This window comes from Camelus bactrianus, chromosome 1 (genome assembly GCF_048773025.1).
Source record: "Camelus bactrianus isolate YW-2024 breed Bactrian camel chromosome 1, ASM4877302v1, whole genome shotgun sequence".
In the NCBI taxonomy this organism is placed as follows: domain Eukaryota; kingdom Metazoa; phylum Chordata; class Mammalia; order Artiodactyla; family Camelidae; genus Camelus; species Camelus bactrianus.
In genome coordinates, this window is record NC_133539.1 from 7,083,001 (window position 1) to 7,310,570 (window position 227,570).

Below are 227,570 nucleotides of genomic sequence, written 5' to 3' on the forward strand. Positions count from 1 at the left end.
TTGATTTTGCCATCTTGTGATAGTGTTCACATCAATTTTTTTCTTAAGCTTTAAATGTTCACAGGCAGATACAATCTTACAGGTGTAAAGAAAAACAACCTGGTAATAAATACTGATCTCTATCCTATATGACTCAAGGAAAAACACTTGAGTTTTTCCAACAAATGTTTGCCTCCTACAGTTACCAGAACCTTGATATACTAAGGCAACCATTCCAATTAGCACAGGCCATGAAAGAAAGCTGACTAAACCTAAGATAAAGAAGGCAAATAGCTTACTTTAGACTGATTCTCGTGGTATCAGAAGTTACCATAACTATCAAAAGTTTTTTTGGATGGCTGAGTTTTTCAAAATTGCCCTGCTAATGTAATTAAAGTCTACATTCAACTTCATTGTTTTGAAGGATGTGGCAGAGAATGTCCCCACTGGGGAGAGAGAATGTCCCTACCTTGATTCCTCTCCAGCTCATACTTCACCGATACAACCAATTCCTTCCACCTGCCTGATTCTCTTGCTCCCCGCCCCTTCCAGCACAGTTCCACGTCTATCAGAAGGAACACTTACACATTTGCAACCTTTAACACTAAATTTGAGTCCATTTTTTATTGCTAGTAATGAAAGAAGCTTTCCTAATTAATCTTCTAGGTAATCTGAAAAGAATATGGCAGTGTCTCAAGAAATGTGACCTTGTCTTTTGGTCAAGTCAGTCTAGAAGATGATGTGGGTGAGGCAGAATCTGGAACTTAGAGTCACGCTGTAATTGAAGGCATTGCTTCGTACCTAGAAGGCTTCACCTTTTCTCCACTACCCTCCCCCACCCCCAATGTGACAGCCTTACACAACATTGATCAATAAATGTCTTCAGCCCACATGTCTGGGCTGGAGTGCTGTAAAATGGTTTTACATAGGCTTCACCTAAAAAGTAACCTGTAAATTATGCTGGCCCCAAACAAGTGAACACATGTAGGCAGAAAGGACTCTGGTACAGACGCCAGTTTGGTCTTGACCAAGTTCAGTAACTAAATCCTTGCTGTCATCTAAGAATCTCCCCCATCAGATCCACTGACAGATGTCCTACAAATGTATCTATTCGTAGAAGTTAATCTCTAAAAGCAGAGACCCCCCCCCAAATCACAGATAGTAACAGCCTCCAGCAATCCTCAGTGACATTACATCCCCATTATACCTGTGAGAAAACAGGTTCTGAGTAATTAAATAAACTTTCCCAAAGCCACACCACCAGGAAGTGGTGAAGCCAAGATTTAAATTCATGTGTAATTGGAAAGCTTATGTTCTTTCTGCCACACCAAAATGATCCAAGATTATTTGGAGGCTGGGTTTGTACAGAGGTCATCAAGATGAGGTCATTGGAGTGAGCCCTAATCCAACATGACTGGGGTCCTTAAAAAAGGGGAAATTTGGAACACACACACACACACACACACACACACACACACACACACGAAGATGACGTGAAGACACAGGGAGAACACCATCTACAAGTCAAGGAACACCTGAGGCTTCCAGAAACTGGGAGAGAGGCTTAGAACAGACTCTCTCACAGCCTTCGAAGGACCCAACCTTGCCAACAACTCCATTTTGGACTTGTAGCCTGCAAAACTGTGAGACAATACATTTCTGTTGTCAAAGCCACCTGGTACGTGGTACTTGTAATGGCAGCCCTGGCAGATTAATGCACAGATCCAAGCCAGGATGCCAGGTTTTTCACTTGGTTCCATATCTGTTTGTGATCGCTCTTGGTGGTGCACTATACTGAGCCCAAAGGTTCAGTACCTGGAGCCCCACTGGGAGTTATAACCCAAACATTCCAAAAGTGAACACACCAACTAATAATCCTGTTTTGCCCCTTACACCAGGTGGCAAGGTGTGCAATTTACAGCTCATGCCTGAACATTGGAGAGGCCAGAGTCTGACACCCCTTCTCTTCTCACAGACTTCCGAGTGAAGGTTCTTGATTGTTCCCTGTACAAGCTTTATTGTTTGTTCTAACTTAAAAGTAATTCATATATATTAACCAGATTAAAAAGAAACAAAATAGATTAAAACAAGAGAGGGCCCTTATTTAAGCTAACAACTATTGTATGCTGTATGAACTCAGAAGTTAATGCTCACTTCTCTACTGTTGAGGTCCAAAACCAAAAAACTAAAAGGAACATATGGTCATTACAGACAGCTTTACAATATGGAAACCAATAAAGAGGTAAAGATTATGCAAAGATATGCCTTTTGCCTTTTTTTACTTACAGTTATGTTGTGAACACATTTTTGTGTTAATCAACCAAAATTTAGTTAATTATTTTAAAAGCTACAAGTATTCCATCAGTTGAATGGGCTATAATTCATTGAACTGCCCCTCTATTTTTTTAGGGAAGTTTTCCTCTTTTTTTTTTTTTTTTTTTTTTTTTGCTATTACAAATAAAGCTGCATCAACATCACATGTATACATTTTACATACCTGTCCAGTTATTGCTTTCGGATAAGGGCACGTATCCTTAAAGAGCTTGATTCACGTTGCCAAAATATCCCTCATGAATGATTTCACCAATTTGCAGTCCTGAAAGTAGTATGTGAGAGAGAATTTTCCTGACACTCTACCACACTCTCTTGTTTTAATTTGCATTTCTTTAACCATTTCCTGTGTTCTTTTTTTAATATACGTTTATCGGCTGTCTGTGCTCTGCTTGTGTGTATCCCATGTCCATTTTGGGGAGAAAGAGGTGTCATGTTTTTATTGATTTCTTTTTCTTTTTTTATATTACTGCTGAAAAAGAAGGAGGGGGAGGAGGAGAAGGAGAAAGAAAGGAGGGAAGAAAACTGGAAGGCCATGTGCTGTTGTTAGGCTAGTGTACAATGTCAACACCAGACATCCACCCCTAATCAGTTCATCTGTGGCCATCCTCAAGTGGATCTTCGCCCCCACTCTCAGCCTCACTGCCCTCATCCTCCCTACCTCCTCCGAACCAGGCACCCGGACCAAGTGCTCTGCTGCCATTCTCCTAGCATCGTAAGTTTGCCTACAGGGTTGGTTTATGTCAAGATGTGGTTCTAATGGTGCCATTTTTAAAAAGGAGGCCAATACAACATTCATTGCTTTGCTAACATGTAAGAATGTTTACCAGTGTGACTTAGAAACTATCATTAGCATTTTCTTTTCCTGTGACATCAAGATAAAACTTTAATATGACTCAGCCATAAAAAATAATAGAATAATTCCATTTGCGGCAACATAGATGGCCCTGGAGAATGTCATTCTAAGTGAAGTAAGCCAGAAAAGAGAAAGAAAAATACCATAAGAAATCACTTATACGTGGAATCTTACCAAAAAAGACAAATGAACTTATTTACAAAACAGAAACAGACTCATAGGCATAGAAAACAAACTTACAGTTACCGGGGAAGGGGAGGGGGTGGGAAGGGATAAATTGGGAGTTGGAAATTTGCAGCTACTAACTACTATGTATGAAATAGATGAACAAGTTTCTTCTGCATAGCACAAGGAACTATATTCAATATCTTGTAGTAACCTATAATGAAAAAGGAATATGAAAATGAATGAAAAAAAAGAAAAGAAATAATCAAGTTGGAGTATCCAAAGTACAGAAACCATTTCCAAAAAAATTAATTAATTAAAAAAAATAAAGGTTGAGTAGAAAATGTGAGATTGTGCCTTAAATTGTATATTCGCACTATTTGGAGATATTGTGAAACAGTATTGTGCAACATTTTGGCAAGACTTGAAAAGAAATACACTGTAATATATTGATTCATACATATATAATAGCTCCCTCAAAATTAACAGGTTGAAGAAAAATGCCCTAATGAAACTGTGAAAAACAATTAAGTACATGGAATTGAAAATTATGTGGGAAGCACAGAAATCTACAAAGGTCAGTTACTTCAATGGTTTGTTAACTCATTAATTTTTGAGAATTTTGGCTATTTTCTTGGCATTTTAATATAGGTATGTAGTGCACATCATTTAATATTTCTACATTATTTTCTGATATGTGTATTTACTGCTACTGTCTTCATCATTTTTCCTATGTTTGTTTCAATTCAAAGCTTCAATTCAATTCTAAAGCTGTGTGGTAGCAGTGATACTACTTTATAATATTGTATTTGCATTCCTGTTTCTAAACTAGAAGTGCTTTTAGGGCAAGGATCCTATAGGTTCATCTTTGTATCACTGGTACCATTTCTGGCTCACCATAAATACTGTCCTGTTCTGTATTTCTAAATGAATGATGATCTCCTGCTATGTTCTTCCTATTTTCCTCCATCCTATGTGAAGTTTTTGGCAATTATAAAACTTTAGGGGCAACTTAGTGGTTTGTATAGAAGCAGGAAATATTCTCCTCCAATCTCAAAATGGATAGAATTTCTCGAGCACCAGAGGAAAGATTGTTGCAGTCAGAAAACCTGGAAGAAGAAAATTCCACTGAAGAGATTCATTAATGTTAGTGATTACCACGGAGCTAGTTCTGTTTCAGCAGTGTTTCTCAAACCAGTGTCCCCTCACTGTCTGCAGCACACCCCTGGTATTTGCAGTTTGAGAACCTATAGATTATAGGCATTCTCATTGGACAGAGGTAGGCAAGAACTTTCTGTGGCTTAGTCTTTTAGCTTCTATATCACAGGTATAAATATAATAGCCTTCTACCTGCTTGTACTGTTCGCAGCTTAAGGGCAGAGGCAAACAGCCAAACCACTTATGAAGGACAGCGTACATCCCTGCCCATTCTCATGTCTGAATGCACTTCCAGAATTTTAAAAGCAAAAATTATTTCTTATGTTTCCTTTTTAAATCTATAACATACAGAATGTAAAGAATAAGACAAAAGGGACAACTAATCCCATGAGCATGACTGTTTATTTTAAAAATAAAAACAATTCAAGCATATGGTTCGAAAAATCCAAACAGAATAGAAAAGAATGAAATAAAGAGTCAACGCCCCGTCTCAGCCTCAGGTCTCCGTTCTCCTACACCCGCCTCCTCAGGACTGTAGAGGACTCTTTCTCAAATTCAGTATCATGTCATTGCCTGCTGAACACCTCAAGGGCTCTCATGGCTTTGGGGATGACAGACCTACTCCTCAGTCTGTCACCCCATCCTTTCATGATCTAATGCCTCAGGCTTTCTTGGTGGGGGCTTCCCTGCTCGAGGCCCCGAGAACACTGTTCTCTCCCCTGGAGGGCCCCGTTCCGTTTCCCTTATCGAGGCATTTCTTTTCCTGCATTTTCATTGTCGGTTTCCTTTTCCATCTGCCAGGAGGAAAGGAGGCTCTTCAAGGGCAGAGACCTAACACACTTGGCTTTTTTTACCCCCATGCTTGGCATATACTGGGAACCAAATCAATATTTTTCTAAGAAGGGCGCCATCGTAGAATTGCAAAACAGCAAGAGCTGGCCCCAATAGGCAGGCAGCTAAAACTAGGAAACAGTTAAAAGCAAGAGGAACACGCTTCCTTCTGGGCTCCAAAGGGGGTGGCCATCTGCTTCCGGCCTTCCCCTCCCTCCCACGGTGGACACAGGCTTCCTGCAGATTGGGAAGGAGCCTGAAGGGGAGAGTTATAAACCCAGAGGAAGGGATTCCTGGACCATTGAATGAGGGTGCTTATCGGGGGGTGGGGCACTATCATGGGACCCTCTGACTTGCTTTGGTAGGAAGGCTTGGTTGGGAAGGGGCCCCCGGAAGTGCAGCTGGGAGTAGGTCACCCAGAGAGGATGCTAAGCACCTCCTGCAGCCAAAAGGGAACCTGACATTTCCTTCTAGATTGCCTAGCCTCCCCTCCCCACAAAAAAACTAAGGAGAAGGCAAGGATTCAGGGTGGACGCTAGAAACAGGAATCAATTCCTGGGCTACGAGCTTTCCAGCTAGACAGAGTGGAGGCTCAAAGCCCAGTGCTCAGGGGTTCTGAGTCGGCAGGGTCGGAGGTACAGATAAGCCAGAGGGCTGATTTGGCAGGTGAATTAATTCACACCACCAGGAAAGGGGGCCCTGTCCTGAGCAGAAGACACCTGAGACATCATAGGATCATAGGATGCTAGAGTGGGAAGGAGCCCCGCCCTCACATGTCAAAACCCTAATCATGAAGTCACTGCTACGGCTTGGAAAGGTCACACAGGAGACCTTACCTGTTAGCTGCGCAGTGACATTCTGTTCACATGAGTCACTGGGGACACTTTCACTTTCCTGCAGTGAAGCAGGGCATAGACAAAGTCCTGTGAGTCTGAACTTTCAAGAAGGGACTGGTGACCTTAATGGGGTAATAATAGCAACTGGAAAAAACAGTGGTTGTTGGGACTGAGAATGTGGGCCTTTAGCCTAGCTCAACGACCCCCAGCCACAGGAACTAGGGTGGCTTACTGAACCTTTCTGAATCTGTTGTCTTGTAAAAGGGGATTCTTTCTAATACTTTATGAACTGTTAATCATTAGAGAAATAGAGGGCCCTGATATAAATAATAATAAATAACAAGAGAATGGCCTCCAAATGTTTGCTTTTGAAGCCTTTCCCAAGACCCCTCCCCTTCCAAAATAAATAAATATACAAATTATTTCTTCCATGTTCTCCAAACTCTCGGGATCTTTCTACTGTAAATGTAAGTGATTTTTAGCCAAATTTAAACATCTTCATGAGCTGGAAATTCACTACCTCCTGAAGCTGCCCAGACCTGCCTTCGCCACACCATGAACTAACTTTACACACCATGAACTGATCACCCCACGGTTCCCACCCACTCTTTCGAAATCTTCCCTTTTGGGACCACACAAAGCAAGTCTCACTCCTCTTCCAAATGCTGGCCTTCAAAGATTGGAAAAAAGCTGTGATTTTCCCACCTGAATCTAGTCTATCGCACACTAAATGCCTCCTTTCCTGTTAACATTTGCCCAAGCTAACCCGCCATCCTTCGTGGGACTCCTTTGCAAGACATCCTTAAGCTGAAATGCTGGAAACAACCTAAAAGTCCAGCAGTGGAGGCTCGACTAAAAATTGTAGCAAATCATGTCAAAATAGAACACATAATAAAGGAATAAATAAATAAATCAGTAGATTTTGTAATAAAAAGCATATGTATTAAAATAAATGTTTATAATATTAATCACAGGGTGGTACAATAATATAGGTGATACTTATTATTTTTTTGACTTTTTCAAATTTTCTACAAGTACTGGTAAACAGCAAAAAAATTGACCTATGTCCTTACAATTTTTAACCAAATGTCCCAGGTTCTAAATCTTTGGAATATCATAAAATAGGCTTCTTCTCACTTACTTCAGAAATGACCATGAAGCAGTAAGCTCAGAATACAAGGAGCCTAGCAGGTATCCAGCAAGTATTTATTTCCCTCTTTATTTCCCTAAGTTCTCGAAAACTAGTCTCACATCCTCCCTTCTCATTAAAATGTAAGTGTGTGTTCTGCGCAGACAGCCTGATGACTGCTGGAGATATAAAAATGAATCAGGTTGGGTTCCAGTCCTGATGGAGTCTAAGACCAGCGTAGAAGACCAGCAGAGAGAAGTAAACTATAACATGATCAGTTCTGGGGAAGAAACGAAGCAGTAGATGAACCTTCTCTGGAGAATCCCGGACCTGTGGTCTGAAGCTTGCCAGCCTTTATACCCTTTTGGGTTCATCTTTGGGTTCCAGCTTTAATCTTGTGACATGGAATGACTGCCAGTGAGTGGACATGAGGATCAGAGGAGGAAGAAAAAGTTTATGTAAAGATTGTTTCCCATGAAGGACTTCAGGACATGCCAACCCAAAATATGCTGCTTTGTCTTATTGATTATTTTGAGCTGAAGCCACTGGAAAAACAGCAAATGCATGGAGGAGCCTTCTCTGACCTCCCCTTATCTGCCTAAAGTCAGATCCTCCAAAAGAAACTCAAATGTCATAAATCCCCTCTCCAGGAGTGCCATCAACAGGGAAGACTGACCCTTATGCCAGCAGAAAAGACTAGAAGTCAGCATCACACCCAAACTTTCTCACAAACTATCACATCCCCCATCTGTTCCTCTCTGGGCTCTTTCAGCTTTTCTGAAAATCATTTGCTTTCCCCTAGGGTAGCTACATCCCCCATCCTTTCCCCTACTAAGGAGACACATAAGTGCTCAAATTTTACTGAGTATTCGCTTTTTCCCTATGATACCCTGTGGGTAATATTAAAAATGAATAAATGTGTACCCCTTTTCTGCTCTCAATCTGCCTGTTGTCAGTTTATTTCAAAGACCCAGCTATTAAACCTAGGAAGATGTAGGGAAAGCCCCTCCTCCCCTACAGGGGAATCTCCAGGTTCAAGACTGTTGGCGGTAGCAGGCTGCCTTTATTGCTGGTGTTATTTCCTTCAAATTGCTGCAAACATTTTGTATATTCTCTCTCGAGACCTAACAGAAGGAAGGCAGAAGAGGTGGGGAGAGCCCTGAACGAGGCATCAGGTGGCCTGTCTCCTCCCACTCTGCAGTTAAGTGGATCACCTTGAGGCAAATCTCATAGCCCTTCTAGGCTGCCATTTTTAAATCCTTGAGAAGGACAGAAGTAGGGGTGTAGATTGACTCATCTCTCAAATTCTTTACTCCCCAAAACTCAGTGAGCTGGTTCCTGAAACTTTGGAGGTAAGCAAGAAACAATATTTATTGCATGATTTTACTAACATCATGTTGAATACCTGGCTGGGTACCGACTTGACAGTGTTTCCCCATCTTCCTTTCCTTAAACGATCTACTCTCTAATTGCTTTTTGTCTCCTGAATGGGTATAAAGGAAATATCCAGTTTTTTTCTTTCTTGGCTTACAGCCATGACTTCTTGTCCCAGAGGTTTGTGAGCCTGCGAATAATTATCTGGTTTAACTTGAGGATGCCTTGAAGGTAATAACGTGCATTGCTCACGGGTCAGCGTTGCCTGTACTTCCTGTGTAAAGCTCTCCCCTTCTAAAACAGTCTGCAATGATAACATTACCAACAGGACTGCTCCAAATTTACACAGAAACTTCCTCCAGAGTGTCTTTCAGGTTTCTTATACCAGTGATCAACACAGGCTTTAGCAAGGAGTAAGGACAAGGAACTATGCTCAGTAATGTTGGAGGGGCTCTTCAAAATCGTTTTCTCACCCCACATTTCATTTTCCAGTTAATTTGTGGCAAACATGTAGAAAGAACTGATTTTTATATATTGACCATTTACCTCACAGTTTGGCTTAATTCACTGGTTAGTTTAATAGATTGTCAATCCCTTTGGATTTCCTGTGTACACAACCATCTTATCTGTTAATAATACTTTTACTTCATTTTCAAACTGTATGCTTTTTTTTCCCCCATTATTGTACAAACTTGAACCTCCAGTATAATGTTGAATATGAGTGGTGATAGCAAACATTTTTGTGTGGTCTGATCCTAGATGGAAAAGCATTCAGCATTTCACAAGTCAGAATTTTGTATATTAGCCATAAGTTTTTGCAGATACCCTTATCAAATGGAGGAAGTTTCCTTCTGTTCCTGCTTAACTGGGTGTTTCTGCCATGAGTAGGTATTGATTTTCACTAAGTGACTTTTCTGCATGTGTTGAGATTGACCTTCTTTATTTTGCTAGTAAATTTTTGTTAATAATACTGAATACTTTCTTTAAGATTTTTGTGTTCATCGGAAATATTGGTCTTTAACTCTTTCCTTATAATGTTTTTTTAATCAGGTTAGGCTATTAAAGTTATGCTGTCCACGTAAAATGCATGAGGAAATATCCCCTTTTTCTTCTTCCTGTGAAAGAGTTATAAAAGATTAGTATGACTTCTCCATTAAATTTTTGAAAGAATTTACCAGTGAAGTCAGTTGGGACTGAAGATTTTATAGAGGGACTGTTTTTAATAACAGACTCCATTTCTTCAACAAGTATGAGCAAATTCAGTTATTATACTCCTTCTTGTATTAGCCTTTGATAAATTGATTTTTTTCAAAAAAATTTCTCCGTTTCATCTAACTTGTCAAATTTATTGACACTGTATGAGAAAGTTGTTCTTAATTCCCTCGTATTGTCCTTTTTATATCTGTAGGATCTGTGGTGATATCTCAGTACTTATCAGTCTTATAAACATATTATTTTTATTCATCTTTTCTAAAGAGCAGCTCATAGTCTTGTTGGTTCTTATCAATTGCAAGACTGTTTTTCCACTTCATTGTTTTCCACTGTTATTTAAAGTATGTCTTTTTCTCTACTCTTTTGAGGGGTTAAATTTGGTCTTATTCTTCTAGCTTTTTCAAGTGGAAGGTTAGGTAATTAACTTTCAACTTTTCTTCTAGTTTATGCATTAGAACAATAAATTCCCTTGTTAAGCGCTGCTCTGGCTCTATCCCACCCATGTTGATAGATTATATTTTAATTATTATTTCAAGTCAAAATATTTTAATCCGTTATGCTTTTTCTCTAACACATGGGTTATTTAGGAATAATATTAGCTTAATATTTACATATTACTAGTTAGTTTTTGTTACTGATTTCAACTTTAATTCCATGGTAGTTAGAGAACATTCTCACTGTGATTTCAATCTTTTGAAATTTGTTAAGACTTGACTTGCTTTATGGTTCACTGTATGAGAAAGGTAATGAATACACTGACTGATCTATTCAGTCTACCTTGGGCATCCTCACCATTGTGTCCACCACCAGTCATGGTAAGTGCCAGAGCCTATGTCACATGGGAGTTTGCCTCTTCGCTCCTCCTACAGTCTGTGGGACAGCTTCATTCATGATGACATCTCTCACCCACTCCACACAAGAACGGACATTTGAAAAATAAGATGCGGCTACTTTAACATGTAAAAACATGGGAGAGGGTATAGCTCGGTGGTAGAGCACGGGCTCAGCATGCACAAGATCCTGGGTTCAATCCCTGGTAACTCCACTAAAAAATAATACTAATAATAAATAAATAAACTAATTACCCCCCCCAAAAAAAAACTAACATGAAAAAACATGAATTTGTTTTCTCAGCAATCTCATTTTCATGCTGGTCTACAAACCTTGGGGAAGCAACCATTTGAGGATGCCAATCTATAGCCAAACCAACAACTAACACCAGCAACTGGTCTTAACAGCAGGTGAAATATCTTATTTGAATGAGCAGAGCTCCTACTACTTGTGTGGTACCTGATTCAAGAATAAATGAGCCTAATGAGGCAGAGTGATTACCAGCTAGTCAAGAAGGTAACCCCTGGCCAAACTGACAAACCTATCACGATGGAGAGATATCTAAAAAGTTAATTTTAAGGTGTGGATAAACACCTGTCCCACCTATCTGAAATGAGACCATCAAGCTTTAGAGAGAATCAGCTTAAGGTCACCTTATTGGTTGAAATCAGTTGGCTGCTAGCTGCTGTGGAGAACTGATAGATAGATAACCTTGCCTGACTTTGTGCTTGCAGGGAACCAAGGCTAATATTGACGGTCTATGCCCTGTTTCCTTCTAACTTTCAGGTCCATAGAATGTCTTGGCTTTTCTGATCAAAATTCACATTATTTAAGGCAGAAAGAAACCACCTTAAGAATTTTTCAGAGGTACTAAACTATTGGCATTTGTTACAGATAGAGCAGAATGTAGCCTGTCTTTTACCCAGTTATACCTTCTTTCTTTCAATAAATGTCAGAAAGAAGGAGAAAAAAGTTAGTATAGAACCAATTGTGGTCTAAGATAGGGGTCAAAAAATTATCCATAGAGGAGCAGGTAAGAAATATTTTAGGCTTTAAGGGTCATACACTTGCTGTCCCAAGAACTCAACTCCACCATAGGAGTGTGAAAACACTCATAAAAAATACATAAGCAAATGGCTGTGGCTGTGTCCCAGAAAAAAACTTTATTTACAAAAAGCGGCATCAGACCAGATTTAGTCCGTAGATTGTATTTTACCAACCCTTGGTGTAAGAGGATGTATGGAGGCCCAGCAATAAGATAACCTTTAGATGACAAATTTTAGATATTCTATAACTTAAATCTGGAATGAATGCATGAAAGGGAGTATTACCCAAGTGAGAATGGTGATTCTGCTTTAGTGTTGTGGTCCCAACATGGACACAGTCCAGTGCATGTTGTCAGAACGAGAATACCCTTTTCTCAGTCCTGTTTTCCACAGTGGGAGATTTTTTTCCCCTCCCAATAGAGAGACAGAGCAATTAATTTGATTGGCAAACTTAACATAACTGAGTATGTTTGGCAAAGTTCTGTCCTACTTCTCTCCTTGAAAGGAAGTGGCTTACAAGGACCAAACATTCTCTGTTCTGTCCTTATGCCTAAATAGTACCCTCATATAGGGAGGAATGATCCTGTCCAAGAATACCTGGTACCAGTTAAGAGAGTCTCTCTAACCTAAGACTTAAGATTGATAAGCTAACCTGTTGAACAAGCCTAAAGCCTTATTCTCTGGCTTGGCCTCTATCTCTAATAAAGGAAATATTTTGGCCCCCATTGTTTCCCTTCATATTGTCCATAAGCTGGGTAGAAGACAGTGAGAGAATTCAATAGATGCCAACTAAGAGATCCCAACATATAAAACAAAATTTTAAATTTAATGCTGTCATTATAAAGAGACAAATGAAATACTGTAAGTCAGGTTGGGGACTATTAATATATAGTGATAAACAGAGGTGAACTGAGTCTTACTAAAAACTTACTATAACTGCAACCCAACCTAATCCACATTGATTCCTAACTGGATTGAGGTGATTAGCTCCTCACCCCATATACTTCATGTAGGAAGTATAATGGAGTGTATGGTGGAAGATAATATTATGTAGAGACTCTACATCCTTTTATATACAATGTGTGGCATATAATAAAAATTAAATTTTCAAAGAGACAAGACTATATAACTAATAACCAATTAAAAACATAAATAAACAATAGAAGCAGACCAAAAAATAATCCAGATATTGGAATTAGCAGACAAGGAGTTTAACTATGAATACTATATAAAAGTAAATGGGGACAAAATGGACAAAATGAAGGGGAAAAAATGGAGAATTTCAATTCAGAATTCATTTATATAATAAAATCTATAAAAAGAAACATGTATCTTCTTGGCCTGAAAATATGACTAAAGTTAAGAACTTACGGGAAGAATTAAACAGAAGACTGGAAATAGCAAAAGAAACTCATGAGACACAGAAAAAGGTTTCACAAATGTACAACCAGAGTCTCAGATGGAAAGGAGAAAGAGAATAGGACAGAAGCCATAGTTGAAGAGATGGTGGTTGAAAATTAAAATCATTAAACTACCAGTTCAAGAAGCTAGGAAGACTGCAAGTGGAATAAATACTAAAAATTCATATTAATTCACATTATAGCCAATCTGCTGAAAACCAAAGACAAATGGAAAAAAGCAGTAAGAGTAAAACAAAAACAAAAACGCAAAAAACAAGCAAACCAACCACATAGCTTTAAGAAGCTGCAATCAGACTTTCAGCTGATTTTCAACAAAACTATGGAAGCAATAAAATAATGGAACTGCATCTTTAGAGTGTTAAAAGAAGAAAAAAGTGCTAAAATAAGAAAAAGCCTAGGATTCTATACCTAGTGAACATATCCTCCAGAAGTGAGAGCAAAATAAAGTCATTTTCAGACAAATAAAAACTGAGACTATGTTACCATCAGATCTGTTCTCAATGAAATACCATTGGAACTTCTTGAAACTGAAGGAAAATGATCACTGAAAGGAGACTAGAACTACCAGGAACATTGCAGAATACCGAAAAGGACGAAGAAGGGAAAATATGAAGGACGAATCCAGTAATAATCCTGTCTTGGGTGTTTTACAACAGGCACAGGAGTACAATACATGACAACAATGACACAAAGGGCAGGTGTAGAATGCAGTGAGCTGTTGTTAAGCTTCTTGCATGATTTTTAAGTGGTAAAAGTACTAATTCAAAGTAGACCATAGTAATTTAAGGATGCATAATGTGCTCTTTCTCACTGAAAATTATACAGGAATCTCTAACTTAAAAGTTAATAGAGAAGAAAAATGAAATATTATGATAGAGGTGATAAGAGTGATTACTTCTGTAGAGAAAGGTGGCTGGGAGTGGGGCACACAGAAGCCTGATAGTATGCTGGAAATGTTATATATTTTGATTGTGCTGGTTATGTGCATATATATAAGTTATAAATGTATGTAAGTTTTATAAGATATATATAATTTATTTTCCTATAGTATATATAATTTATTATACACAATAAAATAATTTATCCTACACAATTGCATACATTTTAAAATTCATTATACATGTGAACACTTAATACATAATATATAATGATATTTTTTATTAATAGCATATACCATGTATATAATACACACATTTATACATCAATTCATTGAGCTGTACTCTTAAGGTTTGTGTACTTCATTATGTGCAAATTAAAACTCAAAAAAAAGAAAAAAGATGGCAGAATAGGAGGATGCAGAACCTAGCTCCCCCCATGAACACATCAAAAATACTCTGTGTGGATCAATTCTCACTGAAAACTAACCAGAGACTGGCAGAAAAACTCATACAAACAAGGTTGTAAGAAAGACCCACATGGAATTGGACAGGAAGTGAAGAGGAGAGATCACGATGGGACCTGTGTCTTTTGGAGGGGATTCAGAAGAGGAGGGAGATTGCATGGGCAGAGATCCTCCCTGGCAAGTGAGCAGTTTGAGCTACATATTGGCCACCCCAGCCATGGGATCCAACACCAGAAATATGAATCCCTTTGGTGTGTTGGAAAGCCAGTGGGACTAAAAAGAGGGCTGTGGGGAACCTGAACCCTGCTTGTGAGGAATTCACACATAATTGCTTATTCCTGAAATAGGGTGGAGACGGCAGCTTGAAACTACACAGGGCACTAGCTGGTTTCCCTTGATCACCCCAGCACATGTCCCAGCCTGAGAAGAGTGTCTGCTCTGGTTCCTGCTTGCTTCATGATGCAGCTCCACATGGGGGCTAAGGCTGCCCTAGCTGAGGGGAGAGCTCAGTTGTGAGGGACAAAGGTGACTCAGACCCAGAGGGGAATCCGAGCAGGGTCGGGGCAGCCATTGCTAGTGCTTACGGAGGCAGTGCATCAAAGGCAGTACAGGATGCTGACTGCGTCCAGGGGCCGCCCCAGTCCACACCCAGATGCATGCCAAGCACCCAAACCAGCCCCTCTTGTTCCAATTCTGCTCCCCTTTGGGGCAAGGGTGCCAGTGTTGGGAGGGAGAAGACCACACACTTAAAGGGAACAGAGCTGGCTCAGATTCGACCCTCTGGGCTCTGTCCAGCAATTTGGAACCCACCCCCACTCCCAATAGGGCGGTTCTGCCCACTGAACAGAGAAGTTCTGGCGCATACCTGGCTCTGGCCCTGCCAGAGAGAAATTAGAAATTAGAACAATTTCTCACACCAGATACAAAAGCAAATTCAAAATGGATTAAAGACCTAAATGTAAGACTTGAAGCCACAAAATTCCTAGAAGAGAACATAGGTAAAACACTCTGACATAAATTGTAGGAATGTTTTTTGGATCTGTAACTTAAGGCAAAAGACATAAGCACAAAAATAAACAAATGAGACCTAATTAAACTCAAAAGCTTTTGCACAGCAAAGGAAACCATCGATAAAACAAAAGAGCAACCTATTGAAAGGGAGAAAATATTTGCAAATGATATGATGGGTAAAGAATTAATATCCAAAATATATAAACAGCTCAAAAAACAATATCAAAAAACAAACAACCCAGTTAAAAAATGGAAGAAGACCTAAACAGACATTTTTTCCAAAGCAGATATACAGATGGTGAATAGGCACGTGAAAAGATGATAAACACTGCTAGTTATCAGAGAAATGCAAATCAAAACCGTGATGAGATATTACCTTACACCAGTCAAAATGGCTATCATCAAAAACTCTGCAAATAACAAATGTTGGTGAGGATGCGGAGAAAAAGGACCCCTCCTACACTGTTGACGGGAATGTAACTTGGTGCAGCCACTATAGAAAACAGTATGGAGGTTCCTCAAAAAAAAACTAAAAATAGAACTGCCAAATGACCCAGGAATCCCACTTCTGGGTATATAACCTAAGAAAATAAAAACACTAATTTGAAAAGATAAATGTGCCCTAGTGTTCACAGCAGCATTATTTGTAATAGCCAAGATATGGAAGCAACCTAAGTGTCCATCAATTGATGAATGGGTAAAGAAGATGTGGTGTAGACAGATAGATACAGTGAAATATTTCTCAGCTATAAAAAAGGATGAAATTCTGCTACTTGGAAGAACGTTGTTGGACTGAGAGGGCATTATGCTTAGTGAAGTAAGTCAAACAGAGAATGACAGATACTCTGTTATCAATTACATATGGAATCTAAAAAATAAAACAAACAATTGAACATAACAAAACAGAAACAGACTCACAGATATAAAGAACAAACTAGTCACCAGTTGGGGGGGAGGTATAAGATAGAATTAGGGAACTAAGAGATACAAACTACTCTGTATAAGATAAATAAGCAACAAGGATATATTGTATAGCACAGGGAAATATAGTCATTATTCAGTAATAACTTTAAATAAAGTATAATATATAGTGAGTCAACCACACTTCAATAAAAAAATTAAAATTAAAAAATTAAAAAATTTCAATTAAAAATTCTTCATCAGCAAAGAAAGAGAAATATTGTAGTCATAAAACAAGATAGGATGCTTAAAATGGGACAAATTGAAGAATGAGTCTTCGAAAACTAGAAATATGATAGATATAAATACATATAATAGCAAAAAAAAAAAAAGTAAAAGAGTTAAAATATATCTCTCCAAAAAGAATATATTCCATAGGAGAAAAAAAGTACGAAAATTAGAAGCTCAATATGGGAGATCAAATCTGGCTAACAGGAGTCCCAGAAATATAGACCAGAGAAAATGAAGGAAATTATTGAACAAATAGTTCAATAAATTTTCCCAAAATTGAAGAACATGAATCTCCAAATAAAAAATTCCACTGAATGTCCAGAGTGATGAATAGAAAAAGACTAACATCAAAGAACACCACAGTGCAATGTCAGGACATCAGATGGAAAGAAACATTCCAAGAATTTTTGGAGAGATAAAGGTCACAAACAAAGGGTCAGGAACTGGAATGGAATTCAACTCCTCAACAAAACACAGATAACCAAAAGTTATGGAAGCAAAGAAAACATGGGATCCAGGCATCTGGGATCCAACATAGGAGGGATGCTATGGGAATTCACAGGGTGATGGCGAAGGAAAAATCCCAGTTAACAGTTGTGCAGCAAACCTGAGAAGCATGCAGTCCACACCCACACAGGTGCTCAGAGAGCTCCACGTCTTGTCCTCGGCAAGAAAATGGAACTAATAGAGATGATTTGTGAGGAAAGGACATTGAGTGGGATCTTACAGAGTTATTACCTTAGGTGAGAAAGCACTTAATAATAGCTCATAAAAAGCAAAACAATTGAAGAAATAAAGCAATTCAGTCACATTTTATAAAGATAGTTTTTACAAATCAGGAACTGTCATCATTGTACACTCATTTGTTAATCAGTTTATGGCCTTATCTCGTTTGGTTATACAAGGGAAAAGGTCAAATATGGATGTCACCACAAAAGAGCTAAAATTGTCACCTACTGTACTGGAAAGTTATAGATAGATCTAAAACTGTAGACTCAAGAAATAGCAGTGTCTGCATTTATTTTTACATTTGGAGGTAAATATGAGAACAAGGAACTAAATACATTGAAAGCAGATATGCTGGGAAACAGGAAGTGGGTGGAAACATGAGACCACATTTTTTGTAGTGAGATTTTTCCCACTAGAATTTTTTTCCTCTTTTATCTTGACCAATTTTCAAATCTCTATAAAAGTTAAAGGACAGTCCAATAAGCAGTATCCATATACTCTTAACCTGGATTCCCCGTTGGCTTTATCTTGCCCTCATTTTTTTCTGAACCACTTGAAGTGAGTTGAAAATATCACAAAGCTTCATTCATAAATACGCCAGCTGGTGTCTCTTGGGAACAAAGACATTCTAGCCCATACTGTGAATATCATTTTCATGTTTAAGGAAATTAACAATGACACTCTGCTGATAGGAAATCCACAGTCAGATTTCCTCAATAGTCTTGCAAATGCTGTTCATATAAATACATATTTTTCTATCCAGGATTTAATCAGACTTCACAGTTTGCATTTAGATATTTTTGTCTCTTTGGACTTTTTAATTGTAGAATAATCCTTGCCCCACTAGACTTTTTCTGTTCTTTATGACACTGAAGACAGGACTCCATTTGTCTTATAGAATGGCTCACACATAGATGTTTCTTCATGATTAGATTAAGGTTTGTATTGAAATTGTCTCTATGGGCATATATTACTTTAATAAATGAAGTAAAATGGAAAACATGAAGATGATATTTGTTTACATTTGTTTCAAAAAAATGGCTTTGCATGCTTAGCATGCATAAGGTTCTGGCTTCAATCCGCAGTACCTACCTAGAAAAAAAAACAAAAAAACAAAAAGACGGTTCTTTCTCGCCAAGATCTCCTTGAGCTGAAGTTTGATGCCTTCCCCGTGTTAATTGGGTCAACATGTGCTTACTAACTGTTCCCTAACACAAGTCACTCCAGGAAGCAGGTTAAACACCTTTTCTCAGAGAGGCATACACTTTCACAGCTTTTCATTTTAAATTTGTTCCCAGTGAGGATTTTGTCCCTCATCTACCCAGGAAATTCTGTTACTGAAAATTCTTGTGTCAGTTATCTCAACCACAAATGGAACTTGTTTCTGCCCAAATCCCTCAGTAGCTGAATAGATTTGATTCTCCTGTGAGATAAAGCAAGATCCAAAGACTCTGCGGAGACCTGGCTTCTGGGCTCGGATCTGCCATTGACACTTCAGGCGACCTTAAGCAAGACCCTCGCCTCTCTAGACTCCAGTGTTCTTATCTATAAAAAGAAGAGGGTAGAACAAGTTGATAATGAAAAGTGCCTTTCAAACTATGATTCTGAAGTGAGCAGAAAAGAGAGAATTCAAGGGCAGATAGCCGTCTGCACACCCAGTAGATGTCTCTTTTTACCTTACCTGCCAGCCGGATGTGGTCATCCTCTGTACAAAACATGTCAGTCCTTGATTGCGATGGGGAGACCAGGGGAATGGAGCAGAGGAGAACATATAAGGGGCAGTGGTGCAAATACCAGTGCTCAGGCAGACGCCAGAAAACCCCACCTTCTGAAATTATCTACGTGATAATGAGCTGTGTGGCATGTAATTTAGTCTAAGAAACAAGCTTAATGTTAAAAGGAAAAGAAACTTCAAAGTATTCTCAAGGCAAAGAAGTACTTAATGAACATTTAGTAAATTTAATGGTGAATGAGTTCAGGACATGCCATCCCGAAATATGTTGCTTTGGGAAATATTGATTATTTTGAGCTGTAGCCACTGGAAAAACAACAAATGCAGGGAGAGCTTATTCTGAACTCCACTAATGCATCAAGCCAGATCCCCCAAAAGGAACTCAACTGTCATAAATCCCCTCCCCAGGAGCGCCACCAACAGGGAAGATTGGCAGGGAGCGTACAGCTCAGTGGTAGTGTGCCCTTAGCATGGCTGAGGTCCTGGGTTCAATCCCCAGTACCTCCATTAAAAATCAACCAATCAATCAATAAACCTAATTACCCCTCCTCCTGCCGAAAAACCCAGGAAGATTGACCTCATCCCAGGAGAAGAGACGAGAAGGCGGCACCGCAGCCAGACAAACCTCCTCACAGACTGTCGCAGCCCCCATCTGTTCTTCTAAGGGCCTCTTGGTCTTTCCTGAAAATCATTCACTCTCCCCTAACTGGCTATGTCCTCCCCCTCCCCCATCTCCTATTAAGACAGTATTTTAAGCTCTCAAATCACACCAATTCATTGACTATTCACTCTTTTTTCTTGTGATGCCCCATACACGATAATAAAAATGAATAAATGTGTACCCCTTTTCTGCTCTCAATCTGCCTGTTGTCAGTTTATTTCAAAGACCCAGCTATTAAACCTAGGAAGATGTAGGGAAAGCCCCTCCTCCCCTACAGGGGAATCTCCAGGTTCAAGACTGTTGGCGGTAGCAGGCTGCCTTTATTGCTGGTGTTATTTCCTTCAAATTGCTGCAAACATTTTGTATATTCTCTCTCGAGACCTAACAGAAGGAAGGCAGAAGAGATGGGGAGAGCCCTGAACGAGGCATCAGGTGGCCTGTCTCCTCCCACTCTGCAGTTAAGTGGATCACCTTGAGGCAAATCTCATAGCCCTTCTAGGCTGCCATTTTTAAATCCTTGAGAAGGACAGAAGTAGGGGTGTAGATTGACTCATCTCTCAAATTCTTTACTCCCCAAAATTCAGTGAGCTGGTTCCTGAAACTTTGGAGGTAAGCAAGAAACAATATTTATTGCATGATTTTACTAACATCATGTTGAATACCTGGCTGGGTACCGACTTGACAGTGTTTCCCCATCTTCCTTTCCTTAAACGATCTACTCTCTAATTGCTTTTTGTCTCCTGAATGGGTATAAAGGAAATATCCAGTTTTTTTCTTTCTTGGCTTACAGCCATGACTTCTTGTCCCAGAGGTTTGTGAGCCTGTGAATAATTATCTGGTTTAACTTGAGGATGCCCTGAAGGTAATAACGTGCATTGCTCATGGGTCAGCGTTGCCTGTACTTCCTGTGTAAAGCTCTCCCCTTCTAAAACAGTCTGCAATGATAACATTACCAACAGGACCGCTCCAAATTTACACAGAAACTTCCTCCAGAGTGTCTTTCAGGTTTCTTATACCAGTGATCAACACAGGCTTTAGCAAGGAGTAAGGACAAGGAATTATGCTCAGTAATGTTGGAGGGGCTCTTCAAAACCGTTTTTCTCATTCACTCCTAAATCCTAACATCTTTGCTAGGTCCTCGGAGGCATTAGAGCCTGGAGAAAATAGAAGGGGAAGGGACTCAGAAGTACAGCCCTTTTTCAGGCAGAGAGTGAAACGGTGAGTCTTGGGTCAGACCTGCTAGCGGAGGTGCAGGGAAGATCATCGACACACCCATAGAGTTTTGTCTTAAGAGATACATCAATCAGCCACAATGATTGGGCCTTTTTTGGACCCTGATTCAAACAACCTGTTTAAAAAATAACAGGACAATCAGGCAAATGGAGCACAGACTGGATTTTGATGAAATTAAAAAATTGCTCCTTTTTGAAGATGCCATAATGATATTAAGTTTCATGTTCTAATTGAAAAGTTTTTACCAGCAGGGAGATTACAGCTCAGTGGTAGAGCGCCTGCATTCAGTCCCCAGTACCTCCGTTAATAAATAAATAAACCTAATTTCTTCCTCCTCCGAATTTTTTTTAAATTAAATTTTTAAAAAGTTTTTATCTTTTAGGAATTCTAACTGAAATGATAATGATGTATGACTTTTGCTTCAAAATAGTCTGAGTTGGGGGAGGTGCGAGGATAGATGGAGTGAGATTGGGTAAAAGCTCATAAACGTTGAAGCTGAGGGGTGGGTGCAGGTCTTCCTGATTTGATTCTTTCTAACTTTCTGTCTGTATGAAATTGCCCATAACAATTTTTAAATGACCATCAGGAAAACAAATCTTTTCACAGCTGAACACTAAGAGGAGACACCAGATTTGATGTGTTCCATTGTCTTTTTGGCACCCCCTGGGGTCTCTTGGGTAGAAATAAACTCTTGCATTTGAAGGTAAATGGAAGGAATAGGAAATGGGAGAAGGGAGAAGAGTCCTGGTGCTTTTATTTTCCCATATAACCCTAATATTGCTACACATTTGAATCATGTTTTATGGGTTCTAAGTACTTTTTATTGCATCTCAGAAAAAGCCAGGGATGTAGGTGTGTTATCATACGTGATACCTGACAAAATGTCTTCATTATGCTGTTTTGCAGTTGTTCTCTTTTTAATGATTTACTTTAAACCTCTAAAAATATTCTTACTGCCGTATTAGTCTCTTAGTTGATACCTAAGGATTTATTTCCTGTTCTAGCTTTGCATGGAAAACTCAGCCTGAATATCTATTTACAATATTAGAATTCTTAAATATTTCCCTCTAATGATTTGGAGAAATTTTATTTTTCCTCTTAGTTTCTATTTAGGGGAAAATACAGGGTTGGGGGGAAAACCTGTCTTATTTCCTTTGAGTCCACCCAGCTGGTTTATTTTGTGTTCACTTATTTCCCAGGCCTCCAGTCCAAGTGTGAAGCCATTAGAAGTGTCCTGTTCTTTTTAATACTTTATCAGCATTTCCTTTATTAGCCACATTATCCTATATCTCTTTCCTGCGAAAGCTTTTTAAGTACATATTGATGAAGCCATGTCTTTTGTTATTTAAATATTATTCCATCAACATTTACAAGTACTTCATAAGAAGATTTAAACACAATATCCTACCCTAATGATCACAAGCCCACACATTTTTTAAAAATCTGACTCCTTTTCTCTTTTTTGTTTGTATACGTCCCATTCCAGTATTCCACCCACTGAGCACAGGAAACTCACAGAGGCCCTGGTATTAAAAATTCCGGACTGGTCACAGACCTTTAACAAGATCAAGAGGGGTAAACACTATCTTTATAAGGGCAACACATTCTTAAGTTAATATGAAAGAACTAGATGTGTTTTGCCAGCATTGGTCTTTATGGAATCACTCGACAGTCATTCAAGGGGGCAGTGAATTTCTATGCTGTACCAAGACCATCCTATTAGGGTCCCGAAGCAGAGCACTGGAAGAGAAGGGCTCCCCTGGGTGAAGATGTCCCTGGGCTCTGACAGGAGTTACTCTGTGACTCTGCAAATATTAAATATAGCTACATGAATCACACTACAAAATTCCAGTCCTGAAATCTGGTGTCAGGCATAACAATTTGTTCTCTCTCGTTGCTCATGAACAGCAAAGAATCAATTGAAGAAATTTTGGTCTGGATACTCTGCTGCTTTTTTCCTCCCTCTGGAAGACACCCTCTGCCTTTGACATGACATATGCTTCTCAAGTGTTATTTTGTGTTTATTAATCTTTGAACTAAATTGTCAGTCCTTGTGACTAGAAAGACATTTGCCCAGAACCCTCCTGACTCATGCTAAATGTACACAACAGCTGATAAACTCCCGTGACCTCTGAGGAGACAGATGGGCTGTGTGGCTTTGAACACCCACGTGGCTTTCAGGACTATGGTTGACAGCATAACCCAGGTTAAGACGGTTGGCAAAAATGTTGAGGCTTTCCCCACTTAGCAAGTTGGTCACAGGGGTAGTGTCACCCATTGTATTGTTCTATCAAATCCGTTTCTCTGTTATAACCCTCCTTGCCACTGGGCTTCCTCATTTGCATATGTCTGTGTGTGTTTTTCTTTCTGATTACAAAATAATCCATGCTCGTTGCAATAGTAACAAAAGCTCACGTTAATTGATTGCTTCTAAAGTGCCAGGTACTCTACTATAAACTTAACTCTTGCCTCACTTAATCGTCAACAATTTATGGGCTAAGGATTATTATCTCCATTTTGCAGATTTAAAAAGTTTGAACATAAAGGATTCAGAAAGTTTATCACTCATTCATTTTTCCTGAAAAACTTCCTTCAGGGAAAAAGAAGAAACCCAAGAAAGAGAATGAAATTTCAAACATGTAAAAGTGGTGAAAAAAAGATGCTAGTAAAATTTATATTTAAATCTTAACATAAAGACATTTAAGGAAGGGTTTTAAAGAAATAAAACAGAAAAATGTATAAAAAAAAGTTTAATGATAAACTGGAACTAAAATTTCATCTTACTGCTACAAAACACAAGATGCCTAAGATCTTACCTTGTTGCAGAGGATGTTATACAGGGTCATTCTAAATGCTTGTAGAAAAGCATTCCTTAAAAGTTTCATTAAAATTAAGGGCTGTCTTATCAAAATTGTCATCTTCATCAAAAACAAGGAAAGAATGAGAAATTGTCACAGCCAAGAAGAGACTAAACGGACAATGTAATGGATCCTGGAACAGATAAAGGACATATAACAAAAACTAAAGAAATATTGTTACCCAAAAACTGGGTTTGCTTCTTGGTGGGTGTCAAGCCAAAAGATACAACCAAGGCAAACAGTGGGAGAAGGAAGGACTTACTGCTTGCAGAAACTAAGGAGAACACGGGGGATCTTTTCCAAAGCAGTGTTGGAAGAACTGGGGAAGTTTTAAGCTAAGGGTACATGCATATTCATGAAGGGGCTTGAGCAAAAGGAGAATTCAGTATAGAATCGGGGCAAAGGTCAACAGAGTCCAAGCTTTAGTTGATTGAAGTCAGAAAAGTTCCACATCACCATTCCATGCTCCACCTGGGTGGGGGCCTTGGCTCCTGCAGAATTCAAAGATATGCATCAGGTTGTTTTGTACATCCCTTGAGGAGGAACTGGGACTCTGTTTAGTCACTGAACTATTGTTTTTTGACTGCTTTTCCTTTGTTCCTGCATCCCCTTACTTCCCTTAAGATCATTAGTTACTGAGACCTGTTCAAGGACAAACATTGTGGCCAGGTTTGGATCATACAATGGCTTAGGGTCAATCAAGAAAGCTATGCCTGGTTCTCTTTCTTTACTCTACCGTATCTGCTTACAATATGAATAAAGCATGAACTTCAGCTAATAAAATGTATCAATATTAGATCATTAATTTTGACCATATTAATGAAAGATATTAATAATAAGGGAAACTGGGTATTGGGTATACAGGAACTCTCTGTACTATCTTTGTCATTTTTTTGTAAATTCAAAATTACTCTAAAATAAAACATTTGTTAAAAAATTGGATCAACCTTGTTAGCGGATAGTGAGACCCCTAAATTTGGAGGCCCATCAAAGGGTGAGTCCTGCCACCAACTGTGAAGGAATTTGCAGCAGAGGCAGAAGGACAAAGTGAATGGCTGTTTTATTGCTCAGAAGAGGAAAAGGAAAGAAAGCATTCGAGTGGGGGAAAAGAAAAGAAAGGTGCTCAGTCAGGGAAAAGGTGCTCAAGCAGGGAGCTATCAGCCAAGATGGCCAGTGGTGACAGCTCCCACTGCAGCTCAGACCACGTGGACTTTTAGGGGAGGCTTCCAACTTGATGCCAGAGTCAATCGCCTTGTCTTCTGTCCTTGTATGGACTCAATAGGCAATCAATAACCATTATGTAAAGGGTTTGGTTGCAAAAAATACTCTGATGCTATGTTCCACATCAGAACAGATTCAGTCCAGCATTGCAAATAATGAAACTATGAAGAGCATACAATGACAATTCATCAAAAAGAGATTAAACTACACTTGGTAGATTCAACAGAAGCAAGAGCATAAAACACACATTACTACATTCATTACAGATTTTTAATTAATTCTTACAAAATTAATACATTCTCACTGGAAAAAAATTTTAAATACAGAAATATATAAAGAAAAATTTCCCTTTTCCATAGTCTCATCCTATATCCCAGAGGCATCCTTAGTTTACATTCAAGATGTATTCCCCCAGAAATTTTTTAGGCATATATATATACAAAAATGAGTATGTAATTTGGAAACAATGAACAACTTTGATTGAAACAGATACTAATTTTTTAAATTGAGCTTTGATTTGTTAACTAACCCATAATATCAAATCCCTAGGCATTCCGGTCAATTGGGAATTTAATAAAATCATCTAAACTTTGAGACGTTTTCCGGACAAAATCCTCTATTTGATATGTGCCCTGAGACTCTTTGAGAATCTTTTGCTCAGGCTAGGAATAAGAAAGAGTTTTATCCTTAAACTCTGAAAATCCTGGTTCCTTTACAGTTTTTAAATTTTTTCTTGAAAAAGTTTTTACTCTTTATCTGTACCTTATCATTTGTGACCAAGTAAAACTGCTTGGCACTTTAAAGATTCTGCCCGGAGAGCTCCTTAGGCAAAACGGCCAGTTTATTAGATGTATTTTCTGTTTTCTCTATCACCACAGGGGATAGTGGTGCCAGACTTCATGGCATGACATAAAAAGGGTTGCCTTTTTGCAATCTTCCAATAATAATTTCCTCCCTGGTCTCCCACGTGCAACAATATCTCCTCAAAGGATTTCAAGTTTACACTAAAGGGCCTTTTCAGCATCTGCCCAGGGCTGGCCCAAAGACCCACACTGTCTGTTTCAGGTGTTGGTTATGGGTTCTACCCCAATTCCTACCACTACCTTTCTGTTTCAGTCACTATAGCTGCCTAACAAATTAGCCCCAAACTTAGCAGCTTAAAACAACATTCTGGCTATGCTTATAGATTTTGCAGGTTAGAAATTTGGAGGGGGCGTGGTAGGGATGGCTGTCTCTGCCTCATGATGTCTGAAGCCTCAGCTGGGAAGCTGTGAAGGCTAGAGGGATCCAGTGGCTAAGAGCAGAAGTCACCTGAACCCAGTCACTTATATGTCTGGCAGAGCTGGGAAGACTAGGACTGCCGACCAGAACATCTGCAAGTTACCTTTCCACGTGGCTTAATTCTCCTGCTTCAGTAGAAGCTCAGGGTTCTAAGTGTGACGGAAACTAAATCACCATTTAGCACTGGAAATCACACAAATTCTTCCCATACGCTATTGGTTAGAGCCACCCCAAATCTACTAGATTCAAAGGGAGTGACAGACCTCATCTCTTAATGGGAAAAGTAGTCAGGACACATTGTAGAATATCTTGCGGGATGGAAGATACTTTTGCAGCTATCTTTAGAAAATACAATGTGTGACATAAGTAAGAAATCCGTAACCATATAGATGATTTGAACAATGCAAATTTTGCAAATAAACTGACGTGATTAACTTACGTAGATCACTGTGTGTGTGCGTGTATATATATGTGTACATATGTGTATGTGTATATATATATAAACTGTAAGTACAGCACAGCTACAGAAACAATAAAAAGATCATGGTTTCCAGGGGTTTGGGGAGAGGGAGGGAGGAACGAATAGATGGAGCACAAGGGATTTTTAGGGTGATGAAATGATTCTGTATATTATAGTGATGGACATGTCATTATGTATTTGTCAAAGCCCACAGAATGTACAACATCAAGAGTGAACCCTATTGTAAACTATGGAATTTTGCTGAAAATAATGTGTCCATGTTGGTTCATCAATTGTACCAAATATGCCACACTGATGAGGGATGTTGAGGGTGGGGAGGATACATGTGTGGGTAGGGAGGGCTATGGGAACTCTGTATTTTCTGCTCAGTTCTGCTGTAAACCTTAAACTGCTCTAAAAAATAGAGTCTATTTAAGAGTAAAAACAAAAACTGTAAGTACAAAATATCCATTCTTCTGAAATGTTCACAATATCTTTACCAAAAATGACAATATACTGAGCATAAAGCAAATCCCAATAAATTCCATAAGACAGTAATTATAGAGAGAATGTGCTCTAACCCTAGTGAAATTTACCTAGAAATTAGTAACAAAAAGGTAAACAGAATATCCCCATATATTGGAAATTAAGAAACACATTTCTAAATAACTAAGAAGTCAAAAAAGAAATTCCAAAAGAAATGAGAAAATATTGTAAACTGAATGATCATTGAAATTGTGCTTTTTATTTTGTCATTATTTATTTTTAAAATTTTTATTTAAAAATTTTTAAATTTAAAATTAATTTAGTTATTTTTACTTAAAATTTTTTTATTTCTCAATTTTAAATTTTACTTAAAATTTTTATTTTTATTTATAATATTATACTAATTTCAGGTGTGCAACATACTATTCAAAATTTAAATAGATTATGCTCCATTTAAAGTTATTATAAGATAATTCCCTGTCCTGTGTAAAATATGATTTTTTAAAGTAGTATATCAAAATTTATAAGACTTCTGCTTTCTGCCTCGCTGTAGTAAATGGTGCCAGTCTAGCCTTCCCATTCCCCCATAAATGACTAGAAAACTCTAAAATAACATAAACCAAATGCTATCAGATATTACATAAGAGTGCAGAACTGTGAGCCCTTAGAGAAAGAAAACAAACTTGTTCTGAAATGTGGTGCGGAGAAGGAGGAAAGGCAGGTTATAATGGCTTTGCTGAGTTAGAGGAAACGGGGATTACAGTTCAGGAAGGCTGAAGCCAGGAAAGAGGTCTGGAAAGGAAGATGCTACGCGGAGAAGGAACTCCTGCAATCTGCGTGGAAGCCCCGCTAAGTCTTTGCTGAGTCCTCGACTGCGCTCGCGTGGAGTAAATCCCCACGGAGTTATGCAGAAAGTGACCAGAGAACTGTAATCTAAACCATGCCCACAGCACACACAGAGTCAGAAGACATCTGCATCTGTCCGGCCAGGTTAGAAATATTGGCAACATTCAGTGGAGACCCAAGACGGGTAATGGTCAGTGTTGGGGCTGAATGAGTCCTGGAACCAGGCTTCTCCAAGTGAGTAAAGCAAAGTTTAAAAACAGGCCTTGCAGGTATCAAACTGATAGCCTCAAATAAACTAACTGCCTATTGAAACAGTCTTTAAAAGATGAAAACTCAATCCAGACACTCTTTATTGTGCACACACAATGTCCACCATTCAACTGGAAAATACCGGATATGCAATAAGGTGCAACTATAACCAGGAGAAAACTCAGCCAACGGGAGGGACTCAGTAATGACAGATATGAGGGAACTAGTAGCCAAGGACATTACAACAGATAATATAACAATATTTAAGAATTTAAATATTAATATCACCCTCACTGTACAAGAATACGGCTCCATGGAAACCTGATGTCAACTATTAATTGGCTCATTGACTCAGCTATATGATTGGCTTTATTTTTTGTGTTATAAGTATTTCATATTAGCAAGATTTCTAGATGCTATCTTTGTTTTTTTTTTTAACTGAAGTATAGTCAATTACAACGTGTCCATTTCTGATGTACAGCATGTTTCAGTCATACATAGTGTACATAGTCATACCTATTTTTGTTTTCATATTCTTTTTTAGATGCTGTCTTTGTAATTCTAAACCTTTAGTCTCATTCAATTCATGAACACCTGTAGATACAATGAGGAGGGTTATTGAGCCCCTGAGCATGGAAATGGGTTTGGTGGTTGTTGTTTTGATACCAGTGTGTTTTGATTAAAAATGTTATTGCAATGAACTCCTGTTTCCATGAGGTAGAGAGTGGGTCTTTAGTCCTTGGAACCAAAAGAGCCACAATCTAGGCCATAGGAGGCATTGCTTTGAGTACACATGTGTTATGAGAACAAAATCTGTAGTAGAAAGGCCAAATGGGAGGAGTGTTGCAAAGTCCAATCAGAGCGAACACAAATGGAAAGAAGCAGCAAATAAGGCCAGTAGAGGAAAGGACTAATGAAAAGAAATGGATATTCGGACACCAAACGGGCAGTTGGGACCCCTGGTCTCAGAAGCGGGTCCAAAAATGTGTCTATAGCGTGAGAGTAACCGTAAAATCAGGATAGCAACAGGTCATACAAGGAGCAGATGGTTCCCTTGTGTTCTCCTACAGAGGACTGACTTTGGCCACCTTGAAAATGGATAGGGATGAAGGTGAAATGGACAATCAATCTAAAAGGAACTCTTTAAATATTTCTCTCCAAATCCACACCCCCAGGAAAGACCACTCTTAACTGTAGTGAATATATAAAGAATGAAATCAGATGCTCTTGAATACTCAACCAGCATCCCGCCCCTCCAACTCCTGCTCACTCCTCTAAATAAGAAGGTATGCATAGACACACTGAGCCTTTTGGAGCTGTTGGAGAGCACCCAAGATGCTTTATTTTCCTGCACATATGCTTTCAACCTATTTAGAAAATGTTCTACTTTGAGACAATATTTCTTACTTTTAAATCTACCAGGTAATTTTTAATAAAACAAAGCCCACTAAGTATATAGTTCAATGTGTGGGGTTTTTTAATTTAAAAGAAAGCTATCAATCTTAAGGTGTTTAATTTTGGATTGCATCATCAGAGATGAACACAAACTCCAAGTTTCTATTTTCAGTCAAGTGAAGGGGGGAAACACACACCTGGTGGGTTTTTATTCACACATTAGCTGCACGCTGCATGAGACCAGCTCCCATTAGGGGTGACAGCCTGTGGAGTGACACTGTTAGATCTCTAATTTTAAAAGTTTCTTCTTACTTTTGAATGTGATAGTTTCATGTTATTTCAGAGGTAATCCCCTGAAAAAATTCCCACTGGTATTTTTAGAATTTCTTATTATGGAAGATTTCAAACATAGAGAAAAGTAGATAGACTAGTACAGTGAATCCCAGTCACCTAGATGCAACAATTATCAGCTCAAGGTCAACTTTGTTTCATCTGTGCCCTCACTTTTTGCCTTCTGGGATCATTTAGAAGCAAATCCTGACATCATAACATTTCAGGTGGAAATATTTCAATATGTAATTCTAAAAGACAAGGACTCACAGTTTCATTTTGTACCCAAAAATTAATTATTTCATAATTTCAAGTACAGTCAGCATGTCATATTATAGTCAGTAATTCCAACCAAATCAGTTTTTGAGGAAAGCTCTCATTTTGCCCCATAAGGAAGACAATGTGGTCTGCCTTCCTGTCTGCAGAAGGAAAGGATTTGAGTTAAAACAAGGACAAAAATGGACAGAAGGAAATGTGACCGTTCTTGGATTCATGAGGGCTCTTTGACAGCAGGTCAGAGCTGGATCAAACAACCAGAGAAGGACCCTTTATTCCAATAATACTGGAGTGTCTCATGGGACTGAACAAAGCCAGCAGGGCCCCAGAGGGGCATGGAACTGGGAAATGGAATGCAGTTCCCAAGGGTATCCTCGTCATCACCAGTTCTCCTCTCTCCCACCTAGATATCTAAGCTACTCCTTCCTCATGAGTAGAGAAAAGCAGTGCTTGAGTTCTTGAGTTTTCCTCCTTCTCTTTATAAGAAACCAGCCCACAGTGAGATGAGAACAGCTTAGTTACAACTGCAAATTTCCAGGAAAAGGGGCTCTGATTGGGCCAGTTTGAGTTAAGTGTCCATTCTTGGTCCGATCGCCAGTGGCGGAGGCGGTGGGTCACTTGTCACAAACATGGCTTACCCACATTAAAGATGCAGACTCCGGCCCTCCTTCCCAGACATCCAGTTTGACAACCTTGGGGCCCGGCCCAGGAATCTGCCTTTTGAACAAGTCAGGAGATTTTGACGCACACCCAAGAATGAGAACCACTTGCTGTGGACAGAAACACCAATCAAGTTGACCCTAGAATGTTCCATTCATTCTTTTGCCTTTGAACAAGATGAGGTTTCCTAATATAATTTCCCCACATTTCTGTGGTGAGGGAGATGAGTGTAGCCAGCATACCACAGCTGTTAGGGAAGGCATTTAAGTCTCCACCCTAAATACCTTTCCTCCTGCCCCGGGAACTGCCCTAAACAGCTGCCCGGTTCAGGAAAAGCTCACGAAGTTCTCCTGGGCTCCCAGGCATACCACCATCCCCCCAAATTAGGGAACTGGTTTGTTTCCCTCAATGTAATGTACGAACATTCTTGGACATGGCATCCGTACTGAGTAGGCTAACATAATAACAATTATGTTTAGAAATTGTACATTCTAATTTGGAAGTTACCAACATGAACTGATATAACAGTATCTAGATTTGCATGTCAAGGTACCCTTGATGCTCTCACATTTGGAAAGTTATGATGGCTACCACAAATCCTACAGGTAAGACGGCCTGTTTGTGCAAAGCAGTCTTAGGCTGGTCCTGAAAGAATCATCTCTTTTAATTTTCCCTTTTAAAAAGAAGACAGCTTGATTGAAGTACAATTTACATAGTATAAACATCACCTGCTATAAGGGTACAGCTGATGAATTTTAGTGAATTTATGTATTTATGAACCGTCTCCACAATCCAGTTTCCCAACAACACCCAAAAAGCTACCTTTGCCTGTTTGCTCCCACCTGTGGTCCCAGGCAACCACCTATCCACTCTATTTCTATAGTTTTGCCATTGCTAGAAATTTCATAGAAATGGAATCATCCAGTATGCAGTCTGTGTTTATTTTCACTTTGTGAAAAGTTTCTGAGATCCATGAGGCTGTTGTGTAGATTAGTAGTTTGTTCCTTGTATTGCCAAGTGGTACTCCATTGGGTCAATCTTTCTAATGTCTTGATTTGCTGTTTTAACTCTCTGAAACAGGATGTTTTCACATTGGTATGGTTGGAACTCTTCCACGACTAGGAACTCCACACCTAGACAATGTCTTCCTGTCTCTGTGTTGTTGGAGGAAACCTGCACCTCATTCTGATTGTGTGAGTTGGCAGAGAACACTAGAGGATCGTCTTCCTGGTGTTGTTTCAACATTCAGCTCATGTTCCTCGGTTTCAACTAAAGATACCTATTTTTCAGTGAAAAATCATTGTACGAGTTTTTTTTTTTTTAAGATTTAATTGTTTCTACAGGGTTCCCCCCCCCCCGAAGCATGGAGTGTCATTTATCAGGTAATATCACTTAAATATGCTGAGAGCTTGATCACAATTTTATGTGTATTTTAGCACAAGAGGATGAATGTAAAACCACACGCCTGAGTGCGAACACGCCACTCTGCGGGACACGGATTTTACAGTTCCCTGTATTCTTGGGCTCACAGTAACGCACTGCAGCTCCCAAACCTGGTAAAAACTTGACCCTCTGTGAATGAGCTCCATGCCTCTATTTTAGAGTGCATATTCTCCGGTTCAAATACCTTTGTGTGCATATCTTTGGAAATGCTCTCTCCGCTTCCGAGGCATTCTCCGAACATTTTCTGACATAGCCAGCGTTCCGGGGTATTTGAGGAAGAGCCTCAGCGCTCTCCCTCCGATCCATTTCCGGCTGCACAGCTGAGTGGCCCAAAGAGGAAAGACCATCTAGCGGTTTGGAGAATTTAGCTCAGTCGGCCCTGGAGGGCTTTATTTTTAACAGTACGATTAAACAATATTTCTGACACCACAGGAAATTAGACCCATGTGTACCAAGTGCTTCTTTTGAAAGGGGCAAATGCTAGGCTGTAAAGCAAGGATTTGTATAACTCATTCATTAAAGAGAAATTTCAGCCCCAAATACGACGTGCTCAGTGTGGGAGGAGCTACAAAGCCGAGAAATTCTCATCTTCAAGGAGCGTGCAACCTCCAAGAGGAGCCATGACTTTGGTTTTATTCCTGAGCTGATTTGTGTTCACTGACGAACTTTGGACATCTGCATGTTCCTTCTCTGGTTTTCTAGGAAGATAGTTTCTATATTATTCTGGAGACAGAAATCTTTCGCTTCACTAGAACACAAGTTTCTTTCCCATCAGAGGAGCACAAGTGGACCCAATTGTCTTCTGAGGTTGCAGCTAAACACACCTGCAACTTACTAGAAGATCTTTCATTTTAACCTTGATGATATAAAACTTCTGTACCCATCACTGAAGACACGTGGGATGTCCCGAAAGAGCCCCGAGCCAGGAGCCAGGAAACCTGGGTGCCGGTTCTGGCTCTGCTGCTAATTGGCAGGGTGATTTTTGGCCTCTACTTTGGTTTCCCCAGGGTCTTGGTTATTTCATCAGGAGGAAACTCATGTCAGTAAGTTCTTAGGTTCCTTTCAGCAAGAAGATTCCGTGAGGCCTTTTCCACTGAGGGCACAAATAGCTGGCAAGCCCTTGCCTAATAATTATTGTTAGGTAACCTTCCCACGGCTTTATGACTTTTCCACTCTTCACGTGTTATATATCTTTTTTTCTTTGCATTTGTAAAGGAGCAAAGTAAGAAACACATCACTGATATGTACTGAAGTTTTAAATATTGATTTTGACTGTGCAGTAATCAGAAAATTAACCTTAACATTTCATATATATACATATATATCTCTTTCAGCCACGAAAATGAGGAAATCAAGTCATTAACGTAGGCAAATGAGAAGTGAGACTTTTGAGTTTCAGTGTCATTTCTTCCATCCTCTTCCAACCTCCAATTTCAAGATAAACCATGAAGAGGGGGGAGGTTGTAGCTCAGTGGTAGAGTGTATGTTTACCATGCACAAGGTCCTGGGTTCAATCCCCAGTGTCTCCTTTAATAAATAGACCTAATTACCACCCTCCAACAAATTTAAAAAATAATAAGAAAATAAAAATTTTTTAAAAAGATTAGCCATGAAGAAGGTGACAGAGATTGCATGACATCCCAGTGTCCTGCTGTTCTTAAATAAAGGAAGGATAAAATCCCTGTCTTCATAATGTAAAAAGGAGTATGCATTTATCCTTGATGTTTTAATGATTAACTTCTCAGATGCCAGCAAAAGCTGGGATGAAGTCTTTATGAGGAATAAAGGATGACGAAACACCAAAATCATAAAAATTAAAATTTCAGTGTTTATCCTGCTGTTCTTTGTATATTCACGTATCCTTCTGTATACACAATGCAAAGCAACTGAGCATAGGGAGCCCCAGTACATTTTGATAAAATGTGGATAAAGTTCAAATAGTAGGTCTCAGAAAGGTCTATAAATCTTCACTCTAATTAAACATATACCTGTTCTTCAAAATTTTAAAGATATGTCAAGAAAATTGTCCAGAAAGTTTAGATATAAAGTTTAGGTGTTAGTCAAATCTCCAATCACTCAGCCATGGCAAGCACGATGATTACGTCATCAGAAAACATCCCCTTCTTGTCCTCCTGCCTCAGCCGGAAATGGAAAGTGAAATTCCTGGATGTGAAACAGGCCTGGGATAGAGGCCAGTGTCCTAGAGAAGCGAGAGTTACCCCAGCGAGGTGAAATCTCAGGAGCATCTGATAGCGTGTGGGTGAATTGGATCAAAGATGGAACCCAGTGAATGATGAGCAAACAGTTTGGCAAATCTGGATGAAAGCGATAGAAAAGTAAGTTTCAAGCAAATGTTGAAATTAGATCCTGCTGCAAAGGACAGAAAATTCAAAGTAACACCACGGTAAACATGATTTAAGAGTTTTCTCTAAACATCTGTATGAAGGGTGCCTCAATCAACAGGAACCCAGGCTCCTTCCACCTTGTTGCCCACCATTCTCGACACGAAGCTTCACATTTTGGGCCAAGACAGCTCCTCAAGCCCCATCAAGGCAGCAAGAAGAAAGAAGGGGAAGAGAAAAGTTCCCCTCCACTTTTCAGAAGTGCAAATACCACTTCCACTTACATCCCATTGCCTTGAATTTAGTCACAAAGTCACAGCGATGCACAGGAGGTAGGGATTCTGGTGGAGGTTGGGTTTCCTGATTCTGGGAGCTTTGTGGTCAGTTAAGAATCAGGGTTCTATTACTGTAGAAGAGTGTGTCTGTGTAGTGAAGAATTTGACTTCACCCAAAGAGAGGTCTGCTCTTTGCCTTCAGCTTCCAATAGGTCACCAGCTTCAATAGATGTGTCTTTGCTTAGACTGGGGCCTGGCTGTGGCAAAGTCTACGTGATTTAGGGGGATTTAGGGTGAGAGCTTTGGGTCCCTTGATATCAGTTCCACTTCAGGAGGGGCTTGGGGCTGAGATCAGCCATCCAGTAAGTCAGCATTACTACATGGTGGAGCCCCAATAAAAACTCTGGACTCCAAATTTGGGTGAATTTCTCCATTGTACATGTTGTACCTGGAGGCAGGAGAGAGATGCGGTCCATGACTACATGGGGAGAGGTCAGTGGAAGCTCCATGTTGGGTACTTTCCTGGACTCATCCCTCTGAGCTTCTTCCCTTGGCTGATTTTAAACTGTATCCTTTGGCTGTAAGAAACTATAACCCTGGGCAGAACAGGTTTCAGTGAGTTCCATGAGACTTGCCAATGAATTATTGAAACTGAGGGTGGTTTGGGGACTCCCCCAAACCTGTAATTGGTCTCAGATGTGAGAGAGGTTCTGTGTGGACTGTGCTGTCTTTAATTTCAGAGCCTCCCAACCATTTCCTGATAACGGCACAGGGGAGCCAAAGGATAGGGCTGCTTGTGGCCAGAGACTCCACACGCTCCAACACTTAGCTGTTTGCCGTGAAAGTGAGGGTGCCCATGTCTGAGTACGTATGTAACTTATTCATGGCCTCCCAGCATCCTGCAAAGAAAGCTATTCTGCTCTAGAAGAAGAATGCTGGAAGAGGAAAGAAAACTGCCACAAAAGCAAACATGGCCTTTCAGCCACCCACATCTGTCCACCTCTCTCTGCCCACACACATCTAGGTATATACCTTTCCCCAGAGCAACAACTCCGAAGTCCCTCCAGCTCAGAAATCTGCATTGTGGGGGGTATACAGAGCTCTCCATCCGTCCAGAGGGGCTCCTGTGGTCTGGAAATTCACAAACTAAAATTTACCTACTTCAAAATGAGCAATATATACAATAGTGTAGCAGGAAAAAATAGTTACAGTAAAAACTCTCATTTGGAAAAGGGGTTCATGGAAAACACCTGGAAGTTCTTGGCCTGTAGCAGTGACCCAATCCTATGGGAACAGGAGTGGTGAGGACCCCTTCACTGCCAACAGAGTAGATTCCTTGGTCAGCCCATCGGAACACCTCCAGCTCTGGAACAAAGCCTCTTGTTCCTTATCCTTCTGGCTCTGCTTTGCAGGAGGACTTCCCCGTCCCTCATCTTCCAAAGCCACATCAGAAGTGAGCATCGGAGGGAATACACTTCTTAGGAGCTACACTGATACCAGGTCCTAGGAGTTGCTTTACAAATTGTTGAGTAACCTGCATTTGTAAGCCAGTTTGTGGTTTCCTTAACAATATAATTAATACTCCCACAAATACAGAAAGCTTCTGGTATGTTTGTTTCTGGTGTGTCCCATTTTAGGGTTGCCAGATCGAGCAAATTAAAAAAATCAGAAGACACAGGATTCCCAGTTAAACCTGAATTTCAGATAAACAATGAAAAATTCTTTAGAATTTAAATGCTTGAGACATGCTTACCCTAAAAAAAGTATTAGTTTATCTGAAATTCAAATTGACCTGGGCATCCTGTGTTTTCTTTGGCAGCCCTATTCTATGTTCAGCTAACCAGAGCCCAAACACTTGCCTAGACAGTTTTTGTCTGAAGACTTCGATCTTTTAGCCACTGGGCACTATGCTTCTCTTCAATTTAATACCTTGAGGACCCATGGAATGAGGGCTCAGTTGGGCAGGTAACACCCTTACACTAATGGTTACTCTGGACTGGCTCTCACCCTCTGGCAGAAAAATTGAAATATGAAGCCATTTGTAAAACTTGGAGACCTCAGCAAAACCATCTTCCCAGGCTGCCATTGTTTGGGATATGGCAGAAGACCTCAGATTATCAGTTTAACAGTCAAATTAAATTGTAGACTCCAGGCAGAGAGGGTTTCCTGGGCACAACAACATTCCATATTCTGTTTCCACACTGCCTGGATTTTTCCCCGAGTTCACCTCTCTGGGGCTTTGCTGATAAAGAAGTGATAAGGAAGCAGCCACATGTGCCCCGAATTCTGAATTTTTCCAATCATTTTTTCCTAATGCTCAGCCTTGGTTGGCAGGTAGTATGCCTTCTAAAGTAACACTGGGAACATGCCACCAAATATCTCGTTGCCACAGACCCGTGGCTGTCATTTTTCCTGCCTGCAATATCCGAGTCCTCACCATCCAACCACTAAGTCAGTGCCACCACTTAGGTTCTACCACATACATCTTCCCACTTACAGACACCACACTGTGTATTAGTTACGACTGGAGTCAGCTGTGACGTGTCAGAGATTGCAAAGTAATAGTCACTTCAGCAAGTGTATGTTTCCCATTGCTACTGTAACCGATTACCACAATGTTCCTGGCTTAAAACAACACAAATGCACTCTTACAGGTCTAGAGGTCAAAGGTGTGAAGTGAGACTTCTAGAATGAAAATGAAGGGTCATCAAGGCTGTGTTCCTTCTGGAGGCTCCAGGGGAGAGTCTGTTTCCTTGCCTTTTCCAGTTTCTGGAGGCATTCTAGAACCTGCATTCTTTGGCTATGGCTCCACTTTCTATTTTCAAGGTGCATCCTTCCAATCTCTGCTGCTTCCACGATCACATCTCCTTTTTCTGGCTCGTACATTCCTACTCCCTCTTCTAAGGACCCCTTTAACTACATTTAGCCCACCTTAAGAATCCAGGATAATCCTCCCCTCTAAAGACCCTTAACTTAATTACATCTGCAGTCTCTTAAAAAAAATTTTTTTTAATTTAATTAATTTTTAACTGAAGTATAGTCAGTTACAGTGTTGTATCACTTTCTGGTGTACAGCACAATAGTTCAGTCATACAAGAACATACATATATTCCTTTTCATATTCTTTTTCATTATAAGATATTGACTATAGTTCCCTGTGCTATACAGTAGGATCTTGTTGTTTATCTATTTTATATATAATAGTTAGTGTCTGCAAATCTCAAACTCCCAGTTTATCCCTTCCCACCGTCTTCCCCGCCCTGGTAATCGTAAGTTTGTTTTCTGTCTGTGAGTCTGTTGCAAAGTCTCTTTGTAAGGTAACACATTCACAGTTTCCAGGGATTTGGATGTAGACGTCTTTTTTTTTTTTTTTAGGGGGGGCGGTGGTATTATTCTGTCTGTCACAACAAAAGAGAAGTTTATTTCTCTCTCACATACGTGTGGGCAGTCAAGGCCAGTATGGGGGGGGTCCATGATCGTGAAGAGCTCAGGCTCTTTCCACTTGCCCCATCTTCCATCCTCAGCAAGTAGTCTCCATCGCAAAGTCCAAGAGGACTCCTCAAAGTGCAGCCAACCCATCCAAATTCTAACCAGTGGTGGGAGGGAGCGGGGGAAAGAAAGACTCGAACTTTTTCCTTTCTTTTTAAATTTAAAATAAAATTTTTGTGGTGGGGGAGGTATTTAGGTTTATTTATTTGTTTATTTCTATAGGCAGTACTGGGGGTTGAACGCAGAACCTTATGTATGCTAAGCATGTGCTCTACCACTTGAGGTATACCTGCCCTCCTGCACCTTCTCTTTAGAGATACTTCCTGGGAGTAGCATACCTGGCTTCTATTAACTTCCTATTGGCCAGAACATAGTCATATGGCCTTGTGTGGCCATGTGACTCACAAGGGCAATGGGGAAATGTAGGAATTCTTCTGGGCAGCCACATGCATGCCAGCTAAAAAAAAATTGGAGTTTCTACTACTACAGAGAAATGGGAGGACATCTTCTGGGGGGCATCTAGCATTCCCTCCAGAGTTCCTGAGGAAATCTCTGAGATTACATGTACATTTTCAGAGAAAGAATTTAATTCACATGCAAGTGTGCTGAGGGCCAGGAGACAGGCAGTTTTTCCTAATTGGTACTAGTCTCATCCAGATCTTTGGAATAATGCAGCAAGCAACCTCTGTGAAGCACAGAGACCAACGTTCCCTTAAAAAAAAAAATCCGAGACAGTCACGTAAATACCTCCCAGGCGAGAACATGAAATGGAAGTTTGATGATTCCAGACATAAACAGAGGCGTTTTCCCTCCAGAAGCTTTGAGTGTATGGAATGATCTCTTGGTCACCAGTGAACAGATCACTTGAGTGCTTACTGAATGGGGGCATGGCATCTCTGAGAGGAAGGGGAGTTCCAGGCCATGGGGACCCAGGAAGTGGGCACTCTTCCCTGTGCTGAACATAAGTTTCATGAAGGCCCCATGGACATACCTGATAGGAATAGGGGTTTGGGTGAGACATGGGGCCCTGACCCCTCATCTGTAGGGAGAACCCTTCTCACTCTCCCAACTCACATCCCTTCAGTATCAAATCACCTCGGGGCCAGCTCCTAAAATGTTCTCTGCTGGCCCACTTCCTTCCATCCTACGTCATTACTAAGATCATTGTCCTGTTACTATTGTCTCTTGCTAAGATTACGACAAACATCTCCTGAGACGTTTAGTGAGATGTTACTCTCCAATGTATTCTGCACGTTGCTGACAGAAGGCTCTTTCTAAAATGCAAAGCTGATCACCTCTTGTTATAGGTTGAATCGTGTCCCTCCAAAAAAGATGTTACAGTCCTAATCCCTAGTACCTCAGAACGTGACTTTACTTGGAGATAGGGTCTTAACAGAGATAAGGAGGTAAAATGAGGTCATTAGAGTGAGCGAGCCCTAAAACAACTCTTCACAATCTACTGGAATTCCTTGTTCAGTCACCTCTCTTCCCTCTAGGCTGGAAACTACATGAAGGGAAGACTATATCTATGTTGTTCTCCAGTGAGTCTTTAGGATTTAGCATAATGTATAATTGGCACCCAGTAAGTGGATGTGAGACAACTGACCAACTTATATATTACTTAACTTAAAGCGACTCCATCTTGGACTTCAGTTACAAAAGACAATATATGTGTTTGGTTTAAGATCATTGAAATCACTTTCTGGCTCTTGTGATTGAAAGAATCCTGACTCTACCCTGACCAATTCTGCTTTCCTCTTTTTAAATTTAATGGTAACTATTTTAAAAATTTTAATAATAAATAGTTAAATTTTATAGTAAATATTTTCAAAATAATGCATATTTTTTAGAAGAATGAAAAAGAACAAAAGGTTCCCATAGTCCTATCACCCCAGTACAGACAATGTTAATATTTGGTGGGCATTTGTTTTTCTGCTAGGCTTTCTGTAATTTTTTTGTTTAAGAGGCTTATGTTGCCTGTGATTTCTTTGTGTGTTTGCCTGTTTTTCACAGCTGTAATCACATTATAGTTAAAATTCTTTTAAAATTTTTATTTTAACACAACCATTTTCTATGATCTCCATTACTATATTATTTAGCTTTTGAAGTTGACTTATGGAATTGTAATTTATATAAAACACACCCATCATATATATACACAGTTGATGAGTTTTAACAAATGAATAACCTGTGTAACTCTCTCTCACTCAAGATATATTATTTCATCTTAAAAAATACCCTCCTGAATCTCTAGTCTGTTCCCTAATTGTCTCACAGGTGTCCACTGATCCATTTTATGTCACTATTGATTAGTTTTGCCTGCTTGAAACTTAATATTAAGTATGTAGTCTTCTGGCTAGCTGCTTCTGCTCAGCATGTCTTGAGAGTCATCCACGCTGTTGTACCTATCAGTAGCTTGTTTCTTTGCATTAAGTAGTGTTCTGTTGTGTGGCTACACTACTATTTGTTTATCTATTCACTTGATGAATATTTGGGTTTCTCAGTTTTTGTCTATTATGAATAATCCTACTATGAACATACAAGTCTTTGTGTGGACATAGTTTTTCATGATCTTGGGTAAACACCTAGGAGTGATCGTGCTAAGCCAAATCGTAAGTGTATGTTGAACTTTCTGCCAAACTGTTTGAAACCGCCAGACTGTTTTCCAAAACGGCTGTTTCATCTTGCAGTCCCATCAGTAAGTGGTATCATCAAACTCTTTCATTTTAGCCATGCAAGTGGTGTGTAGCATTCATTTTTTTCAGAAGAATTTTAACATGATTTCCTTAAATTTCCTCATTAAAAATTATATCAAGAGGAATTAATTAAGCCTAAAAATTAATTTTATAAGACTGGACATTTAGAAGTATTTAGATTTCCTATTCTGAAATACTATATGGCCCTCCATTTTTCATAATTCATATATAGATATGTATATTTTACTATCTGGTCTTGATCTGATTTTTTAGCAAATAGAGTTGTGAATACTCTTTGTCCTTTCAAGTTACCATCATCCTCAAAAGAAGGAATTTACGCACAGTACCTAAATAAACAAAAGTGATTTCTTTTTCAGGTTTCTGTTAGCTAAAGCTGTTTCCCTTCTTTTTTTTTTTTTTTTTAATTTTTACTGAAGTATAGTCAGTTTACAGTGTTGTGTCAATTTCTGGCCTACAGCATAATACTCCAGTCATACATGAACATACATATATTCATTTTCATATTCTCTTTCACCATAAGTTACTACAAGATATTGAATATAGTTCCCTGTGCTATGCAGTATAAACTTGTTGTTTATCTATTTTTTATATATTAGTTAGTATCTGCAAATCTCGTAATCCCAATTTATCCCTTCCCAACCCCTTCCATAATTCACATATCTTAATTCACCCTTCTACTTTTATTCATGTAACTCAAACATTTATTACATTCAAATTACTCCAAGTATTTTATATTTTTATTGCTATTGAGAAGACAATCCCTATTTTCATTTTATTTTCTAATTGTTTATTGCCATTAAATAGAAATGCATATTGATTTTTGTACATGTAGCTGTTTTAAAATTTATAGGCACAATGTATAAATGGCCAAAAAAGTAGCAGTCTTCATTTCTCTATAAATTAACCCAGTTTAGCTCTCCCACAATCATTTCTGCTAACGGTGGTGAGAAAAAAAATCAATCTTACTATTTAATTGTAACTCAGTTGATAATGTTTTACCTTCTCCTTTCACATCCCCAATCTCCTTCTTGCTCTCCTCTGCAGTTTTCTACCTGGGATGGGAGAGGCATGTGGTTTGAAAACGCCAGGTACCTTGGCCAACGTCCCAGCTGGAGTAATTTGCAGTCCATTTGAGCAAAGGCAACGCCACGCTGGAGGGATTCTAGAGGAAGCTTGAGCTGTCTCCATTGATGACTTAGCCCACAACTCACCTTGCTGCATCTTCTAATCCTCTGCTCCTTCATGCTCACTCAATCTCTAATCTCTCTGAGTTTTCTATCATTTTCTAGAGCCCTGCCCATCCCTGTTCCCAAGTGGGCTGTTGACTCCAGAGTACAGGCAGCCAGACATCACCACAGGATCTTTTTTGCTCCATTCTCTCTTCATACTTCTTTGTCTAAAGCAGATACATGTCATATCTTTGGAAAAGTGCTCTTTATCACACATCTTGTGATTCAGGGCATAAATTTGATGAAGGGAGTGTTGGGGGGCACCTACTAGGAATTACAAGACATAAAAAATACTTTAGCTAATAGTTTAAAAATATTATCCTACTGCATATATTTATCTTGTCTTCTTCTACAATGGAATTCAAAGATACACACAAAGCAGAGAGATAGTATAATACAGCTCCATGTCCCCATCACCCAGCTTCAATAATTCTCAACATCTGTTTCAACACTCATCCTGCCCAACCACAACTCCTCCCTTCCTCCTTCTCCCCCTGGAGTTACTTTGTAGCAAATCCCGGATTTCATATCATTTCATTCTGGCCAAATTTTCAAACCCTTTTACTAATAATTTTTCAGAAGATTCTTCCTCTGGCCGTATCCCATAGGTTTTGAAATGAAGCAGTCATATCTTGCTATTTTATTTATTCCTTGACCGAATGTATTTGGGAAAGCATGACTTAACCACCAAGTGGTTAAAATTTTGGTGGTTAAAGTACCTGGACTATATACTTAGTTAATTGGCTTTGAGAGTTTCTTTGTGGCCTACTATACGATCAATGCTTATAAAGGCATCATGAACATTTGAAAAGGTGAACTCCCAGTGATTCCATCTTATTTGTTAATTGCATCTCTTAGTTATTTTGTTAAAATCCTCTCTGTCTTTATTTCTTTATCTATTTGATCTCTGATAGAGTATGTTGTGTTAAAATATTTTACTTATTGTATCTGTCCATTTATCTTTATATGTCTAAGTATTTTTGTTGTATATATTTTGTTCCTATGTTACAGGTTGAATTGTGTTCCCACCAAATTCACACGTTGAAGTTCTAACCCTCAACACCTCAGAATGTGACAGAATTTGGAAATAGGGTCTTTATAGAGGTCATCAAGTTAAAATGAGGTCATTAGTGCGGGCCCTAACACACTGGATACTATGACTGGTGTCTTTACAAAAAGGAAAAATTTGATATGATATCACTTATATATGGACTCTGAAAAAAAGATTCAATCAACTTATTTAAAAAACAGAAACAGACTCATAGACAGAAAAGAAACCTATGGTAACCAAAAGGGAAAGGGGCAGGAGGGATAAATTAGGAGTTTGGGATTTTCAGACACTAACTACTATATTTAAAATAGATAAACAACAAGGTCCTAATGTATAGCAAAGAGAACTACATTTAATATCTTGTAATAACCTATAATGAAAAAGAAAATATATATGTATAATTGAATCACTATGCTGTATACCAGAAACAAACACAATGTTGTAAATCAACTAAACTTCAATTTTAACAATTTATTTATTTATTTAACAATAAATAAATAAATAAATAAATAAATAAATAAATTCTTATGCAAATCAAAACTACAATGAGGTATCACCTCACACCAGTCAGAATGGCCATCACTAAAAAGTTCACAAAAATAAATGCTGGAGAGGGTGTGGAAAAAAGGGAACCCTCCTACACTATTGATGGGAATGTAGTTTGGTGCAGCCATTATGGAAAACAGTATGGAGATTTCTCAAAAAACTAAAATTAGACTTACCATATGACCTGGCAATCCCACTCGTGGGCATATATCCAGCAGGAACTCTAATTCAAAAAGACACTTATACCCCAATGTTCATAGCAGCACTATTTACAGAAGCTAAGACACGGAAACAATCTAAATGTCCATCGACAGATTACTGGATAAAGAAACTGTGGTATATTTATACAGTGGAATACTACTCAGCCATAAAAATAATGCCATTTGCAGCAACATGGATGTCCCTGGAGATCGTCATTCTAAGTGAAGTAAGCCAGAAAGAGAAAGAAAAATACAATATGATATCACTCATTTGTGGAATCTAACAACAACAACAAAAAGACACAAATGAATTTATTTACAAAACAGAAAGAGACTCACAGACATAGAAAACAAACTTATGGTTACTGGGGCGGGGGGGGGAAGAGAGTGGGAAGGGATACACTGGGAGTTCGAGATATGCAGATACTAACTACTAAACATAAAATAGATAAACAAATATCTACTGTACAGCATAGGGAAGTATATTCAATATCTTGGTAACCTGTAATGAAAAAGAATATGGGGGGAAGGGTAGAGTTCAAGTGGTAGAGCTCATTCTTAGCATGCAGGAGGCCCTGAGTTCATCCCCAGTACCTCCATTGAAAATAAATAAATAAAACCAATTATCTCCTCACCCAAAAAAGTCAAAAAACAAACATAAAAAAGAATATGAAAAGGAATATATGTATGTATATGTATGACTGAAACATTATGCTGTACACCAGAAATTGACACAACACTGTAAACTGAATATACTTCAATAAAAAATAAAATTAAATTTAAAAAAATTTAAAAATAAATTCTTGTTGAAGAACTGACAAAAAAAAAAAAAAAAAAGCAAAATTTGGAGACAGACACACATCCAGGGAGAATGCCATGTGAAGATGAAGACACACAAAAAGAAGACAACGTGAAGAGACTCAGGGAGAAGACAGCCATCTGCAAGTCAAGGAGAGAGGCCTGGAACTGAACCTTCCCTCACGGCCCTCCAAAGGAGCCAACCCTGCTGACACCTTGTTTCCAGACTTCCAGCCTTCAGAACCAAACAAGAAAGAATAATTTTCTGTTGTTTAAAGCCACGTGGTCTGTGGTACTGTACCTTGTTACAAGCCGCCCCAGTAAACGAATACCCTATACAATTCTACCACAGTTTTAATATAGTGCCTTCACTATCAATTGATAAATGACCCCTCAATTCCTTTCTTTCAAATCACCTTTGACTGTAACATTGTCCCCCTGCATGGCATTCACATTAGTTTGGCAGTCCTTTGCTCAGTCTTTTCATTAAGATCCCGTGCCTCTGTGCTAGAACCCCAGGCCTCTGTTGTGGACACATATGTAGCATGATGACTGGTGATTGATTGCATATGTGAGGTCTGGAATCAAAATGGGTGTCTGCCTCTTAGTTACTACATGGTCTTCCAATGCCTCAGTTTTTCCCTTTCAGAAGATGAGGAAATAATAATTATACTTAAAAGATTGTTATGAGGATGGAATAAATTAAAACATTTCAAGTGCTTAGAACAATGCCTAGCAGTAAGCACAGTAAGTGCTTGATACACATATGAGCTGTTATGAGTGCTATCAACTTCCCTGTGACAAAGGTATTATGAAATCATTTTAGAGATGAGGAAAGCTGAGGCTCAGAGAAGTGAAGCCAGGAAGCTAGTGTGACGGGATTGTCATAGGTTGAGTTGCCAGGAGGCAGGTTCTGAGATGGAGATTAACGTCCTGGAGGCATATTAGGGGGTGAGTAACAGGTGTGGAGGGGTGACGGCAAAGGAAGTAGGATTGGGTTGGGCAGAGGGAAAAGTTGAACTGTCATGCAATTACAACAAAGGCTCCCCATCCAGTGGAGCTTAGTGGCTTAAAACTTGTCCACAAATTTTTTGATGGTCCCTTCCTTTATGATTCCCCTTCCTTCCAGTGTGGACTGGATTTAGTGACTCTCATCCAATGAAAAGGAGAAAAATGAATGTGAGAAGTCAGAGCCTCGGCCATACAAGGCACTGTCGCTCCCTGCTTGCTCTCCCTGGGGGATTGCCTGTTCTGGGAGCAGTTAGCTGCCTTGCTGTGAGGACGCCCAAGTAGCCTGTGGAGCGTCCCATGTGGTGAAGAGCCGAGGCCTCCGGCCAACAGCCACGTGAGGGAGCCACCTTGGATCCTCTAGCCCCAGTCAAGCCCACAGATGACTGTGGCCCTAATGTCTTGGCTGCAACTACCTGAGACCCTGAGCCAGAACAACCCAGCAAAGTTGCTCCTAAGTTCCTGCCTCAGTTTCAACTGGTAAGCATTGGGGTAATTTGTTATGCATGATAGATACTAATATAGGGAGTTTTGGAGCTGGAATTTGGCCTTCAGAGTTGTCCTACACTGAGATGAAAGGAAGAGGTCTTTGTACCCTAAATTGATTAGTCATTAGATATGGTCTGTCCCTCGACCCAGAAGGGATCATGACTTTGGCCAAAGCAATGTTCTTCAGCTGAGGGCAAGTTTTCAAGAGCAACTTAGCTGAGAGATGTTGAGACCAATAATCTGAGCAGCTGAGGGAACATGTCCTTCAGTCCTCAAAGAAGGGTCTGGGGAGAGCATCACAGCATCCACTAAAAGATATTTAGTGGGACGGCTCCTCTTGTCCCAGAATGGGCTGAAAACAACAGGCCTAATACCCCATCTTCTAACAAATGAGGTCTACAATTGGAGCCAGACACTTTCCCCAGGGCTCAAAAAAAACTGCAGACCTAGCCCTGCTTCCATGAAATATTTCTCAGTCCTCTCCTCTCAGTCTGTATGGAAGTCAGGGGAAGGAATGAAAGGAGGTAGTTGGCCTTGTGGAGAATACAGAGCTTCTGGCAGGAAGTGATGCTGTGGGGGAGACTGTAAGATAATTTCTCCTTGATATAAGTGGGGCCTCCTGGAAGGAGAGGCTGGTGTTCCATTCCCTACTTGCAACCTGTCTATTCAGCCTTCTTGCTGATTTATTTCTGACTATATTTCAGGAGGGAACAAGAAGAAGATTGAAGAGAGACAGCAGGACGGAGAGGACAGGCCATGGGGCACTCTCCAGGCCAGCCCTTTTGTGTAGCAAGGATGTGTATTTCTCAAGAGTCAAGTGGACTCTGTGGAAGATAAATGGTCTCAAGCTGTCTCACTGGCACACCCAGGAGACTGGGTGTACTGCTGGGTGCTGGCCATCAGGTGATGGAAAAGATCAAGCTGGAGGTAGATCTTCCATGGAAACACATGGAGAGGAGAAGGTCCATCAGGCCTTCCCATATGTGCCCTGTGCAAGGAGTTTCAAACAAAGGCCAGTAAACCGGAGAAGCAGGGATCAAATGAGAGATAACTCTAGCAGCGGTCAGTTAAGAGATACTTGCTTCAACACAGAAGCCTGGTCTTGAAGAGGACACTGAGGAAGTGTCTGAGAGCCAGAACCCCGACTTGCACCTTCATACCCGACTCAAGCCATGAGACTGACACTTTGACAGGGTCTGCTTTTTAGTAACTGAAATTGACCAAGTGTCACAGTAGCACCTAAGGTGTGGTTAAGGAAAAGATTCAAAAGAGCAGTGATTGGAAAAAAAAATGGACTATTCTTATGTTCCAAAGCCATCACACAGAGAGGTCTCAACCAACTGATTATACTGATTATTGCTGGAACTAAAGCTCTTCGTACCGCACCAGCATTCTAGAAAGATTGTGTACAACCTATACAGATGAGTGAAATACAGCTCACGTGTCCTCAGCGAACAAGAAATGTTCTGTCGTAAAGTAAGAATAAAGCAGGTGGATCCTTGTAAGGTGAATGCGGATCCTACTAAGGTGTTTCTTTCCCTGTTTCCCTGCATTGTCTATTGAGATTGACATTTTACCAATTGGAAATGATGGGAGAGTCTGGTTGAGAGGGACCTACTTCGTGAATTGCAAATAGACTAGCCTGTGATTACTAAGTTCCTAATGAATTGTTTTAGAATTGCTGAGTTTGAGTTGCCAGGAAGATATCCAGGACAGAGACGGAAGCCCCGAGGGCAGAGAGGAGCTGAAAACTGAGACCTGAATGTTGGGGAATATCATATGTATCAACCTTCAAAAGCAATCGTAGCTATAACACCATCACTGTTGTCCTATAAAATACCTTAAATTCTCAAGAGAGGCACTCGTGATACTAATTCGTGAAATCATTTCACAGAAAAGTTCTCATGTAATCCCAAAAGTAATGCACTTTAAAAAACAAATATCTGAATCAAAGAATTTTTAAAAATCTCTTTACTCTATTGTCAGTTACCAAAACAATGAAAAATTTCCTCTCAGCTTATTGGAAAAGTCCTTGTTGAAAACACTGACAAGAGATTTTATTTCAATAAATGTCTTATGTTGTGCAGCACGGTACTGCTGCCCTGCCTGGAAGCAATCCTTCCAAAAAGCAATGTAATTCTGGTATCTCGTTTAGTCAGCTCTCGCTGGGAATAAGAAGAGAACTAGGCAGGTCCGTTTCAGCTTCGAGGTTTTCATTTCCACGTACTGTCGGGACCCATGGCCCGCGAGCCGCGCCTTCCCAAGTTCTGCGCACGAATATGAATATTCAACACCCGGTTCCAGGGGGAGTACCCACAAGCCCCCGCGGCCCCGCAGGGCGGGGCGAGGTCACCCGCGCTCCGCGAGACCTTGGCCCCGCGCCCGGCGGCAGGGGCGGGGCAGCCGAGCCGCCCGCCAATCCGCGCTTTGCAGGCCGGGAGCGCGGGGCCGCGGAAGGGCAGAGAACACCGCCGAGCAGAGGACGGACACAAGCTCTCCGTCCTCAGAGTCCCCAGAAGGAAGCGGGGGAGGGCGAGAGACGACAAAAGGAAGGAGTCTGGGTGGGAATGTAGCCCCCACTTATCGCTGCCTTAAAGCGAACTCAATAACGCGACACCTAATAGCCTGTACGCGCCGCACAGCCTGACGGGAGCCTTAGCTTCTCTGCACAGGCTGCGCCCGCGACGCGCCCCTGGCGCCGCCCCCTACCGCGGGGCACGACGGGAGAGACGAGTTTCCCCCTCCCTCTAAGTCAACGGGCGAGAAGGAGGGAATTTCCGGCGTTTTGACCGTCTTACGGAAGGGGTGGGGTTAGCCCGGTCCCGCCCCTCACGTCCGGCGGGGGCGGGGCGAAGAGTGACAGCCCGTCGGCCCGCGCTAAGGCCCGCCCCTGCACCGGAAGGAGGAAGGAAGGGGAGTCGATCACGCGGCTCGCGCAAGGTTACGTGACGCAACTTCCGACGGAGAGTAGAAGGGGGCGGGACCCTGGACGGAGGGGCGGAACGGGCCTTTTACCCCTCAGGTCACGCGCGGCAGGAAGTGGCGCCCACGGCAGAGTATTCGAGATGGGGACCACCCTGGACATTAAGATTAAAAGAGCGAACAAGGTTTATCACGCCGGGGTAAGTGGTGGTGGGTGGACCTGCAGGTTTTGTTGTCTCCAAGGCTCCGCACACTTCTTGGTGTCCCTGGGAGGGGTAAGGCGCGCCTCCAGGCGCTTCCCAGCCAGGTGCATCGCCGCCAGGTACGTCTCGCTTTCGTGGCTGGCAGCTCTATAAGCGGCCCTTGCCGGAGTCATCGCCGGCTGGGGGGCATGCAGGGCCGAGGGGCTGGCGCCTTAAACCTCCAGCTCGGCCTTAGGCCCCCAGGCTTGAGCTGTTGCGGTGAGCACTGAGGGCGAAGGAGCTCTGTGACTACACGCTCCGTTCCCTCACTTCTAAGGTGAATGCAAAGTTCTAATGACAGAAAGGCGAAATTAACCTGGAAAGCAGAAATACGCACTTTAGGCCGTGGTCTGCTCTACCACCATACAAAAGTTCCTCATTTTTCTGGTGGTGGAATTTTAATAACATAGAGGAGGAATAGCATATTAAAATGCAAGTGAAAAAAATCTTAATTATGCCATTAACAAGTTCTGTGCCACTGGCTCTTAACCTCATTAGTTTCCTAATTTGCCAAGTGAGAATGCAAGGTTACTCTACCTCTAACACAGGGAATTTAAACCCTCACTGTACATCAAAATCAGTCACAATGGGGAATTTAAAACTATGATGGCTGGGGTCTCACCCCAAGAGACACCAGTGATGCTTATATGCAGCCGGAGTTGAAACAAAGCCAGGTCTCACACTCTGTGGAATGAAACTGAGAGTGGTGGTTAATCATGTAAATGCAGGGAGGTCTCAAAAGGGATGCTAAAACCTTTGGGTGCAAGATACTTGGGGAAACCTGATATTTACACAAATTCAAATAGTTATCTCCAGATTATTAATTACAGAGGGAAGAGGCTTTCTTTATAATGAAGGAATCTGATCACCACCACCCTAACCAGCAGTGAATACCACCTTACCACCACCACTAAAAAGACATCATGTTCTGGCATGGAACACTGAGAAGGACACAACTCAACTCTGTAGTATTCCTGCTGAAAATACTTACCTTAGCTCAGTTCATAAGGAACCAGTCAGGCATATTCAAATTGAGAAACATTCTGTGCAGTAATTGGCCTGGATTCTTCAAATATGAGAGTGTTATTAAAAAGACAGGAGAACTTATTTAGATTCAGGAGATAAAAGGGATGACAACTAAATACCATACATCATTTTTGATAAATAAATTTGGACATGGGCTATATATTCAATAAGAGTTTTGTAATGGTATTAAAGTTCCCAAGTATGAGATTTGTATTTTCATTATGCTGAAGTATTTAGGAATAAAGTGTCATAATAACTACATTTTAAATGGTCCAGCCATAAATTCGTAAATTGTGTGTGTGCGCGCACCTGTGAGGAGAAAGAAAGCAAATGTGCCAAAATAGTAATTGGTGACTCTAGTCTGTATAGGTCTACTTTGTATTTTTTGTCTTCTGTTTTTTTAATAACAACTTTATTGAGATCTAATTACTATAAAATTCACCCTTTTAAAGTGTACAGTTCAGTGGTTTTAATATATTCAGAGTTGTAGAGCCATCACCATCATCTAATTTTAGAACATTTTTTATCACCCCCAAAATAAACCCTGTACCCCTTAGCATCATTTCTCATTCCCTCTCCCTCTTGGCCCCTGGCAATCACAGATCTACTTTATGTCTCTCTGGATTTGCCTAATTAGGACATTTCATATAAATGGGATCATACAGTATGTGGCCTTTTGTGATAGGCTTCTTTCACTTAACATCATATTTTCAGTGTTCATGCATGTTGTAGCATGTTTCAGTTTCTCCTTTGCTGAGTAGTATTCCTTTGTATGGATATGTTACATTTTGTTTATTCAGTCATCTGTTGATGGACATTTGGGTTGCCTCCATGTCTTGGCTATTGTGTATCATGCTGCTATGAACATTCTAGGGCAGGTTTTTATGTGAACATATGTTTTCATTTCTCCTGGATATATACCTAAGGGTGGATTTGCTGGCTGATATGGGAGCTTTATATTTAATTTTTTGAAGACCCACCAAACTGTTTCCCAAAGCATCTGCACAACTTTACACTCCATCAGCAGTGTATGAGGGTTCCAGTTTTTTCTCTACTTTGTGTTCTCATTACTTTTCTGTAGCTTGGAAAATAGCAAAATAAGAACCGGGGGAGGCAGTGACAGGCAATGTATAAATTGAGTTTTAATACTTATTGTTTTCCTTCAAAAGTCTGCATATTACATTCAGAGATATTACTCTAGCTGAGATGCTGAGGTGTTTTCTGTGGCTTAAAATATGGTACAAGTAATGAAAGGTACATTTTAAAAAGATGAAGAAATGAAATTTTCAGTTTGACCCAGCTGGAAATCCCAGGCTGGGACCACTCTTTGTGGGTGGTGAGGTTGCAGGTGGCGTCAGCTCTGCCCACCCCGTGCACATCCCTTCGTTCCAGTATTAGGAACAGAATCTGTGCTCATTGACTTGCGGCTGTGTTTCTCAACTATCAGGCATTTTTACACTTAATGCACTTTACACTACCTGCCTTTTAAAAGGAGGCCTTATATGACAATTGTAAAAGAAAAACCAGTATAATTTCTCATACATAGAGGGTTGCTCCGTACAGCTGACCCTTGAACAACGTGAGGGTGCCCACTCCCGCGCAGTTGAAAATCTGCATATAACTTCTGACTTCCCTCAAGCTTTACTAATAGACTACTATTGACTGGAAGCCTTACCAATAACATGGACAGTTAACACATATTTTGTACATTATAGGTATCACATACATTATTTTTATGATAAAGGAAGCTAGAGAAAAGGAAATGTAATTTAGGAAATCATAAGGAAGAGAAAATACATTTGCAGAGCACTGTTCTGTATCAGTTCTGTAGTTTATGTTGCCTGTTTATAAGATGAATTCTCTGTCAGTACCTACATCAATATTGTCTTCCATGATACAAAACACAGTGTAGATGCTGTATGCATTACTAACACCAGACATCAAAATTCAAAAGATTATGTGAAAAAGAAATTTATATTTACAGGTATAATGATTCATACATTGATAAGGAAGAAGCAGCAATATGATAGCTTTATGATAGCCCAGTGTAATCAGTACGATTGCTTCACAGTAGCCTGGCCTGTACACTAATGAATGAATCGTTGTAAAATTATTAAACTGTTATTGCATACACTGTTTCAGTCATATTCACAATGTGGTATTGAAAATGTTTTACATTAAAAAAAAAGAAACCTGTGTTGATAGGTTGATAAACAATTTCTCCAATTATGAGAGAGGCATACTATATGGTAATGTAATTCCTTGAAAGCAAAGTTATAAAACATTAAAAAAAAAAAAAAAAACTAACACGTCAATTTTATATTGTTACCTTGTTCCTATGTAAGGGTAGAGAAGCATCCGTACAAATTTTATGCATTCATGACATAGCTAACTTTTTCTTCATTTTTTTTTTTTTTGATACTCCTAGGCTATGTGGTTGGTCTTGCGAGTTTTTTCAAATTGTTGCAAATCTCCAAACATTTTTCCAGTATATTTTATTGAGGAGAAATCTGCAGTGGACCCACACAGTTCAAACCCTTGTTGCTCAAGTCTCAACTGTATTTTTTTTTTAATTTTGGGGGGGAGGAGGTAATTAGGTTTATTTATTTTTAGAGGAGGTACTGGTGGTTGAACCCAGGACCTTGTGCATGCTAAGCATGTGCTCTACCACTTGAGCTATACCCTACCCCCTTCAACTGTCTTTTTTTAAAATTGAAGTATAGTTAGTTACAATGTGTCAATCTCTGGTGTACTGCATAATGTCCCAGTCATACATATATAGACATATATTCATTTTCATATTCTTTTTCATTAAAGGTTATTACAAGATACTGAATATAGTTCTCAACTGTATGTTTTTTAAAGCCAAAAATAAGAATTATGAAACCAATAAATCTAATCATTTGATAAAAAGATACACTGGTTGTGATGTGCCATGACTTAAGTGTTAGTCCATCATCTGTGATTCAGGCCAGGTGGAGTAGGTGGCTGGCACTGTCAGGGCTGCTTCCTAAGACCCAGGGGACAGGACCCTGGCTGGCTGGCTGCTCGAAGAGGTCTCAGTGCCTGCAGACAGCCCATGTTTCAAGCCTAGTTTGCACCATGAAAATGTGAAGGGAGTCCTCTCTTCCTCACCCTCCCCTGTGGCTGCAGGTGGGACTAAAAAAAAAAGTTTTCAGTTTTCTCTGTACATCTCAACAGCATTGGTAAAGATTCAGTTCCTAAGGGGGAGGGTATAGCTTAGCAGTAGAGTGCATGCCTAGCATGCATGAAGTCCAGGGTTCAATCCCCAGTACCTCCATTAAAATAAATAAATAAACCTAATTCCGCACCCCTGAAAAAAAAAGAAAAAAAAAGATTCAATTGCTAAAGGTTTGACTCATCCATGGGTCTGCCAGAGCACAGCTCCTGTAATCCTCACGGTTTGCTTGAGGTGGCTGCCACCTCTTTTAGCCTGCTTCTTAGCTTGTAAGTGACTGTCATTCAAATGAAACATGTTTGTCCATGTCACGACAGTCTTATGTTCCACTGGAAGCTCTTGGGAAACACTGGTGTTGGGTTTTGTGAGCCTGGCAGCATCACCCCCATTTTACTGATGGGAAAACTGAGGCCTGGACAAGTTAAGGAATTTGCCCAAGATCACCCAACTAATGACAGCCTGGATTCCAACTCAGGTCAGTCAGATTGCAAAGCATGTGCAGCCAACAGTCTATTTTAACACCTCCCTAAAAGTCCCCATTCTTTTGGTGCAAAATGAGGAATTTTAAAGTGGGGATAATTATTAATTTCCTAGGAGTACTATGAATAACATTGTAATATTTCAATTAAAAAGTTGCTATGTCTTCCTCTCAGCAAATGTGCTGCTGATTCTTTTCCTTATCTTAGTTGTGAAATGGCTTTGATTCTGTGAACACCAGGGAACCTAAGTTATGTTTGGGTTTTAAATTGTCATTCGAGTTTTTTTTCTAGAAAAAGATGCTCATTGAAAAAATGATGGAGTTTTTTTTTCACAGTTGAATCATTAAAAAGAAAATAAACATAACATATGCCAAGTTAACAACTTAACATTTTACAGAAGGCTGGAAAGTGAAAAGTCAAGTTCTTCCTCTCTCTGGCCCCCTTTTGTGTCTGGAGGTATCCGCTGACAGTTTGTGTACTCTTCCAGACATTTTCAATGAGTAATATCTGCACATGTAACGTAGACACTCACACAAAACTTGTTCTTTTTGCTTAACAGTGTATCTTTATCTTGGATGCCTTTCAGTATCACCACAGCTTCATCCATCTCCTTTTTAGACTGTTACTTAAAACAAACATTCAGCCAATGTCTGTTGATCTCCTGAGGCTAACAGGTTTAGAGAGAGATGGGTAAAGTCATAAAGGTACCAATGTGCTCAAATGGGTGGGCGCATTTGTGCTGGGTGAGGAGTGCAGGGCAGGATGCAGTCGTTTTGGTGGACTGGGCCCTTGTGAAGGTGATGTTCCAACTTAGTTTTGAAAGCTAAGTACCTGGCCAGGGTCTCCATCCCCACCTGGCACCATTTGTTTCCATCAGGAGGAATAGCGTGAGCAAAGTGAGCAAGAACTAGTGGACATTGCGAAGCAGTCTGAGTGCAATAAACGGCTTCTTTTACTTTAGTCCCCACCTTTTAACAGTCATTCATTCTTACCTAATTTGATAGTAATTTTTTTTTACATTTCTTTATTGAGTTATAGGCATTTTACAATGTGTCAATTTCCAGTATAGAGTGATAGTAATTTTTTAATTAAATTTTTTATTAAAGTATAGTTGATTTACAATATTCTGTTAGTTTTAGGTGTACAACAAAGTGATTCAGTTATACATATTCTTTTCCAGAGTATTTTACATTATAGATTATTACAAGATAATATTGTTCCCTGTGCTGTACAGTAAATCCTTGTTGCTTATCTATTTTACATATAGTAGTTTGTATCTGTTAATCCGATACTCCTAATTTAGCCCTCCCCCTCTCCCCCTTTGGTAACTGTAAGTTTGTTTTCTGCCTATGAGTCTGTTTCTATTTTGTATATAGATTCATTGTATTATTTCTTGGATTCCACATATAAGTGGTACATAATATTTGTCTTTGACTTACTTTACTTGGTATGATAATCTCTAGGTCCATCCATGTTGCTGCAAATGGCAATATTTCATTCTTTTTTATGGCCGAGTAATATTCCATTAGACACCCCCACACAGACACCCCCCCATCATCTTCAACCAGTCATCTGTTGATGGTCATTTGTGTTGTTTCCATGTCTTGGCTACTGTAAATTGTGCTGCTGTGAACATTGGGGTGCACGTATCTTTTCGAATTGGAGTTTTTGTCTTTTCTGGCTATATGCCCCAGAATGGGATTGCTGGATCATATGGTAGTTCTGTTTTTAATTATTGAGGAACATCCATACTGTTTTCCATTGTGGCTGCACCAATTTACATTCTCAACAGCAGTGTAGGAGGGTTTCCCTTTCTCTACACCCTCTCCAGCACTTACTGTTTGTAGGCTTTTTGATGATGGCTATTTCTGCTTGGTGTGAGGTGATACCTCATTTTGATTTTCATTTGTATTTCTCTAATAATTAGCGGTGTTGAACATCTTTTCGTTTGCCTGTTGGCCATCTGTATGTCTTTGGAGAAATATCCATTTAGGTCTTCCTCCCCTTTTTGATTCTTTTTTTTTTTTTTTTTTTTTAGTATTGAGTTGTGTGAGCTGTTTGTATATTTTGGAAAGTAACCCTTTGCTGGTGGCATTGTTTGCAAATATTTTCCCCCATTCTGTAGGTTGTTTTTTCATTTTGTAATGGTTTCCTTTGTTGTGCAAAAGCGGTTAAGTTAGGTAGGTCCTGTTAGTTTATTTTTGCTTTAATTTCTTTTCCCTTGGGAGACTGACCTAAGAAAGTATTGCTATGATTTATGTCTGAAAATGTATTGCTTGTGTTCTCTTCTAGGAGTTTTATGATGTCATGTCTTACATTTAGGTCTTTAGACCATTTTGAGTTTATTTTTGTATATGGTGTGAGGGAGTGTTCTAATTTCATTGATTTACGTGAGGCTGTCCAGCTTTCCCAACACCACTTGCTGAAAAGACTTTGGCGGTAATTTTTTAAAGTGACTTCACTATATTGTCTTTCCAGAATATTTTCTTTTCCTTGGGTTTATCCTGCTCTTTTCTTGCTTTTGTTTGTTTGTTTCTGTTTTTTAACTTCATAAGTTGGCTATTTAGCTTATTAAATTGTAGCCTCCTTTAAAAAATGCAGACATCTTTCTCTAAGAACAACTTTAGCTACACCCCATAAGTTTTTTGTTTTTAATAGGTCGGTGAATTACTGTAAAGCAAACACCCTTGTAACCCCATCCAGGTCCTGCAGGAGAGGGGCAGGGGAAAAGAGACAGAGCGGGAGAGAGAGGGAGAGAGAATGGACAAAGTAGACTCACTCTGCCTACATCCTGGCAGAAGACACTGCTGCCAAGAAAGGTGCTGTGACTTCACGGTTTAACAACCTCACGTTCTGTGGGTGTGGGAAGACCTCAAAATAATGCTCTACTGCCCTGTCCCTCAAGATTTGATCTGTAGTATTTTTATAATTGTAAATTAAATATCTTCTAATTTCCATTATGATCTTTGTCACATGAGTTATTTAGAAGTGTGTGCTTAATTTCTGTTATAAAAACTATTCTCATAGTCTTACAGTGATTCCCAAATTTAATATTTCCATTTTAGAAAATTCCTTATGAGAAGTGTAACTGTAGCCAGAAAGTGAGATTGTGGTGGAGAAGAGGAATGTCAGGTCCTGTGGTCAGGAAAAGAAAGAATGACACGAGATTTTTTTCTATAATTCAGTAGTGACCAGTAAGTAACAGGCTACCAACACACTTCATATCTTCTGCTGTTATTGCACTGATTAACCTCTGTTGTAATTAGTTTGTTCTCTGAGTCTGCCTAACTAAAATAATTTGTTTATATTTGTATTCCTAGGCCTTTCAGTACCTGCCACTTGGTGCTCAGAAACTATTAAATGATGTTTGAAGCCTTAAAACATAGGCTTTAAGGAAAATCATAAGACTAAGAGTTTTATGAATGCATTGATCAGAAAGGGAAAACTATTGTCTTATAGATATGTTATGAATTTTGCTTTGTAATTATTATTCTAGATAAAAATTCTAGACAGATGCTGGTAAGATTCTTATTTTGACATACCCCCATGTTATACTTGAATACTCCTCCCTTACTTTTGCTTTAGGATGATCATTCTTAAGAGAATGGTTAAAATAGATATGGGAATGGGGACTTCAGAATTCCTGTAAATAAGGTTCTCTTCTCTCTAACTCAGAAAGAGAAGATAATAGAAAATTGTCCAAAATGTGGATCCCCGGAGTCTTCGCCACAGTTTGCACAGCTCGGAGAGAGCAGACCTTCCTCAGAGCCATGCAGTGTTGCCGTGCCACCTTTTCCCCGGGATGCCTTCTCCTTGAGGCTAGAAGCTTAACTTGTGTTTCCAGAGCTCCATGTATGATACAGGACAATCAGGAATGTGTAAAAAAATTCCCTAATTCCATGTTTCCAGTGAAAGTTTTAATATCCCATGAGAACACTCCACTGATACTGTTATTTATTTTTTAATTAATTAATTAATTATTTTTTTTAAGGAGGGAGGTAATTAGCTTTACTCGTTTATTTTACTTTAGAGGAGGTACCGGGGATTGAACCTAGGACCTTGTGCATGCTGAGCATGCACCCTATCACTTGAGCTATACCCTCCCCTGCTTACTTATTTATTTTTAAATTGAAGTATAATCAGTTACAGTGTGTTAATTTCTGGTGTACTGCATAATGTCCCAGTCATGCACATATATGCATATATTCATTTTCACATTCTTTTTCATTAAAGGTTATTACAAGATACTAAATATATAAATATAGTTCCCTGTGCTATACAGAAGAAATTTGGGTTTTTTTCCTGTTTTTATATATAGGAGTTAACATTTCCAAAATCTCAAAACTCCCAGATCTCTTTCCCCCGTAACTGTAAGATTGTTTACTATGTCTGCGAGTCTGTTTCTTTGGAGATGAGTTCATTATGATATCGTTTTATAATAACATATGGTGCCAGTACAGCCCTTCCTGACTCACAGATGGCTTTAACCCTCACAAATACTGAAGAGATGGCATTTTCCTTCCCATTTTATGGTTGAGAAGACTGAGACTCCGAGAATTCAGTAACATGCCAAGGGCATTGATACAAAAGTGAATATTTGAAATCATGTCTTTTTATTCCCAAGCCCAGAACTCTGTGTGCCTTCTCTAGGTTTTAATTTTCATCTGTAGGATGGGGCTGATACCTGCTCAGAGGTTTTGTTGTGAGAATGAAATGAGATAACATTTTAAGGCATTTATTACAGGGTCTGACCCAAAGTAGGGGCTTCAGTGGGGATGGTGGTGGTCCTTACACTTTTCTGTGATGTCAGTTCCCACTCAGAATTGCTCCGCCTGCCTTGATGTAAATCATGTTGTTCGTACACCTTACAGATGGCACCGTAAGTGCTGGTCATCTGCTGTGCAGATGGTTGGATGTCTCTCCGTGGTGGACCTGGAGGAGGGGGATGCAGTCACCCACGAGAGCAGACAGAGATTATACAGCATTTTGGGCACTGAAAGCTGGGTGTGGTTTTGTTATTTCTGTGTACTTCTTTGCTTGGTGCAGTAGATGTGTTCCTGAACCAAACGTTTGACTCACATTGTAAATTATGCTTTATTTTCAGTGTAACAGAGAAGCTTATTGGTTAAAAGAACCTTGCAGTAAATCTTTTTGTAAAGTAAATATAGTTCATTTGTTTTTATAAGTTCATAATGGTTTACATTCTGAAATCCTGGCACAGGTACTCATGAAATTGACGCTGTTGAATATTACGGTGTGAAAAGCATAAATGGGAGATTTTCTGTCCAGCGTGGCCAGGTTTCAGAGATGAGGGATTTATGCACAGTGGGCTGGTTACTCTTACCACGAGAACTTCTAGATTTATGTTTTGTCTTATTTGGCTTTCATGTAATTTCTAGTTTAAAAAAAAAAGAGATTAAAGTGGAAAAATCCTTTATATGCCAGTTTATTATTATGAAGAAAAATTGCAAAGTTAGAATGGTATGAAAAAAAGAAGCCTAACTGTCCTACTTTGTTCTGCTGGATTCTTGCTCCATGAGTGGTCAGTTACCATGAGTGCTGGTGCAAATACTTGGGGTAGAACTTTCAGCTGGAAGAGATCTCAAGATAATCTTGTGGGAGGAACGAACCCTCTAAGGAACGCAGTGATCTAAACGTTAAGTGGGCCTTTTTTCTCACCAATAATCTAATACTCCTGAGAAGGCTGGTGTCCTCAGTCATAGCCCGACCCTGTATAATGCATGATGGTGTATTTTCAGAATCACCCAAGGCTGGTGGGACCCTGGGATGCAGTCAGTGTCCACGCAGTTCTGTTAGGTGTTTGTGGCGGCGGATTCTGCACTGGCCTGAGCATTAGCGAGGCCTGCCTGGCCGCTGTGGGCGGGTCGATTTCTAGACTCTGAAGCAGCTGGACAAGTCTCAGCCTGTCACCAGCACCCCTGAGACTGCCCTCCCCCCGCAGGCTGCTCTGACTCTGGCAGGATGCTTTCCTCTTGGTGCCCAGTCCCCAGCCCGGACCTCCTGACCTTGCATCGCCCTGGGTTCAGCCTGGACAGCCAGCCATGCCCTCTCTGTGGGCTGAAATCTGCAGTCTTTGACTGCCCCCCTGTCCCTGCAGTGATTGTCCAGTGGTTGTCCCCCAGTGCCGCATTCCTGGCTGTGCTGCTCACAGGCTGGAGAGTTAGCAGCATGCGGGCAGGTTTGGGGGAGATGGTTCCCCATCTCTGCACCTTCCCCACAACTGCCCCAGCCTGTGGGCAGAGCCCAGCCAGTCCCTTCTATAGATGTCCTGTCTAGCTCACCCTCCTTAGAGAGGGTCCTGGCTCTCAGCCTGCCCCGAGGTTCATCCTGCTGTCCTGCCTACCTGCCTCCCTGGTCCCGCTCCTCCCAGGCCCCAGCTCCCCACTGTCCCTGCACCTCTGCTCACGTGTACTCCCTGGTCCCCATGCTTTCCCGTGCACCCTCTCAGCACAGCGGGCTCCAGAGAAGTTGTAAGTTGAGGCCACTTTTCCCTTTGGTCTCCATTTTCATCTCAGCTACGCTTTGGGAGTTTTTAACCCCCAGCTCTGAACATTTCTTCATTTCATTCAGAGATTTTAATCAGGTCATTGTTACATATAAATGCAGTTCATTTGCTGGACACAAATTGTGACCCCACCCCCACTCCCAGTTCGTGTTCTAGGCTTCATCTTCTGTTGGAAGAACAGATGTAGTCATGAGCCACGGACCAGGTGGGCTGACCTGCCTCCCCTCCTGGTGGGCTCACGAAGGCCTGTTTCAGAAGAGCATTATTAGCAAATCAGTGACCACCGGTGTTGTGCCAGCAGGAAAAGCACAACATTCCACATCTTGGAAATGAACTTGGGCCTATTTGGATGGAGGGTTTAAGGAGAGGTCAGTTGATGCAGTGACTTGCTTCAGGTCCGTCCCGATCCCTGCATGGGGACCTTCAACCCAGTGTTGTGCACCATTGCGTGTTGTGCACTGTTACTCAAGGGTTGTGGGGTCCTGGCTCTTTTCAGATACTTTTCCAGACAGACACAAGCAAGTAAAGATACAATTTTTGTGCAATACTTTTTGTGAAGTGAATTCCTGTCAATTTCAAGTATTGTCCTCTCTCTGCACACGAGACTTTCTGGACGTGTTTATATGATGAGCAGCTTTTAAAAAGATGGCCTTGGTCTTTTTTGTCTGTATGAAGAGACAGTCTCTCACTTGTAGACAGAAGAAAATTCAGGCTCAGAAATGATGCCTTTCTCAAGGTAATGGAAATTGTATCTTATCTTTCATCTCACAAACTACAGTGAATGTTTCCTCAGAAACAGCTCAAGAAAATGAACAACATTGTTTAGGATAGATTCCACCTCCCCCCCAGATTCTAAGCAATGAGATTAATTAAGTGAAATCTTATAAAGCATTTTAATATATTTTTTAAAATAACTATAAAATCTATTACAATAGTTTGTTTTATAAGCAGGTAAAAGTAGAGCTTTTTCATTTCAAGTGATCCCCCCGCCCCCTGCCCTCCCTGACTCTTCCTCAAATCCCAAAGTGGCTGCAGAGGCATCTGCACACACCTAGGGCCCAGTGGTTCATGGTTTGAAAAGTACTAGCTATAGGATGTATTGACCAGCCAGAGCCAACAAGGTTGAAGTTTTTTTTATGTCAAATCATTTTATTTTGTTTTATGCCAAAACTTATAGGCCCTACTATTAACTTTCAGATATAATGCAGTGCATACAACCACTTTAAAACATTTTGCTTATATTTCTTTTGTATACTGGAGAATTTAAGTCCAAAATGGTGGCCTCCTACTCCATACAGGTTATAGACCCACCATCCACGATTACCAAGAATTAACTCTGGACTGACTCTCCTTGGTTAGTTGTATGCCAGTTTCCTTCTTAAAACCTGCTTACCTGGGGTTCTTGGGCCAGTAGAGCCAGCAGAAACTGGTGGGGTCTGTCCAGCCTTCCCTGTTGTTCTCCTCCTGGTGTTTAAACTCACCCTGGGAAGGGCAGTATGAGATTGTCAGTATCCTTGGGCTCTTGATGGGAACCTATACCTGATTTAGCTGTTCTGACCTTGGATTTCTGATGCTCAGGAAGAGCTTGCCCTGGAGGAGATGTGAGGGTTACACCCGCTGTCCTCCTCAATGCCGGGCAGATTCCTGTGGTGTGTGATGTTGGCACATGTGCTTTCTAATAATGCTCAGTTCCATTAATCCTCACTACCCTGCCCCCAATGATGATATTTTTATTTATGCTTACGCTTTACTGTCACACACCAGGCATGAAGTCAGCCAAAAACTGGCCCTTCCTTTGTTTTATCAGAAAAGACCATTTCCCATAATCTTTGGGAAAGGAACAAAAGTCCCATGAATGGAAAAGTAAAGGCTAGACGGGGAGAAATTCCCCTCTTCAATAATAATCAGAAAAAAATAAACTTTTTAAAATTAAAAAAAATGATATAATAGTGTTAATTTGACCATCTGTTTGGATCTTTTTTAAAAAGTTTCTATTTGTTTTGTTCATTAAAAAAAAGGTTTTAACTTGCTAAGAACCTTCAAGTGATAGGAAGGAGTATCAGGTGAGAAGTAGCACTCTCTGTCCCCGCTTCCCTGCTCCACGTGTCCTCCCCAGGATTAACGCTCCCCACTCCCAGCCTCCTGGGCAGGGGGCCCGGCAGCCTCTGAGCCAGCTGGAGCAGGGAGGCCACACCTATGCTGGGCTCTTCTGCCAGCTCCTGCTTTGGTCCGTGGCCTCGTTTGCTATAGGACTCACCGCTTGCCCTCTGTTCCTGGAGTCTGCCTGTGCCTTGGATTTGGATGACAGACTTGTTCTCACTCATACCTGAGTTCACTCTGGTTGGGATTCAGTTTGTTGGCCGTAGTTCATTATGTAAATGTGGGCTGGCTACTTCCAAGCCTTTTCTTTGGCCAACTGCTTGTGTTCCACGGTCATTTCTTTGGCCTACAATGAGGCCACCTCCCAGACACCCGCCGCGTCGCAGCTCTCCTAAACTCTTGGGTTAGAGTCCGGAGTCTAGTTCTTCCAAACGAGTGTCCACGCTTTAAAGTTTCTATGAGTTTTAATGTTATTGAAATCTGAAATCCGGTAATCTCTACTGATTCATAATTTTGCTAATATGTGGTATCTAACCCCTGAAACCACAGAGCACACTGAGATTTGATTTTAATATTCCTGCCCTAAAGACTTCATATTTACTTCTATTAATTTTTACTTTTTGTGGCTAGTATTGGCTATCTCATTTTGTCCCTTTCTTCTAAACTTTTATTCAGTGGTTCAGATTTCTTTTCCAGACCCTCAAGAAAATTCCAGAACTAGACATTTCAGAGGTATCTCCATCAGACAGTAGCTGTGATTTTTGTCAGCCCATTTTACTGACTATTTAGACCTGTACACTTAGAAGAAGCCGGCTGTGTTTTTACACTTAGAAGAAGCCGGCTGCGTTTTGCAGTGTTAGCACAGCATCAGAATGCAGTACTAAGACGCGAGCCCCCTGAGGGCAGGGGCTTTGCCTCTTGTTCACTGTCTTATCCCCAGTGCCTGAAACAGTATCTGATGCATGGTAGGTAGGCATGGCAAAACATTTGTCAAATGAGGGATGATATTATTTCTGCTGTTTTAGCAGGAAATATGTAAGCCACACAAATTAGTATCTCTGTATCTTCATACAGTTCCATTGCTAACGACCAGTTTTTTACTTAAATATTAATCACTTTTAGAACATGATCCTGTTGTCGAGAAGGTAGGGTATGGCTTTCTATACTTGATTGTCTTTGTGGTTTCTTACTTGAGATGTATCACACGCAGTTGAACATGTGGAGTTTTCAGTGTAGAGTTCTCTGAGACCTTAACCATCGTCATAATCAAGATATGGAAGAGTTCTGTCATTCCCCCAAATACCCCTGTGTCCTTTGTCCTCAGCCTCTTCTCCCCACCCCCAGACGGATAGACACTGATCTGCTTTTAGTCCCTGTAGTCAGCCTTTTGCAGAATGTCACATATATGGCATAAATAAGATTTGATTCACAGCCCTTTGAATCTGGCCTTATCACAGAGCATAATGCTTTTGAGATTTGTTCACGTCAATGTGTTATCAGTAGTTTGTTCCTTTTAGTTGCTTGGTTGTCTTCCCTTGTGTGGATGCACCACCGTTCATCCATTCCCCTGTTGAGGGACACTTGGGTGATGATGAATAAAGTTACAAGGAACATTTGCGTGCAGATTTTTGTGTGAACATAATCTTTCATTTCATCTGAGTAAAATCTAGGAGTGGGATTTCTTGACAGCATTGTCCTGGTGTCAGTGATAGATTGGAGATGATGCACCTTTTCAAGATTCTCTTTTCTGGAACCTTAGTAAACACCACACAATATTGGCCCATTACTTCATATGTGGAGAAATATCCAGTGATTCCTTATTCTGTTTTCAAACAAGGCGGAAGACAGTTGTTCCACAGGGTAGTGGAGATGGGGATACCTAACACATTGAAGTCTCTTTAATGTTTCTGATTCCCCTTTTCCCACCAGCATGGGTGTCTAAGTGCTACTAAGAAGGACTAGAGTGTTCCAACAAGCAGTTAATGGTCCAGCTCCTGTTCTCCCGCCTGGCCCGGTGATTTACCTTGTGATTTCTTTTCTGTGTTACTTAACTCCTTGACGCGTTTGATTCCCTGTCAGTAAATGAAAGGGTGGCTCACTCTTGGCGTAGAGAACCTCTAGACCATGTGTGGTGTTAAGAGTCCTGCAGGGTTCTGAGGGTAGCGCTGAAATGTTAGCAAGGGAGGGCTTGTTCAGCTACGCAGAGGACTCTTGGGGATAATGATGGCTATCGAGGCTCCTCAGTGCTTCTGGGACCATCAGAAAGGAAAGATGCTGCAGAGAGAGCGGCTGAGGCATTGACTCAGAGGCTCCTACTTCCCTAGCAGTCGTGTTCAAGTCCAAAGTTAGAGATAATCCCAAGAAGTGTGACTCTGCCTTACATCCTTTAGATCTTCTCCCCAGCAAGACCACTAAGCCCTCGGGTTGTCAGCATTTGAGGGGCTTAGAACTTTGTCCATTTAGGTGTGGAGGCCACCCATCCTGGGATTTATCTTATTTTAAAACTGATTTCTTATGTGACTAGTCACAGATGGTTCACAATTCATGAGTTTCAAAATGGATGTGTCTACCCCCCACTGTCCATCAAGGTCCCCTCCCTTGGGGCCATTGAAAGCTCTCAATTTCTTGTGATTCCTGCCAAAGATACTTTATGCATATACAAGTTAATATGTACAAATGGTCTTTTTCTCCCCCTTTTTTCCAAAGTGGTGCAGTATCCAGCCTTTAAAAAAAAAAAAAAGCGTATATGTACTAATGTAAATGAATGATCGCCAAGATATTGTTAAAGGGAAAACCCACCACTTTCCTAGTCACTTTAGTGAGCAAATATACCTGAGGAAAATTCCTCCAAGTGGAACTGCTGGGCCTGGGTGTTTGTAAAATGTTTTCGGTGTTGCCAGATGGCCCTGGGAGGTTGTGGCATTCTCAGCGTCCCCCAGCAATGGGTGAGAGTGCCAGTTGCCCCTTCCCTACCATAACATGATCATATGTTTTGATCTTATGCTAATCTGATAGGTGGAAAATGGTACTTAGGATGGTTTTAATGATCATTTCTCATGTTACTGTTAAGACTGAGCCTTTTCTCATGGGCTTAGGAGCCGTTTGCATTTCCTTTTCCGTGAAGTGTTCACATCAGTTTTCCTACTAGGTTGTTTGAGTGGCTTTTTTCATTTATTCTTTAGGAGTTCTCAAGATACTGGAGAAATTAGCCTTTTGCCTGTTATATTAAGTTGCATTCTTTCCCTAGTTTACCATTTATGTAGGTGAAGTTGCTCATCATCACGTTTATGTAACAAACTGGTTTTGGTTTTATTTATAGTCCTATTTATTCTGACTTTTGAATCATTCTTAGAAAGGCTTTCCCCACTTTGATATGATAAAAATCATTCTCCGTGGTTTCTTCTAAGATTTTGATTGTTTGATTTTTACATTTAGGTCTTTGATGCATTTAGTGCTTTAAATTTTTTTTTTATTTATTTATTTGTTGGGGGAGGTATTTAGGTTTACTAATTTTTTTTTAGAGGAGGTGCAGGGAATTGAACCCAGGACCTTGTGTATACTGAGCATGTGCTCTACCACTTGAGATATACCACCCCGCCCCCTATTTAGTGCTTTTTGTGTACAAAGGTTTGCAGTATGAATCCAGCTTAATTTTTTTATTTTATTTTATTTATTTATTTTTTTTAACCAGTTCTCTTCTGACCAGTTTTTTCCCCCAGATCTCTGGCTGGTTTTCCAGCATTTAGTGAATTTTCCACCTTTTCCCTCTGGATTTAAAATGCTACCTTTATCATCTCTTAAATTCCCAGACTCTGGGTCTGTTTCTGGAGTTTCCATCCTGTTCTATTGATCTTTCAGCCCATACATGCCCTGCACACACTTCATAAGTTACTGTGGTGGTGTGATGTCTCATAGGGCTAGTCCCCCTCATTTCTCTTCATTTCAGAGTCTATTATTCCAGAAGGATTTTAAAATCTGCTTGTCTGTCTCATCCCACTCCACCTCTAAAAACATGCACACACATAATTCTGATGTTGTTTTCTTTGGATTCTGTTGCCTTTATAGACTGACAGGGAAAGACTGACAAGTTAAGGGTGTTAAAACTTCCTGTTCAAAAACATGGTACAGCTTTCCATGTGTTTCTTTTGTGCCCTTCAGCTTAGTTTTCATCTTATCAGGGTTTTAGACATTTCCTGTTAAGTTGATTTATAATATTCTAACTTTTTGTTGTTTTGGAAATAAAGTATTTTTCTTCCAGCGTATCTTTTTGATGGCCGTTGTGTTCATGTTGCCTTGTTGATTTCTGTGTGATAGTTTTGTACCCCGCTGTTTTCCTTCCTGAAATTCTCTTTGTGTTGATAGTTCTCAGTAAACTGTCTTGGGTTCCTCGGGCATGCAGTCATGTCGTCTATAAATAATGATAGTTTTACCTTCATATCAATTCTTACCCTTCCTTCCGTTCCTGGTTTGATTGCATTAACTAGTACTTGTAGTGCGTTAACAGTGGTGATGGTGGTCGTCCTTGTTTTACTCCTAACTTAAATGGGTTGTATCTCATTTCCCATTAGGTTTGATGCTGACTTCAGGGTAAGGAAATACCCTTCTATTTGTATTTTACTAGGAATTTTGTCAATAAATTTTAGCAAGTGACTTTTCAGCATCTATGGAGATGACTGTACGATTTTTCTCTGTAGAGCTATTAATGTAGTGAATTGTATTAATAGTTTTCCTCAGCGATTGAGCTATCCATATATTCCTGGACTCAATCCTACATAGTTATGGTATAATCATTCCTTTAAGTTGCTTCTGGATTGTAGTGCTAACATTTTATTTAGGACTTTTGTGTTGTTATTTATAAGTTAGAAAAATCTAGTTTTCTGTGTGTATGGGGGGTGTGTGTGTAGATTTTGTCATACTTTGGTGTTGTTATGTTTGCTTAATTTTCTTTTAAAGAAATTCTTTCCTTTTCTGTGTTTTGGAGTAGTTTAATGTTGGAGTTTTCTGTATTTTACACATTTGGGTGTGAGCTGTGAAACTCTCTGGGCCTGGTGCTTTGGAGGGGTTTATATTATAACTTCCTCTGTTTTTTTCTGTGGTGATTGATTTGCTTAGGTTTCCTGTCTCCTTTGGAGTTAGTATGGGTAAATTATAATTTCCTAGAAAAATAATTGACTTTACCAACTTTTCAGATTTGCTTATGTGCACTTAATGTGTTCTCTAATCATTATTTAAATTACTGTCTCTTTGATATCTCTCATTTCTTGATTAGAATAATTTGCTTTGCTATTTTTTTTCCTAAAGAAAGACCTGTTGGGCTTATTTACAGACTAACTTGGTCAATTTTTGTGAATATACCATGGACATTACAAAGACTGTATTCTCCATTTTCAGGGTGTAGAGTTCAGCCTGTTGTGTGTAGAGTTCATTTAGTTATGCCTTATTGATGTGTCACCTCGGTGCCGTATATTTTTTCTTCTTTTTGTCCTCTCCATTGTCATGAGCTCAAGGGGGTAAATTAACACCTCCCACAATGAATGTGTGTTACTCAGTTTTCTCTTTGTATCCCCTGTAGTTTCTGCTTTGAGTGTTGATGCTGTGTTATTTGATCCTCGGACAGTGATGCCACACGTCTCTACAGTGAGCTGCGCCCTCTAGAACCATGCAGTGCCCTTCTCTGTCTTGTTTAATCCTTCCTTCTCTGAACTCTGCCTTGTCAAATATTAAGATTACAACCCACGATTTAGGTCTTCCATTTGCTTATCCTTCCTTCTTCAGCCTTTCCAAATCCACCCTCACCCCTGCTGTTTTTAGGGGCTTCTCTGTCGTACAGCATAAAGTTGGGTTTTACTTTGAGCTATAATCTGAGTGTCTGTTTTTTAATAGATGTTAGTTTAGCCCATTTATTCATGAGACATGTTTGGCATTAGTTCTGTCATTGCTGCTTTGCAGCCATTTGGGGGAATTGTTTTTAAGTAGCTTTTAAACCAGCTTCCTCTCTATAGCCTTATTTTCTTTGTATGATTTTCTAATAATTTGGAGTTTTATTTGTTATAATTGTTACCCATAAAGGTTTTTATTGTACCCTCAATCTTCTGTTTTAGAGGTTATTTATTAATTCTCTACTGTGAGCAATGATGAAATCAGTATATTTCCTCTTCTTTCTTTCTCCCTGCTCTTCTACCAACTGACCTTAGTTATTTACAGATATTACCTTTGTTGGTGTTTACCTTTGTTGACTTTATTTGTACTATGTTATTTGACTTACTAACTTTAAACCAGGACTGGTCACATCTCTGTGATGATATGAATGTGCTGTTTATCTGCCCTGTCCATTATGATAGCCACTAGCCGTACGGTGGCTTTTAAGCACTTGAAGTGTGGCTAGTGCAACTGAGGACCTGAACTTTAAATTTTATTTAGTTTCTACACTGTCAGGACTTGTATTTTGCATCCTGCTCTCTCACCATAATCATCACTTATCTCTTAGTCTTATTCTTACAGTTAAATGGATTCCATCCTCACGGTTGGTTCTTTTGACGCAGTGTTTCTCTCCATCCCTTGAAGAGTGATAGTTCACTATCTACTAAATTCTTCAAGGGGGCTTTTCATACTGTGCTTCTTCTGGTTTTGTTTGTTTGCTTTTGTACACTTAAAACTTCTTTTACATGTGAGTGATTGTTTATGTAGGTATAAAATTCTAGGATCACACTTTGTTTCCTTGAGCATCCTAATGGGTATTGCTGTAGTTTCATTTTGAATTGCATTTTGCCATGAAGAAGTCTGATTTTTTTCCCTCTCTTATAAGTGTCTTTTCCTTTCCCTGACTCCTAAAGTATTCTTTCTTTTTTTAAGTAGGATAATTTTACTTGAGTCTTTTTCTTAACCATTCCTAATTCATTTGCTCTTTCAGTATTTGAAAATTACATCAGTAAATATTTGTTGTGTTCTGTTGTTTCAGTTTTCTTTATGGGAACTTCATTATGCTTATGTTCGGTGTTCCTCATTGTCTCTCATATTTATCATTTTTTGGTGATTCTTTTTAATTCATTCTTAAATTTTCACCTGATTTGTTTCAGTTTTCTCATTTTTGTCCTGTATATATTTTGAGCCTCTTTCAGTTTTACCTCCTTTTCTGTGATGGTTTTGTTTTATTTTTTTCCTTCCACTTCTTTTCTGAGCTTTCCTTATATTTTTTTTTATCTCTTTCTGTTGCCTCATCATTTCATCATCCCTGAGCTCTTATAGCTCTGTTTTGTGTTCATCCTTTATAAAGGCAGTTGCTTCATTACACTTTAAAAATACACAGTGAGATGCACGTTCACAATTTTCATCTGCTTGATGGTGCTGTTTTTTCTGGTGAGTAATCATTTATTCATTCAGTAAGCATCGAGCTCCTACTCCTGCAGTCACTCTACCCACGTGGCATTAACATCTTGGAGAACAGGTGATAAAACAGGTAAGTACTTATGTAGGATTTTAGAAGATGACAGATGGTACAGAGCAAAGTCAGGGAGTGGGGATAAATGAGTGCTGTGGAGGGGTTGAATAGGAATGGTCCAGGGAGGCCTCACAGAAATGCCACTTGGATTTCTCTCTCTCCTTTCCACACCTCCTTTTAAGTCTGTTATGTGTCCTGGGCTCCTCTGCTGGTTCTTTCACTATCTTCTTGTAGAAGATGAATTTATGCTGAGACCAAGCGGGCTGAGGTTTTATGTGAGTTTCTGTAACCTTTACCCCCGCTCCCCACATGAGAGAGGCAGCTGGGAGGTTGTTACAGTTCCTGCTGCCCTGTGGGGTGCATTTGGGGGATTCCTCCCTGGGGCTGCCTCGTTTCATCTCTTGACCACGGTCTCCCTGCTCAGTCTTCACTCCACTTATCTCACAGTATTTAACTCTCTCCTTATTTCGCCAAAAATGCAGTTTGTGGTTTTGTGTCTTGTTCTTTTGGATGATTTCCAGGAGGCTGAGTAGGGGGATGCTGTCTCGGCGCCACCATCCTCAAACCCAGAGTCCCGATTATGGGTTTTGCATTTAAGTCCAGAGAACAGTGAATAAAACAGTTGTGGAGTTTGCTAGGAGCCTTTTAGGTCTAGAGAAGACAAAGAAGTCAGAGTTAGAAACCACAGTCTCCTCCCATCCTTGGGACACACTCGGTGGCGGTTTCTGCCAGGAAAGCCACACGGCTGGAGGACGGGGAGACCGGGAGCCCTGGCGTGCCTTCTCCCAGCCTCCTCTTTCAGTTTGTGTTTGAAGATGCCGCTCCAGCCCTCCCTCTGGATTTGACTCCTCCAGGCCGAGACCCAGGCGGACCTGCAGCCAGCTCTGTGCGGTGCTCCCCTTGGATGCATCCCCACCTAGGGCTCAGCTGAATTTTCAGGATGCTGGTGGGATCCAAGGCGACATGGAGGTCTGCTGGGTTGTGTCTGCTCCTTGCACTCGAGTGTGGGGCCTGTGTGTCTTGTCATCTGTGATTCTCAACCTTTCTCAGGGCCAGGCTTCTTGGTGACATGACAAAAGCAGTGGCTCTCCTCGCTCAAACTCAGCACACATTGTATACCACGTCCCTGATTCGTTGCCATCCTGACATCCAGGAGCGGCCCCTCTTTGAAATCGTGGCCCTCAGTGAGGGACCCCAGCTTATCAGGTGGAGGTGTCAGTGAGGCATCCTCACTCTCCAGCCCTGATCTTCTTATCTCCCTGCTGAGCCTTCCAGACAGAAGTCTGAGCTGGAAGTTCTTGGTGAGGTCTTGGGTTCTCCTTAATTTCAGTTATTCAAGTTATTCTGTCCTCCTTTCCTGGGATTGATCCAGAATTGCCTGGTACACCTAAAACTGATACAGTGTTGTATGCCGATTATATCTCAATTTAAAAAAAAGAAACAAGAAGTGTCTGTTTTCTCGCTACCATGGATATCAATTCTTTGTTGAAATATCATCTGTTTCCAAAATTCTCGGCTCCTTGGGCTATACTTGGACTAATTCTTTTGTCCTTTTGTTGGTAGGAGTAGAATGGACCTGTATATTGTTAGTATGCCAAATTTATCTGCAAATATTTTGTTAATCTTCTTTCTTAATTAAACCCAAAGAATAAAAGAGTCATAAAATATTTGCTCTGCCTGTTTCCAAGGTATTTCACCGCTTTTTCCTTCTTTTTTTTTTATTGAGTTATAGTCAGTTTACAATGTTGTGTCAATTTCTGGTATACAGCACAGTTTTTCAGTCATGTGTGGATATATAAATATTCATTTTCATATTCTTTTTCCCCACGAGCTATGCTTTTTCCTTCTTATGCTGTAGGGATTAAGGAAGGGAACAGTTTTATGGATGTCATGATTATAATATGCTTCTCAGTGGTCAGCCCAGATCCTGTTCCCATGAGAGTAACTGAAAATGTTATGGTTAAATAGAAGCACAATTACCCTCAAGCGCCATTGTGTTGTTTATTTGATAAAGTTCATGAAGTTGTTTTGTCTAATTTTAATTTTGGGACGTTCTAGTCAAGTATGTTTTTAAAAATATACAAGTAGTTTTAAATTTTTAAAAATTAATTTTTATTTCATTGAGGTTGTACAAAAATTAATTAATTTTAATTAAATTTAAAAGTTAAATTAGTATTTCAGAGGAGTTTTCATTTAAATTTGCTTATGAGCTTTTTATGTTAAGAACAAAGGAGTTGTGCTCCTAGAATTCTGCTTAAAATTGAGCTAATAATGTTTGTTTTAGTTTAGACTTTAGAACTTTGAGGTGGGGAGTGGGAAACAAAAGCAAAATACATAGCATGTTTAAGGGAGAATATTCCCTGCTCCCCAAATTTTGCATAATATGAGAAGTCTGTGAACATTTTTTCACTAGATAACTAGAGGAAATAAAAGGTAAAAACATTTAAACACCAAAAGGACAGAATTTTTTCATGCTTTGATTAGCTGACCACTTAATTTTTGCCAGTTTTTTTTTCTTTCTTTCTTTTTTTCGGTCAGCAGTTTTCTGCCATCACATTGTGACAGCAGTCACGTGCTGTTTCTGAAGGTCGTTTCAGAAACACGTTGCTTTGTGTTTATTGTGGATTCTCTTTCTGCTCTGGTTGGTGCTGGTTCATCTCGCCTTCCAGCCCTGCCCAGACCCTTGTCGCAAACTGAGGCTCTTGGGTTCCACAGGGTCAGGAGGGAGCTGTCATCCAGGAATGAATGGGGTCCGTGTCCATATTCTGTTACTCAGTAATTATCTCCAGAGAAGTGAATGGATGGTATGCTGTGAAGTCTTTCTTACATGATTTATGAACTAGGGAAGTCTGGGCTCGACTGACCACCAGCGTGAAGCAGGACCCAGAGGGACCCAGGAGGCCTTAGTGACGGTGCTGCGTGCCCGTGGGGTGTGACATCCATGACCCCCAGCCCTCCCGGGAGGCTTTTTGGGCAGAGGACACCGGCCAGCAGTTGTGTTCAATTACTCATGCCTTTGACAGCGTGTGGTCATCTCAGTCTGTCAGCGTGATTGAGAGAGAACTTAAAGAAAAGGTTTCATTGTATCACATTCCTTCTGCGGGATCATCACACTCGCCCCTGCTGTATGCGGCTCGGACTGCCATTCCGCCCAGGCCCTTGTCTGTGTGCTTTTGAAATCAGACATTTGTTCGGATTCTCCAGCGGGAATGAAGATGTGTCTGGAAGGCAGGGATAGGATGAGACTCTTTGCCCGCTCTCCCACTCCTGGGCCCCGCAGTGGCCATGTCTTCTCCATCCTGGCATCCAGGCGTCTGGTCTGTAAGAAGCGCTCAGTGAATATCTGCATCTTTGGAAGAATTGATGGTTATGGAGGCTTACTTTGAGGTGAACCAGGTTAATGAAAGAGACGTGCTAACTTGACCGGTGTTGTCTCCTCTCCCCTAGGAAATGCTCTCCGGGGTGGTGGTCATCTCTGGGAAGGATGCCATCCAGCACCAGGGAGTCTCCTTGACAGTGGAAGGAAGTGTGAACCTCCAGCTCAGCGCCAAGAGTGTGGGTGTGTTCGAAGCATTCTATAATTCTGTTAAGGTGAGGATGCTTGCATTGCACATTTTTTGTTCATGAATCAAATGTCTGGTGATTTTCATTTGCTGTCTGGCTTTGTGGTTGCTGTTTATTATTTGTAAGGGATGGTGACAGTCATGTTTTCACTACTTACTAATCTGAAAAAACATTCAGGTGTTTTGATTCTGAATATATTCTGTTATTGAAAGCCTGTCTGTGCTCCTGTTAAGATTAGGGGAGCTGTTAGTGGAGTCATTCGGCCATTACAGAGACCAGGGCTCTTCTGAGAGGTTGTGCCTGAACCTTCTGGCACTCACTTTCTTAAAACAAAGCTGTTATTTTAACTGTTATTTTAACCCAGCTGCTGTTGGAGCTGGCATCCAGGTAAGATGCAGGGAGAGCCATTCTTTGCAGTCATTTAGCGTAAAGTTCTGTGTTCCAGAATGGTAAACTCTTTTTTTTCCATCTGTATAGTTTCCTTTCCCTGAGGGTCATGTTAACTCTTTCAGTTCCGAGGGAGAAAGAGTTCAGAGGAAGGAAGAGGGCAGCAGCAGTATTTGGATTCAGGGCCTCCCTGTGTTTTCCCAGTTTTATTTTCCTCCATCAGCATTTAGAGGCTCACTTCAGAAGCTGTGAATTTTCTCAGCGTGATTCTAAACCAAGGCTTAGGATACCTTAACTAAGGTGTAACAGCCACCTTTCATGCAGGTTCTGAGCGTTGGTGCTGTCTCCCTCCCTGGGCCCAGTGGAGGAGGCCTCCCCAGCCCCCCGGGGCTGCAGAGCAGCCCTGCTCCTAAGACAGGGGTGCCTGCTAGGAGGTTGTTAGCACAGCCAGGATATTTGTGGGGAAGAGAGGGAGTTACATCGATTCACTTCCTACTGTGCATCCAAGGCCTAAGCATCCAGTCCTGCAAATGAACCAAAGACTTGGGCCGGCTCACCGCCCGCCTGCAGGTGCGGCACCGGGATGGTAGCGGCCGAGGGCTGGCCATGCTGTCTCTCGGGAGATTGTCTAATAGACGCAGTAACTTGAAAGAAAGTGCATCAAAAAGTGCATGTCGATGGACTGAGTTGATTTTTCTTTACAGCCTATCCAGATTATCAACAGTACCATCGAAATGGTGAAGCCAGGGAAATTTCCCAGCGGCAAAACAGAAATTCCTTTTGAGTTTCCTCTGCTCGTGAAGGGTAACAAAGTTCTGTATGAGACTTATCATGGCGTGTTTGTCAACATTCAGGTGAGTTTCCTCATCCTGTGCAGCTGACCTCCCGACTCTCCTGCACCACAGCTTGGGCTCCCGTTCACTGAAAGTTCAAGGGCGGACCCAAGAGTTTAGTATGGTTTATTGCTGGGCCCCCCTGTGTATATTCTGAATTGATTTCTCATTTTGCCCTTTGGAACTTAATTTACGTATGACCATTATCTTTGATGGGAATCCTGGAGGACCCATGCTGTAGATCCTTTTTAAAAATTCTGTTTCTTGGGGCTCTGTTCAGGCCATACTGACACCGTAAGGGGCGCTCTTCTTGTTGGTAATAGATATGCCCTCACTTCTCTCTGGCACCCGCACTAACTTGTCTGTTTCATACGTATAAATATCTCTTTGTTTAATATCCAAAGGCTGCTGCTCTACATAGGCTTGTGTTCTTTATTGAACAAGCCTCGTAAGTGAGGAGGAAGTGGACTTACGACTCCCGTCTGCCTCCGCTCGCTCAGGCTGCCTTTCACAGTGGCTGTTGTCCCCGGCACAGCTCAGAGTCATGACTCAGAGGGAGAGAAAGAGAGCCTTTCCTTTATTCAGTGGGAAGAAAGGTGCTTCTGTGATATCCATGGTTCCCTTGCTAGATGAGACAAAAGCATTTTGTTTTACGTACGTGCAGGAGGGCCGGAAATTAGGAAATTTTTTGACTTATTAATTGTTAGCCAATAATTCGGTCTTGGTAGAGACCATTTCCCTCTTAAAATATAGCACTTTTACAATAAAAGTCGTCAAAACACTTGTGAGTTTAGCCAAAGGTTTGTACATGAGTTTTATGAATTGCCTAAAAGACTGGTCAAGAAGAAACACATGGAGTGTGATGTACTCTGTGGCAATACATATCTTTCTGTAAAGACAAGCTTTTCTAGTCCTTTGTTATCAGTGCACCTTTTTTGGGCAATATGCATACTAAAGGCTTTGGACAACCCTTAAGTAACAGCCAAGTGTCTAGTTCAAAGGAAGTCACTGTGTAGACATACAGGTTGTTGGTATGTAGACCTGAGTCCTCTGACCAGCTTTTCACCGTGGAAGAAAGTAAATGAAAAATAACCTTTTTAGCAAGACTGGAAATATCTCAAACGTTGCATTTTCAAAATTATTTTTATTCTCTTTCTAGAATCAGCATCAACCTGCTTTAACCACACAATGGTTCTTTGATACTGTTTATTTAATGATATAAGCATGTGTTTATTAGAAACTGAATAGAATAACATCAGATTTTCTGTGGGCATACTTCTTGCTTATTACTTTCTTTTCCAGTGTTTTTCTTGTTGAAAGATTAATTTATTTAAAATAAAACTGGGAATCTCATCCTTTTGCAAATATTGCTAATAAAGGCATACAGATATACATACAAAACTTGTGTTCCTCTGCAGCTATGTGTAAATTGGACACTGGTTAAAATGCAAAAGGAGACTTCACCTCTGGTTAATTCTTCAGTAAGCTAAAGAATCACCCCGACCCCCTTTATTTTGGCCATTAGAGTTTACCACTTTGGGGATTAACCTCAGAACGCTACAGTTTGGAAACTCTGCACCTCCCCAAGTATCTCACAAGTTTCTGAAATCGAAAAGGTGTCTTCTTAGCCTCAGATCTATCAGAGCTTGTCACCCTGACACTTGTCACCTAGATTCAACGTTTATTAGAACTTTGCCACCTTTGATTCATCTGTATTTGTTTTTTCTAAATCATTTCAAAGTTACTTAGAGAATCTTGACACTTTATCTCAAAATACAATCACTGTCTCCAAAAAATCAGGACATCCTTCCACATAATCACAGTTAACATTTTCCCACCTGTCAAAATGAACAGAAGTTCTCCAGTGTCACCTAATTCCCAGTTCACATTCACATTTGTCATCGCTTCTTTTGAGAGACATACTTATTGAGAGAACCTAGGACTATGGTTTCTTGATCTCTTTTTCATTCATCAGTTCACTCGTCCCTCAGTTTCTCGACAGGTGTCTTGTTGGACAGCGGAGCCACCCGGAGAGGCAGCGACCCCTGGGTCTCACAGGCCGGCCTCCTGCAGGCGCCCCCGACCCAGTGCCATGGCTTGTTCCCGGTGCGAGGCTTTGGGTAGAAAGTGTTGTGTTGAACCCCAACATCTTTCTCAAATTATTTAGGTGCAGAGAAAATTTGCGTTTATCATTTGAGTTGCGTTGTAATAACAGAATGTAAAAATTAAAAAGTCATAAGACAGAATAAAGGATTTAAAATGTAGCCAGTAGTAAATTGCCACCTTGCAGACGCGGGTTTCCTTTTTACTTCTCAGATGGATGGCTTGATGACATTGGTTCCGATTGTTCGTAGCTGTGTTGCGTCCATTTCTCCTCAGTATTGTTCGACAGAACGTGTGAGAAGCTGTCAGTCTTTCTTAGTCCTCCTTTGTGCAACTCCTTTTTCTTTTAAAAGTTGTTTAAATCACAGGCAAGTTTTATTATGTTTGTTCTACTCTTGTGGCCGCACTAGCAAGATCTTACACTGTAACACAAAATACAGAAGTACCAACGTGTCTGCTGAAATTGTATATCGGAATTAGATTAGAGAGATGCTAGACATCCTTCTGCAGAGTGAAAATGTCCTTTCTAGGAGCCTGCCTTAAGGCCCCTGGCACGTGTCTTCTTCCTCACGCCTTTCTGTGTTGGGTTTACTGACGGTCGAAAAAGATCTAATCTTGCCCCTCCTTTTGGTGCCCTGCTCAAGTCTGACCCTCCTGACCCCTCTGACTGCCATAACTCATTCCTCCTGGGCCACTCCTTAGTCATTGGGAAAGATCACGATGGAGTGAAAGAATCCAGGGCTTTGCAGCAGACAGATCTGGGCTTGAGTTACAGTATTGCGTAAAGATTCAGAGCATGAGTTTTGGCAACAGGCAGGTGTAAGTTCAAATCCCACTTCTGTGACCCCTAGCAGCCCTCATGACCTCTCCTCCTAGGGGGTGGATGAGGTCTTGGTGTGAAGTACTTAGTTAACATAGTGCCTGGCACATCGAATGTACCCAGAAAATATTTGCCAAATGATTAAATAAATGAATTAATGGTGTCTACCCTTATCTTGTCTTAACAGTTCTGATATTCGAACTGTTAGAATTGAGAACACACATATAAAAGAACTTCATGCAATTCCTAAAACATAACATCAGTGTTTTCCTCTTCTCTCCACCCTTCTCCCCATCCCCCACTTATCCCCAGCTGCCTTATATTACCAGCTACCGCTTTCACACTCAGAAAACATTTAGTGACCGGAAGTTGGTGTCTGTTATTCACACTCTCATTGGCAAGTTGTGGAAATTCAGCTCAAACTGGCTTTGCCCAAAAAAAGGGATATTGGGGTGTAGAGCTCACAATTCCAGGGGACTGCCTAGGCCAGGGGCGACGAGGCAGCCTCCAGCATGGTTTCTCTGGCGCAGGCCCCACTCCCAGGCAGGCTCCACCCTGGCCCTGGCGAAGCTGGCTGCCAGCAGGCGGCTGCAGGTGTCCGGTCTCCTGGGTTGGCAGCCCCAGCAGAAAGGATTCTTTCCCGTAGCCCAGCAGCAGTCCTGGCTGACCTGCCATCTCCGGGTGGGGTGGGGTGGGGTAGGGGGAGTCAGCCCCGTCAAACCCCTGAGACTGAAAATGAGAAAGGGACATTCCCATTGGGAAAAGGATCGGGGAGACCAAGCAATTCGGAATAAAGTAGTGCCCGTTCTAGCCAGCGTGTGGGCCATGCGGGAGGAGGATGGTGTCCATAAGCACACCGACGCACACAGGTGTGTCAGACACGCAGACAGAACGTGACAGAACGTGCGTGTGTAGTACCAGCCCTCACTGAGCCTGTCTGGCTGGGGAGGCAAGATTGAAATTGCCATGGAGAGTATATATGTAAAGGTCCTTGCAGACAAGGAATGATTCTTTTTTTCTTTTTTTTTTAATGTTTTAATCTCCAGGTAGTACCTTAAATATATAATAGCTTCTTTAATGGGTAGGTTGTTCATAATAGTTGTAGCTTCTTGAATCAACTAGAGATATAATTCCCATTCTACAAATTGTCTTTAACATAATACTGCAGTATCTCCCGGAGGATCAAACAGCTGACTTTTTTGAACATGTGTGACTTTTTTTTTTTTTTAAGCAAGTTGGTTGTGGGAATGGGCTGAGGAATAACCTTAAAATGTTTTTTATAGAAATGCCTTTATTTTGAACACTAACTCTCCCATTATGTATGTTAATTTTATAAAACACGTTAAGTGGACAGTTTCCCTAAAATATGTTGACTGACTTGTTTCTTTGTATGTGATTCCAAGATGAGAGCAGACCATCTAAAATAGCGTCTTCTCTGCCTTTTCCCTCCAGTACACCCTGCGCTGTGACATGAGGCGGTCACTGTTGGCCAAGGACTTGACCAAGACCTGTGAATTCATCGTTCACTCTGCTGTAAGCTGCCCTTGGGGGCTCTGTGCTCAGTCATAGGAATCTTTGGTGGGGGCTGGGACTTTGCCCCACTCACAAGCACTAAGTTAGCCTGGTGTGTTTCGTGGGAAAGACACGGGTGTCCGGGGTCAGACATGGCGCACAGCCGGTGGCATGAGCATCCGTGTGTCTCGTTCCCTGGAGCCCAGAGTCCCACAGGGTGATGCCATGGGCCCAGAGGGCGCTGCACCTGAGGGGTTTGCACCTCCAGGGAGCCCCGTGCTGGGGCACCTACCTTCATTACAGCGAGCAGTGAGCAGGCCTGCTCTCGGCCCTGGAGAGAGACGTCACCTCGTCCCTCAGGGTAGCTACAGCCAGCAGCTCAGAGAAATGGCCCAGCCTGGGAGGAGGAGGCCAGGGGCTTACATTCTTGGCAGACACAGCAAGAACATACAGAGGTGCTCAGGCCGGGGTCCTGACACCTTCTGCTGATACTTTGCAGTGATAAAAATGTCCTCAAAAATTCCTTTCACGTGCAGACGTAGGAGACCAAGCCCCCCTCCCCAGCTGCTGCAGGCGACACATGGTGGGTGACAGGTCCTCATGCCCACAGCTCTGGTTCCCTTGTGTCACAGCCTCCCCAGGTCCTCTGGGGCAGGGCCGCTTACACTGTTACAAAATGTCCGTGGGAATCTTTCAGTGATGATTAAGTGAAAACGTAAGACTTAAATCTCTCGCGCGTAAGATCGGAGAATCACTGACGCTCTTTCTGTGCAGCATTTTTGTGACTTCTTAGGACTTCCAATATCTGTAGTTCCCCTCTTTATAAATTTTTAATAAGCATAATGTTAAGTGTTTCCTTCAGTGCTGTAATGTTTTGTGTAAAATATGATTAAAATATCTTTTTTGGAAGTTATTTGATATAGATGGATATTTTCCTTTTTTCCATCAAGGATTTTCAAATGGAAGCAAAAAAAATGTCTTTTCACATAGATTATTCCCTAAAAAAAACACATACCATTTTATGTCCTAAAGAAAAAGAGCCTCCAGTTTTGTGAAGAAGAATGAGCCCAAATTCGGCCCCCCACTCAGAGCCGGGTCCCCGCACTCAGCCCTCGACCTGAGCCCACTCGTGACCACAGAGCCTGCTCACAGGCCAGCTCAGGCAGGGCAGCAGTGGGGGCATCCTCCCTGCTCCTGGGGGTTCACCCACACTCGGCCTTCAAGGATCGTGTTCTTTGTGAATGATTTCACAAGAAGGCCAAACCACGCTGTGACTGTAGTTAACAAGTTAAATGTTCCTTTATGAGCTGCAAGGAAAAATATATTCACTAGTAAAAAGATTATATTCAAGAAGAATATTTCCCAGAGAAAGCTTTTGGTGAGTGAGTAAACTTGGCAAATTGGTCAGTGTCCTTTCTCCACTACGGCTCCTCTGCCATCTGGGCATCAGTGGCCTTTGGTCCCAGCCCACGAGTAAAAGACCCTGGGCAGGCCCAGGGAAGCTTGGCTGTGTTGATGGATTCTGCAGCTGTGTAATGCGGTGATGATCACTGTTAATTAGTTACGTTAACATTTATAATTACTGTTTTATAGGTGTGATTCTTCCCAGTGGACAGTTGTGCAGCTGAGTGGCTGACAGCTCTGGCCTTGGAGCCAGGCTGCCTGGGTTGGAATCTCTGCTCTGCCACTTACTTGAGCACCCTTTTAAGCTCTCTGCGCTTCCCTGTCCTCATCTGGAAAGTGGGACCATTGGTGGTAGCAGCAGCCCACAGGGTCAGCGTGCAGATTCAGTGGCACATTGTGGAGCCACTCTGGTGTGCATTCTCATTCTAAGAGAGAGGTTCAGATAAATGTCTCTCAGTAACGCTGCTTGGTTTCTTAAGTCTAATTTTTGAATTCTGGACCTGAAAGGGTCCTCAGAGACTGGGAAGCCTATCCCTTCATTTTACAGATGAGGAAGTTGAGTCACGGGGATAAAGGCGTTTGACAGAACATGACATTCTTTCTTGGCAGAACTGTGTTTAGACCCCAAGCATCCTGCCTCTTAGTACCAAGTTCCGTCTGGTTCATTGTGCTGCCTTGGGTTTCTTTAGGCAGGGAAAGAGAATTTGACGTGCAGAACATTCAGCCCTCTACTGACTGTGCTTTTTCCTCCTGTTTTAGCCTCAGAAGGGGAAATTGACTCCGAGTCCCGTGGACTTCACTATTACACCTGAAACCTTACAGAATGTCAAAGAGGTAACGTGCTCCTTACACGCCATTGCCAGGGAGACTCGCATGGTAACCAGATCCCACTGATAAACTGCTGCCCAGTTGTTCTTTGTTTGGGTATCAGGTCATCAGCAAGAGGAAATTTTTGTCTGTACCCAAAATGTCTGTACTTTCAATTTTGATTTCTTGTTAAATTCAGTAACTACTTAGAAGAATGGTCTTTAAAAGAGAAGATCTACGTTTATGATTTTTTTTTACTGTCTCCTCCCAGTGTTGTTGCATTGTGGTCAGAGACCTCTCCCCCGAGGCTAGAGCCCACGCTGCCTGTCCTGGTGGCCGCACCTCCTTTTTTTCTGGCTGGCCCCGGGCCGCTTGTCTGCCGTGGGTGTGGCTTTTCCTCCCTGCCCTACCTCTGCGTTCTGCCGTCTGGACCCTCCTGACTGTAGTCGAGTCAAAGGCCAGTGTGGGAGGATTATTGGCTTTGTCCCTTGGGAGGCACAGCTGAGGCAGGACTGTGTCATAGGGAGCCTTTCAGGAAGTCCATCTCCCTTCTCTGGTTTCTGGAGCACAGTGGCCCCCGTGAGCCAGTCATATTTTCTCCCAGGAATTGAAACGTTGATTGGAAGCACATGTGGGGCCAGCAGGTAGACCCAGGCAGTCAGTCCCTACTCCTGAGATGTCGCCCTGCCTCGGTTGTCCAAGCCTGAGAAGTAACACGCTGTGTCCCAGCTAGCTGGCCCCCTTTCCTGAAGTTGATCTACTTCTGAAGAATCTAAATGACACAGAAATTGGTAATGGAACCATAGTGAGGAAGTGGTGCTGAGCAGAGAAAACCAGTTCCATCGCACGTGCCCCTTGTCAGTAGCATCTCGCTGGAGTTTTTGAAGTACGGTCACTTTTAATGAAGGAATTTAACCCATTCCTTTTGATTTTGCAAACTGATGCATTTGTTTGATTCCTTGTATCTTGTCCTGTACTTCCTGGTTTGCTTATTGTTTTTCTTTTCTTCCACTCTTTAGTCTAATTGATCAAGGTCGTTGCAGTTGTTTTTCTTTTTTTTTTTTTTTCTGTTCTTATTGCTGTTTGCTCCTTATTTCTCTAACATCCTATTTCTACTTCCTAGTAGTTGCCCTTAAAAACTCAAATATACGTAGACAATTATAAGTTTAAATAACAGCGTTGGGAATAAGTACTTTCTAGCAGAAGGCTTGTAACATTTTTGCCCTTCTCTGTCATCACCTCCCCTTTGTTGAAACCATTTGAAATGTAAGTTTCAGCTTGTTATCAGTTTTATTTTTCCCGATATTAAACCTTTATTGGCTTGGAAACTTTTTTTTTTAAGCTTCACTTCCCATTTTTTTGAAGTAAAATTAATTTACAATGTTAGTTTCAAACACTACAATGTAGTGTTTGATATTTCTAGACATTATGAAATTATCCCATGATAAATCTAAGAAACCATTTCTTAACAGTTGCTTTAGTGTCAGTCGTATTGTTCGGCCTAATCAGAGGTTTCATCATAGCCATGGCTCATCAGTTTCCACTTGCTTATGTTTTCCTTCTTCAAATTATTTTTTGTTTTGCTGGAATACATCCTAGAGTCATTCTTTCAGAAAGGGTAAGGAGTGAGCTTAAAACCTGGAGTGTCTGAAAAATATCTTACTTTGTTCTCACATCTGAATTTTTGTTTGTCTAGGTAGAATATCCTGGCTCTAATATCATTTTCCCTTAGAACTTGGAAAAACAGCTTACTGGTTTTCTCTAGTGCCTAGTTATACTGATGACAATCTGATTCTCAAATTTGCGGGAACAAATCTGTTCCTACTCCTCTCGCCCTCACACCTGAAAACTTCCAAGATCTCCCCATGCTTCGTGGTGTAAAATGTCAAAGCACCAGCCCAGGTTTGCATCTTTATTTAGTCAGTGTGCCTGGTGTTTGGGGGTCTCTTTCATGCTAAAGGCTTGAGCCTTCCTTCAGCTCCACGAATTTCTCTTTTATTATTTCTTAAGTGCACCATGGAGGAACCCCTTGGCTCTGTTTCAGCTCACTGATTTGCTCTTCAGTTAGTATTTAGCCCCTCTGTTGAAGTGTTTGCTCCGATGATGGTGTGATTCATTTCGAAGCACGATTCCTTTGTCAGGGTAGCCCCTTCATTTCCTGCAACGCCGTGCGCCGCATCAAAGGCCCATCACTCCCGTCGTTGATGATTCCCATTGTTGATGCTCTTTCTTAGGGGGTTGGTTCTAATGTTTGTTGAGTGTGTGCCTCTCTTCCTTGCTTTTATTTTCCTCAACTGTTTATTGGTTCTTGGTTGTCAGTTTATATTTACAGATGAGGATCTAATATATACAGTATTATTAACTGGACTGTGTCGCCATAGCCCCAGTGAGACTCTGCCTCTGAGTATAAAAACGCACTCTGATTAGCTTTGCCTTGAGGGTCGTACATTCAACCTTGTGGCCTTTCTTTTAGGGTGTGCAGGTAGCTTGTCCTGACTGTTGGCTTGCTGTCCTGCATCGGGGCCACAGGTGATTTGGGACACTTGTCCTGCCGTGGCCAGTCTGCTTTGGGGAGTCCCCCTGGGGGATGCTGTGGCCCCACCCTGGGGCAAGTGCTGACTCTGGAGGCTGCATGCAGCCAGGATAGCCCCCTTTGATGCACCTGTGCACCCCTCCCCTGGATGGAGCCGCCCTTGATCTCAGGGTTGCGCAGAGCCCTGTCGGGAACCCTGTAGGGTGGGGCCCCTGAGCTCTCGGGGTCTGCACTGTCCGTCCACTTTCATCGTGCAGAGACACCTCACCAGGCCACCTCAGGGTGTCCCAAGCAGCTGTGCCGGGTGTGGGTCTCTCTTTATCTGCATATGTTCACACTGTCGGCGGAAGGACAGGTAAAATAAATGTTTAGTCAGTATCCTCAGCTGGATGTTGAGGGTTTTTTTTGTCAGTTGCCAAAAACTTTTTTTTTTTAATGGAGGTACTGGGGATTTGAACCCAGGACCTCATGCATGCTCAGCACACACTGCCACTGAGCTCTACCCGCCCCTTAAAAGAATTTTCATGTGAACTGCTCCTGCTTTTTATTTTTCTAAACAAGTAGCTTCTTTTAGTGGTTTTTAGAATTCTGTCTTGAATCAAGATTTTTGTAGAGTTCTCTGCCTTTGGGGGCCACCAGGTACTGAGCACCCTGGCTCTCCAGCTCTTGACCTCCAGGACCTCCACGTGTGACCACTGACCCTTGGCGTGGGGCTGGTCTGAACCAAGATGAGCTTAAGTATGAGATACTGGCCAAGTTTCAAAGACTCAGTATAAAAAAGAGAATGTAAAACCTCATTCATAATTTTAAAATATTGATTACATGTAGAAGTGATAATATTTTGGATATAGTGGTTGACTTTCCCTGTTTCCTTTTACTTTTTTTATGTGACTACTAGAAAATTTTAAATTACATATTTGCTTCACACTTGTGATTTACATTATGTTTCTGTTGGACAGTGGTGTTCTAAACCCTGAATTATCTTCAGTAACTGGGACACAGCCATCGTAAATACCGCTAGAACAATTGTCTCTAACTCTTTAAATCTGTTTTTCCGACAAGAATGTCATCACTTACCCTGACCATTTCCTCTGTCCAGAGAGAAAAGGTCCTAGGCTTTTAATCAAGTACTGAAGAAAGTTGTTCTATTTAAATTTTCGTGAAATGAAATTAATGTGTTGGCTTTTCAAAATTGCAAAATTGGGAATATTTTAAAAATGATAATCTTATTAAAACCAATAATCTTTTTAAAACCTTTTTTTTTTTTTTTGTGACCAGTTATCCTTAAACACTCTGGCAACTTCCTCAGACATCCCTATGTCGAATTACTTGGTGAGAAGGAGCTTTCCAGATCTGATCGAGGCAGTTAGGATGACTCTGGGCGAGATCTGTCATTGTGTACAGGCAGTGTCAGGCACCTTCTGTCTGTAGGTAGTTGTTGAATAATTCAGTCCGTGGCTTCAGTCGACAGAAGATGTAAGTACTACTGTACCTTTTTTCCCATTTTGTGAAACAGGGTCTCAGTAGATTTTATGAAAATTATCTAACTCTGTTTTCGGTTTTTATTCGTACCAAAGTGACCTATTGAGCCATTTCCCCCGGCGCCTTCCAGTCCTGACGTGTTTGTTTCTGCTTTGTTTTAGAGAGCCTTGCTCCCCAAATTTCTCATCAGAGGACATCTCAACTCAACCAGCTGTGTCATCACACAGCCACTGACGGGAGAGCTGGTGGTTGAGAGCTCGGAGGCCGCCATCAAGAGCATAGAGCTGCAGCTGGTCCGCGTGGAGACGTGCGGTAAGGCCCGCTGTGCCGGTAGGCCGCTGCCCCCGAGCTCACCGCTGCTGCCCCAGAGCTCGCCGCCCCAGCCCAGTAAACGTGTGTTTGAGGAGAGTGAGATGTGGAGGAAGGGAGGGCTCCTGAGTCCTGCAGAGCAGGCGGGAGAGCAGGTGACTCGGCTGATGCAGATTCTCATAGCGCCACGACGGGTCTAGGGATCAGCCTGTTGGGGCCTTTGCTGTTTTCTGACCGCGTGATGCCTTCTCCCTGCTCCAGGGTGTGCAGAGGGATACGCCCGTGATGCCACCGAAATTCAGAACATTCAGATCGCTGACGGGGACGTGTGTCGGAGCCTCTCCGTCCCCATATACATGGTCTTCCCCCGGCTGTTCACCTGCCCGACGCTGGAGACCACCAACTTCAAAGTGGGTAAGTGAGCCGCTCCCGGGGTGCTCGTGGGAAGGGCGTAGCCGCAGGAGGGCTGCCCGGTGCTGGGACAGACTCGCTGATCTGCCGGGGTCAGGTGCTGCTCAGGGCGCCCAGTCCTTTGGTCCCTCAACAGAAACGCATGGAGAGTGCTGAGGGTCTGAGGTGAGCAGTCCCAGCTCTGGGGACCTTGCGTTGCCACCCAGGGAGACAGCGTGGGCCGGGGAGGGGACGATAAGCTCTGTGAAGGACGCTAACACAGCCAGGGACCAGCCAGCCGAATGTGGGGGGCAGTCAGGGCAGCTCTTCGGATGGGCTGGCACTTGAGGGAGACGCAGGATGAGTGACAGCCAGGGTGAGTGTTAATCTTCCCGAGGGCCTTTGCTCCCGCAGCTGAGGGCGTGCGCGTCATTTTCCAGGACGGCATGGGTGGATATTTTGAACATAAGATCTGAATCGTATTACAGATGCAGTTTTCTGTCCTGCTTTTTCTCCCTTTGCTTTTTTTTTTTTTTTGATTTGTAGTCAGTTTACAATGTTGTGTCAATTTCTGGTGCACAGCATGATGTTTCAGTCATACATATACATCCATATATTCCTTTTCATAGTCTTTTTCAGTATATTATGAACATTTCCTTGATTGTAAGGATTCTTATAAATTTTTATTGTATCATTTAATTATTTTATTGGAGGGAGGTAATTAGGTTTATTTATTTTTAGGGGAGGTTTGGGGATTGAACCTAGGACCTCATGCATGCCAAGCATGCAGTCTGTCACTTGAACTATACTCTCCCCCCTTAAGGATTCTTATAAAATATTTTGATGTTATGTCCATCCTAAGAAAATCATCATCCTGAGAAAATCGTTATGAAGGTCACTGGGGGGCTCACCCCCAGCTGCAGGGACACAGCAGGAGGACCTGCGGGCTCAGCCCTCACTGACACAGCCCTCTGCAGGCCAATCGAAAGGACCACAGAAGTGTGTCCGGGCTCTGCGTCGTGTCCCAGGCTCACTGGTAAATAGATAGAAAAAGGAGGTTTGCTAACTTGTCCTGCTGTTTTGCCTGCTTCAGTGAGAAGCAGGGACTTCGTTCCCACGGCCAGTGTGTTTTGTTAATATTGTATTTCACCTATATCTTCTAATGTGCATTATTATTAGTCCAGAGAGAATGTTTTTTTTTTTCCAATTAGACCATGAATTTATTTTAAATAATTACAGATAATGTAATTTAAAATTGAAGTAAGTTTCACCACCAAAGTTAAGCGCATGCTGTTTGTTTTAAGAGGGGAAGGTGGGCACCTCTGGAATCACTGGGCACTGCTTGGCGCTCTCTGAGCTCCCGGGAGGAGCGTGAGCCCTGGAGCTCTGCTCGCTCAGCAGGTCAGAGGCACAGTCCTATCTGAGGAGCCCTCGAGTGCTTTGTCTGAAACATTACATCATAGCAAGAGCACAATGGGGTCAGGACCCCCTTGTCAATAGCAAAGAGGGCAACGACTCAGCTGTTCACCAAACACGGAAACGCACAGCAAAATCGACTGGAAGATGACATTGGGTCAGACTTGAGCCACACCAGGGCACCACGATTTTTCTCAAAATCCGTGTATGGTTATCAAGTAGGTAACATATGCCCACAGCACACAGTCTAAGAGCACCATGGCCCCAAGTGCAGGGGATGCTCCGGGGAGGGGTCCAGCCCTTTTGCTGTCATCAGCAATGTTTGCTGAAAGGTAGAAGAGGAGCCTTTGAACAAGAGTTTCAGGGAAGTTAACCAGTATCCACGGGAGCAGCAGTTAAGACTGCTGGCTGTTTCTGAACATCCTGTCTCACCTGGGACTGGAGACTCATCCCCAAACAGCCTCAGGCCAGTGTGGAGTCCGCTATTTCATTAGGAACTATAGGAAATGTAAAAATAAAGCCAAAGGGTATGAATGAATTGACAAGATTCTAGAAGATTCTCTTTAGTAACAACAGAGGACAAGGAAGGTGTTTGGGGAAGCTGAGGCCTCACAGCACATTCCAAGGTGAGGAGACAGACTCACTTGGGCAGTCACGCCAGTGTAGCGTCTACACCGATTCTCCCGGGAGTTTGGGGTGACGTGCGTGGGACAGACACCCATATGGCACCCAGTGCCCCACTCTGTGGAGACGTGTGGTGCCGGTGGTGGGTGGGTGTTCGGTGTCTGCTCTGCAGCCGATGAGCGTAAAGCTTATCCTTCCTCTTCGTAGAGTTTGAGGTTAACATCGTGGTGCTGCTGCACCCCGACCACCTCATCACGGAGAACTTCCCGCTGAAGCTGTGCAGGACGTAGCCCAGGCGGCCTCACAGCGCCCAGGCCCGCGGCGTCACACTCGTTACATGATGACTCTGTAGCAGAAGCGAGTCTGACCCTTCCGACCGCAAGGCCCTTCCTCATTTCCTCCAGGCTTCTGCTGCCGGCGGCACCTCTGGTCAGAGCTTTCCTTCCAAATTCCTCAGGACTGCTTGACTGTACTGGCAAGACCGTCTCCCAGAAAGCGGATTTCCTGTGACTCCTGACTCACCTGCTCCTTTCTAGGTTGAGGAAACAGTTGTCAGAGAGTTCCACCTCTGCTGGGAAGTGAGGTCAGGGACGAGGGAAACCTCCTGACTGGTCCACGGATGTGACCGGGACTCCAGGCAGCAAAGCCACCTCTCAGGATGGTGACAGGCGTCTGCGGACGCCCACTGGGGAGGGTGCTCGTGGCGTCGGCTGGAAATATGTAACGTGTTTTCCACTCTGCTCTCTTTTGTAACTTTTTTTTTTTACGACTTCAGAACTTTTAGGAAACTGGAAAACGTGGTCCTTGCTCTCAGGAGTGAGGGGATTTGGTGACTACGCTGGTGTGAGGGTAATTCTGAAATCACTGGTGTGAAATGGCGTGGGCTCTATTCCCAGAATCGTTAAGTGTGAAGGTGGTCAGGGTGAAAAGGCGTGTCCGTGCCTGTTGTCGGCTGGGTTCTGAGTGGCAGGAGACCTTGGGTGCCAAGTGAAGACCCCACTACACTGGGTGGTGCCAGGAAAACAAACACCCTGGACTCGGTGGACTGGCTGCCCCCGTCCTCCTTGAAAGCCACTTTCTCCCTCGCCTTCCATTGTGGTTTGCAGTATTAGGGGGTTTACAGCACATTGCTTCCTTCAGATCCTGCCATCGTTTCTGTGGGTCCACAGTGGACCAGACCTTACGCCGTGTGCTTTGCATGCTGCCTGGACTTCCCAGCATCCCTCTGCCTGACGCCCCGGGTGGTGCCGCCATTGTCCTGGGACAGCGTGGTGACCTGTGATGCCGAGGGCCCAGGCTCTGCATTACCCTTGGGCTTCACCGGTGAAATGGATACAGCTTATTCCCTGAGCCATTAAAAGTTGGTTCCCAGAGAAACCTTTCCAGTTTATAAATCTCCTTTTACGCACACATGACATTAATGATCTGATGAGGTGTTTAAACCAGACTAGCAGAAGACAAGGAGTCCGTACTTTCCGAGAAATTTCAAAAGTAGAAATCATTTTTAATGGGAAGAAAAGCTAAATGAGAATCCTGAGAAAAGGTCTAGGACTTATATATTGCTGTATAATTTGTTAAGTAAACCAATTTTATGGACGGAAATATGATGAGTCCTTTCCTTAGGGAATAATTGTCACCTGAAGAGCTGACAGCAGCCCGGCAGCTTTAAAATTATCACCTTTATCATTTCATTCAACCCCAAGGGGCACAAGGAAGGGCCATTCCCTTCCCCTTCTTGTTCGGACCCTTGCACCGTGGGTTTTTAAGGAAAGCTTGAATGGTTGAGTGTCTTGGACAGCAGCCCTCCCGCTGCTGCCCCGGCTGGAGCTGGGGTGTCCACTGTCAGAGTCTCACATTAGAGCCAGAGGAGGGGAGGTGAAGGAAAGAGCCCGTGAACCGTGAATCTGAAACTGTATTTTTTTTAGAAATGCCCTTTCAGGTAGGAGCATCTTTCGGCTCTTAGAGCCCCAGCAAAAATAGGGCCCAGCTCCAGTTCTCAGCCGACTTGTAGGTTCCACAGTAAAGGTGGAGGGGTAAACCAGAGAGAAAACATTTTAAAAAGTACAAGCATCGCGCCTGACTGCATCCGGTGTTCATATCCCGAGCCCACCTGCTCCGGTAGCTGGTAGGGAGGTAGAACCGTGATGTCATTTCTGCCTTCATCACTGGAGTCTCCTAATTCCTGAGTCTGAGTCTGAATTACCTGTAAAACCTTTGGGGTAAGATCCCCTCCCTGTGCTGGCCGTGGTTTGGGCTGTGGTGGGTTGCCAGTGCTCTCCACAGCCCCCTCTCATTCCCCATCCTGTTCAGAAGCAATGTTGCATTTCCGTGGACGCACACTTGCCTGGCTGGGCACTTACACCCAGCTCCTTTGCAGCTAGGTGTGATCATGTGACAAGGACGACACGGGCCTCTTCCCACGGCTAGACCAGGACCAGGCTGTGTCCTGGCCTGGACTGTGCTGGATCACAGCACAATGAACATGTGAGCAGAGCAGCCCACCTCCCACCTCGGTCACCATCACAGGAGAGGGGCAGAAATGGACGCATCTTCAAACCACTGGGTTGCTGGGTGTCCTGGCGGCGGCAGCTCAGCCTGAAGCCAGTGGCGGGATGGGTGGGAGTTCACCCTCACAGGGCCCAGTCCCACCCCTGCCTCTCGGGGGGCCCGAGGTCCACGTGCATAGGATGAAGAAACACTCCTTTCACCTTCGTGCCCACCCTTCATGCCCATGAGCCAGGACGACGTCAGCACGCTCAGGGGTCCAGACCCTTGCCGGGGCCCATCTGGTCAAGGGCCAGGGCAGGTGTAGACCCAGCACTCCCAGGAGCCATTGCTGTGTGGCCAGCGGTCCCGGGACCCAGCTGGACCCAGCCCTACCCAGTAAAAGCTCCCTGAGCAGAGTGGTAGGAAAGTGGGCTGGTTTGCATTGTCACTAACCGAGCAGGGGATTAAAAAGACTAGTTTAGGCTTTCCTTGGAGAAGTGTCAATGCTGAGATGAACTCCGTGATGACAGCCCTAATGCAGCCGGCCTGTTTTGGGAGGAGGGCTGCTGCGGGCTCGCGTGTCTGGTGCCGGCTCCCAAACGTCCTTGAGACCTGCAGGGGTCCTGCCTCAAGGAAGGCCACCCTCCCGTTCCTGAGGGGTGGGCTGCATGCCGCTCCTGCACCAGAGGCTCCCCTGGGATGGTTTGCAGTTGCTGGAGGTTAACATACCAACCGTGGCTTTGCACCTAACAAGAGCAGGGACTGGACAATGTTAGTTACTCTGGACCAGACCCTGTTCTGAGTGCCGTGCACATGTTCCCTTATTTAGTTGTGTAGTTCCTGCCTTACGAGGCGGGAACTGCCGCCCACCCAACTTACAGATGAGGGGGTTGTGGGAAAGCCCCCATCCGTGTCTCCGCACACCTCACCTCCCCCCGGGGAGCAGCTGTTCAGCCTGGTACAGTTTTACCTGCACGAGGCCCGGTCTCCGTCACCTTGCTGTGTCTGGACTCCACTTTGCCACGTTGGTGACTTGCTTTTCCCCACCACACGCCATCAGTTCTGCTCAGCTGAGTCAAACAAGATGAAGTCGTGAGACTAAGGATACGATTTGCAGCTGTGTCCAGTTTAAGAATGAGGTGAGTGGTTAAAGACCCGGAAGTCCAAGGGAAAACCACATCCTAGTCTTGATTTCCTTTACGTAGAGTGAAAATATCAGGGAATGTTCTAGGCCTGTTCAGGGCACTACAACGTGCTTTGGTAAGTGACCTCGCGGTAGCCTTCTTAGGGGGTGTTAGTCCCACTCAGCCAAGCGCACAGAAGCTGTGACCTGCCCAGGCCACGCTGCTCAGCTGAGTCTTGGCTTCACGTTACCTGCAGTGAGAACTAGGCAGGTAGCCGTGGCCTAAGTGTGCATGTGGTCTTGGTCGTGGGGAGCGATTGCTGACTGCTTCATGAACTATTGCTACTGATGTCACTCTTCGTAATTCCCAGCTGGCTTTCAAGAAAGGTAGAACGTTTTCTGGGAAGAAATCTGTTTCCCTGGTAAGGCTTACCCAAGCTGACTTATGTTGGGACTCTGCATAAGAGGAGAGATGAAAAATTACACAGCAGAACGCTTACCTGGGAAAATGCTCTGTGGAGGGAAGGCCTTATTTTGAATATAAATATTTCTGTTACCCCAAGACTGTCAAAACTAGCCACTTGGGTAGAATAAAATGTCTGTGGGTCTAAGTGGTGGAGGTGAGAGTAAGGTCCAGGTCGATACCTTCCCTACTCTGACCACTGAAAGCTATTTATTTTTGAGTCTGTCAGTAGTTAGAGTATTCAGAGAGTGTGACTAGGTGACAAGGCCACCTCATTTGTAGAGTTAAAGCTGATCAACCTACACTTAACAAGGAGCAGTCAAATTATTAGAAAATAGTGGAGGGGGTGCAAACTGAGGCGTGAAAGCTCAGTGAGGACCCCTGATGCCCAACTCTGCTTTCCTGTGAATGCCACTGATAAAGTGGGAGTGCCCGAGCCCCCCATCCAGGTAGGTAAGATTCTGACTTGGTGGGGTTTTCTGTGCCAAACCCAGCCAGTTCCTCTAAAGCTTTCCATGTAACAGAAGAAACACATACTCTGGAGGTTTTAAGTCCTTAGAAAAGCATAAAGACATAATTCGTGCCTGCTTTAAGACACTTGTCAGAGCACTGGCTTGATGGAGACCAAGGGCGGAGATAACACCAAAACATTTGGTTTGCCTGTCATCTGCCTGTCGTTTCCCCAAAGGAGGCCTCTGTCTGGTTCCCTTGACAAAGTCCAGCTGTGGCTGAGACCGTGAAGGCCCACGGAGAAGCAACTCCGGAGAAGAGGGTAACTGAGAGGCAGGGTTTGTTCAACAAAGGGCCCCACGATGGGGGACGTGGTCACTTCCTTTCTCAGGGGCCACTGTCTCCCATCTGAGTCAAGGACTAGGGCTTCAAGACCACAAACTCTAAGTGACAGGAATGGGACAAGCTTTTCTGTCTGCAGGTGAGCAGCCGCCTTGGGGAGGCTGGGCCCACAGCCCAGACTTCCTGCAGCCTGATACACAAGAAAGGGGTGTGCTCAGACGTAGTTGTGGAAGGGTGGTAGAAAAGAGCAGAAAAATAAAAATCTTGAATATTCATTTTTGTTTTAAAATAGCTTCAATAGCAATATGTTTTTAAGAAAACTCAGATTCAAAATCCACTACATTAAAAGAGCAGACAAATTTGAGTTTAGTATTTATTTCCTAAAATGTTCACCACCATGTTGCTTTATATTTTACAGAAAATTTGTTTTTTTTTAATCCATGGAAAATTTGCAAAAATGAAATGCCGCAAAGAAACAAACTCAATAAAATTCTAACACATAGAATGCCCCCACCACATACAGTACCGTAGTGCAGTAAAATTAAAAATTGATCTGAAAGGAAAACCAAGTTCAATAGAACCACTTGTAAGTTTTATAACGTTCTTCAAAGAGGAAACCAAAACTTCTCTTATGGACCCTTTAGACTTAATGAAAATGAGTATACATATAGCAAGGGCTTTTTATGGCCAGTGCTGTAGTCAGAGGAAAATTCTTAGCCTTAAATGTTTTCATTATACCAGAGAGAATGAAAACCAATGAGTTAGGCATTCAAACTAAAAGTCTAGAAAAACAAAATAAATAGGAAATAATGATAAAAGCAGGAACTAATTGACATGAAAGTAAAAACACTGGAAATTTATAAATTAGGCTGTGAGTTTGTCCTTTGAAAAGACTAATTCAACTGGCCTTTTAATAGAGCAAAATAAAACAAAGGGGGAAAAAGAAATATGTAATACTAGGAATAATTTCAGATTAAAAGGACCCTGATAAGAATTATATTATGGGATGCACCTTTCCTGCTAATAAATTTGCAAACTTCAATAAAATACAGAGTGACTCCAGAAAAGAATTAAAATGATAGCTTATGGAAGAAAGTGGAAAATTGCCAAAGAAATGTCACTGAAAAGGTGCTAAGCCCAGATGGTTTTACAGCAGGTTTCTGTTGAAGCTTTAAAGATTAGATAGTTCCTCTGCTATTTAAACTGTTGCAGGCTATAGAGAAGGATGAAAACCCTCCCAATTTATTTTATGAAATCAGTGTAGCCCTGATAAAAAAATCTGACATTGTCAGTTAAAATTAGGATTAGCTGTGAGTAAAGGAGTCTCCCAAATTAGAGTAGCTGAAACAGGACTCACTTAAATATCCCCAGGTAGGTAGTCCAGAGCTGGCATAGCAGCTCAGAGCCAAGATGTCCTCAGAGATCCAGGTTACTTCCAGCTCACTGTGACACCTTTCCTAGGCTGTGGCCCCTGTCTTCATGGTCTAAGGGAGTAGCAGCTAGTTCCAGCCATCACATCTGCATTTCAGGCAGCAGGATAGGAGAAAGGATGAAGGTGAAAAAAGGTCCAATGCCAGGTGCCAGCTCTATTGAAGATCGTCTTGCTGGATGCCATAAGATATATATTCTTTTATTTTAACCTTTAACTTTGGAAATGTCAAATACACAGAAAAGGACAGAGTCATATAGATTATGTCATACACAGAATATGTCTATTTGTTACCATCTTTATTGAGAGAGAATTCATGAACCATAAAATTTACCCATTAAAAATACACACTTCAATACTTTTTTGTATATTCACAGAGTGGGGAACTGTCACCAAAATCCAAATTTAGAACATTTTCTTTACTCCAAAAAGAAACCCTGAATCCATTAGCAGTAAGACCCTTCCTCTCTTAAATCCTAAGCAACCATTAATCTACTTTATGTCTCCGTTGGCTTGCCTCTTCTGGATATTTCATATAAATGCAATCATACCTTATGTGGTCTTTTGTGCCTGGCTTCTGTCACTTAGCATCATGTGTTTAAGGCTCATCTGCATTGCAATCTGTATCAGTACCTCATACCTTTTTTTTTTTTTACATTCTTAGGTGTGTTTTTAATTAGTGGGTAATGACTATCTTTTATGAGCAGATTTCACATAATTAGTTCACACATGCATTTTTTTTATAGAATGAAAAGCTGGAGATAAGGGGTTATGATCTATAAATAGGATACTCTTAGCTTAAAAAAAAATTATTGCAATTCCTTTCAGATACCAGAACCAGATGTTTTGGTTTGGACTATCAAATAGAAATGGGGAATTCCTTGGCATGCAGACCTAAGTCCATCCTAGAATATGGATGTAAATATATTCCATGGCAGCTTTTATTTATATTTGAATAGACTACAGAGCAGTTAGAAAAATATTCTACAACACTAAGTTAGTAGCTTTACTGAGCACTTAATGTGGCAGGTGTATTGTGCTATAAACTTTACATAGCTTATTTCGTAATCATTATCAGAAGCTTGTAAAATAGATATTTTTTCATGAGTCATTTTATTTTTATTTATAAGTTGCCTGCTTTTTTTTATTGAGGTATAGTTGATTTACAATATTATGTAAGTTTCAGGTGTACAACACACTAATTCACAAATTTTAAAGGTTATACCCCATTCATAGCTAGTATAAAATATTAGCTATATTCCCTGTGCTGTATAATATATCTTTGTAACTTGTTTATTTTATACATAGTAGTTTATACCTCTTAATCCTGTACTCCTCTTTTGCCCCTCCCCACTCCCCTCTCCCCACTGTTAACCACTAGTTTGTTCTCTATATCTGCAAGTCTTTTTCTTTTTTGTTATATTTACTAGTTTTATTTCTTAATAACACACATATGTGATAACACAGTATTTGTCTTTCTCTGTCTGACTTATTACACTAAGCATAATACCCTCTGGGTCCATCGATACTCTTTTTTATGTCTGAGTATATTGCTCTGTGTGTGTGTGTGTGTGTGTGTGTGTGTGTGTGTGTGTGTGTCGCATATTCTTTATCCATGTATAGATAGGCATTTAGGTTGCTTCTATGTCATGGCTCTTGTAAATGCTGCAATGAATATAGGGGTGTATGTTTCTTTTTGAGTTAGTGTTTTTGTTTACTTTGAATAAATACTCAGGAGGGGAATTGCTGGATCATATGGTAGTTCTATTTTTAATTTTTTGAGGAACCTCCATATTGTTTTCTACAGTGGCTGCACCAATTTTCATTTGCACCAATAGCATATGAAGTTCCCTTTTCTCCTCATCCTCCAACATTTGATATTTGTACACTTTTTGAAGATAGCCATTCTGAGAGGTGTGAGGTGATACTTCATTATGGTTTTCTCCACATCCTTGTCAATACTTATTATTGTCTTTTTGATAACAGTCATTTGACAGGTTCAGGTAATACCTCATTGTGTTATTGATTTGCATTTCTCTGATGATTAATGATGTTGAGCATCTTTCCATGTACCTGTTGGCCATCTGTATGTCTTATTTGGAAAAATGTCTATTCAGGCCTTCTGCCTATTTTTAATCAGGTGGTTTGGTGGGTTTTTTTTGTTTGTTTGTTTTTTTGATGTTGGGTTGTATGAGCTGTTTATATATTTTGGATATTAACCCCTTATCTTCATTTGCAAATATTTTCTCCCAGTTCATAGGTTGTCTTTCCATTTTGTTGTATATTTCCTCTGCTGTGCAAGAGCTTGTGATTAGGTGCCATTTGTTTGTTTTTGCTTTTGTTTCCTTTGCCTTAAGGGACAGATCCAAAAAAAATTGCTGTGATTTATGTCAATTTATGCCATTCTTCTTATGCTTATTCTAGGAGTTTTATGATTTCAGGTCTTACATTTAGGTCGTTAATCCATTTTGAGTTTATTTTTGTATATGGTGTTGGAAAAAGTTATGATTTCATTGTTTTACATGTACCTGTCCAGTTTTTACTAGCACTACTTATTAAAGAGATTGTTTTTTCTCCATTGTATATTCTTGCCTGCTTTGTTGTAGAGTAATTGACCATAAATGTGTGGGTTTATTTCTAGGCTTTCTATTTATTTATTTCTGTGTCTGTTTTTTGTGCCAGTATCATACTGTTTTGAATACTGTAGCTTTGTAGTATAGCCTGGAGTCAGGGAATGTGATTCCTCCAGCTCTGTGCTTCTTTTTCAAGATTGTTTTGTCTATTCAAGGTCTTTTGTGTTTCCATACAAATTTTAAAATGATTTGTTTTAGTTCTGTGAAAAATGCCATTGGTATTTTGATAGGGATTACACTGAATCTGTAGATTGCCTTGGGTAGGTAGTATGTTCATTTTAACAATATTAATTCTTTCAATCCATGACCATGGTGTATATTCCCAACTGTTCACGTCATCTTTAATTTCTTTCATTGGTTTCTTATCGTTTTCAGAGTATGGGTCTTTTACCTCCTTAGGTAGGCTTATTCCTAGGTATTTTATTCTTTTTAATGTGATTGTAAATGGGATTGTTTCCTTAATTTCTCTTTCTGATAGTTCACTGTTAGTGTATAGAAATGCAACAGATTTCTTTGTTATTTTTGTATCATGCAACTTAACTGAATTCGTTGATGAGCTCTAGTAGTTTTTTGGTGGCGTCTTTAGGATTTTCTATGTAAATATCATGTTATCTGCAAACAGTGACAGTTTCACTTCTTCCTTTCCAATTTAGATTCCTTTTATTTCAAATTATTAGCCACTGTCTGGGATTCCTAGTGATAGGGGTAAAAAGCATGGTTTTTGTGAAACTGAAAGTCCATAAGTTCTCTGTTAAGAGAAATGTGAGAATAAAATTCTGTAAGTCCTTTCTTTGATTCAGAAATGTATGAAATCAGAAATGTGAGAATCTTTTTATTTAGAGAAAAATTGTAATGCCAGTCACATGGCCTGTGATCCTTTTCCTGTTCAGGCTCTGTGTTACACATTTATGTTCTTTTCTAACAATAGAAACTAAGGATACCAGGTATTTATAAATCAAGGAGATAAACAAAGAACCTGTTGCCAGTGAATCAGATTGAAACCAGCAAGTCACACTCAGTAAACCTAAAACCTGGCTCAGCTCCATGATAAATTCTCTGTGGTGTTACTTTTTGCTAATCAGTATTACACATCAGTCAATTAATTTACAGATTAATTAGATAAAAGTAAAACTTAAGTCCTCTCTTGTCAAATATTTTAATATGAACAACTTTTAAAACACTTTTAATACATTCTTTAATTTCTAGGTTTAAATGAATTGCTTGACATAATGAGATGCATTTTGTCAAATTTCAAACTTAAAAAATTTAAATATAATAATGTTCATTCACTAATTATATGCTTGTTATTTCCACCTTAATTATAAATAAGATCACCTCTTTTCTTCTGCTTGCTCTCTTCTCCATTAAGCTTCTAATTTTTGAGATAGCATCCATGATTGATTATCTCCCTAGCTCCCTTATTAAAAATTTAATAGGTGTATTATAAAGAAATTAAAGTGTGCAACACACATTCTAAGCCTACACATAACCTAGATCTTTGTTTACAGATCAACATTACGCCCTCATGGGGTTTAAAATTAGTGATAATGAAAGATACAAATTTTTTAAATAGCATCTAGGAACTTCTGCTTTTACATGAAGGAGTAACTGGTACCAGAGTTGCCCTGTAATCATAATCAACTATAAAACTACTCAAAATATATGCAACACCTGCATTTAGACATTGGAACAGTCAGTGCAGGACTGAGATCCCTAGAAAAAGAGAAACAAATGTGCTTTGCACATGGCCATAGCACAAGGAGGGTGAACTGATCAGAGCCCATCATCTCTGAGTTGAATAGTCAGATAGTTGTTTAGATAGACTGAGGTGGCTGGAATTTGGGAGTCAGAATACTGGAGAGGAGAAATACACATACAGAAAGAGCACCAGAAATCTGAAAGGGCTCCCCTGTTCAAGGGGTTGATAAAAACTTAGTTTTGTATTTATAGGGTGGAAACTCCAAAAAATAAGGAAAAACTACGTATCTGTAAGCTGAATAATTCCCAGAGCAGACACAGTACTGGGAGACATTTAAATCCAAACAGCCAGAGTGAAGATTCTAGAAGGGCTTTGCATAAGTAGTGGGACTAATCTAAACCCATCCGAAGAAAATGTTTTTTTTCAAAGTCTTGACAGTGTCAACCTGATCTGCAAGCAGTTTAACTGCCAGCCCAAACAAACTCAACACTCTTTAAAGGAAGCCACAAATTCCAGACACCCAACAGTGTAATATACACTAGCTAGCATCCAAACAGAATTACTAGACATTCCAAGAAGCAGAAGAATGTCATCCATAAACAAAAAGTCAATCAAAAGAAACAGACCCAGAAATGGCAGAAATGATCAAATTAGCAGATGGTAAATTTAAAACTATTAAAAATGTGCTTAAGGACTTACGCGGAAACATGAATATTAGGACAAAAGGAATTGAAGATACTAAAAATCAAATCAATTTCTGAGATGAAAAATCTGAAATGAAAATTGACAGGATTAGCTTAATAACAGAAAGGCTCTACAGAAGAAAGTCAGTGAACTTGAAAAGAGAACAGTCGAAATTATCCAAACTGAATCACAGAAGGGGAAAAAATGACTGACTGAATAAAGTCTCACTACCTGTGGGAAGAGGTCAGGTGGTCTGTCACACACATAATTGAAGCCCTAGAAAAAAAGTATTGAGTGGGGGCAAATGTTTGAAGGAATAATGACTGAAATTTTTCCAAATTTGATGAAAATCATAGTAGCTAAGTAAATTTTGTTATGTCAGTACTGATATAATGTTGGATAGTTGTTAAATAGGAAAAGATAGCTATGTATGAACTTATATGGAAAGGTCACATACATCATAAAGTGAGAAAAGCAAGGTATACAATGATGGATATAGAACAATCTCATCTGTGTAATTTTGAAAAGTGTGCACATTTGCAAATAGAAAGTGGACATGAAAGTATCCACAATAAACTTTCAGAAGTGGATTATTCTGGGATGGGATCAGGGTAGAGGGTTACAGAGGAACAATTCTCTCTTTTTCTTTTTTTACTTTCTGTACTATGTGAAATTTTATCCTATCCATGTGTTTTGATTTTAAAAACAAACATGAAACCACAATGGGAAAAACAAAAAGAAGAAATGAACAAAGAAGAAATACAAAAACAGCTGGAAAACAAGGAATAAAATGACAATAAGTACATACCTATCAATTACTTTAAATGTCAATAGACTAAATGCTCCAGTCAAAGATACAGGGTAAATAATTAGATTGAAAAACAAGACCCTTTTTAATATACTGCCTGTAAGAGACTCCCTTCAGGGCAAAAGACATATACACACAGTGAAATTGAGGGGATGGAAAAAGGTATTTCACACAAATGGAAATGACAAGAAAGAAGGGGTAGTAATAATCATATCAGACAAAATAGACTTTGAAACAAAGGCTATAATGAAGGACAAAGGAGGGCATTATGTAATGATAAAGGCATCAATACAAGCAGAGGCTATTACACTCGTTAACATATACACACCCAATATAGGGGCACATTAATACACAAAGCAAATACTAACAGATGTAAAGGAGAAAGTGACAACAATACAATAATAGTGGAGACTTTAATCACTGACATTTCTGACAGATCAATGGACAGATCATACAGACAGAAAATCAGTAAGGCAACAGAGATCCTAAGTGACACAGTAGACCAGTTGGACTTTACTAAGTGGACACATCCAAAATAAGTTGGACACTATATCCAAAAAAAAAGCACAATAAACATTCATTTCAAGTGCACATGGAACGTTCTCCAGGGTAGATCATATAATAGGTCACAAAAAGCCTCAAAAAATTTAAGAGGATAGAAATAGCAAGCATCTTTTCTGACCACAATGATACGAAACTAGAAATCAACTAGTTCCAAACACAAGGAGGAAAAGAACAAACACATGGAGACTAAACAACACGCCATTAAAAAATCAATGGGTCAATGATGAAATCAAAGAAGAAATCAAAAAACACCTTGAGACAAATAAAAATGAAAAAACAACTTTCCAAAATCTGTGGGATGCAGCAAAAGCAGTTCTAAAAGGGACGTTCATAGCAACACAGGCCTTCCTCAAGAAACAAGGAAAGTCTCAAACAACCCAGCCCACCATGTGAAAGAATTAGAAAAGAGGAACAAAGCCCAGCGTCAGCAGAAAGAAGGAAACAGTAAATACTAGAGAGGAAGTAAGTAAAACAGATTTAAAACATAGAAAAGATCGATGAAACCGAGAGCTGTTTTTTGAAAAGATCAACAAAATTGACAGAACTCCAGCCAGGCTCACTGAGAAGAGAGAGAAGACCCAAATAAACTCAGTAAGAAAGGAAACCTGAGGAGAAATAACCAATACCACAGAGATACAAAAAGTCATAAGAAAATACTATGAACAGTTATATGGCAACAAATTGGACAACCTAGAGGAAATGGTCAAATTTCTAGAAACATACAGCCTAGCAAGATTGATTCAGAAGAAACACAATTTGAACAGACTGATAACAAGAAGTGAAATAGAATATGTAATTTAAAAACTCCCCACAAACAAACACAAAAGTCCAGGACCAGATGGTCTCACTGGGGAGTTCTATCAAATGTATAAAGATGACTGTAGTTCTCAAACTATTCCAAAAATTGAAGAGGAGGAAACACTCCCAAATTCATTCTGTGAGGCCACCATTACCTTGATACCAACCAGACGAAGAAGGGGCTCATAGTCTTTAAGGCATTAGCCTGCCCTGCCTCCCTTTGCCTGGCAAAGCAATGAAGCTGTTCTTTTCTATCCTCCCCTTTCACTGCTTCCACCAAAAAAAAAAAAAAAAAAAAAAAAAATACCAAAAAAAGAAAATTATAGGCCAATATCTTTGATGAATATAGATGCAAAAATCTTCGACAAAATATTAGCTAGCTGAATCCAACAATGCATTAAAAGGATCATATGCCATGATCAATTTGGATTTATTCCAGGATCACAAGGATGATTGAACATATGCACTTCAGTCAGTGTGATATACCACATTAACGAAAGACAGGAAAACACATGATCTTCTCAATAGATGCATAAAAGGCATTTGAAAAAATTCAACACCCATTCATGATAAAAACTCTCATCAAAATGGTGGGTATAGACGAACATCTCAATGTTAAATAAAGAACGTTTATGACAAACCCACAGCCAATAAAATACTCAAGATGTGGTATATATATGTGTGTGTATATATATATAAGAATATTTGTATATATATATGATACATATATATAAGAATATTAGCCATAAAAAAGAATGAAATTCTACCATTTGCAGCAACGTGGATAGACTAAAGATTATGCTTAGTGAAATAAGTGAGACAAAGATAAACACTATATGATATCACTTATATGTGGAATCTAAAAAATAATACAAATGGATGTATATGCAAAACAGAAACAGACTCACGGTTATAGAAAATAAACTTGTGGTTACCAAATGGGAGAGGGAAGGGAGGAGGGACAAATTAGAGGCATGAGATTAACAGATACAAACTACTATATATAAAATAGATGAGCAACAAGGATAAACTGTATAGCAAAGGGAATTATACCCATTATCTTTTAATAATCTATAATGGAATATAATCTGCAAAAATACTGAATCATATGCTATACACTTGAAGCTATCACAACATTGTAAATCAACTAGACTTCAAAAAAAAAGAAAAAACAATTTAAAAATTTTGATGTGTTCTAATGCATTGCTGATAGGACTGTAAATTGGCATTTATGGACATATATATACACACATATACACATATATTTATCATACTGAAAGGGAAAAATAAAAAATATCTACAAAAAATTTTTTAAAGGTAAAGCATGCTATGATAATTTTCACATTACGTGTGACGTTAGATCTTGCCAAAATACACAGTTCATCCTGGGATTTAAATAAACCTGAAACAAACAAACCAACAAAATGGAGAAAAGGCTTAGAGAGTGCTTAAAAAACAGAGCTAGAAAACTGAGTTAGACCTGTGAAGAAGAGATGATGTGACTCAGGGAGTCCTTGGCAGGACTCAAGGATGGTCCTCAACTATTAGGCCTTGGCGTGCACAACTAAGTCCATGACCACGGGTCCCATCTCCATGGGGCAGCAGTATCTGTGTCCAGGTGAAGTCTCTCAGGCTGGCAGAGAGGAGTAAGGACTGCTGTTGTCTCTTTCCTTGTTTTGCTTGAGCCTCTAAAGGCGGGAGGGGCGGAGTCTCTCCTGTCTGACGTGTTGTTTGTAAGAACAGCTAACACTTCCCTAGCACTTACCACGCGGCAGGCACTGTTCCAGGTGCCGTGCGTGTATTCAGTCCTAGTTCTCACTACGAGCCTGTGCAGAGAGTACTCTTATGTCCCCATCTTTTAGATGAGGAAACTGAGGCAGTGCGAGGTTGGTGTGACTTGCCCAAGGTCCCCTAGCGGTAAGTGCTTGCGTTCCCACTCCCAGCCACGAGTCCCCAGCAGGCCGCTGCCTTCGGGGAGAGAGGTAACCAGGGCACGTCTCACGGAAACTCCTCCCAGGCCTGATTTGCCTGTGACTGATTCACTCGTCCTGGGGGCCAGCATCTGCAGGTACCCTGGTCCTCAGCCGCGGCGGCCTGTTGGGGGCCTGTGGGGCGGGGCTTGTAAAAGCCCATAGGCCCCAGTTTGATTGCTCTAACCACTGAGACGAGAGCCCAGGCCGGGCAGGGGCGCTTCTGCCGCGGAGCCCGAGGCCCACGCCCGCGCTGGGGCGTCACTCGCCGGGGACGGTGCTTTCTGGCAGCTCTGTAACTTCACCCTCGGATATGGATCAGTAACTTGGGGAACAAGATTTTCCTTCCCCACCCTTGGGTCCAGCTTACATCACACAGCATTAGAGGCCTCGGTAAGTCTGCCAGGCCTTGTGCGGGGCAGGTGCTCAGCAAGTGTTTGTTGAATAAAAGCCCGGAGAAGAGCGATGAGATCACCGACCTGCGGTTAGTGCCGCCGACCTGGCCAGTGCTCTGAAAAAACAGATGAGCTTAGAACCTGAATTAGCTCAACCACATTTAGTTAGTGACTGCATGTGATCCCCGGGCCTGCCTCTGCAGCACATAGGAAATAAATCAAATCTTTTCTCATCTATAAAATATGGACCGTCACTCCCACCTCGTAGGAGTCAAACAGCTGGCCCAGGGCCCCGCCCCCAAAAAGTGCTGGGTGAATGGTGGCCATTATCTCTCCCTCAAAATGTGCAGTGAGGAGTTAAGGACAAACAGAACAACTGAATCAACAAATACTCATTGCTCACTCACCGTGGGGTGGGGATGGGCCGGTGTTAAGCAGAGGGCTTCTCACTTTAGGGTAAGACCGACTAAAAAATAGAGTTAAAGGGTCTGAGAAATTCTGAATTTGTATTTGTAATATCCTAAAAATATGTTTTCATGTTGTTCTGTTAGTTACTACATCTGTATTAAGGAGTCGTGTTCTTTTATTTTTATTGCCGCTGAGAAAAATGTAATTCTTTTATTTTTATTGCCACTGAGAAAAATGTAAAAGCCTAAAATACATCTTCCTCTGTAAGCTGCCTAACTGGGGACTGAGTGATTTCATTACGAAACACTCCGGGGCTTCAAAGGAACAATTAACGGCTCCACCCAACTTTAAAAGGGAAATTCTCAGAGGAGGAAACTCTTAAGATGCTGGTGGAGGTAATCAGATTAAGACCAGGAAATAGATTCCAAAGTGAGAGGGTGAAAAGAGGGCCTGCTATTTTAAGGTAAATATTTGGTTTGGTAAGAAAAAAATGGTATTTAAAAAGTCACTTTACATGGGAGGAGATATTTTCTGGGAAAGGCTTTACCTTGGAAAATAATCAGAAGGCATCACCAAGTTTTCTACAGAGAACTTTTGGTGTGGTATTCATATTTTAAAAAGTGAATAAAGCAAATTATCTGCCCCTTTTCTCCGTCCCAACAATCGAGACCAGTTCTGATTTCTTTTCTGCTTCCAGAAAGGGAGGGACTTAACTAAATCAGGGCACATCCTCTGCTCCATGGCCTCCAGGGCCTTTCCCCTGCCTCCAGCACAGCATCCCTATATTCCTGTATATTTTAATTTATAACCAATATTTACATGATTTGCAATAGTTTTATATTAGTTGAATGTATTTAAATATCTCCTATAGTAACCTGATAAGAAATGAATACATGGTAGGAGCCACTTACACACATAATTTTCAAACATTAATGTTCTACTATAACATACAGAAGACATAAAAGTAATGTGTTATAAAATAATATGTATTTCAGTAAGTAGACGCATAGGCACAGATAAACTGGAAGACATCAAGACAGAACATTGTCTGTCCCCATAGGTAGGATCACCGTGAATGTGGCAGTGACAGGTACAGCTGAGTCAGCTGTTTTGTGCTGGGACTCAGACACCATGATGGGAGGCTGTTGGATGATATCATTTTCCAAAATGGTGAATAATTCTTGGTAAAGTTCATGAAAAAAAGAAAGTACAGTCAAACCTCAAGCCTCTGTTTGCATAGTAACACATTTCTGGAAAATTCAAGTATATTAAATTTCAAAAGACACAGGATATTTCTATACAGCAAATGAAGTTAGGACCTCAACCTGAACTGTCCAGTTCAGTAACCATAAGCCACAAGCCACATGTGGCTCCTGAGCATTTGAAATCTAGCTACTCTGGATGCTGTAGACTAGATTTAGAATTTTTTTTAAAGGATGTAATATATCTCAATAATAACATATTGTTTATGTTGGTTGAAATATTTTGGATATACTGGGTTAAATAAAATATACTGCCAAAATTAATTTTACTTGTTTTTTTTTTTTTTACTTTTTTAATTCCACTATAAGGAAACTTAAAATGTGATGTGTGATTTGCATTAATGGACAGCAGCACTAATGTGTACACTGAGCTTGGTGGGACTTTGGAGAGTCTTACTGGGCAACAGGCCAGTCTTCACTCTGTGGGATTACCCAGCTCACTGCACAATATCCCACATCTCTGGTCCTCCCCACTTGACTCCCAATCATTGTATCAACCATAAATATCCTCACTTATCTCCAAAATACCTACTCTGGGGCTGGCAGCAGGGCACCACCCTGCCCTACAGAATGAAGCTCCCAGGGCCTGCCCATCTCCCAGCCTCCTCCCACCTCTCAGCTGCACACTCCATGTGTCAGTGGCCCTGAACTCCATGGATGCCCCTCACCCCCCAAGTTTGCCCCTGGATCCCTCTTTGGCAATGTTTCAAATTCCCCTCTGGTAGCACAGACTCAAGTCACTTAGTATGTTCACCAAGATGGTTCATAAATTGGGCCATAAAACAAATCTCAATGCATTTAAAAGCTGGGGAGAGTATATCTCAGTAGTTAGAGTACATGCTTAGCATGCAGGAGGTGCTGGGTTCAATCCCTAGTACCTCCATTAAAATAACTAACTAAATAAATAAACCTAATTACCTCTCCCCCCAAAAATTTAAAAAAAAAATACATTTAAAGTGATTCAAATCATACAATGTTCTCACATCACAATTAAATTATATTAGATCATAGTAGTTCAATATAATTAAATTATATCACCATAAGATATGTAGATAAACTTCAAATACTGGAAATTAAATACACCTCTAAATAATCCATGGATCAAAGAAAATATCATAAGGGAATTTAGAAAATATTTTGCACTGAATGAAAAGGAAAAGAACACATCAAAATTTCTAAGATGCATCTAGAGCATGCCTTAGAGGGAAATTTATCATTTAAGTGCATATAGTAGAAATGACAGTAAGTTTAAAACCAATGATCTAAGAAGCCAGAAAAGAACAGCAATAAACAACAGAAAAATTAACAAAGCCAAAATTTAGTCCCTCGAAAAGATCAGTAAAATTGATAAGCCAGCAAAACTAATGAAGGAAAAAAAAATAATAACCACTAGTAGGAAAGAAGAAATACCTAACAGTCCTCTAGATATAAAAAGGATAATAAGGAAATATTTAAATAGCTTTATCTCAAAAAATTTGACAATTTAGATGAACTGGAAAAATTCCTTGAAAGACAAAAATTACCATAACTGACTCAAAAATGGAAAATGGGAATGTTCCTATATATTTTAAATATATTCACTATAAAAAAAAAAAACTTCCAAAGAGGATAATCCAAATTAGCAAACATTTAACAAAGAAATAATACCAACATTACTCAAACTCTTTAAGAAAAAAGAAACACTTTGCAATTTGTTTTATGAGGTCAACAAAACCCTAACACCACATCCTGACAAAGACATTCCAACAAAGAAATTTACAGACTCATATCCTTCATGAACACAGATACAAAAATCTTCAATAGAATATTATCAAATATATTCTAGCAACATATAAATGTATACATCCTGAACAAATAGGGCTTATTGGAGGTTCAAAATTGAAAATCAATGTGATTTATTGCATTAGCAAAATAAAAGAGGAAAAAAACCATATGATCACTAAAAAACAGGCAAAATTCAACATCTATTAATGATTAAAAAAAAAGAAAAGAAAAAAACTCTTAACAAACTAGGAATATGAAGGAAATTTCCTTAACTGGATAAAGAGCATCCAGTGGACAACCTATAGGTAACATCATATTTAATGATGAAAGACTCAGTTCTTTTCCCCTAAAACTGGGAACAAGGTGAGGAGGTTCTAGCCAGTGCATTAAGTCATGAAAAAGATAAAAGCCATAAAATTGGAAGGGAAAAAGTAAAACTGTCTCTACTTCCAGACATCAATGTCTACATAGAAGATTCTAAGGAATAAAAGATACTACTAGAAACAACCCAGCATACCACCTAAAAGGATTAGAGAAAGAAGAACAAACAAAACCTGAAGTCAACAGAAAGAAAGAAATAATAAAGATCAGGGGTGAAATAAATAAAATAGAGATTAAAAAAACAGGAAAAAACTCAATAAACCCAAGAGCTGTTTTTTTGAAAGAGTAAAAAAAAAAATCAAGAAACCTCCAGTTAGGCTCACCAAGAAGAAAAGAGAAAGGACCCAAATAAACAAATAAGGTATGAAAAGAGGAGAAATTACAACTGATACCACAGAAATACAAAAAAAATAAGCAAATATTATGAACAATTATATGCAAACAAATTGGACAACCTAGAAGAAAGGGACATGTTTCTAGAAACATATAGCCCATCAAAACTGAATCAAGAAGAAATAGATAATATGAATAGACTAATTACAAGAAGTAAAATAGAATCTGTAATTTAAAAAACTCTCTGCCAACAAAAGTTCAGGACTGGACGACTTCACTGGGGAATTCTATGAAACATACAAAGAACTTACATGGATCCTTCTCAAACTCTTCCAAAAGACTGATGAGGAGGGAACACTCCCAAATTCATTCTATGAAGCCCCATTACCCTGATACCAAAACCAGACAAAGACACTACAAACAAAGAAAATTACAGGCCAATATATTTGGTGAATATAGATGCAAAAATTCACAAGAAAATGTTAGCAAACTGAATCCAACAACACACTAAAAACATCATACACTGATCAAGTCAGATTCCTCCCAGGGTCACAAGGTTGGTTCAACAAATGCAAATCAATCAATGCAATACATCACATCAATAAAGAAAGGACAAAAACCACATGATCATCTCAATAGATGCAGAAAAATCATTTGATAAACTCAACATCCATTCATGATAAAAACTCTTACCAAAGTGGTTGTAAGAGAGAACATATCTCAACATAATAAAAGTCATTTATGACAAACCCACAGCCAACATAATACTCAATGGTGAAAACTTGAAAGCCTTTCTGCTAAAATCTGGAACAAGACAAGGATGCCCACTCTTACCACTTCTATTCAACATAGTATTGGCAGTCCTAGCCATAGCAATCAGATAAGAAAAAGAAATAAAAGGGATCCAAATTGGAAAGAAGGTAAATTGTCACTATATGCAGATAACATGATACAATATATAGAAAACCCTCAAGACTCAACACAAAAACTATAAGAGCTGATAAACAAATCCAGCAAGGTAGCAGGTAACAACATCAACATACAGAAATCTGTTGCATATCTTTACACTAACAATTAAATATCAGCAAAGGAATGTTAAAAAAAATTCCTTTTGAAATCACATTAAAAAAATACTTAGGAATAAACTTGACCAAGGAGAAGAAAGACATTGAGAACCATAAAACACTGATAAAGGATATTAAAGATAATTTAAAGATAGCCCATGCTCTTGGATTGGAAGAATTAATGTTGTTAAAATGGCCATACTACACGAAGCAATCCACAGATTTAATGTAACCCCTATCAAATTAACCAGGACATTTTTCACAGAACTAGAACAAATAATCCTAAAATTTATATGAAACCACAAAAGACCCAGAATTGCCAACGCAATACTGAAGAAAAAAGAATGAAGCTGGAGGCGTAACCCTAATTAAACTGATAAGCTTTTGCACAACAAAAGAAACCATAAAGAAAACAAAAAGACAATATATGTACTGGGAGAAAACATTTGCAAACAATGTGACTGACAAGAGCTTAACTTCCAGAATATACAAAGAGCTCACACAACTCAGTAACAAAAAAACAAGCAACCCAATCAAAAAATGGGCAGCAGACTAAAACAGACATTTTCCAATGAAGACATACAGATGACCAATAGGCACGTGAAAAGATGCTCAATATTGCTGATTATTTGAGAAAAGCAAATCAAAAACTACAAAGAGGTATCACTTCACACCAGTCAGAATGGCCATCATCAAAAAGTCTACAAACACTAAATGCTGGTGAGGGTGTTGAGAAAAGGGAACCCTCCTACACTGTTGGTGGGGATGAGAAGTTGTGCAGCCACTATAGAAAACACTATGGAGGTTCCTTAAAAATAGAGTTGCATATGATCCAGCAACCCCATTCCTGAGCATATATCCAGAGAAAACTGTAATTTGAAAATATACGTGCACCCCAATGTTCATAGCAGCACTGTTTACAATTGCCAAGATATGGAAGCAACCTAACTGTCCATTGACACATGAATGGGTGAAGAAGATGTGGTGTATATATACAATGGAATACTTCTCAGGTATGAAAAAGAATGAAATATTGCCATTTGCAGCAACATGGATGGACCTAGAGATTATCATACTAAGTGAAGTAAGTTAGAGAAAGTTAAATACCACATAATATCAGTTATATGTGGAATCTAAAAAAATGGCACAAATGAAGTTATTTATAAAACAGAAACAGATTCATAGACATAGAAAACAAACTTATGGTTACCAAAGGAGAAAGACTTGGGGGGTGGGATAAATTGGGAGTTTGGGATTAGCAGGTATAAATTCTTACATAAAAGTAGATAAACAACAAGGTCCTACTGTAGAGCACAGGGAACTATAGTCAATTGCTTGTAATAGCCTACAATGAAAAAGAATGTTATGATAATAACATAAAATGAAAATATATATGAAAATATAACTGAATCACTAAAAAATACTACTGGAATTAAAATATTTATCAAGGTTGCAGGATACAAGGTCGGTATACAAAAATTATATTTCTCTGTGCCAGCAATACACTAGTTTTTTTAGATAATGAAGTTTTAAAATAGCATTTCCCGTAGCATCAAAATACATAGAATACTTAGGATACATTTAATGAAAGATATGAAAGACCAGACTGAAAACGAAACATTGATGAGAGAAATTAAAAATGATCCAAATTAATGGAGAGATATATCCTATTTAGGAATTGGAAGAATCAACATTGTTCAGGTATTTATTCTTCCAAAATTGATCCACAGATTCAATGCAATCTGAAAACCCCCAGCAGGCTTTATGTAGAGAGTGACGATCTACTTCTAAATTGTATTTGGAAATGCAAAAAACCTAGAAGAGCCGAAGTTATTCTGAAAAAGGAAAAATGCTGATGCTGGACTGTATTCATTTGCAAGGGCTGCCACAGCAAAATGTCACATGCTGGCTGACTTACACAAGAATTCATTCTCTCACAGTTCTGGGAGCTGGAAGTCCCAGGTCCCAGATCAAGGTGTCTGTAGGTTTGGGTTCTCCTGAGGTCTCCCCGTCTCGTTGGCTTGCAAACAGCTGCCTTCTCACTGTGCCCTCATGGGATCTCTGGTGTCGCTTCCTTTTCTTATGAGGACACCACCTTATTGGATTAGGGTTCTGCCCTTATGGTCTCATTTAACCTTAATTACCTATTTAAAGGCTCTACTTTGAAGTATAATCACATGGGGGTTAAGGCCTCGGAATGTGGGGTGACACAAATCAGGCTATAATGTGCATCTCACCCCTAAAGAAGAAGATTTACTTGGTCTGGGGATCCTGGTCATAGGATGCTTCCAGGGACTCTCGTTGAGTAGAACATGGTTAAGAACTACTGAGGTTTCCACCTGTGGATGAGCTGAGTCCACAGGCTCTCCTGGGCCCTGCAAACTCCGACTGAGTGATGGCTTCAACCGGACACCCTGAAGGATACTCTGAAACAAGTCTGGGACAGGAAAGGGTTCTGTTTCAGACACTTTCCCCACCTTGCACGGTCCTGGGATCAGCTGTGTAATATACTAATGGCTCCGAGCGATGCTCACTAAATGAAGCCATTAGCCAGGCATTAAATTCACATCTGCTCCTCTCCAAGATTCTGACTCTTTCCACTAGACCCTGGTGATATTCAGGCTGTGAGGAAACAAGGCGGGAAAAGGGGAGGGAGCAGTTCTGTATTATTTAGCCCCAAAGTCTAGATGTTAGCGGGGTTTCCTCATGTTACGTTCCTGTGTTTGGACGCTGCCGTCCCGGGGATTGCACCAGCCGAGCGATGGTGAGCCAGCACCATGTCAGAGGGTTTGACAGCCAGAACCTTGGAGCCTACAGCCAATCTAACACATACGTGAGATTTAAAAATAACCCAGTCAATTTCTCCTCTCATGGCTTCCTTAGGATTGTAGAGACTATTTTTAGAATTGGTGTGGTGACAACTGGCAGGAGGCACAGGAGTTTCCAGCTTTTGCATTTATCACCTTTATCGGGGCTCAGGCTCTGCGGGCTGTGGTCCTGCCCCCAGTATATTTCACATCACAGGGCAGTGGTTCCCAGGCCCTCCCTCCTGCCCCTCCCCGATCCTGTCCCGCAGCCTGTGGCTCCTGAGCCTGGCTCTGCCCCCTCAGACCCGCAAACTCATGGTGGCTCCCGTTCTGACAGCCTAAGGAGGAAGGGCAAGGCTTGCTGAGAATGCACGAGAAAGTCGGGCAGGGCAAGCCACCGAGCCCCAGGGCCAGCCCGCCGGGCCCCAGCCTTGCCCCTCCCGGCTCACGGTGGACATGGGATTGCCATATTAGGGGCTCTGTGGGCTCCCCGTTCGCGGGGCCTGGCCCCCAGGCTGGCAGAGCCTCAGGGCTCCGGTTCAGAGCAGCAGACAAGCTGCAGATTCCATTCTGCACAGTCATTTTCCTCTCCTCTCCTCCCTGCCCTATGGGGCCCTTTCCTGCAAACGGAGGCCCCCGCCAGCTGCCCTGTCAAGGAGCCCAAGGCTCGAATATCCTGGCCCCGCCTCTGGGGCGGCCCAGCCAGGCGGCCCTGACATGCAGGAGCGTCCGGGGACAGGAAAAGCCAGCCCCTTTCAGAGTGTGGCATGGGAGGAAGGGCATTAGGATATAAGAGGGTTTGATATCAGAACTTAAATCTAAAATCTTTTGACCATTCGAGAAAAAAAATCACAGAAATATATAGGAAACTAGTCTCTTGTCTTTGAAGTGAGAACAGAAACTCACTTCATTTATTCATTGTGTTTCTGCGATCACTTCTCACTATCTTCTAAGCAGAAGCCCCTGTCAGGGCTGCGGGGAAGACCGAGGTGCCTGAGGTGTGGGCAGAACTTCTGGGACCTCTGAGTCACACAAGATTAAGTTGAATCCTTTTATTTTTGCCCTGCCCTGTCAAAACCCAAATTTCCTCCAATAATAAATAAACTAGCCAGTTCCACGGGGTTTCTGTTCCTATATCAGCCTTTGCTCCAGGTTTCAGCTGCTTTGTTCCACACCTCACTGACTCATGACTCTCCTCCTCAATCTGTTCCTCCCACAAAACCATGACTCACACAGATTTGTACCTGCAACAGGTTTCATTAAGAAGCAGGAGGGCTGAGGAGGCATCTGTAGTACGGAAATGCAGACAACTTCAAATGGTGTGTAGGACATCCTGTTATTTAAATGCTCTCCAGGATTTTCAGGTCTGGTCAGAACCGAAGAACAGTTCAGGGACTTACTCCCTTCCAATAAAATATAAAATGGACAAATATGAAGCAACTGCTTTCGGACTTTGGGCAAAAACCATTATAGGACTATGATGGTCCCCAAGGAAAGTGAAACATGATGTGCGTGGACATTCACCGTGGCTTTCTGCTTGGGGACACTTTCCATCCGGTGGCACAGGGAAGGGACCCGACAGCGGCCTGGCTCTCATGGGGCACAGGTAAAAGAGGTGGGAGGTCAGGGCTGCCGAGGAGGCTGGAATCCGCAGGGCAGGCTACAAACGAGGGCACAGACTGCACAGAGGGGCCCCAGGAATTGACACGGAAGTTCCCTGGAGCCTGAGCCAAACACGAAGCTGTGTGTGTGGGACAGGCCTCCATGGGGCCTGGCAAAGAAGTGCTCCCGGGGGGGCTGTGAGATGGAGATTGGAAATCATACACGATGCTGGAGGCCCCTGGAGTCCCGCCCAGCTGGAGCGGAGAGACCTTGCCTAAAGTCCTGGTCGTTAGTTGTGACCTGAGAAAGGACAGCCCTCATTAGTGGGGCTCCTCCAGCACCAGGGCAAGGGTGCTCTAAACCTCCCCCGACTAAGATTACTAACAAGGCTGGGAAGTTAAGAGCGCTCAGCAAATTAACCGCCTTTCAGAATAAAACTGCACATTCTTTAAGGGAAGACAACCAAATACAGACTGTCGGCAATGGAGCAGCCACAGTATCCAGTATATAATCCAAGGGAGCGAGGGTTTAGTGGGTACAGTTTCAGATTGAGAGGATGGAAAAACTGGCTGTGAGTCTGTCTATTGAGCAGCTACTATGGGCAAGCACACTCACTTAATCCTCGCGGTAAGAACGTGGAAATTGAAGCTCCAAGAGGTTAAATAAGTTGCCAAAGCCACACCACTGAGATGCAGGCAGTGTGGCGGGATGAGAGGGGAGCTTCGGGTGTCTGCCCGCGGTGGGAGCACTGGGAGGGCGCTGGGTGCTGCAGGCCAGGGGCTGGGTGGGGCAGGTCCAGGTGCGGGACATGAAGTGAGAATGACACTGATGACCTCGGGTGGAGGGTGGCAGTGAGTGATGGGGCTCTGGCCCAAGATATGTGGGCCCACCAGTGTCCCCATAGCCCTGGAGGGCAGACCCAGTGAAGCTGGGTCTCTGGGGCCTGACTGGGCCCAGAATTCCAAGTGACTAGAGGGAGGTGGGAGTGGGGCCGGGTGTGGAGGGTGGAAGCAAAGGCTGTTAGGAGGCTGATGGAATACTGCTGATTGTATCAGAAATGCCCCCTGCTCGGCCTGTGGCCAGTCCCCTGTGACCTGAGCCCATGTGTAGAACTAACATTTAACAAGGGGTCACCCTCATGCCGTGAACTGCCTCCACATCGGCTGGTCTCAGGCCCAAGCCCCAACCCCTCATCTGGGTGTCCTGTCCCTGCAGGACAGTCCCACCTCTGCACAGTCCCCCAGAGCAATGGGTGACCTTGGCCTCCTGCTCTCCTTAAACACCAGCAGGGCCCTCCTTGGCAGGCTCTGTTCCTGCTGTCCGTCTGCCGGGACCCCCACCCTCCTCCCCTTCCTCCACAGCTCCGCTTCATCTCCTCCAGGGCTGCACTCAAATTTACCCCGGCCTCTGCCTGAAAACGTGACTCCTCTCCCATACACACTGCCTCATCCCCATCCAGCCACATCTTTCTCCAGGTTATCAGACATACCAGGTATCTACTTCCACAGCTGATGCTGGGCTCCCCACTGGAACGTCGAGGACCTAAGGACAGGCCCCTCCTCTCTTCCGTCCCCTGTTCTAACTCCGGCATCAAGAACATTGCCCGCACTTGCTAGACAGGACAGAGAGGTTTGACGCGTGAATGGATGGACAGCCCATCAAAATGTCAGGGCCACACGGCTCACTCCCAGGGAGTACCGCCAGGATGCGCGGGGGCTCCCTGGGAGAAGGGAAGGGGTGACGAGGCCCCTGACCCCAGGAGAGGTCCACAGTGGGGACGAGGAGGAGACAGGCTCAGCAGTCTCATACAGGCCCAGGAAACAGGGTTCAGCGGCCACGTCTCTCACAGGGAAGGGTTGTAGCAAGTGTTATGCCTCAGCTTCCAAACGTCTGGCCAATTTAGAGGATGTGTGGTAGTTTTGAAACTGGAAGCAAAAGCACTGTGGCCCCCAGTGAGGCCCCAGTAAAAGCCGGAGTCCCACTGGCGCTGGGGCCGCACCAGTGTCTGGAAGCACAATGCCGGCCTGTTCAGTTGCTTGCTTTCTCCGGGGGCTGCTGGCTGGCCCACTGGCATGGCCTGGCACTTCAGGACACAGAGCTTGGAGCTGGTGGCAGGGAGATCTAAATTAAGACCTTTCTACCACACCAAATAAACAGAAGCTGAAATAGAGGGCTGAAGGAATTGGGCAAAATGCCTTTACACATAATTTTTGAAAAATGGAGGGAAAAGAGTTGGAAAACAGAATGGTATTCATTCGAATCCCACGGTATTTGCTGAAAACAATGACACCTCTGTTTGACACAAAAGCACATGTTAGAAAGAGCAAGCCTGTCTCTTTGAAGTGTCCTGCCCCAGATGCCTGGGTAATAAATACCAACTGCTCTGTGGAGAAGGCTCTCCTGCCAAGGCCAAGGGCTGGCCCAGTTTCAAGCCCCGGCCTCCCTCCAGGAGGTAAGATGAGTCAGCTGCTTCTGGCTTGGAGTCGCCCTCATGGGTGTTTCTTGTTTGGCAGCCCTGAAGCACACCTGCTTTGGACTTACCTGCACGTTCCCGAGGCAGGGCCTCAGCAGAGACAAGGGCGCCTTTCTTGGTTCTCCGCAGAGGAAGACCTCAGCGGGGCGGGCGTGATGGGTGAGCAGAGTTGCAGTGGGCTCCGGGCCTGCTCCTCCTACAGACAAGACTCCTGCCCTCACAGATTCTGAGCAGGAGAGGGGGTGGGGGGTTGGGCTTATATGTAGCGTTTGCTGATTTCTGTGGTATAAATACTCCCACCACAGCCAGTTTCAAGCCACGTATGTGACACCTATGTAATTTTATGTGACACCATTGAACAGAACTGGGAAGAGATACAGAGAATCCCATTACACAGTATTTCCACCATACAGACACTATGCATCTGACCTGCAGAAGTATGGATGATAATAAACTGTAGTAATTGGGAAGTAATTGCCTTTTTTAAAAAATACAATTTATTTGTAAGCTTATATAATTCAATTTTTAATAGTAGTTGTGTTTAACAGCCAGCTCGAAAAAGTCCTGAAATTGAAACAACTGGCTCTTGTTACTGTGGCCAGTTTGATGCAGACTCCCACAACCCAGACCTCACCCGTGCCAAGGAGAATGGCCACACCGATTCTTGCAAAGGGCCGGGTCCTCCTTGCTAGCAGCAGGCAACGCCAGAATGACTGGCACTGCTTTCCTAGCAAAGTGTGGTCTTTGCCTTTTCCTCTGGATTCAGCAGCAATCGCAAGTCTGGCGTCAGGCTCACGTCTGTGTTCACTGCCCTACAGAGTGACTTCTCAACGAGCTGCTGGCTGGTTAAGGTCCTGCAGGAGCTCACAACCCAAGGAGGTTCTGTGGTGGGGTGTTCAGGTCAGCTCCCGGCCTCCGGGGGGAACGCAGAGTGACAGCTGTGAGGGCCGTGTGCACACACATGTGAACAGACATGGACCCGCCGCCCCACGAGCTTTGCCAGGGACCACATAACCACTATGCTTCAGGGGCCCAGGTTTACTACCTTTTTCTTGCTTTTCACTTTTGAGATTTAGTTTTATTGAAAATAATAACTACAGGAAAGTGCACACATTTTAAATGTATAGCTCCATGAATTTTTCAAATGATTCAGGTAAGCACTACTCAGATAAAGATTACAATTAATCTACGACAAAGAAGGCAAGAGTACACACTGGAGAAAAGGCAGTCTCTTCTGCAAGTGGTGCTGGGAGAACTGGATGGCTGCATGGAAATGAATGAAATCAGAACAATCTCTAACACCATATAGAAAAATAAACTTAAAATAGATTAAATACCTAAATGTAAGACCGAATACTATAAAACTCCTGGAAGAAAACAGAAGCAGAACACTCTCTGACATAAATTGCAGCAATGTATTTTTTTGGATCCATCTCTTAAAGCAAAGGAAATATAAGCAAAAATAAATAAGTAGTTAAGTGGGGCCTAATTAAACCTAAAAACTTTTGCACAGCAAAGGAAACCGCTGACAAAACGAAAAGACAACCTACTGAATGGGAGAAAACATTTGCAAATGATAGGACAGAAAAAGGGATTAACATCCAACATATATAAACAGCTCATACAGCTCAACATCAAAAAAAAAATCACCTGATTAAAAAACAGGCGTAAGAACCAGACATTTTTCCAAAGAGCAAATGCAGATGGCCAACAGGTACATGAAAGATGCTCAACATCACTAATCATCAGGGAAATGCAAATCAAAGCCACAATGAGATATCACCTCATTCCTGTCAGAATGGCTATTATCAAAAAGACCACAAATAACAAATGTTGACGAGGATCTGGAGGAAATGAAACCCTCCTACACTGTTGGCAGGAATGTAAATTGGTGCGGCCACTATGGAAAACAGAATGGAGGTTTCTCAAAAAACTAAAAATAGAACTAACATATGATCCACAATTGCACTCCTGGGTATATATCCAAAAGAAACCAAAAAGACTAATCTGAAAAGATACGTGCACCTCAATGTTCACGGCAGCATTATTTACAACTGCCAAGAAACGGAAGCAACCTAAGTGTCTATCAGCAGACAAATGGACAAAGAAGATGGGATGTGATATATTCAAACACACACACATATACACACAATGGAATATTACTCAGTCATAAAAAAGAACAGAACTTTGCCATTTGCAGCAACATGGACGCACCTGGAGGGCATTATGCTAAGTGAAATAAGTCAGACAAAGTCAAATACTATATGATATCACTTACATGTGGAATCTAAAATATACTAGTGAATATAACAAAAAAAAAAAAGCAGACTCACAGATATAGAGAACAAACTAGTGGTTATCAGTGGGGAGAGGGGAGGGATGGGGAGTAAGAGGTACAAACTATTAGGCGTAAAATAAGCCACAAGGATGAACTGTACAACACAGGGAATATAGCCAGTATTTTTTAACAACTATAAATGGAGTATAAACTTTAAACATTGTAAATCACTATACTGTATATTTGTAACTTATGTAATATCATACAGCAAACATACTTCAATTAAAAAAAAAGATTACATAACATTTCCAGTGGCCCTTCCCTGTCAGCACCATCACCTCAGAGGTAACAATTCAGACCTTTCCCACCAGCTTCCAGTTGATATTCACAGAAATGGAATTGTTTTGTTTGGCTGCTTTTGCTCAGTTTTACGTTGTTGAGAACCACCTGTGTAGTTTTTGAAGCCAAAGTTCCTTCATTTCATTACTGAGAACTATTCCATCATGTGCATAGGCCACGATCTGTCCGTTCTACTGTTGATGGATAGTTGGGTTGTTTCTAGTTTGAGGCTGTTATGAATGAAGTCAGTGCAAAATACTGCACACACTTCTGCTAAGTGTACGCCCAGGGGTGGGGCTGTGGCATGGAGTAGTACAGGATTAGCCAGCAGTCTGTTTTCTATTTTAGCCATTCTGGTGGGTGTCTGTAGTGTCACACCGATTTTGATTTCTATTTCACTGATGACAGACGCTGAACAGATTTGACTATCAAAATGCCTACTAAACATCTGGATGTTTGTGAAGAACTTACTCAAATCTTTTGCTCATTTCTAAATACATCATCTTTTCTTACTGATATGTACCATTTCATTACATACTATGGAGCCTTTAAAAGTACTGCAAGTGTATTCCACTTCATGGCTTAACTCGATAGTTTTTAATTGAAATATAGTTGATTACAATGTTTTGTTAGTTTCAAGTATACAACAGTGATTCAGTTATGTTATGTATTTTTTCTCTTTTCCATTATAGGCTATTGTAAGATACAGAATTCTTAATTGTAATCTGTAAGATCTTTAGCTTTATGGTTAATGCTTTAGTGTTTTTTATGTCCTAACAAACTTTTGCCTATACCAAGGCCAAGGAGATTATCTGTGCTTTCTGTGGAAGCTTTACTATTTTACTTTTCATGTTTAGGACCATGATCCATTTGGAATCGATGTTTGTGTACGGTGCGAGGTCAAGGTTCATTTGTTTTCATATGTGTATCCAAAATTACTATTCTTGATGTGGTTAAAACCATTTTTCTGATTATTCACGGTTGTCCCATTAGGATTTTGTAGTTTACTAGTGCTGCTGGATTTTTGCTGAATGTTTTCTTTCTTTTCTTTTCACCTCAGGGTAAATAGGGAGAGACAGTGTAAACTGGAGTAATGGTAACAGGAACAATCGTCACCCCAAACCATCGAGCTGGGGTCACACACTCCTTCACGAGGCAGGCCTTGCCCATGCTCCAGTACAGACCCCCAAGTGTGCAAAGCACAGAGCTCTGATCCTAAACCCAAACTAAACAGAAAACCCACCTCAATTGCTCATCCAGGTAATGTTGGAAAGCCAAGGTGAACGTATTCTTTGCTACAGAATCACAATGTCACCGAAGTCAACTCAAGTGAGATTTCAGGAAGTTGCTGTTTTCAAAATGACTTTGAGGTGATTTAATTTCTTCTCGCTCCTTTCTCCACTTGATGACAGGCTGGGCTACACTGAGGAAACCTACTTCCTAATCTAACAAAGCTTCCTTGTGCAGGGCCCCCAAGCTCCCTCCCCGTGCAACGCCCAGGGGTACTGATCTCAGAACAACTGCAAGCCCCCCTTCACAAGCCCCCCTTGTGCGCCAGGCACTACTCAAAACACTTCATGCGAACTTTATTATTAATCCATGTAACTTCCTTGCCACTTCAAAGCCATTCCCACCACCTGAACTTACATTATAAACCTGTTTACTGCCTGTAACTGGAAGACAAGTTTCATAGAGCCCCTGTCTCTCTCTCACTGCTGTGTCAAGCCCAGGGTGGGTGCACAGTACACGCTTGCTTTCACTGGTGTCCAGGGCTGCCCATCCTTCTCAGCAAAGCACTGCAGGTACATGGGTACACAAAGGCGACGTGTCCTGAGCAGATCACGTCAAAATCAAGAGGAGAAAACAAAGAGATTAGATATGACCGATGATCCATTCTTACAATTATTATTTTAATGAAGTTTGATGATTAATATTTATTAATCAGGTTTGATTGAAGTTAAAAATCTGAAATGTATTTCCTGTTTCTTTCATGAGGGTCACAGTGGAGACGCTCTGCATTCTGACAAGGCTCCCATCCACTTCACAGTGTCTTTGCTTTTGCTCAGCTTCATCAGCAAGCACTTCATGTGTTGATAAAAGGAATTTCCACCCTTGCTATGGTCTCTTCTTCCTTTAATCCATTTCCCCAGGGAGGGTCATCTGGTTGGAAAACTACCTAAAGTAATTTCAGTGCTTCAGTTCTGTGGTGATCACTTTGCCCACCTGCTTCCACTATAGTCTTTGAAATTACCTTAAAAACGTAGTAACATTTTGCATTGCTGGGGTACCGTTTCAACTTCATATTAGATTTTGCGTTATTTATAGCATAAACTTTTCCACAGAGAAAATACTCTCAACTTTTAGGGAATAGTCATTATTTTAAGTTATACGTTATTTTAAATTAAATGCTATCAGATTAAAGACACAGATGGATAATACTGGCTTTTGTCAATCTCCTGGTGCTCAGCATACCCAAAAGGTCCTCTGAAAGGAAACCCTCAGTAGTCCATGAATCCGCAAGAACCAAAAGGTCCTTAAAATCTGGTTCAGTCTAAAACATCTATGAGCATATCTGATCCATGCCGAATGGCTCTGGACAGGACCAAATATCAAGGACACCTTGGTGTGGACCAGATGTCTGCTAACCATCCACAAGTTCTTAAAAAAAAAAAAAAATCAATAATGAAGAATGCAATTTGGTTAACATTCTCACATGTGCTCACATGAAAAATCTCTTATTCTAGATTACAACAGTAAACTGTATCATCTCTGTATATACACTTTCCATTTGAAAATTTAAACAGCCAATCTTGCGAACTTGAGTTCAGCCCTCTATTAGGCACAAAGGATGTTTTGATCCAGGCTCTAAAATGTCCTGAGATCCTCTGGTTAGACTCCTCAGATGTATCACGGTCCTTCTTTCCAAGTGAAGTCATTTTTTAAAATGTTAGCATCATGTATGTGTACTGAATTTTCAAGGAGAACGAACTTTAAAACTACCTGACAAAGAATGAGTAAGCACAGCGGTGAACTGACGTTAGTTCAGAATGCTCTTTATTCAGACGTGACATGTGGAAGGTGCGTTCACAAGGATGTGCCTGAAGTTATGCACAGCACACGTGCTCACCCTGCAGCTGCTCCTCTCCCTCTGTACCTGCTGCAGCAAACCCCTCCCTATGTATCTTACTAGTTACAGTTCGCAGTTATTATGAACATGCAGACAATGTTTTAGGGACCTGATTCAAAATACAGAGTGAACTATGGACCAAGTCACCAAGACATCAAAACTCACGGGGAACCAAAGCAGAGGAAAGCGACCAAATCAGCTCATGAACTTGGGACTGAGAGCTTCTGGGGGGAACAAAGAACACACTGAGAAACATTTGTTGATCCTTCCTGTTTGAGAGAAATGGAATGTGTCCAGAGCTCATGTTTCTACGTTTACTACTGCCTACAGGTCACTAAGGAGAATATGTTTCTAAGTCTCTAATGAGTCACAGTTGTGCTCTCAGGTCACAGCACGAGAGCGCATGCATCACTTTACACAGATTTAAATGCGGAACGACTGTACAGGGACATGTTGGGCCTGTCTAGTCACACAGGTGTCTCTTCTTGGTGGTGGATAAGGGAAGGGAAAGATGGTGACCTGTGTGCTCGCCAGACATCCAAACACTTGTGTAACTCATAAAGAGGGACAAACGTCACTAATGAGAACGGTTAGGTGTTCAAAGAATAAGTTCCAAACGTGGGATTGGGCTGATGAATATGCAGCCTTGATTTTAGGAGTTAAGAAAAAGTCTTGGCTAATGCTATTTGCCAAAGCCACTATGTCTTTAGAAGATGAAAAATAAGCACTTACAAATCTGCTGTGGAGAAGTAAAACAACAAATTGAAAAATCAAAGTCAAGTGAAGAAGAGATTTGAATCTTTTGGTCTAAGCCAGTATTTTGACATTAACTACAACTTACTAAAATGCAGTTTGCTTAAGCCCACTTTTTAAAATGCAGAATCTTTGAGGGAAAATGTAGTCTATGTTCAGGAATACTGTCTCATAAAAATGTTAACCTGGGGCACTTTAGTAAGTCGAGAATACTTATAATTCAAGTCTTGCTTTGAAGCACTCACCATGCTTTCCTTCCAGCCCACAGAGCTCCTCCGCAGCCCAGCAATGGGAGGGCGTGGTGATGTGTAACTCTACCAGTCACCCCTGGGCTGTCACTGAAGGGTTTAATCAGAGCTGGGAGATTTCTTACTCTCAACTATATTAAAGATTTCATCTACTAGCACTGTGACACACAGTGCAAAGAATCCTCAAATGTTTGTCCTTATACCAAGGGTAGTGTATGGTTATTCTTCCAACCCAACAAACCAGTACCCACTCCTTAGTGAGCTGTAACTACCTAGGACAGCAGGTGGGCCTCCTCCAGAGGGCGGGCTACTCTTCTGACAGGAGATCACGGTCCAGGCAGGCCGGGCAAGTACTCTGCCCCTTAAGCCACTGCTTGAAGCACTGAAACGGAGAGAACGCCATCAGTCAATGCCTTTGGGAGCACGTGGCACCTTAGTTCCCCTCCCTCTCCGCTGCAGACATGGCTGGTGGGGCCTGGAGCTGCCCAGCACTCAGGGACACCAGAGCCTGCTCAGGTGAGGAGTGTGGACCAAGCCCCAGGGACAAATCTCACCTCAGAACGTGACCATGACTACTTGGGGCACGGCCTCACCTTCCCCTTCCCCTCACTCCGTTCCAGCCTCAGCACTCAGCTGCCCTGGCTTCTCTATAGAGGCTGGCACCTTCTTTGTCCTTGGGCTCGTCTGCCTTCTCCTTGCCCCCACAACCTGGACACCACACAGCCCTGACTGGAGCCTGTCTACGCAGTGTGCTCCCTAGCTGCCCCTGGCTGGCCGGCTGCTGCTACAGAGCCGAGTGTGTGTGCAAAGTCGGAGAGCCCGGGAAGGACGCCGGTACACGGGAAGGGGGCAGGCCCCGCGAGAGACTGTAGGCCGTCTTGACACCGTCCAGGGAGTGTACAGTGTGTCCTCCTTTTCTCAGGGGTTCATAAACTGACAGGGCAGAGACCTGACCTGCCCTAACCCAACAGCAGGGGTGCAGGACGCATGCTCACAGCACCCAAGACACCAAAACAGTTAACACAAATCCTGGAAGGGTACAAACCAGAATCTCCCAGAATCGGGCAAAATGGACCCAGTTAGGCTTAGTTTTTCTCTTCTAAAATGTTACACTGACTTCACATACTTAACTAAATTAACAAACTGTGGCACTATATATTTGTTCGGCCATGTGTGTAAGAAATCAACTTTTAAGGAACTAATATTGCTTTGAATTTCAGCACCAACAGCGCTGATGGAGCCAACTGCTCTTTTCCACCCATGACACTGAGTGGAGGAGAGGCCAGTGCGCAGGGTGCACACCAAGGGGCCAGGAATCTGCTCCCCTCCACAGCACCGACCTCTGGAAGGGCAGACAATGATCACTTATAAAGAAAATGCTTTGAAAACGCAGTATTGAAGCCTAGGGAAAAAGCCCTCAGCATTTTCAAAACACCCCAGTCACAATGCACGACATGACGAGGGCCAAGAGAGAAGTCCTCACCCCTTTGTGACACTTGTGCCCACATTCCAGCACACGCACGTTTTTGGATTTGAATACTTCGTGGCATATTTCACAGGAATTTGCACCGGACACCTGTGGAAATAAATATCCCGATAATAAAGAGTAACTAAACTTCTTTCTACTACGTGAGCTCTTCTAAAAGTGGCTTTCAAACACTTTTGCAGCTAAGGTGGCAAATATTTCCAATTATAACTAAGCAGACTTTTTAATAACATTTCTTAGGGAAAAAAATAGTTTTAATTTTCTCAGAGAAAAAAGTTTTATATGGTTAATATGTTTCCAGTTAAAACACTACGAATACTCACTTATCCCATCCCATTCCTTACAAAGCATGGTACCACCTGAACATTACAAGTTAGATAAGTAACAGCTGGGGACAGTAACACAGATGATGACACGTCTACACTATGGATCATCACGGGGCTGATTAAAATCACGATGGAGATCCATAATCCCTGACACAGAACACTGGTTACAAAAGCTCTCTGAATAAAAGTAGTTTACAAACAGCATCATGTGCTTATATAACTCAATTTTTTAAAAATAAAAAAAATGTGTATATAGAGAGGCCTAGAAAAGCATCTGGAAAGATGTAAAATGTTAACAGTGGTTACTGGCTCCTTTTGGTTGACAGATTTAACTTTTTTCTTTGCTGTTTTTCTAAAGTTTCTGTGAATGTGGATTACTTGTACAAATCAAAACAAAACAAACTGATGGCTCATTCAGCAAACATCCAGCGTCAGGGATTGCGCGGGGCGCGGGGTGAACGGCAGGGCTTCCGGCCCCGGCAGCTCACAGTCTGGTGAGCACAGACGGCGCTTTCTGTGTGAAGCAGAAGCGGACCAGGCACAAAGTCCTCCCTACCGCTCACAGCGCTTGCCCCAGGCTACCCGCATCACCGACTTCGACTCTCACTCCCCTGTAACTCTCAGCACCCTGGAGGCAGGGAATGAGCCTTGTTTATTATATGTGTCCTTAGCAGCTGGCAAGGAACCTGGCTCCAAACTGATGTGCATAGACTGTCAAACGAATGAATGAATGCAGCCCTCACACTGGATTAAGGTCAGGGAGGAGAGCTAGGGGAGGTGCCTGAAGGCTCTGAAGACCCTGAACTGCTGAATGGGGTTTTCTGTCCAGCTTTCTGTCCTTCCCAGGGCACTGCCGCTGCTTGGGCAGCGATGGGGCAGATGTGGTGGCATGAGGTGCTCTCATCCCTCTCTGCAGCCCCCGATGGAAGCGTCTGGGAAGAAATGAAGGCGTCAGCCCTGGGGAAGGGCAGGTTAAGGCCTCTGCAAAGTTCGGGAAAACCCAGTTAACTTGATTATTTCCTAGCCTGGGAAGATAGGCACAATATATATTTAAGTTAAAAAAAGGGGGGGGGATACAAATACATGTACAATGTTGACTAAATTCACACATACACACACATACAAAAGAGTTTAAAAAATGTATTCCAGTGAGATGATACTGGTTACTGGTTACCCTCAGAGGGTGGGTTTTGGGGTCCTTTATATGGTTTTTTTATTTGTATACTCTATTATGAACCATATTACTTTTGTATTTAAAAAATATAAAGAAAATTACTTTTAATTTTTAAAAAACTTACTATGATTAGCAAATTAATACATAGCTTTGGATACCTGTTTTACTTATAAGTCAGGTTTTACACCTTTATTACTATCAACATCAGCTGCGAAGCAGAAATGGATCTCTCCTTGAAAGATGATTATGGCCTATCTCGGGGCGCCCCGCCACACACACTGAGGAGCCATACACATGAACACCCACACACCAGCGGGAATCCTGAGAGGTCGGCCCAGTTGCTGGACCACAGAGCACGTGACCAGCAGGGACACGTCTGAGGGAGGAAGGGACTCCAGCCGGGCCTTGCAGGAAACGTCCGAGAGGGATAAAAACAGAGTTCACAAGAAGAGTCAATGCCTAGCTCCAGTCAGCAAACCAGCGCTCCGTGTGCAGTCCTGCACTGCTGGCTCTGCCATGGAGCCTGCCGCTCTTCTACAGTTGATTTCACCTAAACTCTGACACTATAGTTGGACAAAAGGGGAAAAACATTCTCTGCACCAGAATTCAACTTGGAGCCCATGGCCCTGAGCCACCCAGGTGACGGCCTCTCTTTCAACCACATGTTCAGTCCCCACTGCATGGTCTCCAGCAGGAGCTGGTCAGTGTGGCGAGGACGGGGAATTACACGCTGCACACTCAACTCAAATGAAGGAACACTGGCAAGATGCATCAGTCAGTCATCCATGCCTTGGTTTCCTCATTTATAACATAAAGGCAATTATAATGCCTTATCAACTGAGAACATAAATATAATAATCTTTTATAAAAAGTTCTATGTTAATGTAACATTCTTGTCTAAAAGGACAATATACTTACATCAGTATATCAAATTAAAGGCAAATCTAGCTGATTCCACTGTGCCCCCCCACAGCCGTTCCCCAGACACCTGAGGGGAGAGGAAAGGAAAGCATCCAGCCTTTCCCAGGCACAGCGCCTGGCCCTGGCAGCCCTGCCGCTGGGCTTCATCCAGGCAACAACCTGAACAAGCAGGTATGAGCCGAGCTCACGGTGTTATTAAGTGATGGCCAAGTCTGCATGATTCTAAAGCCCATGGTCACACAGAAGAAAATTATCCAAAAACCAGTTTTCCCAGCTATTCACACTTGGTATAAAATATGAAAGTACCTGACCACTGACAGGCCCAGTGCCTACAGTGTGGTCACAGCTCTTCTTGTCACTGTGTGCAAGGGCTCCGAGGCGTTCGCCCAAGTGGAGGGACAGCCTCGCCATTCAGCCTCGCCTGTTTAACCAAACTACACCTAACTCTCCATCTACACTTGGTCTCTAATTTTGAGATCAAATAAATTCGGTCTAGAAATGCAAAGAATGGGGCTTAGTCACGGATTAACAATTTGTTTCCTTCTTGTTCTTCATTAAAAGAACAACCAACGCTGCAATCCTGCGCACAACACTCACAGGGACACCTTCCGTCTCCTGCCCCCGGGTCTGGGGTGACGCTCCAGCAGCCGGGGAGGGCGGGTCCTGGGTGGCCGTGGTCACAGAAGCAGCAGAGCAGAGCTCAGATGGCTGCTTGTCCTTTCCTGGATTTGGCTGCAGTGAGAATGTGGGACAGGGAAGCAAGTTCAGTTATCTCAAAACTTGACCATCTTCCATCTACTACTAAATTGTTCTCCACCTTTTGGCTGGAAGCATTTTTTTTCATAATTCTCATATTTTATAAATAAGTAAGGATAAAGTAAAACATTTTATTGAATCTAAATGAAATACTGACCTTTTTCTTCTTCTCTTCATCTAGAATGTGTTCTGCCACTCTTTGGACAATTTCGTCAATACTCAATCCAGAGAGCGAGTTCTTGTTTTTGTTTCTCACTTTTTTAATAAAACCAGCAAGCTCAGTGCTAAAAGGGAAAAGGGGATAACGTCATGAGAAAGTCAAAGTTTTCTACTGCAAATAAATATGAATAAACATTATGTGCCAGTATTAACCCAACAGCTAGAAGCAACGAGGTCAAATACAAATAACCACACAAATAATTCATTTGTAAACGACAGCATAACTGTATATAAAACTGAGGTCACTCTTCCAAAGTATTATGAAAATTCCAGTATTATTTCTAAACATTTGTTTTAATAGACTTTCAAAGTAATAGTGTATCTGCTAGATCCATCTGAGATGTCCACCCCGGCTTAGAAACCGTACTTCTTACGGCCGGGACACACTGTAGCTTCAAGCAACATTACTGAGTGATCAGATACCATTGGTTCTGACTTGAAATCAGTAATAAGTCTCTAAGAACAAACTAGCTTTGTTAACTTCCTCCCTTTAAAAACCAAGTCTTCAAAGCCTGGCTGTTCTGTCAGTGCCCGTGGATGTGATCTGCATCACAGGGACTTGATATTTACAGCACTAATACCTCAAATGCTTTACTTTTCAGAAAATAGAATGCATTTCTATTTGGTGGTTTATATTCAGCCAAATTTAGTCAGGATTGCAAACAATTTTATTTGTAAGATATCTTTGGTAATCACAACTTGGCTATTTTTTAAGAACTGGCATGGTAACTGCTCTTGAGATAACTTACGTTTCTCAAACGCAGGCAGGGCTAAATACGCCCGTGTGCGGACAAGATATACTTATTTCCATGTGGGCAGGGCTCCACTGACAAATGTAAAACGTTAATTTTGTAAATCATAATTTAAGCATGATTTTGTTTCAAAAGGATAATTTCAAAGCCTGTGACTAATACTGTATCCAAGACAGAAATAACACGGGAGGTGCAGAGGGTCATTCCTGCATGTGGATTCCTCTCTTCTGAGCTGCATCCCAGAGACATCCCCTCCACTTCATCTGCTCTCCTGCAGAGACAAGGGCACCCCTGCCCCTCATACCAATCTGGAGAGTTAGGTCAACGGTCAAGGCAGAAGCACCACTGAAGTGTCCGACTGATACAGGCGACTAAGTTAAAAGCAGCTCTCCCCACCCTTATTGGGACCGTTCTGTAACATGCTCACACACTTGGTTCACTATCAAATTCTATCCACCTTTTCAACCTCAGACCTCTAACAGCTCAGAGGTACTGTCCACAAGATGTAAGCTGCTGCTGCCTTCTTTGCTATATGTGATGTTTTTCCCTTGAAACGACACAAAACTAATGTTTTGCAATTCATTTAGTGATTCTGTAACTAGTGTTGGAGCACCTTACTGAGCTCCTCAAAATCTTAGCAAATTGCCGTGGGTTCTGATGTGTGTTGATTAACCAGTGTTCAATGTTTTCAATCTTTGAAAATGCTCACCTCCGTGTTCACAAAAAGGAAAAAAAAAACGTAGCTCTTGTCTTTCTCAGTAAAACAATTATACAGTCCTTTCCACTCCTGCCCCTAATTGGCCATAATGTTATCCGATCAGGAATCCTCAGTTCAACAAAGTATTCAGCAGAGGCACAGACATTTTAGATTCGTACCTGCTGTAATATGGGAATACCACTGACAGGTGCTCGATAATACTATTGAATGGCTTTTTTGGAGACTGGCTTGAACGAGCGGCACGTCCTGGAGCAACAGGTAATTTCTGATCAGCCTCAAGGCTTTGTTTTGACTGAGCTGCCTGGCCAGAGCTCTCACACACTGGCAGGAGGGCGACTTCTGGCTCACAGGAGGGCAACTCCACCAGGCCCTCAGCGGCAGAGACCAGAGTCAAGTCCTTGGGAACTGCTGTTCGGTTTCCAGCCCCGTGACTTGCAGAAGTGGAGGGGTCATGAGCATCAAGGTCTGAAGACTCAGGAAGTAACTCAAGGTGAATCTGTGAGGAACACACCACAGGAGCTGAGTCACTAAGAGTTACATTCATGGACAAAGACTGACAAACGCAGCTGTAATAAAACCTGGCTGCTCAAGGGCACAGGAAATTTGAATGCAACAAATTAAATGTTTTTGTCCTTAAAAACTACTGGTCACCTACTCTTTCCCAAAATGAGCTATCACGGCTCGGCGCCCCTGGCCTCCGTTCCTCCTCCTCTGGGCATCTTCTCAGCTCCCCACCCGCAGCGCCTCCTCCTGTCCGAGCCCGAAGTGCTGACTCTCATGTTGTCAGAGGTGCAAATCCCACCCCATGCTGCACCCTCTCGTGCTTCAGTGAGACCGTGCTCGCTGGGAAGAACACCCACTCTTTCAAAGATTTGTCTAGAATACTTTCCTGAGATCCAAATTTTAACGGGCAGATCCACTTGCGTGGTTCCAAGGCTTCTCAAACTCAACGTCTTCAAAACTAGCCTCAGGAAGGCCTCCTCGCCCTGCCCTTTCTCTGGTGCCCACCTCACTGGCAGAAACCCTGATTCATCCTCGACTTCCCAACACACGCACATGGGGCCCCAATCTCACCAACAGCAGTTCTTTCAACTGACACCCTAAACACCTCTCAAGCCTGTCTCTTCCCTTCAGCCCCACTGCCATTTGCTCCAGGACATGGCTGGTGACAGTGAGCTGTAACTGGTCAACTGGAAATCACTCAGGACCTCTCCACCATGTCTCCACACTGCAGCTGAGCCGATCTTGTTCTCATCCTTGAAACCGATCCTGGCTTCTTGGTGACCTGAGGGAGAGTCCACACTGCTGAACACACCTTGCAGAATAAGGCTCTTTGTTCTGGCCTGTGGGTACAACTTTATAATCTTTCTCCTTATAGCCACTTTTGTCATAGGGAACTTCTTTCACAGCTATGAAAGGAGTGTTCTCTTTTTTTTTAGCCTTCAAATATGCTGTTTCTTCCATTTGGAGCACTCTGACCCTGCAAACACCACACACGCACCCCTCCTCAAGCACACCCCTACTTACTCCTTTTGCCTGGTTAATTCCTATGCCAGATCTCTGACTCACTAAGACCTCCAACAGGGAATCTTCTGCTAGGTTGGGTTAGCTCCCCCTCGTTTATGCTGCTATAATGGCATTCTGTGCTCCTATGAAAAACCTTGGTGCACACTGCTTGTAATTACAGGTTTCAAGTCTCTCGTTCTTGAAACCATATGTACTTTGAGGGCACAAACCACATCTAATCTTGATCACCACTAAATACTTGATGAATGAATAGGGTAAAAATGACACACAAAGTCAATTATTTTTAGGGGTATTTATTACTCAAGTTCCTGGCACACTGAGAGTTCCCAAGGTTTTGAATATTAAAATTCTTTTTTGAGCATTTATAAAATTACATAAGCTAGAATTAAAAACTAATAGTAAAATACTCTACTGCGATCTAATGCTTTTTTCCCCTCCATGTCTGCTCTAAGAACTTGGAAACACTGTAAATAAGTGACCTTTAATTCTAAATAAAATTCTATTTCTTACTCAGTTCTATGGAGAGAAAAAACTTTAGAGCTCAATAGACTATTTTACTCAGTTCGAGGTAGCTAAACTTTCTAATGTTTTAAATTTTTTTTTTTTTTTTTAAAGATGAGTCCACATACGTTTGAATGCTTACTGTGTGAGGTATTGGGGAGAAAAAGATGTCCAAGATCAGGCCTCTCACTGCGGCTGCAGAGCTGTATCTCAGTTAAGGGGACTGAATGCACAGGACGGAAGGGCCGGAGGGTGAGGGGCAAAGACGGGAGCCCTGACAGGGGCTTAGCCTCGGGCTCAATGAAAACACTGAGGTAGTTACCAATCCATCTCATGCTCATACCCAAAACAACAACAACACACTGCTCTGGGCAGTTAAGAAAGAAATTGTGCTTCACTAGTTTTCTGTTCTCTTTCCTCCAAAAAAAAAAAAAGGAAAGGAAAGAAAGAAAAAGAAGATGTGACAGACTTACTGTGTTACAGGCAGGAAACGAAAGGTCAGAAATCTGTACTTTAGAAAGTTCACTGAGCCGAGAACCGTTTTTAATTGCTTGAATTTGTTCTTCATACTGAGACTGTAGGTAGAAGGAAAAGTGTAAGTTTTTCTAAGAAATCTCAAGGGAAAACCACATCTGTCAATTAACACTTTCCCCCCATACTGTACATTACAAACTATCAACCATTTTCCAAGAAATACAGCTGAGATGCAAGGTTATTTCTTGTAAGGAAAGTAGTTCAAAATAAGTCTTTGTTAGCCAGAAAGCTCTATAGATCTTTCAAACGTAACTTCCCTAATCTTGTCAATCAAGGGCAGAGTTTAAGATAGTTAAGAAAACAGCATCTTTTTTTTCATGAAAAATTCTTAATTCCAACAAAAAATATATATTGCCTTTAACCGCTCAAAAAAGAGGCCGTTTCAGTATGACACTACTTCCTTGGAATTATAACCATCAGGTAGATTTTGACAGAATTATAAAATACCTGTAACTTACCTCTGCTTTCTCCATTTCTTTTCTAACATCAGAAACAAATGATTTCCATGAATGTGTATCAGACTCCACGTCAGGATATGCTGTAGAATCACTGAGAAAGAAAAATATGAAACTGCTAATGTCCACATAACATTCTTTTTAACTGAAAGCACTAATGTACAAAAGAAAATAAATATTTAAACATGAAAGAAACACGATCACAAAAAAAAACCCAACTATTTTTAAAGAACTGTGTATCTTACAAAGTCACCATCAGAGACATCAGGAAATTTTAATTACTGATCTGACCAAACCCCGAGAACTTATGGGCAGAAAGCAAATATTCTTCTGAATTTTAATTCCTTTCCCCAAATTTGTAGATTTGACCATTCTTCATTTGACATTTTCAAGTTTAACATCAAAGGCTATCTTGGCATGGAAAAACAAACAAAAAGGCAGCTTGGAAACATTCCAATAAACATTCTTCCCCACCTTATTGTAAAAGAAAGGGTAGGGCCTGACAGGCGATTTAGATTTCTCAGCCCCTCATCCATCTGGTCTATCAACAGTGACGTACAAGTACTCCTAACTGAGAGGATCAGTAACACCAGCAGCAGGTGACAGTGTGGGTTCTCATCACACACCTTACAGGAACACCAGAACACTGCTTCTGCGGCTGTTCTCTTCACTATCCTCTGGGAGAACGAGCAGAATTAGCACAGAATCCCTAAGAAGGGAGCATGAGGCTTCATTAGGAAGCCAGTGCTGTTTGACAGAAAGAAGTCTGAGATGTGCTCGTCTCCCAGCTGCACCGCAGGGCACAGCTTATGCTGGGCTGAAAACTGACCACCACCACGAGGTCCCAGCCTCTGCTGTACTGGTCCTGTAATCTGAGTCAGCACATCAGTCTACTTTTAATCAGAATGGTTTTCTCTAATGGAAAAAACTTAACCTTGGAAAATGAAGAATTATACTAAAACTGTTTTTCCTTGTCCCACAGAATCTCTGGTTCCACACTGAGGGTTTGAAATTTAGATAAAAAAGTACGAGGAATTAAAACTCAAAACCTGTGTGTGGAATATGATAAAAAGGCCAGATGAAAGGTGATGCCAGGAGCAAAAATCCACAGTGATGAGACTGACTGCTGATGCCAGACTGCAGGAGGCCCTCTAGGAGTCCCAGGTAAGCCTTATCCCAAAACCAACACAAAACAAACAGAAACAGGTGAAGATTATGGAGAGCTGAAAAAAATGACCATGTTTATGTATCTTTTGAAGTGACGGTCCGGTACGCTACCAGTAAGACTGCTAAGTAACTGTTCTTAAGGCAACTGTTTAAAAAGCTTTAAAAATGTGATCTTCATTCCGGAAAAGTATTGAATGGAAATGATTAATAATATGCATAAAAATTTAGCTACAAGGGTATCTGCTACAGTGTAGCTTTTATTAACAAAATTTGTGAATAACCCAACTCTTCCACCTCAGTGGTGTTTAATAGATCACGACACATTTGTACACTGGAACACGAGTCAGCCTTTCCAAATTAGGTTGGAGAAATGTAATTATTGATAGGAAAGGAAGATTTCTATATACTACTTTGTGAAAAACTATATATAAATTTTTGTCAAATTAATTAACAGATTTAGTGCAAAAATATTAACTATAGTTCAATTTAGAGTTATGGATGATTTTTATCATTTTTGTTTGTATGTTTCGATTTTTCTGATTGAACATGCATTAGCCGTATTAACTATCAAAAAATAAAATGGTCCTAATGTAAGTTTTTCTCAAATCAGCCTTAACCTCTATTCACTCAAAGACGTGCTGGGAAGACACCTGTGGCACCACAATACCTGCCCAGTAGCTTCAGCTTCTTAAGGAAGCCCTCGGCTTGTGACTCCATGGTCTGTAACTTCCACACTTCCGTCTCCTTCCAGTTTTCAAGCACAGACACCTACCATTAGATTAGAGAACATAAGTATTTTAAAACTGAAGAAATGAAACTATTTTAAGTTTGTTAAAACAAATATTCTAAACCTGGTTCAAGTTTCTCCTTAAATGACATATAATGAAAGAATTACCAGAACTTAATTATAATTTCTCTCAGGTGAGCATGAACTAAAACTCTTGGATTTGAAAACAGAGTAACAAAATGACAGTAAAATTATGTACCTAAAATGATACTTTTCTCAGATACAAAACTTTCCACATGGCTTACTGCTTAAGCCATATACAAGCACAGAGCCAGGTTACCTAGATGTATATACCTGGTGTCCTGTCCGTGGCAAACAGAGGAAAGGAGCTCAAGGAATCACTCCAAGGCTGTGCCCTACTGAATTTAAAGGCTTCAGAGAAGTTGTTCTCATCGAGGGCGTGAAAAGCCTCTAGGGTGTGTTTTTAAAACTTCAGACTCTCTGACTTCCCCATGAGCCAACTGGCCATTTTTTATATAAAAGTCACTCCAGGAAATGTTGGAAGTGCTGTGTTTTAATCCAGGTGTCAGTACCCTGACAGTGCCACCAGGCAAAGCTGCTTGCCAAGTGGTGGCAAATGGGAACTGAACGACTCGGGAGTGCAGATGCAGGCAGAGCGTCCACAAAGTAGAAGTACTTTGAGTTTTTTCTCCTTTTTCTCAGAAGCAGCTGCACAGTTGATATTTAATTGAAAGACTCATGTTTGCAGACTGCATAAGCTAAGCTGCTTCTTATTTTCCCAGAACAATCATAGACACATATGCTAATAACATTTACTTCTCAATTAGAAAAACAAAGACAACTATGTTTCAGGAATTAAATAGAACATAGCCAGAGGTCATTATTTTTATTTTTGTCTCAGTAGTTTCTCAAATAGTATACATTTGAGACACTGATACATATTCTTCTGGGGGAAGGAGAGACAGCAGATTCTTAATAAATGGATTATTTTCAAGTTTCTTTTCTAGCATTGGCAAATATGTTTTACAGTTGGCTACTTCATGGTACATCACTTCATTAAACATGATGAAGCCATTCGAAGTGTAGAGCATGGGAAATGACTGAATTATGTTAAGTAAGGAAAGCAGGTTACAAAACGTGGTATACGCTGTGAGTACAGCTACTTAACAGCATAAGGTAAGGGTGAAAAATGTAAACGCTACAGGTGAGGAAAGAGTGGTTGTTCCAGGGGGGAGGGGTAATGGGCGAAAGGATACGCCTTAGCCTCCACATTCTTCTGCCTTTCATTGCACATGTCATGCATGTGAACACACGAATGTGATTAAACACAAAATGAATGACCTCCTGCCATACCTGTCCATCACCAAGTGACCTGAACTCACCTCTGCATCCACAGCCCTTCGAAGACTCTCCTCATAATCTTCTTTCCCTTTCTTTATACACTCTTCTATTTTCATTTTCTCATTTGTAAATGTATTACTGTAAATATTAAGGGAAAAAAACTTACTGAAAAAAACTTAACCAGTGAGATTATAAAGGCTGAAACCAGATCAGCTTTGAAGTCTTCTGACAGCCACAAATAGACCTATATAACTGCTTCTAGAGTAACTTCTTGTCTAATATGTGACTACACAAGACCTACAGTGCTCTTTGCACTTTACAAATGATCAAAGGAAGATATTAAATTAAAAGCGAGTATCTGGTAGGAATGCTGAGAAACTGGTTCACCATTTTTATGAGGTTAAGTGAAGTATAATCTGGCTATATTAATAAACTTTATAGAACATCCCTCATCCTTTGAGTCAGAAATTCTATTTTGACACATATAAAGGGTAATAACCCAAAGGAAAAAAGGGATCTGTACCAAGTTGTTCATGGCAATACATTAATAATAGTTTAAAAAAAAAAAAAAGCCATGGACCATGATTTGAACGGAAATGTTTATAAAACAATATTAAATGAGAAAAGCAGGATACAACTGCTTACTACTGAGTATACTGGTTACTAGTATGTGCAAACACTATTTCCATTAATAAAATTTAAAAGGAAACTTTTAATAGGTTCACAGTAAGAATTCTTTGATAAATCTGTAATTGCAGAGCAACAAACTAGCATAATATAGTTGAGACTGTTATCTCAAGTAACTCAAAAAGTTTTTAAAATACATTTTTAGTTTCAAATTAATTAAAAGGAAAATGAGTAGTTCAAGACTTTTTAAACCGATACTGTGAAATAAAAGTGTAAAATAAACTAAAGATACTTAAAAGGTAAATTTAGTTAAATATTAATTTAAAGAATAAAATAGAAACAAAATTTTAAAAAGAAACATAATTATTTAAAAGAGACAAGCAAAAATATATTTGGATGTCTAAATATATTAGACTTGTGCCTCTAGTATTAAAAGTATAAGATATTAAAATAAATTTAAGCTTTAATTTGCCTGATTTCGAGGGACAGATCCAGAAGTAATTCAAGTTCCTTTTCCTTTCCATCATTTTCTAGGGTGTACCTACGAAAGCATGATCACCAAATTTTAATTAATTTTCAAAGAATTTTAAAAATACAACCCACAAAGTAAATTCTACCTACATCCATGCAAACATTTCTCAAATTCTTTTCATTTCTTTTTGTTTCATATCTAATAACTTCTGAATAGGAAAAGAATTTGGGACATTTTCCTTCTAAACCTGGACAGCTCATCACCTTTTTTGTCACTCTAAGCCGTGTGCCTGCAGCACAGTTGCCCCCCCCCCCCCCGTCCTCTGTAAGAAGCACCTCCAGCTGGTTCAATGCAAGACAGAGGAGCACAGGTGTGGCTGGGTCATCATCAGTGACGAGTGGTTCTCACTCAAAATGAAAACAGCCTTCTATTTTTAAAAACAGGACTTAAAGTCCAATTAAACACACACACACACACACACATTCATGCATGCACACAGTCGGGTAATTCTTCAAGACAAAGTGTGTAAATCTTTGATTCTTAAGCAATGCCCTGCATCAGAAAGGTTCTGCTTTTTTCATGCTCCCCTACACACCTCTTTAGTCATCTCTACTTGCTAAAAAATCCCGTTTCCAATAACAACCAGTTTAAGTGCCATTTCACTTCTTTTGTAAAACAGTTCTAAATACTCAATACTGGGTAGCTCTTCATGGAATTTCTGCCTCCTTTCATAATTTCCTCCGATTTGCATCACTGCACCAACCAGAGCTCCTCCTGACTATTCATTTCTTAAAGAACACTAAGTATCATCTAAAGCATAGAAAAATCAATGAAGGCATCCCTCATATCCTCTGTGGTTCTCTAAGAGATCCAAAAAGTTTTAAGGTTTAAATATAAAAATTTAGCTTTAAAGCATTTATTAGGAAAGTGCATAAAGCAAAGAGAAGCCTATAGCCTAGCTTTAAATTGTGACAGAAAAAAGGAAAGAAATATACTAATAAAGTGAAAAAAACAATAAAAAGTTTATTCCTAGCAGAAATTGTTAAATTTTTATGCTAGCACAGGAAAAAAAATTTATCAACAGCCTCATTTATTTTGTCTAGTTTGATAGTATGTTTGAATTGAACATACAAAAATTATGTATTAAAATATTTCAGAATTTTTGAGTAACTTAACAAGACTAGACCTGCTCAAACAGTAAGAAGTAAAAAGCTTCAAAGACATTATCATTTCTATAAATGCTTCCTTCTGATGAGACTACTTTGAGCATAATCAAAAGTACATGACACAGGCAGTGTTTTACATTCATCCTTCTTTAAAGGACTACCTAAAAACTGCCCCAAAATGGAATGCTAGCAAGACTCATAATGAAAGGCGCTTGATCATACAGCATGGCAAATGAGAACGACATAAATGCCCTGAAAGGTGAGTGTGGACAGTGCTGCCCCTGGTGAACCATGCCTCCCATATTCATGCCCTTCAGTCTGGACCAGACCTGCAAGCTGCTTGAAACAAGATGTGGCAGAAGTGATACTCTGACAGTTCTGGGCCTGAACCTTCAGAAGGCCTGGCAGCTTCCACTTCTGTGCTCTTGGAAGCCCTGAACCACCCCATAAGAGGTCTGGCTACCATGCTGGAGACCCCATGGAGAGATCACATAGACCAAAGTCACATGGAGAAGCCCCGAAACCGCCTGGAGAGAAAGAGGCCTAGCCATCCCAGCTCCCAGCTGAGCCCAGCTCCAGCCAATTCCCAACCAACGCAGCCGCGTGAGGGACCACGGACAAGACCAGCAGAGGAACGGCCCAGCCAAACTCAGCCCAGATCGCGAGATCAGGATCAAATAAAAATTAACTTAAGCCACTGAGTTTCAGAAGTTTTGTCCAACAGTAGTAGCTAATAATTAAGCTGAGGAGTCATAGGACGTATCCCCGTTTAGGGAAAGAGGGGTTAGGAATGGACCACAAAGATATCAAAGCGAACCCGGCCCGTCTGACCACTGTCCTGCCTGTGTGCATTACCTAACCCTCACACTACTGGACCAAATCTTAGTAATTTAAAGATTTAGGATGAAAGTAATCATAAATAAAGTGATCATCACAGAATCTTAGTGCTGGGAAGAATGCTGGATCTAGACAAACTCCCTCATTTTACAGATAAGGAAAAAGGTTCATAGTAAGAGGTGGCGTTCAGGCTGAAAGGAAGTCAGTTCTTTGTTAATCTGCAGTCCCATTTTTATTTATCTGTAAGCACGGTAGGTTTAGAGTAAGTTTTAGATGAGATAATTCCCCAAGGGATATTCTTTAAAACGAAATGAAAACAGAATCTAAAATTTTCACTTTACTTGATATAATTTGAAACTGAGTATCAAAAATGTTAAAATAACCCAAAACACCCCAATTAAAAAAATAAAGATAAAAATCACTGCCTTTCAATTGTTACTTACATTTCACTGGCATTTAAGACCTTTTTCATTTTCTTCTTCAGTGCTTTTGTCCTTTCTTGGATTTCTTTTTTCTCCTGTTGCCATTTTTTAATTTCCTTTTCCAAATCTTCAAGGAACCAGTCTAATTCTGTCTTTGAGATCTAAAAACATTTTAGAATACCTAAATAAATAGGAAGACTTACTTTTTTTAAGACATTTTTTTGAGTTATAGTCGTTTTACAATGTTGTGTCAAATTCCAGTGTTAGAGCACAATTTTCAGTTATACATGAACATACATATATTGTCACTCTTTTTTTTTTTTGCTGTGAGTAGGAAGATTTACTTTTTAAAAAAAGAGCCTGAAAGACCAGAATTGTGGAGTGCTGGCTTAATCAATGACTCCAGTTCAGCAGAAACACCCTCAAGAGCTGGCTGTAGCAGGCTGCCAGCTTGGCTGCACGTGGGACACAAAGTCGCACCATACACAGCCGCAGCGGCCCTCATCTGCCCTCACCGAATCACGCTGGATGGGAGGCCATTAAACAAGGATGGACAGAGACATGATCATCTGGTACTTGGGAACGGCTTCTCAAAATCAGATATTTGATCTCTGTCTTCATAGATGAGTCTGTCACACGGAGAATGAACTCCAAGCAGTGGGAACAGCAAGGCAGAAGGATAAAAGAGTAAGGCATGTCTGTACGAGAAAGCAAGAGGAGCTACCTGCTGGAGCACGGGGCGGACGTATGGAAGTCAGGGCAGGAAAAACAGCACCTGAGGTGCCTTGCATTAAAATTATGAAGGGCCCTGTAAGCCACGCTAAGGAGTGTGGACTTTATCCTGCAGACAACACGGAGTCAGCAGACTCGGCAGTGACATGATGAGATTTTTATTTTAGAAAAATAACTCTGAAAGACCCAGAGGTATATTAGGAGTGGGTGAGAGAGTACATGAAAGTGTTAAGACCAGAACAGTGGCTTTCACATTTTCTTGACTGTGACCCATAACAGCAAATATATTTTAATAATGATTCACAGCATATGTATATACCTATGTATGTGTACATGGACACACACACAAAACTTTAAAAAAAATTGCCTTCGCTTTGAGATGTCTTCTGGTATCTCTACTCTTTTCAGAAAAGCAATTTTAGTCACCATGACTGTACTGATTTCATAGCCCTTTATGAATTACAACCTTTAATGTTAAGGACTCTGTAATTAGAAGGTAAAAATCTCACTGCAATAGCCCAGGTGAGAGACGATGAGGATGATGGTGGCAACTGTAGGGATGACAAAAAGAAACAAAGGAAACTTTAGAAGACTGGGATGGGTAAGACCATGTGTCCAGTTCAACATAAGAGGTAGGGCGGAAGGTGACAGAGCTAAAAGTAAGCTTCTACCCTCAATAACTAACTCAACAAAATTCTATGAACAAAAAAAAAAAAGAGAGTATGGAAGCTGTACCAGCCTAGGAGGCACAGGAAACGGAAATTAACCTAGATATGTGTATTTTTATAAATTTAGGAATGAAAAAATATATACAAGAACTCGGTAATTTTGACCCTGCAAACATTCTGATGGGACAGGGCAGAAATTTGTGTTTGACAAAGACTGAGACTGGAAATCAAAGGAATAAAACAGTGAATTCAAATAGCCTTTCAGCATAACCACACAGAGAGGAATATTCTAAGTCTTGTTTATTCACACATCTTCAAACAGGCTGTTCTAGCACAGGTGAGCAAACCATCAAGCCTGCTGGATTTTCATGAAAATGAGAGGCTGTGCCCTGCGGCTCTGGACGGTTAGGAGCACCACCACCCGCCACACAGCTTCTGCTACCAGCTGTCTTATGCAGACATCACCTTTTGAAACTTCTTCTAAACCTACAAATTCTCTAAAAGTTTTTTGTCATTTTTTGAAGTGTCATCTCTTTAATGCTAGCAGACACATAGGTGGCGCGCACGCTTGTAAATGCCAGTCATTTATAAATAAAATATTCTCCATATTAATATTTCTAACAATTACCATGTGAGTCAGAATGGAGCATCTTTACACTACACTGAAAGAAACAAGTTTAAACGTTAATATTTTCCAGTTTGAAATTCTTACTAGTATCAACAACTGCTTAATGAAATCCTAACTTCATTTTTGCTTTAGGGAACCTTATTTTCCACCTCCTATCAGGTTCCCTGTAGCCTGAACTTCCTGCTTAGGCTTAGAAGGTGACCAGGTCACCGAGGACAAAAGTTCAGCCACAGAAACTCGAGTCCTCCTTCCTCAGAGAGCACGGTGTACCCAAAGTCAACCTACGCAGGCCCCGTGGAAAATGATAGCTCTCTTGTCAAAAGTGTCACGGAGTTAGGACACTTCTCCCTTGTCCGCCTCAGACACCAAGGTTCCAGATGTCCCTGGGAGGCAGATTCGCTAACCAGTCCAGGTCCTTAATGACTTTCGAGTCCTACCACAGGAGTAGGGTTGATTTCAGTGGCCTTGAGATGCACAGGCCAACTGTTCTTAGGCAGCAGAAGTTCAACAGTTCAGCGACACTCCCTTTAGCATGGGGACAGTTTGAACTCACACATTCCTTGCTGCAACCTTGCTAATCCTGATTTGTTGAGTCATTACTGTGGCTGAGGTGACCACCACTCCTACTCTACTTAAGATCCTGTATTCCACCTGGCTCACATCTACTGCCACAACCAGTGTCCACATGCACACCTCGCTGCTGGTGGCCAAGCCAACCTTGTTTCCCGCCTACCCTGTGCATCTATTCTGAGCCAATGACTTCACCTCAGGTTCAGCCCTTCGGCTGGGAGATGACGTACAACCTTAAGGTCATACTGGGGCATAAGAACCTACTCGGCCTCCAGCACCTAAAGGAGTTCAAGTATCAAAGGCACAAGGCATTATAAACACACACACTTTTATCTCAGCCCCAGAAAATGCTACATGAGTTCATCTGACGTTTGCACTAACCACCCCTTAATGACACAGCTGGCCGGGCAGCTATCATGAGCTTGTCTCTGGCTACATGACACCAAAAGCATAAGCAACAAAAGAAAAAATAGAGAAACTGGACTACGCTGAAATTTAAAACTTGGGTGCTGCAAACAATACCATCAAGAAAGTAAAAAGAGTGGCTCACAGTGAAACAGAATGCGACAATGAATTTATGTATGTTCATGTATAACTGAAAAATTGTGCTCTGCACTGGAATTTGACACAACATTGTAAAATGACTATAACTCAAAAAAAAAGGTAAAAAAATTGAAAAAAAAGTAAAAAGATAACCTATAAAATGGGAGATAGGAGAAATATATTTGCAAATATGGCAGATGGAAAAGCAGTGGGGGCTGGGAGGGGTAGGGAATTAATTAGGAGTTCGGAATCAACATACACACTACTATATATAAAATAGATAAACAACAAGGAAAAAGCACAGGAAACTAATCCAATGTCTTGTAATAACCTATAATGGAAACCTGAAGAAGAATAGATAGATATAACTGTTACGTATAACTGAATCACTTTGCTGTACATCTGACACTAATACAACATTGTAAATTAACTAATTTCAATTTTTAAAAATGGTGAAAAATATGCAGAATAGGAGAAAATATTTCTAAATCATATATATGAAACTCTTAATTCAATAATAGAAAGACAAATAATCAAATTAACAAATGGGCAAAGGATTAAAACAGGTATTTCTCCAAATTCTCCAAAGACACACGAATGGAATAGCACATGTAAGATGATCAGCACTTTAGGGAAATGCAAATTAAAACCACAAGGAGAAAACACCTCACACCCATTAGAACAGCTAAAATCAGAAAGATGGATGATAAGAGCGTTGAGAATGTGGGGAGACTGGATCTCTTGTCCACTGTTGGTGGGAATGTAAGATGGTGTAGCTGTTTGGGAACGGTCTAGCAGTTTCTCAAACCCTTAAATGTGGTGTTAGCATACAACTCAGCAACTCCACTCCTAGGTATATATCCATAAGAAATGAAAACATACGTCCACAGAAAAACTTGAACTCTGATGCTCACAACAGTATATTCATAATAGTCAAGAAGTGAAAAGAACTCAAATGTCCATCGACTGATGAACTGATAAAATGTGTCACATCACACAGTAGAGTATCATTCAACATAAAAAGGAAGGACGTACTGATACATGTCACACGGATGGACCTCGAAAACATTATGCGAAGTCAAAGACAGCACTCACAAAAGACCACATCCGGTATGATTCCACTTACAGAAAATGTCCAGCATAGGCAAATCCACAGAGTAAATCAGTGGTTGCCTATGGCTTGGGGGGATGGAGGAGACCAGGGAGTGACTGGCAGTGTTAATAAGATTTCTTTCTCCGGTGATAAAAATGTTCTAAACTTAGATTGTGGTGATTGCTTCACAACTCTGTGCATAATACCAAAAACACTGACTATATACTTTAAATGGATGAATTTTACAGTATGAGAATTATATCTCAATAATGATGTTAACAAAATGGTAATTACTGTATAACACAGTGAGGTGTTCATTATAACCACTACATTAACGAGGGTCTTTAACCAAGACTGAGGTTGCCACCAGTCACTGCTTCCTCAAGAAAGTGATGCCTGAACTGGTCCCAAAGGATGAGCAGGAGTGAGCCAGGCTCCGGGAGGAAAAAGGCCACTAGATGCAGAAGGAACAGTGCTGGGGAGAGGTCCAAAAGTGAGAAAAATCACATGACAACAATTATTCATTAAGTGTAGAGGACAATGCAGAGAACTAGTAAGGGAGAAGGCTGAAGATGGAGGTAGGTTTTTAAGTTCTTGGCAATTACTGAGCATTAGTGAATTACTGGTGCTAACCTACTGAGGCAGAGGGATGGCATTCATAGCCCTATCCTTCACCGCCTCCTCCTCGTATCTACACCCTTTGTCATGGGAACTTGGAGCTCCCTTCACTAAAGAGGCAGTCTCTTTTCCTTACCCCTTGAATCTGGCGGGGCTATGTGACTTGCTTTGCCTAACAGGGATATTAGCAGACCTGATTTAGCAGACTTGAGGAGTGCTTGTGTGACAGGCCTTGCTTGCCCTGTACTTCCTGGAAGATGAAAGACATGTGGAGCAAATCTAGTTGCCCCCATTGACCCAGCTGAGGCCATTCCAGATCAGTTCATAGCCAGCTGACCCCAGATACATGGGCAAGCAGGGCCAAGAACAGCAGAGCCCTAGTTGACCCAAAGGTGAGACAGTCCAGCCAAGCCCACCTGGGATCAGCTAACCTACAGACTCACACATTTAGTATTTACTGTTACGTGTCACTGAGGTCTTTGTGGGTGGTTGTTACCCGGCATTATCATGGGATCAACTAACTGACAGACTGCTCATGAAGTGCTGAGCAATGTTTTTCAACTGGTTGTGGAAATGACAGTCTCTTGGAGGACAAAAGCAAGGGATTTGGAGTCTGACACTCACCACCTGTTCTCCTACTTAGTGCAAGGGTGTCTTGGAGCAAGATGCAGCATCAAATTCTACTCCATAAATTATTCTGGGCCAAAATGATTGACTGTGTTTTAAGAGTCAATGTCAACTAAAATACCATCTTAGCTATAAGAGAATCTCATTAAAGCACCTTAAGAACATACATCCTAGGAGAGACGGGGAGTGACTGCTGAATGGGTACAGGGCTTCTTTTTGAGTGATGAAAATGGTTCTGGAATTAGATCATGGTAATGATTATACAACATTGTGAAATATACTGAAAATCACTTAATTGTATACTTTATAGTGGTTAAATGTGAATTTTATCTTGATAAAACAAAAAAGAACATATGCCCTTGAGCAATACTGTAACCAGTTATAACCTGCCAGTTGCAGGTACATTAAAAACCACAGGAGTCTCTGGCTTTAGAATTGCTATTTCCCTCTGGCAGAGACTAGACAACTGGCCTAATTGTCAACAAGGCCATCTCTAGCTCATGATAATCAAACCCCATCAGCCATATGCAGTATCGAGCTCAGATGTTTACTGATGCTCTGTAAACACTAAGCGCTCCTCAAGTGCTTTGTAAGTGATTTTTCTCAAAGAGGGCATGGTGGCATTCTGGGTGGGACAATTCTTCTACTGTACTTATCTCTGGCCATTCCCCACCCTTTTCCAACCACCTCTGTGAGTCCTCATAGAACTATAAAGTAGAGATTATATTGTTAATGAAGAAACTGAGGGTTGAAGAGGTTGAGTTAATTATCTTGGGTCACAAAGCCATTAAGTGGTGGTGCTGGAGTCACCAGTCAGGCAGTCTGACTCCAACGCCTGAATTCTCTACAAGGGGGAAAGGTGATTGTGTATCTAATACACCCAAACATGGTATCCAGTAACTTTACGTACAAGGATTAGCTCTTAACCTCTGTGATCTAGAGAGTCAAAGGCCAAGGGAGAGATCAATAAAAGCACAAATTTCTTTTTATATTTATAAAAGATTTTTCCACAAACGAATTATGATCATAATCATGATTAATACAGGAATGGCCACAGCTAAATCTCTACTGCTCTTGTACAGACAACCTAAGGAACTCAGATGAGCAATTTATCCTGAGAGGAAACGTGTATACACGTCACATGGGCAGTCTAATGACCTAACCGGCCTGTAATCTGAGGGACTAAATAATGGTTCTTGTAAAAAAAAAAATGGACTGGCTACTCTTAAGAACAACCACATGGAACCAGACCTCGAGTCTTAGCAAAGTTAAGAAGCAGGTCAGGAGCCGAAGCCCAGCAGTCAAAGCCGCTGCTCTCTCACAGCCCTCCTCCCTGGGTGCTAACTTACTGAACATTTCTTGGTCAAGTGTACAAAGAAGCTTTGATGAACTGCACAAATACAGGACCCCGTCAGACCAGCAGTTTATAAAGCTGGACAAGCCTCTGCCAGAAAGAAAGAAACCTCAATCACCAGATGCCCATGTTAAATTAAGTGGCTGTCTGCAAGTCTGCCCTCATCACTTAAGCAGGTGGACACAGGCCTTCCCATACGGATTAAAACTGAAAACTGAACTTTCCTGAGGCAATATGAAGTTTACAGAAATATTTTATTTTGTTATGTCCCCAAACAACTTATCCAAACTGGTGTTCTGTAAGTCACTGTGCAGGGTTTTATTTTTGTTCATTTTCTCCTCTTCCCAATCAAGAAGACTTCAACTAAGGAACTGAACAGAAGGGCTGGTTCCTTCCTTCTAATTCTTCTCATTCTTCAAATCTTCCCCGTCTCATCCCAAGTAAAAACATATCCTAAGGAATGTTACAACAGTTACTTTTACAAACCAACCCTTTTCTTCTGGGTATACTAAAATCTCAATAAATGAGTTTATTAAGGTCCCAATAAGCTGATTTTCTTCTGTTTAACATGTGACCTCAGTTATTGATTCAGCCTTCTGAAACAAACCCTTTCTTTCTTAAATGGACTAACATTCTTATGTTACCTCTATACAAAAGACCTGTTTTTGCAATCCGATTAAAAAATGGGCAGAAGACCTGAACAGACATTTTTCCAAAAAAAACCACATAAAACGTGGTTAACAGGCACATGAAAAAGATGCTCAACATCACTAATCATGAGAAAAATGCAAACCAAAACCACAATAAGACATCACCTCACACCCATCAGAGTGGCCATCATCAAAAAGACCACAAATAACAAATGTTGGCAAGGATGTGGAGAAAAGGGAACCCTAGACACTGTTGGTAGAAATGAAAACTGGTGCAGCCACTATGGAAAACAGAATGGAGGTTCCTCAAAAAAACTGAAAATAGAGCTACCAACTACCGCATGATCCAGCAATTCTACTCCTGAGTATGTATCTGAAGAACATGAAAACACTAATCTGAAAAGACACATGCACCCCAATATTCAGAGCAGCATTATTTACAATAGCCAAGATACGAAACAACCTAAATGTTCATCGATAGACAACTGGATAAAGAAGTTGTGGTGTGTACACACACACACACACACACACACACACACACACAATGGAATACTACTCAGCCATAAAAATGAAATTCTGCCACTTGGAAGAACATGAATGGACCTAGAGGGTATTATGCTTAGTGAAGTAAGTCAGAGAAAGACAAATACTCTAAGATGTTATCACTTATATTTAGATTCTAAAGTATAAAACAAACGAATGAATGTAACAAAACAGAACCAGACTCAGATAAACAGAACAAACTAATGGCTACCAGCAGGGAGAGGGACCGGGGAAGGGGAAAGATAGGAGAAGGGGATTAAGCAAAACAAACTACTATGTATAAATTAAGTAAGAAACAAGTATATATTGTACAGCACAGAGAAATACAAGCATTATTTTGTAATAACTTTAAATGAAGTATAATCTAAAAAATATCAAATCACTATGTTGTATACCTGAAACTAACAATATTGTAAATCAACTAAATCAACTAACTATACTTCAATTTTTTAAAACAGACCTTAGTTTTAAAAAAGAAATGCACCATGATTTCTTCACACCTATAATTCTATTTTCCCACTAATTCAATTGGGCCTTGCCATTAATCAGTATTCCTCCCATAGCCAGTTCCATGTAACTGAAGGTCAGTCTTAGCTAATGGAATTCAAGATCAGTAGACTCAACCAAGACACTCTGGGTGACTTTATAGTTCTAGTATGCCCAGCCTCCATTTATCATTCTTGTATTTCCTCAGGAGTAAGATGAAGATGATGATAATAGCAGCAGTAGTAATAATGGTGGCAGGCCACACTTAACCGGGCAATTTTCAGTACAGTTGGCCCTCTGCATCCTCAGATGTGGAACTTGTGCATTCAGAGCAGCATTATTTACAATACACTACATTATTTGCACTACACCACTGTGTACAAGGGACTTGAGAATCTGTAGATTTTTGTATCTGTGAGGGAATCCTGGAACCAACCCCCTACAGATACTGAGAGACAACTGTACTTCACTTTTCTCAAGTATTAATCTAACCCCACAAAATGGGAGCGATTATTACCCAAATTTTCCAGCTAAGGAACTACAGCACAGAGATGTTAAATAAGTCGCTCAAGATCGGAACTAGTGTAGAACTGAGCCTGATCTGAACACAGTCAGTCTGACTCCAGGCCTCACATTCTGAACCACTAATGCTACACTGCCTCTCTCGCTATAAATGAGAATTTAACTTGGAACTTAGTCACCAGAAAATAGTTTTAGTTAATCAAGTAAACAATTATAGATAAAATTCATATTCACAACCCTTTTCTTACATGGCAATTCGCAGAGTTTCTAAAACACTGCAAAAAACAGTCACTTTAATATGTCAGAGAGAATCTGAAATAGGCAACAGTGAGAAAGCCTTTGTTTAGCCAACAATGCAGTAGCTCACTAACAGAGGCTACACAAACACAGCTCTCCTAACAATGCTGCGTGCTAGTAAAGAAACGTTTCACATAGGATTACCTTGTTTTCTTCTATGTTCCTTTTCAACTTTTCTTCCAAGTCCCTGGTCTCTTCTGAGCCCTCGTTATTTCTCTGCTCATAATTTTCACGAGCTACCTTAAGCTGCTCTTGTAAAACCTGGTACTCCTTTTCAATCTGTGAAATATCCCCCTAAAAGCACAATACAAAATTACCTATTAAAAGTAGTTAAAAATGCCTTTTTCTGATCTTGTCCTGAACAAGATAAAATAAACAAAGGAGACTATAAGGCAGATGAAAATTCACAAGGGAAATATCACAGTACTTCAAGAATTAAAAACCCCTTACACTGTTTAGCAAAGCTAGCTCTTAAAAAAAAATTCGTATACTGGAATTCAAAAGGAAACATTTCAAACTGTACTATAATTAGCTCTGAATATTTGTCTTTGAAGGGTTCAGTATTAAATTAACAGTTTGATGTGAATGACATCCTTCACAATTAACATCAAGAATTATTTATTAGGCTTAAAAACTGTAAATATTATTCATATTTTAGATATGAACAGAACATGTTAACTTTGGTCTTACTTTTACAAAGTGTTTCAAATGGATAGTTGCTGATTATTTCAAAAATACAAGTTAAAATACTATCAGTGAATTATTTTCAGTTATGTAACTGTCTCCTGGACAGATTTAAAAAAAAGCGAACAGAAGCCATATCGTAATGTGAAATGTTGGCAAACAATAAACATCATTTATGTATTTTTTTAAGCCTTTCATACTACTAAGACTGTCAGCAATCACACATTTGTGTCTGAAAGGAGCATCTGTTAGATGCTGGCAACTCCTCCCAGCTACAGGTAACTGCTCTACCCAGATACAAGGGGCCTTGGCAGCCAGGCTTCGGAAATCTGTTCCAGTGCACAGACTTGGTCCGTCTTCCCCATCTCCCGTACCTCAGCGTCTGCCAAGTGTAAAACGGCAGGGAATCAAGATTCTGAAATTTGTGAATTATCAGTTACAGAACTGTGACCTATGGCCATGGTGACCATATACGCCCGTTTGCTGTGGAGAGTCCTAGTTTTTGTCTGTCTAGACTGAAAGTTCAGCACTATAAACACAGTCCATGTTTAAATACTCAATTACACAACCCACGAGCAAGCTTTTATGGTTTCAGATCTCAGTTATTTCTGTTTTGATTCTCAATTTAGCAAAGGGATCACAATGAATAGCAACTTGTTATTATGAATTAAATCATGTGCCCCAGATTGCCAGAGGAGACAGGCAGTGTGTTATATGCCATCTCTGCCATTACACTTAACCTTCACCTCAATTCTGTAAGAAATATGTTATTTTCAGTTTTTATAGGTCAGAAAACCAAAGATTAGAGAAGTTAGGCGACTTCTCAAAGTCCCAGGAGAAAGCAGCAGTGCTGGGAATAGCTGATAACTCTCACTGCTTAAGAAGCCAGCCATCACCTATGCTAACACCAAGGTCTGGAAAACTAAGAACTAATTTAATAAAATGTCTGTGAATTTTCCCAACACTGATCAAAGTATTAATTCAAGGGTCAAAGACACTGATTCAAGCAACAGCACATACTTGGTTAAAAGCTAAGCACAGTATAAGAAATCAATACCCCTCATTCTACTTGGTATACACTCATTGAGGCAAAAATGTTCCCCACAGCACTGTAAGCATGAAAAGCTTTACATAATCTAAATGTTTAAGGATAAGAAACTGGTCAAATAAATTATCATACCTTCATACAATGGAATACCAAGCATGCATTAAAAATGATGGTAAAGGTCTGTATTTACTGACATGGAAAAAAGTCCACAATCTATTAAGACTGAAAGTTTCAAGTACAACATATATGGTACAGTCCCATCTTTTAAAAAACATTGCTTACCCTTTTAAGTGCAAATGTTAAAACAAAGCCTGGAAGGCTGCACATCAAAATACAAACATAGATGATAGGTATGTAGATGATTTTCAATTTCTCCTTCATAATTTTCAGTATTGTTCATTAACAAAAGTTCGTAATTGGCTAAAACTGAAAAGCTATCTGTACAAATAACAGGAGGCAACACAAAATTCTAACCTTACTTCTTCCTACTTAATTACACATCTGATCTTATAAATCATTCCTTATCAGAAATGATAGAATTGCTTCATTTTTAAATGACACAGTAATATTCATTATATGGATGTGCCGTAATTCATTTAATTAGTCTAGTATCGATGGATATTCAGGTTGTATTCAATTTTTTGTTGACATAAATACAGATAAAACAAATATACAAATATCCTGTTCACCGGTCTCTGTACACATATATGAGAGCAGGTAAATTCCAAACTGCCTTCCCCAGACATTGACATTTTTATATTCTTTCAATAACGTGTAAGCGATTGTTTTTCTTACTTCATGTGGGGTTGGGCACCTTTTTATGTGTTTAAAAGTCGTCCATCTTTGTTTTATTGCGGATTGTTACTCCCACCCATTCCCATCTTTGTGTTAGATTATCTTCTTCTTACTAACCTACAGAAACTTTGTATGTTAAGCAAGGAAATTAGTTCTCTATCTGTCCTATGCTGTAAATAATTTTTCTAGTTGGTCATGTGTGTTTTGATGTCACATGTATGTATATTTGTTCACATATATGTATGTTATGCATAGGTATATGCACATTATATATACCCACATGCATACTTTTTTGTCATGCTGTTCATTAATCCTATGGAAAAAAGTTCCCTTTTTTCCTGGGTACTTTTCTGGGTCTGTTTTTTTAATATTTAAATCTTTGATCTGCCTGGAATTTATTTTGCTATATGGAAGAGGTAGGGATTAAAATTAATTTTTTCTAGACGGCAACCTATTTCTCCTAACACCATGTATTTAATAATCTACTTTTTGCTCACCAATAGCTACCATTTTTATTAAACCTTGAATTTCCATATTTTGTTCTATTGTTCTCTTATTCTAATGGGCTATTTATGTGCTAACATAGATTTATATTATGTTTTGATATCTAGCTGCACGACTCCCCTTTACAGTTTTTTCCATGGGCATTCCTGGTATTTGTTTCTCCGTATGAAGTTTAGAATCAATTTGTCCAGTTTCAAATAAATTCTGTGCAGCAGCCAGCCACCAAGGTGGCCCCCAAGATCCTTGCCTCTTGGCATCATGCCATTGCATAATCCTCTCCCACAATGTTGGTGGGTTGGTCAGTATGACCAACAGGAGAAGCAATACACTGTGACTTCCTAAAGCAGGTCATGAAAACCATTGCTACTTCTGCCTTGGATCACCTATTCTGTGGAAAGCCAGGCCCCAGCAGGACACTTAAGCAGCCCAAGGCGGAGGTCCACAGGCAAGGGACTGAAGGCTTTTGCCAACAGCCAGCACCAATTTGCCAGGCATGTGAGTGAGCCGTCCTGGCAGCAGAACCTTGGATCCCAGTTATTCCTGCACATGACTGACCATGATCAGCATTTTGACTGCAACTCAAGAGATACCTGGAACCATCGAGCTAAACTGCTCCTCCATCCCTGACTTGCAGAAATTGTGAGGTCATTTGTTATGCAGCAACAGATAACTAATACATTCTGTTCATGTTTGTACTGAGATTGTGTTAAATTAAAAGCCCTAGAGAGAACCAATTTTTTGTTATGTTTAAAGCTAATTCCATGATAACGTTTTGTATGGAGTAACTGGCTTGAAAGAGTTCTAAGTTCGTCTTTCCCATCTAGTTAAACTAATGAAAATAAACCTTTAAATAGTTTAATATAATTATGACTCACCTGTTGTGCCTCAAAAGGATCATATGGCTCAGTATTGACTTCCTGATGTGTTGTATTCCAAGACACCTTTGGAGTAAAACAAACACTTAAATTCAATCTATCTCAGCTGCTCTAGTAAAATAAATCCATCGTGTAACAACATTCTGAAACATTACCATAATTTTTTAAAAGGTTTTTTTGGGCCAGTTTAGGTAGGGTCTACACTTACTAAAAATATATGTATTAGGAAAGAGCAATCATTTAGAATTAGTAAAAATGAAAATGATTTTGGTTCATTGCTCTTAACATATTTTTTCAAAGCTTTTTAGAAAACAAAAAACTTAGAGTAGGGGGATAATCCAGTAAGAATTTAATGAATTCATGCCTTATAAAGCTAACTATAAACCAACCTTAACTTATCCTCGTGCTTGTTAGGAAGGATCTTTTATTCACATTCCTCTTGTTTCCTTCCATCTGACTGTCTCTTTTAACTCCCTCACTCCTCCCCTAGTTTTATAGGACAAATTGGGCAGATGTAGTCCACACTCTAATTTTTTTCTTTCTCTTGGGAATTGCCTATACAGAAAGCACATTTTCCCTTCCTTCTCCATGCAATACATCAATAAGTCTTAGGAGGCAGGCACTCAAGTTCAGAGGCTTCCTAGGCCAGCTCTAAACTAGGTGAGGAAGCTGGTATGCCACGGGCTTCACTGTTAGGACATGCACTCTCTACGGAAACAGCCACGTTATTAAGGTGATGTTTGGGCTCCATCTGCTGAGTCCACTATCTTACTTCTCAACTGGTGCAAAATCTGAATAGGGAAGAAGGGTATTATTTACTAAACCCTAAAATTCCTTCTGACATTATCTGTCATGCCCTACAAAAGGGTTCATGAAGTCCATCATTTTAAAGAATTTTAGAAATATAATGGCAATGAAAAGTGAAGAGGAAAATTTAACTTCAGTATTAAAGAAGACCTTTTTCTATTTTTAATCTTACCTGTATGGCAACCATTTGTGTACGTGGAGTATCTGTTACTTCATTGGTGCTTTCCAGATTTACTTCCCACTTGGCAGAATTTCCACAATGACCATCACTTCTGCTAGACTCACTCTGGGCTGTGTTAGCATCATCAGTGATGCACGGTGACTTAACTGGTATTTCCAAAGAGTCCTGGCAGATCTGTGTTTCAGAGGCAATCTGGTTACCAGGGGCATTCTCAGAACTGAAATGCTGACCCTCAAAATGCACATCTGCTATGTCGCTGGCTACAAAAGATGTCACCACTGGTACTGATCTCTGCAGCTGATATTCAGAAGGAATGTTGGCCAGAGGGGTATAGATGCTGTACTGGGGCAAACTTGGTAACACGTTTATAAACGCTGGTGGTGTCTGGGTAATGTCAAATCCCCGAAAGGGAAGATATGTACAGTATCCTGTGACCAAATGGGGTTGAGTCCAATAGGTTGGTTTCATATCCTCAGGAACTGGTTTGGGAGAATTACAGGAGACCTGTTTGTGACTTGCCTCCTCAGAGACTAGTTTGGGAGATTCTGAAGAAACCCCGTTGGGCTTCTCATCATCAGAAACTGATCTGGAAGAATTATCAGAAATCGGTTTCGGCTTTACAGCTTCACAAGCTGGTTGTGGAGAATTAGTAGATGTAGGTTTGGGCTTTACATCCTCAGAAGCTGGTGCTGAAGATAAATCAGACACTGGTTTGGATTTTACATCTGGTTTAAATTCCCTAGCGGTTGGATTCAGTGGTAACTTAACTCGTAAATACTCTCCTGTTCTTGAAATTTCTTCAACTTTTGTCTTAATGTTTTTCTTCTTTCTCTTTTTCTTAAGCCGTAACGCAACTTTCTTCAATGCAATACAGTTGTCAATCACAACAAAACGAGGACATCCCAGGAGAAAAGATTTCAAACCTCCTGCTTTTTCTAGTATCTGTCGAGTTTCTTCTGGGAAGAACTCATATTCTTCAGAAAACATCTTATTACTCATGTCCAAGGGACCATGTTCCTCCAGCAACTGAGAGAAATAACTTGGAAAAAATTTACATTTACCTAAGTTATTATATGGAAGTACTTATACATGTTTATTTGAAAAAAAAAAATTTCTCCCAAATTCTCTGAAAGCAAATACTACTGCATTTCTAACTGACCTCAACACCTCCCCAACAAACGTATTATACTCAGACTAAATCTAAGAAGGCTAAATGCAAATACATGATACTATAAAACAAAATTTTGTTTACCCTTCAGAAAATAATTCTTTAAAAATTTTTCAGGAAAAAAGAGAATAAAAAAATATTTTATATGTTTCAATTAAATCTATTTAAAAAGCAATGAAAAGCAAGAAAACATTCAATAAAAATAGCAAGACCATCAAATGAGAAAAGGAAATCAAATTTCAAAAGTCCTACTGGAATTTCCATATAGTAAATCTATTAACATATTTCTGTTTAAGAATATGCAATGATTCAGAAGTACTGAAATCAACCGGTCTCATCAATAAATCAACACAGTGCAGGATCACATCCACAGTAATGGGGCCAATCCCTTAATCTGCCTCCATCTGCAGACTGGGTTTGTTCACTCCAGCTCTGGGGCTATGCTCTTTACCAATTTTTGTGTCAGGTTCAAATAGGCTTTCTTTTTCATTTGAATTTGGTATTCAGTCTCTTAACATTGGCATAACCAGCAAGAAAGACACATACCATGCACCACTAAGAAAGCTTTTTCAAGAGCAAAAACCTCCAAAGGAACCTTCTAAGTAAATGAATGCTAACTAGGAAGACAACTTATTTAGGAAGAAGGTAAAAGCAATACTTCTTTGAAGCAAAAGAAACCCACTTTTATGTGTAGATGCTGCTGCACATAAATACACAGGACAACTTTACAAGTGATTAATGTCTATTCAAAGCACTGATCCACTGATGCACTGAAACATGAAGGCCAAATGCCACTTCTCTGTCTACACTGCTGGTCTAAATACTTAAAAGTCATCAGTCTCTTTCAAAGTGTTTTTTTGATAAGTATTTTCCCCTTAGAATGATCTCCACAACTGAAACTCCCCTACATCCATGATGTTTTGCAAGGCAACAGGTTAAATATGCCTCTGCCTTAAGATGCTCATCACACTTAATTTTTAACGAGAAATCTCTTAAAAGGAAAGGGTTGAGCAAGGGTGAGGTAAAAAGAAACAAATCATTGTGGTCTCAGGAACAATAATCCTTGTTTCCTTGTTGAGGATTTTGGCTGACTAGTATAAATAACACCAGCCCCATCATCTGTCCTAAGAGAGACAATGAGATCAAATAATCAATCAATCCTTGTCAAATGTGTATCTTGGAATTCATGACAAAAGATTACAGCTGGAAACTTTATCAGTCCTATCAGGCCAAAGCAGGACAGTTTTGGAAATAGAAAGTATCTACATTAGCAGCTCAAACTGACAAGACTAATAATCATTAGGAGTCTAAATTTAATAATTAAAAATCCTCAATTAGCTTTGGGCAACACATGACAAAAGCCATAAAAATACTTCTCTTCCCCAGAGTTTGTGAGCCAATCAGTGATTCCTTTAACAAACATAAGGGACACAAATTAAACAACTTAAGATCTTTAGCCAACAGCCTCGGTATAATAGTTGTAGGAGTATTAAACAACTTACTCATAAAGAGTTGAACATTTTTGTTTTGGGTTAATGTCCCACAGCTTCTTATTACGAACAACATATTCATTACTACTATGCTGTTCATACAGAGCTTCAAATTCTTCTACATCTTGCCGAAGATGGTCAGGCACTACAAACGGGCCTGCAGAATTTGAATTGCGTTTGCTGTTTACAAAGAGAAAAGAAAAAGAAAAAAAAAATCTGTGAATAACAAGCTTTTAGGTGACCCAGAATAACATCAAAATTGAAATAAAGATAGTGAACATATTACTCAGCTTTAGGATGCAAAAAAACACTACCAGATAATTTAATGCAGAAAAGTTACCTTTCCACAATAATAATCAAGAGATCTATGTACCTGACTACTGAGTAAGCACTTTTAATTACTTGCTCTTGCTACCAAGGGCAAAAATTTTTTAACTCCTGGTTTTAAAAGAATTAGTGCTACATTAAAATTTTTACTATAACTGCTGTCAACTTAAAGTGAGACTGAGACTGGTAAAGGGTTCTTAATAAAAAGGTTTTTTTTAAAGAGTGTAAGATTTTAGCACTCTAAAAAGGTTAGTAGTTTCAGTGTGGGCTCTCAACTAGATTGCTGGCTTTAAATTCTGGCTCTGCCATGTACAAGCTTTGTGTCCTTGGGCACGACAGGCTTGACACTAAACAGCACTGTGCCTGAGCTTCCTTATCTGTAAAATGGACATAGTAGAAGTACTTATCTCCTACGGTGGAAGAGTGGATTAAATGAGTTTATACATGTGAAGCTCTAGGAATACTGCCTGGTACATAAATGCCTGGTACATGAGTGTATCCAAGTATAGGCTATTGTTACTTTAACTTAAAACAACTGCTCCATTTAAAGGATTTGGAAAATGTGCAAAACAACTGTTATTACAACTCATGTAAGAAATGTAGGGGGAAAAGTTTTGTGGGTTTTTGGTCCACAAAGGAATATGATATAAAAAGGTCACTGCTATTCACTAATTTTATTTCTTCTAGTGTCTACCTGTTTTTTTAAAACTCAGTTTCAACAACCAGATGCCACTGGAAATCACTAAAATCTAAGGTTAAATCATAACATATATGCCTCTAAAACATCTATCTAGTAATTATCACTATGACTCTTCATTAAACATTTTAAAGAGTATTTTCTAGGATTTTCCCACAGTATCTTGCACATAGCAGGTTCTCAAACTTATCAAATGAATGTCATCAGCCCTGTGATTTTAATGTAGTTTATATGAATTCTTAACATTCTTAAGTCATGCTATAAATTCAACCAAGATGGTGTCATAATTACATCAGGTTTGTCATAACAGATGCACATCTTTAGACAATGAAGCAAGGGAAGTAAGACCCAAGTTTAAAGTACATTAAGTACATTAATACCACTTTTTAAGTTAAAACACTTGAGTTAAAATAAAACAAAAAATCTTAAATTGTACTTACTTATGGTCTTCACCGGAAGTGACAGTCTCATTATTTGCTGTTACTGAAGTTGTTCCAGATCCAACTAACATAGGCTGGTTTAAAAGACAGAAAAATGACAATGATTTGCTACCTTAAAATTACCATTAAAACTGAAAAATGCTTAAATAAATATGCATGCAAATTGCCAATAATATGACTTATCTAAATATTCTTGTGAACAGGAACATACAGTAATAAAGTTTCAAGAGCCATAAACAGGCACAAATTCACATTTAGGAGGCTTCCAATGCTCAAAAAAAATTTTAAATTATCACTCAAACTCCTATTTTAGATAAGACATATAGTCAAAGATAAAAAGAAAAGTTTTATTGGAACTTATAAAGCTGCACTCATCCTCCCCTAACATTTGTTCACTTTCCCAACTCCTGCCTCATATCTGACTCCCAAATACACAAGCACTGTGAAGAACCCACCGTAAGACTTAAAAGTAACACCTAGTTGTCTCATGGACTTGAAGTAGAGCCTTAGGTGAGAAGAAGGGAGCCTATCAGTCCTGAGACTCTGTCATGATGATTAGTATTCATCATCTTTATTTTGAATATTTTAGATAATAACTCTATGAGTTATTAATAGTAAGTACCATGTCTTATCATACAGATGATGACACTAGGGTAGAAGGAAGTCAAGCAACTTGGCAAAGATCACAGAGATAATAAAAATAATAATTGATAAACCAAGGTAAGATCTCAGGTCTGCCTGAGCCTAAAGCAGCCTTGGCCACTCTGCTCTATGACCAGCCATACAAAGCCCTACATTATGACAATGACTTCACTAGGAAATACCTAGAAAATAAAAAAGATGATAAAGATAAGTGTGTCTTTTAAGAATTATTTATATATGATATGAACTTTAAACTTCCTGGAAATGTGGAAGACCAACACATCTTTAAAGCCTAGAAAGTCTATAAAATGCTTCAAAATGTTCCAAGAATTGGTTAATTCTAATTTATATATTCAATTAATCACTTTAGACAAGAAATAATACAGAAAATACTCCATACCTTTGAATCTTTTGGCTTCTTTTTCTTGCCTTTGTTTTTTATCTTGGTAGAGTTAAACTAAAACATAGGGAAAAAATTGCTGAATACTCAAATAACAGTATTATGAAGCTGCCATATATTATAAAGATACTATACTGATTTTCATAGACTACTCCAAAGTTCAGTTGCATAAAATGTTTAACAAAAATAACACTGTGTTAGCCCTAGTGTACTGATGTATAATAGATAATAAGAAAAAGTTTAACAATGACTAATGTTATAGCTAAAGTTAAACCTTGTTGAAAATGAGTTTATGTCACTTGAAGTAATTAGACATTTAAAGTAAATCGTTATCTGCCCATCATATTTTAGTGACCTTCCTTTTACTAAGCCACATTAGACATTTTGTACCTGGGCAGATACTAAGGCATAAACAGTAAATTTAGAAGAAGCACTTAATTTCCCATGGATAGGTCTCTTAGCTATTTTTCCATTCTTAGCCAGGTAGTATCTGATAGAATGAATTTAGACAAGATTTCAAGTATAGACGATCTGATCCTACAAATCAGTGAACAAGCATCTTTCCATTTGAAAATTTTCACCAACTTCTAAGGAAGACAACTCTGGAATTATTTTAACTTGAGCTCAATCGGAAGCCACTCAAAACAAAGTCTATGTGTTTCCCTTACCAAGTAAAATGTTACAATTTTAATCCTTACAGATAACGGTTTCATTTTCATGCCAGGAGATGACTCAAGAACTTCTTTCTCATTTCTAAGATTAACATTTATTAGTTGCGAAACATTATGGACACTGTCTAATTTACACTTTACAGCTTGACTGTCGCTCCAATTTCAAGAGGAAGACTGGGATTCACTTTCTAGTGAAACATTATGCGGCATCCAGAAGCTCTCCAGATTTGGTTCTGGAGCATCTCCTGTGATATAAATAAACACTGGCCTGGGCCCGCCTTCCTTCCTTTGGCTGACAAAAATCAGAACGTAACACCGAAAGTGATCAAATAACTTACTGGCATGTCACCACTGTCCTGTTTCCTCAATACGGTGCAGCGGCTGTCTGTAGGAAGATACAGACGGTTTTGTGAGGAAACAAAATGTTTATATTGCCGTATGATACACTAAAGCCCTGAAGAAAACCACCCCAGATACCACGAATATCTACCATGTTCTACTCCTTATTTGGCTGTGACACAAGTTTAGTTTAGAAACCAAGAACAAAATGGCTAACTCAATGGAAAACCAATTACAAAGAATCACAAAATTTCAATCCAATTCAGCATAATTTGAGTGCTTTCTAGGCACCAAACTCTATGCTAGGTGCTCGGAATACAGAAATGTACAGAAAAGTCCCTGCCATTGATAAGCTCATGCTCTGCAAACTACACAGAGGCAAACACCTATAGCCCAGTGTGCTGAATGTCACAATAAACACAGTGCAAACAAAGCTGCTAGAATGATCAAGTCTTCAAAGGGAGCAGCCCCACGAGGGGTCAGAGAGGGCTGTGGGGAGGACGGGACCTGAAGCCAGACTTGAAATGAACAAGCAAAGGGGTGGGATGTGAGCAACAGCAGGAGGCAGAAAAGCACAAGGCAGGTCTGGGCACAGTAACAAGCGGGGTGTATTGAGAGGGCAGATGAAGAGACTGATGATGAACCCAGACAACGTGAATTCACCTTATAGCCAAAACTGAGCGTCTCCCGAACAAAGCAGTTATAGGATCAGACAGGTGTTCTGGAGGAGTCACTGTCACCAGTGGCAATATGAGAAAGAACTGGAGTGGGAGGGTCAGAGGCACAGAGACCAGTTTGAAGGCTACTGTGATCATAGAAAAATTATTAAGATCCTGGCCTACGGGAGTGAAGACGAACAGGGAAGGGCAGATCAAAAATAAAGCTTATTTGAATTGGCAACAAACTAGATATGGGATAATAGGGAAAAGGGAATGTCAAGACCAGTTCCAGAGTTTCTTGCTTAAAAACAATGTATAAAACGTTATTATCTGAGATAAATTTAGGAAAAGTCGGTCTCTAGAGATACAAGTGGGTTAAGAAATACTGCACATCAGGGGACTCTTGGCTGACACAGAAATTCCAGAAGGGAAATATGCACGCGTCCAGGAGAAAGTCTGAGTCTTCCACGTAATGTAGCATTGGTGATATTATTGAGTACCCTTATAAGATCAGTAGATTTTGAAAAGTTTTAAGAAATACAAACATTCCTTTAGATGAAAGGAGATAGGACTGAAAATGTCTGGGGCGAGAGTGAGAGGCAGAGGCAGTGGACTTGAAAATCTGCTGGCCAATCATTCTGTTAAGGGCTTCCAACCCTATGACTAAAAGCAGAGGAAAAAGTCACAGCCAGGTGGACTGCATATTTTAGGCACAGAATACAAGAATCAGGGGAAATGCACAATGAGAGGGAACTGTGTCCTTTTTAGTTTTCTTGTGATCCAAACATGCATCGAGTTTTGTAAGCTCAGTCCCAGGAGAGCATTTTATTACCAGCAGCAGCAAACTGATGGCAATAAATTCAGGCTATCAAGTAGCATGTCAGCTCCAGTCACGAAGCAGTGTCCTGGAAAAATAAAGCCATCTATATTTGAGTGTGCTCTCCCCTAAGAACCACAACAAAAGTAAGCTTCTCAGTTCCTCATACTGCATCTGAACTTTGTAATGCATAACACTTTTGTGCAAGGCCATATCCTTTTTCATGTATCCTTTAAAATTAATAGCATAGAATCTGAAAATCTAGCTCCTGAAAACATACAAAGCAGACTTCTGATGCTGAGGGAAAAGGTGAGGACAAGGGGAAGATATTCTCCTAAGACATACATGTAGTGCCAAAGATAAGAAATTTACATTAATTTAGAATCTGAGAATATTAGAATTTTGAGCAAAACATAATCACAAGTATCACTGGCTCTAAATCCTCTCATTTTAACAATGAAGAAACTAATCTCCAAAAGAAGCTGAGGGATGTAGCTACCAGTTGTCCTGTCCTGCCAAACTGCACTCCGTGCCTCTGTCCAAACAGCCCCCAACTCCCCTCCACCCTGTCTCTAATTCCAGACACCAACCTGTCAAACTTCACCTCTGCGCTCACAGCCAGGCTCAACTCTATCCCTGCACCCAGGCTTTCCTGTTCCCCAGGGACAGCCCTTGGCACTTTTCCTGGTCCCCTCTTACTGCATGTACTATCATACTATAGTTATCGGTATATTCATCTTATTTCCTTTTCCAGAACATAAGGTCCTCGAGGGGAGGGACTAGCATGAGCATTTCTGAATTCCTTGTTAACACCGAGCACAGGGCCTCGAAGCAGCAGTAACAGGTTTCTAATGAACTGAGTTAGGGAAGAAGCTGGGCCACAGCCTGCTTTTCCTGCCTCCCAACTCTAGGCTCTTCCCACTGCAACAGGTGTGCTATCTGTTCCAGATTCTACCAACATCACCTACTTCTGCACACCAGTGTTTTCTTGAATGCTACAAATCAAACCATTCCCTAATAAATTTCATTCCTTTAATACGCAGTCTTTGCAATGACACTCGTCAAAATACCTGTGCTGAGAACAGTATGGTGTATAATCCATGGAATGTACCCCTCTGAGTATTCTACAACACGCAGTTCCATAGAGTAAAAAAGTTTTATAACATTTAAAAAGGTCACTATTCTCAATACTAACTTCCCCCAATAAGCCAGCTGTACCGTAATATTTTTCTCTATTCTCTTTGTTTAGTATTTAAGTAAGCTGGATCCTTCAGAGATTTTTTTTTTTAAGGTTAGATATAAACTGAAACTCAGTCCACATACCCATTATATCAAAGAATTCGTCCAAGGCATTATGCAGCACTGGGAACTTGTCTCTGTGTTCCTCCAACAGCCATATTAAACATCGCGCTTCCTTCAGTGACGTTGGCTCACAGAAATAATCAAGCTTCTTTCCTTCTATAGAGCCTAGTTTATGACCATATTTCTCATTCCAGAGAAAAGTCATGATGCTAAAATCAAGCTCCTTAAGAGAGGCCCCATAACGAGAAAAAAAAGGTCCTGTGGCATCTAAGCCTATAATAAAAAGAAAACCCAAGTCAGAAGAAGAGAAAAATTATTTTCTGTACAATCACACTCAGTTTCACTTCTTTGAAAGTGGTTCCATTATAGTTTGCTTACATGTTCAGTGAAAACATTTAAATACTTGAGAACAAACCCGTTCAAGCTATTACGCATTTTAAAACACCCTTTCACATTAATATGCTAATAATTCTTATCTACTAGTTGAATAATGGGCTGGCCAAAGGCTTCTATTATTATAGTTATTTTTATTAGACTTAGGAGATAAAAGCTACTAAATTCCTTTAAAAGTCACTGAAGTCCTTTAAAAATATAACAATAACTTCTTCACTAATTCATAATGGCTTCACTCCAGTTAGTACAAGCTAGAAAGATTTTACAATGCTTTTCTACATACACTCCGTAATAACAAAACATCAGTTATACACAAAATTTCCCAAATGTCTTTAAAGCAGAAAATGGGTAAACTCCTCCCCCAACACCTCCAAGAACTGTACTTTATCCCCCTAAATGTCATGGCTCCTTACCTTCTACACAAAAATCAACAGTCACTATTCTGGCTTTTATCCCTCAGAAAAAGGGGCAGCTGGAAACTCACATACTACTACTGAAAGAATGGTGAACCCCTGAACCCCTGCTGTGTACTAACACAGCTACCTAAAAGCAAGGATTGGCTCTGTTCTCTATCCCCACACGCTTCTAACGCAGTACAGGCTGTAAGTTCTCAGTCAGCAGATGAAGCAGAGCTGCCAAATTAAATCACTCTGGACATTTCTTCCAGATGAAATAGCTTTGCAGAGACCACGTTGCATGAAAAATTAGTACATTTAAATACAAGCATCAGGGACCACAGACAATACTCATACAGAACAAGGTTTAAGGGAATCACCGATGAGGAATACCACATTCGCTTCTCCATCTAAGGCTCACATCAACACGTGTGCTCGCCGAGGGAGAGGCAGCAGATCACATCTAGCATTGAAATGTTAACCCTCGCTGCTCCCACCACATTTAAACTAATCTCTTATGTTAAATACAGCAGATTAAAGTAAGAAATAACTTAATAATTTACTTATCTGATTGTCAGTAGACACTAACGGCACTCATCACTTAGGAGTAATTTTCTAGGACCAGAAACCCGTAGAGACCTACATTCGAAGCAGCAACACTTAGCTATCAACTATACCAAGTTTGCTGCCATCTTACTGTGTCTCTACCGACAGAAATTCATCAATATATCCTCTCAAACTCTGGCATCCTATCAGCTCCATGTCTTTAAATAAACTCAGGCAGGTCCAGTCGCTCGCAGAGGCCCGGCAGACCCTAAGGACTGCTGCTTAAGGGCCCGTTCTGCCGTGGCTCCCACTAGCCTTGTATCCTATAACCGAATCATTGACTGTGCTAGGCAGTTGCCATTCTGTGGTCACCAAGACAAACAAGGCCCTGGTAGGTATCCAAAGAAATCACTATTTAGTGTTGGTCAGCAGCTCTCTCTGCAGCTGCCTTCTGCAGTTCCTGCGTGGCTTTGGTCAAAGAGCCTGCATGGGGGTTCTTAGGACAATCAGGACAGAGTAACAGAGTTTTATGATCCTGTGATTCACAACACAGGTCAGCCCCAGGGTATTTCTCTCTCAATCCTTAGACTGAGAGAGATCTAAATTTGCTTTAGGTGATCCTAAGCCGTTTAGTTCCATCCACTCTTCCCTCTAAGTTTTTCATTAAGGAATCTGACCACTGGTGCACAACCCTAAAGGGCCCCGCAGCACCTGACTCCAGGGGGTGCTGTTTACCCATGGTTGTGCCCAGTGTTCACACGGTTTACACATTTACAAGTAGTTTAGCGTAATACAGGACTGGACGTTCTTACTGATGGAACTTTCCTGTGTTTAACATCTCTTGACAAGGTACACTGCAATCCATCCATAAAGTAACCTATACATTGTCAGTTGGGGGAGTAGTATTTCTAAACACAGAAATTTATAGTCCTACATTTTTAAAAAAATCACAAATGATGACAGGAAAACGAAAAAGGATTCAGAGGCCTAGGTGACGCCTTCCTACTAAACTGTGTCTCTAGAATTCGGTGACGTACCAAAGCCGTCGAGTTTCTGGATCCAGGTGGCCAGCTTCGGCTCCACTTCTTTAAGCTCACTCAAAACATGCAGAAATACCCTTGTCTTTACTCTGTTCTTCTCTCGAATCAAGTGACGAATGACATAGTCTACTGCTTCATTCAGAAAATTTCTGCTAGAAAAACAGGTTGTGTAGTCTTCTGTGGTTAAAACCTTCCAAGAAAGCAACTCTTTGAGGAGCTTGGAAGTATTCAGAACGCCGGATTTAATCTTGTCAGCATACTGCTTTATGCACTGCAGAATTCTGTCATCAAGGAACTGGCAACTCTGAACATTGTCTACAGTTTCTAAGGATAAATAACAGCTGTCAGTAAAAGACAGAAAGAAATAGGACCAATTTGCAAAAATACAAACTCAGAAAAAATTAGTGTAGCCTTACACAGCAATATCAAAACATGACTCAGATATATTCTTTATGTTGTTTTAAATAATCCAAAAAATTTTTAATTAGGAATATAAATAAAATATTTAACACCTTTGAAAAGATATAAGTTCACATTAAATCAAACATATCAAGTACCTTATCTCCTTCACTTGTACCACTCACGTAACAGCTAAAAAAAACTTAGTTTCTCAACAATCCTAACTAAGCCAGTCTCATCAGCTACCTAACTCTTTATAGTCATAAACATGATCAGGCATTAAGAACGCAAACTTTTTTTTCTAGAGTTGAAGGGATTATTTCTTCAGGTATAAATTCAATTCATATTTGGTAGTTATTGTTATGTTATTCATCTTATTGTTGGATCCCAAACTGCAGACCTATAAAGTCATCGATTTCAAGATGAAAAATATCTCAGAAGTTCATCTTCCCACTCAGGAATCTCCCTAAAAATGGCCATTTAGCCTTTTGACGCTAATACGATAAAGGAAATACAAATACAAATAAAACACACACACACACACACACACACAAAACCCACCCAATGTTCAGTGAAAACCCTTTCAGTAGGAAGGATAACTTTGATTTGTGAAACATTAACGGAATACTAGATGAAAAATAAAGACAGCAAGAGGAAATATTTCATTTGGGGAACAGCCATCATAGCAGAAAATGAGACTAATTTACTTTAACTCAAAACTGAAAGTAGCCTTGGGGATGACCTGCACAGCACGGTAACTATAGTTAATAATACTGTATTGCATATATGCATATGAATCTTGAAAGCTCTTATCATGAAAAAGAAAATCCTGTATGTAAGGTGATGGATGACAACTGGACTTACCGTGGTAATCATTTTGCAATATATACAAAAGCCGAATCATGACGTTGGCCACTTGAAACTAATGTCAATTATATCTCAATTTTAAAAAATTCAAAAAAAAAAAAAAAACCACCACCAACAACAACAAAAACAACCACCTGAAAGTAAGTATGTCCACAGGAACAGTAAAACTACTGAGACAGTTCCCATGTCAACGAAGGAATGATGACAAGGTAAATGTAAAACCGAAGGCTGGACTAGGTAATCTCTCTGGCACCTTTTAGGAACTGCTTCTTTATTTGAACTCAGCGTATTCCAGGTAATTAGTGGCTAATTTACAGATAATTTCGGAACTTAAATCTGTGTAGCACAGTTTACAGAGCACAGTCAAACACAGAATATGCATTTCAGATATTATTTTCACCTTCACTTTGGAGATAAGGAAACTGACACAGAGTTTGCACTGAGTTTAGTGGCAAGGAAGCATTTTCAACCCCTGTGTACTGCTTCTGAATTCAGTGCTCTTTAAACCAACCCCATCCCCGTCTCAGGGTAACAGAAGACAGTCATAATACTAAAATACCAACTGAAATCTAAACTTCACTAACAATTAATATAAGGTCCACAAATACATATCTGCATTTATACTTTTAAGCAAGAATACACTATTCTTATCGTGCCTTGGACCCAAACGTACCTTTCTGCTCCTCAGGTTTGGGTGGATTACTTTCCCTTAAGTCCTCTTCCATTCTTTCTTGCGCTAATTTTTTTGCTTCTTTTTTTTGGATCTTTCTCTTCAATTTTTTGTCTTCTTTCAGTCTTAGCTTCTCTAGGCTAATAAACACTTACAATTAGTGATAATTCACCTTTTTTATAAACTCAATTAACTATTTTCCTTTGCCTGTTGTAGAAACCATTCTCCAAGCAATAAGTTAGAAGTTTCCTTTTTTAGTTAGAACTTGGCCTGCATCTTCTGTTCAAAATCAAAAACTTCTGACATATGTGGTCATTCAGTCAAAACAAGGGTACTTGTTTCACGAAAACAAGGACCTCAATGGTTAGGTGATTTCTAATTATGGACAGAATGTATAGATCATACACATGTTATTTCCATGTATATAAATTACTACTTAGGGTAAATAGAAATACCAAAAATTACTCTGCAAGATAATACATGTAAACATTCACTTCAAAGAAAGATCCCAAGGTAAAATATTATTTTCACAACCCAATAATGGCCCACAACACCAGAGTTTGGTCAATACGGGTACAATGACTTCTCTTCAACAAATAATTCTGTTCATTTTTCCTTTTGCTTTTTCTTGGTCAACAATGATGAAAAAAATCACTTCTTAAAATGGAAAACAAGAAGCAGGACCAAAAAGAAAAGAAAAAAGGACTGGAATTATTTGATCTGAACAAGAAGATACAGAGAAGTGAGTAATTCTCACAGTTTACTGAGTATGTCAGGGTGAGAAATAGTCATTGATTCAAAATGTAAAGAGAGTAAAAGAAAAGATGTTTTTGGAGTTAAGGTTTAAACAACTGAGAGCTAAGTATATAATTTTAATCCAAATGCCGAATCTACTAAACATGTCATTTCACAGTTCAAATGTCATAATTTTACTTATAAATTCAACAACTATATAATGCTTCTTATTCAAGCTTTTATTAGCATTTAACCATTCTAGGCTAATTCTCTTAAAAGTTTTAAACGTCCATAAAATTCACTTATACAGCACTTGGATATGTATGCTGAGCCAATTTTAAACGATAGCCTAATTCTGAAATCTGCATTTGATAGAACTATATTCTAATAGACAGTATTATTAAGCCACTGATTGATTATTAAAATTCTTACCTAGAACACTTCTGTTTCAGAATAGGTCTTGGAGGAACCTTTTCTTTAATGACCTTGTGTTCAAACTTTAAATAAAACAAAGACATCCAAAATTTGTCTCATGCTCCCGTAACATAAAACACAAAACCACGAGTAACAAGCATTTCAGAAGCACAAAATGTTCAAATTGATAGAAAACAGTGATGTTATGACCCAGACAAAAGCCCAGAAAACTAGCAAAAAAAATTTACTGAAAAGAACGAGAGAGTAGACACATTTTAAAAAGTTTAAAAAAAAATTAAGAGTAAGCAGAAGATCAAATAAACTACAAACGTCATTGCAACAACCCATTCCTGCAACTCTCATATAGTGAAGCTAAAGGTAAATCCCTCACGTCAGCTTTCCCCCTCTCTAAGATCCCCCACTTTGCCAAGACCCAGAAGTTCACTGGAATTAAAAGAGCAGGGTTATCAAAAAGAGTAAAATCAGTAAAATTAAAATATAAAAACTCTCCTTTTCCTATTAGGAGATAAAAGAATGTGAGAATCCTTCATTGCCCAGAAGCATTCTCACATCCTATTATTTCCTATGATTTCTTATATTAACTGTTTCTCTCCCAGAAAATAAAAATCCAAATCATACAATCTCTACAAATTTAAGTCATAGTTTTAAAAGGTTATAAGCATCCTGGTTATCAATTTAATGAGATTTCCCCTTTATTAGACACTTACTTCACATTTAACTTGACCACCACTGCTGAAGATGATAATCTTAGAAATGATTCCTTCGCAGTCAGGAGTTAGACAAATTCCTTGAAGAAAATCCTATTGATTTAACAAAAAAAAAAGGGGGGGGGAGGCTATATTTCAGCATAATCTACACATATATACCACTTTAACCATCAAGAACAGTTAAAATATGATCTGAAACTTCCTCCAGGGAGGCACTGAAAAGTTCCTGCTCGTTGCCATTGACTTTGGGAGCCTCCTTGTGGGAGGAATAGGCGTCCAGCTGTAGGGCTGACCACGTGACGGGCTGTGGTCATGTGGGGTGAGCGGATATGATGACGCTACATCCGGGCAAAAGTGTTGACAACTACTGAATGGCCTGGCCACGGCTCTTTTCCATCTGCCACAAGAACATATCCTAGTCACTCCTCAACCTCAATTCAGGAACTAAGGCCACAGCCACACACACGAGAGCTGTCACAGCCCAACCCTGGAAAACAACTACAAAACTTCAGGACAAGTAGTGTAAGCAAAACGTGAACTTTTTTTTATTGTAAGTTATGAAATATTTGGGTTATTTCAATATGTCCCAGAGAAAGCTAATTTAGGGAGGTTATTTCAACCCAAGGAAAAAGTTAAGACCACTAAGAGTGTGTGTAGAGCTAGAGGACCTCAATTAAGGTAAGACAAAAACATAGCAGAAGTGACTCAGTTGCAACAGTTATTTGGTCATATCATTATATTTTTAGTTAACTATGTGAAAATATGTAAAATACTAGAATTTATTTCTACTAAACTTGAATAATTCCTATTGCTAACATACACCTAACACAACCACCTCATTTTTTCCTCAAGGATAGGGGTTTACATGAGGTTAAACAGTGTAGGAAAAGATTTTCTTTTTTTAAAATACATTGGTTATATGGATCAGAAATAAATTCTATGAATGCAAGTAAGATGACAAAATTGTGCCTTCTCTCAAAGTATACCTGGCTAATGAGAATTAACGTCATTATCTTGCTAAGAGAGACCCCAATGAGAAGCAGTGGTACAAAATTTAAGTCGAATTCTTAGTACAAATTATCTCATCAAATTTCATTAGAAGGTAAAAAGGATATTTAAATTTTTACTTTTGATCATAACATTTCCAATGTAAAGGTTGATTAACAATTTATTAAAGGCCTCTCTGGTTACTGCCTTTACACTTATAAAAAATAAAAACAAAAACTGATTTTCTACTTTATCACTAGTGTTAATTTAAAACTGTCTAATTACGTCTTATGCACCAGGAGAAAGTCATATTCACTTAAGACTTTTTCTGAAGATTCTTGTACGGAAATAAATCAACATACAATAAGCGTATTAAAAAATCCAGGCAATCTTGGCCTTACCTTGTCAATTTTATCATTAAAGGTTGTTGTTTTTAACTTCTTCCAACAGTTCATATGAAATTCTATTTTACAGTACTGGCAACAGCTGATTCGTATAAAACCCTGGGGAGGGTTAAGATAGTTTTTAATTCACATTTTAAAGATGTACACACACACACACACACCCTCTCTCACACTCACAACACACATATTAAGATGAAGAGCAAGCTGTCTGCATTTACCTGGCGGACATAACAAGATGTCACATTTCCTCCTGGGGGAGTGTAATAGTTCTCTACCCCAGAAGGCCTAGTGCTGGAAATACAGAGCTTGGCTGACATACTCGTTTCCACAGCTTACAGTTGCATTATCCTTTACAATATCAAATATTTTATAAACTTTATTTTATCTGCTCTACTGACCAGAGACAGTGGGCAGCTTCTGTCTTCTTGAATAAACTAAGGCCCAATGTCTTATTCACTAAGTCAGTTGCCAGACTTCATCTCAGACTCAGGTCTCTAGGAGCTAATTCAGTGATCACAATGGTCTTTAGATTCTTGACCTCATATTCTACAAGAAATTAGACTTGCAACAAATCAGAGGTAACCCCCTCATTTTGTTTCCTGTGCTACTGAGGAGCAGGCAGTTATATGAAACAGGGGCTACAGAGGGGACATGGAATTAGCCAGCCCGCCTTCTCAGGCCACCACCCCTGCCCCTTGGTGTTTATTTCAACGGCTCTGGGTCCCCGCATGAGATGATGCAGATCTAAAGAAGTCCTGGAGATGGGCAGACAAGAGGACATAAAACTACTGACAAGCCAGAGAACGTGGATGCCTCCAATTTCAGAATTTGTTCTGAATCGATTTTAAGGCGCAGTTCTGCAAGTTAATGCCCTAGTATACATCCACTGTGTACCTTGAAGTCTGGATCAGTTATGTATATCTGGACTTTGGAATATCCATGGCACTTCTGATAGCAACAGATGGCATCTGGCACTGGAGGGAACCTGCATTCTTCAATAAATTTCTCTAACAGCATCTAAAGCAAAAATAAACAAAAATGATACTAGTACAACACTAATTCGTCAACAAAATGCTGTGATTTCAATAACCTCTTGCCATCAAAATATTTTCAGCATAGGAATAACTAAATGACTTTTAGCCAAGAACTCCACACAACTTTTAAAGTTTTTCCTTCTAGCAGTGGCTGATAGAGAGACATGTCAAGAGGGAAAGATAGGAAGAAAAGGACTGAACAAAAGATTTCCAGAATTTCAGACTCTGAATCAAAATCTTACCCTGTGTTATAATCACCAAACCTCATTTTACAATGCATAGCTCTCAGAAATCTCCTTTGTGTATTCAGAGGGAGCCAGGTGAGGCAGAATACCCCCTTAGGACTCTGTAGCCTTCTTCCTGATGTCATTTCACCCAGTACCCTACCGCCCTCTCCCATCTTCCTCCCTGAATCCTTGTCGCCTGTGCTTTCAGGTTCCCTGGAGAGCTATCCCACTGCCACCGAAGACCTCGAGAGACTCGTGCCATGAGTCCCGTACTGGCTTTTTATTATCCATGGTTCCTATGCCTCCATCCTAATCCAGGATAAAGGGAGGAAAATTCAAGAATCCCTTTGCTTTGTTTTCTGTAACAGCTTTGTTGAGATATAATTCACGTACCATACAATTCACAGATTTAAAGGTATAGTTCAGTGATTTTTAGTATATTCACGGGGCTGTACAACCATCACTATCACCTAAATTGAGAACATTTTCACCACTCAACAAGAAACCCTATACCCATGAGCAATCCCTCCCCATCTTTCGTTCATCACCTAACCTCAGACAACCACTAATCTACTTTCCATCTTTACATACAGATTTCCCTATTCTGGAGATTTAAGATAAACAATCATTCAATATGTAGTCTTTTGTGTCTGGCTTTCATTTAGCATAATGTTTTCAATGTTCATCTATGTATAGCATGTGTCAGTACTTCAGTACTTCATTCCTTTTTATTGCCAAATAAGATCCAATTACATGGATATACCACATCTTATTCAACCATTCATCGGTTGATGGACACTTTGAGCTACTTCCACTTTTGGCCCATTATGAATAATGCTGCTATGAACACTTACGTACAAGTTTTTGTGAGAACATATGTTTTCCTGTATCTGCGTATCTAGGTATGAAACTGCTGGGTCATAAGGTAACTCTATCTTTAACCTATGAGGAACTGCCAGATTGATTTCCAAAGCAGCTGCACCATTTTATATGCCACCAGCAATGTATGGGTATTCTGCTTTCTCCATATCCTTGCCGACACTTGTTATTGTCTGCCTTCTTGATTGCAACCATCCTAGTGGGCATGAAGTAGTATCATTTTTTAATTCGCACTTCTCTGTTGGCTAATTGTGAACACATTTTACATGCTTATTGGGTATTTATACAACATCTTGGTGAAATGCCTATTCAGATCTTTCAGCTATTTTTAATTAGAGTGTCTTTCTATCACTGAGTTGTAAGAGTTGATTCCTATGCTTTTAAAAGCTTCAGCCAAAAGCAAGTTCTGAGTACATGCCAGGGTTTACCACAAGTAAAGATCTATCCCAGTCAAATCACACAATTTAGTCTTTCCAGAAGTAGCAAAACATCTTATGCTTCTGGGTATGAGATTAAATTTCTACTTTCCACACCTTTAAGTGCCATCTCAATATCTGTAATGGAACAATGATGCTGTATCTTTCACTAAGTACAACCAGTATGTCGTACTGCTTACACTGCATGCTGTGAAGAGAGAATGCCTGATCTGAGTCCCAGTTCTCCCATTTCCTAGCTGTTCAACCTTGAACTCATCACTTAAATCTCTCTAAACGTAATCTTCCCCATCTGAAAAATGGGAATAATCATAGTACTCATCATGCAGGGTTGCTGTAAGGGCTAATGGTAATGATAAACAGAAGGCGTATGACTGGCATGAAGGAAACATTCAATGAAACATTCAGTAAATGCTGAAGATTCTCACCAGTCTTTAAAGGAAGCATGTGGAGGATCTGAGGACAGAGTGCTCCTACCTCTTTGTCTTCTGATGCCTGAGTCAGAGTGCAGGAGTGCAGATGGGCTTTTATGTTAGTAAGAAACTCTCTACAGAAATAAAGTTACCTTTATTTTCCCTGGCTGAGTCTCTTCAATAACCACATTACTTGTAGGCCAAGTTAACACTCCAGGAAGACGACAAATCAAGGTTCTTGCTTTCTCGAAATGATTAAGAGCTTCCAGAAATCTAGTCATAATTATGAAAAAGAAGATATTAAAGATGTGACAAGAATTTTCATCCCCCACAAGGCACAGAGATCAAGCTTACTAGGTAAGGATACATTTGATAAATCACTGTACAGAAATATTCAATGTAATCTATATTTTCTTTAAAAAAACCAAGGCATTATTGCTGTTTGCTATAAAAATAATATAAATTAAATACCAACCTACCTGGACACTGGCTTTATTATGGTAGGTACACACTGGTTCTTTTAAAGCTGTGATTTCTTTTTTAAAGTTTTCAACAAATAAAACCGAAAACTGAACTCATTTGGCTATTCCATTTTTATTTCACTCACTAAGCTAATTAAAGAAGATTCTTAAAGAGCAAAAGCAACGCTCCACTTCAACTAATTAATCATAAATAGGAAAAAAAATTTTAACTTGACTCAATTAGGACATTTGTAGTAATATCCCTCTGTACCTGAAAACACTATAAATCAATTATACTTCAATTAAAATAATTAATTAGTTAATTAATTTTTAAAATCCCTCTGCTAAATTTTTAAAGAGATTATGTATTCTGGACATGATTCTTCCACCATAAGGCAATGAATTATTTTAACTGAACAAATGTGTATGTAAACTGTTTAACTATAAACATGAAATGTTTCTATACTGATTTATGGTTTTAAAAAATAATGTCAACAGAGTCCCACAGTCCATTCAACAAAAGAAAAATAGAATACTAGAATACTAGATTATAAAGTTATTCCAGTCTTTATTCTTCTCTTCAGACTAGAGAAGAAACAGAATTCCCTGCTTTCTCCAATCTTGAAAAGATTTCCCAATTTAAGAACTCATTTTTGCCTTTGGGTACAGAAAACCTCACCTGCAGAAAAGCTAGACCATCATTCACCTTAAGACTGTTAAAAACAGCAGGACATTAAGCCAGATACGGCACATTACAACAGCAAACACTAGCTTATGAGACCTTGAAGCCCAAACTGTATTATTTTGAAATTAAATTTTAAGTGCCCTTCAAAATGACAAACATTTCTTTGTTCACCACAACCTCGATGATGCTACATATTTGTTATTTTCCCAGATATTGTGAATACCTGCATGTGATCACTGCATTAAACAGTAGGTCCTAAACAGCTCACACTAAACACTGAAATTAATTTAATTTGTTATTATTATAGAGGTGATTGCTAAATTCTCACTTTCCCTGCCTCTATTTGATTCTTAATAGAGTTGAGCTGGTCAAACAGCAGCTTTAGGAAGTAAAAGAACTTTCTTTGATCTTTAAAGATTGTTCTAGGCACCCTCTAAGACTGGGTTCCCAGAGCACCAATGGTCTGACAAAAATCTCCTCTAAACAGTTACGTAAAAATCTAAGGATAATTAAGAATTATGAATGATATTTCATCAGTCAACAGTTATTTCTTTATGGAAGTAATCTAACATACCTACCACTATAGTGAGTGTAAATGGCAGGAAGAGAAAGGGTTTTGTTTTATTTTTTAAAGCTTGAGGCATAATCCTGTCCTCTAATGGTCATACAGCAATTTGGGGGGATAAGACATGAAACAATTAGAGAATAGCTACATATCAAATTCTGAGTAAGGATTTCAACTATAGGTTCAAAAGAGATTTTTATTCCTAACTCATGATCTCTTTGAACATATATATACTTATTATTAAAACCATCTACTTTTTTTAGGAAATAGGTATTTAACTAAAAAATTAAATAATCAGACTTATAAAGTACTAATCTGTATCAATTCAGTTACCATTTATAAATGACATATACTAAAAGATACTGGCCATACTTTACATACAAAGGATTGATTGGCCATACTTTAGTTTTTTGTGTGTTTTATTGAGGTATAGTTGATTTAACTAACTGGCCGTACTTTAATAATTAATACTGAAATGCCAGTCCTCAAAGTAAACACAACTGTCATAGTGTGCCACAGAGAAGATACCAGATAACTCCAGAAAAGGGATCATCATCACACTACACTTCAAGTGAGTTCCAGCCCAGAGCATAAACAGTGGGGTTTAGACTAACCTGTTTTTTTTTAAATACACTTTTCCAATTCCACAGTAGGCCAAGCAATCGAGTCCCTCATTGGGGTAGTGTTCAATCATCCTCTTAAACTGGTTTTCAGCTTCAGATAATTCCTTCAGTAGCAAAGAGAACACAGATCACTTACACAAAAAGAGAGTGCTGGAACAGGTTTTACCCGGAGGCTGTTCTTTTTGTGTAGTATTAAAAACTGTATATTCAAAAATTTCTATGGCAAAATTATACCTTCTGCATTTCATTTTCTTAGTAATTACATACATTTTGACCATAAGGATACTCAGAGACACAACCAAAATGGTCTGGCTCCAGAATGAAAAGTTGGCACTGAATGACATTTGTGTTGTAAGTTTTCCAAACTGTTCACAAGTGGTATCACAATATTTATTACGTTCTCCAACTTGCCACTTTCCCCTCAATGTGTTTCCAAAAGTCTACCACGATACATCACGTCCTTTACTTTTTATACAAATAAAAAGTAGATTCCCACACATGGTCTGGCATAACTTTTTTCTTAATGGAAACACAAACTAAATTTTCTTTTCAAAAAAACAACACAAATGAAATTATATTTAGGTATTTAAGAAAAAATTATCAACAAAGTATACAGAAGGTGCCCCCTAAACTCACTGTGGTAATTATTTCATGATATATGTAAGTCAAATCATTGTACTGTACACCTTAACACATTGATTGCCAAGTCACCCAAATCTGGTGACAGCTGTGTTTCTTCAGGGGCACCCATTCCACAGTGGGCAATCAATGTGTTAAACTTATACAGCATTATATGCCAATTACACCTCAATAAAACTGGAAGAGAAAAAAAAGGTACAGAGAAGGAAATAAGCCAAAATGAGAAAGCTATTTTAACATGTCTTCTAAAATTAATGGCATATTTTAATTGCTTATTATCTCTGTTACAAATCTTACCTCAGGCTGTCCAATCCCAAGGAGAGAAATGGCAAGTCCATAGACTACTAACACGTAGTTAATCATGGCCAGGTTCAATTGCTGTCAATAAAAATGCTCCAGTCAAATACCTGAACATAATTCTGCACAGGCTGCATCATACCAACCTGGTAACCGCAACAGTAAAAGACGTGTAATAAAATCTCCCTAATCACTATGACTGGGATAAAGGCCAAACAGAATTAGAAATTGTGTTTAGCAAAGATATGCAATAACACTGCTATCAAGTGTTTAAAACACAGAATCACTGTCTCAGAGATCCTTGAAGGCATGGTTCATAAGATTAGGGTGACTGAGTCATATTCTTAAGAGTAACAGACTAAGTTATCCCCTCTCATATAGCCCTGCATAAACTATTTACCTAGCTAATCCTTTCTTTCTAGATGAAAAGATGTGACTACATAAAGTGAGTCCAAATCCTTGATTTAGTACTGTAATAAGAGAAAAAGTGTTCTAATGAACACCAACTACAGGGCACGGAGAAAACCTAGCCTGGGTTGCGTACCAAGTGCAATCACACAGGCTGAACCAGAGCATTACCTGCTTCTCACAACTTGGAGTAGATTCAGCCCCTCTCGGCAAGCTCTAAGATATACTAACACAATGAAGTCAAAGCCTTGGCTCTTTTCCATATTCATCTGAAATGCAGTAGCACTAATGAACAAGTTACCAGGAGGCAGTTTTACCTTTATTTTTTGAGGATCTAAACCGTTGAGCAGCTCTGTGAAGGCCTGAGCGGCACTGCGGCAGCGCTGCTCCAACAAAGCTGTGTAACCATCCTGGATCAGGCTTCTGAGCATTTTCATTATATTGGCAAAATCCTGCAAAAGAGAAATTGTTTTAGTAATCTAGAGTTATCCATGTTTGGTCTAACACTTAAGATGCCAAAGTTCATCACTGGGCAGTTATATTTTATAACTCATCATAAAATATGTAAATACCCAAAGCTATCCTTGATGCATTATAATCCTTTATCAGCGCAGCACCATTAAAGTAAAAATTAAAAGGTACTGCCTTCACCATCTTAATTCCAACACTTCTAGTGCTGCCCATGACAAGAAAGGGTAGTTCATTTCACACTATATGGTGCCTTAATGCCTTGAATGAACTGATTCCATTCTAACCTCTTTCATTCTACAAAACAGACCCATATTGCCTCCTGTTTCCAATGGAAATTACTGCCCTCAATACAGAACAAATAAATGGTCTGTACTGAAAGCTCTGTGAGAGCGGGCTGACTCGAACTGCCATACACTCAATCTCTCCCAGTCTTCAGCGTATGCAAGGGCCTAAATAAAAGTGTGGTGAACGAACAACAGCTCAAAAAAACCTGTTATTTATATTTAAATAATCTTTTGATCTTTACAGGCTGTCTTTACAATTTAAGTCCTTAATGGTTTTTAGAACCAGTAAAATCAATATAAAATGACATAATTTTAAAATCTCCAACTGTTAGAGATTCTAAAAATGCTTTTATGCAACTAACTAGAAAGCTGTTGAAATTGATTAGAAAACTGATTAAAAATGTGTAAAACACGCTTCATTCCATCAGTCCTTAGTAAGATATCTGTCACATATACCTAAAATAGCTACCTGAATTTTAAAATGACCCTACATATTGAAAAAAGTATTGTGTTCTATGTTGGTATACATTTTGGAGAGGTGAAGTTTAAAACCAATATTTTATCTTACAAGAAATAAAATTGTGTTTACATAAAGCACTGAATTGTCAAAGCAGACTCATATAAATCACATTTAACAGAAAGAGACAACCTTTCACTGTAATATACATTCTACAGGTATTCAATGACTGAAATAGTGACTAGCCATGGCTCTGTAAATTCTGGATTCCATGAAGGTTTCTATTTCTTCTTGAGTCAATTTTTGTAAGTTATATTTTTCTAGCAACTTGTCCTTTTGGTCTATATACATTTTCAAATTTCTTGGTATAATTCTGTTCATTATAGGATTTGTAATATTCAAGGGTCTATAGTAATGCACTGTTTTTCATTCTTGAAATTGTTTTATTGTGCCTTCTTTTTTTTCTCTCAGTCAGTGTGTGCAAATTTTATGTTGCCAAAGAATCAACTTTTAGCTTGGGGATTCTTCATTACATGTTGTTTCCACTTCATTATTTCCTACTTTGTTATATCCTCCTACTTTCTTTGAGTTCTTTTTCTAGCTCTTGGGATGAAGGCTTTATTAATTTAAAAGTCTTTATTCTTTTAATACATGCATTTAGCTTGATAAATTTCCTTCAAAGTAATCTTTTTGTTATATATCCCTTGCATTATTCCAGACGTTTTGTTTCAGAGCAGTTTTAGGTTTACAACAAAATTGAGAGGAAGATACAGAGATTTCTAAATGCTCCTTTCCCCTTTACATGCATAGCTTCCCCCACTATAAACGTCACTCATCAGAATGCTGTGTGTGTGTGTGTGTGTGTGTGTGTGTGTGTGTGTGTGTATGTATATATATATATATATATATAAATAATCAAGGATGAACACACAGACAAATCATAATCACCCAGCGTCCATAGTTTACCACTCTTGGTGTTGTACATTCCACAGGTTTGGACAAATGCATAATGACTATATGTATCATTTAAACTATCAAGTCAGAGGAATTTCACAGCCTGAAAAATCCTCTGTGCTCTGCATATTCAACTCTTCCTCCTTAATGTACATTTTTTATTACTTATGTTTTAAACATCACAGAAAGAATATTATATACAAAATTATCTGATAAATCATTCAAAGAATAAAGAGTCTGCTGTTTAATGGTTTTATAGTTAAGTATAATAAAACCACAAGTGCTTAAACCTTTTTAAAAATAATTTAAATCTTAAAATATTTAACTTAATAGTTAAAACTTTGGGAAGCAATGATTCTCAAATCTATAGTGTTAATCATGAGTTAAATCTCCAGTTCATATAATAAGCAAGTTAAAATCCAAACTATGGATAGTTTGGTTTCTTAGCAATCATCTATTAAATCATATGTCTATAACTAAAATTATAAGGAAAAAAAACTTAAGAGATATACATGATTAGACTTAATTCATGTGAAAAATGTTATGTCCAAGAATGTGCTTTTCCTTTAGAAAAGGTTTTCCTTTACCTGGTGTGCAGCTCTCGAAGACTTAGAAAACTGTTTCTCTAAGATGTTTTTCAAATCTACTGGTAAACTCCCTTGTGAACCAGAACTAAAAAAGAAAAGAATTGTTTTGAATTATTTTAAAATAAAACAATCCTGCTTAAATTTAAAGAAAAATATTAGTTACTGAAGGTCATTTTAAACAGTGAGTAAATGGAGAATTACTAGTTCTTAAATAGAAATATTACCAAGATGCCAATTCTCTCCAAATTAATCTCTAAATCCAATAAAAATCCTCATAAAATTAGAGGGGGAGGGGGAACCAGATGAACTGATTAATGAGATGATATGGAAGAATAGCTTTAAAAAAAAAGAAATTGGGAGGATTTATGCTAATCACCAAGTTATTACAGATCTAGTCACCGATAACAACAAAGTCCTGACGCAAGAAAAGTGCCCGATGAACACCGCAAGGGTGCTCCATCTCACGCGAAAATCTAGTAAGATATAACCTTTCCAGAAAGCCTGACCCCCAATGCTGGTGAGGTTAGGGAAGATTCAGGTGCTCTAGGTGGTGTTTTCTGACACCAAATGTGTAAATTTCTGGACATCAAATACTTGTCATTTTTCCACACCAATTTTCCAACACCAACTGAATGTCCTGAACAATTCAATTCAATTTTGACACCACCTCTGGAGTTAATAACTCAGGCCCCACAGGTTAAAGGTCCAGTCCTACAAGACTGCCCTCATTTCAGCCTCACTGGGGTACCCAAGCTATCCACACTTCTGCCCCACCAACTACAAATTCAAGTGTTCCCATGACCAATCCTTAGGTTCAACAATTCCCTAGGACAATTCACAGAACCCAGAAAAGCACTTTAATTACTATTACAGTTTATTAGGAAAGATATAACTTAGGATCAGCCCCAATGCAAAGGATGCACAGGACGATGTGGGGAGAGGTGTCACAGAGCCTTCAAGCTGTCTGGAGAGTGCACCACCTTCCCAGCATCCTGAAGTATTCACCAACCCAAATGCTCCCTGAGCCCCTAAGTTTAGAGGTTTTTTAACTGAGGTTTTATTACACAGGCAAGAATGATTAAATTACTGACCACCGGTGACTAAACTCAATTTCCAGCTCTCTTTCTTCCCCCTAGAGATCAGGGGGTGAGGCTGAAAGTTCCAACCAATCACAAGCTTGGTCTTTCTGGTGACCAGCCTCAATCCTGGAGGTAGGGGCCCAGCCTTGAGTCACTTCATTAGTATAAACTCAAGTAGGGAGAAAAGGAACTCGTTACGAATAACGAAGCAAATAATTCATAACTCAGGAAATTCCAAGGGTCTTAGGAGTTCTGTGCCAGGAACTGGGGACAAAGACCAAGTATATAAATATTTTTATTATACCACACCCCTTCACACAGCTTAATGGGAGTGTCAACAGTGCTCATATTCTGAGAGGAAAACTTGGCAATATCTACCAAAGTTAAAATTATGCATCTCCTTTGACAGCAATTCCACTCTAGAAATTTCTCCTTCACATACATCTACACTATGAAATATCCTACAGCCATGAAAATGAAGGATGTAGACCTCCATGTTCTGATATGGGAAGGTATTCAAGGTATTTTGAAAGAGATAAAAAAGCAAGCTGTAGGCTGGAGCGGTCCTAACAACCAGGAAAATAATAATGTGAACAATAATGATAGTTGAAGTGTATTCAGTATTTACCATGTTCCAGGGCTCTAAATTTTTTATGTGGTTATCCCTTTTAATTGTTAAATAACCTCACAAAGTAGACACAACCAAGAAGAGCGTTCAGCTTGAAAACAGAAACAAAGTATTACGAAAATAAATTTAACAAAATGGGTTAAAATGATAACTATGTATTCAAAGAATGATCATGGATTTGGTTTTGGTTTCTTTCTGTGGTGAGGGGAGGGGGGCCAGGAGGGAGATGCAGGACTTTTCTAACAAATAATAGAATAACATAAGGCACTATGGCCTTGCTTTGTATTTAATTTTTGTAGCATCATCAAAAAATGGTCATTTTTTACATGATATGTGGAATCTAAAAAAAGAAAAAAGAAGACACTGATGAACTCATCTACAAAACAAAAACAGACTCGAAGACATAGTAAACAATCATGGTTACCGGAAGGGATAAATTTGCAAATATTAACCACCATATATATAAATAGATAAAAAACAGATTTCTTCTGTACAGTACAGGGAACTATATTCAATATCTTATAATAACCTATAATGAAAAAGAATATGAAAATGAATATATGTATGTGTATATATGACTGGGACATTATGCTGTATACCAGAAACTGACACACTGTAACTGACTATCCTTTAATTAAAAAAAAAAAGTTTTTTTAAATGTCATTTTTTAAAAATGGGGCTTTACTAATTTCTCTTAGTGCTTTGATATTCCATCATTCTCCTTGAAGCACCTATCAAGGAATGAGCCTTAAGAGATGAAAACTGGTATAACTGCGGCAAAATTGGCTTAGTAGTTTCTTCAGCATCACTTTCACTGACTTCATGAATTTCTCTATCTGTTGTAAGATTTATAATTCCACTTTGTCATCAATTTGTATCTTTGTAGGTAGCAGATTAACTATAAAGACAGGTGGTAAGAGTTCCTACTGTTAATTGGGGGAAAACGTTTGGTAGAACTAATTTTATAAGTGGTCAATTCATTAGTAAATCCTTTTCTCTAATGGGATAATTACTCAAAAGAGCCTCTGAATAAACATATACTCGTGCCAGTGTATGCAGAGCAAGTTCCTAGATGGCCAAGAAACTACTAACAGCAAGCTTTTAAAGGAAGGCACTAGAGAAGGAATAGACAGAGATGAAATACAGTGAACAGGGAAGGAGACTAAATTTTCACTTTATACCTGTCTGAATATTTTTCTCTTATGAGCATGTATTTTGGAATGTTAAAAAATCAATACTGATATATCTCATATTTATGACTTTCAGAAATCAGTATTAACATCTAGGATTAATCATCCTTTAGCCAAAAATGACCCTCTCCTAAAGACATGCCTTGATAGTTGAAAGGGATTTTAGTACTTACGATAATACACATATGTAAAGGCAGGTACTACCTGAAAGAGACTTCCTTTCCCTTTTTCTTTTTTCTTGGGAGGAGAACATTATGGAAACAAAACCAAACCAAAAAAAACCCTTAGATAAAAAACATACCTGAACTTCTCCAATTCATTGTTTCGGGATTTTTGTTTTCCTTTATATTTTGGAGGCTGGCCTGCAAATATAAAAGTATTTATTCTTGAAATCTGTACATAAAAATCTACAAGCTTGAAAGTAAAACAATAAAAGAAAATGTAAATTGGACTAAGAAAGCAAAGGAAGCAATATTATGTGAGTCAAACTATAAACAAGTAAGCCAAAAAAGAAGCTACTGATGCTTTTCAATGTGTGCTATAAAATTATTATAAACTATAATCATGATTATCATTTAGGCCTACAGTAGATACAGAAGAGATACAGGCTGTAGCTCCTGTCCTCAGGTAGCTCATAACAAATGGGAAGAAAAGACAGTCACTTCAGTAATTAAACAATCCCCACTAAGAAAAGAAGATATCATGTTGTTACTGACGTGTTAATTCCACAGTAACTGCTCTTATACCTCCAAGAAGGGAGAAATCACTTGAGCTGGAGTGGCTGGGAAAAGCGTTAGCGGGAATGCAGCATTTGTGTTTAGTTTTAAGGACAAGTAGGATTGGCACAGAATGGGCCAAATGAAGTTCATTTTAAGAAACACTAAGTAAACCTGTGTGATTTTGCAAGTTGAGTCAGGACAGGCTGGAAAGGGGCTGCAAGGGCAGGCTGGGGTGAGTGTTTAGAGGCCCAGTGTTTCTGATCCCCCAGCTCTGTGAGCTCAGCCTTTACCTCACCCACAGGAGTAGGGAGCACTGTACACTCTTAGGCGGGGAGGACATTTGTAAAGCTGTATAGGACAGAGCACAGCAACAGGGACAGGGTGTACTGATGGAAGCTTCAGGAGAGACAGCAGAGGCAAGTCAGAGCCTATGTATTAGGGAGGGGAATGAGAGCCTGAGCTGGTTCTGGAGGCCTCAGAAGACAAAAGCGGCTTCTAAAAAGATACAAGAGTTCTGCATGAACTAGGGCAAAATGATTTAATCTAACCCTGGGATCTCAATTTATTTGACTTGAATGTAGATGCGGAAATGTGGACAGTATTTAAATTATTTATTTAAATGTGCTATCTGATAATAACGGCCTGAGAAATATCAAATTAAAAGCTGTTTTCCAAAAAAAAAAAAAAAAAAAGTTTGGTCCTCAAAGTTTTTCCATATGCTATGAGAGTCACATCAGCTCAGGTAAGCACCTGAGTTTGCCCCCTCTGTAATTCTGCTGAAGTGCTAACTACTAGTAAGTAGTTGCATACGTAGCACTGGAGCCTAAGAGGAGGCAGAACTGCAGGAAGCAAAAGACAGAAATGGCTGCCACAAGTAAAAACACTGAAAAAAAACCCAAATGAACCAAAACACAAGTGAAAAGCAAAGAGAGCAACAGGATCACTAACCAGAAGGCCAACAATCTCACCACAGCAAGCCCAGAAGGAACACATGAAAAGCGTGAGATTAGTAACCTGTGTGCAGTAACAACCCTGAGTCATCAAGAAAATCCGTGTGTGTAACTGACTCACTCTGCTGTACACCTGAAACTAACACAACATCGTAGATCAACTATACTTCAATTTTTTTTTAAATGGCTAAAAAAAGGAGAGAAAAATCTGTATTCTCTTAAACCCTGTTTTAAAAGAGAAGAATGTAATCCCTTTAGAATGATTTCCATCAAAATCTGGCAGTATAAAGGGAGACTAATAAGTGAGGCTTGAGTATTCGCTCTTCTGGAACCTTTCATTTCCCAAAGATGCCAAGTAGGTGAGGTCCTGTTGGTGTCCCCGTTTTTATAAGTGCATAAATAAAAATATGTACTAAGCAAATATAATTTAAATAAACTAGTATTAGACTAAAGCACCCATTCTCAACAGGGGCGACATCAGCCCCAAGAAGGTTATTAGGAGATGAAAAATACCGAACTCTTTTTATATATAAAGCACATAGGTACACAGAACATAAACAGATTAACAGTATCTGTGGTATCATGAGAAGAGTGCTATTAGGGAAAAAAATGTCTAAAAAGGCTCTAGGGGCAGGAAGTAGATAATGAAATAAAAGGTGAGAAACACTGGCCTAGTGAAAATTAGCAGACCACGAAGAACTTCATCTCTCCTTTCCATTCCTTCTATTTGGACTTCCAAAATTAAATGTATTAAATAATATGAAAAGACTAAGCACTGATTTCAAATAAACATTCAATGTTTCTTGACACAGAAGCATTGTAAAGTAAAAGGAGAACAACAGAAAATATGTGAGGCTTGGGCAAATTCTGGAGCACAGAAGTTTGGCCAACACTGCACTAAGTCAGCCACAATTTACGTAAGGAAAAAAAACTCACTTGATGGCGGTAGAAATTCAGGATGACAGTCACAATCATCTACCTTCAAAGCTTCGTCTGCCGCCTACCATGAAAATAAAATTAGTAAGACTTCCCAAAAAATAAGGCCATGAAGAATTCAATGGCTAAATAATAAAATAGAGAACAGTATTTATCTGACACCTAAAATAGCCAGCTTTACCAAATGAATAAACAAACAAAATGGCAAGTATTGAACAATAAATACTGAATTAATACTATCACATCCTTCCTCATGCTCCTCTCCCTAACTGCATACAACCTCTTCAAGATTTTCATTATTAACAACAAAAGGATTATATGGTGGGTTGGAAACATTCCCTTCAATGCCTACTTCCCCCCATCTAACCCAAAACACCAATTCCCTTTTTTCGCCCTCAAAGCCCAGGAAGAAATGTAAATGTGAACTTGGTGATAACCTGCTAAGTTTTGAGTATACTACAGTTCAGACGCTAGCTCAGATACAGGTCATCTGGACACTGGTCACAGAGCCAGGCTATAGGCTTAGAGGTGCCCTAAGAAATCATCACACTGAAGTTCTGCTGAGCAAAGCAATGAACCAAGGGCTGGGGACCACTGCTGTTAAGAGCAGCAAGAGGCTGCAAAAAATACCTTGGGCAGAAATTGGGATGGGGTGCCTCCAAGACCCAGCACAGCACAAGCTGGGTGGGTGGGCCGGTGCAGTACCAGGCAGTCAAGCAGATTACAGACCCCACTGTCACTCATTCCAAGTGACTGTTTGGTTGAGAGACAAGTAAAGGGAAAAAAGGGAACTATCCAAGTGGCAAAATGAAATTTAGGAAAAATATTTTGAAAGCCCACAAATGTGATTTCAAAAGAAATTCTGTAATGCTGAAATAATATCTTTAAGACTGTAGTCATAGGAGGTAGCCAGATTATTTATTAAAAAGAGAATCATTCTTTTGATATCAATAGGCAAAAAGGGGTTCGTATTACCAAAATACTTAGTTTCCATTATCACAAAAATATTATCAGACTATCTGTACTTGAAATTACAATTTTAATTTTAGTTTTTAATTGAGCTTACCTTTAGATTCTGATTACCACCGTTTGCCATTTCGTGGTTAGTTTTTCTGGAATATTTTTCAGTCTCCACAAAGTTAAGCGACGTACTAAATGCAGGTGCTGATAAACTAGGTATGCAGGCCCTGAGTGGTAATAAAAGAAATAATCATTTTATTTCTATTGATGAACATTTTTAAAAAGTTATCCCTCAAACAAAGAAATTTCAGCAATTATAGCCTTTTTTCCTTGAAAGCAAGGTAATGCTGTTTCAAAAAGAATCTCTACCTCTGAGACTGGGTTTTATACATAAATATTACTTTAAATTTGGTATTAAAACCTCAAAATAGATTAAGAACAGTTTAAGATATGTATCCTAGTTTCTAATATTAAAATAAGGAAGTCCCCCTGTTTTAAATTTAAGAGCGTCAGAATCTTAGACATCTAAGCATGTGGAAAAAGCTTAATCCATTTTAATTACCAAGTTAAAAAGAGAATCCTGGCTGCAATTTGTTTTCTTATGAGCATACTGAAGTCTATCTGCTGTCTATTTCTAACAGAAGTGTCTTAGCCTTTGAAAAAATATCAGGAGGCTGGAGGCAGATGTTTCCAGGACAGAGGTGAAGAGTAAAAGAAGCAGACTGTACCCCTGCTCCATGCTTTTGGCTGCCAGGACCCTCATGGCCAAAACTGGCGCCATTTAAGCACAGTAACAACCAATTACCATCTCACCCCTCTTCGTCCACAGGTCTAGGCTACTGATCTCCAATATATACATATGCAGGTGGTTCAGCACAACAGTAAGCAAACCAAATCCAACAAATCACAGGTCTCCTGATCTTACAAAGACTTTAAAAAGTCTCCTTTCATCCTTCCATCCCCAGCTTTACTGTGGTTACTATTATCTACTAACGCATCAAACAGCAATTCTTAAACTCACAGAGCAAAATCCTTCCAAGCAACAGCTACCCATCTGATATGAACTCACCTGCTTTCGTAAAAGGCTTTAATTGGATTCCTAGTTGGTGTTCGACCTATAAAAGCAATCACACATACACGGTAATCAGCGGATTGGCAACACATACTTTAAGATTTTCACATTTCCTTTGAGCTGACATTAAGAATATCAAATACAGACAACTGAAAAATAAACCTAAACAACTTCACGTTTTCTGGATATTTTTAGTTTTTGGATGGTGTTAACAAAATGTTACACAAAGACATCCCATTATATGTGATCTTTGACTAGATGCAGCAATATATAAATCTGAATTAGAGATGGTAACTGTCTTCAAAGAGCTCACAATCTTATAATCATGTTATGTTGGATGACAACATCTGCTAGCAAAATAGGACTGCTCAGCTCAGCTTCATGAGACACTGACTACACAGAGAAGAACAGGAAAGGTCAGTATGTTCAAAGTATAGAGTCAGGTAACTTCAGGCACTGGGGAAAGCAAAATTACTTAGGAGAGAAAACAAGGGCAGAATGAGAATCTAGAATCCCTAGCCTAATTTTGAGGGTATATATATGTGTGTGTGTGTGTGTGTGTGTGTGTGTGTGTATACACATTAAGTATACTAAGAATTAGCCACAAACGGTGAAGGGCCTTTTCTTAAGGAAGTAATTATAATAATGGAGGAAAAAATTTAAAACAACTTGGTTTCAAAAAGGCTTTACTTCATTCAAAACTTCAAAAAGGCATTTTTTTTACAAAAGAATAATAATTTGTTGCTGTCTGTTTCAATAAAAATACGAATCATTTATAATTACCTACTGGAATGTAATACTAACATAATTCTACATGAATAGAAATGAAAAACTTAAGTGAGTTGACTAAGATAACAAATTAAGTACAAATCATCTGAGAATTGATTTATGGTCCTCCATTAATCCAAGAAACCCACCTTCAAAAGTTTTAAAGGGAATTCGACTGTAACCAAAAGAATCTTAGGTGAAATACCTTGCAGGTCTTCTATTTGTTTTTGTAACTTTACATGCTGCTGAATTAGATCCTTGATTCCCTCAGGGTCATTTTTACAGAGTTTTTGAGCTTTTATGTTTGCTTGCAGGGCCCAGTCATACTCCCCCAGCATAGAAAGAGCAGCACAATAACGATAATGACCCTGTTCCAAAAAGATAAATTTAATTTTTTCTCAAAAATATGCTTAAGTTAAAGAAAATAGATAAAGAAAAAATATTTTGCTTGAAAACTGGTTAAGATGTTAGATTAGGAGCCTATCAATAAAAAATAAAATGTTATTATCTCTCAGGAAATAAAATTACCTAAATGAGCTAAGTGAAAAGTTATGAACAGTAATCACAGTATTTTTTAACAACTGACTAGAGATCAGTATTTCTGTACCTCCCCAAAGAAAATAATTCAAACTTTATTGAACGTATTCTACTAATAAAGAAATACATTATTTTGTATCAAGTTAACTATAAAAATAATTCATTATAAATGAGTAACAATTTTTTTCAAAATACTTGCAGGCAATAATAGTCTTTAAGTCATTACATTCCCTACGTTTTTGGAATCAAAAGAATTTTAGCGCTGATAGGAACAAACAGCTTGTGCAGTAGTTTCCCAACCCCTTGACAAGCACAGGCACAGATAAGGGATGTATCCAGGGTAGATCTTCCTTCTCTCTGTCTTAATCAGCTTTTAAGTAGTTTATCTCTAAGTATAGTTCTTGGCTTCAAGAAAAGATCCAAAACCACTGATTTATTCGTAATTCCAATGATTGGGTTTTTTTGTTTTGTTTTTTTGCTGCAGAACCATAGTCCTGGCTGCTCCATTTATGCAGACTGGGAAATCTTCTATATTAAACATGAACATTTTAATCTAGAAAGCTAATATTACCAAACCTGGGGCTAACTTAGCCAACTCCCAAACCAAACTCCCACTGTATGTCCACCTAAGAAGCAAGTTACAAATGTAAGAGGCCTATTGCCACGTTTATTTAGAGACAAACAAAAGAGCTTGGATCTTAGGACTCCAGGTCCAGAGCTCTTTCCTCTACTATACATTTTACAAAGAGCATTCTGATTCTATGAGAAAGTATGAAATCAGAAGTAAGTGATCCTTTTAAGAAAGATAAACCCTCCACTGAGAGAAGTCAGAAACAACCAGAGGCCCTCTGCTAATGCAGGCTCAGTGCCTGTAGACTCCGGCTCTGGTGCACCAGCCCCACTCGGGAGTTCTGGAGCACTTCTTAGCCAGACTATTTGAGCTCAGATCGATGATTCCAGTCCAGAGTGCATTTAGTTAAACTCCGCTTTTCCTCCAACAGCATAAGAAAATAGAGATCTCACAGATATGCTACAACACCAAAATTCTATCCACTAAGCATGTATCAACTTAAAGTCTAGATAACTGCATTAAATAGATCACAGCGTAAGAAATTATAAGAGATTATAAACCCTACCTGGTAAATTTGTAGAAAACACTTTATTTCTTTCTCTTTTCCACCCACCTTTCTCATCCTTTACTGAGTCGTTTTCCCTAGACTCTGTAAAACCCAGTATAACTTCAATCAGTTGAAAAAAGTTTATTCAGGTATCTCTGCTGAAGTTGTCTGAATTTAAAGGTATCTCAGAAAGTTTCTTGAACCCAATTACAAAAGAAAGTTTTGTTCTCTGACACCATCTCCTTCTCTATCACATATATTGTTCATCTGCCTAGCATCCCCTCCTTTTTTGCGCCCCCATATCCCTACTCCACACAGTAACGGCAGGACTGTCAACCCTAGTGCCCCATCTCAACAATGTCTGGTGGAGCAGAAGCATAGCTGTGACCCTGGAGATTGATCCATGGAGATATACCACTGCCCAGGTCACAGTAACTGATCCACAGGCAGGCACATGGCTCAACCAAGATCAGGCTGAGGCATCCCACAAGTGTACTACCTAAATACTAAAAGAGGTCCTCTTTCCACTAGAATTAACAGTTATTAGGATATCAGTTTGGGGCTTCCACTTTTTCAAAATGAAGGCAAGAGAGTCTATGCTCTAATTACCACTTCTGGTCAAGATGGAGTAACGGACTGGATACACCCTCTTGTCTAAAACAAACAAGGACAAAATATATGAAACAAAGGTTTGCAAACAAGACACTGGGTATCAGGCAGTGATCCCTCAGAGATGAGAAACACAGAAAGTAAGCCCTATGATTGCTCCAGCTTACTGAAGGAGTTTCGAAGCCACAGCACAGGAAGAAGGAACCCAAGGTAGAGAATATGGTCTCAGTTAAGACAGAGCTAGGAGTCCACAAATGCCAAAGCAGCTCAAGTCTACAGGGCAGAGGACCAGAGAGAAGAAAACTGGACAGAGAACTCCAGAAATCTTCAGAGAGTCCCGCTTGAGTCTTCAGCTGAGTACAATCAGTACATTCATATGGGGCAACTACCCAAACCAGGGAAAGAACCACTTGAAAAACTAAAAGAGAACAGGAGTCAGCACTCACACAGGACCAGGAATAATTCCCATCTCCACCGAACAGAGTGGAAAACACCAGAATTCACGGAGTATTAAGTAGAGTATGCAGAAGAGTTTTGCCTCAGTTGTGGATGAAAAATTGGCCTTAGACCAAATACCACTATGGTATCGCCCAACAAAGCTTAAAACAACATTCGAAAGAATCTGTTTGCAAATAATTTTACTGCATCCCAAAACAAAACTCAAAAATATTCACAGAAATACAAAAATATTAGTACCAAACAAGATAAAATTCACAATGTTTGGTATCCAATCAAAAATTATTAGGTATGCAAAGAAGGAAAATGTGATATATAATAAAGAGAAAAAAATGAATTACAAACGAGCCAGAAGTGACACAGATGATAGAATTAGTAGATAAGGACATTAAAACCATTACAAATATATTTCATATGTTCAAGAAGCTAAGGGGAAAAGTAAGCACATTAAGTAAAAACATGAAATATATAGGAAATACACTGAAATTCTAGAGATGAATGCTATGGCACTTAAGATGAAAAATAAATTAGATAGAAATAAAGACACATTAGACACAGCAGAAGAAAAGATCTGTGAACTTGAGGAGACAGCAACAGAACCGACGTAAAAAGGAACACAGAGAGCACAGAGAGAAAAAAGACTGAAAATGATGCTAAGGAACAGGGAAGCACCACTGAGAAATAGAAAGAAAAACGTCTATGGATCCAACCATGCCTGAAGCTGACCCCTGGACTTTTCAATTACATAAGCCAGTAATAAATTCCATCTTCTACTTATGCCAAATCTGAGTTAGGTTTTCTCATTCCCAAACAAAAGAGTCCTATTATACTCCTCAAAAGTAAAAGGTTCTTGAGGACATTTGTGAGGCTATTGGTTTGCATCCTGTATAACATCAAAAGACAATACACAAGGTGGCAGAGGGAATATAGCTCAGTGGTAGGGCGTGTGCTTAGCAAGCACAAGGTCCTGGGTTCAATCCCCAGTATTTCCACTAAAAAGCAAATAAACAAAAAAGTAAACCTACATAAATATAGTCAACTGATCTTTGACAATAGTCTTTTCAACAAATGATACTGGAACTGGATATTTACATGCAAAAAAAAAATGAATACATCCTCCACAAAAATTAACTCAACATAGATCAAAGACCTAAAACTCCTATAGGATAACATAGGGGAAAATCTAGAAGACTGCAGGTATGGTGATGAGTTTTTAGATAAAATACCAAAGGCATCATGACCAATGAAAGAAATAACTGATAAGCTGGACTTGAATAAAATTAAAATTTATACTCTGTGAAAGAAATGTCAAGAAAATGAGAAGACAAGCCATAGTCCAGGAGAAAATATTTGCAAAAGATAAACGTGATAAAGGACTGTTACCCAAAATATATAAAGAACATTTAAAACTCAACAATAGGAAAAGAACCAAGTAAAAAATGGGCCAAAGACCTTAACAGACACCTCATCAAAGAAGATATACAGTGGCAAATAAGCATATGAGAAGGTGCTCCACATCATATGTCATCAGGGAAATGCAAATTAAAACAAGATATCACTACGAACAACGAAAATTCTATTAGAACAACGAAAATTCAGGACACTGACAACACCAAATGCTGGAAGGATGTGGAGCAACAGGAATTCTCATTCACTGCTGGTGGAAGTACAAAATGTTACAGCCACTCTGGAAGAAAGTTTGTTGATTTCTTAAAAAACCAAACATATTCTTATCACACAATCCAGCAACTGCACTCCTTGGTATTTACCCAAAGGAGTTGAAAACATATGTCCACACAAAAACCTGCACATAGACTTTTACAGCAGCTTTATTCACAAATGTCCAACTCTGCAAATGATCAAGACATCCTTCAGTAGGTGAATGTATAAATAAACTGTGGTACATCCAGACAGTGTATTATTATTCAGTGCTAAAAACAGATATCAAACCATGAAAAGACATGGAGGAAACTTAAAGGCATATTACTAAATGAAAGAAGCCAATCTGAGAAAGCTGTACACTGTATGATCCCAAGTTGTGGAAAAGGTAAAACTATGGAGGCAGTAAAAAGATCAATGATTGCCAGGAGTCTGGGGGGAAGGATGGCAGATCAGAGGATTTCAGGGAAGTGAAAATACTGTGCATGAACCATAATGGTGGAATACATGTCATTACACATTGTCCAAACCCGGAGAGCGTAAAACACTTATGAGTGAACCCTAAGACAAATTATGGACTTTGGGTGACTGTGATGTGTCCATGTAGGCTCATCAGCCTACAAATGTACCACTCTGTTGGGGGATGCTGACAATGGGGGGACTATGAACGGGGGGAGCAGAGGGAGCAAATTTATAGGAAATCTCTGGATCTTCCTCTTAATTCTTCTGTGAACCCAGACTGCTCTAAAAACATAAAGTCTTTTTAAAAAAGAGTGAATATTTCATGTTTAACAAATTAAGCCAGGAATAAACATTCTACATAAAGTCCTCAAAGTAATTAAGAAAGTTTTGGTATTCTTTTCCTAAGTTGATAATAGGTTGAAATAGCAAAAGTTCTCTCTGGAAAACCACAATCATGGTCTAGGTTTCAGTGTTAAGAACTCTATCATCCATTTATTCTGTAAATAAATTTATAGAGCACCTGCCAAATGCCAGGTTCAGTGATCAGCAAACATTCTGTTTCAAGTACAGCAGTAACCCATAATGAAAATGGCAACAAACTGATCACCTTCAAATAGAAGCATATCCAATGCCAGACTCTCAATTCAATTTTGTCTTTTACTTGCAATGACACCTTGCAAAAGTCACTTTACCTTTCTGGGACTCAACAAATTCGTCTATAAAATCAGGTGTTTAAAAAGTGACTCCAAAATGTGGATGCAGAAGTCCACCTGGAGAATTTATAATTCCCAGACTGATACACTCCTAGGCCACCTGAATCACAATTTTTGACTCTAAAATTCCATGATTCTACTCACTCTGGTATAAAAAAAAATATGTAAACACTGCTTTTAAAATCTAAACGTTGCTAAGCCAGTTAACTCATTCACTCAATTCATTCCTTAAGTCAACAAATATTCACAAGTGCTTGCTACACATGCCAGGCAGCTCTCAGGCAGTCCAGGTTCAAGAATGAACCAAACAACAAAAAAACCTGTCCTCAGGGAGCTCACACTATACTGAAGGACCCACAAAAAACAACACAGCTTAAATCATATGTACTGTATGTTCAGTAATGATAAATACTAAGAGGAACAAAAGTAAAGCAGAGAAAAGAGGGTAGCAAGTATCAAGGAAGGGACAAGTCTGGCATTTTAGTACTGTGGTCAGGGAAGGTTTCACTGAGGAAAGAAATTTCAGTGAATAATGAAAGGAAATAAGGGAGAAGCTCATGCTCTGGGGAAAGACATTCTAATGAGAGCAAGGACAAACTGGGAGTGGGCCTGGCATGTTTAAGGAACAGTGAGGAGGCCAGTGGGCCAACACCGAGTGGACGGAAAGAGAGCAGGAATGAGGTTGGAGAAACAACGGATTTTCAAGACAGGAGACCAATCAGACAGCTCACAGTATCAACTTGATCATGTGAAAATACCACATTCATCCACTACTTTATTAATGGATACTGAGGTATTTGCAGTTCTGTGCCATTAAAACAGTGCTGCAGTGGCCAACCTTGCACCTCTCACCATGTGCACAAATGCAAGAATGTCTGTGGGGCACACACCCTTAGAATCAGTTACGGCAGATACACATCAGAGTGCTCTCGAAGCTGGCCACCACCAACTCAACCGTGACTGGTTTACTGAAAGTTCCTGTTAGCACACGAACTCACCAGTAATCAGGACTACTGGTCTCTTTAACTTCTGCCAACCTGAAGGACTCAGACAATATCACAGTTTTCTTTTCACTGTGGGTGTCCATGTGGCTCTGTTTGGAGGGTTCCTATTGGGCTCTCTTGGTTTCTAGCTCTTTACAATTTTAATTACTAGGAAGGGAAATACAGTTTATTTCTATTACCCATTCAGGTTTCCTCATCTCTGAAATGCTTTTATTTTATTGGATTTACTGGGTTCCTTATTTATTTTAGTTCTTTGCATGTTCTGAATACGACCCTATTAGTTTACAAACATTATACATATGACAAATTATCTCCTCCCAGACTATGACTTTATTCATGGTGTCTTGACACAAAGAAATTTTTAAGTTTGATACAGTCAAATGTATCAGTTTCCCCCCTTCCCCCCACTGATTTGTGCATTGTGTTATTTAAGAAATTCTTTCCCACCTCAAGATTATGAAGATAGTCTCCTATGGTTCCGTCTAAGGTTTAAGTCTCATCTTTCACAGCGAGGTCTGTAATCCACCCAGAACGTGCAGATGCCGGCATCTCACTCACTAAGGGGCCCCAAGATTCCTATGGGCTACTCGACCTCCTCAGACACACGCAGCCTCTTACTGCCGTGCTAGCTACATCTCCTTTCTGACTATGGAACTGAAGATTCCCCTGCCACATTCCTGAGCTCTGCATAATTTTATCCAGCACTTTTAGAGAATTTACATCTTGCAAACAGATTTTTTACAAAGTTGTCTGGCACTATTTGCCCAATGTAAAACATAAAAGAAACCTACCTTTGTCCAATTGTTCTTCAGAATAATAGCTCTCTTTCCATCACCAAGTGCATTTCTTTAAAAAAGAAAAAAGAAATAAAATATTCAAACTTTTAAAAATAAAGGCATCATATACTGCATATATATATTTATACTTTAATTTTCCATATATAATCTAGTTTTCAATTTTTTAATCCGTGTAATATCTGTCCATTATAGGAAATTTGGAAAATACATAAAGGTAAAACAAAGGGGAAAAGTCACCCAGAGTCACAATCACAACTACCCAGGAATAACTACATTTAATACTTCTGGAGTATTTCCTGCACACAACTAACCATGTTACTTATGCCTAACTTCTTGCTATTATTTGAACAGTTTTTTGGGTTCTATTTTTGCACGTCAGCAAGCTTCTGATCTCCAAAAATAAAACCCCCAGATCTTTCATACAACACATCAGCTAAGCCATAGTGGACAGAGCACAAATTTAGGACATGATTCAGAGATTAAGTCCAATTCAGTCACTGACTGTCACTGGGGCTGTTAGGAAGTGACTGACCTCTCTAGGCCCACTTTCTCACCTGTAAAATGAGGATAATAATTCAGTTCTGCCTGTTTTCAGATACTATGCCAAAGCACAGTCTTCGTAAACTGGCAAGTACTAAAACCTAACTCCTAGTCTCACAGTTTCCTGGCTTCCTTACATTCAGTGACCTCCTGCTTTACCCCAGCTCAGCCGCCCACCACTGCCCTCCCTGGGAACTTTCTCACCACTCAAAACTGTTCAAACCCCCAGATGACTATTTCAGGCATCTCGCTCCCTCCCCTATAACCTAGCTCCTTCTATCTTACTTGTTTCTATTCCTGCTATCTCCTCAGGGTGGCCAACTCACTGACTTACCCACTTTCTCTTTTTTTCTACTTCCTGATTGATTTAGCTTAAGATTCGCCAGTTCATCGTTTCATATTCACATGTATACTAATTCTTTATACTTCATTGTCCTTGTGTTTACATTTTGCTGTATGGCAAAACCCAAGGCTGGATCACTCCTACTTTCTGCTTTCTCCATAACTACATCTAGAGAGCCAAGTACTGCTGGAGGAAATTACACAGCAGAGCATACTGGTAGCACTATTTACTCATGATTCCAACAACCCAAAGAGGCTTTCAACATTGTTAAGCAATCATTCTAGATCAAACCATTCTCTAACTTTGTAAAGTGATCATTTCACATCTTAGGTCCTTTCCTCAAACTTCCAACCCCTGCTTTTTCCTTCAGCAGATGACCTCTTACTTCAATGAGTAAACTGGAGACATCAAAGAGAACTCTCTCAATTTCCTACCACCAAACATAAAGACCAACTCACATTTGGCCCTACCTTTTCTCCTTTACAAAATTTTACAATAAAGGTGTCCTATTCTTCCTTACATGGCCAATTTCTCCACTTGTGCCATATAACTGTCCTTCTTTACAGTATCAAGTATCCTCTCTCTCATGTGTAAATTTAGCCATTCCTTCTCAAGAACCTGCCCCATCAATTTTTTTTATTGTAGTAAAATATACACAATGTACAATTTACCATTTGAACCATTTCAAATGTAAAGTTCAGGAGCATTAAGTACATTCACACCGTTGTCCAACTTCCTATCAAATTTTAATATGCTCAGATTTCTCTCATCTTTAACAAATAAATAAAAATGTCTTAAACCCTAAGCTAATATTGGGGGTAATCTACCCCAGTAGCTATCCCCTCCTCTACCTGATTACTTGACTTTTGTTTTGAGGGTCTACCTCACTACCACAAGATTTAGAGTTAATTTCTAATTAATTTAAGCCAATCATGGCAATCCCATTCTCCTTCATTGCCTGGTTTAGGGGTAGTCGTGTGACCTAAGGGGACTCATCACTCTTTTCTTAAAAAGAAATTACAAAGAACAAAACAAGGAAATTTATATTACCAGATAGCGATACCTACTAAAATTATACATTAAAAAAAAAAAAAGCTATCTGAAGATAGAAGACCTGATGAACAGAATAGGGTATATAAATCAGGAACAGATCCTTATATGTAATCACCTCATCTATATCACAATGGTGACACTGTAGTGCACGGAGCAAACATACTCTTAAAAAGAGGGGCTGAGTCAACTGGACATTCATATCAACCTTGAACCCTACCTCATTCTAAATACAAAAGTCAACTCCAGATGGACTATAAATTTAAATATCAAAGGTAAACAGTCAAGCTTTTAGAATGTGAAAATGAATATATGTATGTATATGCATGACTAGGACACTGTGCTGTACACCAGAGACTGACACACTGCAACCAACTATATACTTCAATGGAAAAAAAAAGACAAAGAAATATTTTTAAAAAATCAAGCTTTTAGAAGAAACAAGAACATTTTGTAGAACAAGCAAACACTGTAATCAGAACACATAAAATGCTTACCATAAAGGAAAAAAATTGATAAACTATACTATATTAAAATTACTACCTTCCATTTGTGAAAACAGTAAAAAAGGCAAGCCACAGAGTGTGAAAAGATATTTGTAATACATACACTTGACCAACAACTCATATCCAGAATTAAAAAACAAAACAAAACAAACAAAAAAACCTGCCAATGAATAAGACATTCAACTCAAAAGAAAAAAATTGCAAAAGATTCAAAAAGGCACTTCACAAAGGAGACTGAGTGGTCAATAAGCATATGAAAAATGTTCAACTTAAACATTCTTAATCAACTTAAGGAAATGCAAATTAAAATCACAGCATCGTATCACTACACACCCACCAGAATGTCTAAATGAAATGACACAAAATAATAAGTGTTAGTGAGGACATGGAATCAAAACTCTCATATGCTGTTGGAAGGAGTGTAAAATGGTACAACTACGTTGGAAATTATGTACTATAGCTAAATATAAGCACACCTTCCTGTCCCATCAACTCCACTCCTTGATTATATACTTAACAGAAATGAAGACATATGTTCACAATGACACTATCTATAAAAGTCAAGTACTAGAAACTACCCAAATGCCCATCAACAATAGAATGGATAAAATATGGTATATTCATGCAATAGATGAACACTTTACAACTACATGCAACAATATGGATCTCAAACACAATGCTGAAAACCAGACATAAAAGAGCACATATTACATGATTCCGTTTATATTGCACAAAAACAGGCAAAACTAACCTATGGTATTAGAAGTCAGGATAGCAGTTTTCCTGGGAGAGGAAGCCGGTAATGACTAGAAGGATGAACAAGGGGAACTTCTGGGGTACTGGGGTTGTGATCTGGGTGCTGGTTATGTTTGTCTGGTTACTGAAAATTCAACCTATACACTTATGAAATGTACACTTCTCAGTATCTATATTAAATTTTTTTTGAAGTTTCCAAGAGTCATCCTTCTGCTGGAGACTGTAATATCCAGCTCGGTATCTGAATTACAGTAGCCATCCTGCCATCCTAAAGGGACAGCCTGAAGTCCAAGTCACACAGTGGGGCTGGGAAAAAACCCTAGGTTTTTGATGAAATTGCTGTGCCACTAAACATACAACCCTAGAATCACTTTCTTCTGGAACTCTTGGGTAAGTTTAAGTTTTCTTCACCATTTAAACCAGTTGAATCAGAGATTTCTGTTATTTGCAGCCAAAAATGTCTTAATACAATGGCAAACCTCTTCTGCTCCTCATCGCCTCTCTCCCCAAATATCTTCAACAGCTACTTATGCTAGCTGTCTCCATTTCCGCACCCACATTTCTCAATCCACTCCTACCCAGTAACTGTTTAAGCTTAGCACTGAAAGCTCTCCCTACGGTAACTAAAAGATGTCCGTCTTACTAAAACCAAACTGCAGGCGGCTTCTCAGCACGAGGCACAGCTGGCCCCTCTTTCACCTGCTTCCGCGATCCCATACTTAGTTCTCCTCCTATCTGTCTTACCATCTCTTAACAGCCTCCCGTGCGGGTTCACCCTTCTCTTACTGGCCGCCGTTCGTCTCCCAAAGCTCAGTACTGGTTCCTCTTCTAATTCAACCCATGCTCTCTCTAGACGAGTGGGTCTCAACCATGGCTGCACATTAGTACTATCTGGGGGCACTTGTAAAAGCCCAATGCCCAATTAATGAAATCAAATCTTGGAGGGGCGGAAATTCTTCAAAACTCAAATGATTCCAATGTGCAGTAATAGCTGAGAATCAGCTCCCCAAGCTTACCCACAACTACAACTTCAAATTACCTAGGTTAACTAATCCAAATGGGCGTCTCCTACCCAAACTTTTCCTCTGAGTCCCAGATCCACAAAACTCACTACCTACACAACATTCCAATTTAGATCCCTCAAGAACACTTCAACTCAGTACATCCAAGAGTGAAGTCAAGCTCTCCTTCCTACAACTTTCTCTTCCAGTGACCCCACTGTGTGGGAGTGGGCCTATAATCCATATAGCTGCTGAAGACACAAACCTCAGAACAGTTCCAAACACTGCCTTCTGCCTAGATCCCCAACACCAAACCATAAACAATTTCTATCAATTTTACCTCCACAGTATCTCAAATCTTTCCACTTCTCCATTCTACAGCCGTTACCCTGCTCCAAGCCACCATCACCTCTGGACGAGAATACTGCAACAGCCTCCTAACCCACATTCATGCCATATCCCCTCCAAATCCATTCTCCTCACTGCAACTAGAATGCTCTTTTTAAGATATTAATCTATCTCCCCTCAGTTTAAAATCCTTTACTCTCCTCTTGATGCTCTTGAAGGCCAATAGCCTCAGTGCAGCCTACCAGACCCTCCTTGGTCAAGTCCCTGACCACCTCTCCTCTTCTTTCTCTGGATTCAGGCACACCATTAATTCCACTAACGCAACACGCCCCTTTTCACCACAGGCCTTCACACTGCTGGCCCACTGTCTGGAACACAGGGGCTCTGTCTGTTTTTGCTCATTTCTGACATATCTATAAACAGAACTCCAATATTTGTTAAATCAATGTTAAATGTTATAATATAAAATACTATGATACCTATAATATAAACATACTATACTGCATTGATATAATCACATATATCATAAACACATTTAATATATAAATGTATATTAATGTTAATACGAACATTTTCACATTTACTAGCATTTGATCACATTCTTCTGGAAGCTAAAGCAAAGTGGGCGTAGTAAATTACATGGTGTTATTGCTCATTCAAATCACTGTGGTCCAGGGTTTAAACACTCTGAATAGCAGGAATATTTAGCAGCAGCAATACCCTGCACAATGAACCTATGAAAATAGGAAAACCCAAGAGACACAAATGGTTATTTACCTTTAAAGACTATGTGACATAGTCGTGAGCATACTGAACAGAGGGTCAGAAACACAGTTCCAGCCTAAATGCTCCAACTCACTATATGCTACTTGGGAAAGTGTATTTCTTTCTCCAGTCATATACAGATATATATACCCTTTTGCCCTAAAACACGTTAGGAAAGAACACTTACTTTCCCCTTTGCTAGATTTGGCACTCTTGAGCTCTCCCTCCACTCTCCACAACCTTTACTAACTTATCCCCAAGGGAACAGTAACAATTTATCTAATGGTGGGGGAGAGGCACTAATCCTATGTGGCTTAGCCTCTTTCTTTTTCTTACTCTTTGGGAACTTATCTTAAACACCAACATAACACCAGATTCCCTTTCCTCAAGCTTAACGTTTACCATGGGAGACCATGGGAGAATTAACACAACACATCACGTGGCTATCAGACTTAAGACCCTGTTCAACAACTGTATTACTATTGGAGACAAGATTGGATCACCATTTGCCTGTCTTTTGCTTCCATCTCTTAACTGATTCTGGACTTGTGAGGGGAAGGAGATGCTATTAATTGACTCTCTCAAACCACAACATGTAAGTATGTAAGAACTTTGAAAGCCACAAGAGTTACCATTTTTTCACCTATTGTAAATCATCACTTTCAGGGCCTGACCAAACCAACAAAGAAAGAACAATACTACTTCCCAAGTTTCTAGAACTTACAACGAAGCAACAAAAGCAGGATTCAGATATAATGGTCAGTTACTGTCAAATATGCAGTGACAATTAACCATTGACTTAATAAACATATACATTTTAAATTAAAAGTCAGTGTCTGGAATTGAAATTACATACACTCTTTTACCCAAGTAAAATAAATTTATCAGAAATTTATCCCACATATACACTTGCATCTGAGTGTAGAATGTAAGGAAAAGGATATTACAAAGTTGTGTATGGTTTTCTAAGCTGGAAACAATCTATGTTCTAATACAAACTAATCCATTGAGTAAAAGACTGTGTAGCCATGAGTAAGAACTAGGGTAGATCTTCATATACACTGATACAACAACTGCACGATTTAAACATTAAAAGGAGCAACATGTACAACAGTATATGTAATATGCTCCTACCCATGTTTAAAAAAAAAAGAAATATACATTACACTGAACGAAACAAAACTGCCTTACTCTGAGTTATAAATACGGCAACCTCACTTGGTTCAACGTATGTGCTAGTATAGGCATAAAATATTATGGAAACATAAGGATCTGAAGAAAGTTAGGGCAGGGACATGAGCTGGGCAAGTTTTCAGTTTATCCGTTTGTACTCTTAATTTTTCATGATGTGCTTTGTTACAGCTTTTTAAAAAGAAGGTGCACCCCAAAGAAGACTGAAAAAATAACTTTTCTTTAAAAGCAAATTCAGTAGCTTGTAAGCAAAAATGAGACCGTAATACGACAGAGAGCAGACTGAGGAGTAATTCACCAACACGCTCACACTAAAGCTCTCCACACACACTTCAGATTTTTGAAATTCTCACAGAAACATACAATTGATTTGATTTACACCTTGGGCCTCAGAGAAATTCAGAAACACACACACAGGTCAGTAAGTCAATCCACCTATTAATCACAAGTTGGGATCTAATAGAAGGAAATATCATATAATGGGTAAACAGTTAAATACCAAAAGGTCAAAGTAAATACCAAGTTTCAAAATTGCACAATTTTCCAAAGTAAATTAAAAAAAAAAAATCCAAGGCTAAGCTTTCCCCTTCTCCAATTACATTTCCCATTACAGTTCATCCCACCTGTCAAAGAAATCAAATTTCCACATGTAAGTCCCACAAGAATGAATTAAACATAAGCCTAATCATATACACTGCATAATTAGTATTCCTACAGAAGCTATAGATATAACTGATTGCTTTTTCTAAATTCTCCTCTAATCTGAAAATTTCTAATTACTTCAAAAAAAAATTATCACCCTAATATGCCCTCTAACTACCAAATTGTTTTTGAAAAGTAAACTTCTGGAAGACCAGAATAAAAAGGACATCTCGTCCAAGCCAGGTATTCTGGCATATACCGCACACATTCCTCAGCTTGAAGGATTCAGTAGGGAGAAGATGGGGCAGGAGGGAGCCAACTTCCACCCACCCCTCCCACACTCCAACCCCATTTCGCGTATTTCCCAGTGTGGCATCTGCAGACCTGGGACTCCACACCTCTAGAGAACGGTAAGGGTTCTGATTGGCTCTTGGCCTCACCTAGATCCACCCAAAGGTGGTCAGATTAACAAACTGTGTGACTATTTGGCATTAAAACCACCACCATGACTTTGACCATTTCTAAATAAAGCATTTTCCCCACACAACCCTCACCTCAGGCTCCCAGCCATTGGTCGTAAAAAACTTATATCCCTCTCCTTTCAAGACTCTTTTTTACTTACTTTATCCTTGATGTTTACTGCTTTTTTTTTCATCTTATATGCATTTTTAATTACATTTTGTTCCTTTTATCAAATATTTCAAGTATACATAAAAATACAGAGAATAACATTAACATAATCAACACCCATATACCAGCTTAGCAAGATCTTAACATTTTGCCATATTTACTTCAGATCTTTCTGCAGAGGTTTGTTACAGTTGACATCCACTGTAAACCATCTTCCCCATCTCCAATCTTTTTCCCTCCTTCCCTCCCCAGAGACAGTCACTCCCCTGGTGTTAGGCCCATGCACCTTAAAAACATTTTTAATACACACTATGTATTAATTATGAATAGGCATTTCAGTTTACATTTTTAAACATCATGTAAATGGCATTGTACCGTACAAATCATTCTGCAACTTGCTTTTTCACTCAACATTGCATTCATTTTAGCTGCTGCACAGAATTCCATTGTATGAATATACCATAATTCATTTTATCCATTCCCCTACTGATGGACTTTTAGGTTCTTTCATTTCTTTACTCTTACAAACAACACTATAATGAAGGCTTGTACATATCTTCTTGGAGAGCCCAGAAGTGGGCTGCAGAGTACGCACATCTTCACCTTGCCACATTGCTCTCCAAAGTGCTCGCACCAATTTACACTTCTCCAGCCGAGTATGAAAGTTTCCTTTGTTCCACATCCTCTCAAACACTCGGTATTATGAGGTTTTTAAATTTTTGCCAATCTGATGGGTACCAAAGAGTGCCTCATGATTTTTAATCTGCATGTCCTGTTAAGGATAACTGTGTTTATTTACTATTTAGACCATTTTTAATTTTTTTTTCCATTTTCACATTGCCCTTTGATTCTGTCATCACATTTCTGTGGTGATTAACAGTAGAGACTCTGCATCCAGGCTGCCTGGGTTCAAATTTTGGCTCCATAACACCTACCTAGTGTCGGAGGACACTCTACTTGACCTCTGCAGGCCTCAGTTTCCTCATCTATAAAGAGACAGCAGCATCTACCTCACAGGGTTGTGAGTTTTATGAGTTAACACATATAAACGGCTCAGAAGAGAGCCAGGGAGCTTGGATGCTTTATCCCCAGATGTTCCCACAGCTGCTCAGCCAAATCCCCATGACAGGTCTACCAACCCTGGATGTGAGAGCTTGAAAACATCTCAACCTTGGTAACTCAGCTAAATGGCCTGGGTCCTCGTGGGTCAATGCACGACTGAATCACTGGTCACGTGTTCTTTTCTGAAGTCACATCGTCTGTTCACCTGATCAGGAGCTATATGTACTGCATATTCAGAAAACATTATCCCTACATTACTGAGCAAGTCATATCAACAATGAACGAGGTGGGAAATACCAACAAAGCCAATGTGGTATAATGCTTCTGACATTAAATAAGCATCCAATACATACTGGTGACTGCCTAAGAAGGAAGTGCTGCTGACCTGCCTCCAGAGAAAACTTCAGTGGTATTGAACCACAGAGCTAGACGGTCAGGAAGGAGGTACAAGGCTGGACGCACAACCCTGCTATTGACCTCCACCTCATCAGGCCCTGGCTTCTGTATTTCTACTTTGATGTACCTCCTTTACAGCGGAGTTTTAGGAGGATCCTGCTTGAGTGTCTAGCATTGAACACTCACGAAAGAGGGCAGAAACACCCTGGTTTGCCTCTCAGCTCTCGGCGTCCCCCTATGCAGAGGGGCTGACCTTCTGCCCAATCAAGTTTCAGACAAGCACCTCCATTTTCACAAGAGGCTAGCCAAGTTGCCAAACTATTCATCTTGAAATCATACAGATTCACCTTCAAACAGGATATCTGCAATTCTGGACCTAGCCAGAGGCAATAACCTAAGACATTTGCAGCTCATTTCTTGTGAGAACCAGTTGAGGACAGTGGATTGATGGAAGACTGTGTCAAGCCCATCCATTCCTCTAGACTAGATAGCCTCGGTTTATCCACGGCTTAAGCCACCTAAAAGCTGCATATCGTTAATACAGCGGTATTCTCCAAGGTGGTTGGATTAGTGGTGATTTTTATTTTCTTCTTTTTAAACTCTTGTATTTTCCAAATTTTCTACCATGAGAAAGTGTTCTGTTTATAATAAAAGAAAAACATAAATGTTATTTTTGAAAGCTACATACTTGGAATATACTACATTCCCCACTCCCACCCTCCCACATCCCAACATAAGTGCTTTCAGTGAAAAACAACGGGTATCAGACTCTCTGCTTCCATGAGAAAACACACACACAGGAAATCATCTGTGAAACCCAAAAGTGCACTCCCAGGGAGTTTTTTGCTCTGAACAGGAGTGTGCTCAGGTTCTTCCCTACTCCATCACTCAGTTCATATTGCTTGTAACCCATATGAGAAATTTCTTCCAGAACTAAACACCAGGAAAAGTGTTTCACCTGAGCAACTGGTGTCCCTTTTTCTTCATGGATGGTGAGAATTATGTAACTTGTCAGGTTTTCTTTTTATTTTGGGCAACAGAAAGGTCAGACACAAATATGAATTATAACTAATAATTAAGCAGGACCTTATGCCTATGGAGCTTTATTCTGAGAATCCCAGGCTCTAACTTGGTTTTTCAGTTTGTTTTTTTAATATCATTCTACTGAGTGGATAATTTCTTGAAGCAACTCTAAACCCTTCTTACAATAAGTTAGGAAAGAGTTTTGTAACAGTCTTCACTGCTCAATATTAATGCTTAATACTGAAGTCCTAAAAATTTTAAACTGAGAGAGAGACAGTAAAATCATGGTACAGTGTCAACAATCTTTTCCAACTAATAAACAAAAGCTCAGTTCAACATGAGGAACTAAGAATTAATTACAATTTCACTCCCAAAGTTCAACCATTAAATTTCCTTTCTTTCACTTAAGAACATTTACTTAATTTTTTCATACCAAGGTAAATAGAGAAAACAAATACAGCAAAAATTCTTCCAGAACTATAAAGATTAATAGAGCAAAAGAAGTAGTAATAGGTGTTATAAACACAGACTTTGTCATCATCACCAGATAACATCTGTATTCAAATCTTGGCATCACTACATCATAGCTTGAAAAAAATGGGGCAGAATAGAAACCAATTTACAATTACTAATTACTAATAGTATATAAGCTTGTCTAAATGTCAATGTGGAGATTAACATTATCCACCTATTAAATGTGTTGTGAGAATTAAATAATCTATGTGAAGTGCTTAAAATAATATAAATCACATATTATCCACTCAATCAGAACAGCTATTTCTGTCACTGTTGTTATTATATATAAAGCCTACAGATCTCTCTGTTAGCCATTAATTCCTGCCAAAGAGCTACTGAAGGATTTTCTTGCATAATTGCAAAACAGAAATATTTCTCAAAAACAGGCACTTAGTCTAATAGTTCAGTAATTAGGCTATCTAACCAACTTACCTAAACTGTCCAGTGCGCAGAAAACAAAGAGCTCGGTTACCATAAAGAAGGTGATTTTCAGGTCTTTAAAAGAAATAATGTTTTGTCAGTAAAGCACATTACGTACAAAACAAACATACCACAGAAAACATAAGGCATGGGAAATTTTTCAAAAATTTTACATCCATGTGGCAGAGCAGAAAGAATGTTAAGATTTGGAGTCTTAACTGGCTAAATCCTGGTTCCTTCACTTTCTACCTGAGTAACTTGTTTACATCAACTTAAATGTCCCTGTATTCAAAATGAGGATTAAAGAGTTCTACTTTTTCTGCCAAGCTCACAGGGCTATTATGAGGATCAAATGAGACATTAAAAAGCTAGCAAACTACAAGTATTTAAGTCATGACTGTACCACCTCGACAAAGAACTCAAAGTCTGTAAATTCCAACAGTAACTTAAAAGCTTCATTTCAAGTTCTGTCCTTTTTAGTTTTCTCTAAAGTTTCATGCATGGTGAAACTTATTTCCCTCTCCTCTACCTCTTCCTCAGAAAAACAGAGCAGTAGCCTTTCAGATGTGGTGTGCTACCCAGATTCACTCATTCCTCATGGACATGAGTAAGGCAGGAAAAAAGGCAGCTGTCTAAAATGCACCTTCCTAAGGCTGCTACAATATGAGGTGGCCCAGCTAAGAGGTCAGTAAGAGCCAAGTGTGAGGCACACTTGCAGGAAAGCTACAAAACTCTAGTAGCTGAGCAAACAGAGAATGAGACAGAAAGAACACATACATTCTCTCAATAATTTCAACTATTATCCTTTAAAAGCTCCCTCTCAGACAGCAAAAATCTCTGAATGGTTGACATCTCAAAGATTAGTAACTAACCCTTTTTGATAAGTTAATAATTTGGAAGGAATTATTTGAAGGCAAAACAAGAAAAAGAAAGAACAGAGAACTCTACTTAAAATCTGGGGGAGAAAAGTGGGGCAGAACAGAACAAAACTCACAACTTTGCCTGACTTGCCAGAGTCATACTGCTTGATTAAGTTCATGCACTCAGGCCATCTCTCATGTTTCTAATACCTGAGGGTGAGAAAATGTACTCTGCATAGCAAGTTGAAGATACTCTCCAATTCCTCATCTTGCGTTTCTTTCTACTGACTAGCACTCCAATTTGCGATGCCACATAGAAAGGGTCTCATTGTTCTGTTTTGCTCTTACCTACATTCAATGGCTCTGGTGTAATAGATAATAGCTATATCAAATCTTTCTTTGGAAAACTCTTCATTTCCTTTCATTTTCATTAGTTCTCCTTGCTGAGAAACCAAGGTAAAAGAAGACCCATCAATTAACTGCATACAATCAGGAACCCCAATACCTACAAAAAATGGTTCTGGGTTTCTATCTTAGAGATCAGAAATAACCTGGGGGATTATTTATGTGGAAAATGAGAATTCAATACCCAATATTTTGGTACAATTTATTTAAGGAAACCTGTTTCTGATGACTCAATTCTTTGTTAAAAGAATATTAAAAAGTAAGCAAAACCATCACGTTATGAATACTACTAACAATCTGTCCCCTTGTGAACAATATTTGGCAGGCCCACTTTTAAATATATCTTATTATGCTTGCATATGGCAGGGAAAAAAATAGATACAAGATAGAATTTTAAATTTAGATTAGAAAATGTGGTATTATTCAATAAACCTGAGTGCTTAAAAATATATATATATAAATCAGTAACATATAGGCAATGGTGGTTACATTAACTGCCCCCAAAATGAGGTGGCAAAGTTAGCAAGAATAAAATCAAAGATGCTACAGATTTAACTGAAACTTGTCACTTTAAACATTCAAATTTTCAAAATAAACTAAAATAAACTGGATTATATCAATGGCTTTAGCCAAAGAATTAGATAGACTTTTAAATATCTTCCTACATCTCTTAAAAATTTAGTTAAAATCATAATTCCTATGAATAAATTGTATGACATGTGAATTGCATGTCAATAAAGTTGTTCCCAAAGAAAATCATATTCCCTCAACTAATGAAGTCTTTTAATTTTAAAAGAAATTTCAACTAACTCTTTAAAATGCATAACATCAGAAAATTCTGATCAAGATACTGGTTTCCTCTTCCAAAAAAAATTTTCAATCAATATTTATTAAAAACTTCCCTCAAAATGTTACTGAATTTTACAGTAGCTCTTTGTGGATTGTCATACACCAGTGTTTACTGAAATTCGCTTTTAATCAAAGTTCTAAAAAGTAAATCTTAAAAATATACTTACAAGTAAATATTTATTCTTACCTCTACACACTCTGCACAATTTTGGGTTTTAAATTCTTCAAGCAAATTGCAGTTTTCTGTTACAACTTTAGTTATGTGATACTTATCTAAATTTTATTTTTAGGAGAGAGTGAGAAAACATTTGTTTAAAAAAAAACAAGTTGGTATTGTTAATATTCTAATTCTTAGGTTAGATAGGTGAGTCTGTAAAGTTCATGATATACTTTCTAAATAATATGTTTCTTGTACTCTACATGCATCAATAATATATTTTTAAATAAACAACTGATAAAATGTTTCAGAAAACGTTAAATTCATTGCTTGCTATGAATCTAATCTGTTTTATTTCTAGCATCAAAAAATCCCACTTGTTTATTATTACTCTAGTTCTAATTGTAGTTACCAATGCTCTGTCACAACACATTCCAAATAGGCCTCATAACTACTCAAGTCAATTCAACAATTATTGAACACCTAGGGTGTATCTAGCACAGAGTTCAATTAAAATGTGTGAAAACAGAGGGGAGGGTATTGCTCAAGTGGTAGAGTACATGCTTAGCATGTATGAGGTCCTGGGTTCAATTCCCAGTACCTTCTCTAAAAATAAATAAACCTAATTACCCACCCTCTGCCAAAATAAAATAATTAAATAATACAATAATAAATTAATTAAATTTTAAACAAACAATAAAATGTGTGAAAACAAAAACCTGGGAAACTACTTTCTAAAATGTATTTAATATAACAAATGAAGAATTTAAAATAACTACTGCAACATTTTGGCTCTCATGAATGTTAAAATGAGATGTTATTTGAAACACTAGTCTCATAAAAATTTAATAAACTTTATTAAACTGCAATAGGTAATAACCAAAATTTATGCTGAAAATTTACCAGACCTCATTTTTTTATTTTAAGCTGTTCTATAAAAAAGGTTTTTTTAAGTGGTAAATAATAACTTTACTGCAACCAAACTATAGTTGTGCCTCTAGCCAAATATATTCATTTCCAAGGCAAAAGTAGTCCCTAAAACTTAAGATTGAAGAAAGGGTTTCGGAAGATCACCAAATAAAGTAAACTAGTACTAAAGCGACAGAATAAGATTATAGAACAAAAACCTGGACTTTGAGATCAGAAAGACCTACTTCACATCTAGGTTCTACTGCTTACTAAAGAAACGTCACCTAACCTCTCAAAGTTTTACTTAGCTCATTTCTAAAATAGGAGCTACTTTGCAGGACTACTTTCACAGCAGCTACTTTGCAGGGCTTATATAAAGAAGAGAGAACAGAGTCAGAAATGAGCCCACGTGGGTGCGCAATACATGATACTGATCCTCTGCTCCCACCATAAAACATAGCCTATAATTAAAAACCTCCAAAACCAGGAAGAGAACCACCTTTACCCGTGTAAGACAGCCCAGCGTCTAACAAACATCAGAAAAACCTGTCTTGATGTTTAAACTTAGTTACTAACACTTAGGTGAAGAATATAAAATGTGCCCTCTTCTCAGTGGAAATGGGAAATTATCAGTCATCATCAACTAAAGAGCCAATACTTCCTGTTTCAAGATTCCAGTAACTACTATAAAAAAAACACTGCTAACATTCAAATGCTTTAGAGAAAAACATTTCAGAAAGTAGGAAAACACGTAAGGCAGTTTCATCATAAATGAGAATTAAAGATTCATCAGAGAGATGAAAATCGTAATCTTAACTCAGTTTCTTACTTCTCCTCTGAATGAAAATACATGAGTCCAAGTTGCGGACTCTTTCTTTGGGTATACGTATGACATCCATTTGGTAAGATTTTTTTAAAAGTGTAACATCACAGAAATAATTAAGACAGAAAATACAGAATAAAATTAACTACAAGGTTAAAGTTCTTTTATTCAGGCTTTTCTCTTACTCAGAGAAAAATATTTTTTTAAATCCTAAGATAAGTAAGAAATCACATAGCTACATATTCTATTTTCCAAACTAATACCTTTATAAAACTGAGTCAGGTAACAATTTAAAGCATTTATACTTACATTCAGTAAAGAAAATACTTAACATAGGCCAACAATTGTCAACTGCTCCTAATTTAGGTAGAATTGTTACATCGCCTGTGTATTTCACCCAATTCAAAGCTTCTTCCATTGCTAAGATTTTCTGTTTCAAAAAGAGGATGAAGAATGTGATTTTGGTAGTAACTATAAGTTTACATGTGGCACTATAAACGTATCTTTTATATATACATATATAGTATTTCAGATTCTTAATACAAAACTTGTACAAACCTCACATTTTCATTACTCTAGCATGCAACCTAGAATAGCTAGACTCCAACACACAAGATAACAGACACCACAGACTCACATATGTTTCATCTTCAGGTAACCTCAGACCACCCTCAAAGCTCAGGATGCTGTTGCAATGATTACAGACCTGGAAGGTGAGGTCTACAAACCTGGTCAGAGGCTACCCTGGGTAGCAGGAGAATGTAATAACACTAGATAAATGAGGAGTCTCAGATCTCATCTAAACTACAACCTCCATCCTTACTGCAAGATTAAAGGTATAGATTAAGGTTCACGAAGAGACTGTATTTTAAATAGTCTGTAGCAAGGAGAATAAGGATATAGACAAAAAGAGGAGGGCATGGCTGGGTAAGTGAGCACTCAGTGCAAAGAACTTCATGAAGGGTCAAGAGCTCACAAAAATGTTATTCATGCTTCTAGTGTCTGAAATGACTTCTGAAATTAAATAGTGAAGTTATCAATGCTGGTGTCAGGTGTAAAGAAAACATACAGATGTTTATGTCACTAGTAGCATTAAAAATAGTTTACCATTGTATCTAGGGATTATCTAGTAACTATACATCAAAAAATGCTCATACCAGGGATGTAATGATTTCACTTGGGAGAACATATGCCAGATAAATAATTTAAAAGAGAAAAAACAATCTGTAATTAAAGCTCCAAATTACACTACATATGGGGGGGGTGAAAATCATACAAACCCCCAAAATACAGAGATTGCTTAGGCAAAATACAAAAATCAGTACTACCAAATGCTGCATATAAAATGGTGACTCTGTGGACCCAGTACAAGGGGCAATGAAAATCTATTCAGAGTTGTTGTGCTGGATTTCCACGTTAACACTTACATTTTCTATTTTATAACCAATTCTCAATAAGCCTCCAATAAAGAATGAATCATTCTGCAAAACAAACAAACAAAACACATTTTTTTCCTTATTTGGTCAATCATACTTTAATTTTCCAGTGGACAAAAAAAAAATCCTACATTTCAGTAATACCACTCTGTACAAAGTAGTCCACTTCCCACAAGCACTTTCATGCCCAATTTACCTCTTAAGGACTCTAAAATAAGAAGTCAGAAATAGTCTTACATAAGTTTCTAATAATAAAATGATTTAGTGTAACTTTTAGATGTATGGATTTTAAAGTTCATTACACCTAAATTTTTTTATAAAATTAAATTGGCTGATATAAGTTACTACCAAGGATTATCTGCAGGAAATAACATCAGAATGCCCTTTCTAAATTTAAGTTTGCAATCAGAATTATCAAGAGAAACAGCTGGCTCCATAACCAACTGAAATAAAAAATATTTCACTAACTAACTGAAATAAGAAAAATTAAATGGCTTTCAACAAGGGGGAAAAATCCTCAGTGCAGTACTAGGATACCTCCTTAAAAGTGACAAGATGAAGTTTACCCCAAAGAAAAAATAATTGCTGTGGTGGTGATGACAGTGGTGTGGATTTAAGTTACAAGACAGAAGCCATCACTCTCAGAACCTGTGACAAAGATTTCTGTGAACCAGGAGGACACTTTCATTCATGACAAATTCCAATTTCTATCCTTTAAAGACAAGAAGCAGGGTGGTCCTCATGTCATGTCAGAACAATGAAAACAGCCATCTACCTGATCTCTCAAATACACAGCACAAATTCATGGATTACAGAGTAAGTTCAGGTTAACCAAAACTAAAACCATGACCTGTTAACCACTATAAATTAGTAACACAGGTCTGATACCATATAAATATTTTATATACTTGAAATAGGGAAAAAAACACACTCTACCACTTACCACAACTTTCTTTGCCAAATCCACAATATCTTCCATCAATTCAAGATGTTGTAATTTCTTCAAACTTATCTCAGAAGCATGAGAACTGTTTAAAGACAAATTTATTTTTTAAGAGATTGGGTTCTCATATATAAAAATCCACTGAATTTTACAATTACATGTTATACTTCAATTTAAACTACTTGAAAAAGATTAAGTTCTCTGTTTCCTCACTGTAGGTAATAAGTTCATTAAGTAGACAAAATACTATACCTTTTTCTTCCTTCTGTACCACAATGCTGGTAATTATAAACAAGCATATTAATTTTTCCTTATTCAGCTTCAAATCTACCATCTAATGCTCTTCAGTTTCATTAATTATAATGTTACCATGATTATTCATTCATACCCAAATCCCAAGTATTAACTTTTTCCACTCTATTAAACTAAAGTAGAGTTAATAGTATACACAGATGAGACATAAGCCTTCCACTGAACTTGGCATTTCTCAGTAGTGGGCAACATGCTTACTATGGTTCATACAAAATGAGTAACATGTAGCAACTTACTTGGCCTCCACACACGGGTGCAACCGTGATATTACAGAACTGTGCTGACGTTGAAACAGAAGTGGCCAGAAGACATGTATTTTAATGGCATCACAGTAATCTTGTAGGACAGAAATAGGTTTACTACACCACATTGTGCAGATGTCAAATTCTTAATTAAAAAAAAGAAATTTTAAATTAGTATTTTGTGCATCATTTTGGAATGAATCAACACTTACAGAAAAAGGCAAAAATGGATACGGAAAGGTAAGAAATGAACGGATGAAATATTTTAACCTATCAGATACTAAGAATATTTAAGTGTTAGCTAAAACTCTATTTTAACAAAGAAAATATTTTTTAGTTTATAATGAAAAAGAATAGTAAAAATAAATTTTTAAAAGGTATATAAGCCTGTTATGCTGATGTGAATGGATGAACCTTCTTTGACGGTTGTTTCAACAAATTAAAAATAGCAATGTACTCACCTAAGTTTTTCTCACTTTGGGTATAATCTTTATACTGTCTGCCCTAAAAAAAGAAAAATATTCTTTTGACTTGTATCTGGTAAAATGCAAAAGTACAGTTCTTGATTTGTAATGTAAAGATTATCAGTACCAAACTAAAAAAAATTCAGTTCATTTACTTATAAACTTTGAATACAACATCTTCAACCAATGAGCCTTTAGGCTTTTTCCAGTGTTTCCCCCAAATCTGTTTCTATGGCTCTCCCTGAGAGCCTTCTAATCTCCCGTCAGAAAACAGCCTTTCACCATCACTGGCATGACACATTATCCTTGCTGAGGCACTTCTGAAATGACCTTTTCAAAAACCAATCATGTAGAAGTCATGTAAAACCTGTAAAAACTCATGGAGCACAAAAACATCTTTACTCAGATAGCTCTAAATCACAAAACCTTTAAGTAAATCTTAAAAGTTCTCACAAGAAATGTGTAACTGTGTACGGTGATGGATGTTAACTAGACTTACTGTAGTAATTTCACAATATACATGTAAATTGAATCACTGTTATACTATACATCTGAAACTAATACAGTATCATATGTCAATTATATCTCAATTACAAAAAAACCTTTAAGAAAACACAATGTTAAAAACAAAAAGTTAACAAATCTACTTACCACCCCATCACAGTAAAGCTGAGTCACACGAACATAATCACTGGACGTATGTTCAGGAGCAAAGCCACCATCATCCACATAAGGGCAATCTTCTAACAAGGCATAATCTGCTACAGTGAAATCTCTCAGGGCAAAATCGTCCATGGTGCACCACCCTAAGGACATAACACAACCCTAAATCAGTAACTGAATCATGTGAGATGACATGAGCAGTTTTCCTAGCTTCTATGGTGCATTATAAAAATACTTGGAACTTATGTCCCAAGGAGATAACTCCAATAAGAACACACTTCTGGAAGATTCTCATCTTCATTTGCTATTCTTTCCCCTTGCCTCTCTTCAAACAGCAGTTCAATCTATTTCTTCTTTTCCTTAGGTACAAAGAGTCACCACCCCTACTCTGAATTTAACTGTTTACATGTCTCCTTTCGAGGAAAGATAATTATAGGCACCTTATTCATCTCTGTATGTGCCTAGCACATGCTAAGCCCTCAAACAAGGGTTTGCTGAATGAACAAAAGACATCTTTCCACCGCTGCCCTTCTACCCCACCTGCTTTCACTGCATCCTGTGAAACACGCCATCTCATCATATACAACTGCCACGTTCTCAACCTGGCCAGAACTAAACCCTGACTCCACTGAGAAAATGATTTCCCACCAGCTGCTCATATTCTCCTATCCATCCTCAGTGTGTGTTTCTGAGCTGGGCAGAGGGGCAGAGCTGAAGTGGTACAGGGTGAGCATGTCACTCTCCTAACTCCTCAAGCCGCATCCAGACCTTCCATCCTCCTCGTAACTGCTGCTCTTGACGCTCTCACAGCTACTACCACACACGGGCGGTCAGCACTGCTTGACTGCATCGGTGGGCCAAAACCCTCAAGTTACCAACAACCCCATTTTAAAAGTAATTATTACAGTAGGGGAAAGGGGGAATTAGGCCTGGAGTTTTGGGCTAAGGATTTTTTTCCTGAAGGAAGTTCAATAAAAAAATATGTATAGCTATCAGAGAATAGCCACGAAACCTAAATATCACTGAAAGCTGGAGCATCTGATTACTTCTAACTCTTGCCCAAGTAATAGCTTTCTTTTTGATCATCACCAGCACCATCACTAACATCATTTTTTAATACCTTTTCACTTCACCACTATTATCCCACTATTATTAGGATAAACCAAATTTCTTTTTTACAAGCAAGACCACCACAGTCCCTGGAGTACAAATCTGCTTCTTTAATTAACCCTTCTCATTATGTCCAATTTGCTGTATGCCAACCTCACAGTATCAGAAGTGAAGAACAGTAACAACCTTCCTAGCAAACCGTTGACACTATTTGTCACATACTGTACCAGGCGTTTCACGTGCACCGCCTCACTAATCGTCACAGCAAGTCTTTGCAGGTCCAATTATCATCATCTCCACTGTGCAGATGGGAAACAGTTATAGCAAAATTACATAATTCGCTCAAGGTCACTAAGCTAAGAAGGATTTAAACCTAGGTCTCCTGATTTATAGTCCCTCCTCTCAAATACTGTATTTCACTATGTGCTTTCCTTTTTGCCATCTAGTTACCTCTGCTGTTGTCACGTTTAAGAACACTGGCGACTAGTTCAGTGTTTGCCTCTCTCCTCCAAATTCTCTCATCATCCCAGCCACATCACGCACGTCCACGTGCACGACCCCTTCAAGACCCTCGCCTTGCAGTGCAACTGCCTCCTCAACTAAAATGAACCTCACAGCCCACCTACCTAGACTCTTCCTAAGGCCACACCTTGGATCACTGCCCAGATCTAAACCAGTTTTTAAGCCTTTAACCCTGATTAGCTGCCCTCTGACTACAGCCAAGAGTCATTATGCCTCACATCTCCCCTACCTCCTACCATAGACATTCTTCAACCTCACTGAGAATTCTTCCTCTTTCTCCCATTCATATCCTCCATTACCGTTCCCGTTCATTTTCAGCTTCCTAATATTGGGTTTCCACTTCTACCGTTCAAGGAAAGCTGCTTCAAAAAAGTCATTAGTGACCTTTTACAGTAGACTGGGTATCTATAGTGTCTGGAACCTGACCTGTTCTGGCTGAACAATATTTTCAGAATTTAGATAATTTAACTCCAAAAGTAAACAATTGAGTGGAAAAAATTAAAAGACATTTTAGCACTCAAAGTATGGCACATAATATGGGACATATGCTATTCTGGGAAACATATACCCTTTTAAACTCATTTGTCTTACAAATGTTTTTTGTATATAAATACAGAAAGAGCCAAGAACTGTCTGTCACAGCCCACACATCACCATCATGGTATCAGTTACAATACAGTCAACGTGCTCATACCTGGCAGACTGAGCCACTGTGACACCATGCTGGTCATTCACTGGTTGGCATATCTCACCGATACCACGGAGGATACCAGCTGTGCCGTAATTACGACACTGGTGTTATTTTTATTTTCTATTCTGTTTAACCAGAGAGGCGATGTGGCATAGTGGTTAAGAGCGTGGACTCTGGAACCAGACTGCCTGGGCTTGAATCCGGGCTCTCCCATTTCCTGAGTGTGATCTTGGACAAGTTACTTAACCTCTCTGTGCCTTAGTTTCCTCACATATCAAATGAGAACAGCAATGCTACCTACCTGGTTTATCAGTTAACACGGTGCTTTTTATAGCACATGGCATCCAGGAAATGCTACAAATAGCAGCTAACATTAATATTAGAGGAGCACTTTTTTAATCCACTGTTTGGATGCTTCCACCTAAATGGTCTACCTTAATTGCTAAATCCAAAGAGCACTTTTCAGCTTACAACTTACTTGACGCTGTTGACCACTTCCTCCTTCTCAGAACTCTTCATCTGGACTCCAAAGACCATCTTCTCCTGGTTCTCCTCCTATTCTTCTGGCTGCTCTTCCTCAGTCTCCATGGGCTCTTCTTCTCCATTCCCCGCCACCCAAGTGTCAACTCTCTTCTCTTCTCACGCTTACTCTCTCCTTGGGTGACCTTACCCACCACACCCACAGCTTACAACAGCACTTTCTGAACTTCCATTGTTTGCACAGCTTCACCACAATTTTTGCCATTTCCACAGATCACATGTATTTTATTTACTTAATATTTCTCTTTTATTGGGCTCACTTGGCCTAAGCGGTAAAAGCCATGATATCATAGGTTTGAAGTACAACTTATGTTTTTCAGATATGTTAAATTTCTAACTATTAAAAAACGTTTTAAGCGTTTATCTATGCACCACTTTAAATTATCTCATACTGCACTGCAGCAAACAACGGCTGAAATGTCCAAATGCTGAAGACTCTCAGATCTCTCCAGGCTGGGCTGCATCTCATGACTTCTAGACTCTCCCTGTCAACTGCCACTAGATCTTAACCAAGATGTCCCACAAGCCTCTCAGATTCAGTAAATTAAAAAACAAACTTATCTTTTTCCTCAAGAACAAATGAAACCAAGTTCTTTCCTCTTTCTGTATGTTACCAGTTAATTGCTCTACAGGCCACTTGGTTATCCAAACCAGAAATCTGGAGGTCAATCTAGACTCCCCAGCCTCCTTTAAAATTCCTATTCAACTGACCACAAAGTCCTGTCACTTCGACTCTTCTAGGAAATCCAAAATTAGCACACATACACTTCTTCATGTCCAGTGCCACTGCCTTAGCTACAGTTTCAACTTTTCTCCCCTGAACTACTCTAACAGTTCCTAACTGGTGACTTGCCTTCAATCTTGGCATCCTCTAAAACTCTAATCATAACTGTTGCTGCTTAGAATAATTCAATAGCTTCTCTTCATCTTTAGAATAAAGTCCAAACTCCCTAGATAGCATAGAAGGCCTTTCGTGGTCCTGTTCCTGTTTTTCTCTGGTCACTCCATGACACACAATGTAGAAGCTAATCATACTCAACCATTTGTCATTCCTAAACAACCCTTATTCTGCAACCAGAATGCCTACCAGTCCAGGAAGCATTTCCTGAATGTCTCACTACCACCAAGTTTATTTTTTGCACCTCTTCTCTGTAAGCCCAGAGGACCCTGCTCATATATTTTGACAGCAGTTTTCATACTGTTTGGTCATTACAGGTTTATTTCTGTAGGTTGGACATGGGTCCAGAGGGTACACTGTGCCCTACTCACCTTGATTCCCTACCTCAGTGTTTCCCAAAATTTTAATTCACATTCCCCAAAATAGAAAATGCTGCCAAATCCACTTGCCAACTGTACTGTTGCCTATTTAGTATTTTTATTTAGAATAACTCAACTTTTAACATAGACATGAATTTGTTTTAATAGAAAATTTGATATCACCAAGAAATCTTCTGTTTGATAGGACAGAATTTCTTTCCAATACAAACTAAAATGAATATACTACAAAAATTAACTATTAATGTAAAGAACTTCTGAGCCCATCAGTTATGATGAACTAATGGGGCAATAAATCACTGCAAAATTAAGTGGATGCTGGACTTTTAAAATTTTTATATTTTGCTGAGCTCACAGAAATAGGAAACATTTAAAGCCACCCTTTCCCCCAAAAGTAACCACCTCTAGCTAGAAACTAAACCTGACCACCAAGAATAACAAGTTATAACGCCAAGAGCAGTAGTGGGATCAGGACACTGAGCCATGTGCCAGGAGCAAAGTGAGAGAACTGAAAAGTGGTCCCACATAAAGCTTCCAGCCAAAGCTAATACAAACCTCATCAAAAGGAAGTATCCCCAGATCAGACTCTCAAGATTCCCACACAGAAAGAACAATCAAATAAGAGTTCCTAACTGAAAATCTCCAGGCACGGGAGGTGATAACCCACCATGAGGGAGGCACTAGGAAAAACATGCAATAAATCTAGACCTTTAAGGACATCAGGGATTGTCAGATGCAGTCTACAGAATATCTACAGATTCAAAAAAATGAGCAAGCAACAACTTGAGACTATTCAAAATGGCTGGGTATAGCTAAAAAAGAACCAAGTGATACTTTAAGAATTTAAAAATATAAACATTAAAAGTAAAAGAAAATAAAATGAGTGGATGAAAGAGAAGACTAGGCACAGGTGAAGAGAAAATTAATGAACAAGATGTGCCTGATGAAATTACCCAACACTGGAAGTTCTGGTAGAGATACAAGAAAATGAAAACTATGAAAGATGAAAGTAAGTGATCTGGAAACAGTCAAATACATATATATCCAGTTAAATTCCCAGAAGGCAAAAATGGATAAAATCAGAAAGACAATATTTAAAGAACACAGGGCTCAAAATCTTTGATACTTCATGAAAAACAAAATTCAGAATCAGGAAACATGTATATCCAATAGGATAAACAAAAAGTAATCACCATCTAGACTTAGAAGGGAAGATGTAACAAGACAGAAAATCCAAAGTACCCAAAAGAGAAGTTTTATTTTCTTCAAATTAGCATAAATAAAACTGGGAACAGACTGCATGTAGAATAATGCCTTCACCAAAGGAACAGAAAATAAACTACCAACCTACAACAGTATACCCATCAAAATTGTATACAAAACTGTATACCCTCTCAAAAACAAGGGTAAAATAATAATTTTAGATTAAAAAAATGAGTTGACCACCAAGAGACTTGAACTAACTTCTGAAAATAACAATTAAAGAACATTAATTATCTGACTGGATTAAAAGAAAAATCCAGTAGTAGGTTTCCCATAAGAAACACCTGAAATGTAAGGAGGTTAAGAAAAGTGACAGTAAAATGGAAGGAAAAGTTTATTCCAGATAAATTACCACCAAAAGAAAGGTAGGACAGGCAAAACAGACAAAAAACAAAACCAGTCATGCAGAGAATCATAGCATGACAGAAAAGGCTCGATCCACTAGGAAAATAATGTTTAGCTTGCATGTGTCTAATCAAATAGTCTCAAAATACATAAAAACAAAAACTGTTAGAACTACAGGAAGTCTGTTAGAAGGCAACAGTGGAAGATTGCAACACACTTCCCTCTTAATGAATGCTAGGTCAAACAAAATAAAGACAAGTCTGAACAACACAATTGCTAAGCCTGATCTAACAGATACACACATAACAACTAGAGAATATAGACTCTTCGTAAGTATGTAGAATAGTATTATAATTCACTACGTACAAGGCCATAAAGCAACGGCAAACAAATGTTTTTAGAAAGACAAAATACACACTATACTCTCTGAGAACAAAACTAAGGAGTAACAAAAAGGAAAAATGTTAATGTAGATATATTTGGAAATTTTAAAACACGTTTCAAAGAAAACTTTAAAACACATTTAAGTCAAAGAAAAAAATGGAAATTTAAAAAACACTTAAAAGTTAATGAAAACACCATAAATTAAACCGTGTTAAGATAAAACAAAAACGAACTTTGACGAAGTGTATAGATTTACATGCTTACAGTAGCAAATAGGAATGGCTGAAAATTAATCATGCAATGTAAATTAGAAAAATATAAGAAAAAACTCAAAGAAGGAAAAGGAAGGAAATCATAAAAGAAAAAAAAAGTGAACTAGAAAACAAAAATATAACAGAGGGAACTAATTAGGCCAAAAATTTATCCTTTGCCAAGACTGACAAAACAAACTTTTGGCAAGATTAAGAAAAAAAAACACTTAACAAGTAATATTCAAAATGAGAAAAGGGAATGTAACCACAAATAAAACAGATTAAAAAGAGGACTAAGACAATACCAACTTGATCCTAATAAACTTAAAACTTTTATTCAAAGGAAAAATTTCTAAAATCTTACCAAACTGACTAAAAGAAATGGAAAACTTGAAGTCCTATTACTATTCAAATGCTAATTACTACTAAATTATTAGCAATTTACAATCCTTTCACTCACAGAAAATTAGATCCAAACGATCTCACAGGCAAATACCACCAAACTTAGGAAACAAATCACTCCAATCCAAACTGTCCCAGGGGACAGATAAAGAGGAACTCTCTAATTGGCGTAAGTGTAACCTGGATACCAAAAGCAGACAAGGCAGTCAATAAAGGAAAATGACAGGTGATTTCATTCATAAACAGATACAAAATCCTAAATAAAATATAAGCAAAATAGTTCATAAAAAGACAATCCATTAAGGTCAATTTGGGTTTATCTTAGGAACAAGTATAAGAGAGAATTAAGAATTTGAAAATGTATAAACTGGAACCCATTATATTTAACATATTAAAGGAAAAAAACCATAAGATATTCTGAACAGACTCAGAAAAGCATGTAACAAAATTGCAAACAAAGATATCCCTAACTTAATAAAGAAAACCTGCAGAAACTCCTAACAAACCTTATTTCTAATGGGGAATATTCCCTCCAAAACCAGAAACAAGACATGTATGGTCACTATAATCACTTCTAATGAACACCCATAATCACATTCATTGAGCATAGATCTAAAGTGTGCCAGCACAGTAGGACAAGAAAAAAATTTTTAAGGGAAAATAATTGGGAAAGGAAGAACCAAAAGTGTCACTATTTGCAAGTGATATAATTATCCACGTAGAAAACCCCAAAGAATTACAGAAAATATATTAGAATAAGAGTTTATCAAGTGGATGACTAAAGACCAATGTAAAAAATTCATTAAGCTTACATTAACTAACAATAAAGTCATAAAATAGAATCTAAAAAACATTACTTATATTAGCAACAGAACTACTAAAAATATTAGAATCAACATTTAAAAAGTTAGCTCTGTAAGGAAAAAATTACAAAACTGTATTAGAAGACATTAAAACCTATTTAAATGAAAATACATACCTCAAAATCTTAAAGATTTCAAGTGTCTCCCAAATTGATTCAATCATTCCAATTAATTCCCAAAGGGTTTTTCATGTCATATGACAAGCTGACTCTTAAAACAAGAACAGCTGAGACTCAAGTGCCCCCCAGATTTTGGGTAAAGCTATAGCATCAATAATCATGACAATGTGGTATCAACACAGAGACAGACAAGTGGACAAGTGGAACAGAATGGGGAGCCAGAAACAGACCCATGCACATAGAAACTAAAAATGTGAAAGAGATGGTTCAGAAGGTCACTGGTGAACAGAGGGCCAATTCAATTCACAGTATGAGGTCAACTGTACCCACAGTGGGGGAAAATAAATGTGGATCATTACCTCGCATCATACACAAAAATCAGTACAGATGCATTATGAACTTAAATGTGAAAGGCATCATTTTAAAACTTGTGAAAAGAAACACAGGAGAAAGTCTTTATAATCCCAGGGCAGGGAAAGTTTCCAATTAGATTACATTAATATTAAGAGCTTCTGTTCACCAAAATACAACATAAAGAGTAAAAAGACTACAAACTGTAAGAAGATATTTACAATGCATATACTCAATAAAGGATGCGTGTTACCAGTTTATTAGTTTTAAAAGACAACCCAACAGAAAAATGGGTAAAAGATACGTTCAGGTATTTCAAAAAAGGTAAATAGATGGTTCAGAGACATATGAAAAGATGCTCAAACTCATTAACAATCAAAGGATGCAAATTAAAACTACAATGCACATCCTATCATATCCATTTGATTGGTAAATATTAAAAAGTCTGATAGTAGCATGTGTTGGAGAGAATATAAATCAACTGTAACTTGTACACACTGCTGATCAAGATATATAAATTGACAAAACTACTCGCCAAAGTATAAGCTGATACAATCACTTTAGAAAACAATTTGGTATCATTTTGTAAAGTTGAACATTCATATCTCATAACCCAGCAATCCCACTTCTTAGCAAATAGCTTACCACACTGGCATTCCAATATTTTTTTACTCACAAACCACCAAAAATGCTTTTAAAGATTGCTACTCTTCACACTTTAACATGACATTTTAAAAAGTCAGCCCTAAGTTTAAATAATTGCAAAGAATGAATTTCTAGAGTATCACAGTGACATTTTAAAATAAAACTGACATATCACAGGTCTAAAATATGTCAATTATTATACAGTGTATCAAAAAATAACTAGTATTTACACTGATAATTAAACATAAAAAGTTACATTTCATTGGAAATGCAGCTGTTGAGGAGATGAGAAGTGCCTTGATTAAAAGAAGCATTCCCTAACACTGTACGCTGCATGCATTTTAAATTATTCCTTTGTTTTCCAGGGAAAGTTGTTCACTTGGGACATTGCCCTGCTAAGATCCCATGTGAGTGAATAGTATGCCTTCCTTATCTAAGGTAGAAGTGCTACTACAAAAGGGAAGGTAGGAAAGTAAAACCAGGAGGAAGTTTCTATATGCCTCAGGCATTACTAATTTTAGGAAAGGGTACACATGGAATTTAATGATCTACAAATTGATTGATTAATGTCACTTGTGCCCAAGTACTCCTTAGAAAACTCATTACTCCCCTAAGGCTGTATGCCCCAGTGTGAAAAGTAGAGAAATTCTTGCAACTGTGTACCAGAAGATACATACAAAAATCTTCAAAATAGCAATACCTAGAAACAACCAAAATGTTCATCAACAGAAGAATGCATACACTGTGTTATATTCACCCATGGAATATTACACAGCAGTGAAAATTAATGACTTAACATCTATACTTATTATCAGTGACTCTAGAACATAACATTGAGTGAAATAAACAAGCCCCAGAAACCTGTATCCAATACTCCTAATTTTAAATGCAACAACAATAGAAACCATACATTGTTTAGGGATATATACATATCTGATAAAATTATTAAAAAACAAGGAATGACACACACAATTCAGGATAGCAGTCACTCTGGAGATGAGCACATTCAGTATCGATCATTTTGATTCCTGGATTGAGTTGATAGGTGTTCATTTTATTGTTTTGCTTCATAACCTGCATATATGTTACATATATTTTTAAAGTATCAAATATTACATTAAAGAGAAAAAGTATTTTAAAAAACTGTTCATCATAAGCAAAAAAAAGTATTTAAATCACCTCACCTGTCACTAGAGAGGTACAGAGAACATACCATGTAAATTATTACCTTTATAACAACCATACAAACTGACAAACATTAGGTACAAAATAAATGTTAGCTGGAATTAATCTTACGAGGACCAAATGAGATAAAGACTGAGCCAGTTAGCTGCAAGAGATGAAGCCACAGGTTGACACAGGGCTAGAGCAGATGCCAAGGTGGCTGCAAGCAATTTGATCCACAAGCTAAAGTTATAAGGAAGCTGGTCAGTAAAGAGAAGGCAAAAATGTAAAAGTTGGGTAAAAAAGTGTTAGCAAGGATGTGAGGAAATTAGTATCCTCACTCAATACCAGTGAGAGTGAAAATTAGTGCAACCACTTTTGAGAGCTTCTGTGATACTCGGTTAAGTTGAAGATGCACATACCCTACTATCCAGCAAATCCACGACTAGGTGTATTTTCTACAGAAACTTCCAAATGTGTGCCACATAAGTACAAATATATTTATTGCAGAATTGTTTTCATAGTCAAAAACTAGAAACAATTTCAAAGTCCATCAATAGGAAAATGGATAAATAAATTACGGTATATTCACACAATGGAATTCTATACCAGCAATTAAAATGAATGAACCAGACACAATTATCCAATTTATTCATATATAAATCTGAAAATGTGATGCTGATTTTAAAAAGCAAGTTGCAAAAAGACATATTATTTAATACTATCAAAGTTTAAAACACACAACACTATAATGTTTATGGATTCACCGTGGTCCAAATATAAAATATGCAAGGGAATGATATACACAAACCTGAACACGGTGACTACCTCTAGGTAAGAAGAGGGAGGAACTTAGAGCATCTCCAATATTTACAATTTCATTTCTTAAAAAAAAAAAAAAAAAGAGGATCTGAAGTAAATTTGGCAAAATAATTACATCTATAAATCTTAATCATGGATTGGTTAGATCCCCCTCTGTATTTTATACATGAAATATTCCAGAAATTAAAAAGAAAAATCAGAAAATTAGGCAAGAGTAAGAAAACTGAGCAAATGAACAGTGAGAAACAAGACACCAAAACGCAGCCCTTGAGCGCAGAGCACGAACCTTAGAGCAAGAGGAGTAACTGGGTAGTTAATAGGTTTAAAGCTTCTTTCCCTGTGTATCCTTATAATTAACCCCATTTCTCTCAGGATAAAATGCAAATTTCTAGCAAAAAAAAAAAAATGCCCTAACCAGAGCTGTAATTACGGAGAAACTGCTCCCCATGGAGGAGTAAAATCTGTAAAATGTCTACCTTGTTTACTTCGCCATGACATTGGGAAGAATCAAAAGTGACAATTTACGTGAATGCCATAAAACACGACATGAACCGTTAAATATTATCAAGGACGCCCCGGATGGGCTAGAATGTATCTGCTCAGTTGTCGTGTACATACATTTTGGAAGGAGCCTGCAATTGAAAGGCTTTGGGCGTCTAGGGCGCCTCTAAAAAAGGTACGCCACATCGGTACCAGCCAACATTCACCTACGCCTTGGCTCCATTTTTGGCCCCGGCCCCCTTATTGAGGCCCCAAAACATACATGCTCGACAGACCACATCTGACATCGTGAACACACTTCGGAACAGCCGGTCAGACCCGCTGCTGTCCTCTCTTCCCATTACAGTAGCGGGAGGGAGGACGCTCCAAAGAGGCGCAAGGGAGGGAGGAGCGCAGGGTGGATTTCTCCCTCCCCCACCCCCTCCCCGGACCCGGCAGCCATTCTTACGAAAACAGGTGGCGCAGTTGTAGGGAACACAAACACAGAGAATGGGGCGTGCAAGAATGTTCACGAACACTCGCGAACAAAAACCCGCACACAGGAGATCACGCACTCGACAGGACCCAGGCGGGGCACGCGCGCACGGACACCCGGGCGAGAGATGCTGCGGGCGGTGATAACTGCAGGAGGCGCGGGGAACGCGCATCCCACGCAGAGGGGCAGTGACACAAAGGGGGGGCCCCTCACACAGCCAGGGGCGTCTACGCCATCGCTGGAAAGAACCGGCGCAGACACAAAGGGGCAGGGAAAGGACAAGTGAGCGCGTGCCCACGCGCCCCAGCCTGGGTATCCCCTCAGTCTACTGGGAGTGTCACTCTCGCACGGACCCCCGGAAGAGTGCGCGAGCAGCCGAAAGATGCGCGCGCGACCGGGAGGTGCGCACACAAAGGGGCTACTCCCACCCTCGCACAGAAGCCCTCAGGGACCCACACTTGCAGAAGAAGGACATTACACAAAGGGGACACACCCACTGCGGCCGACAAAGGCGGCCACACACAAACCCCCGACTCCCAGAGCACCGGCCCCCGACCCACGCAGACACACCGCGGACACCACAGCCAACGAGGCGAGCGACGCGCACACACCCACACTCACCACACACCCACGGAGGGGGTGTGGAGGGCCCCTCTCCCCGGGCATCTGGCTGCAGCGCGACAAGGTGACACATCCGGGAGCCCTGCCGCGCGCCAGGTGTGCACTCACCGGGGCCGGCAGCCCGCGAGCCTCGGACGCGGGCCGCCGCCGCCGCCTCGGGCCCTCCACGTCAGCCAGCTGGCAGGCGGGAGCGGGCGGCAGCGCAGGCGGCAGACGCGTCACGTGGGTCGCAACGCACATGCGCCGTCGCGCCGCGCCGGCCCCCTTCCGCGGCGGCGAGCGGAGCGATCCCGCCGGCCCCCGCGCTCGCGCGTTCCTGCCCGACGGGGGTCGCGGTGCGCCTGCGCCCGGACGAGGGCTGTTGTCGTGACTGGGCCTTTCACTGTTTTTCCTCTCTCGCCCCCCTGCGGCTACCTGGTCGGCGCCTGCGCAGGGGACTCGGCACCGAGGTGGCCGAACTGGGGGGAGGGGCCCGAGT

At 39.8% G+C, this 227,570-nt stretch overlaps 2 protein-coding genes and 1 non-coding gene across 16 annotated transcripts; 2 read left to right on the plus strand and 1 right to left on the minus strand.

The window, feature by feature from the left end:
• The first annotated feature begins 49,678 nt into the window (after positions 1 to 49,678).
• VPS26C (VPS26 endosomal protein sorting factor C) lies at positions 49,679 to 97,710 on the plus strand. Its single transcript, XM_010956513.3, has 8 exons — positions 49,679 to 49,839; positions 74,097 to 74,240; positions 75,305 to 75,454; positions 79,809 to 79,889; positions 82,032 to 82,106; positions 86,256 to 86,406; positions 86,665 to 86,817; positions 89,041 to 97,710. Exons 1-8 carry the CDS (start codon positions 49,783 to 49,785, stop codon positions 89,121 to 89,123), a joined length of 894 nt encoding a protein of 297 aa, XP_010954815.1. The 5' UTR covers positions 49,679 to 49,782; the 3' UTR covers positions 89,124 to 97,710.
• Positions 97,711 to 117,246: 19,536 nt separating this feature from the next.
• Positions 117,247 to 227,326, minus strand: TTC3 (tetratricopeptide repeat domain 3). 14 transcript variants are annotated; one of them, XM_045517787.2, is made up of 47 exons: positions 227,093 to 227,226; positions 214,737 to 214,891; positions 214,083 to 214,125; positions 213,616 to 213,766; positions 213,068 to 213,152; positions 212,116 to 212,169; positions 210,998 to 211,118; positions 208,987 to 209,072; positions 207,894 to 207,988; positions 206,698 to 206,760; positions 195,491 to 195,545; positions 188,347 to 188,509; positions 187,371 to 187,416; positions 186,408 to 186,528; positions 185,342 to 185,405; positions 183,038 to 183,098; positions 179,840 to 179,924; positions 177,404 to 177,538; positions 176,679 to 176,759; positions 175,734 to 175,846; positions 173,561 to 173,681; positions 171,316 to 171,438; positions 170,419 to 170,520; positions 169,031 to 169,123; positions 168,321 to 168,385; positions 167,157 to 167,293; positions 165,215 to 165,541; positions 162,865 to 163,116; positions 160,065 to 160,111; positions 159,056 to 159,112; positions 158,014 to 158,087; positions 156,562 to 156,729; positions 153,883 to 154,930; positions 152,904 to 152,969; positions 149,142 to 149,291; positions 139,688 to 139,827; positions 137,242 to 137,310; positions 136,184 to 136,280; positions 134,721 to 134,821; positions 132,890 to 132,980; positions 132,371 to 132,472; positions 130,028 to 130,365; positions 128,338 to 128,464; positions 128,022 to 128,156; positions 125,001 to 125,093; positions 123,790 to 123,899; positions 117,247 to 117,710 (listed from the first exon to the last, which is right to left on the minus strand). In XM_045517787.2, the coding sequence occupies exons 1-46, from the start codon at positions 227,163 to 227,165 to the stop codon at positions 123,825 to 123,827; spliced, it is 6,048 nt and encodes a 2,015-aa protein (XP_045373743.1). In that variant the 5' UTR covers positions 227,166 to 227,226; the 3' UTR covers positions 117,247 to 117,710; positions 123,790 to 123,824. The 14 variants fall into 14 exon arrangements, with proteins under 14 accessions (XP_045373743.1, XP_045373745.1, XP_074212202.1 ...); XM_045517789.2 differs by lacking the exon at positions 117,247 to 117,710 and adding an exon at positions 117,726 to 118,035; XM_074356101.1 differs by lacking the exon at positions 117,247 to 117,710 and adding an exon at positions 119,271 to 121,219.
• Positions 191,782 to 191,853, plus strand: TRNAA-AGC (transfer RNA alanine (anticodon AGC)). The gene has a single exon. It is a non-coding gene; the product is annotated as a tRNA-Ala (tRNA).
• Positions 227,327 to 227,570: the final 244 nt, after the last annotated feature.

Excerpts from the sequence above, each read along its gene's own strand:
- VPS26C (XM_010956513.3), top strand. The coding sequence starts at position 49,783 with ATGGGGACCACCCTGGACATTAAGATTAAAAGAGCGAACAAGGTTTAT. Across the intron at positions 82,107-86,255 it reads CCTTACAGAATGTCAAAGAG|AGAGCCTTGCTCCCCAAATT; the intron begins GTAACGTGCTCC and ends GCTTTGTTTTAG. Across the intron at positions 86,407-86,664 it reads GGTCCGCGTGGAGACGTGCG|GGTGTGCAGAGGGATACGCC; the intron begins GTAAGGCCCGCT and ends TCCCTGCTCCAG.
- TTC3 (XM_045517787.2), bottom strand. The coding sequence starts at position 227,165 with ATGTGTCACCTTGTCGCGCTGCAGCCAGATGCCCGGGGAGAGGGGCCC. Across the intron at positions 209,073-210,997 it reads AAGTATTTTCTTTACTGAAT|ATAAGTATCACATAACTAAA; the intron begins GTAAGTATAAAT and ends AATAAAATTTAG. Across the intron at positions 206,761-207,893 it reads ACCAGAGCCATTGAATGTAG|ACCTGAAAATCACCTTCTTT; the intron begins GTAAGAGCAAAA and ends TTTCTTTTAAAG.